The sequence below is a fragment of the Dipodomys merriami genome, unplaced genomic scaffold, assembly GCF_024711535.1.
Source record: "Dipodomys merriami isolate MVZ:Mamm:240054 unplaced genomic scaffold, mDipMer1.0.p SCAF_4, whole genome shotgun sequence".
NCBI classification, from domain to species: domain Eukaryota; kingdom Metazoa; phylum Chordata; class Mammalia; order Rodentia; family Heteromyidae; genus Dipodomys; species Dipodomys merriami.
In genome coordinates, this window is record NW_027205603.1 from 21,930,356 (window position 1) to 22,167,439 (window position 237,084).

Sequence of the window (237,084 nt, forward strand, 5' to 3'; positions counted from 1 at the left end):
TGGGCGCTGTCCCTGCACTCTTCAGCTCGAGGCAAGCACTCTACCGCTTGAGCCACAGTGCCACTTCTGGTTTTCTAGTGGTTTATTGGAGATAAGAGTCTCACAGACTTTCCTGCTCGGGCTGGCTTTGAACTGCAATCCTCAGATCTCAGCCTCCTGAGTAGCTAGGATTACAGGTGTGAGCCACCGGTGCCCGGCTTCTCAGAAATTCTTTATGATTGCTTACATATTGTTCAAAAACAAGGCTGAAAAATATCTATAAATTTTAAATATCAAAATGAAATCCCCTTGGACAACTAATGGTAACAAAAATGTTTAAAAATTAAAAATATTACATGGTTTTTTTCTCACAAAGATGTAAAACTAATAATCAGTAAAACAAGAAATTTTGATAAATTCAGAAATGTGGGGAAATTTGGTAATATGTCCTTCAATTCCCAATATTGCAAGAAAGAAGTGCAATGAAACAAAAAAATAATGACACCAAAATAATGAGAAAAAAATAAAAGATATGTGAAATACCAAATTTGGGGCATGTGGCAAAATTCTAAGAGGAAGTTTGTAACAGTAAACATGTACATCAAAATACTACAATTTAACAGTCAAGAGAATAGAAAATAAGTGGGCTAATGAATTAAGAGAAACTTTTCTGAAGAGGAAATAAGAATGGCTAATAGACACATGAAGAAATGCTCAACCTCCCTAGCCATAAAAGAAATGCAAATCAAAACAACATAGAGATTCCACCTCACCCCGTTTAGAATGGCTAGAATCAAGAACTCTAATAACAACAGATGCTGGAGGGGATGTGGACAGAAGGGAACCCTACTGCATTGTTGGCGGGACTGTAAACTTGTTCAACCACTTTGGAAAACAGTATGGCAGTTCCTCAAAAGACTCCACATAGAGTTCCCCTATGACCCAGCAATCCCACATTTGGCCATTTACCCAAATGATCACAAACAAGACCATACTAAAGCTACCAGCACAACTCTTTATTGCAGCATTATTTACCATAGCTAAGATATGGAACCAACCCAGATGCCCCTCAGTAGATGAATGGATCAAGAAAATGTGGTATATATACACAATGGAATTCTATGCCTCCATCAGAAAGAATGACATTTCTCCATTTGTTAGGAAATGGAAAGACTTGGAAAAAATTCTATTAAGTGAAGTAAGCCAGGCCCAAAGAAACATAGGTCCCATGATTTCCCTTATTTGCAGTAACTAGTATATGTCTGAAACAAGCAGAAAAGGTCAGTTAAGATGATGTTAGATGAAATGAACCCCAAGATAAGGACACAAGTGGTTTTTTCTTTCTTGCTATTGTTTCTAATGTATTTATAAGGTACCACATGATTCTTTTGTGGCTTTGTATGTTTCTCCCCCATGGTATAACCTCTGGTTTCACTGTTTTTGATGTTGGTATATTTTGGAGAACTTTTCAAGAGTGCAAATGTAGTCCAAAGATGCAATGAGTGATCAGATTCAAAGGTGTTTTTCCAGTAACAGTTTGTGAACTGCATTTAATGATGTAGGTATTACTGGATGACTCTTGTATTTCTAAGGATCTGAGAAGTTGATGCCCAGAACAATCTCTGTGCAGGCTGACAGTTAGAAATAGATGACAGAAATGAAGAAAGGTGGTGAGTCCCAAACGAAAAGGTACCTGTAGACCTTGATATTTATCAAAGTGGCAGAAGATGCATAAAGCTGCACTAAGGTTATTCTGCTCCAGGGATGTTTGCTTTTACCTCTTTCATTGAAATTTAATTGAACTAGCTAATGTATGCTGTATTAACCCAATAAAAGAGAAGAGAAAAGATGTGATTTGCAATTTAGAATTTATGTCAATCAATAAATCTAAATGTATATATTTGTAGATTAATTTATAATTAATAAACTTTGACCTACCTCTTGTGAGTTCACAAGTTATCATTTTGTCTTCCTTCTTCAGATCCTGAAATAAAATAAATCACATTTCATATTGAAAATCAGAAAGACACAGCATCCTTGAACCTATCACTTAAGAATTCTGCACTTAAATAAGGAAACAGAGAATAGGCAGAGCTTGAGGATAATTGTGACAGTGTCATCCAAGACTCAACTTTTTAAAAATGCTTTTTACTGTAAAAATAGTGTACAGAGGGGTTACAGTTACATGAGTAAGGTAATGAGTACATCTCCTATGGAGCATTGTTACCTCCTCCTTTGTTTTTTCCCCTAACTTCCCTTCTTTCCCTACCTTCCCAACTCCTCCCTCCCCACCACACGAAGTTGTAAAGTTCTTTTTCAACATAGTGTCTTGTACATCTCATGGTTACAGTAGGTCAACCTGTATCCTTGTTTCAGCATTTTGTTATTTCCTTGCTCCTCCCCCAATTAGAAAAATGTATATACAAGATGCAGGGCATCTCATTGTTAAAATGGGTCATCTTGAAAACTCAACTTTTTAAACTTCATGGTAAAGTATTTGCATATAATGCCATTTAACCCAGTTAATATTAAAATTAATATTTTTCTACTAAAGATGCAGAGAGATTAATAATAAAGTATACACATTCAACCTATATTATGTAATAATGCATTCATTTCATGATTTTTACCAAAATATTCTTTTCCTTTCCCCTCACTTTTATAACATCAATTAATTATAAAGAGTGCATCACTTTGACATACCCCATGTATGCATATTACTACCTTGATCAAATCACTTCACCACACTTCTGAGACCCCCCCAAGCCCTCTTTCTGAACTAAATTTAGTAAGTTTCATCATTAAGGTTTTACATAAGGACATTGCAGTATTTTGACCAAATTCACTCTCCACAATCCTCTCCATTCACATTTCCCCTCCTGGACAAGACCTGTTTCACAATGCAGTTATTCATTCCTTAAAGGTGTGTTTTAATTGCTTAGAAGGCTTTCACCATGATATTTCACACATGCAGATATTGTACTTCAATCAGATGTGCCCTCTGGTCCAAATCTACCTTTCCTAAAGGAAAGTTTTCAAGTTTTTTCAAGTTAATGAATCTTTTTCCTAAAGGGACTCTACATTCTCTATGGAAGATCAATAAATGATGACCATTGTAATTTCAGCGGATCCTACTGACATTAGCAGACATTCGTCTGATAAATATCTTTGTTAATATAGCACGATAGAAAAGCCACAAAACTCACTAGCAGTTCTATATTCCAGTAATAAACAGGTTGACAATAGCTTCCAAAAGAGGAAACACCTATATATAAACTTAACCAAGGAGGTGAAAGACCTCTGTAATGATATCTATAAAACCATGCTGTAGGGGCTGGGAAGGTGGCTCAGTGGTAGAGCGCTTGCCTTGCATGCCTGAGGCCCTGGGTTCAATACCTCAGCACTACATAAGCAAAAAGAAAAAAGCCAGAATTGGCGCTGTGGCTTAAGTGGTAGAGGTGATGTTAGGAAAATGAACCCTTCGATATGTATTTTAATGTTTTTTTCTTTCATGCATTTGTTTCTAACGCATTTATAAGATTATTTCTTTGTTGCTTTGTATGTCTCTCCCCCACAATATAACCCCTGCTTTCACTATATTTGATGTCAGTATAATTTGTGGAGGAGATGGGGAAAAACAAATCGGTTAAGGATACAGGTGGACCTGTTGCAACAATGAGAAGTACAAGTTGTCATGCCCAAAACGAGCTTTACAACGTTGGTGCAGGGGGGAAGATTAGGTGGAGGGGGGGGAGGCTGGGAAGGGATGTGAAAGGTAAACAAAGGAGGAGGCTGCAATGCTTGATAAGAAATGTACACATTATCTTGCCCATGTAATTGTAACCCCTCTGTACAGTATGTTCACAAAAAATAAAAATAGAAATTAAAAAAAGAGCTTTGTTTAGATCTTCACTTGCTTAAGATGAACAGAGAGCTCACCATAAGCAGGTGTATCATGAGCGAAGATGCATCTCATTGTGTATGCTTGTGCAGATGTTTTTATGTGCTCTTGACATAAAAAGGAAGTCGGAAGTCATATAATAGTGACAGACAAGCATTCAGAGATAGTAAAAATACTAAAAAAAAAAAAAAGAGCTGAGGGACAGCGCCCAGGCCCAGAGTTCAGGCCCCATGACCAGGTCCCCCCACCCAAAAAAACAAAAAAAATCATGCTGTAGACAATTGAAGAAGACACCAAAAGATGAAGAGAATCTCCCAACTTGTTGAATGGCAGAAACAAATCATGAAAAAGACTATACTGCCACAAACAACTTACTGATTTGAACAAATACTGACCAAAATCCCAATGTCACAAAAGTAAAAGGGTAAGTTTTAGAAGTTATTCCAAAAAATCATGTGACAGAATGTCTCTGACTAGCAGTTACAATTCTGAGTAAAAAAAGCAATCATCAACTATCATAATAACCAGACTACTTATACTTATAATACAGATGGGAAAATGAAGTATTTTATAGAGAAATAGAAGTTCACAATTTGCTTTAACAGAATTACTGAAAACACAGTTTATATCTCCAAAGTATAATATTCAGTGCTATTACCTAAGAGTATTTTAGATAAGTATGTTGTCCTGTGAAAAATCAGTTGACTTAAAAATTGTTCATTCCTTGTTGGCTCTTTCGTCAATCTCATTTGTATTGTTCCAACTCATCTTGTTCTTCCATATTTTTGGCCTTATGATTTTTGAAGCACTGTATTTCTTGTTCAAAAATTGGCTTTCCATTTCTGTTCAATTTTTTTTTCAATTTTCATCAACAGTGAATACTGAAGAAACTCATCATCTCATTGTTGACATTGGAAAATGCACATAAAATTTTACTGTGAGATCAGAATGCTGCATAAATAAGTGTATATAGTTTGGTAATGAAGGAAGCAGTCAGAGAATAGTCTAATGCAGAACCAAGAAAAATACCAGCAGAAATTAGCTGGGTGCTGGTGTCTTATGTCTGTAACCCTAGTGACCAGGAGGCGGAGATCTAAGAATCAATATTCAAAACCAGCTTGGGCAGAAAAGACCATGGGAATCTTATCTTCATTTAGCCACCGAAACACCTGCAGTGAAGTGCCTCCAGTGGTATAGCACCAGACTGGAGCTCAAAAACTCTGGGTTCAAGCTACAACTCTCACACCAAATATAAGAAGAAAAACTCATTTGCAATAAATTTAGTCTTAGAATGTAAGTCCCTCAATTACCAACAAAATTCAAATGCCAAAACATATTCTCTGCATTGATCACTGTGTGTGTGGTGTGTGTGTGTGTGTGTGTGTGTGTGTGTCCAGTTGTATGTATGAGTGAGTGCATGCAGGTGTGCACATGTGTACTGGTATTGTGAACATACTGTTGTGTGAATTTATAACCTATGTGCTGTCTGTTAGCTTTATTGCTCATGGAGGATACTTGAACACTTGAGGCACAGCTTCACTTCTGGCATTTTTGTGGGTTAATTGAAGATAAGAATCTAGTATTATTTTCTGCCCAAACTGGCTGGAAATGAACATTTTAGAAAAATAGATTTTATTGTGAAAGTCTCTTAGGAACTGTAAATATTCTATGCTAATCTGAATTACTCATCAAAAAATGCAGATTAGTAAGAAAAAGTGAAATGTCCTACCAAAAGTGTTTTATGACACAACCTCTACATTGCTTTGGACACATGTGACTTAATTCGATAACAGCATCTTCTAATCATCTGATTCTTTCCATAAAATTGGAGAGCATTCTAGGTCAACATACAACATTTAGTTGGATTACTAGGCTACTCTGTTGGGAAGAATGCCTTTGGCTTACATAGCATGATTGTTTACTGCTATGTTTATAAACCATGTTTGCAAGTACACAGACATTTCTCCTATGACATATCCTCCACCGAATATTAACTGGCCATAATGAATACTCAATAGTGATAGAATGATGTATCTCTTATTTTGTTTCTAGGGGTAGATTAGAAGTGGTGACAAAGCATCTAACTGCATCTCATTGAGAAGATTGCTAGTAGAATCCAGCCACTACAGTGAGGATGCCTGCATGTTGAATACTTCCTGTGAGTCAACACAGTCGCATACCGTGTACTGGATGGTTCTCCCAGGCTGAGGTAGATTAGCTTACAACGAAGGTCCAGGAGAGTGCTTTTGCTGTTCCAAGGATTTGGTGTTGGGGGAGTCAGGATTTCCTGCCAATTCTTTCCACTCATCTGTGTGGATCTGGGCACATGGCCCTTTCCTCTGTATGCTTCTTTGCATTTCCCTCATTGAGACGTGCATTGGGGATTTCCCTGGAGGTTTGTCTGGGCCGCCATTTTCCTGACACTCCTGTCTTGCCCTGGGCAGACTGGTTCTGGCATATTCCTTCTTTCCATCTCTCCCAGATTGAGCAGGCTGGTCATGTTGTTGGTTTGTCCACAGTATGCTGGAGGAGTGGCTCTTGTCAACAGGACAGGGACAGAGTGGACCTAAACAGAGAACAAAGCCCAAGGCAAAAATTCAAGCCAGCAAGACTGTTTGGGCTATTAGTAAGCTGATTTAGGCATGTCTGTCTTGTATCTGAAGCCTTAATTTCATTTTCAGGAGAATAGAAATGAAAATTTTCATTGTTTGGTGTTTCTATGTTATGTTTAATCTGGTTTTTATGGTATAGAGAGCGACTTTTGGTGGTGAACTGGTCAAAAAAGACAAAATGGAGCAACCTCAGGGCTGTTGTTATGGTGTATGACAACAGAAGGTGAAGACTGCGGTGATGTCACCACCCCTAGGGAAATGTTAAGTACTCGGAAGCTAAAAGCCCCATTTAAGAGTATTGCAAGTTAGCCCAGCACAAGTGGCTCCCTCCTGTAATCCTAGATTTTTAGGAGGCTGAGATCTGAGGATCTTGATTCAAAGCCAGCCTGGGCAGAAAAGCCTCTGAGACTTTTATATTCAATTAATTAACCAGAAATGTCAGAAGTGGAGCTGTGGTTCAAATGGTAGAGCTCAAGCTTTGAGCAAAAGATCTCAGGGAAAGCCCCCAGGCCCTTACGCGAAAGCTCAGTGTCAGTACCCAGGTCTTATTTTCAAGCCTCAGGACTACACATACATAAGTTGGCTAAATTAATATGCTTTGTTATAGATGTTGATTTTATTTGCTTGTATTTTGTAGACATAATAAGGTTTGCATTAATGACTTATAGTAACATTTACCACATTAAAGTATTGAAGGAACTACTTTAAAAATCAATTGGATCATTTACCTCTAGATGATTTTGGAACTACAATTTTTATTTCATGAAATGAGATGTATTTAGGACCTAAATGAGAAATAGAAAAAGTATATATAAATTTCACTGGCTTATACTAACTCATGCTTGATGCAATCCCAACAATAGATTAGGTAAGAGACCTAACAGGGATAGTTTTTTTTTTTTTCAAAATCACAGCTCAGCCTACCAATTCAATCAACAGAACACAGTTGGGCTAGGCTGCCTACTGTAATCCCAGCACTCATGAGGCTGAGGATAGAGAGATTTTCAATCATAGGAAATAGGGTTAGCTAGAAGGCATCCTGTCCAAAAAAGCAACAAGTGCTCTATAATATATTACATAAGTTAATTGTACATAGTAATAGTCCATTTTCATGAGTATCAAGTGGTTAGATTCTTATCCTCTCTTAGTGTTCAGGAAAACGTGAAAAGATCTTGATTACATTTGTTTGCAAAAACCCATGCTAGGAGCTCCATTGAAACTTTGACTGCAGTGTTGCCCCCAAACCTTAGATTTATCATTCAATGACTGTGCAGACACAAAGGTAAGTAAAACCTAAGTTTAGCTTTCTTTGAACAAAGGTCTATAGCACCATTCTTTGCATTCAAAAAAACACTAAGTTATATGCCAACATGTGCTGATCAAAATAGATATGTTATTAACAGTGAAGCAACTGACAACTCACTGTTATGTACTTCTGTCTTCCTTTTTTTGTTTAACAAATCTTTACTAGTGAACACTTTCCCCATCCTCTGTTACCTGCCATAATGGAGATGAACCTTGAGAGCATTATGCTTAAGTAACAGGATGCAGTCACAATTGAAGGCAGACTACAAATATCACTGTAAGGATTGTAAACGACAAGACAAATCTACAGAGGCAAAGTAGATGGTAGGTTAATGAAGGATGAACAGGGAAGAGTTGGATCATGAGTGAAAACTATGATGTTTCATGTTTGGACAACAAAATGTTCTCAAATCATGTAATGATTCTATACCTGTGTGAATTTACCAAGGGCCATATTTGTGTACATAAAACTTCATCAGGTATATGTCAATTATGATGCTAGCAAAGTAATGATTTGGACTTGTGACCTAAGTGGAGAAAAGATGTATTGCTTTGTGAGAAGCCACAGTCTTTCTGTCCAAGTGGGTAGCATGCTTTCCTATCAGTCTTGTGAGAATTGTGTTTCTGAAAAGTTCCTGCTTTGCCTAAGTGGAGTGGCTCTTGTTGATTACATTTTACTTACATCTTATTCTGGTTACACTTTAATTAATTAAGAACTACTGTTAGAAGCTCATTGATTAGGTACTTCCTTTGTTGCTGTTAATTAAGCCAGATTGTGAATCTGAGCTTGGCCTATCTGAGCAGAGGGGCAGAGCCCACTGCATTAGTGATAAAAAGGGGAGCAGACTGACTTCTCTGTGTGCTTGACTGCAGAAGTAGGATCACGACTCACATTTCTGGGGAAGTAAAGATTGCCTTGTCCACTTCCTTTGGTGTTGATGTAGAGTAGGTTATGTCCATAAGCCTAAGGCCTGATAGAAGCAATGCTATTGATCCCTCAAGGAGAAAGGTTCCAAACCCCAGTGAACCTTGACAACATAGTATTACACTTAGAGGGTTCTGGGAAAGAAATCAGAAATTGTTTTTTTCTAATGGGTGCTGTGTAAAACCCAAAATGTCCCATCCATCCAGGAAATAAGTCCAGTTCTAACAATGCTCATTTTTGCTTCTGTACATGCTATGCAAGAAAAAATTTCACTCATTGCTTTCACATATTGTTTTTGTCTTTAAAAGACTAGCTCTGAGCTGTCTCAAGGCTGCATGATTTAGAAAGTGTATGGCACTGTGCATTTGCTGGCTTTTGCAATAAAGACTCCTATAGTTCGGCCGATTACTTGTATCATTCTTTGTTTTCTGCTGATTGGGTTACAACTGGTATCCTTATTCTTGCACAAGACCACAATGTCCTGAGCCATATCTCACACTACTCAGCCAGGCTTCAAGATATAGCTGAATCAACACAGCACCTCTCTCTCTCTCTCTCTCTCTCTCTCTCTCTCTCTCTCTCTCTCTCTCTATATATATATATATATATATATATATACACACACAATATTTATACACAATTATATATATATAATTGTAGAAATACTGTACAGAGGGGTTAAGTTACATGAGTAAGGTAATGAGTACATTTCCTATAGAGCAATGTTACCGCCTCCTTTGTTTTTCCCCTATCATCCCTTCCCTCCTCACCTCTCCAACTCCTCCCTCCTCACCCCGCTAAGTTGTAAAGTTTGTTTACAACATAGTATCTTGTACATCTCATTGTTACAATGGGTTGACCTGTATCCTTATTTCAACATTTTGTTATTTCCCATTCCCTCCCCAAATTAGAAAAATGTATATACAAGATGCGGGCACTGACATCAAATATAGTGAAAACAGGGGTTATACTCTGCAGTAAGAACATACAAAAGATTTTTTCCAAGTCTTTCCATTTCCTAACAAAATAGGCAATGTCATTTTTTCTGATGGAGACATAGAATTCCAATATATATATATATATATATATATATATATATATATATATATATATATATATATATATATATATATATATAAACATGGTTGTGCTGGTAGCTTTGGTATGACCATGTTTGTGATCCTTTGGGTAGCTGCCCAAAAGTGGGATTGCTGGGTCATAGGGGAGCTCTATGTGGAGTCTTTTGCAGAACCTGCATACTACTTTCCAGAGTCGTTGAACAAGTTTACACTCCCACCAACACAGCAGTAGGGTTTCCTTCGGGCCACATCCCCTCCAGCATCTGTTGTAATTCAATTTCTTGATTAAAGCCATTCTAGCTCTGGTGAGGTGGAATATCAACATTGTCTTGATTTGCATTTCTGGTGAGGTGGAATATCAACATTGTCTGGATTTGCATTTCTTTTATGGCTAGAGAGGTTGAGCATTTCTTCATGTGTCTATTGGACATTCTTATTTCTTCTTCAGAGAAGTCTTTCTTTAAGTCTTTAGCCCATTTGTTACAAAAGAAACAAAACATCACTAACAAATGGGGTAATGTCATTCTTTCTGCTAGAGGCATAGACTTCCACTACACACACACACACACAGACACACACACAGACACACACACACACACACACACACACACATCCTACAGTTTCTTATCCATTCATCTACTGAGGGGCATCTGGGTTGGTTACATATCTTAGCTATGGTAAATAATGATGCAGTGAATATAGTTGTACTGGTAGCTTTAATATGGTCTTGTTTGTGATCATTCGGGTAAATGCCCAAAAGTGGTATTGCTGGGTCATAGAGAAGCTCTTATGTGGAGTCTTTTGAGGAACCTCCATACTACTTTCCACAGCAGTTGAACAAGTTTACACTCCCACCAACAATGCAGTAGGATTCCCTTCTGGCCACATCCCCTCCAGCATCTGTTGTTATTAGATTTCTTGATTCTAGCCATTCTAACTGGGGTGAGGTGGAAACTCAATGTTGTCTTGATTTGCATTTGTTTTATGGCTAGGGAAGCTGAGCATTTCTTCATGTGTCTATTGACCATTCTTATTTCCTCTCCAGAGAAATTTCTCTTTAAGTCTTTAGCCCACTTATTTATTGGGCAGCTGTCTCTGAGGATTTGTTGTTGGGGGATTTAATTTTTTGACTTTCAAGTATATTTTTGATACGAGACCCTTGTCCATTGTATGGCTAGTAAAGATCTCCCAGTCTGTGGGCTTTCTATTGATCTTGCTAGCTATGTCCTTTGCCATGCAGAAGCTCTGCAGCTTCATGCAATCCCATTTGTCCAACCTTTCTTTGTTTCTGAGTCTCTATGAAGAAATTTCAGCCTGTGCCAAGGAGTCCTAGAGTTTCTCCTATTCCTTCCTCTATAGTTTTAAGGGTGTCTGCTTTAACTTTGAGGTCTTTGATAAATTTGGAGTTGATTCTGGATCTGGGTGATATATAAGGATCTAGCTTTATTTTTCTACAGGTGTTTAACCAATTTTGTCAGCACCATTTACTGAAGAGGCTTTCTTCCATTCCATTGTTTTTAGCTCCCTTATCAAAGATTAGGTGGCTGTTGGTCTGTGGGTTCATTTCTGGGTCTTCAGTTCTATTCCATTGGTCCTCATGTCTATTCTCGTGTCAGTACCAAGCAGTTTTGATTACTATGGCTTTTTAGTAGAGTTTGAAATTTGGTATTGATATTCCTCCAGCACTGTTCTTTCTGTTAAGGATCATTTTTGCTATTTGGGGTCTTTTACTGTTCCATATGAATTTTTGGATCACTTCTTCTATTTCATTGAAGAATGAGGTTGCAATATTGATAAGTATCACATAGAATTTGTAAATAGCCTTTGAAATTATTGCATTTTCACGATGTTGACCCTCCCTATCCAGGAGCATAGGAAATTTTTCCACTTCCTAAGTTCTGCTTTTATTTTCTTTTTCAGGTTTTTAAAGTTTTCATCATAGAGGTCCTTCACTTTTTTTGGGGGGGGTGTCCAGTCGTGGGGCCTGAACTCTGGGCCTGGGCGCTGTCCCTCAGCTCTTCAGCTCAAGGTTAGTGCTCTACCACTTGAGCCACAGCACCACTTCCGGCTTTTTTCTTTTTGCTTATGTGGTGCTGAGGAATTGAACCCAGGGCCTCACGCATGCAAGGCAAGCACTCTACCACTGAGCCACCTTCCCAGCCCTGGTCCTTCACTTCTTTAGTTAACTCCTGGGTATTTTACTTTTTGAGGGGCTATTACAAAAGGAGTTGCTTTCCTGTGCTCTTCTCATTGTTGGCATACAGAAAAGCCATTGCTTTTTGAGGGTTAATTTTATACCCTGCTACTTTGCCAAAGTTTTGAATCAGCTCGAGTAATTTGGGAGTGGAGTCCATGGGATTCTTTAAATACAAGGTCATCTCATCTGAAAAGAGGGAGAGTTTTACTTCCTCTTTCCCTATTAGGATCCCCTTTATGTTTGCATCTTGTCTTATTGCCCTATCTAGGCATTCTAATATTAAATTGGAGAGAGTAGACATACTTGTCTGGTTCCTGAGTTTAGAGGAAATGGGTTTAGCTTTTTGCCATTAAGTATAATGTTGAATGTAGGTCTGTCATATACAGCCTTTATTTTATTGAGGAATGTTCCATGGATTCCTAGTTTTTCCAGAGTCTTCAACAGAAATTGGTGTTGGGTCTTGTCAAATGCTTTTTCAGCATCTATTGAGAAAATGTGGTTCTTATCTTTGCTCTTGTTGATGTGATGAATTATATTAATTGATTTGCATATATTGAACCAGCTTTGCACCCCTGAAATGAATCCTGTTTGATCATGGTGTATAATTTTTTTGATGAGTTGTTGAAGTCGATTGGCCAAAATTTTGTTGAGAAGTTTTTCATTGATATTCATAAAAAAATGGGTGTATATTCTCTTTCTTTGGTAAGTCCCTGCCTGGTTTCGGGATGAGGGTTATGCTGGCTTTATATAAAGAGTTTGGTAGTGAACTCTCACTTTCAATTTTATTAAAGAGTTGTTGTAGTATTGGTGTGAGTTCTGCTTTAAAGGCCTTGTAGAATTCCACTGTAAATCTTTGTGGTCCTGGGCTTTTCTTATTTGGGAGTTCTCTTATTGCCTTTTCTATTTCAATGTTTGATATGGGTTTGATAAGTTAGTTTAACTAATCTTGGTTTAGTTTCGGCATGCTGGTATTTGCTAGGAAATTGTCCATTTCATCCAGATTCTCAAACTTATTAGCATAAAGGTTTTAGAAGTATTCCCTCATAATGCTCTGAATCTTGGTTGCAGTGATATTTCCTTTCTCATCTCTGAGTTTGTTTATTTGGGTGTGTTCTCTTCTTTTTCTGGTAAGATTTGCTAAGGGTCTGTCAATTTTGTTAATTTTTTTGTGTGTGTGAAAATACCATACATAGGGGTTACAATTACATGGGCAAGGTAATGAGTGCATTTTTAAACTTTTTTTTTTGTCAGTGGTGGGGCCTGTACTCTGGGCTTGGGCTCTGTCCCCCAGCTCTTCAGCTGTAGACCAGCGCTCTATGAGTCCATTTCTTATCAAGCATTGTTGCCTCCTCCTTTGTTTCTCCTTACCATCCCTTCCCATCTCCCCTCCTCTCGCCAGCCCCTTCCATTATGTTGAAAATGAATTTTGTTAAATTTTTCGAAGAACCAACTCTTTGTTTTGTAGATACAGTTTTTGTGGATTCTAATTCATTTAATTCTGATTTAATTTTAATTGTTTCCATATACTGGATTGGGGTTTATCTTGTTGCTCTTTTTCAAGGAACTTCAGATGTCTCATTAAATTGTTGGTTTCAGATCTCTTCAATTTGTTGATGTAGGAACTCAGGGCTATGAACTTGCCTCTGAGTACTGCCTTTGCTGTGTCCCAGGGTAGCTGGTATTTTGTGTGTTCATTTTTGTCTAATATCATGAACATTTGAATTCCCTTGCTAATCTCTTCCATGATCCACTGGTGGTTCAATAGTGTGTTGTTCAGCCTCCATATGTTGCAGGAGTTTCTTTGGTGTCTTTTGGTGTTGAGTTCTAGTTTTATTTCCTTGTGGTCTGAGAGAACGCAGGGTGTAATTTCAATGTTTCTGAATCTGGAAAAATTTGCTCTGTGACCTAAAATGTGTTCTATTTTGGAGACTGTTCTGTGTGCTGCTGAGAAGAATGTGTATTCTGATGCTGCTGGGTGAAGTATTCAGATGATGTCTGTGCTGTCTAGTTGGTCTATGCAGTTGTTTAGATCTGAGGTTTCTCTGTTGAGCTTTTGCTGGGTTGATCCAGTGGGAATAGTGGTGTGCTAAAAGTCCCCAACAATTAATGTCTTTGGATCGATGTGAGATTTGAGGGAAAGAAGCATTTCTCAGATAAGTTTTGGTGCTCCATTATTTGGTGAATAGATATTTAGAATTGTAATATCCTCCTGAAGGAAAGATCCCTTAATTAGTATGTAGCAACCTTCTTTATCTCTTCTAATTTTGTCTATTTTACCTGATGTTAAGATTGCAACTCCTGATAGGATGGGAAGGGGAAACAAAGGAGGAGGCTACAATGCTTGATAAGAAATGTACTCATTATCTTGCCCATGTAATTGTAACCCCTCTGTACAGTATTTTCACACACACAAAAAAAAGATTGCAACTCCTGCCTGTTTATGGGGGCTGTTTGCATGGTAGATTTTATCCTAGCCTTTCACTTTCAGAATATGTTTTTATGGGCAAGGTGTGTCTCTTGAAGGCAGCAGACAGAAGGATCTTGCTTTTTAATCCAACTAGACAGTCTATGTTGCTTGATTGGAGAGTTACGTCCATAGATATTGAGAGTTAGGACTGAGAGGTGTTTGGTAGTTTCTGACATGTTAAACATCTTCTTTGGGGTCTTTAGCCCTTTTCTGGTGTTGTTTCCTCTAGACCAGGTGCACTAGTGGTGCACACCTGAAATCCTAGCTACTCAGAAGCCAACACATGTAGAAAAATCTATGCAACTATTTCTAATTCAACAGCAAAAAGCCAGATGTGAAGGTATGGCTCAAATAGCAAAGTTCCAGCCTTGAGAGAAAAAGCTAAGCTAAAATGTGAAGATCTGAGTTTAAGCCGCAATGCTCACACATCATACACACATTGCACACACACACACACACACACACACACACATACACAAAATCACACACACATTTCCTAGAGTGATCATGCGGCTAAACAAAAATAATGGCCTACCCTTCTAGGGATGTGCAAGGTAGCATCCTAACCCATCTAATTTCCACAATAGTTTCATGTTAGGAAACAGGGGAACAGAGACATTAAGAGATTTGTTCATGACCATAGTCTGGGATTCCAGACAAAAGAAGTTTTCCATGTAGTTCAGGTTTTCCATGTAGTTCTGCTTTAACCCAGTGAGGTGAGAGATCACATACTAGATCTTCAAGGAGTGAAAGGCACTCACTGTCCCCTCCCTGCCATCCCCCCATAAGATGGAAAGCTTAACTACAGACAGAAACCATAGATTGAGAAACACAGGACAACAGGAAAGAAACTGTGTGACAATGTAGCAGATAGCTTTAGGATGCATGAGAAAGAGACAAAGCTTTATGTGATTTTAGCCATTGTTATTTGTGGAGGAAGCAGTTTCTGTAACAAGAGATTTATATTGAAAGCTAATACAATTTAAAGATTCTTAACTTTAAACAGTTTTTCAATTATTTGCTGTAATAATCCTTCAGTTTCTTGGTTTGGTTGATTTCTAGGGACTTCATTTTTCTTTGAGACCAATGTAAACAAGGATGTTCTTCTTGATTTCCATTTCTAGCTTCTCATTGTTGGTAGTTAATTTTATAAATTGATTTTTTATACTGCTACTTTGCCAAAATTATTTATCAGCTTGGAGGTGGAGTCTCTAGGATCTTATAGATATAGGATCATGTCATCTACAATTAGGAAGTTTGACTAAACAACAAACAGTTATACTTAAAGTAGCTAATTCAAAATCAAAGTTTTATGTTATGGTCCATTTCTAAGCTACTCATTGCATCTACAACACTCATTTTGCTGATCAGATTGTAAATATTTTAAAAAGACATATTCCTGTTTGCTTGGCTATTGACCTTGAAGTCTGTTATTAGTGTATAGTGTAGTAAGTAGCATTCATCAATGGTCATGTCACATAACACAACTCTTCTTCAGAGATTGAACATGCACAGGTAAAAAACTAGAAATGTTTCTAATGGGCATAAAATAGGTTTTTAAAAAAATTTTTCTCACTGGCTCAGTTTAATTTAGATTGCAATATGAAGCTATGATTATGAATAAGGAGCATGCACTAAACAAACAAATGTTGAAAAATGATACATGGCTGCCTTGATTATGCAATTGTAGTTCAGGAAAGAGGATACTGAGGTAGGAAGATTCATGATTAAGTTCTGAGAATGAGTTCTGTGATATGGGTAACACAGTCTTTTTCACAAGTCTAAGTATGTGTCTTAAGTTCTTTACTCAATGCATGGAAGTATTAAAAATAAAACTGATGTTCATTGGGAGATCCACTTGCATGTTAAGTTATTGATGTCAAGAAAAAATTCTAAATCTGTTATTTTCATGGTATATAGAAAAACATGTCTATTATAAAGTTTATATTTTAAAGTTTATATAAAACAATTAAAATGTCATATATAATGAGTCAAACAAAAAGCGTTAGCTTTCATGAATATAATTTTTCTTCAAAGCATCTATGTATTCTTGTTATTCTTCCTAAGGAAGATTTTCATACAACTTGATAGTTGTTCCTGAAGGAAAAGTTTGAGAATCAACCTTAGAAGGAGCTGGAAAAGGAAAAGTAAAAATTATTTCAAAGATTTCATTAAAACATTTTCAGCAAAATACCAAGAATTTTATCCTTGTTAGTAAAGAAGAAGAAACTCAAATGGTGTAACTCTTTAGCAATATTAACTCACAGACCAACAAAATAAACACCAGAATATGGGTAGTCAGGGGAGTGGTATCAAGGGGAAGGAGGCCAGACAAATGAAGAGAGGAGGTGGGGGATGCAGACATAAAATTCAATGCATATCTTACAAAATTAAGAGAATTGGAGGGAGAGGTGTTGGGAAGGATTGGGGAGAATGGTAAAAGAAGTGACATTGATAAAAATTCATTGAGTTCATAAACTGCTTTGTTGAGGTTGAGAGCTGAGGATAGAAGTTTGAAGACAGGTGGGCAAGGAAGTTCATGATACTTTATTTTTGTCCATTGTAGGGCTTGAACTCTGGGCCTGGACGCTGTCCCTAATCTCTCCAGCTCAGTCTAGTGCTCTACCACTTGAGCCACAGCACCACTTCCAGCTTTTTCTGTTTATGTGGTGCTGAGGATTTGAACCCAGGGCCTCATGCATGCGAGGCAAGCACTCTACCACTGAGCTATCTTCCCAGCCCCATAAACTGCTTGAGTGGCAATTCCTTTGTACAACAACTTGAGGATAGTTTGACAAAATAAGAAAGAGGATTGTGTGTGCACTACTTCAGTACAATATGGAGTTAAATATAATTTTCCCATGCTTCAACACTATTATTCATTGTTATTATGGCCAAGTTCCAATACTTCAAAATTTCCCATAATTCATTCATTTAATTGACATCCATTTGCTAAAATGCTATGACAAGCCCTGGAAAGACAATATGATGATAATAAAATCCATTCCCAATGTGATTTAAGGCAACATCTAAACAGAGACAGATTCTGAGAGGTCGTATAAAGGGCACTATCTGAACAGGGGACAAACATGACAGTGTGGCATCAGTATTGTAGGTTCTGTAATAGAAGTGATGTGTAAGTTGACAGCTAAGAAATAAACTGAAAGTACATCACGAATTAGGGTAGCAGTACATGCAAACAGCTAGAAGTGAGGTAGAGCATAAATGAAGTGAAGGTTAGCTAAGCAGAGCAAATGGGCAGAGGCAAGAGATAAGGATGGATACCACAACAGTAATCAAATTTGTTTGGGTATTTTTAGTCCATATTAAAGAATTTGGAATTCTTTTGGGGAAAGGGTAAAACAAATGACATAGTAAAAGACATGAGAGTTAAATGGTACTTTTCAAAGGCAGCATATAAATTGTAGTTGTGCATTTGCTCACTTGGGTTTTTTTTATCATCTTCTAAACAGAGATGTTGATGCCCAAAATTTCTGTGAAGTGTTTCAGTGTATAGGTAGACAGCCATATAGGGATAGCAGATGTGAAGAAAGAAATTATAAACCAGAAAGAAGAGACAGATTCTCTTAAAGCTTGTTCAACCTAAAGAGTAACAACCAAGATAAGGATTCAAAATTTTTTTTTCTTGTGATTTTTAACGTCTTTATGATTTCTTTGTTGCTTTGTATGTCCCTCCCCCCATGGTATAACCCCTGTTTTCACTGTATTTGATGTTGGTATAATTTGGGGAGGGGAAGGGAAAAAACAAATTGCTTAAATAGGGATACAGGTTGACCCATTGCAACAATGAGATGTACAAGACGTTATGTCGAAAAACGAACTTTACAACTTTGGCCTGGGGGTAGGGGGGAGCGGGGAGCGCAGGGTTGGGGGGAGATGGGAAGGGATGGGAAGGAGAAACAAAGGAGGAGACAACAATGCTTGATAAGAAATGTACTCATTACCTTGCTCATGTAATTGTAACCCCTCTCTATGGTATTTTCACACACACACACACAAAAAGAATAACAACTATGTTGACCTTTAGGAATGTCCATGTTCTACATCTTTTATTTCATTTGCCCAATGTCAAAATACATCATGTAGAATGATTAATCAAAGGAATGGATTCAATGTGCTATTTATATTTTATTTCATAAAGCAATTCGTCTAACTGTAATCTATAAATTTGGCAACATGCTTTCTTCTAAAGATCTATTTATATCTTTTTCATCTTTTGCTTCTGTTTAACAAAATTCACTGTCAGGGTAATGTTAGAGCATTTAGAAAATGTAAATATTTTTTATTGTGAAAATATTGTACTGAGGGGTTACAATTACATGGGCAACAAAGAAACACAGGTCCCATGGTTTCCCTTATTTGCAATATCTAATATATGTATGAGTCAAGCGGAAAAGGTCAGATAATGTGATGTTAGGAAAATGAACCCTTAGGTATGTATTTTAATGTTTTTTTCTTTCATGCATGTGTTTCTAACGCATTTATAAGATTATTTCTTTGTTGCTTTGTATGTCCCTCCCCCACAGTATAACCCCTGCTTTCACTATATTTGATGTCAGTATAACTTGTGGAGGAAATGGGGAAAAACAAGTCGTTTAAGGATTCAGGTGGACCTGTTGCAACAATGAGAAGTACAAATTGTCATGTCAAAAAACGAGCTTTACAACGTCGGTGGGGGGGCGGGGAGGGGGAGGATTGGGTGGGGGAAGGGGGGAGGCTGGGAAGGGAGGTGAAGGGTAAACAAAGGAGAAGCCTGCAATGCTTGGTAAGAAATGTATGCATTATCCTGCCCATGTAATTGTAACCCCTCTGTACAGTATGTTCACAAATAAAATAAAATAAAATAAAATAAAAATTACATGGGCAAGATAATGAGTACATTTCTTATCAAGCATTGTAGCCTCCTTCTTTGTTTCCCCTCCTGTCCCTTCTCATCCCCTCCTCCCAAAGTTGTAAAGTTTGTTTTCGACATAATGACTTGCACATCTCATTGTTGCAATGGGTCCACCTGTATCCCTATTTAAATGATTGGTAAATAACTTTTTAAGAGGTTATATCTCACTTGAGGACTCTTTATTTTTTAATTATTTTATTTTATTGTCGGCTGTGGGGCTTGCACTCTGGGCCTGGGCCCTATCCCTCAGCTCTTCTGCTCAAAGCTAGCACTTTACCATTTGAACCACAGCGCCACTTCCAGTTTTCTGAGTGGTTTATTGGAGATAAGAGTCTCACGGAGTTTCCTGCCCAGGCTGGCTTTGAACTGTGATCCTCAGATCTCAGCCTCCTGAGTAGCTAGGATTACAGGTGTGAGTCACCAATACCTGGCACTGAGGACTCTTTAAAGAAAAAATATCACATAAATACAATTCCTACTTAAGTTTATATGAGAGAGAATATATGTTACTATGTTGTATACATTACTTGACAAAAAAGACAATAAATATTAATCTATTAAATAATATCATTTAAGAAGATAGTATGTTACTTTAAAAATGTTTAATGTGACCTATATATTAAAAAAATTACGATTCTTAGCAAGTATCTGCTCCATAAAAGAAGTTAAGCAAGTTGATCTTTTCTTAATTAATTTACTTTTGATTATCTAATTCTGGAAAGTTAAAATTGGGAACATGCATGGGTGCCAGTGGTTCCCCCCTGTAATGGCTCCCAGCTACCTGACAGGCTGAGAATCGGAAGATTATGGTATTATACCAGACTAGGCATACATAGAGGATCTCATCTAGGTGGCAGGTTGATATCAACTTAATCATGTTTTCAGGGCTGCCTGGTAAGAGAAGTCAATCAATGGACAAAGGCAGGATGTGGTAGTTATCCTAGTAATACTAGGCCCCAAATAGGTGGATTATTGTCCAGATTATTGCATCTGAAAAGGAAGTGATAACTTATCTGAAAACTTAACTAATGTTTTCAAATTGTTTGGAATATAGATCAGCCATAAAGTATCTGCCAGGCATGTGGCTCAAATGGTAGAGCAAACACAGGCTTATTGTTGAATCCCAAGGACACTAAATAATTCAAAATGGCCATATAATATTCCATTCTATTGATTTTAGAACTAAGTTTTCAAAATCCCTTTTATAATGCATGTGGGAAAAAACTAGAAAACTTTAAAATATTAAGCTATTGAAATGAGGATAATGCAAATCTTTATTATTATGCACAAACATTTTAGAAAATTTACTCAAAAAGAAGTTAAATATAGGCTATACCTAGTTTTCAAACTTGAGCATCTGTGATTCATAATGTGTATGGATTAGAAATAAGGAAATGAACATATAAATCATTAGTTACAATACTATCTTTAAAGAATTGAGTTCCAATTCTTTGAACATTTGACAAATTACAGTTATCTAATTACTAAATGTGAGGAAATATTTTATACTATTTCATTTATGCTTCTTTCTAGAGTATTGTCATGTAAATATCTTCTTAATTGCCTAACAATATATTGAACATATAAAATATTTTATGAAGGTAATTACTAATTCACATCTAATACAGTTATAACTTTTAGGTAGAAAATAAAATAAAAATTTAAGGTGATGATGTTTCCCAGTATTTGAGGGGTTTTTTTTGTTGTTGTTTTGTTTGTTTTTTTGGTCAGTCATAGGGCTTGAACTCTGGGTCTGGGCTCTTCAACGTAAGGCTAGTGCTCTACCATTTGAGCCACAGAACCACTTCTGTCTTTTTCTGCTTATGTGGTGCAGAGGAATCAAACCCAGGGCCTCATGCATGCAAGGCAAGCGCTCTACCACTGAGCCACCTTCCCAGTCCTTTATAACATTTTTGAAAGAACTTCTAAACTATTTAATTTAAAATGAAAATAGCCAGGTGCCTGTAATCCTAGTTACTCAGGAGGGTGAGATCTGAAGACCAACGTTCAAGCCAGCCTGGGCAGGAAAGTCTGTGAGACACTTATTTCCAGTTAGCCACCAGAAAACTGGAAATGGTGTTGTGGCACAAAGTGGTAGTGTACTGCCTTGAGTGAAAAAGCTCAGGGGCAGCACCCAGGCCCTGAGTTCAAGCCCCAAACAACAACAAAAATATGAAAGGAGTGGGACACCTGTGGCTCACACCTGTAATCCTAGCTACTCAGGAGGCTGAGATCTGAGGATCACAGGTCAAAGCCAGCCTGGGCAGGAAAGTCTGAGTCTCTTAACTACCAGAAAACAGGAAGTAGCACTGTGGCTCAAGTGGTAGAACACTGGCCTTGAGCTGAAAAGTTCAGGGACAGGGCCCAGGCCCAGAATTCAAGCCCCATGACCAACAACAACAACTTAATAAAAGGATAAAAGGAGGCTTTTATACATAGCAATTAAAGCTTTGTGAAAGAAAAGCTACATTTATACAAGATCTGAATAAATTATAGTGCATTGTTTTTCTTTCACTCCAAAACTCTTCTAACTACTTAATTGCCATGAGTAATAGATTTTTATTCTGTCTTTATATAATCTAGCTACCAATTTTCAAAATATACATAAATTTGTTATAAATTAAGTAAACTTTTCAAAAGATTATTGATTACTTTTGTACTGAAGGAACCTTTTCTTTTTCTTTTTATTTATTTATTTATTTTTTTTGTCCGGTCATGGGGCTTGAACTCTGGGCCTGGGTCCTGTCCCTCAGCTCTTCAGCTCAAGGCTAATGCTTTACCACTTGAGCCACAGCGCCACTTCTGGTTTTCTAGTGGTTTACTGGATATAAGGCTTTTTTGCTCAATATGTTGATCTAGTTCCATTTTGTATATATTCTCCATTTTGGATCCATTCATCTGTTGCTGTTAAACTAATCTGATTCCACAGATTAGCATTGTAAATGGTGCTTTGCTAAACATGGGTAATTCATCTGAATTTTGATTTCTACTTTTTTGGAAAAATGGTTTCAACAATTACAAATTCTATCTATTGTAGATTTGTTAAGGAAAATATGTTTAAGTATGTTTAACATAGTTCAATTAGTTGAGTAATAGTAAAATATTTTAGTGGGCAGAAAAATTATAAAATCATTATTTGGCTGTATGTGAACAATTAAATGGCAGCTTTAACTTAATCTTGTATCATTATTATTGTTAAACTTGTAAGTATTGACTTTATTACATGTCTCTTTCTAAAGTATCATGTCAACTTTTCCTCTCTTTAAAGTGGGAATTGCTTTAAAAAATTCGCAGCAAGTTTATAGATTCAAACAAGAATTATTTTTCAGAATGTTATTTATCTTTCCTTTGGGGGCCAAGATACAACAGGCAACACAGTGTCACTTCTCTTGGCCCACAGAGTTCAAAGCATAGGTGTCAGGCAAAGAAGAATCTATATGAGCTTTGGAACCAACACAGAGTGGCTAATGAGAATATGTGCCCTACATTGTATAGTCACATGGAATTCTGAGTTCTTCATGGTACTTTAGCCCTGACACACACAGGTATAAATGGAAGAAGGAAATATTTGACATCTTTGACAAAAGTAGCTTGATGATCGCAGAGATGAATGCAGATGCAAATTCTCATTCTTCTAGGCAGAACAAAATTAATGCATTCAATATACTTCATTCAATTTCACCCATGAAGTTAATCTGCTCTACTCTTGTGAGGAAGGTACATATGACCTCACATGGAAAATTTGAAATATGGAAGTGAGGTCATAAAAATTTGTGCATGAATTTAGTTTAGCATTGAAACAAAGAAAAAATATTAATATACCAGTTGATGATGAAAATTTGGATACATGTATGGTAGAGAAAAGTCTGTTTTTGTATGTGATACCCTTATTGTACAACTACTTAATGATAATTAAAAATAATTCTTTTAAAGAAAAGCTAACACACATCTCCAATGCCTAGCTACTCAGAAGGATGAGATCCTGAATTATTTAGTCCAAAGCCAATGCTGGCAGAAAAATACTCAAGACTTCACCTCCAGTTAACCAGCAAAGCCTGGTTGGAAGCATGGCTCAAGTGGTAAAGCATCAGCCAAGGCAAGTATAAGGTCTTGGAGTTCACACTCCTAAACTAGCAATAAAACAAAACAGAAACTCATCTTTCTGGTGTGTAAGTATATTTCCTTCATAAAACAGTGTCCATCTGAATTTTTTTTTTTTGGTCGGTCGTGGGGCTTGAACTCTGGGCCTGGGCGCTGTCCCTCAGCTCTTCAGCTCAAGGCGAGCGCTCTACCACTTGAGCTACAGTGCCACTTCCTCCATCTGAATTTTTATTTTCTTCTTCTTTTTTTTTTACTGTGAAAATACTGTATAGAGGGGTTACAAATACATGGTCAAGCTAATGAGTACATTTCTTATCAAGCATTGTTGCCTCCTCCTTTGTTTCCCCTTCCCATCCCTTCCCATTCCTTCACATCTCTCAACCCTGCTCCTCCCCCTCCCCCCAAATTTTTCTTTTTGGTCTGATTTTTTTTGGTTGGTTATGGGGCTTAACTCTGAGCCTGGCCACTGTCTCTGAACTCTTCAGCTCAAGGCTAGCTCTCTAACACTTGAACCACAGCACCACTTCCAGTTTCCTGGTGGTTAATTGGAGATAAGAGTCTCATGGACTTTCCTGCCAGGGCTGGCTTTGAACTAAGATCTTCAGATCTCAGCCTCCTGATAGTGAAAATTTTTATGTAAGCATCCATCAGTGGTTAATTGGATGTTACTGATGATGTTAAAGGAAAGTTTTAACAGTGTTATAAAATACAGCAAAGGTTAAAAATAATACTATCCCCAAGTGTTTCTGAAGGTATAGTCAGTCCTACTTGTTTTCTAAAGTCTAACTCATATTCAGCTTTAAAGAAAGAGATACAATATTTCAGTTATATTTATTGAGAACAATTAAGAATGTAGTGACTCTTGAAAATGAGTCCTAGTGACATTTTCAACTGTAAAATTTATTTCCTTTCTTTAAACAATAGAAAAAGTCTATTTCTATGTTATCTTCCTTAACACGCACAAATCAACCTGGTCAGTTTGGTATTTCTCTAAATTCAAAACAAAATTATATCAGAAATTAGGATGTCAAAAAAAGAAAAGATATTAGGATATCAAAGGAAAAGATATAATATAGCTAGCTTTTCAGGTACTTCTACATACCACCAAAACTGGTCATGGGTTAGAGGTGGAAATGACTAAGACTTCTCTGGAATAAAACAGCAAAAAATAAAAAAAATCAAGGTTTGAGTTTAAAAAATATTACAATTTAAAAAATGAGGGTTCTCGAAAACAGACCTTGTTTATTTAAACAATTTGTTTTTTCCCTTCCCCTCCACAAATTATATGACATCAAATACAGTACAAACGAACATCTTGTCTTCTGTTTCATTTTGTCCTGGCTACCTGTAGAATCTCTTTCATCCTGTGAAGATTGAAAACAGGTAAATATTTAAGATTTTATTTTCCAAAATGACTCTTAAATGAGTTGATCTATTTTGATTAACTGACAAAGATAATTTCAGCTAATGGGGCCTTAAAGATGAAATTATGAAAGAGCATAACCATGGTATAATTGTAGATTTAAAATGTTCTAGAGAAGTACATTTATTTCTAGAGAGTCCCTAACTAAAATGTAATCCAAAGTAGAAGAAGGTTGAGAAATGGCTATTAAAGGTACATGGCAATTTAGCAGGCCACACGCCTGCATTCTGAAGCTTTACATACATTATTCTTGAGGATCACAGTAGAAATAATTGTATTTAAAGGATAAAACTATGTGAATATGATAATTTGATGCAAGGTAAATTTACTTAATTAAATATGCTAAATCTCATGTGTAGTCCTCAAATATATTGTGAATGCAGGTTCATTTTCTAGTATTATTTTACAAAACTGGTTTCTTTAATAAGCTATTTCAGTTAAAATTATGCTTTACAGACAAATTAATTATTTTCAACGAGTTCATGTCTGCCCTTACTGGAGTAGAGTATTTGACAATGCTTTTCTTGTTGTGTAGACTTCCATATAGTCTTGCTTATATCTTTCTATTTCCATTTTATCAGAATCATTTTTAGATTTTATTTTAGAATGTTTCAATTTCATATCTTTGAATATGAGTCTCAACTGGCTTATCCTTTGACCAGTATTTTTGTCTCTTAACTCCTTTAAGTTTGCTTGATCTGCTGCTTGTTTCTAAAACAATTTAAGAAGACATATTTTTAAAAGGTGTTTACCTGAAATAATTACTAAGTATTAGTTTCTGTAAATGTCAGTCATTGATTCATTGAGCAATGTTAAATTTGTGAAATGAAATGTTACAGTTTAAATTTTTATCACTAAAGCTGAACCATAAAATTTTTGAATCCTTAACCCCTGCTTTCATTGTATTTGATGTTGGTATTATTTGTGGAGGGGAAGGGCAAAAACAAATCGTTTAAATAGGGATACAGGTGGACTCATTGCAACAATGAGATGTACAAGTCATTAAGTGGAAAAATGAACTTTACAACTTTGGCGGGGGGAGGGGGGAGAAAGAAAGGTGAAACAAAGGAGGAGGTTACAATGCTTGATAAGAAATGTACTCACCTCTGTACAGTATGTTCTCAAATAAAATAAAATTCAATTAAAAAAAAATAGCACAGAAGTCACAGGCAAGTTTGAAAGTACACCAGAAATAAAACGTAATTGGACTTTAAAGAAATGTACTCATTATCTTGCCCATGTAATTGTAACCCCTCTGTACAGTATTTTCACAATAAAAAATTTTTTTTTGTATCTTTTTTGGGTCTTTTTGGGCCTGGAAATTGAATCTATTTCCTCATATATATTGTGTAACAGCTTTCCAACAGACATGGTGATCATCTTTATGCTAATGCTCATGTAGTCAGGAATTAAAATTTAAAAAAATATAATGAATATAAAAGTTTAATATTTAAAATGTAACAGGAACAACTCAAGAATTTGGTAATAGCTATAACCAAAGGAAATGCAATATTTTCTTTCTTCCCAATAGTCTTGTTTTACATCCAACTAGTTTTAAAAATAATATGTTAAGCTAGTGCTGATGGTTAATGTCTGTATTCTAGCTATTCAGGAAGCTGAGATCAGAGGATTGCAGTTCAAATCAGGCAGAAATGTCTGTGATGCTCTAATATCTAATTAACAGCAAAAAGCATTTTTTGCCTTGAGCAAAAAAAAAAAAAAGCAAAGCAAGAATATAAAGCCCAAAGTTTAAGCTCAGTACTAACATGCAAGCTAGTAAAGGCAAGTTAGTATCCTGAAAGATAACTAAGTTGTTATAATGATGGAAACTGAAACCGATGTCATCTGTCTTCTAGAAATCTACCAGTGAAATTTCTTTTTTTTAAATATGTTTTTATTGTAAAAATAGTATACAGAGGGGTTATAGTTACATGAGTAAGGTAATGAGTACATTTCCTATTGAGCATTGTTACCTCCTCCTCTGTTTTTCCCCTTCCATTCCTTCCCTCCCCACCTCCCTAAATCCTCCCCCTCCTTCCTCCCTACAAGTTGTAAAGTTCGTTTTCAACATAGTGTCTTGTACATCTCATTGTTACAATGGGTCAACCTGTATCTCTATTGAAGCATTTTGTTTTTGCCCTTCCCCTCCCCAAATTAGAAAAGTGTATATACAAGATGCAGGGCACCAGAATCAAATATAGTGAAAACAAGGGGAGGAATATACCAAAGAAACAAAAAAAAAAAGATCACATAGTACATTATCAAATCCCCCAACAACAAATCCTCAAAGAAATAACTGCCCAATAAATAAGTGGGCTAAAGACTTAAAAGAGAAACTTCTCCGAAGAGGAAATAAGAATGGCCAATAGACACATGAAAAAATGCTCAACTTCTCTAGCCATAAAAGAAATGAAAATCAAAACAACATTGAGGGGCTGGGAAGGTGGCTCAGTGGTAGAGCACTTGCCTTGAATGCATGAGGCCCTGGGTTCGATTCCTCAGCGCCACATAAGCAAAAAGAAAAAAGCCAGAAGTGGCCCTGTGGCTCAAGTGGTAGAGCGCTAGCCTTGAGCTGAAGAGCTGAGGGATACCGCCCAGGCCCAGAGTTCAGGCCCCATGACCGGACCCAAAACAAAACAAAACAAAACAAAACATTGAGATTCCACCTCACCCCAGTTAGAATGGCTATAATCAAGAAATATAATAACAACAGATGCTGGAGGGTATGTGGCCAAAAGGGAACCCTACTGCATTGTTAGTGGGAGTGTAAACTTGTTCAAAAACTCTACATAGAGCTCCCCTATGACCCAGCAATCCCACTTTTGAGCATTTACCCAAATGATCACATACAAGGCCACACTAAAGCTACCAGCTCAACATAACTATGTTTATCACAGTATTATTCACCATAGCTAAGTTATGGAACCAACCCAGATGTCCCTCAGTAGATGAATGGATGAATACCAATGAAATTTCTATGATAAAGGTAGAAGAAATAGGCACTATATTCACCCAAAATATGAATCGAAAATAACCTATTGAAATGAGCTAAACCACATTACTCATAAAATAACCTGTAACAGAAATTATGTTAATGCTTCCTCTCATTCATGACTTGTTCCCCTCCAAACTTCTGTCTATTCCATCCTACTAGACAAAGACCTACCATTTTCTCTTGTATATGACTTGTGAGGATTAGTATTTCTCTTTCTATCTTTTTTTGCTTCATGTGCAGGTATTCATACTTTTTTTGAATATTTTTTATTGCTGATAATTCCTGAATCTTACATTGAATATTTTCACTCAGATGATGATCTTTGCAAGATATGGTTTCCATTTTTTCTTTAAAATCATTGACCTGTGGGAATATAATGATATAATATGTCAATAAGGGATATAGGCTAAGAATTGTCTAGCACAAAACTGTGTGCTTTTTTATATTAATACAGTTGTAATAAATCATAGTCAACATATATTCTTGACATGCAGTCCATTTAATTATTCTGAATTCAACAAAATTCAAACCACTGAAAATTATATAAAATCACATTTTCAACTCATCATTCTTGTTAAAAAAAATCTATCCTCCACCTTAGTCTTTCAGTGATCTAGAATTTTTTCATGTTATAAAAGAAAGTCTCTTACCAATTTCCCTATCTCTTCAATACTATAATGTGCAAATAAGCTTTGGAGTCATAATTTGAGTTACTTAGGCCTGCATCAATGAATGCCTCCCAAAATAAGACTTTTTAAATAAGAATCCAATTAATAAATTTTTAATAATATGGTAATTTTGAAGCAGGAAGAAGTACTTCTCAGATACTCATCTGTGTACAAGTGAACAAATCATAAAACTTCTTAGCCACAATGTCTTAGGAAATAAAAATGGGTGACAACATGTTCTAAATTCCACAGATATCCCACAATCCCACAGGCTTGAAAAGGCAGCTCTTAGCCCCACAGCTACCACTGCCCTTCAACCTATTTCATCCTGTGCACCTTCAACCACTTGTGAGCACTGCCCTGAAGATAATACAGAAAGATACTTCAGGAGATTCTGTAGGCTGTGTGTTAACTCACAAGGCATTTGTAACACAGAAACTCCAGGGAGTTAAACAGAACTTTAAATCTCAGCTTTCAGTTTCTGCATGGAAAACTGCAGAAGGAGTATGGGTAGCAGTGGGCTGGACTGTGACAACATGGAGAAAAACAGCTGATCAAAATATACTTAAGTTTGCAGGATACAGAAAACAAGAAAGCTACACTTTAAATATAGCATAGAGTTGCAGGAGATGATAGTTTATAATCAAGAAGTTCTGACTAGCCGGTAGAGGTGGCTCATACCTGTAATCCTAGCTCCTCAGGAGGCTGAGATCTGAGTACCACGATTCAAAGCCAGTTCCCGCAGGAAAGTCCATGAGACTCTTATCTCCAATTAACCACCAGAAAACTGGAAATGGTGCTGTGCATCAAGTGGTAGAGTGCTTGCCTTGAGCTGAAGTGCTCAGGGACAGCTCCAGGACCAGAGATCAAGCCCCATGACCACCACCAACAACAACAACAACAAAAAAAGAAAGAAAGAAAGAAAGAAAGAAAGAAAGAAAGAAAGAAAGAAGAAGCTCTGACTGAAGACTTTAACTAACCATTTATCTAAGCATCTACTTCCCCATCACAAAGAGTGAAATTTGTAACTATGCTAACAAAGGCTGAAGAGAAACATACAACAGATGAAAACTTGAAGTTTTTGCTTCTTGTTGTTTACTTTGGGGTGGTATTTTGCCTTTTTTATGTCTTCCTTTATCTTATAAAATTTCAAAATAATTTTTGCTGTTTCTGTGTAATTGATTTGATTTGATGTTCCTTCTTTTCCTTTTTTTTTCTCCCTTTAAAATACAGTCACTACAAAGGAGGAGGCAACAATGCTTGATAGGAAATGTGCTCATTAGCTTGCTCATGTAATTGTAACCCCTCTGTATGGTATTTTCACAATAAAAAATAAAAATAATAATTAAAATAAAATATAGGAACTATACTGGAGGCATGAAACCCATTTTCAATATTCACATTAAACTATATCTTCTTCAGTATCCAGTTAGTCTCCATTCCTTCTATCTACATACCCAATAGGTCTCTTGTATGTTTTCTTCTACTCTGCCATCTGCAATTCTTCTGTTATCAGAGCACTCAGTGGGCAACAAAACCACCAGATGATTTTTGTTTGTATCTTTGTTTTCTAGTGTATCATTGAGATATGGACATATACATATACATAGGCATATACACACACAAATACACAAGTACACAGCAATATTATTAATAACACCCCAAAGTGGAAAGGACCCTAAAGTTCTTCCACTGATGAATGAATAAATAAATATGTTGCATATCCACTCAGCAACAAGAAGAGTTCAGTGGTAATATTTGCTAAAACAAATGTAGACAAAAAAACCATTATGCTAAGTAAAAGAAAGCAGTTACTAAAGTACCTAGTTGAAGTGTCCAAAACAGGAAAAGTGTTAGAGACACAGTAGTTTGAAAGCTTCCTAAGGATCAGCAGAAAAAGGGTGAATGGTAGCTAACGGGTATGAGTCATCTGTCAATGATGAGAAACATGTCCTAAAATTGAAGTGTGATCACAGATCTGTGGATATACTATAAGCAAAGAACTATATAATTCAAGTAATTGACTTTTATGATATGTTAGTTGTATTTTAATAAATGTGTTACCATACAAAATAAAATCTATTCATCTTGGGAGTTATGTAATTGTGTACTGCCTGTCTTTAATTCCCTACGCAGGGTGCAAGACAAGGAAAATGTATTCATTTTTTTCACTAAGATTAAGTCTGTAAGTTCTTTTAAAGTTTTTCATTTCACTCTTCAAAACATTTAGAGATTTTTATTTCTTTAAGAGACTTTTCGTTCCTGCAGGTATTAAATGTACCTCATCTCTCAGCACTGTAACATCCATTGCCAATTCTCTTGTTTCTAAGTCTTCATAGACTGTAAACTCTCCATTTTCATTTTCATTTACCCTCTTCTTAGATACTTTTAAATGTTTCTTAAACCTGCAAAATATACAGAATTGATGTTTTATAAAGAGTGAATATTTAATGATTGTTGGAAATATGTTCTATCACATAAAATGACAGGTTTACAAATCTTTCATTTTATATTGCACTGATATGAAAGGTTCTGGGAACTACTACTACATATTTTAGTATATTAATGCAACACATTCCATTATTATTATTAAATATAAAGTTTAACACATAGTTGAGTAACATAGGTAAAGAAAATATGTCTTTATATTACTGTTGTAATTAGATTTTGAAGTATACTTTGGTACCTGATGACCATAATCTACAAAAAGCAAGTATATGTAACAACTACAAGGAAAACTGAGAATGTTCCTTAGTGGTAGAACACATGTAACCTTTCTAAGACCATGGATTCTACCAAAGCACAAAAACACAAATCAGAAAACTATTGAAGAGATTATTCAACATGTAAAAAGGGACATGAATAAAACTTTGGAGGCTATGAGGGTGGGCAGTAGAAGACAGGCGTTCAAAGAAAGGATGTCAAGATTTGAAGAGTAGCCTGAGTGCTGGTGACTCACACCTATAATTCTGGCTACTTAGGAGTCTGAGATCTATGGACTGAAGTTCAAAGTGAGCTCAGGCAAGAAAGTCCCTGAGACTCTTATCTCCAATTAACCACTAGGAAACCAGAAATGGAGCTGTGGCTCAAAATGGTAGAGCATTAGCGTTCCACAAAAGAACTTGAGGACAGCGCCAAGGCTCTGGGGTCCAGCCCTACAGGAGGCAACAATGCTTGATAAGAAATGTACTCATTACTTGCCCATGTAATTGTAACTCCTCTGTACAGTATTTTCACACACACACACACACACACACACACACACACACACACACACACACACACACACACACACACACACACACACACACACACACACACACACACACACACACACACACACACACACACACACACACACACACACCCTAAAAAAAAAGACTTGAAGAGTATAGTCAAAAAATGAAAACAAAAAGAACAAAAGATGCAAGTCCAAGTGGAGAAAGACAATTATGTGGGAGCAAACATGAACTGGAATCAGAGAGCAAACTCAATGACTGTGTAACTAAATTCAAGAGGTCTTTTGGGAGTCATCTAAGACTCGGGAAAAGTATTCCATGTTTTGATCTGGTGGGAGAAACAAAATCATTCATATCTTTCTTATCTGTTTGAATTATCAACATTATATTTGTATGTTAAAGACATATGCAGAGCTGGTCCCAGGTGTCACAGGTAGCTCACGTCTATAATCCTAGCTACTCAGCAGGCGGAGATCTGAGGATCACAGTTCAAAGCTAGCTCAGGCAGGAAAACCCATGAGACTCTTATCTCCAATTAGCCACCAGAAAACTGGAAGTGGCGCTCTGGCACAAGTGGTAGAGCACTAGCCTTAAGCTGAAGAGCTCAGGGACAAGGTCCAGGCCCAGAGTTGAAGCACCACGACTGACAAAAAAAAAAAAAAAAAAAAAAAAAAAGACATATGCAGAGTTAGTCCTCCTTATTTGCATCTTCCAAATTGAAGGGAAAACTTTACAGAGAAAATACTGGAATATCTTATATGTGTAATAATCTTGCACTGGCTTCAAACCACAATCCTCAGATCTCAGCCTCCCAAGTAACAATGATAACAGATGTGAGCCATCAGTGAATAGATGTCCCTTAATGTTTGAAATCCAAAGAGATAAATATGTACTTGTGTAATAACTAAGAATTTACCCTTGAAATGGAATATAAATTGCAAGTAATTTGTTCTCAAAATGGAACTGGAAGGCTTAGATTACAAAAGAGAAACATTCCTAACATCATTTTACATTTCACAGAATATTGTCAGGCTAAAATATGTGCAAGAACTCAAGCATATCACCACATACCAATGTCCAGAGCAACATTATTCACTAAGAAAGTAGGAATAACCCTCATGACCACCAATATGTGAGTGGAATAATAAAATGTTGCACTATAAAAAGTGGATTTTAGGGGCTGGGAAGGTGGCTCAGTGGTAGAGCGCTTGCCTTGCATGCCTGAGGCCCTGGGTTCGATTCCTCAGCACCACATAAGCAAAAAGAAAAAGCCAGAAGTGGCGCTGTGGCTCAAGTGGTAGAGTGCTAGCCTTGAGCTGAAGAGCTGAGGGACAGTGCCCAGGCCCAGAGTTCAGGCCCCACGACCGCCCCCCCCCAAAGTGAATTTTAGAATAACAAAACCTTTTGATACCAAAATTAATTGTTCTTTTATAAAGCCAAGTGGATTTGCAGTACTAACTCACGTACTGTCAATATCAATACAACAGTCTAATAAATAAGACTTCTCCTATTGCCTAAAATATTCCTATTCTACTATTACTAGAGGAAAAACGTTTCAGGATGAAAGAAATCAATTAGACACTGGTATACCAAATTTACATTTAAATATATTTTCTGGAGCTGGCCAATATTCTCTTCTAGCTTTTTTCCTATATCTATTAAACTTGAATAATACCTTCAATCCTGAAGCATATTTTTAAAAATAATTATGCTACAAAGAAATAATCTTATAAATGTCCCTCCCCCACAGTGTAACCCCCGCTTTCACTATATTTGATGTCAGTATAACATGTGGAGGAGATGGGGGCAAACAAGTCGTTTAAGGATTCAGGTGGACCTGTTGCAACAATGAGAAGTACAAAATGTCATGTCAAAACCAGCTTTACAATGTCGGGGGGGGAGGGGGGTATAATTGGGTGGGGGGAGGGGGGAGGCTGGGAAGGGAGGTGAAGGGTAAACAAAGGAGGAGGCTGCAATGATTGGTAAGAAATGTAGGAATTATCCTGCCCATGTAATTGTAGCCCCTCTGTACAGTATGTTCTCAAATAAAATAAAATAATATTAAAAAAATAATTATGCTTAGAGATGAGTTACTTAAAATATCACTTGATTTCTAAACAAATATCTGGAAAAATTATCCAATGAATTCTTAAATTTTTGAAAAGTAAATGATTTAAACTTTTATTTTCAAGTTCTGATATGTAGAAATATGTAAAATATAGAAGAATAGACAAATACCATGAACTTAACTTATTCTTAGTGTGTAGAATATTGAAATCCAGCCCTGGCACATAGAAAGCATTTCTTCTATCACCAAATGATTTTTCCAGTTCTAAATTATTCATTGTATATAACATAAACCTGAAATGTTCCCTTGGACCCATACAAGCATTTTTATCATCTTAACTGATATTATTTCATTTACATAAATTTTCAAGTTATTTTATGCTGTTTAAAGTATACTTTTGTCGGTGATCTTGCATCTTCTTTGAACTATGTACAACCTCTGTGTGTTGAGACTTTATTTCTTGCAGCTAAAAAAGAGAAGTAAAAAGAAACCTTTACTAATAATCCAATACAGATCTGACCATCAATTGGTTTTATAAGAAATTTTCATTAATAGCCATATTCCTTCATGTGCAGTATTTAGTTATTGCATTAAGAATTTAGCCCACTTCAAGCCTAAAATAATAAAAATAAAAAATAGCTAAAAATACTAATAAATACCTAACTCTTTAAGGCTTTATGATCAAAGCCTTATTCTTGTTTATAAAAAATATGTTAACAGCTGGGGACCAATGGCTCACACCTATAATCCTAGCAAATCAAGAGGCTGAGATCTAAGAATCAAAGTCAGCATGAGCAGGAAAGTCTGTGAGACTCTTAGACTCTTATATCCAATTAACCCGCAAAAAGCAAGGAGTGGAGGTGTGGATCAAGTGGAATAGAGCTATTCTTGAGCAACAAAGCTTAAGGACAGCACCCAAACCCTAGTTCAAGCCCCAAGATTGACATACACACACATACATACTCATATATATTTGTGTGCATCTGATATATATATGATTATATATAATCATAATCATATATATCCCTTACAGTAACAATCCCTTACAGTAATTAAGTTTTTATTCCAAGATGAACCACACAACCTTAACAAGTAGAATAACCATATGTCTGTGTGTGTGGGGGGCTAGGAAGATGGCTCAGTGGTGCCTTGCATGCATGAGGCCTTGGGTTCAAGTCCTCAGCACCACACAAGCAGAAAAAGTGAGAGCTATGGCTCAAGTGGTAGAGCATTAATCTTGAGCTGAAGAGCTCAGGGACAGTGCCCAGGCCCAGAGTTCAAGTCCCACGACCAACAAAAAAATTAAAATTAAAAAAGAATAATCATATATATAAATGATTACACTCATCTTTACTATTTATCCTGAGTGTTTCAGTGATGATAAAAAAATTAGCAAGGCACTGGGCACTGGTAGCTCACACTTGTAATCCTAAGTACTCAGAAAACTGGCATCCATGGATGGTGGGTTGAAGCCAATCTACAAAGAAGAGTCAACCCAAGAAGAACAGTCCATGAGACTTTTATCTCCGATTAAACTACAAAAAAAAGCAAAACAAAATGAAACAAAAACAGAAGCAGAGGTATGACTCAATGAGGAGAATGCCAGACTTGAGAAAAGAAAGCCATATGAGAATGCAAGGCCCTAAGTTTAAGACAGATTGCACCATAAAAAAATAAAATAAACTATAAAATAAAAATTAGCATGATAGTTTAGGCAAGCTAGTTTGAGAGCCAGCATCAACACAGATGCCAAAGGGCTAAGTTCTGAATATCACTACTTATGTCTGTGTTATCATCTGTGTCTCAATTTCTTCACATGAAAATGAAGGTAATCTAACACAATACCCACTGGGAAGACTGCATTGGGGAAAATACGAAAGTATTTAGCAAAGTATGTATCATATAAGGAATAGTGTATATTTTCTAATTGCATCAGTTCTTTGCAAACTTTTGTGTTCTAATAAAATGTGGTATTTTAAGCAGTGACTGTGCAGTGTACTTGGTGCAAGGAACCATTTTTCACACCATTGAAAGAGAATCCAGTAGGAACTAGGAGACCCAGGGCACTTCCCAATCATATGAATCTTACAATCCTACTTGTCACCACTACTTTTCTTCACTAAAAGTAATTTGCAGCTAAGTTTTTCTCAGTAGACAATAATTTAGTATATCTAAACAGCATCACATTTCCAATTAATTTAGTCATGATGTGAACAGCAGAAGTGGGCTAAATATTGGTCCCTATTGAGAAATCAAATTCACAAGGTTCTTTATTCCCACAACTGTGTAGGCTTGTCTGCTTCAGACAGCACACAAAACAGAATGCAGCTTGTGTGGAATGGCACTTCAGAGAATATTATTTTCTCCAATAGACTAACAATCACAGCTCCCAAAATATGTATTTTATTATGAGTTTATTATACATAGTACACTATGAATAATATTATATTTCACATATTATACATAAACATACCATGCAGTTTCAAAATTTCTGTATACTTTCCATGGTGCATACAGCATTAAAATAAAAAAGAAAGGGGAATACTTTGGGGGGATCAGTGGGAAAGAAAGAGTATATATGAAATATATAATGAAATCTACCAAATACTATTTGACTAGAGAAAGGCTGGGTTCTGGTTGTTCATGCTTTTCATGCTATTCAGAAGGCTGAGATCTGAGTATTGCAGTTTGAAGCCAGTCCAGGCAGGGAGGTCTTATCTACAATTAACCAGCAAAAAAGCGAATAGTGGAGCTGTGGTAGATTGATAGCCTTGAGCATAAAGCTCAGGGAAAGCACCCAGGCCCTTTAAGTGTCAGGACCAGTGAAAAAAAGAAGGAAGGAAGGGAGGAAGGAAGGAAGGAAGGAAGGAAGGAAGGAAGGAAGGAAGGAAGGAAGGAAAGGAAAGGAGGAAGGAAAGGAAAGGAAGAAAAGTAAAAGGGAAATAAGGAAAAGCCGGGCGCCAGTGGTTCATACCTGTAATCCTAGCTGCTCAAGAAGGTGAGATCTACTCCCCTATGATCCAGCAATCCCACTTTTGGGCATTTACCCAAATGTTTACAAACAAGACCACACTAAAGCTACCAGCACAACTATGTTTATTGCAGCATTATTTACCATAGCTAAGATATGGAACCAACCCAGATGCCCCTCAGTAGATGAATGGATCAAGAAAATGTGGTATATATACACAATGGAATTCTATGCCTCCATCAGAAAGAATGACATTTCCCCATTTGTTAGGAAATGGAAAGGTTTGGAAAAAATTATATTAAGTGAAGTAAGCCAGGCCCAAAGAAGCATAGGTCCCATGGTTTCCCTTATTTGCAATATCTAGTATAGGTATGAGTCAAGCGGAAAAGGCCAGATAATGTGATGTTAGGAAAATGAAACCTTAAATATGTATTTTAATGTTTTCGTTTCTTTCATGCATGTGTTTCTAATGCATTTATAAGATTATTTCTTTGTTGCTTTGTATGTCCCTCCCCCACAGTGTAACCCCCGCTTTCACTATATTTGATGTTAGTATAACATGTGGAGGAGATGGGGACAAACAAGTCGTTTAAGGATTCAGGTGGACCTGTTGCAACAATGAGAAGTACAAAATGTCATGTCAAAACCAGCTTTACAATTTCTTTGTGGGGGGGGAGGGGGGTATAATTGGGTGGGGGGAGGGGGGAGACGGGGAAGGGAAGTGAAGGGTAAACAAAGGAGGAGGCTGCAATGCTTGGTAAGAAATGTATGCATTATCCTGCCCATGTAATTGTTGCCCCTCTGTACAGTATGTTCTCAAATAAAATAAAATACAATTAAAAAAAAAAAAAAAAAAAAAAAAAAGAAGGTGAGATCTAGAGATTAACGATTGGAAGCCAGCCTCAGCACTAAAGTCTGTGAAACTCTTTTCCCCAATTAACCACCAGGAACTGAAAGTGGAGGTGTGGCTCATAGTGTTTGAGTACTAGGTTTGAGCAAAAGAGCTCAGGGACAGCACTAGGCCCTGAGTTCAAACCCCATGACTGACAAAAGAGAGAAAGGGAAGGAAGAAAGGAAGGAAGGAAGCTGGAAGGAAGGAAGGAAGGAAGGAAGGAAGGAAGGAAGGAAGGAAGGAAGGAAGGAAGGAAGGAAGGAAGGGAGAGAAAGTGGAGATATAATAAGTATGGGAGCTGGGAAGGTGGCTCAGTGCTAGAGTGCTTGCCTAGCATGCATGAGGCCCTGGGTTCAATTCCTCAGCACCACATAAACGGAAAAAGCTGGAAGTGGTGGTGTAGCTCAAGTGGTAGGACACTAGCCTTGAGCTGAAGAGCTGAGGGACAGTGCCCAGGATCAGAGTTCAGGCGCAGGACCGACCAAAAAAAAAAAAAGTAGGTATGAACTTTTTAAAAAACTACACTGTATATCACAACAAAAAGCCCTTGGTCTATTAATGTCTGCTAATAAGAACAGAAAAATACATCCATAAAAAATGTACACACATTCATTTTGTGCCAGTGCTCAGGCTGGAACTTGGGGCCTGAACACTTAGCATTTTTCCTCAAGGCAGGTGCTCCACAACTTGAGTCATGCCTTTATTTCTGGCTTTTTGCAGCTAATTGGAGATAAGAGTCTCACTAGTTATCCTACCTAGGCCTGTTTGAACTATGATCCTCAGATTTCACTCCCAAATAAGCTGTCATTAGAGGTATAAGCCATTGGTGCCCAGCTACATGCACATATTTTAAAATGACTTTCTCAGAAATCAGATTCTTTATGAAATTTCTATCTGATTTTCTTTTCAAAAGTAATTTTTAAGAAGTCAATCAAACATTGTGGCATTCTGGCATGAAGAAAGTTGCTAAGTGCAATTTTATTCCACAAAATGTAGGGCTACATTTCATGAAGATTCTTTTGGCATGTATAATTGGTCAAGCGAAAACCAAATGTTTAATTAAGATCAGGGCCTTCAAAAACTGTTCCAAGTGACCTACAGAAATGTAACTTTTTATATTCCACATGAATTACTCTAAAATTAATTCCATGGAAAGAGTAGCTAAATTTTTCAAAGAGCAAAAGTAGTTCGTTGATGCAGGCTGAATGTTATTATGAAGTAAAAGTTTCTTTACAAAATATTTAACAAGGTTCATCATAGTTGCAAAGCTATTAACTTCTACAATATACCTACATTGTTATTGATGTTAGTGATTAAATAGCATCCACCTTTCATTCCTTCATTCAGAACTCATAGATGTTAACATTTACAATGTATGATTATATTTATAACTGTCAGAATATGCTTATATATGTATATATATCTATATATAACTTTTTTTACAACTATATAATACAGTTGGGCTTTGCATCACCTTTTGGTCAACAACGCACATACAACAATGGCCCATATACTATATTGTCCAGTGAGGTGGTGAATATATCTTATTTGTGTATGCACACATCTATGATGCTTGTCCAATCATAGGATTGCTGAATCATACATTTCTGAGGTTATATACTCATTAGTATGGGATATCTGATTAAATATGCATATTAACATAAAGGGATATCTTAAAGCATGTTGACAAAAAGTTAGAAGTGTAACATTTTAACAACAATTATTTTACCTGTTTCAAAACATTTTTTATGTCATTCACCTCCATATACATTGTCCTAGGAGAGGTTTCAAGTTGTTTTACTCCAACTGCTTTATTTAATTGCTCTTTGTTTTCTCTTAACACTGACTGGAGGTTTTCAGAAATATGAACAGCATTTCCATTCTTTTTGATTTCTTGTTGTAAGCGATATCTGCAATTAAATATATTTTCTTAAAATTCATATTTAAAAACATAAAATGTTCATTTTGTGATCTAGCTTTTCACTATATTTATGAAGCAATATTTTTCTTTTTTACTTCTTATACTTCGGATTTCTTACATCAATATCTTTCAAAAAGCGTATGATAAAAATAAAAGATTATATTTTCATATTGGTAAATTTCTATGCAAGATAGGGACACGAGTGGTTTTTTCTTTCTTGCTATTGTTTTTAATGTATTTATAATGTACTATGTGATGTAGAGTCTTAGCATGACAATCACCATTTTGTGCATAAAAGCTCCAATTTGAGACAAGGCCTATTTCCAGCATATGAGCTTAGGTCCCTGGAATGACCACAGATGTCCCACTTGCACCCTACCTGATAAGTTCCCCTAGCAACAGCCAATGAGCTAAAAGGTGGATCTCAGAGCCCTGAGATCCCAAGTGTTGCATTGCCAGCATATTTGTTGTGGTTTAGCTTGCTGCCCTATCTACTGAGACTGTTACAAGGCTGTTATAAAACGCTGACTAAATGTCTGCTAACATTGGTAAAGAATAACCAATGGTGCTACCCAATAAGAATGTGACAAAGCTTACTAACCCAATTGTTAGCCAATCATGTAACTGCTAAGTTAGAAACCCCCTTCCCCCTGCCACTCCAGAAGGCGGGGCTCTCAACTCTGTGTAGGTGACCTGAGTCCACCTGACACGCTGTGTAGGTGACCTGAGTCCAGGCTCCAGCTTGCAATAAACGAATCCGCTCCTTGGTGGTCTTTGGGGCTCCCAAATCTGGGCTCTCAGTGATTTTTTTTGTTTCTTTTGTATGTTCTCCCCCCATGGTATTTGTTTTCACTGTATTTGATTCTGGTGCCCTGCATCTTGTATATACATTTTTCTAATTTGGAGAGGGGAAGGGAAATAACATAATGCTGAAATAAGGATACAGGTTGACCCATGGTAACAATGAGATGTACTAGACACTATGTTGAAAATGAACTTTGCAACTTCTGGATTGTGGAGGGGAGGGAAGAGTTAGGGAGGTGGGGAGGAAAGGGATGGTAGGGGAAAAACAAAGGAGGAGGTAACAATGCTCCATAGGAAATGTACTCATTACCTTACTCATGTAACTGTAACCCTTCTGTATTTTTACAATAACAAACAGATATAAATATATATAAGTAACTAGTAAATATTACATAAAAACATTTAATTATTTCAATATTGCAATTCAAAGATCATAAAAATACTTCTCAATGAACATGGATATTAACACATTTTTAAAGACTTCACAAAAATATTTCAAAATAAACTATAATGAAAAAATAAAAATAAATATAAATACAAGTATTTGTAAAATGATCTGTGATATCTTCAAATGTTTTTCAGGCCATAGGAGACTATGGAATGATAATCCAAGAATGGACTATAAAGCCCATTCCTAATATCCATTTTCTGTGTTTTATTTTCCTAGTGCATTCAACTGATCTTATCATTTTATATTATGCTAGCAATTTGATAATTTTTACAATAATATAGTATTTTATAACTAATTTTATAAGAAAAATAAATTAATGGAATTTTGAATTAAAGTCAAGATGTGAAGGAAAGCTATTAATTAAATTATTATTATTAATCAGTTGTCCATTTTACTTTGTATTTAATGGATTTTAAGTATATTAAATATTTAGACAAAGTGTACATTCCTTTATTTTTCTTGATTGTAAAATGAGAATTTCCTATATTACATAGTAATACAATTCAACATAATTACCTTTTTGGGAATAATTTATGTATGTTGAAAAAAGCTCCTCCTAAAATTTCTAACACTTAGAGCGAATAATTGTATAGCGGGGAATTGTTTCAAAATAAAATATTAGAAGGAGAAAAATGCTATAGAAATCCTTTTCCTTAGACTATGAGTTGAAACACAACTAACTAAACAGCAATCCCAAATACTCATTGCTAAGTAAACAAAGACCTCCTATGTTGTGTTCTTCTACATAGTCTTTGAAACATTTATCCTGGATGATTAGGCATTAAATTATTAGAAGGATTCAAAGTTAACAACTTATATTATTTCTAAGAATTTCTCACTCCATAAGACTAAGACAATTCACAGCCTCCCCACCCCCAAAAATGCCCAGGAGGCAAGTCAGGAATTGCAGAATTTTTCTTTTAAATGAATAGTAAAAAAATTATAGTGTTCTAACAGTTCTTTGAAAGAGAATGTCATACCTCAAATTACAAAGTTCTGTCAATTCTACTTTTACGTTCTCCAGGTGTGCTTTCATTTCTTTTGTTTCAGATTGATCTGTTCTTATTCCTCTAATCTTATTTGCCATTTTTTTTATTTTTCCTTCATATAGTTCATGTCCACTATTTTTACTTTGTATTTGGTTTTCATATGGACAAAGTAAATCCTTTTGATTTGATGGATCACCATTATCTGGATAAAGAAAATAATGCAGTAATAAAAAATAAGCCCTTTTTGTGCAGGAACTACTATATGCTTTCATATTCACTCACACATACACTGAAGAAAGGCAGAGTGAGTAAAATGTCAAGTTATGTAGAGCATGTTATCTGAAGCTCTGTAGCTAAAACAGATGAGACCCTGATCTTGGTTAGCATAAAGTATAGTGGAAAAAAAGAAAAGTAAAATGACCATTGTAAAATCAGATGGATGCTATAATTATCAGAGTTCTATGATCACCTAAATTACTTTGACTTACCATGGGCAGAGAAATTATCCTGAGAAAGAGACAGTTACACTGACAAATGAAGGTTGAACAGAAACAAGGGGAAGAGCATCATAGCTAATCTTCAGCATTTGCTGAGGCTATTGTTGCAAGATAGAGCAACAAGACTGGCTTGAATTCCTGTCTTAAATAACTAAAAACAAAACTGCCAAAAAAGGGTCAAACAATTACCACAAATTATAAACTTCAGGAAATGGAGGCCATAATTCAAGCCCTATAGAAAATAAATAAAATATAAGTATCTCATATTCTACTGTTCACTTGCTCACTTGCCATGATAGCTATCAGACTTTGACACAAAGATAAAGAACTGACACTAGACTACTTACTGAGATTATGAAAAAAAAGTCTAATAAAACTCAAGCAAGTAGAGATCACAGGAAACAGCAGTGAAGAGATGAAAACAGTACAAAGAAAGTACCCTGGATAATTATGTAGTGTTCCTTCCTGGTGGTTATTGATAGAGAAATAATTGATACATGTGCCTAGAAAACATCTAAAACTGAGAAAGAAAATTTAAATATATTAGAGGAAACTCTGCCTACTGCTCACAGAGTGCCAGCAAGACTGTCTATTCCCCTCATTCAAAGACAATGGTAAGCTGGGCACAGGTGGCTCACACCTGTCCTAGCTACTCAGGAGGCTGAGACCTGAGGGTTGCAGGTCAAAGCCAGCCCGGACAGGAGCATCCTTGAAACTCTTATCTCCAATAAACCACTCAGCAAACTGGAAGTGGTGCTGTGGCTCAACTGGTAGAGCACTAGCCTTGAGCTGAAGAGCTGAGGGACAGCACCCAGGCCCTGAGTTCAAGCCCATGACAGACAAAAAAAAAAAAAAAAAAAAAAAAAAAAAAGAGAGACAATGGTAGAATAATGAGAAAGTATTTGCATCAACAGTGCAGAAAGAACATTAATTTGAATATGCTTTGATATACCTGGAAAATTTTAGGAAAACCAAGAAGAATCAAGCTAACTTTTAAGTAACTCAACTCCATTTCAATGTAAAATTTGAAGGAGATTAGAAACCTGACAAATTTCTTCAAAAACAAATTGCAGCTGAGCACTGACGGCTCATGTTTATAATCCTAGCTATTCAAGAGGCTGAGATCTGAAGTCTGTAGTTCAGAGCAAGCCTGGCCAGAAAAGTCCTGGAGGGGAGACTCTTACCTCTAATTATCCACTCAAAAAAACCCAAACAAACAGGAAATGGTAGAGCCTTGAGTGAAAGAGCTCAGGGTTGGAGCCCAAACCCTGAGTTCAAGCCCCACAAATAAAGAACAAAGCTACAAAACAAAACAAACAAAAACCTCAAAAAACAAATTGCATTTGGAGAGATGAAAGCAGAAAACATAGATTATATAGATGAAAACAAAGATCATATAAATACCTTGACTATGACAAATATATGTTCAATATGCATATCAAAACACCATTATTCACTTTATGTATGTGCAGCTTATTGTAAATCAATAATATCTAAGTAATACTAATCAAAACAAAAATCTCTGTTTTGAGGACAAACATCTAACAAGTATCTGGGGCACAGAAGACTAATAGTTAAAGCTAGAAGAGTGAGATCTTTCAGCTCTAAAAATGGTAAGTGATAGATAAGTTTTAAAGCAACAAGCAAGTATGATCAAACTGAGAATTTAAAAACGTAGTTGGAGTTGCAGATTAGATCATCGTTCCAGGAGGAGGGTTAAGAAAGGACAAAGATTCTAAAGTTACCTCAGCACTCCAGGTAGAGAGGAAGGTAAATGACTTGATAATGTTAAAAGCACTGATAAGCAGCAGTCGACAAAAACTTGGGAGTGCCACTAGTAATGACTATCATGAACCTTTGTCTGATAAGGTACAACACTTTTCACTCGTGTGTGTGTGTGTGTGTGTGTGTGTGTGTCAGAGAGAGAGAGAGAGAGAGAGAGAGAGAGAGAGAGAGAGAGAGAGAGAGAGAGAGAGAGAGAGAGAGAGAGAGAACTGAGGCTTAAATTCATGGCTTCATGCTTGTCAACAGCTCATTTGCCCAACACTGGCTCTCTGACACAGCATCATTTCAGGATCTTGGTAGTTAATTGGAGCTAAGAGTCTCTTGGATTTGTCTGCGCAAGCTGACTTCAAATTTTGATCCTCACATTTCAGCCTCCTGAGTAGCTAGGATTATGGTATTACTAACTAGGGGTCAGCTTGATTTTATTTGGAAATAAAGCACATTTTGATGTGAATAATATAATGACACATCAGTGTTCTATGATGCAGAATGAAAGCAAAGTGTCAATATATTATTACAATGTACTTTAAAGATTTTATATTTCTAACTTTATATTCCATTCTCAGTTCTTTACCTAGCAGCAGAATAATCTCTTAATTATGGAAAGGCAACTCACCATAGTTAAAAGAGTGAGATAAGTCATCCTGGTCTTCCATAGCATACATTTGCTTTTGGATCTATAAAATACACAAAGCAATTTCAAAGTATTCCAAAATATTCATATAACTTGCTAATGTACAGAGGGGATGGTTATACATCTTATAAAAAACAGAAGCATAGTACCTCTGAAAAGAACAGATTTTCTCAGTGAGTTTTAAGAAGAATAAATCTTTACTTAACATTTACCTTATTTTTGATTTACATAATGTAAACAACCCTTTCCCTCTTACACTGTGTTTTCAATGAAAGAGTAGGTAGTTATCTTTTATGTAGGTGTACTGGTACTGGAGCTTGAACCTCAAGGGGTGGGTACTGTCCCTAAGTTTTTGTGCTCTAGGCTAGCCACTCTACCAGTTTCACTTCTGGCTTTGTCAGTGGATAACTAGAGATCAGAAGCTTATGGACTTTCCTGCCCAGGGGGCTTTGAACTGTGATCCTCAGGTCTCATCCTCCTGAGAAGTTAGAATTACAGGAGTGAGCCATAGGATCCCAACATTTTGATAGTTTTTTTTTAAATTATCTTATCCTATAATAATAGATGCTTGCAATTCATTACTATGTGAGAAAAGTGAAGTTGTAAAACTTATTACAGCTTACTTGTTTTAAATGTCAGCTTTGGAAGGAGTGATGTGGATCAAGATGCATTGAATAGTTATAATCAAGAAATCTAATAACAACTGATGCTGAAGGGAATGGCCAAAAGGGAATGCTACTGCACTGTTGGTGGGAGTGTAAACTTGTTCAACCAGTCTGGAAAGTAGTATGGAGGTTCCTCAAAAGACTCCACATAGAGCTCCCCTATGACCCAGTAATCCCACTTCTGGGCATTTACCCAAATGATCACATACTAAAGCTACCAGCACAACTATGTTTATTGCAGCATTATTGGCCATAGCTATGATAGGGAACCAACCCAGATGGCCCTCAGTAGATAAATGGATCAAGAAAATTTTCTTGAATGGATCAAGAAAAAAAATCTCTCTCTCTTTCTGTCTCTCTCTCTCTCTCTCTCTCTCTCTCTCTCTCTCTCTCACACACACACACACACACACACACACACACACCCCACACAATGGAATTCTGTACTTCCATCAGAAAGAATGACACTGCCCCATTTGTTAGGAAATGGAAAGACTTGGAAAAAATCATATTAAGTGAAGTAAGCCAGACCCAAAGAAATATAGGTCCCATGTTGTCCCTTATTTGCAATAATTAGTATACATCTAGGATAATCTTATGAGATCAGCAAAAAAGTTCAAAAGCTATGTACATATGACCATACAAGATGATAAGTGAAATGAACAACAAGATATGGACACAAGAGGTTTTTCTTTTTTCTTTTTTTTTTTTTTGTGGGGGTCCAGTCATGGGGCCTGAACTCTGGGCCTGAGCGTTGTCCCTCAGCTCTTCAGCTCAAGGCTAGCACTCTACCACTTGAGCCACAGCGCCACTTCTGGCTTTTTTTCTTTTTGCTTATGTGGTGCTGAGGAATTGAACCCAGGGCCTCAGGCATGCAAGGGAAGCGGTCTACCACTGAGCCACCTTCCCAGCCCACAAGAGGTTTTTCTTTGTTGTTGTTGTTTTAATGCATTATGTGATTTTTTTGTTTCTTTTTTATGTTCGTCCCCCTATGGTATATCCCCTGTTGCCACTGTATTTGATATTGGTAACCTGAATCCTGTATATACATTTATCTAATTTTGGGAGGGAAAGGGGAATACCAAAATGCTGAAATAAGGACACAGGATGACCCAATGCAACAATGGTGCTCACAAGACATTATTCTGGAAATGAACTTTACAACATCAATGGGGGAGAGTGGGGAAGGGGAGGAGGGAAGGGATAGTAGGAGAAAAACAAAGGAGGGGGTAACAATGCTCAACAAGTAATGTACTCACTGCCTTACTCATACAACTGTAACCCCTCTGTACAGCATCTTTATAATAAAATACATTTTTTTCTTTTCTGGACTTTCTTTTTTTTAATTTAATTTTATTTGTGAACATACTGTACAGAGGAGTTACAATTACATGGGCAGGATAATGCGTACATTTCTTACCAAGCATTGCAGCCTCCTCCTTTGTTTACCCTTCACATCCCTTCCCAGCCTCCCCCCTCCCCCCCAATCCCAATCCTTCTCCTTCCCCCCCTTCTCCCCCCCCCCGCAAAATACATTTTTTTTAAAAGAGATGCATTGTACTCATAAACATGTTGGGTGCTGTCCCTCAGCTCTTCAGCTCAATGCTAGTGCTCTACCATTTGAGCCAAAACACCACTACTGGCTTTTTCTGCTTATGTGGTGCTGAAGAATTGAACCCAGGGCCTTATGCATGCAAGGCAAGCACTCTACCACTGAGCCACCTTCCCAGCCCCTTATTTTTATTTTTTACAATACCTTGTATTTTTTGTTAGATGATTTATCTTGGGACCTGAAAAAATAATAAAATCCTTTCAGGAAATACTAAATCTGTAAAAATCCAAATATATATTATCTTTTTGTTTAAAGAAGATCTGCTGTTCTCACTTACTTCTTGTATGTATAAAGTTTACCAGCTATTTAAATAGAATGCAATCATTTACCACAGGAGAGCTTTAACTACAAATACAAAGTAATTTTAAGGGGCAAATAATAGCATTGTTAATATAAGCAGAAGAAAATAACTTTAGACTAAACTTCTTGACAGTCAAAAAAAGGGAAAAATCATGATACCACTTGCCTTATTTGATAGAAATATATGTACTCGGTATTTGTATCATTTGTCACTTAACAACAACAACAAAAACAACAACAACAACAAAAACAACCTTTCTTGGACTTTGAAATACCATCTTTAAATTGGGTGGGGGGGCGGGGGGAGGATGGGAAGGGATGGGAAGGGGAAACAAAGGAGGAGGCTACAATGCTTGATAAGAAACATGCTCATTATCTTGCCCACATAATTGTAACCCTTCTGTACAATATTTTCACAATAAAAAAAGAAATACCATCTTTACAAAAGCACAAAAGTCTCAAATAAGGGGAAAAGCCTTTTAAAATAATAACTTAGCATTATCTGGACCTTCCTTTGCAAGAATCATGCCACAGTTTAACAACACTATTCTGAGAATACATAACACATATAAGGATTAGATATAAGGAAGTGGGGGAGGCATAGAAAGGGAGAAGAGTGAACAAATGCAAGCATGTTATTCAGTATGACCTATGTAACTTGTGGGCAGAGACGGGAGAAGGAAACTGGGAGAACATAAAGGAAGAGGTGATGTTGTCCAAGAAAAAATGTAATGTACACCCTGTCTTATGAAACAATAAGCCCTCTGAATAATACCTTAATAGTAACAATAAAATCACATTTTGTAAAAAGAAGTTGATCCAAATGACCCAAATGATTTCTCCAAGCCCACACAGCTAGTCAGTGGCAAATTCACAATTGAAACCAACATTTTCTTCACAGCATGCTGTGATTGTAAAGGTTCATTTCAGAAGTTTTAAAATTATAGAACAACAGATGAATCCAGGTTATCATTCAATTCTGGTTATATTTATAAAATTTCCTGAATCTTGTAAAAGTTAAAGAAAATTCTTATACCTACTTTTGAAATGCTACTTTTTTCTAATGAAAATTATTGGCAACATACATGAAAATAGAACTAGGAAACTTGAGGGGCTGCGTGGAGTTGTGATAGATCAGAAGGAAGATGATAAAAGTGTAATCAAAATGCATGGCACACAGAAGTGGACAGGTTGAACTAAAATCCTTTGTACAACTATTTAAAGACAATAAAAAATTAAAAAAAGAAACTCATCCATCTCTGATCTATATAGAATAAAACAGTATGTGTGTATATGTATATATGTGTGTGTGTATGTGTGTGAAGATATAAGGACAATTAGTTTAGTATAATATTGTATCTAGCTTTCTACTACTTGAAAATGGATACTAAATTTCATGGAACAAACATGTTCTTCTCTCATGTATTCTTTCCTACACATTTCAATCATACTCCAAAGGCTTCATTTTAATAGGAAATTCCTGTCTTAACATCACATGCTTCTTTGGCTCCTACCAACTACAGTTGCTTTTACGATCTCTTCCCAGTCAAAATGATCTAAGTTGTTGTCTAGAGGTATCCTTTACAGTCTGGCTTCCATGATAACTATTTATTCAAACTACTGCTTGACAAGTCAATTGTCCTCATCTTAACAAATCTTTCAGCATCACTGACACACTTCAGCATTCTTTTGCTTTGTCTATAGATATTTTCTTTCTCTCCCAGAAAATAAATCACTGTTAACATTTCTTTACATGGAAAAGTGTTTATAGATTTTACCTTCCTCCATCCAGGTCTATTTTACTTGAACTACATTCATCCTTTACTTGATGACAACTTGTTGAGGTAAACTCCTCAGATGCTGATGTATTTTCAGATTCTAGATTATTGAAGTTTTCACCTTGCCTTTCCTTTGTTACCTTCAAATGGCATATAGGACCACGACCACACCTTAAAACAAAAAGGTTTTCTAGTCAGTCCACTATCTAAGATTCAAAACAATTTTAACTATTTCAAGGGTTATGTTTATATATTTATGTGTTTATTTATACCAAAGCATTAACTCAAAGCTTTATACTTGCTCATTTGGTTTTATAATACTTATCCCACATCCTTCGTCTTGTATTTTGCTGGTTATTTTGAGTTGGAGTCTTGCAGACTTATCTGCCCAGAATTGCTTTAAAGTGTGATCTTCCCCTGACAACCAAGGGAAATGGGCTCTACCCATGCTTGGATATAATTCATTTAATAATTTAAGTGAAGTCACACATTTCCTGATAAAGACATGAAATAGACATGCAAAATAGAAAATAAATACGTAAGTAAACACACAATTATGGAAAAATGTGGCATGTAAGAGTTGATCTATAAAAAGTAATATCTGAACACAAGAAAGGATTTATTAATGTAAATGTTTAATATTTAGTTTATTTAAACTTTATTGTAACGTTGATGTACAGAGGGGTTACATTTACATAAATCAGGTACATTTCTTTTTGAACAATGTCACTCCCTCCCTCATTTTCTCCAGTTTTTTCCCTACTAACCCTACCCAGTCCCCCAAGTTGTATAATTTATTAGGAGACTATCACAATGGCTCAATAGCTATGTGCATATTACCATATAAAATGATGCTTATCAAAAAGAACTCCAAGAAATGGAAACAAAAAGTTTTATATTGTACTGTTCACAGTTATTTTTTTTTCCTTTTTTCCCTTCAGTTTATTCCCTTTGTCACTGTTTTTTTTTTTTTTTATTTCTGCACCCTTTGTCTTGTATATAAGTTTATCTGATTGGGGGAGGGAGGTGAAACACAGAAATGTTGGGACAAAAAGGTGAACCAATTCAGCAGTGATACTCCCTAGACACTATGTTGGGTAGTTTTTAAAAAGAGTTCACTTGTATGGTAGGGAAAAAACAAAGGAGGGGGTAACAATGTTCAATAGGAAATGTACTCATTACCTTACTCATGTAACTGTAATCCCTCTGTATAGTATCTTTATAATAAAAATATTTTAAACAAAAGAGTTCACTGGGAAGAAATGAGTAAGAAAAATCTCACTAGAAACTTAAAGCACAATATCTAGGCATGCAACATCTGGTTTTGAAGCACTTAGAAGAAAGGTTTAAACTACACAGAAGTAAATTACCAAAGTATAACACTAATTTTGAATACCACATCAAAAGGGTAGAGCTCACGTTGCCTATAGGGAATGATTCAGAAAGGTTTTGGTTTGGCTTTAAAATAATATTTAAATGAAGATTAACAGCAGTGAAACATAAAACATGAAAAAGAAAATGGGAAACTGTCTTTCAGGCAAAAACTTACTTTGAAAACACTCCTGTCAATATGCATAATGAAAAACAACAAAACACTTTCTTTTAAATAAAATGAATTGATGTATTTTGTAACACTTTTAGCACATGATCCAACAGTTCTAAAACAGATGATTTATCAAAAGTCCATGTTAAATTCCTTTTGTATGATGTCTGTACATGGAATAAGTCATATACTGTGACTATCACATTCATATACCACTTTATACTTACACTGTTTCCCACTTAAAAATTCTCATTAATAAAAAATTATTACATATTATATAAACATATTATCTATTACATAATCATATTATGATTATATAGTCAAAAGCATCAAAATAAGGAACTCTCAGTTAAATGTAAAAATAACAGATAAAATTGAAGATATTCCCAACAATTATGAGATAATTCTTGTCCAAATTGAAATGTAGTTCTATAATTCTGGAAGGTAAAATGTTTTCCAAATTGGATAATGAATTAAAAGTTACTTTTAAATAGAAAACATGTTGAAAATGTCTTTCAAGATAGGAAGGACTGAACTGACAATAAAATAAATGTAACACTTGTTCAGTCAATGACCACTGGCTTCACTTACCAACCAGTCATTATTAGCCTTTGTATCTTGAAAGACAGCCAGTCCATCAGAGACAAACTGACATCAGATAATCAAGCCTTGACTGCTAACCAATCAATAATAGTATCACTTAGTTACCACGCTCCTATCTTAGAAAATGGCATTCTGAAAGTTGGCTTATTTTTAAGTTAAAGTTTTCTCAGGTGTCTACCACTTACCTTCTGGAAGACAGCCTCATTTCTCTGTGTAAAGTATTTATTTTACGATTTCAGTATTAGAAATAATATGCTTAAGCAGCCTAGCTCTCTCTTGCCAGGAAAATAATAAATACAAACTTTGTCTTTTACTTCCAGATACTAAAAGCTCTCAATCTTCTCATAATATTTTAGGCCTATTACATTTCTTACATATTACTTTCTTTAAAAATTTTTTTTATTGTTATTATAAAGGTGATGAACAAAAGGGCTGCAGTTACATAAGTCGTTTCTTTTTGGACAATGCCACTCCTTCCATCACATATTATTTTCTTAATAGAAAAAAATAAAAGAATTCTTCATTTGACCCATGTTATCATAATTAAATTTATCATAAACACACTAAAAGTAAATAAGTAACTGCCTAAATGGAAAAATAAAAATACATCAAATATATATTAGAAAAGATAAAATAATGCAAAAAGTCTTGCATTGGTAAGTTAAAGCTGTCAGAATGCACACACACCAAACTACTTTTATGTGAGAAGTAGTACACTAGGGTTAATTTCCCTCAGTGAATTTAATAAATACATTTAACTTACTATATGATATACCCTTTATAAGAACTGGGAATATGATAATCAAACAAAATCCTATACTAACATAGTAAATTGTACACATAAGAACAATCAACATGGGGCTGGGAAGGTGGCTCAGTGGTAGAGCGCTTGCCTTGCATACATGAGGCCCTGGGTTCGATTCCTTAGCACCACATAAGCAAAAAAAAAAGCCGGAAGTGGCGCTGTGGCTCAAGTGGTAGAACGCTAGCCTTGAGCTGAAGAGCTGAGGGACAGCGCCCAGGCCCAGAGTTCAGGCCCCACGACCAGACCCCCCCCCCAAAAAAAAAATCAACATGACAGAGCTGAAAAATATGTCATATGTTAGAGGAAGCACATATGACAATATATTTTTTGTGCCAGTCCTAGAGTTTGAACTCAGAACCTGGGTGCTGTCACTGAGTGTTTCTTTTTTTTTTTTTTTAATTTGATTCAAGGTTAGTGCTTTACCATTTTAGCCACAGCTCCACTTCTGGCTTTTTTGGTAGTTAAATTGAAGATGAGGGTCTCAGGGACTTTCCTGTTCAGGCTTCTAACTGTGATCCTAAGACTTCAGCCTCCTGAGTAGCTACAATTAAAGCTACGATCCACCAGTGCTCAGTAATTTTTATGTTTTTTAGGGGGTGGGCAATGGTGGGAATATTAGGCTTGGTACTCAAGAAAGGATTCACTAAGAAAGTGACTTTTAAGAAAAGAAATAAAGAATTAGAAGGCATAAGTCAGGAAGCTCTCAAACAGAAAATGCCTAAGTACATAATGATGTCCCTGGTGTTTAACACAAACAGATAGGTCCAGTGTGCCTGAAGCAAAGTGAAAATTATAGAAAAAAATACACATTCAAGTCTGAGATAAGGAGAAAGGGAGCAAGGAAAGGAGGTAGGGAAGGAGGCAGGCAGGCAGGCAGCTGGCTGGCAGGCAGGCAGGAATGAAGGAAGGAAGGAAGGAAGGGAGGAAGTTTTATATAACACACAATTGTCCTTAATACATGTGTGCCTATATATGTTTCCAAATCATATTTTTCTATCCCCAAATGGTCCAATTCTAGAAGTGAAGTTTTTTTGGTCAATGGAATGATGCTTACAAAACTTTTTACAATGGAATATCAAATATATCAAATACTATCTCCCTGTTTAATTTAACCAAAATACACAAGAATAATATTTTGCCTACATTTCCCAACCATGGTTATTTTTCAAATCAAATATTTGTTAATGAAATTAAAATAATCATATCTCATTGTACATTTGGGCCTTTCTATTACCCAAGAAAAGAAAGACTAGGCCTACTAGAAATATAAAATGATTAATAATGAAGGTTAGTCCAATTTGATTTATGGGACAATGAAACTATCTATTTTGAAATATTGCCATTATCTTACTCATCATGTTCTTCACCCCTCTTAACAGGAAACTTATGTTTATCAGCATTTTCCTTTTTTCTTTGCAGAATGGATTCATCATCACTGAGATCCTTATTCTCTTCCTCCTCTATACCATCTTCTTCCTCATTATCATCAGAAGCAGCAGCAGCAGCACTATCACCACCACCACCACCACCAAGCAGCTCCGTGTATGCTTGCACTTTATTCACTTTATAATCTTTCTTTGTTTTGTGCTTCTTCCTTTTTTCTTCAGCCTTCAATGAAAATTTGAAACTAAGAATAATTGTTATACATCAGGGAAGTTTTCATGTTTACATTGACTTTACCTCTTGATTTAGTTTAACCATTAGGACCTTAGTCCATAAATATGTACGTGTTTAGTAACATTTTATCGTTAGAGATCATAGGAATTTTTAAAGTTCTGCTTCATTTCTGTTTAAAGCCACAAAAAAACAAACAAGTCATCCTAAATTTAATACCTTTCTTTTCACCCCTCCTTACTATCTAATATTTTCACTTTCTGTATGACTGGAAGAATTTTAAAAAGAAAATGAATACTGTCTTTACTATGTAGATTTTATATTAAATTGCCAGTTGTAGAGCATTGCACAGTGTGGAACTTTAGGAAGCAAAGGAAGTGCTAATCTCATACCTCCCACCACAGATGACTTTTACAATGGTTTTTTTTTTTCATTTTTGAATGTTAGGATATTCAAAAGATGAAGGAACTTCATAAAGTGCATTGACCAAAATGAACCACATGACAAGGAGCAGAAAGATGCTGTTGAGCTGCTGACCTGGAATTCTGGAAAATAAGATTTTCATATTCACTGGCCCTATTGTTTTCTGACTAGAGAATGGATAATTAATTACCTACTGCCGACCCAATATTGACTCACTAAGACTGAAACCAGAAAATAGTGAATGCTTCATTTAAGTTCCTAAAGCATGCTGTGTAAGTACTTAACATATCCACTGAATTAATCAGATGTTTAATTATACTGACATTTGAAATAATAAGAAGTTCCATCTACTTTTATTTTAAAATATAACCCTAAGTTTTGTTCTAACGTTGTAGCTTATACAAACATAGCTTCCTTCTACTTTAGAGGCGGCAAATGCCAAATTTTGGGGCTAAGTTGTATGGTATTTATATGATAAAAGCACATGCAACTTACCAAACTATATTGAATTACTATATGTGAAGGGAAGAGTCAAAATCATTTAAAAGTATAGTAATAAAAATGAATGTCAAAAATGGCAACAAGAGGTTTTTTCATTGTTGCTATTTTTGTTTTCTTTTTGTCTTGTTTGTTCATTTATATGTCTTTGGGAGGATATAGTAGACACAGAAATGAAGGGACAAGAGGTAAAAAGTACAGCAATGGTACTCAGAAGATACTATGCTGAAAATGAGCTATACAATTTGTGGGTGGAGATGGGAGGGAAAAACTGGGAAACTGTAAGGAAAAGGGTGGCATTGTCCAAAAAGAAATGTACTCATGTACTTATGTAACTGTAACCTCTCTGTACATTACATTTACAATCACAATAAAAAATTGAAAAGATAGTAATAAACTGGCAGAAAATGATTAAAGAGATGACATTGATCAAAATGCATTGTATTCATAACTGATGTGTTGAATTGAAACATCTGTGTATAACTACTTAATGATACTAAGAAAGAATCAAACAATATAAAAGATATTAATACAATTATAATGAATATGTGTGGAAATGTATGTGTGTGTTTATTCAAAATCATTTAACATGATTATATTGCAATTAAAAGATCCAAAAATTTAAATGAGCAAGAACTCATATATATGAAAATACAATAAGCAAGTGATTGGGGATGGAATATTTGTGAGACAAAGAGTTTTTTTATATTCTTTATCTTTATTTCTTCCTTTTCATTAAGCTTGAGTCAATGAGGAAAAAATATAGTGTATTACATTTTCAGCCATTTCCTTTGCATTAACCTCATTAACCTTCAATCAGATGATTACAAGCTGTATTTAGGTAGCCTAAAGCTAATAAGGAAACAAAGATTCTGAAAATACTTTCCTGAACTATCATTTTCTTGGAAGAACTGATCTTTTCTTATTTACCTAAATAGCTCCATATTATATGTAATCTTTTGATTAACAGAAAAATAAAAAGATACGGGTGAAAAGAGTCGATATAGCAGAGAGGGAAAATCTCTTTGTTTATGAAGGTGAACTCTTTCTCCTCCAAAAGTCAAGAACCTGTAACACACAACTATCAAGTTTCACTTTTACTCAACTTAAAGTAATTCTTCATTTGGAAAAATAATTAGATATTCTTTCATCATATGATGATGAACTGACAATTTCTAATTTTACTTTCATGCTTTTATAGCTATTATCATATTGATTACTATGTAATGATTTATTGGACAAGTCATTTATTTTGTTTACTTACAAGTACCTTTAAATTGATTACTACTGGGGCTTGGAAAGTGGCTCAGTGGTAGAGTGCTTGCCTTGCATGCATGAGGCCCTGGGTTTGATTCCTCAGCGTCACATAAGCAAAATTGAAAAAAAGCTGGAAGTGGCGCTGTGGCTCAAGTGGTAGAGTGCTAGTCTTGAGTTGAAGAGCTGAGGGACAGCGCCCAGGCCCAGAGTTCAGGCCCCATGACTGGACCCCCCCCCAAAAAAAAAGAATAAATAAATTGATTACTACATCCTTTTATTTGCGTTTATTTGGTAAGCTAATTTCCAAACAGTGGTATATTACCTCTTATAAGTGATTACTACATCCTTTTATTTGCATTTATTTGGTAAGCTAATTTCCAAACAGTGGTATATTACCTCTTATTCTTTTTCATTTGCATATCAAACTCTGAGTTTATTTCAACTGTTACTATCTGGAGACTTTACTTTTTTGTATATTATTTAATTATTTTCCACATCAGTATTAAAACTATGCTCAGTTTTGGCATGCTGTTTTCATAATCTAATTGACTTTCATTTAAATCATAGATGATACTCAGAACCAAAAACATAAGGAGATGAAAAGACATATTTCAGGACTGGACACTTTTTGTGAGGGGAAATGTTAACAGTATTACAGTAACAGGCATTCTGTATTGGCCTCTTATTTTTTATATTTATTTATTTATTTATGTCAGTCATGGGGTTTGAACTCTGGGCCTGGGCACTGTCCCTCAGCTCTTCAGCTCAATGCTAGTGCTCTACCACTTGAGCCACAATGCTACTTCCAGTTTTCTGGTGGTTTCATGGACTTTCCTACTTGGGCTGGCTTTGAATTTCAATCCTCAGATCTCAGCCTCCTGAGTAGTTAGGATTACAGGCATGAGCCACCAGTGCCAGGCTATTTTATTTATTTTTATGTAAAAGTGTTGTACAGAGAGGTTACAGTTACATAATTCAGGTAGTAAATACCTTTCTTTTTGAACTGTCTCTTGTTTTCTCTAAGTTTTTTTCCCTACAAGTTTTCAGCATAGTGTCTAGTGAGTATCACTGCTGTATTTGTCTGCCCTTTGTCCCAACACTTCTGTGCACCCCTTACTCTCCCCCAAACAGATAAACTTATAAACAAGAAGGAAAAATCACAGAAATTAAAAAAATGACAAAAGGGAAGGGGAAAAATCAAACAAACACAAAAACCTCTTGTTTCCTTTACTTGGAGTTGATTTTGATAAATATGATTTTATATGATCATATGCATATAGCTATTGACCACTTGTGATCCTCTCCTAAGAATATCCTCCTTTGCTTTCACTGTGTGAATGTTTAGATTCCTGTTTAATTGATCATATTTAACTGTAATTTTTTTGGTCTTTTGCCCTCCATTGTGTTTACTTGTAGATTCATATGCACATTCTAATATACAGTGTGTGTTTCTTTGGGTCTGGCTTACTTAACATAATTTTTTTCACGTCTTTTCATTTCCTTATGAATGGTGCAATATCTTTTTTTTCTGAAGGAAGTCTTTGGCCATAAAAGAAATCCAAATCAAAACAACATTGAGATTCTACCTCACCCCAATTAGAATTGTCATTATCAAAAATACTAGCAATAACATATGCTGGCTAGATAGATGTGGTCAAAAAGGAATGCTACTACAATTCTTGGTAGGAAGGTAAACTTGTTGAACCACTCTGGAAAACAGTATGGATGGGTCTTCAAAAGACTAAACATAGAGCTTCCCTGTGATCCAGCAATTCCACTCTTGGGCATTTATCCAATTGACTATAAAAAAGTCCACACTAAAGCTATCAGCACAACCATGCTCATTGCAACATTGTTTACCATAGCTAAATGCCCCCTCAGTTGATAAATAGATGAATAGCAATGCTCTCTCTCTCTCTCTCTCTCTCTCTCTCTCTCTCTCTCTCTCTCTCTCTCTCTGTATATATATATATATATATATATGTATATATATGTATATATAAACACACACACACATACACATAACATATTGGTCTTTATTATCTCCTTCAATTATACTGTTTGTCTGACTTGGAGAAGTTGCCTTTAAATATGCTGTTTTATTTGACTTATGACTCTGAAAAATATCAATGTGGTACTTTTCAAAAACTCAATCAATTCTCTGCTTTAACTGAATTCTGAGTTGAGGAACATTATGCTGTAATTTTCCTCTTTTGATCAATGTTTTCTCATGTTTATTCACCAGAGAACACTGTAGAGATGTATTTTCTTTATCACAATCTTTACTCATGTCTGCTTTTTGAGGAATTTTTTGAAGATGTGAATGTGAAAAATTAACTTGCTTGATTTGATTCTTAAATTTTTTAAAATAACTTCATCTTTAAGTAATCACAAGTTTTATCTAAATAGAAATTAAGAAATACTTAAAATTTTTTGTTCAAATTTTAGCATATGCTCAGCAATTTAAAAATCACTGGTGTATAAGAAGTGAAAAATATCTTACTTAAAAGAGAGGAAATTTATAAATGGCCAGACAGAACTTTGGTATTATCATTTACATCAAACTTAATTTATCATTTGATAAACTTAAGTTTATCAAGAAGGAATTAGATTACAGAGGTATCATCACATAAAATGGCTTAACTCACTATATCTAGAATGTGAGTCTTAAAGGGGCTTCCTCTGTCTTGTCCTTGAAGATTGGAAAAACCATTTATTAAAAGCTAGACTACATAAACACTAAATGAAAAGAGAAACAAATTCTTACATTATAATTTAAATTACATAGTGTGGTACTTTGATACCTCTTTATCAATGGTGTATGTTAAGTCCAGTTCCAGTATATACTAATGACCACTAATAAACAGTAATAATCATTACTATTTTACCTATTTCCTGTATTAAATAAATACATTATTCGTCTCCTTCTGATATTTACAATTCTCTTCAGAGCATTTGGTTTGATTTTATGAACATATTCTCTACCTCAATACATACATGGAGACCATACAACAGAACTGTTTCTTCACTTGACATTAGTGACTAGCAAAAGAAAATGACCAATTTAAGCCGCTGTGTATAACCTCCTTTCACAGGAATTCAACCCACTGGCTATCACTGTCTTATTTTTCATTTCAACGATATAATAGTAGGCCCAATTGACCTCACCCTGTTTACTCATGTTATAAATTTGAAGGTACAAACAATGTACTCAGAAAAGAATGTGCTCACTTACAAGTATAAAGTTTAGCTATCAAGTACTACAAATTCTAAGAAAATTTTAGTTTCACATATGGATTTTTTAAATAGAAAGGTTAAATAAGAAAATATGACATATTCAAGGCCAGAGAAAGATGGCAGAGGAGGAGCTAGGGGTTAAACAAGCTTTTGCGTACAAACCAGTTTGAGTGTTCCAGTGGAAAACATAAGGTTAGAGAGTCACACCAAGTGTGTCATAATAGTCCAGAGAATTTGGCCATAGAGGAAAAAGTCAGGTAGCTTGGTTAGGGACACAGATTTGAGTGCTCCCAGTCTACAGCAGTGGCTGCTGCTGCTGCACAGGCCATATCAACAGAGAGAGCCTACCAAAAACACAACAGAGAAACCTCAGACTTAAACAACTGCATAGATCAACTAGACTACACAGACAATCTACTGAATATTTCTCTCAGCAACATCAGAATACATGTTCTTCTCAGCAGCTTATGGAACATTCTCCAAAAAAGACTGCGTTTAAGGTCACAAAGCAAATTTGTCCAAATTCAGAAAAATTGAAATCATTCCATGCATTCTCTCTAGACCACAAGGGAACAGAAATAGAGTTCAACACCAAAATCTACCAAAGAAAATCCTGTAACACATGGACGCTGAACCATACACTGTTGAACCTCCAGTGGGTCATGGCAGAGATTAGAAAGGAAATTCAAATGTTCATGATATTTAACAAAAATGAGCTCACAAATTACCAGCTCCTCTGGGATGCAGCAAAGGCAGTACTCAGAGGCAAGTTCCTACTTCTGAGCTCTGAGTTCCTATATCAACAAATTGGAGATATCTGAAATCAACAATTTAATGAGGCACCGGAAGCTCCTTGAAAAAGAACAAGAAGTTAATCCCAATCCAGTAGGTAGAAATAAATAAAATTAAATCAAAATTAAATGAACTAGAGTCCATAGAAAGAATCAACAAAATAAAGAGTTGGTTCTTTGAAAACATTAACAAAATTGACAGACCCTTAACAAACCTTACCAAAAAAAGAAAAGAACACAGCCAAATAAACAAACTCAGAGATGAAATGGTAACTCCAACACAGAAACAACAAAGATTCAGAATATTATAAGTGAATACTTCTCAAAACTTTATGCTAAGAAACTTGAGAATCTGGAAGAAATGGATGAATTTCTAGCAAAGATTGACATGACCAAACTAAACCAAGATTAGTTAAACCAACTTAACAAATTCATATCAAGTATCAAAATAGAAACAGCAATAAGAGACCTTCCATCACAAAAAACTCAGGACTGGATGGATTTACAGCTGAATTCTACAAGATCTTTAAAAGAGAACTCACACTAATACTCCACCAATGCTTCAATGAAATTGAACCAAATTCTTTCTATGAAGTCATATAACCCTCATCCCAAAACCAGGCAGGGACTCATCAAAGAAAGAGACCTGTAGACCCATTTCTTTGATAAACATCAAGGCAAAACTTCTTAACAAAACTTTGGCCAATTGACTTCAACAACTCATCGAAAAAATTATACATCGTGATCAAACAGGATTCATGTCAGGGATGCAAAGCTAGTTTAATGAATGCAAATCAGTTAATATAATTCATCACATCAGTAAGAACAAGGATAAGAACCACATGATTATCTCAATAGATGCAGAAAAAGCTTTTGACAAGATCCAACAACCCTCTATGATGAAAACTCTGGAATCACTAGGAATCCACAGAACATTTCTCAATATAATAAAGGCTGTGTATGACAAACCTAGAGCCAGCATTATACTCAATGGAAAAAGCTAAATCCATGTCCTCTAAATTCATGAACAAGACAGGAATGTCCACTCTCTCCACTTCAATTTAGTATTAGAATGCCAAGCAAGAGAAATGCGTTAAGATGCAAACATACAGGTGACCCAAATAGGGAAAGTTGAAGTAAAACTCTCCCTCTTTGCAGATGACATGATCTTGTATTTAAAGAAGTTATTCGAGCTGATTCAAAACTTTGGCAAAGTAGCAAGGTACAAAATTGATCCTTGCGCCTGATCTTGTCAATGGCTTTTCTGTATGCTGATAATGACAAGAGCAGGGCTGCAATCAGGAAAGCAACCCCTTTTGTGATAGCCCCACAAAAATAAAATACCTAAGAGTGAACTTAAATAAAGAAGTGAAGGACCTTTATGATGAAAACTTATTGTCAAAGGCTATCTTCAAATTCAATGTGATACCTATCAATATCCCAACTTCATTCTTCAATAAAATAGAAGTATCAATACAAAAATTCATATGGAACAATAAAAGAAGCCGAGTAGCAAAAACAGCCCTTAGCAGAAAAAACAGTGCTGGAAGAATATCAATATCAAACTTCAAACTCTAGTACAAAGCTATAGTAATCAAAACAGCTTGGTACTGGCACAAGAACAGACCTCAGGACCAATGGAATAGAACTGAAGACCCAGAAATGAACACACAGACCTATAGCCACCTAAAAAAATAGAATGGAAAAAAGACAGGCTCTTCAGTAAATGCTGCTGGCAAAATTGGTTTAACACCTGTAGAAAACTAAAGGTAGATCCTTATAGATCACTCTGCACCAAAATCAACTCCAAAATGGATCAAAGACTTCGAAGTTAAAGCAGACACCCTGAAAACATTACAGGAGGGAATAGGAGAAACTCTAGGACATCTTGGCACAGGCCAAAATTTTCTTAATAAAGACTCAGAAACACAACAAATCAAAGAAAGGTTGGACAAATGAGATTACATTAAATTTCAGAGCTTCTGCATGGCAAAGGACATAGCAAGCAAGATCAATAGAAAGCCCACAGATTGGGAGATCATCACGAGCCATACAACAGACAAGGGTCTCATATCTAAAGTATACTTAGAACTCAAAAATTAAATCCCCCACAAGAAATCCTCAAAGAAACAACTGCCCAATGAATAAGTGGGCTAAAGACTTAAAGAGAGATTTCTCTGAAGAGGAAATATAAATGGCCAATAGACACGTGAAAAAATGCTCAACTTCTCCAGCCATAAAAGAAATGCAAATCAAAACAACATTGAGATTCCACCTCACCTCAGTTAGAATGGCTATAATCAAGAACTCTAATAACAACAGATGCTGGAGGGTATGTGGCCAAAAGGGAACCCTACTGCATTGTTGGTGGGAATGTAAACTTGTTCAACCACTTTGGAAAGCAGTATGCAGGTTCCTCAAAAGGCTACACATAGAGATCCCCTATCACTTTGCAATCCCACTTTTAGGAATTACCCAAATGGTCACAAACAAGGCCATTCTAAACCTACCAGCACAACTATGTTTATTGTAGCATTCTTCACCATAGGTAAGATATGGAACCAACTCAGATGGCCCTCAGTAGATCAATGGGTCAACATATATATATGTATATATATATGTATATATATATATATATATACCATATTTTTAACACAGATACACATATATCTGTGTATATATATGTATATATACATATATACACACACAATGGAATTCTATGCCTCCATCAGGAAGAATGACACTGCCCCATTTGTTACGAAATTGAAAGACTGGGAAAAAAATATAGTAAGTGAAGTAAGAGATGCCCAAAGAAACATAGGTCCCCTGGTTTCCCTAGTTGTAATAACTAGTATATGTCTAAGACAAGCAGAAGAGGTAAAAACTATGTACATATGATCATATAAGCTGATGTTAAGCAAAATGAACCCCATGATAAGGATACAAGAGATTTTAATCTTTGTTGCTGTTCTTTTTAATGTACTTATAAGGTACTATGTGCTTTTTTTTGTTTCTTTGTATGTTCTTCCCCCATGGTGTAACCTCTGTTGATATTGTGTTTGATTCTGGTGTCCTGAATCTTGTATATACATTTTTCTAACTTGTGGAGGGGAAGGGAAAAAACAAATCGTTTAAATAGTGTTACAGGTTGACCCATTGCAACAATGAGATGTACAAGTCGTTATGTCAAAAAATGAACGCTACAACTTTGGTGAGGGGACGGGAAGGGGGGGAGGAGGATTCGGTGGGGGGGGAGGATAGAAAGGGATGGGAAGGGGAAACAAAGGAGGAGGCTACAATGCTTGATAAGAAATGTACTCATTATCTTGCCCATGTAATTGTAACCCCTCTGTACAGTATTTTCACAATAAATAAATAAATAAAAAAGAAAATGAACTTTACAACTTTGCAGGGGGGAGTAGTGGGAGGGAGGCATTGTGGAGGTTGGGAGGGAATCTATCATAGGGGAAAAACAAAGGAGGAGTTAATAATGTTCATTAGAAAATGGACTCATTACCTGCTCATGTAACTCTAACCCCTCTGTACAGTATCTTTACTATAAATATATATAAAATTAAAAAATTAAGTATGTCATATTGATTTTAACAAGTTATTTTAAAGATCATGTCACATGCAAAATGTTATTAATTATTCAAACAAATGAAACAGTAGTAATCAGAAAGATTAGATTTAAAAGTTTAGACACCTGAGGCTGATTGATTTCACTATCATCAAGATTCATTTGTTCCTCCTCTGATGACACTGGTATATGTGCATCCACTAACAAACATTTTCCATCCAATTTGACTTCTAAGTCTGGTTCTGCTGATAAATGTACACATTAAATGAAAATAAATACTGGAACTCTAGTGATTATTAAAAAATAGAAAGTATTTTAATATTTTAGCCTTTTCAGAGTTAAGAAACTAAATAAGTTGATTTTTCTGAATATTTATTTGTTTGGATAATACTTCTTGTTTCTAGACTAAAGCCTTTACGCATGCTAAACAGGCTAATCTTTGAACCATGATTCCAGCTCTTTTTTTCTACTGGTGTTTAAAGGTAAGGTGTTGCTTTGGGAACATATTTCATTCATTTTAAATTCCTATTTTAAATTCCTTTCATAGGTGGTTACACTAATATGCTCAGCTTTATCTATTGAGAGAGACTTTCTAACTTTTAGGTCAGGCTACAACCATGATCCTACTGACCTCAACTTGTCACAGAGCTGAGAATACAGGTTCATATCACAACATCCACAGATTGAGAAGTTGTCCTACATGTATGCCCAGGATAGCTCCAAACTATGGTCCTGTCACCATCAACCCCCCAAGGAGCTAAGATTACACATGTGAGACACTGATGCCAAGCTTAGAAATACTTCTAATTATCCCAAACTTCTACAACTCAGATAAGAGTGACACAGCAATACTAGATATTGCCAGGTCCAACATATACAAAAATACAAAAGATTCATGCATAATCATCCCCTTAATATATAAACAAACCTTAAAAACAAAAAGTTAGTAGAAAAATACATGTAGTTTACCACCAACTAACTCAAAAATACAAACTGTTTAACAACCTAACACCAAAGAACCTAACTCTGCAATAAATGTAAGGTTCGATTATTGTATCTCACTCTCTAACATTGAATTTACGGCCTGTATTACCAACACTAAGACCTGACTGATAATGTTATCTAAAATAAAAGGATAATTATATATGTAAGGGAGAGAAATATGCATGAGATGACATGACGTTTTCTTTCTACATACCTGACCACTTGAGTGATTAGGGGTACATCAAGATGAACATATGTATGATCAATTAATCAATAGCTTGGCTATTTTGGTATGAATAAAGTCAATTCATTTTTGTTTGTTTTTAAAAAAATGAGTTATGTCAATGTTGTATGGATTCAATTAACTTATTTCTCCATCTCCTAGGATCCAGTGAACCCCTTTCCTCAACCTACTGAGTAGCTGGAAACACACAAGTTCACCACTATACCCAGCTCTCAACTGTGCACTGTCAAGCTTTGGAAAAAGTGAGTATTATAAACTAATTTCTGTGACTTCCCTAACATTCAATGATTCCAAGCTGGGAAGTTTATGGAACTGCAACATAAAAGCCAGAAACTCTCAAGTTAAAATTTATATTTCAAAATGTTTTCCTTGTGCATAATTTTTTCTTCAAAGCTGGATACTGGCAATGACATTTGCATTATTTGAGTGAAATTGCTGCATTAAATTAAATAGGATCAGGGGGTTGATGGCAAGGTGGCAGAGGAAAATTTTTCTCGCTAACACTATTAACAGGAAGAACTAAGGTGTGTGTGTGTGTGTGTGTGTGTGTGTGTGTGTGTGAGAGAGAGAGAGAGAGAGAGAGAGAGAGAGAGAGAGAGAGAGAGAGAGAGAGAGAGAGAGAGAGAGAGAGAGAGAGAGAGAGTATTTGGAAGATTAAAAGAGATGAAGAGCACCATAAATGAAAATCATGAAAATGGGACAGAACCATTTAAAGCATGTACAATAAAAAGACAGCAATATAAACAGGAGAAATATAAATCAAGAAATGGTTTGCAGCTCCTGAAGAATAAAACTCACTAATCCTACAATCCTCAATGTGGGTTTTTTCAGGATGTTGACTTCCCACCACAACAGACCAACATGCAAAGACCATCTTCTATTCCACATATTTTAAAGTGCTATGGTAAGATGAATCTTATCTTAGGAGAGGGCCTTATGGTGGAGTTTGTGGTATGCAAAAGAGTCTATAAAACAAGGAGCAATCACAGATCAGTTTCTGGAGACACCTGCTCCCACCTGTCCACGGTAGCTGAGAGAAAGAAAACCGTAAGAGGCTCATGTAGAGAGAAAGGCTTTTTTTCTTTGACACAAGCTAGGTGAGAAGTTAGTAGCAGTCCAAGGTGTAGTAGTCAGCAAATGTATTCTTGGTGAGAGAAATTTCTTGGCCTGAGGCCATTTCAGAAACACAGCAAAGATATCTAATTATAAGAACTGCCTGGGAATCTGAGTACAAGTACTGCTATAGGTTGCAGGAGTCTATGTACACAAAAGGTTTGAATCTGAGCCATCAGGGACTATGGGACCCCAAGCCATAGACTCCGTCCATTCTGTGGTTGGGAAATAAGTGAAGATGAAGGTAAAGACAGAGAAGTTTTGAGTCAGGAAAGTCAAGAGCTCCCAGTGGGAGCTTGAGAATTAGCCAACATACAGTGGCTACTGGAATTATGCTATTTGGTGAGATCTCTTTCATTGCCTGAGGATTGTATCAGCAATTCAGCACTAAGCCCTTGGCTGGAAGAATTTGAGGATCTGCCGACTTGCTGCAAGGGATTCAGCTGCCAACAGGGCTTTGAAACTAAACTACATTAGGAAAAAGGAGATTTGCAGCTCAGGGAACACCATCCATTTATGGGCTCTAGGAAGAGAAGATCACAAGTGAGTGTAGTAGAGAAGTAAGGTTTTACATGTGAGTAAGCTGAATGGAAAAAAAAAACAGAATTCATAATCAATTGTTCACACTACAGAGTACTCTAAAAAGAATCTTACACATTTAAGAGGAAGACAAACATAACCAGAAAAATATGTGAATGAATAAATCTTACTAAGTATGTAAAAAGATGATAAGATTTGGAAATAATGCAAACTAGAAAACAACAAAATATCAAGAACTGTTAACATGCCATTAATAATAACTCTAAAGGTTAATGTTCTCATTTGTCCTATCAAAAAGGCACAGATTGGCAGTCTGGACATAACCTTTGGTTATTTAAAGGAATAGCACCTCACTGACAAATATAAACACTACCTCAATGTGAAAAGATGGCAAAAGAACTTTCAGACAAATAGAGACAAAATTACAGGTATCTATATACACATGTAACAGAACAGACTTCAAAGCAAAATTAGTCAAAGAAACAAAGATGCTCACTACCTAATGATAAAGGGAACACACCATCAAGAGAAGATAATAATTATAAATATTTATGTATAATGCATAAAATATGTGCACACCTAATTTAATGAAACAAAAACCACTAGACATAAACCATGAATAAGTTCAAATACAATTATAGTGGTCTACTTCAGTGTCCCATTCTTAGAAATAGGTGATCTAAACTGGGTGCTGGTGGCTTATACCTATAATCCTAGCTACTCAGGATGCTGAGATCTGAGGATGGAGATTCAAAGCCAGCCTTGTCGAGAAATTCTGTGAGACTCTTATCTAACCACCAGAAAACTGGAAATGACACTGTGTCTTAAGTAGTAGATGCTTGCTTTGAGCTGAAGAGCTCAGAGGCAGCTCCCAGACCCAGAGTTCAAGCCCCATGAAGGAGGAGGAGGAGAAGGAGGAGGGGGGGGGAAGAAATAAGGTGATCGCTCAAAAAATTTAAACAGAACTAAACTATACTGTAGATCAAATAGACTTCACAAAGCTTTATAAACCTCTGATCCATTCAACAACTACACAATGTACATTATTCTCAGCAGTATATGGTAATTTCTCCAAAATAGGTCTTATTTTAATACAAAAGCAAATCTAATCAAGAAACTATAATTTCCTCATAAAAGGGATCCAAATAGGAAAAGATGAAGTAAAACTCTCCCTTCTTGCAGATGACATGATCTTGTATTTAAAGAATCCCGAGGACTCCACTCCCAAATTACTCGAGGTGATTCAAAACTTTGGCAAAGTAGCAGGGTATAAAATTAACCCTCAAAAATCAATGGCTTTTCTATATGCCAACAATGAGAAAAGCATAGCTGAAATCAGGAAAGCAACTCCATTCATAATAGCCCCACAAAAAATAAAATACCTAGGAATTAACCAAAGAAGTGAAGGACCTCTATGATGAAAACTTTAAAAATCTGAAAAAGGAAATCAAAACAGAACTTAGAAAGTGGCAAAACCTCCAATGCTCCTGGATTGGAAGGATCAACATCGAGAAAATGGCAATACTTCCCAAGGCTATCTACAAATTCAATGTGATACCTATCAATATTCCAACCTCATTCTTCAAGGAAATAGAAGAGGCAATCAAAAAATTTATATGGAACAATAAAAGACCCCAAATAGCAAAAATGGTCCTCAAAAGAAAGAACAGTGCTGGAGGAATATAAATATCAAATTTCAAACTCTACTACAAAGACATAGTAACCGAAACAGCTTGGTATTGGCACAAGAACAGACCTCAGGACCAATGGAATGGAATTGAAAACCCAGAAGTGAACCCACAGACCTATAGCCACCTAATCTTCGATAAGGGAGCTAAAAAAATAGAATGGAAAGACAGCCTCTTCAGTAAATGCTGCTGGCAAAATTGGTTAATCACTTGTAGAAAACTAAAGTTAGATCCTTACATATCACCCTACACCAGAATCAACTCCAAATGGATCAAAGACCTTGGAGTCAAAGCAGACACTCTGAAAACATTACAGGATGGAATAGGAGAAACCCTAGGTCTCCTTGGCACAGGCCGAAATTTTCTTAATAGTGACCCAGAAACACAACAAATCAAAGAAAGGTTGGACAAATGGGATTGCATGAAATTGCAGAGCTTCTGCATGGCAAAGGACATAGCTAGCAAGATCAATAGAAAGCCCATGGACTGGGAAATCTTCACTAGCCATACAACAGACAAGGGTCTCATATCTAAAATATACCTGGAACTCAAAAAATTAAATCCCCCAACAACAAATCTTCAAAGAAACAACTGCCCAATGAATAAGTGGGCTAAAGACTTAAAGAGAAACTTCTCTGAAGTGGAAAGAAGGAAGGCCAATAGACACATGAAGAAATGCTCAACCTCTCTAGCTATAAAAGAAATGAAAATCAAAACAACATTGAGATACCACCTCACTCCAGTTAGAATGGCAAAAATCAAGAACTCTAACAACAACAGATGCTGGAGGGGATGTGGACAGAAGGGAACCTTACTGCATTGTTGGTGGGAGTGTAAACTTGTTCAACCACTTTGGAAAGCAGTATGGATGTTCCTCAAAAGACTCCACATAGAGCTCCCCTATGACCCAGCAATCCCACTTTGGGGCATTTACCTAGATGTTTACAAACAAGACCACACTAAAGCTACCAGCACGACTATGTTTATTGCAGCATTATTTACTATAGCTAAGATATGGAACCAATCCAGATGCCCCTCAGTAGATGAATGGATCAAGAAAATGTGGTATATATACACAATGGAATTCTATGCCTCTATCAGAAAGAATGACATTGCCCCCATTTGTTAGGAAATGGAAAGACTTGGAAAAAACTATATTAAGTGAAGTAAGCCAGGCCCAAAGAAATATAAGTCCCATGGTTTCCCTTATTTGTAATAACTAGTATATGTCTGAGACAAACAGAAACTGTCAGACAAATTGATGTTAGGTGAAATGGACCCTAAGATAAGGATTCAAATGTTTTTTTCTTTCATGTGATTGTTTCCAACATATTTATAAGATGATTTCTTTCTTGCTTTGTATGTCCCTCCCCCAAGGTATAAGCCCTGCTTTCACTGTATTTGATGTTGATATAATTTTTGGAGGGGAAGGAAAAAAACAAACTGTTTAAATAGGGTTACAGGTGGACCCATTAAAACAATGAGATGTACAAGATGTTATGGTGAAAAATGAACTTTACAACTTTGGCGGGGTGGGTGGAGGGGGTAGTCGGGAGTGGTAGGGGGGGTAGTGGTGGGAGGTGGGGCATGGGGGATGGAGAGAGAATGGGATGGTATGGGGAAACAGAGGAAGAGGCAACAATGCTTGATAAGAAATGTACTCACTATCTTGCCCATGTAATTGTAACACCTCTGTATGGTATTTTCACAATAATAAAATAAAAAAGAATATATAATTTCCTGAATTTCATCAGTTGACAATGGAGTACAACTACAAAGAAAACAAGAAATGTCACATAATATATGTAAACATATGACACCTGATGAATTCACTGCTAAATGATCATTTTAATATATATATATATATTTATATAATCAAATATCCCTCCAATAAAATGAAATTGAAGACAAGACTACCAGAAACTTGGTACAGCAATGGCAAAACAAAGAAAATAAATTATAGTGTCAGCTTAAGAAATCCTTCATGAAGGTTTAGAGAACATAGTGGAAGATTGACAGGGGACCACAGCATCTCAACGAATTATCCATATCTAGAGAGTCATACAGAGATTTATACCAAAGGAGAAAATGATAAGCAGCCTGCTTAAGAAGACAGATTTAAGTACCCAGTGGTGGAGGTGGTGGTGGCAGACCGAGGGGGGGGCGTGACAAAAGCAGCAGAGGCTTTTTTTCACTGTCCTCCAGCGCAAACACCAGGAAAGGGAATCCATATCCCTGCTAGGCACAGACTGACTCAGTTAAAACTCATGTCGTGGATGGTCCAAAACACCAAGAGACAGCGTGAGTAATCCACAAAACACATCGTCACTCTCTCCTAGCGAAAATGTCTGGAAGGAAACCTTCCACTCTACCCAATAAGAATGCCATCTTTGATACTGGCATAGAACCTGCTGGCTGGTAACACGGGCTGGAGAAGCAGCGACATTTTTCAAGAGGGCAAAGGAATCTGTTACCCTCTCTGGAAGAAAACAAAACAAAACAATTCCAGTCAGGAGGAAGCGGTGAGGGAGAGTTGTGTGTGAAGAGACAGGCTCAGGGAGAGGCAGCCCTGCCCAGTAGCAGGGAACAAAGACAAACTTGGCACTCCAGACATTACAGCTCAACCTGCAGTTAGCCGGGCACCCTGGAATTACAAAAGCAGAAGTCCATAAAGTTTCATTGGGGAAAAAAAAAACAACTGAAACTGGACAAGCTGCAAAAGATAAAGGCTGGGCGAAATCCAGGCTGGGCTAAAAGAAATGTCTCAAGAGCTAAACCTTCTGGGAAAAGCCACTGATTCCAGACACTCCACAGTATAGTCTACACTCAAGTTTGCTTGCATTCGAAGTGACAGAACACAGCCAACTTCTTCTTGCTCTACCACATAAAACAAATCCCCCTTCCCACTAAGTTAGACAGGGAAGCATACGAAGACTCCAAGGTGATACAACAGAACTTTTTTTCTGCCTTCTCTAACAAAATGATTTGAGAATGCATCTGTCTATTTGGGGTTATAACTTTACAACTTTGGTGGGGTGGGAAGGATTAGATGTGGAGTGGGGAGGGGAGAGGATGGGAAGGGATGGGAAGGGGAAACGAAAGAGGAGACTACAATGCTTGATAAGAAATGTACTCATTATCTTGCCCATGTAATTGTAACCCCTCTACAGTATTTTCACAGTAAAAATAAATAAAGAGATGATAAAAAAAGTGAAAATTTAGAGGACAAACTTTGCTTTATGCAAAAGTGAGAAGGGAAAGCACAAGTATTCATTTGTCTCACTAAATATTCCAGACTGGAGAAGAAGTATAAACTTCTATAGCTGGTGTTCTTAATGGTTGTGTGTGTGTGTGTGTGTATGTGTGTGTGTGTGTGTGTGTGTGTGTGTGTGTGTGTGTGTGTGTGTGTGTGTGTGTGTGTAATAATACTAGCTATATGTAGGGTTATGCAATTACTAGATCAGTACTGTACTATTTTATCAATATCTATAGCCCTTTGTGCTCTGGTTATTTTTTAGATAAGGTTCACTTTTACTGAAGCAGCCTATCACAGTCATTTTAGTTACACATCCTACATTAGCTAAGATAACAAGTATGTACCACCATGCCAAATTTTTTTTTTGAAATGGTTTACCACAGCCTTTACCTTGGTTATCTTCATATAAAGATCTTTCCAGTCTCAAACTCACATGTAGCAAGTATTACAAGCATATGAGCCTATGTGAAGGGATCATTTTTATGTTTTAACACTGCAAATACTTAAAAATATCATTATATAATAGCAGTAGGAAAATATCTCAAAATTGCATAGTGGGTCTTCATATGTCACTCCTATAAATTTAGGTTAAAAGAATTAACTACAATATTTATTCATGAGTATTTCAATCAAATTAAAGTAAGAACAACATGTAGTTTAAGTGATTTCAAGCAGTTTTGTGAAGAAATGGGTACTAGAAAAAGAAGAAAATAAAATATTTTTAAAATTTGATAAATTTTTTATGTTCTTCACTTGCCAGAATTGCATTTTAAGTATAGTTAGTACTCAATAATTAATGTTACAGTGTTTGTACAATACAAATGTAGTATAGTGTTCTCATCTAGCACTATCATTTTTGTTTTGTCCAGCTGCTTACTCTGTTTTTCCTTTCTACAAAAAAGACAGAAACAATCTCAGAAAACATGTTCCTTCGCTAGATTACTGTGCTCATTCACACAATTAGTAAAACAAATAATATTGCTGTTGTTGTAAATTAAATGCAGATTCTTGGGAAAAGTGGGAAATATAAGGCATATCTTGCTTCATAACTTAAAAAGTACATGTATACAAACAGCATTAAAATGAATGACTCATTGCCTCTACACATAAGTAAATTAAAATTAAGGTCACAGGATACAGAAGAGCAAATTCAAACTGAGAAGAAAAGAAAATGCTATAAACATAGGAGCATATTTTGAAAAGAAATGCAAAAAGAAGTCCTGTAGGACATTCTAGATATGGAGAAAATGGGAGACACAGGAATAACAAAACAAGTAAGTGGTTTAGTGAAGCAATTTGGTAATCTGGAATATACTTATTGAGAGTGGATAGGTAGCTTAAGGACAATAATCAGGATTAAATTACAAAAGACATGTACTATCCTAAAAAGCCAAGCTTCCCCTTCAGGTTATGGAGTCCACTACATGAATAGCAGCACCACAGTATACATACATACACACACACACACACATACATACATACATTCATACATACATATATATGTATACATGTGTGTGTATATATACTAAGAATGCCACTTTCAGAACAACAAAAACTAAAAATATTTGGAATGAAACTATAGTAGATGGAATATAAGTAAAATGATAATTTAAAAGAATGTAGAGGGGAGTGAATCCATCTACTATGAGAAATGGAATGAGAAACTAAGCAGGAACAAAATGAGAATATTGAGTGAGTGGAAGGGGCAAACCCTGACAGGCCCAGGATCTAGGATTCCCTCTGTTTCAGAGCTTCAGTGCAAATTATCAGGTCCTATGTAGTTATATGGAAAAGAAAACAACAGAGTAGATTAATAAAGAGTCAGGATGGGGTCAAGTTTAGTATTAACTGTGGGTACACATTTTAGTACCAAGAATGTGGAACACAGGTGTGAACAAATACATTAAGTATAGGAATTAAAGGCCATATTAAGAAAAAGCATAAGGGTTTAGGAAATCAAATAATTCCAATATGTAAATAAACTATGTAACTGAGTCCTGCAAACATACTCAGATATTTTAAATTTTAAAACTAAAAACAAGAGGGGCTGGGAAGTTGGCTCAGTGGTAGAGTGCTTACCTCTCATGCATGAGGCCCTGGGTTCAATTCTTCAGTACCACATAAGCAGAAAAATGCTGGAAGTGGCACTGTGGCTCAAGTGGTAGGGTGCTAATCTTGGGCTGAGGAACTGAGGGACAGTGCCCAGGCCCAGAGTTCAGCCCCCGTGACTGACAAAACAACCAACCAACCAAATTAAAAACTAAAAACAAGAGGAAAATAAGAAGCAGAAACTTCAGATTTTCATTTTATATAATACCATTGGTTTCAAGTATATAAACTGCTCTTAATATACAACTATTTAGGAAGTATTATGCTTATATGGATAATTAAATTTATTAAAAATGTCAGTCTAAAATAATATTTTAAGGTGTTTTAGAAAGTCTGCTTTATTAAGTTTTTTTATTGTTTTCAAATACTTGAATTTTAGGCTAGACTTTAAGTAGCATGCACTTATAGTCACATCTACTCAAGAAGCTGAAAATGGTGTTACTTGAATGCAGAATTTGAGACCAACAAAAGGAAAAGACCCAAGTACAAAAAAATACTTATATTGGAAAGGAGGGTTTTCGATGCTGTGGCCTGAACCCAGTGATTTAAGGCTTCTAGATAACTGTACTGTAAAACTTTGTTTTTCTTTGGAGACAAAGTCTCACTCTCTAGCTAAGTTTGGGCTGAAACTTGATATCTTTCTGTCTCTGACTCTGAATTTCAATGATAACTGATATTGGTCATTATTCCTAGCCAGAATAGAAGTTGAACATACTAATTATAAATAGAACATGAAATAAGAATATTGATATATACGTATTTCCCCTCACTTATGGCAAACAGAAATTTCAGTTTTAATACTAGACACTTGAGATTAAACAAGCAATTTCATAAGTATTGTACATTTCAAAATGTGCATAATTAACCAAGATAAAATTATAGATTTTATTAACTTCCTGTTCACATATTTTATAGGACATTCTAAAACACAGAAACAGAAGACAGAGATTACATTTAAATATGACCAAGCAAAACACAAATCTGTGTATAGAACACAGTTTGCATGCATAGTATTAAGAATGGTTAATTTGTGCTTTGGTTTTTGTGTAATTTGCAAAGATACATTGTTAAGAAAATTAAAATAGGAATATAGGTTCACAAAGTTTTCATTAATGCTATCAAACGAAATATTGTTTCCAATGTTCCCATCTAAAACAAGCAAGTGCACATATACTCATGCAAGCATGTTGATGAAGCAAAAAGAAATGGTTTCTACTCAGAGAAGCACATATTGTAATTGAAAGGATAAACATCAAATCCATAGTAGGATGTAATACCATATATCTTAAAATAACAGATCAAGATTATTTGTGCCATTATATTAAATGTAATTGTCATAGTCTTCTGTTTGTGCTTAATCTGAAAAGCACAAATGTATCATGATAAATCTCAATACAATGTATTATTTATTTCTTGCCAACAAAGGATTTCTTAATTGATTAGTTTGGATACATATTGCTGTATGGTAGGTTATGAAATAATTTCTTTATTTTACACACAGATAGGTTTCTGGAATGTCTATATTTCTTTTAGCTCTACATTATTATTCTCCTAGAATATATAGATTCACTTATGAAAGTAATCATCTACCATCATGAGGAAATGATGAATAAGAAGATTTCATAATTAAAATATACTACTTCAAGGAGACAAATATATTAAGTTGACACAACAAACTTAAGTATTATTAATCATTACATTTCAATATCAGTACAGTATTCCATAAACATTACATTTGGGTTTTAAAGTAATGCATACTATTATCTCTTATGTTTGATATCTCATGTTACTACTCAAAGAATTTCATGAAAAATTACCTTCTTTAAAGCACAGATAAATTTTTCCAAACACAGTATTTGTGCATTCAAATTAAAATCTGTATATTACGTGTCATGAAAGGTTTCAGATCTGAAGCCTAATGCTTAAGATATAAGAAATCAATGGCTGCATTTTACCTCAGTGTCTCATCCTTCTTTCTGTTCACAATATGTCTAAATAGCAATAACCTAATCTTTTGCTTGATCGCAAAGTTACTGAGGCCATTTCATCTGTGTTTCACGTTTCCTCACCACAACCTAGAAATTATTTACCAAAATTCATTATTTCTTTCATATTTCTCAAGTAATCACTTTCCTTCTCAACAGTGATATCTCATTTTAACTCAATTCACTATACTTTACATGTTTTCCATGCATTTAACAATGGTACCATAGAGCTATATTTCTAATATTTTCATTTTTATTTTCTTCCCTTGGTTTAGGTAGTTAAAAATATTTGCCAACTATATATCTGACCGGGGAGTGATTACAAAGATATACAGGGAGTTTAAACAATTAAACCTCAAAAAATGAATAAGCCAAATAATTAGGCAATAACCTGAGTAAGCAATTCTAAAAGCAGTGCAAATCATCAGTAAGTGGACAAACAAATGCTCAAGGAAATACAAATTAACATTGAGATTTCATTTCACACCAGTCAGAATTGCCATCCTGAAAGTCACAAACAATAGCAAAACCTGGCAAGGATGTGGGGGTAAAAGAATCTTAATATATTGTTAGTATGAATGGAAACTAATGCAAACACTATGGAAATCAGCATTGATGTTCCTCAAATAAACTAAATAGAGCAGTCAGTATTTTTTGACTGAGAGAAAATGGGAATGAGGAGAGTGTTTACAACTGAATTAGTTCCAACGATTTTAAGTCAGAACAAATATAAATATTAAAATAGAATTTTAAGTTAGAAGAAATATAATCCTTCCAACAACTCAGCCACACAATGCTGGTGTATTACAGGTTTTCTTTAGGATCAGTAGGAAACTGGATACATCAAAGATACCAAAATCTACAGATGCTCAAGAGCCTTCTATTAAATAGTACATTGTTTTCATAGAAACTCTGCACATCTTCCTGATTTTTTTTAAGCAGAATTGGGAATTGAAGCCCATGCTTCACATTTGCTAGGCAGCTACTCTACCACTTTAGTCACATCTCTAGCTCCTTTGTTGTATTGGCTAATTTTTTGTTGTTATTGGTTGTGGGGTTTGAACTCAGGGCCTGGACACTGTCCCTGAGCCTTTGTCCTCTAGGCTAACTTTCTATCACTTGAGCCACAGCACCACTTCCAGCTTTTGAGTGGTTAACTGGAGATAAGAGTCTCATGGGGACTTTTCTGCTTGGGCTGGCTTCCAATAGCAATCATCAGATCTTAGCCCCCTGAGTAACTAGGATTACAGGCGTGAGCTACTGACCAGCTGCATTGGCTATTTCTGAGGTACGGTCTCACCTTATGCCTAGATGTAAGTCTTCTACTTCTGTGTTCCTACTTTGCTGGGGATGATAGGCACAAGATATTGTGGAGTAACCTAAATTTTTAAGCCACTTGAGCCACAGCTCTACTTCTGACTTTCTAGCTGTCTGGGCTGTCTTAGATCTCAACTCCTGAGTAGGAATATAGGAATGAGTCACTGACACCCTACAAAGTCCTATGAATTTTTAGGTTTGATCTGGCCTCAAACCTCAAGTCACCTCAAAACCCTGCATCTTCACCTGCAATTTAGCTAGGATTTCAAGGTTAAGGTATCTCAACCATTTGAAGAAGGGAGAGTTGGGAATGAAGAGAGAAAATGATGATCAAGATGCATTATATTCATAAACTCAAAGACATATTGAATGGTTGGACAACTATTTAAAGATAATAAAAATTATTAGAAAGGAAAAAAAACTAAATAGAAAGTAATTTTCATCCAAGAATACTACTTTGGAGCATTTATCTGAAAGAAGGCAAGGGAGAGTATAATAAAGGCACTTGCACACTCATGTAAATAGCTAAGTTATAAAATGTCCCATAGCCAAGAATGGATGAAGAAAACGTAGTGTACATATGCAATAAAATTATTTTTAGTCTTCTAAAAAATGAAATATTTATCTTTCACTGGGCAATTAATTGAATTGTAAAACATAATATTGAGTGACGTAAGCTAGGCAGAGGCCCACACGTGGATCTTAAACATGTATAATATATATAAATGAATAAATGTATTTCTAAACATCCTTGTCTATGGTAAATAGGACTAAGGTATTACATATGCAGGAGTGAGTAACCTCTGTGAAAAACTAACAGTAAGTGTAAAAACAAGAACACGAGGAACATGAAACGTGTCTTGACTTGCAGTGAGTCCTTATAGAGAGGAATTGGATAAACAGAGGGAGAAGGAAGACAAATAGGCTCATAATATTCAATATACATATGTGAAAATGAAACAAAAAATCTGGATCAGAGTGGTGTGGGAAGGACAGGGGAAGGTGAGAATGATCACTACAAAGTTGATCATTAAAATGCATTTTATATAAAGGAGGACAAGTTAAATTGAAACCATTTTGGTCTACCAATGAAAGATAGTACATTATTTTTTAAATGTTCATAAATAAGCAAATAGCAAGTTAATTAGGGTTCCTGTTACATACTGAACTACACCCAATGGTTCATCTTATAAATGTCTTAAATAGACAGTCCACACCCTTGCTAATCAGTGTATTCTGAGCACAAGCAGCATGCACATCAAATGAAAACTTCGTTGTCCTGCAGAATCCTAGGTTTGAAGTAGTGTGAGTTCATGACTTGTTGTCTTCCCAACAAATGCAGGACAAGATCAGAAATTAGAATTCTACTTTAAATTCTTCCCTAATTTCTTCTAATACAGTATTCCATTTTTTATGGAATTAACTCACCTTTATTCTTAGCCTGAAACTTTCCTTACTTTTTCCTCTTTTTCTGATCTTTACCTTTTAATTTTCCTATGATGTTATAATATCTTGAGATGGCAGTAATTATTTATAAATATTTTTATTTTAAACTATTCCTGAAATTGCATAAAATACACAGTTTAATATCATCTAATTTTTGTATGCCTCCTATTAAGTAATTTTTCTTGAATATCAATGTCAATAAATAATTTTACTTTAAAGAAACCTACACCTTCCGGTAAGATGGTGGCATCATCAAAGGTAAACTTCTAAGTGTCTCTGACCAAATAGAGATTTGGGGCCCCAGAACACACTTCACCTCAAGAGGTCCACACCAACCATACCCATAGTAGTGCAGAAGAAATCATATCAAGGGAATACAAGAACAGAAGTCTGTTAATATTTCAGAAGCAACATACTTATCTCAAATTATAGTAGACCCTGGATATTGGGCGTTCCTGTTCTCTAAAACTGAAGGAAAGAAAGAGGAAAAAAGGAAGAAAAGTGGCTCTGTTCAGTGTGTCAGCAATTCTAAAACTCAGAGAAAAGATGCATAATAGCTCCAGAAGCAACTAGAGTCAAATTACAATTCTGAACTGAGGATCTTCTTATAAAGTGGTCTTAAGTGGGCTATTTCCATAGAAACTGCAGTACAGAACAGTGCTGATCTCTTAAAAGATTGATTACTTATAAAAGAAAACCAGTCTGAATCACTATAGACTTCTCAGCTGAGACCATGAAAGTAAAATGAGTCTACATGAAGTATTCCAAACCATAAAATCAAACAATTACCAACCCAGAATACTGTACCCAGCAAAGCTCTCCTTCATAACCAAAGGACTAATTAAAACATTTCATAAGAAAGAAAAATTGAAATGATTATATCCACCAAACCAGCTCATCAGAAAATATTTAAAAATGTTCTTCATGTAGAAAAATCAATAAGTAACATGATGTTGGCTGAGAAAATGCTCCTTACCAGAGAATCAGGTAAATATAACAAAAATAGAGGCGCCATATCCCCTAAGAAAGGAGATAGAAACTTCTCAGTCATAACCCTCAATATCAATGGACTTAACTCATCAATTAAAAAACATAGACTGCTGGGCACAAGTGGCTCATGCCTGTAATCCTAGCTATTCAGGAGGCTGAGCTCTGAGGATCACGGTTCAAACCCAGCCCAGGCAGGAAAGTCCATGAAACCCTTATCTCCAATAAACCACTCTGAAAACCAGAAGTGGCACTATGGCTTGAGTGGTAGAGCTCTCACCTTGAGCTGAAGAGCTGAGGGACAGTGCCCAGGCCCAGAGTTCAAGCCCCACGACTGACAAAAAGTAATAATAAAATAAAATACCTAGGAATTCACTTAACCAAATATGTGATGGGCCTCTATTGTGAAAACTTCAAAACTCTGAAAAGCAAAACTGAAGCTGACTTAAGGAAATGGAAAAATCTCCTATGCACCTGGTTGGGAAGAATTAACATAGTAAAAATTGCAATCCTGCCCAGAGAAAAATGCAAAATCCCAACAACTATATTCAAAGAAGTAGAGAAATCAATAAAAAAATCATATAGAATCATAAAAGATCCCAATAGAAAAAAACATTAGCAGGAAGAACACTGATGGAGGAATATCAATATCAACTTCAAACTTTATTACAAAGCCATGGTGATAAAAAGAAGCTTGGTACTGGCACAAGAATAGGCTTGAGGACCAATATTAGAATAGAAGACCCAGAATGAACCCACAGTCATATATCCACCTAATATTTGATAAAGGAGCAAAAAACACAGGTTGGAAGAGAGCCGTCCTTCAACAAATGGTGCTGGAAAAATTGGCTATCTACGTGTAGAAAACTGAAGCTAGATATACATATATCATCCTGCACCAGAATCACTTCTAAATGGATAAAGACCTCAATGTAGGGCCAGATACTATGAAAACATTACAAGGAAGGGGTAGGGGAAACCCTAGGCCTTCTAGGTATGGATTGAAACTTCACAAAGAAAGGTCCAAAATCACAAAAAAATCAAAGAAAGACTGGATAAATGGGATTCTATGAGACTGAAGAGCTTCAACATAGCAAAGGACATAGCTAGAAAGATAAAGTCTAAAATATACTTAGAACTCAAAAAATTAAATACCCCAAAACAAATCCTTAAATAAACAACTGCCCAATTAATAAATGGGCTAAAGACTTAAAGAGAGACTTCTTTGAAGCGGAAATAAGAATATCCATTAGACACATGAAGAAATGCTCAACTTCTCTAGCCAAAATAGAAATGCAAATCAAAACAACATTGAGATTTCACCTCACCCCAGTTAGAATGGCTATAATCAAGAAATCTAATAACAACAGATGCTGGAGGGGGATGTGGCCAAAAGGGAACCCGACTGCATTGTTGGCGACAGTGTAAACTTGTTCAACCACTTTGGAAGGCAGTTTGAAGGTTCCTCAAAAGACTCCACATAGAGCTCCCTTATGACCCAGCAGTCCCACTTCTGTGCATTTACCCAAACGATCACAAACAAGGCCATACTATATCTACCAGCACAACTATGTTTATTGCAGCATTATTTACCATGGCTATGGAACTAACCCAAATGCCTCTCAGTAGATGAATGGCTCAAGAAAATGTGATATATGGAATTCTATGCCTCCATCAGAAAGAATGACACTGTCCCATTTGTTAGGAAATGGAAAGGCTTGGAAAAAAATATATTAAGTGATGTAAGCCAGGCCCCAAGAAACATAGTATATGTTTAGGACAAGCAGAAAAGGTCAAAAGCTAAGTATATATGACCATTTAAGATGATTCTAAGCAAAATGAACCCCAAGATAGAGACACAAGTCTTATCATATCCTTGCTGTTTTTTTTAAATGTATATATAATGTACTGTGTCTTTTTTGGTTTCTTTGTATGTTCCTCCCCCCTGGTATAACCCCTTTTTTCCACTGTATTTGATGTTGGTGCCCTGCATCTTGTATATACATTTTTCTAATTTGGGGAGGGGAAAGGAAATAACAAAATGCTGAAATAAGGATACATGTTGACCCATTATAACAATGAGATGTTCAAGACACTACGTTGAAAATGAACTTTACAACTTCAGGTGGGAGAGAGGAGTTGTGGAGGTGGGGAGGGAAGGTATGGTAAGGGAATAACAAAGGAGGAGGTAACAATGCTCAATAGGAAATGTATTCATTACCTTAATCATGTAACTGTAATCCCTCTGTACAGTATCTTTACAATAAAATATATACAAAATGTCCATAGAATGGGAGAGAATTTTACTAGCTATGCATCAGACAAAGGCCTCATATCTAAAATATACTTAGAGCTCAATTAATTAACCCCACAAATCAACCCTCAAATATTCAAAATCCCTCAATTATTGGGCTAATGACTTAAAGAGGAACTTCTTAAAGAAAGAAAAAAGAATGGCCAAAAGACACAAGAACAAGTATTCAACATCTCTGGCCCTAAAGGAAATACAAATCAAAACAACATGGAGATTCTAGCTTACTCCAGTTAGAATGGTTATTAGTAGGCAAACTAACCATTACAAATGTTGGAGGGGATGTGGACAAAAGGGAACTCTATTCCACTGTTGGTGGTAATGTAAACCTATTTAAACACTTTTGAAAACAGTATGGAAGTTCATCAAAAGACTAAACATAGAGCTTTCTTATAATCCAGCAATCCCACTTCTGGGCATTTATGCAATGGACCACAAACAAGGCTACACCAAAGCCACCAGTGTAACCATGTTAATTGCAGCATTGTTAACCAGAGCCAAGATAGGAATCAACCAGATATCTCTCAATAGACAAATGGATCATAACAATCTTATATATATTTATATTTATATGTATAGTAGAAATATACTCATCCATCAGAAAGAATTATACTCATCCATTCATAAGGAAATGGAAAGACTTGGAAAAAATTATATTAAGCAATCTAAACCAGAAACACAGGATGCATTGTTTTCCTCATTTGTTGTGACTAGAATGTACACATAAATCTACAAGCAAACACACTGAATGATTTTATATATATATGTATATGTGTGTGCGCACATATATACACTGGGGCATGATAAATTATAAAACACTAGACATTCACACATTGAGTTCAAAGAGGGTTATGCATAGGAGTGGTTGGCAAAGGCTTAATAGTTATGTGTATATGATCATAAAAAATCATATTCTATGAAACGAATTTCAAGAAAAGGGAACAAAAGTCATATTTAGTTGCTATTGTTGCTTGTTGAAGTTTTGTGTTCTTTACCTTTTGTCTTGTTTGTTAGTTTGTAGTTGGGAGGGTAAGGGAAGAAACAGAAAAGGTGGAACAAGGGTGAACAAATATAATAGTGTTATTCACTAGACACTGTGTGGAAAGCGAATTGTACATCTTGTGGGTGGGAATGGGAGGGAAAAAAGGAGAGAGTAATGGGAGGGGAGAAATGGCTCAAAAATCATTGTACTCATTACTCATTACCTGATTCGTGTAATTGTAACCCCTCTGTATATGAACTCTATGATAACAATGAAGATATACAATATAAAAAGAAACCTAATGAAGTTTTATTAAACAAAATTCTTACCTTCTACATAACCATGTTCTGTAGTGTCACCTTCATATGTAGTCACTGGTTCAATGCCAGTATAAATACATGCATGATCCTTGCTCTGTAATATCAGTTTAGATCAAGAAAGTGGTCTATAAAGTAATTATTCTATAGCTATATAAATTTTCTGCCTCAGAAGACTGGAGAGTTTTTTCTAATAGGTAATTAAATATATTCAAGAAAATATTACAAGGTTAAATTTTAAAACAACAAGGGAATATTAAGTTTACACATGACTTTTATATTCATATTACATTATATATGTGTATGCACACATGTGTGCATATGTGTTAAAACAATTATGCTGTTTGCAATGTCACTTCTTGATTATGGGTAATTTTAAGATGTCTGAGTCTCATAATAAGCCTGTGTGATCAATTCTTCTCTTGTTCTAAATAATCTCCTAAATTGTCACATGCCTGGAGCCGCCATAGCTTTAACTTAGCAACTTAAATGAAAGAATCTCTGATGATAGATTGTACTTCCATCTGCATTCTCAGCCTAATATAAACTTCATCAAACTTCTCTGAACAAAGATCTCAATCTGTTTTTCTATATGTGGTTTCTTTATAAGTATTTAACTTGCTCTGTTTATGCTGGAGTTTTAAGCCAGATCATCACAAATGTTAAATAAGCATTCTAATTTATTCCAGTTAAATATTTTAAAAATATAACCAGGAAGGACCAAACAAAATAACTATATACCAGTAAAACATGTCTATTAGGAGTTTACTGAAAATAACCATGTATCAAATTAGAAATCTGTCACCTCTTTCAACTTATTCTCTATTTTCTTGAAACTGTTCCAAATACATATTGTCACCTTTAAACTAACGTGATGAATGCTCATTAAGGATATAACTACTCTATAATTGGTACACACATTTGCAGTTGACAAACTGTTGTATCTTTCTTACCTCTCTTGTTCATCACATCAACCTAAGAAGTCGATTTTTCCAGATTTATGGTAAAATATTCAGTTGTCAACATAATGTAAAATAAAAACTTCAAGATTTCAGAGCATTAGATGTTAGGTAGCAATAGACTTCAACTGTTGTGCAGATACCATTATGCAGGAGGTACTGAAACCTAAGAGATCAGTCCTGCCCCATCTCTTTCCACAGTAGTGACCTCATGAATTTACACATGATTTTACAAGCACAGGTATCATAAACATATTCAAGAAATTTATTTTTTAAAACATTTTTCTATTTATCAAGGAAACGCTAAAATCAACTTACTATTGCAGACCTGTAGGTTTCTAATTCCTCATACGTTTTCTGTAGTTGAAATGTGACTTTCTGTTTAGTACTTACAAATCTAAAATTCAATTACTATGCTTTATCTTATCAAGTTTGAAGATGCAAACACTTATTATAGTCCAAAGTACCTTTCTGAATCTCATAGATTTTAAACAAAATCATGCATGCCACAAAATCATGGAGACCAGAATTTGAACTAGTCTTTCAGAAACTGTGCTAATTCTTCATGAATTCCAAGTCTGAGTTTCTGCACTATATGTCACCAGTTTTATTAAATAAGTCCCACACTATTACATAATATTACTCCTGACTCCATGATGACATATTTACTGTAGGCTGAAATATAAGGACATTTGTCATAATTGTTTTTTCTGTATGTGAAAAAGCAAAGCACACATTTTTGTTATTATTTACTGACACTGTCTTAGTGTCAGTAAATATTCCAGGATGGAGGATGCATGTGAACATCCATATCTAGTGTTCTTTATATTTTATGTGATAAAGCTAGTTATTCTTAGGCCATCCACTTACTATGCAGGTGTTCTACCACTTCAGTAATACATGTAGCTCTTTGTGCTCTGGTTAGTTTTAGTTCAGGCTCATTTCTCCTGAACCAACCTAGTCCTCAGTCATTCCAGATACATATCTTATATTGTATCAGCTGAGATAACAGGCAGTTCAATCATGTCTAACTTTATCATTTCAAATGGTTTACAAGAGCCTTCACCCAGGTTGGCCTCATATAACAATCTTGTAAATCTCAGCTTTGCCTGTAGCTAGGATTACAAGGACATGAGGCAACATGTACAGAAATCACTTTCATGTTTATACACCACTTAATGATAGTGTAATAATGATAAGAAAATACCTCAAAATTGTAAGGTAGGTCTTCATAATTCTTAATTCTTAAATCTTGTTCACATGTCATACCTATAAAATGTAGGCACAAATAATTCATTAAACATTTATTATTATGAATATATGCTGTACCTGCAAATCTAGCTCCATTTATGGGTATTTCAGTGAAATTATAGCAATAACAGCAAATAATTTAAGTCAGCTTTATGAATAAATTGGTACTAAAAAAGGAGAAGAAAATGAAAATATTTTTTAAGTTTGGTATCTTTCTGATACTTCATTTGGCAAAATAGTATTTAAGTATTGACAATGTGGTCAATGTGACCTCTATTACCGTCTTCTACAAAACAAATGAAGTGTCAATATTGTTCTCATGATGTACTACCATTTTGGTTTTGTCCAATTGCTGGCTCTGTTGTTTCTTCCTACAAAAAAATAGAGAAAACATGTTCATTCACTAGATTACCATGCTCATTCAGAACAAAATCAGCAAAACAAAAAAAAAATACTGTGATTGTAAATTAGAGACACATTCCTGAGAAAAGTAGCAAATATAAGGCAGATATTGCTCTATATTTGACCAGCACTAGAAGTATATCAATTAGGAACACAAATGAACGATTCATTGCTTTTAATCAATGGAACAAGAAATACATCAAACCCAAACTTGGAAGAAAAGGAAATGCTACACAGAGGGATGTATTTTGAAAGAGAAAGTACACAAAGAAGGCATGTAAGAAATCCTAGACATGGGAAACATGAAAATGGCAACAACAAAGCAAACAAGGTAATTTGGTAACACTGGAATATAGACATTGAAAATTGGTAGGTACCTTGCTCGATAGGAAATGTACTCATTCCTTACTCGTGTAACTGTAACCCCTCTGTACAGAATCTTTTATATATAAGATCATATATATATATGATCATATATATACATATATATGTATATATATAATCAATTACAACAGGCCCAACTGCTCCTTCAGTTTAGGGAATCCCCTAACAGGGTGAAGAATAGCAGCAAAACAGATATGTATTAGGAAGGTCACTTTCACAGTGACAAAAATATTTTAAAAACATAATTATAATAGATGGAGTTGAACAAAAAGGATGATTTAAAAGGATACTACATTAAGAACATCCTGATTCTTTGTCTACTCTGCTCTGACATTTTTTTTCCATCTAAGTACATAGCTCTTGGTAAATTGCACCAACACTCTGAAAAAGGTGAAAATACTGGATCCAGGACTATCACCAGCCTTCTCATTTTATGCCTGCTTACCATTTCTCATACTATTATTTTTACTAGAGGACTTCACTTTCCTCTCATCCTTTTAAATCATCTGATATTAGGATTGCAACTCCTGCCTGTTTATGGAGCCATTTACTTGGTAGATTTTATTCTAGCCTTTCACTTTCTTCTGAAAGTGTTTATTTTGTGAGCAAGTTGTGCCTCTTGAAGAAAACAGACAAAAGGATCTTGCTTTTTGATGCAACTGGACAATCTATGCACTCAGTTGGAGAGTTAAGTCTAATATTGAGAGTTAGGACTGTGAAGTCTGTCCCTACTTTTTTATCCAATTTTTGAGGAGTGGGGGGAGCTGTGCCTTGGCTGTTCTTGTTGTGAATATGTAGTTCTCTGTGGACAGCTTCATTGCCTATATTCTTTTCTTGTTGGTTTTCTAGATGTAGAACGTTTTTGAGGATTTTTTTGAAGAGTTGGTTTTGTAGCAATGTATTGCTTTAGATTTTCCTTACTGTCCCTTTCCTTCCTTATCCTTTTGCTATGAATGAGAGTTTAACTGGATAGATTTTTTTGGTTGGTAGTTATCTGACTTTAGGATATGGCATCCTTGCTTTTATGGTGTCTGAGAAGTCTGAGATGTGATTGTTCTCTTCTCCCTGGCAGCTTTAAGAATTCTTTTCTTGGGCTCGGAAGGTGGCTCAGTGGTAGTGTGCTTGCCTTGCATGCATTAGGCCCTGGGTTCGATTCCTCAGCACCACATAAGCAAAAAAAATAAAGCTGGAAGTGGCGCTGTGGCTCAAGTGGTAGAGTGCTAGCCTTGAGCTGAAGAGCTGAGGGACAGCACCCAGGCCCAGAGTTCAGGCCCCACGACAGGACCAAAAAAACCCCAAAAAACAACAACAAAAAAACCCAGAAGAAATCACATAGTACATTATAAGTATTTTAAAAACAGCAATAAAGAAAAAGAACCTCTGTGTCCCTATCTTGGGGTTTATCTCACTTAGCACCATCTTATATGGTCATATGTGCATAGCTTTTGATCTTTTCTATTTGTCTGGTAAGATTATCCTAGATACATACTAGTTATTGCAAATAAGGGAAAGCATGGGACCTATGTTTCTTTGGGCCTGGCTTACTTTACTTAATATAATTTTTTGCAAGTCTTTCCATTTCCTAACAAATGGGGTGGTGTCATTCTTTCTGATGGAGGCATAGAATTCCAATGGAAGAAAGACAGCCTCTTCAGTAAATGGTGCTGGCAAAATTGGTTAAACACCTGTAGAAAACTAAATTAGATCCTTATATATCACCCTGCACAAGAATAAACTCCAAATGGATCAAAGGCCCCTAAGTAAAAGCAGACACCCTGAAAACATTACAGGAAAGAATCGGAGAAACCCTAGGGCTCTTTGGCACAGGCCAAAATTTTCTTAATAGAGATCCAGAAACACAACAAATAAAGAAAGGTTGGACAAATGGGATGGTATAAAACTGCAGAATTTCTGTATGGCAAAGGACATAGCTAGTAAGATCAATAGAAAGACCACAGATTGGGAGAAGATCTTCACTAGCCATATGATGGACAAGGGTATACATCTTATTACCTTCCAATTCACATGTTTCTCAGGACATTCTAAAACGCAAAAACAGAGGACAGAATTATATTTAATTATGACTAAGTAAAACAGACATTTGTGCATTGATAGCATGGAACACAATGTACACGCACAGCATTAAGAATGATAAATTTAGACTTGGGTTTTTGTAATTTGTAAAGTTATATATATATATATGTGTGATGTATATATATATATATATATATATATATATATACATATATTTATGTATATATATAGTAGGTTGTGGAGCTTGATCTCGGGGCCAGGTTGCTGTCCTTGAGCCTTTTTGTGCTCAAGGCTAGCGCTCTACCACTTGAGCCATAGCACCAATTCAGGATTTTGAGTAGTCAAATGGAGATAATAGTCTCACAGGGACTTTCTGCCTGGGCTGGCTTTGAATTGCAATCCTCAGATCTCAGTATTCTGAGTAGCTAGGATTACAGATGTGAGCATCTGATGCCCAGCTAAAATTATATTTTTAAGAAAATAAAAGCAGGAATATAGGCTTATAAAAGCCTTTGCTTATGTTTTCAAAAGCAATACATGTTTCCAGTAGTCCGTACTAAAACAATCAAGAGCACATATAGGAACATGATGAAGGAGTAGAAAGTGACTTCTATTCAGAGGAATACACAGTGAAAGTGAGAGGATAAACACCAAAGCTGGTAGAATGTAAAACCATTTATCTTTAATATGAAACATCAGAATCTCCAGGTGCCGATGGCTCATGTTGGAGGCTGAGATTTAAGGATACTGGTTCAAAGCTGCCCTAGGCAGGAAAGTCCATGAGACTCTTATCCCCAATAAACTAAAAAATAGAGAAAAAACAAAACCTGAAAATAGAGCTGTGGCTCAAGCAGTAGAGCAAGCAAAAGGTGAGGTCCACCCCCTAATCCTAAATTCTTGTCCATGACTGGTAAAAATTAAAATGAAAAAATCAGAATTATTTATGCCATTACACTATATCTATTTAGTAAAGTATTCTGTTTGTCCTTAAGTTAAGAAACAAAATATACTGTAATGACAGCTAAACAAAATAAAATATTTCTTTCATATCAGTGAAAAATTCCTGAATAGATCAATTTGGATATAAACTTCTGAATGATAGGTTATGAAAGGATTGTCCTATTCTACCCACAGAGGATTCCGGAATATCTACATTTCTTGTAACCTCTACAGTGTTTATATTAAAGAATCTTGATTCACATACAATTAATCATTCATCACAATAATGAAATAATAAATATGTTTTCATAGTTCAAATATACTTCTTGAACATATTTTGTATGCATATAATTATATATGTTGTTGTCACAATGAAATTAGGTTTACTAACCCTACCCTTTATTATTAACCTGTATATTAGTTATTACTATTCCTTTTTCCTTTCTTTCTTTTTGTGCTGTCCTGGGTTTGAACTCTGGGCCTAGGTGCTACCCCTGAAGCTTTTGTGATCAAGGCTAGCATGCTACCCACTAAAAACACAGCTCGACTTCTAGCCTTTTTATAGATAATTGGAGATAAGCATCTCATGGTTTTATTGCTCAAGCTGGGTTCATATCGGGATCCTCAGATCTCAGCTTCCTGAGAAGTTCACAGGTTTGAGTCACAATGCCCAGCTAGTATTATTCTTCATATTTCAACATCAGTGAGATATTCCACAAACTAAATTTGGGGAATTAAAGTAACAAACTCTTTAATTTTTTTTTTGGTTTGGAAACTCATTAGTATTTAAAGAATTTTATTGAAAGAATGCCTTCTTCAAACTTCAGCTAAAATGTTTTAGGAGCCAGTGTTTCTGCATTCAAATCTAACTCTGTAAACTGCATGTGACAATGTTCAGCTCTGAAGCTTAAAAACTGAGATATGAGAAAGCTGGGGACAGTAAACACTGTATTTCAGTCTTAAGTATCCCTTCTATTTCCGATTGCCCAAATAGCAATATTCTACTCTTTTGCTTCACTGGAAACATAGTGAAGCCATCATATGTAAATTGTGTTATGTTTCCAGATCACAGACCAGGAATAATGTAGCTAACTTAATTCTTTCTTTCATATTGCTCTTTAAACAATCATTATCCATTTAAGAGAAGAAATTTACAGTTATAGTCTTAATTCATTATACTATATGCATTCTTTTAAGGCCTTCAAGAAGCATTTTTTACAATAGCATCTTAGAATTATATTTGTATTTTTCACAATTTTTATTTTCTCTCTTGTCTTAAAGAATGCTCACAGTTACAAAATATTTTCCAGCTCTACATCTAGCAAGAGTGTAATTACAAGCATGTATGGGAAAATTAAAATTAATAAACTAAATAATGAATGGGCAAAGTAACTGAGGAAGCCATTCTCAGAAGTACAAATGGTCAATAAATACAAAAAGAAATGTTCAACAATCAAGGTTATAAAGGAAATGTAAATCCAAATAACACTGAGATTCCATTTCAAACCTGTCATAATTGCCATCCTGAAGATCAAAAATAGCAAAAACCTGCTAGGATGGAGGGCAAAAGGAATCTTAATATACTCTTAGTACAAATGTAAACTAGTGCAGCCACTGTGGAGTCAGTATGGTTGTTCTTCTAAAAACTAAATAAAGAGCTATGCTGTGATAAAGGGATACCATTCTTGGGCATTTATCTAAAGGTTTCAGCTTCCTAGTAGATTCATTTTGTTATTTTGCTATACAAAGTTATACAAAGGAAGTACATGACTGGACTCCTCCCCCAAATGCACATATATATTGAAGAGTTAATATATGCCATGGCAACCTTCAGTTTAAAGCCTAATATTTCAGCTATGAGAAAGCAGTACCTTCATTCTATCTTACTTGGCTTTCCTTGATATTTCCCCCAAAACAATCTCATTTGTTTGCTAAACCAATTTCTACATCTGTGATTTTAAATAATTCTTTCCATCTGCTTTTCAGGCTTGTTCTGAACATGCACTTCAACTTTGCCAGGAATGTCTTAGAATTGTGGTTTATTTATTCACACACCTTTGCTTCTTCTCACTTTCCTTGAAGAATGCTCAAAAATAAAACAAATACTAAGTCTTCTCAAGGTTCTATTAAATATTGAAAGATTAGCCAGTGGTTAGGCTTCCAGATTTCTCCAGCAGGAAATCTACAATCTTACTACTCAGAAAGTGGTCTGATCAAGAGTAGAATGAGCAACAAAACAGTGACTTCTCTGAAGTATGGGACCCAGAACTCCAATCAGTATTTAAATATGGAGCTTAAAGGAGAATTAAAATTAAAGTGCTATCCATTGAATCTAATAATTTCTCATTTTGAATCCATAATCAAATAATTCCACTTGATCATATCATCCAAATAAAAGCTGCAAAATTAAAAAAACAACTGTTTATTGGAATTTTTTCAAGATGAACCTTTCTGATTACTATAACTAGTCTTATTCTATTCTTTTTTTTAATTAATTCTGATTTTAGTCTATAGATCACTATTATGAGAAATAGCAACTTTTCATGTGACCCAAGTTATATCGATGAGAATGTGACTGTTTGGCCTTACATCTTTGTTGTTTAAAAAATGGAATTGTAAGATTTGCTAGTATACTTTTAATGACTTCCCAACAGTGAGAGAGATAAAAATAATTAGAAAATTTTATTCTAACTACAGGACAAGTAATGATTGAAATCTCACTTTAAATTCCTTCAAAATTTCTATTATTCTATTTTGTAAAGAATTATTTAAGTTTGCTTGCCCCACTATACATGCATGCTTATTTTTCTACATATTCACCCATATACTTAAATTTTCCTACTCTGTATTATCTCTTCTTTCATCTTATTTAGTTCCTAATGTTGTACTGATTTTAAAATATGGAGAAAATGTTGAAAAAATTCTACTAGAGGCACAGTTTGAGATAAAGTGCTACCCCTCACTAAACAATCCTAGAGATAGTAAGACCCTACCTGTAAAACTCAGTTTAAAACATTATGAAATGTCATAGTATAGTAGTAAATTATTTATAGATGAAGTACTAACTGATCTGCAGATCAAAGAACTGACTTAACAAAATGAAAATATTTTTTATTCTTTAACAAATACTAGGTCAAGATGTAAAATACATTTGTAAAAAAATTCTAAGTATGCTTATTACAACAAAGTATTAGTATTGTTATAACACAAAGATCTCATCAGGAAGAACCAATAAAGAGTTACTACATTTTGATAGAATATCTCCATAAATAGTTGTTCATTGTTTGCTACTGTCCTTTAGGAATACTCTCAGTTAAGACACATAATTTCTTATCATTTCACTTCTATTTTTTCTATTTATGTCCCCAATAGTTAATTTTCTTTGGCTATTAGTGATCATATTCTAACAAAACTTTCTGTCTGATTAATGTTACAAATAAATTTCTTACCTTCTACATGTCCATTTACTTTACCTTTTGTTGCTTCATATGTAGCCACTGGTTCATTACCAGCACAAATGAATGGAATACTCTCTGACACATTCTGTAATGTCAATTAATATCAACAATGAAGTACATAAAGATCTTTCTATATATTCCTAAATTTTCTCTCCTAGAAAATATGAACTTTAAAAGAAGAATATATTCATGTTTCAATAGAAAATAGCATTTGCCTGACTTTTCATATGACTACTGAAAGCATAAAAGATTCACAAAAGAGCCTTGCATCATCATATCTCATGCTTGGAATACTATCTAGTCAGGAACCTGAGACTTGAATGATTGTTTTTGAAACATGTTTGTATAAGAAGACTGATAGATTCCATCTCTAATCACAAGCAAATCATTCCATCTCCAGTCACAACCAAATACAGTGTGCCAATCATCATCAACTAAATATAGTGAGGGTGAGAATCCTGATTTCAAATCTAAATACTCATGAAAGGCTACAAAATAACTATTAACTAGAGAAAATATTAAGTGATTTTCATATTAATCAAAGAACTGATATGTAAAACATATTTTGCCCTCCTTAACATATGAGAACAAGTTATATAAATAAATATATTTGTCAAAAATTCTTCTAAGCCAGGTGCCAGTGGCTCATGCCTGTAATCCTAGCCACTCAGGAGGCTGAGAGCTGAGGATCATGGCTCAAAGCCAGCCAGGGCAGGAAACTCTTATCTCCAATAAACCACTAGAAAACCAGAAGTGGCACTATGGCTCAAGTGGTAGAGCAATCACCTTGAGCTGAAGAATACACTTCCAACTTTTTAGTGGTTAATTGGACAGAAGAGCCTCACAGCCTTTTTAACCTGGGCAGACTTCAAACCACAATCCTCAGATGTCAGCCTCTAGGTAGGTAGCTACGATTACAAGCCTGAGTGACTAGAACCCTGACAAGTTTGACCCATGTAAATGTTTTAGAACCATACAGGTTCCATAAGTCTTCTAAGCCTGAGGGTTTATGCATGTGGTTTTTGCTTTTGTTTCTGTTTTGTTTTGTTTGTGCTATTGGTACTGGGGTGTGAACTCTGGCATGTGTCTTGTATCTTACTTTTTTTTTTTTTTTTTGGTTGGGTGTGGGGCTTGAATTCAGGGCGTGTGTGCTGTCCCTGAGCTTTTATGTGCTCAAGGCTAGTGCTCTACCACTTGAGCCACATCGCCACTTCTGGATTTTGAGCGAAAAATGAAGATAAGAGTCTCACTGGAAATTTTCTGCCTGGGCTGGTTTCAAACTGCAACCCTCAGTTCTCAGCCTCCTGAGTAGCTAGGATTAAAAACCTGCATCCAGCTATCTTACCTTTTCTGCTCTGTCGTTTGATAATAGTCTTACTGACTCTTTCAGCTGTTCTGGCTTTGAACTGTGATCTTCACATCTAAAACAGCTATGTAGTTAGGATTATTGGGCATTGGAAGGTTGGGATTTTTTTTTTTTGGTTGGTCCTGGGGTTTGATCTCTGGGCTTGGGCGCTTTCCTTGCGCTCTTCAGCTCAAGGACAGCGCTCTACTGCTTGAGCCACAGCATCACTTCCAGTTTTCTAGTGGTTTATTGGAGATAAGAGTCTCACGGACTTTCCTGCCAGGGCTGGCTTTGAACCGTGATCCTCAGATCTCAGGCTTCTGAGTAGCTAGGATAACAGGTGTGAGCCACCCACACCTGGCTGGAAGTTGTTTTAAGTCTGCATTTGGGGGCTATACAACATTAGCTTCATTATACGAATCTGATTGTAACAAAATAGTGGCTTGAGCAGTTAAGTACTAAACCCATAATGACTTTATTAACGAGGCTGAAAGTGTGAGAAATACCACTTAGTAAATATGTAGAAGTATGAAAGTTGTTTTTTTTTGAGACATTGTCTCAGTATATGTTCCAAGAATAATGATAGCTGTGACCTACCATCCCTGGCTCCCTGTTATGTTTGAAAATCATAAAATCCTACTATGTTTGAAAAATAGGAATAAAAATGAGAGGTAAATACCTCATAATCCCAAGGTGATTCTTCAGCTTCCTCTTTTTCCTGTACTAATGTACCTGTCAGATAAATTACTAGGGACAGATATTAAATGAGAACATTTATTACTCTGTGTAACTCTATATATGATAAATATAAAGATCTAGCTACATTTATAGATATATTAATGAAATAAAAGTAATAGCAAAATATGATGTTAGAACATTGAAGAGCTTCAAGCAAAAATACCAGAAAAGAGATAAACAAAGAAGAATAAAATGAGTTACATAATTTTATCTACATCAGCTTGGTAAAGGAGCATTTTACTATAGATATTTTAGCAATATGGATGCTTTTACAGTGCTATACAATACAATGAAAGTATCAGTATTATTCTCATAATGCATTACCATTCTCTTCTTTTCCAAGTGCTGGCTCCCTTGAATTTTCCTATTAGGAAAGACAACAAACAAGTAAGTTCAAAAACATTTTCATTAGCTTACCACTCTCACTCACAGTAGTACAATTAGTAGTACAAGCATTGACTCTGATTGTAAAATTAGAGGCAAATTCCTAGGACAAATAGGAGATACAAGGCAGATAGTGTTCTATATTTGAGTAGTAGTAATAAATAAGAACAATAATAAATAATTCATTAGTTTTACAAATGAAATGGTTATTGATAAGGGGACAAAGAATAGAAGAGCAAAGTCTAACTTGGAGGCAGAGCAAATGATGTAACATATATTTTGAATGCTGGAGAAAGTACAAAGAGAAGTCATGGAGTGCCCTCTACACAGGGAAACACAATGAGGCAAACAAATGATATAGGAAAGTAAGTATTTACAATATGTTGCAAAACTGGTTAGATGTATATGTAATATACTAGGTATATACAATTTCTAGGATCTCATTATTATGTGAACAGACTATGAAGTATGGAAAAAGTCATGGGAAATTATTTTTTTAATCTATCTTTGAGTCAGGTAGTGAAATGGAAATAGGAGAGTAACTGGATACAAGGAAATTTTTGAAGAATATTTTTAGTCACCTCTTTATTTTCGCTCTCAGTATCAGTGTCATCAGACCATGGAAGGCCACTGTTTCCTTCTATGACAATACAAAGAATACGTGAAAATACCTCTAATTTTAAAGCAATAAATATAACAAGAATCAGGAATCTTTAAATAGCTTACGAATATTTCTGGATTTCTTGAAAGCTTTCCATTTCTTCCGTAAGTTTATTTTAGGGGCCTCCTAAGAAAGAAATAACTTTAAGAAAACAGTTATCAAACTTGATTAAAAAGCAGCCTGTTGTAGTCAGTATTTTTACATGATCTAAAAGAAAAAAACACAAGTTTTGAACTATTTGGAGATATATTCAAAGCCCGATTCTGAAATTTAATACTCTATATTTTCTAATAGAAACATGATTTCCAAAATGTCAGCCTTATCTTCAATTAATTATCATACAATAATTATGATATCTATAAGACTATTTTCTTAACCAAAATAACCTGATAGCAAAATTTATCTTTCTGTAATTTTGAATATTTTTAAAATTATTTTTTCAATTAATGTAAATGAAACACATTATTATTTCAATATCTTTTCATGGTTTATATTCTCATGAAAGTATTCTTGAGGGAAAAAGAAGAGAGTTTAATTGTGTATTAGTATCCTGCTTCGATGGGTTATAATCAGAAACAACTAGTCATTTCTGTTTTGTGTGTCAAATGGCTTCAAAGAAAATATAGAAAGAAAAAAAGAAAACCTTATAAGGCAGTGGTTGAAGAATAAAAGGCACCCACTGTTAATAAATATTGAAATTAAATATGCCAACAACAGAGATGAACTGAAGAAATAAACTTTGAATAAAGCTTTCTTCAAATAGTATCTAGAATAAGAGTAAATCATTTTTATAAGGTTAGGAAATCTGAGTGCTAGTAGTTCATGCTGTAAAGTTTAGCTATTTAATTGGCTGAGATGAGAGTACCATGGTTACAAAAAGATTCCAGGAGACAGACTCCATTTCCAATTAAATAGCAAAATCGAAGTTGAAGGCATGGCTCAAGTGATAGAACATCTGATGTGAACAAGTAGGTTGACAGTAAAATTGAGTCCTTGAGTTCATGCCCCATTATGACAAGAGGAAAAATAAGTAAGAGAGGAGGAAAAACAATATTAAATGAGAAAGAGATGGCAGAGAAAAAGAAAGAGAAAGAAAGGTGAGATCACATGAGTTTAATCCAAAGTGAAAAGGGGCACTATTTGTGTAAAATACAACACTAATAACAATGAGTGTATCATAATGGTGATTCTATTATGTATGTAATAGTACAATACAGAGTTAAACCGATTGCCATAAAATAAATAGTTGAATTACTTAAACATAGCCATTTACTACTATCTGAAATCTGAACATCACAAGAGAATAAAAGGGAATATTTTGTTTTACTCTTAGGCAAGAATCGAGAATTAGAATTCTAAAGAGTTATGTATAGCATGAAAAATACATATGATAGAACATAAGCTGGGATTTGAAAGAAGTTTATAAAATATAATTAAAATTCCTAATCTGTACTCATAGTTGGAAAATGATAGGTATATGCTAGTATCAACTTGTTAGTTTATAACATTGCTCTAACTTGTGTCCTTGTTGTCTAGGATATTTCCTCAAGATGATCCATCTGAAATTTTACAACCTAAATATTTACATAGGATATAAATTTAACTGTATTTTTAGAAATTCTCTGAAACTGATATTTAGAAATATATTATCTATTAATTTTTATATAATATTTTACTATTAGAAATCCATTTGTCTGTTCATTCTTTCATGTCCAGAAATATTTAATTGTTTTTTCATGCCAAACCTTATTCCAAGTGCTCCAGGAAACACACAAATAGTTTCTCAAACATTCTGTATAAATAAGTACAAAAACTTCTAAATTTGAAGTCAAAGACTTGAGTGGACACTGTGAATATAACAACAAAGCATAGAATATCTAAAATTAAAATTATATCATATGGCTACTAAGAGGTTGTACTTCTAGAACTGGTTATAATTTTTATTTTTATATATGTTTTTATTGTAAAAATACTGTACAGAGGGGTTACAGTACATGAGTAATGAGTCCATTTCCTATCTTCCTTTGTTTTTCCCCTACCATCCCTTCCCTCCCCACTACCCCAACTCCTCCCTGTCACCCCCAAATTTGTGAAGTTCTCAACCTGTATCCTTATTTTGTTTTTTCCCTTCCCCTCCCCAATTTAGAAAAATGTATATACAAGATGCAGGACACCACAATCAAATATAGTGAAAAGGGGTTATACTGTCGGGGAAGAATATACAAAAGAAACAAAAAAAATCATATAGTGCATTATAAATAGGTTAAAAAAACAATAGCAAGAAACTAAAAACCATTGTGTCCCTATCTGTGGGTTCATTTTGCTTAGCATCATCTTATATGTTCATATGTACATAACTTTTAACCTACTCTGCTTGTCCTGGACATATGCTAGTTATTAAAAACAAGGGAAACCATAGGATCTGTGTTTCTTTGGGCCTGGCTTACTTCACTTAATAGAATTTTTTCCAAGTCTTTCCATTTCCTAACAAATGGGGCAGTCATTCTTCCTGATGGAGGCATAGAATTCCATTGTGTGTGTGTGTGTGTGTGTGTGTGTGTGTGTGTGTGTGTGTGTGTGTGTGTGTGTGTGTGTGTGTGTGTGTGTGTGTGTGTGTGTGTGTGTGTGTGTGTATATATGCATATATATCATATTTTCTTGATCCATTCATCTACTGAGGGGCATCAGGGTTGGTTCCATATCTTAGCTATAGTAAATAATGCTGTGATAAACATAGTTGTAGCTTTACTATATCATTGTTTGTGATCGTTTGGGTAAAGGCCGTAAGTGGATTTACTGGGTCATAGGGGAGCTCTATGTAGAGTCTTTTGAGGAACCTCTATACTACTTTCCAAAGTGGTAGAACAAGTTTACACTCCCACCAACAATGCAGTAGGGTTTGTTGTTGGGGGATTTAATTTTTTGAATTCTAAGTGTATTTTAGATATGAGATGTTTGTCCATTGTATGGCTAGTGAAGATCTTCTCTCAGTCCGTGGGCTTTCTATTGATCTTGCTTGCTATGTCTTCTGCCATGCAAAAGCTCTGCAGTTTCATGCATCCCATTTGTCCAAACTTTCTTTTATTTGTTGTGTTTCTGGATCTTTATTAAGAAAATTTTGGCCTGTGCCAAGGATCCCCAGAGTTTCTCCTATTCCTTCCTGTATTGTTTTCAGGGTGTCTGCTTTTACTTTGAGGTCTTTGATCTATTTGGAATTGATTTTGGCGCAGGATGATATATAAGGATCTAACTTTAGTTTTTACAGGTGTTTAACAATTTTGCCAGCACCATTTACTGAAAAGGCTATCTTTCTTCTATTCTGTTCTTTTTTTAAGCTCCCTTATCAAAGATTACGTGGCTATAGGTCTCCTATATGAGTGGTATCTCCTAATGAGTTTCCTAAGATGGCTTTAAACAGTAATCCTCATACATTTCACCTCCAAGTAAATGGGTTGATATACATGAGCCACAGTCACCAGGATCTAATGCAGTTCAAGTTCTGAGAAATAGTTTAAATAAAAATTACTTTTTTCTAATATTATTTTAGGCCAAATGTGGAACAAAGGATGGGAATTGAAAAAATAAGTCATAAATCTATGAAATATAATATATTATTAAATATAACAATTTAATAGTGTATAATCAAAACTAATATGTGTTATTTCAGACAATGTTATGTAACTCTCACTTCTTCAAAATACTTATCATTCTTTTAGTAAAGAAGATTTTCTGTCGGTCATGGGTCTTGAACTCTGGGCCTGGATGCTGTCCTTGAACTCTTCAACTCAAGGCTAGCACTCTACCACTTGAGCCACAGCGCCACTTCTGTTTTTTTCTGCTTATGTGGTGCTGAGGAATCGAACCCAGGGCCTCATGCATGCAAGGTAAGCACCCTACCAGTGAGCCACCTTCCCAGGCTGAAAAGATTTTAAAACTTGTCATAATTTATGAAATAAGTTTTTCTTTAATAAATTTCCTTACAAAATGATGGTAGGAAAGAAATATAGGTTGCATGGTTCCCCTCATTTGTAATAACTAGGTTATGTCTATGATATTCTTATCAGGGGATCACAATAGCCCATTTGCTAAGTATATAGGACCATATATAATGAAGTGTATCAAAATGAGCTCCAAGAATTGGAAATAAGAGTTTCTTTTGATGTCTTGTATGCAGTTATTTGTATTTTTTTCTTTCTGTTTTAGTTTTCTGTATCCTTTGTTTTGTACATAAGTTTATCTGATCCATGGAAGGGAAAGGGAATCAAAGAAACAGCAGGTCAAAAGTGGAACCGATGCGACAATGATACTTACTAGACACTGTGTTGGAAATGAACTTTACAACTTGTGGTGGAGGGAGAGGGGAATAGTAAGCAGGAGAAAATGAGGCAAGGGGTAGCAATGTTTAAATAGAAATGCACGTATTACCTTACTTTTGTAACTGTAAAAGCCTCCCCCCTCATCACTTTTACAATAAATAAGAAATGCACTTATTACCTTACTTATGTAACTGTAACCTCTCTGAACATCACCTTGACAATAAAAAAAGACAAAAAGAAAAAAATAGTAGGAAGACTGATGCTGAAGATCATGAATAAGTACTACACAAAATTCAGAATAAGCAAATGAAATTAACTTTACCTTACTATGAAAAAAAGAGTCTTCTTCATCTGATGCCCAGGAAAGATGCTCAGACCCATTGGAAATCCTTTACAGCAAAAAATATAACAAAAATAAGTGAGCTTGATTCTTCAACAAGGAAAAATAAAACTGCTATATGCTGTTTGCAACTAGTATAATATTTATTAATAACTAATGGTTTCTATAATAGTTTTCACTGTATTCCAATAATTATAAGATAAATTTCTTCTTATCAAAGTAATATTTCAGACTTTAAAGCATGACTGTAGTCAGTCTAGAACATCATTAAACTTCTCTTTTAAATAACAAAAACTATCCCTCGCCAGAAAATAAACTGCATGTGTTCCTATTCCTTCTTTACTCACAATTGTTCTTCTCTCTCCTCTACTGAAACTAGAGATTGTATGGAGTCATTCTGAAAAAAATATATATAGATCATTAATCTTATCTTTCTCAGTTAAACTGAAAACATTGTAAAAGATTCTGTGAATATAAATATATAATATAGAAAGCAACTAAACAAGTCACCCTGCCTTCAACCCCACTTCCCATGTATACTAGCCACATGCACAATAGATCTCTACAGACTTCAATTCAAATACTTTCTTTAAAAAATTGTTCCCATAACAGCATTTATCATGGTTATGTTGGAGTTCTATTATTGTATCCATCTAAACCAAGGACTTTTTTTTTGTCAATCATGGGGCCTGAACTCTGGGCCTCGGCACTGTCCCTCAGCTCAAGGCTAGAACGCTACCATTTGAACTACAGCGCCACTTCTGACTTTTCTCTTTATGTGGTGCTGAGGAATCAAACCTAGGGCCTCATGCATGCATGGCAAGCACTCTACCACTGAGCCACCTTTCCAGTCCTATATAAAGGACTTATTAAGGAGAGATAATCTATATATTATACCTGCAGCCCCAAAATTTTACACACACATAGAAGGTAAAGATTTTGATTGTATTATTGAATTAATAAATGAGAGCAGGGTTTCTCTATCCATATTTAAGGAATATTACTTATTTGAATTAACATGTTTTACAAGATTTTTACGTGATCTTTTTTTGACAGAAAGTACAAAACTGTGCATAATAGATCAGTAGTAAAGATATCTCCTTAATTTTTCATGGCCCCCTTTCGATAAAAATTTTGATGCCAAACTTACAACTGAGAATTAAACTTTCATGGATCTGGTGTTGAGAATTTCCCAATTAGGTGGACATTTATTTCAGGTTATGGAAGAACTTTTCTTAAACATTTTCCATTTAAGTATACAAGTTCCAGAAGCCTGTAACAGGCATTACTGTTTTCAAGGAGTTACTAAAGAAATGGTCTCGGGATGGTAAGAGGAAACAAAGGAGGAGGCAACAATGCTTGATAAGAAATGTACTCATTACCTTGCTCATGTAATTGTAACCCCTCTGTACAGTATTTTCACAATAAAAAAAATGGCCTCTAAATTGAAGGTGGACTTCAGAGGGATTCTGATTGCTTATTACATAATAGTCTGTCCATTTTTCTCCAATAAATAAATCCTATGTAACTTTTCAGCACAGAGTGATTCCTTCTTACAGTGATAACCCTGAGAATCTGCCGTACATCTACATTTTTTGAACTGTAGGTGGATATCAGTTAAGCTGGCTTGCAACTTGACATCCTCCTATTTCAGTGGCCTAACTACTAGAATTGCAGTTCTGCACAACAATACCTGGCTAACATCTGTGGTTTTTATTCATTTTTTTCTGCTTTTATTTTAATTACAAGTTTTTTCTAAGCAAAATATAAATCGCATGTGGAAATATACTGGTTTTTCAATTAAAATTTTAATATTGGTTATGTAAATTTTAGCTTAATGAGAGCTACTACATCGTTGGAGCTTTAAGTGACAATAATGAGGATATATATATATATATATATATATATATATATATATCCAACAATATTATATATTGTCAATAAGCATAACCTGTCCAACTATAATCATGACACAATAATTCTAATATATCCTACAATGGGAATACAAACATTTAAAATATACGTAAAATGATAAAAGGTTTCTTTATCTTTTCTTCTTCTTTCTTCTTTCTTTCTCTTTCTTCCCTTTCTTTTTTCTTTCTTTCTTTCCTCCTTCTTTCCTTCCTTCTTTCCTTCCTTCCTTCCTTCCTTCCTTCCTTTCTTCTTTCTTTCTTTCTTTCTTTCTTTCTTTCTTTCTTTCTTTCTTTCTTTCTTTCTTTCTTTCTTTCTTTCTTTGGTATTGAAATTGAACTGTGAATTTCATGCTTGCTGTGTAAGCACTCTACTATTAAGAAACACCACACACCCAAGTCAAAGTTTTTAAACTGTCCATTTTTAGCTCTGAAAATTCTCCCCACTTCTAAGAGAGTAATGTAAAAGAAGCTCTATTCGGATACATTAATACAAACAGGAAGAAGGTTGAAGGCAGAGGAGGGGACAAGAAGGAATACCAAACACGTCATTCAATAATAGTTATTTATCTTCCTGGTTAAAATAAATTAAGAAGTAATTTTTTTGTACACAGCATGCATGATTCTTTGGTCCTATTGCTCTGTCTATAGACACCCTGAAATCTAACAGAGACCACATGGAACAGTTAATGCTTTAAATTTGACATTACTGATTGATAATATGAAAATTCAAATATTGAAGCTCTGGGAACAGTCACCCATTAATATGAATCCAGCTCAGTGGTCATCATTATTATATTATTCTTAAAATTGGCTGCTTAGTCACAATCTTCAAATTTGATCTTTTTGTCATGTAAAGAGATTATACAAATGGAAGCAAAGCCAATATTTACAAAAGTTTTCTTCAATTCCCAAGATATAATTTAGAAATATAATTTTATAAATTCAAAGGTACTTTTCACTTTTATGACTGGTTAATATTTTTAAGTTGGCCTGTCACTATTACATTCTTTCATAATGTTCTGAAAGATGATTCTTTTGTCCTTTATTAGATTGTTGACACAAAGAAAATATTATCAAACCCGAAATATAAAACAAATGTGGACACACCTCCAACTGGTGATTGTCACTTTCATCAAGACTGCTCTTGTCATTTTCTACATTTAGTCCTATCTCTGGTTCTGAGAAAAAATACAAATATTAGACTAAAACAAAACTACTTATACAAATTAAAAAAGAGTACTCATCTTTATGAAAATAGGTACCCAATAACATTAAGCAAAGATTAGTGTTATTTTCAAAATTAAGAATTTAAATAAACAAAATCTTCATTTAAATATTTTCTGTACAAAATATTTCTAATCTATGCAAAACTTCAACAAGTACGTGAAGAAATCTTAGTAAAAATTTAAATGTACACAAACACCTCAAAAGGTCATCAAATTTATCCACACAACTACATAAGACCTTGAAAATCCAAATTTTATGAAACCATAGTCTGCCCCCTCTCTGTTTTAAGGAAAGAATTCTATTTTGAAGGGAAGCTTCTGATATAGTCAAATGCCTGCTTTTCTGCTAATTTACTACATCCTACATCTTGAATTATTGTTATGCTACCATTTTCCTTCTCATAAATACTTCAATCTTCCTTTATTACCAAAATCCTGAACTTGCTAATATTAGTTCTAGTCCCTGATGGATGATATCTCATTCAGTTCACACATCTACCTCAATCTGTGCGGGCTGAGCTTGTTTGTCTTCTTAAAAAGATGCTTATATGTTCCAAGAATGTGCACTTTCAGACTTTACTCTTCTTCCTATGGATCACTCACTTTCTGTACCTACTGTGTATCAATCTTCTGGACAGGGTTGGGATTCTCTCTTTAGATGCCCAACTTCAGAAAAACTTAAGTATGATTTTATATCATTACTAAGTGATTTCTCTTGTTGGTTTACTACTCAGTCTTTTCAAGCACTTAGAGTTGTAATGCCTTGTATTCAATTAGATGAAATCTCTAATGCTGTAAGTGATACCCAGAAAGAGAAGACTAATTTGCAGAAAAATCAGGAGTCTCTTTGACTCAAAAATCTTGTCATTCACTGGTGCAGACTTAGCTATTTACATGGAAAAATACTCCTGCCAGCCCAGTTCATCCAGAAATGGGTGCAAAGTGTATGCTCACTTAGCCATGGTTTCCTCAGATGTCAGGTGACAGAAAATGACTAATGTTTTTCACTCATCGACACACTGAGCCTCATCTTGTCTTGTAGAAAAAAAATCTCTATGGTATGCCTTCTACCGAAGTTTCCTTTGACTCTCTCAGGCCATGAAAAACTGTGCTATTTTTCTGAAGGATTCCCAGGCTCTCCTTAATTGCGTTCTTTATAGCACTTAAAAACTCCCAGATAAAAAAAGTCTGGCCACAAGAAACTATCTTTTCTACCATTATTCCTCTAAATGATTTGAATTTATCAAACCAGAAATATAAAACCTATGTTCAAGTTTTCACGTCTCCTGGCAGGATGCAGATCTGCAGAAGGAATGTCAGATGTGACTGGTTTGTTCCTAGAATTGTAGATGATGTTCAGTTCTCTTCGTTCCACTCTATTGCTCTAGATATTCCTTTAATCTTTCTTCTTCTAGCAGCAGTTATGTAGTTTCTCCTACCCACCTTACAGAACTATCCTGTCTCATAAATAAAAAAGCAGTGCATGCTCTGTTTCTCTGGAGATGCTACAAAGGTCCATGGATTCCTTACTGTATGCTACTTAATGAAACTCCTCTCCCCTGCTGTATTGTTCCTGCTTTAACTCTGCAGACTTTGTTGTTCCATTGGCTGCCCTAAAGGAAAAGTTCTTTCTCATCTCACCCTGTTCTTCAAAAAAGCAAGTTGTCCTTGTGGGCAGAAATGAGAGGGGGAAATTGGGGGAAGGAAGCAATGGGGTGAAGGGGGGGGGAGAGAAGGAAAGGTTGACAAAAGAAATATATGCATTACCTGAATTGTGAGATAGTAACCCCTCTGTGAAACACCTTAATAATAACAATAGAATTACATTTTAAAAAAGCAAGTTGCCCCTAGTCTGATGCCACAATGAGGGCCCAACTCCCCTTCCTTAAAAAAAAAACAGAAAATTCCCAGTTTATTTCCTTGTATTCTATTTATTCCATATTTATATGGCTTATGTAATGTGGCTTATATAGTCAGGAGTCCTGGGGTGGGGACAAAACCTGTGGTTCATGGACTTGGTGAAAAAGGGACCTGATGATAAGGCCATCCATACTTCCGCTGATGTTTCCTCCAATGGCCGACTCCATAGGGACCATCTCTGCCATGATTGCACTAGGACAAAGAGACACAAGGTCTCTGCCATATTGTTAACCACTAGGAAAATTGCTATGGAAAAGAAAATACCCTAGCTGAGGATACTCTAAATTATCTAAACACTTTATTAAAGGTGTTATATCAGAATGATGGTAAACCTCCTACAAAAACCCTAAAGGGCAAAAGTGTATGAATGATATATTTCTAACCATGACACAAAATGACACAATACTTCTACAACTTCCAACGTTTCCTTTAAAATCGAAGGTGAAATCAAGCAGCCATGATGCACACTAACTAAAGCAATTTATGACCTTGAAGGTAGCACTGCTGAAGATACTTCAGGGAATGTTACATAAAGAAGAAAGATACACACAAGCAAGGGGAGCTCAAGAAAGAAAATCTCTCATTAGAAAGACTTCATAAAAAGACTCATGCACTATTAATTCAGTGTAACAGTCAAATTAAGAAGAGAAATTTATTAGGTACTTCTCAATAATATCATTAAAGGCAGATGGATTTCAGTGTCTAGTGAAAGGAGGTGAGATCTAAGGATCGCAGTTCAAAACCAGCCTGGGCAGGAAAGTCCATGAGACTCTTATCTCCAATAAACCACTAGAAAACCGGAAGTGGCGCTGTGGCTCAAGTGGTAGAGTGCTAGCCTTGAGCTGAAAGTACATGGACAGCGCCCAAGCCCAGAGTTCAAGCCCCATGACCACACACACACACACACACACACACACACACACACACAAGACACAGGTTGGTTAAATGATTAGAGCCAACTAAAAACATAGCAAACATTCAAAGTGAAAATATGTAAAATAATCTAAGTAAACAAAATAATAAAGCAAGGTGGAGTAGCTATATTTATATTTAAAAAAGAGACTTGAAGATTTGTTAGGCAGGATCAATAATACTGCTACACACTAATAGTGCATTGGAAAAATATATATCAATTGCTAATATTTAATTATATAGTACATATATTTACATATTCACATATACAAAATATTGCTGTACTCAATTTTGAGCAGGACAAAAGAGACCAGGTACGTCCACATATAATAATAGTAGTTAACTAAAAGATTCTATTTGCTTCAATAGGTAGACCATCTACACAATCAAAATCAATAAAGATGCAGGTGTCGGTGGATCATGTCTGGAATTCTAGTTACTTACATGTTAAGAATACGAAACTTACGGTTCAAAACAAGCTCAGGCATAAAACTTTGCAAGACACCATTTGGACTCATACCTGGGTATGAAGATAGGCATCTTAAGCTACAAGAAAGGCTAAGATTGGGAGGGTTTCCATGCCAGGCCAACTCTGGCAAACAAAAAATCCACCAAAACTCCTCTTTGGAAAGGACAGCTGGAAACAGTATTGAGTACCTTGATCCCAGTGAAAATTTGATCCCACTCTACAGTAGATGAATCAATGCAAGCAAATGCCAGAGCAGGAAAAGACTGGACCCTAAAAATAACTAGTGAAAAATACAGCTGAAAGTGCAGGTCTGTGGTCCCTGAATTCAACTACCAACATTGCCAAAAAGTGAAAATCAACAAAGAACCTTCAAAATTAAACTGCACCATAGACACAAACAGACATCTATAGAACACTGTCCTTTCAAACACTGTTGAATATATATTTTCCCAGCAGATAATGAGACTCTCCAAAATCGTCATAATAAGTTTCATTATCTAAATAGGTGATTGAATAAAATTAGAAATAAATAGGAAGCAACATAAAATTGAATTTATACAAATTCATGACAACTGAATAACATTTCATTGATGAGGGAGACACTGAAAATGTAAGAGAAAAAATTAAAATTTATAGAATCAAATAATTCCCACATAACATGAGGTCCATTCATATACAAAAAGTATATTGAAAGAAGAAAGTTGATAGCTATGATTGTCTATATTAAAACATCAATAGCATGTAGCACTAGTGGCTCATACCTGTAATCCTAACTACTCAGAGGGCTGAAATCTGACCATTGTGATTTGAAGCCAGACAGGGCAGGAAAGCCTGTGAGACTCTTATCCTATTAGTTACTTAAAAAGCTCAAAATGGAGCTTTGATTCAAGTGGTTGAGCATTAAACTTGAGCACAATAGCTCAAGTCAGCACCCAGGACCTGAGTTCAAGCTCCAGGACCGGCACTAAAAAGAAAAACACCACATATTTCAAATAAATAATGTGATAATGTATTTATTTCAACAAACAATAAGACAAAATGAAAATTAATAGGCATTAAGAAAGCATAATTAGGACACAAATTAGTGAAATAGAGACTAAAAATGATACAGAAACAATGAAACAAAGGGTTCTTTAAAATGGAAAAAAGGTTGACAAACCCTAAAAAAGGGGGGGGGAGAGAGTGAGAGAGTAAACAAAAGAAATAAAACTTGAGGTATAAAGGAGATATTATAATAGTTGTCACTGAAATCCAGAGAATAATAGCTGATATTTTGAAAACTTATATTCCACAAAATTAAATAATCTAGATAAAAAATAAAGTTCCAAACACATATGACCTAAAAATATTTGACAAAGAACATAAAGCCAATAATTAGACTAAACAATAACAAAGCATCTCCTAACAAAGAAAAGCTCAAGTGAGATAGTGTCACTGCCATATTTAAAGAAGTGGCACAACTGCTTCACAAACTTGTCCATAAGGTAGGAAGGAATAGTACATTTCTTAACTAATTTTATAAAGCAAGGATTACCCAGAAACTGAAAAGTAGATAAGGATACTTGAAAAATATAAAGTTATACCCTATTTCTCAGCTAAACATAGATGTAAAAAATCCTATTCGCACAATTTGTAAACTGAATTTAAAAATATATCATAAAGATCTTATAGCAAAATTAAGTTGGATTTACCCGAGGGATGAAAGTATGACCCAACATGTTCAAAACAATAAACATAACACTGTACAAAAATAGAATCAAAGACAAAAATCAAATATGTATCTCAATGCAGGAAAAAGACTTTAATACAATTCAACCTTCTTTCATGACAATAGAAGTTCTGAAGAAACTGGAACTCAAGGATCAGTCATAATATCAACATAATAATGGCTATCTACGGCAGAATTACTTAGCATTACACTGAACAGGGTAAAGAAGAAGAATTTATTCTACATGTAGGAATAAGGCAAGGGTCTACTCTCTCCCTCTCACTCAATACAGTGCTTAAATTCTTACCAGAGAATAATACAAGAAAAATAAAAGGATAGAAAGAGGAAAGGAAGATTTTAAATTATTTTATTTGTAGATTGTAAGACCTAATTTAAAAGACCAGAAGACCTCAGCAATACACTCTTTTATAACAGATAAACACAGTAAACTAGCAATATATTAAATCAACATAAAAATCAGTAGTTGGGAGAAAAAGGAGGGAGGAGGTAACAATGTTCAATAAGAAATGTACTCACTACCTTATGTATGTAACTGTAGCCCCTCTGTACATTATGTTACAATAAAATTAAATTTAAAACTTCAGGCCAGGCATTGGTGGCTCACACATGTAATCCTAGCTACTCAGGAGGCTGAGATCTGAGGATCACAGTTTAAAGCCAGACTAGGCAGGAACATCTATGAGACTCTTACCTCCAATTAACCACCAGAAAACCGGAAGTGGCACTGTGTCTGTGTCTCAAGTGGTAGAGTGCTAGCCTTGAGCTGAAGAGCTGAGAGATAGCACCCAGGCCTAGAGTTCAAGTCCCATACCGACCAAAAAAAAAAAAAGGCAGTAGTTTTTCTATGTGCAAATTACATACATACTGAGAAGGAAAAAAGGAAAACAGTATTATTCAAAAAACCCTAAAAGAAGATGCCAAAGAATAAACCTATTAGACTTTTATAATGAAAAATATAAAGTACTGAAGAGAGAAAATGAAGAAGGGATATGAAAAGCTCTCTCATCTTCATGGTTAATTGGAATATTATCAAAGTGAACTACAGATTCAATGCAGTGCCCAATGAAATTCCAACTATATTTTTCACTGAAATTGAAATAACATAAATTTATATAAAATAATATAAATTTATATAAAATAATAAAATGGTCCCAAAAGACAAAGCAATTTTGAGCAAAAGTAACAATGCTGAAGGTACCACAATTCAAGATTTCACACTATTCTACAGAGACATAGTACCAAACACAGCCTGATAGAAGCCAGGCACAGAGAACCATGGGGTCCAACAGATGGCCCAGAAATAAAGCCATGTAGCTGCATTGGTTTGTTTTCAGAAAATGTTGATTCTCAACAAAATTAGCAAAAACATGCTAGGAATAAAAATATTCACTTCAAGTGAGTGCTTGGAAAATTGAAGATTCACATGTACAAGCCTAGATCTTTAATTTGCACTTTGTACAAAATTCAATTCAAAATAGAAGAAAGACTTGAACATATGACCTGAAACTTTGAAAAGACTATAAAAAAACCCGATGGAACATACTTCAAGATATAGGCATAGATGTGCCATTCTAAATATATCTCCAAAGGTTACAAAAATAATAGCAAGAATTGACAGATGAGATTACATTCAATTTAAAACTCTCCATAGCAAAGGAAATCATTACCAAATGAAAGGTCATACTCCAGAACAGAAAACGGTCTTGAGACAAGGAACTAATCTTGGGAAAAGTAACAAATGTTTAGAATATATATATATATATATATATATATATATACATATATATATATATATTTATATAATGCAAAAAGTAAACACCAAAAGAAGGTGGATTAAAGTGATAGTTCTTAAAAAATTATTTTATTGTAAAGATCCTGTACAGAGGGGTTAGTTACATGAGTAAGGTGATGAGTACATTTCCTATCAAGCATTGTTACCTGCTCCTTTGTTTTTCTTCTACTATCTCTCTTCCTTCTTCCCCTCCCATCCCCTCTAAGTTGTAAAGGTCAGTTCCAACATAGTGACTTGTGAGTATCATAGGAGAAACTCTAGGGCTTCTTTGCACAGGCCAAAATTTTCTTAATAAAGACCCAGAAACACAACAAATCAAAGAAAGGTTGGATAAATGGGATTGCATGAAACTTCAGAGCTTCTGCATGGCAAGGGACATAGCAAGCAATGCCAATAGAAAGCCCACAAATCGGGAGATCTTCACTAGCCATACAACAGACAAGGGTCTCATATCTAAAATATACTTAGAACTCAAAAAAACTAAATTCCCACAAAACATATCCTCAAAGAAACAACCATGCCATTAATAAGTGGGCTAAAGATATAAACAGAGTGTTCGCTTCGGCAACACATATACTAAAATTGGAACGATACAGAGAAGATTAGCATGGCCCCTGCGCAAGGATGACACGCAAATTCGTGAAGCGTTCCATATTTTTCTTTACAATGTCTGTGGGGGGGGGGAGGGGGGTATAATTGGGTGGGGGGAGGGGGGTAAAATTGGGTGGGGGGAGGGGGGAGGCGGGGAAGGGAAGTGAAGGGTAAACAAAGGAGGAGGCTGCAATGCTTGGTAAGAAAAGTATGCATTATCCTGCCCATGTAATTGTAGCCCCTCTGTACAGTATGTTCCCAAATAAAATAAAATACAATTAAAAAAAAAAAAAGATATAAACAGAGACTTCTCTGAAGAGGAAATAAAAATGACCCATTGCAACAACAATACCCACAGGACAGTATATTGGAATCGAATTTTTCAACTTCGGGTGGAGTGGGGTGGGGAGGAGTATAGGAGGTGGGGGAGAGAAGGCATAGTGGGATAACAACAAATGAAGGGCTAACAATGTTCGACAAATAATGTACTTACTACCTTTTTTTTGTAATTGTAACCCACAGGCTGTTAATCACCTTTACAATAAATATATACACACACAAAAAAGAATGGCCAATAGACACATGAAGAAATGCTCAACTTCTCTGGCCATAAAAGAAATGCAAATCAAATTATAAATTTCTTATTAGTAAATTCTTAAGTAATACTGAAATTCTAGCCCATTAGGAGATAAATTTAAAATTATACTAATGCAATTTATATTTCATTTCTTTATTCACTTGGAATCAAACTTTTTATTCTTACTGTTTTTTTTTTTAAATCTAAGGGAGGACTAGCTAAAATTATCAGAAATCTTACCTTGACTCCTACATGAGGCAGTTTGAAGTGTCTTCTCCTCATATTCTTTTAGCCTTTCCTTATTGCTGTGAATATTTAAATTTAGAAATAAAATTACTATTTTAAATTGATATTAAAATTGTGTACCAAAGATACTCATTCTAAAGAATATTCAGACCTAATTCCAGATTTTTTTCCCATGTACTTCAAAATTGTGGACTCTAAAAACTTTTATTAAATTTGTAATTGAAGAAGAAATAATAGGGAAATGGTTATTAATAGAGGGATTCAGCTCAGTAAACTAACTAGATTAGGAGAAAATACTAGAAAGTCTCTTAAATTAGGACTCTAGAGAAGTTCTAGCTGTATAATACATAGCTTTTTGTTACTGGATAGTAATTTCTTTTAGGCTAAAAGTCCTCTAAAATTTAAGATTTTATATCTGATTTATTATTTTAGTTACTTTTTGTTCTATTCTTTATGTCTTGCAATCCAAAGCAAATAAGCTATTTAATGATTTGTAAATGTTTTAATTAATATGTTGTCCAATTAATTAATGAAAATGTCCTACGCTTTTGAATTAACCACACCAAGGTGTGAAAATCAGTTACATTTCAAGACCTCTCTGTAAGTACCAGATCATTGATTCAATGGTTCCTGGAAGACAAACCTTTGTTTGAGATATAGGGGTTTAACAGTTTCTCTCCTGAAATCTAAAATTTCTACTTTACTTTTCAAAAATTCTGTTAAATGGCTCCTTTTTGAGGCAGAATTTGAAAATATTTTGAGACAACGAAGCAGCCTTACTGAGAATAATTCATGACTCAGCTGAATAATTGAAAGCTGGCATCCACCTGAGGAAAGATAACATTCATACAATCTATAAAATTCTGCTACACAGGGTATAATGGGCCTGGTGCAAATCTAAATCCTTCCCTTCATCACACACCTATGATTAATCTCCATTAAAGAAAAGATTTATTGAACTGAGGCTGATTGTTTCCCAATGTATATGCTGACAGACAAAATGAACTCTAAAGCCAACTATTGGGGCCAAGTGCATATCTAAAGCCACAGTTACTCAGGAGACAGCAATCAGGAACATCAAGGTTTGAGGCTAGCCAAGGTAAAAAGTTTTTAAGATCCCACTGCAATAAAAATTCTGGGTATGGAGAATTGAAGTACAGACCAGCTAGGGAAAAAGGGCAAAATTCTACTTGAAAACTAACTAAAGAATAAAGGATGGAAATGTAGCTCAAGTGTTGGAGTGGCGATCTAGCAAGCATGAGGCCCTGAGTTAAAACCACTACTTCCAAAATATAAAGAAAATAATTTATAAAGAAGTAATTTTAAAGACAACAGAAGAAACAAAGGTGAAAATTTATATAATTATTAAACCTTTCATTGTCTATCAAAAAAACTAAACTAAAAATCCATGCTTCATTAAGAACATAATATTATTATGAAACTCCTTTAAGTAATACAAGACAATATGGCTAGCATAATGTGAATACAAATAATTAAGTCCAGTCATTATTAAAAGGAAGTAGAAATTCTAATGTATAATGTTGTTTGTGTTGATTAATCTGAATAATTGCTTTGCTACCTAACTGATCATTTAGGCTAATACTTCATTATATTCCTATAAGATTAGTTAATGATGATAGAAATGTCAATGTAGTAATTCCAACTTGGGTAATTGCCACCAATCCAGAATATCATTCAGGTGTCAAAAATAATATACTTTAAAAAACATAAATAACTATACCTATTGATGAAACCTGTTGCATACATATTTTCTTCCCCATTTCCAAGCAATTTTGCCATCGCCTCTTTATTTTCATTTACAGCAAGTGAAAGTGGTGTAAAGCCGGCCTGTGTGGGTGGGAAATATATGACTCACAAAAACATGTATTTTTTTTCCATTGACCTGAAAATCATATTAGAACCACATACATATAATTTAGACAACTCACGGGAATCTGTCTGGCTTCTCAAGTCATGCTTGCTCTGCATTTTCACAGGTGCTAACCCATCCATTTGAAATCCCACAACTCCTCCACCCCCACGCTCATTTGCCACACCAGTCCTCTCCAAAACCCATTTCAGTAGCACTTGTGTGTAAGTCTTTGTTTAACTTGTAGCAAAGACTTACAGACAAGTGAAAGAAATAAATCCTCTTTTGCACCCCAGAACTCATTGCTGAGTATGAGATTTGGTACATATAAGAAGGAATGTGATTCCTACAATAGTTGGCAATGTGGGGTTTGTTAACTCCCACAGATTGGATCTGAGAATAAAGTTGATGTAAAAGCTAAAAATCTCCACCCATTTCATTTAAATATTGTTTCCTTAAAAAATCTCTACTTTTATCACAGAATTTATAATGGTATTTGTGGAGTCTATTGATAACTCCCATGTCAACAGGTATTCTTTCCCAATGCAAGTGTGTATATATTATCACTATTGATCCAAGGTCTAACATATACAAATTTAACTAATATAATATTTCCTGGAAAGAAAGATTTCTGTCTATAGTGAGAAAAAAGTATTCTTTCCCTGAAGTATCATGAACTGTAGAAGGATTCTGTGGTGCTGTTTCAGAAATACTACAAAACTTTGCATTATACAGCCAGTAATAATGAAATCTCAGTAACTTTGTTAATTTCTAATTGAAAATAATTTAGGTGACAACCATTTACATTTGAGAAAAGAGGTTTCATCAACACAGTGTTGAGAGTTATCCAATGACATGAAGATTTCACCAGTCATGGAAGAAACCTATGTGGTTGTCATTTATTTATTTATTTATTTATTTATTTATTTATTTATTTATTTATCACATTCTAACATTCCAATTGTACTTGCTTCTGCTACCAATGGATCACTAAGTACGTGGGCTCATATTAAAAGATATGAAATTCAAATAATTTGATTTCTTATTACTGTAAAAGATTGTTATTATAGCTGTTATAAAACTCAGTAAATGTTTTCACTTATAATGATAATATTATCATTATTAGTACTTCATACTGAAAATTCTAAGTTTTATTCTAGTTCCAATTTAGTTACTACCTAACTTATTAAGCATGTAAAATATATATCAGAAAAGAAGACATGGTGCTTCATCAATAAAATTTCTAATAATGATTTATATGACCTTTCATTTAGACACTAACTCACTGGCATTGCTAAGGTATAACACAATTATAACCATGAATAATATTATAAGGCTTATAGATATTCTAATGAGAATATGTTTCTTCTAAACCTCTTAGGGAATAATAGATAATTTATATTATTATCTTATATGTATTAAAAGGTATTGTTTACTTTAAGGTATTGGAAGAAAATGGGTAACAGAAGAAATACAAAAGCATGGGCCTTGTAAACCTCTGGTGTCTCCATACCATAAGAACTCATAGAAAATGAATGCAATTGTCGAACAGCCGCTTAACATTCAAGTTTCTGCAAGAATCACCATAAATTTAAATGTGGATTTCATTTCTGGAAGCAAACTGTAAGTCTTATATATGGGCTATATTTAAACTTTTTGTTGTTATTTCCATGCTGTCTCCAAACAGTTCTATACAAAACAAGTATTTGTATGTGGAATCTTTTCTATCATTAATATCATATTTTACCAAAATATTAGGGCACAATGCATAATATAAGAGATATAAAATATCTTGTTCAATAATTTCCCAAAGATATATTAACTTATATAACATGTATTTAATTAACCAGACTGTTAAAATAATTAGATGCCATAGGAGGCTTGGAGGTAAATTACTGAAATGATTTCTATCACACTTCTTACTAACTGAATAGTTTTCAGGATTTAAAGTTGCCAGGCTGCCAGGATATAGTGAAACACTCAGAAAACTGACATTAGAAAATTAAAGATAATAGAAGTCGTGGCATAAAGTTTGGCATAAAGACTCCATCTTAATCTATAGCTATATACAGTGGCACATGTCATTTCTGCTGTGTTGCAAGCTGAAATCAGGAAGATCACTGTTCCAGGCTAGCCCAGAAAAAATTATACAAGATTTCTTTTTTTTTGGTCAGTGATGGGGCCGGAACTCTGGGCCTGGGCACTGTCCCCTGTTCCCCAGCTCAAGGCTAGCTCTCTACCACTTGAGACACAGGCCCACTTCTGGCTTTTTCTGCTTATGTGGTGCTGAAGAATCGAACCCAGGGCCTCATGAATGCAAGACAAGCACTCTACCACAGAGCTACCTTCCCAGCCCATCACAAGATTTCAATAGCTAAAAACTAAATATGGTGACATGCCTCTATAATCTTAACAATAATAGGAAGCATAAAGTAGGAGGATTACAGTCCTGGATATAAAGAGAGACTCTGTCTAAAAAATCAGAACAAAATGAGTAGAAGCATGGCTCAAGTAATACAGCATCTTCCAGCAAGCATAACGTCTTGAATTCAAACTCCTGTATCACCAAAAATAATGGTATCTGATGATGTCAGGGCTCTCTGAATGTTACAAAGACATTGAAGTTAGCTAAACAATTCCTTCATGAAAAAAGGCTCATGACTTGCTACCATTTTCTTAAAGAAAAACAAGCTTGTAACTTACATTTGTTCATCTGATGAGAGAGAATAGCAATAAAGAGACATGAGATCCTTCAGCTGTCAGATTCAATGTATTAAAAGATGACCAGGGGCTGGGAAGGTGGCTTAGTGGTAGAGTGCTTGCCTAGCATGCATGAAGTTCTGGGTTTGATTCCACAGTACCACATAAACAGAAAAAGCCGGAAGTGGTGCAGTGGCTCAAGTGGTAAAGTGCTAGCTTTGAGCAAAAAAAGCTCAGGAACCATGCTCAGGCTCTGAGTTCAAGCCCCAGGACTGGAAAATAAATAAATAAATAAATAAATAAATAAATAAATAAATAAATAAATAAATAAATAACCAGTCAGGTGCTCCTGGCTCACAGGTGCTGCTGTAATATTAGCTACCCAGGAGGCTGATATCTGAGCATTGCGTTTTGAAGCCAGCCTGAGAAGCTTGTCCCTGAGACAGTTATCTCCAATTAATCATCAAAAATGCTGGAAGTAGAGCTGTGCTTCAAATTGTAGAGCCACTAGACTTGAGGGGGAAAAACAAACTCAAGTAGAGTGCCCGGGACTGGAGTTCAAGCCCCAGGACCAGCACAAAAATAAAATAAAATAAAGACTTACCAACAGTGCAAGTTCTAAAGTCCTTCTTAATCATACTAAATGACAAATAGCTGGGAAAAAATAGTATACTTCTGTTAGCCAATAGATATAGCCTACAGATAGGTCCTTAGCACTGAGGTTGAGAAAGACAGGTAAAAGGTAGGTAACACTATTGAAAAGGAGATATTGGATGAAAGTAGTATCTAATCAAACTATGGCTTTTCTAGAGACGTATTAAAGTGTATGAGAACAAAGAATTTACACATTTGTTTTAACAATGATTCTTATATGAGTTGAATCAAACTCTCATGGAAACATTTTTATCTATTGATGTCCAGGTCTTACTATATTTGCGGAGTTAAACAACCAAAGGAAACTGAGACTTGAAAATTTTCAAAATACTTCTATGTACGATTCTGATGGGCAACCTAGTGGAGAAACTGAAAGGTAGACAAGCAACATGTAGATGTCATTTCTTATCCATAACAATTCTTTTGGTCATTTGGGAACTTTACCCAAAGAAGAAAAGAGAGTGACTTCGTGAAAGTACTATGGTAATTTTCTGGTAGGAGAAGAGCAGGCAGCAGACAGTTCAACAAGCAACTTCCAAATATTTCTCTTCTCTTAGGAAGAGATTAAATATTAGAGAGTAGAGTTCAGACTCATGAAAATAGCTCTTCTAACAGTACAGAATAATATACAGGTGAATTATGTCATCTCCTGCTTTTCATCATTTAGTTACTGGTCTCGTTTCCTGAGTCCATCTAAAAATGATCCTAAGCATGTTTGTAACTTAATAACTTATCCAAATCTAAAATTAGTATTCTAAAAAGATAAGACATTAAAAAATTAAAAGCTGTTGCCTTTTGAATTTGTTTTCAAATTTTTACAATTATCCCACATGTTTGTGATTATATTCCTTTTTCTGTTGTTCCTGGTCCATATTCAGTTCAGGGGTCTGAACTGAATGAAGTCTGTGAGACTTCATTATGACTTGCTGACAACATGATTGATCTGCAGAGCAACTGTTTTATTGGAATGTTAAATCCATTTCCAAAGCAGATTTTATTTTCTGTGCTTATTTTCCACTAATTAAAAATCATTTAGAAAATACATTTAGAAAAAAAGATTACTTTAAAAAAACTTAGTGCTTTTTGAAATGGTTTCTATCCATGAAATAGAAGAAAATTGTACTCTATGCAATTGCTTGAAACTCTCAATATTTAAAGCAAAGTCTTTGGTAATTAAGCTAATGCCAACCATTCAGAGAAGTTTGAGCTTTTCCATGTGGGAAATGGACTGACATATCACTATTAAAATATATATACTTCACGTATCTTGGAAATAAAGTTAGGCCATTTATACCTTGGTTCTTGCTGTAAGGCTGGCATTGTGTTTCATCAATTTGGCAGCAATTGCAGTGTTTTCAGTATGCACACTATAATGCAGAGCAGTATAGCCCTTCTCATCCATAGCATTAGGATTGGCACCGTGCTCTAGAAGAATCTCCACACACTGCTCACACTGATACTGTGAGGCCTGTGATAATACATCAAAAGATAGCTGGTAGATATAAGTGATTTCAGACAAACATTTCACACATTTCAGCAATCAAACATATTTAACTGAGTTAAATTCATTTCCTTCTCATTTAAACCAATCTGGCTGATGTTAGAATCATTCACTGCTATATACCTTAATGAGAGGTGTGCAATTGTCACTGTCGCATGCATCAATCTCACACTCCCACTCTATGAGGAGCTTTGCCACTTCTGGATGGCCATATGCACAGGCATAATGTAGAGCAGTCCTATGAAGATAAGAGTGTTTTTAGGACAATACCGAGTACTGTATGAAAATGAACAATTACTATAAAATAATAAACATTAAATAGCCTGTAATTAATTTCCTTCAGAAGAAAAAACAACCTATTCAAAACTGGAGGTTTTGGTGGTAGTTGTTTGTTTAGAAGTGCTAAAGATAAAGCATGTGTCTTCCCATAGGAAAGATAAATACTCCACCACATAAATATTTCATTACATCCTTTACCAAGAGTAGCCTGGTCTGAATAAAAAGTGCTTGAGCTGAGCACTGGTGACTCATGCCTATAATCTTAGCTACTCAGGAGGCTGAGATCTGAGAATCTCGGTTGAAAATAGCCTGATGAAGGAAAGTCTGTGATACACTTATCTCCAACTAATCACCAAAAAACCAGAAAGGGAGCTGTGGCTCAAAGTGGTAGAGCACTAACTTTGAGCAAAAGAGCTCAAGGATGGTGAATAAGCCCTGAGTTCAAGCCCCACACAAGCCAGGCACAGGTAGCTGACACCTATAATCCCTAGCTACTCAGAAAGCTGAGATTAGAAGAGAGTGGTTGGAAAGCAGCCTGGGAGGGAAACTCTGTGAGACTCTTATCTCCAATTAATTACTAAAAATGCTTCAAGTAGAGCTCAGCTCAAATGTGGTAGAGCACTAGTTTTGAGCAAAAGTGCTCAGGGACAAGGCCCAGGCCCTGAGTTCAAGCACCATGATCAAAAATTACTTGACTTTTATATTTAACTCAACGTGGATTCCAATACTTACCAGCTATTTCTTAATAATTCTGCTTCTTCATCTATAAAAAGTATATTAAAATAGTTATATCAAAAAGACTAAATGATACTTCTGGGAAAAATCTATGCAAATCTATGCAATGTATTTACAGTAGTTTCTACCATAAAGCAACTAAATACTTGTTAAATAGGTATGCTTGTATGTGTGTATGCAATTCAATACTTGCTAAATATGTGTGTTTTTGTGTATATATATATATATATATATATATATATATATGTTTATTTTTTTTGTCAGTTTTAGGGCTTGAACTCGAGGCCTGGACACTGTCTCTGAACTCTTTTGCTCAAGGCTAGCACTCTACCACTCTGAGCCACAGCTTCACTTCTATTTTTTGAGTGGTTACGTGAAGATAAAAGTTTCACAGGGATTTTGCTGCCTGGACTGGCTTTAAACTGTGATCCTGAGATCTCAGTCTCCTGAGTAACTAGGATTACAAGAGTGAGCCACCAGTTCCCACCAGCACTTGTTAAATATATTAATGATATCAAGTATAGAAAATGATACAATTATAAACATTTTGCACCATGAGTAAGGTAATAAGTACATTTAAGGACTATTTTTTAATGAGTCTAATATGTCTTTTTTTTTTATCAGTCATAGGACTTGAACTCAGGGCCTGGCATTATCCCAGAGCTTTTTGTCTCAAGGCTAGTACTCTACCACTTTGAGCCACAGTGCCACTACCAATTTTCTGGTGGCTAATTGGAGATAAGGGTCTCATAGACTTTCCTTTCTTGGGCTGGCTTTGAACCAGGATCCTCAGATCTTAGCCTCCAGAGTAGCTAGGATTACAGGCATGAGCCACCAATGCCTGACTGTTTTGCTTTATCTCTGTAGTTTCAGCTATTTAGTCCATGGTGTCAGTACCCTGGTCCTTTTACTGCAGCTGAGATTTACAGACATGCACAACTATTCCTGGCTTATAGGTGCTTTGTGTTCTCACAATTTAACAACTTTGAGGTTAATTACATGCATAATTCATGATGAATTTTAGCTATAATTAATAGCATTCATAAGGAATTCTTAATACAAGTAATGCAAGTTGTTCTTCCCATAATCCATGTAGCCTCACATCAAACAAAATGTTATTTTCAATAGGTTCATTGCACTTCTAGTCATGTCACTAGTATTTAAATAAAATTTCTTAAAAACACTAAAGCTAGGTGGCAATGGCTCATATCTATAATTCCTAACTAGTCAGAAGACTAACATCTGGGAATAAGAGTTTGAAGCTAGCCTGGGCAACAAAGTGTGTGTCTCTTATCTCCATAAACTCCCCAAACAGTTGGAAATGGAGCTGTGGCTCAAGTAGTAGAATGCTAGTCTTGAGCTTACGCTCACTGAGGCCCTCACTTCAAGCCTCAGTACCAACACACACACAAAAAAATACAAAGGCTTAAGAGGGTGACTAACACAAAAAATTGAAACAACTGTAATTTTTGCTTCAATTTTTAAGAACCATCAAACCAAAGGAAACTCAAACTTCAAGTGAGAAACTTTGGTTCTATCTATCTATCTATCTATCTATCTATCTATCTCTATCTATCTATCTATCTTTCTAGAATGTTCAGAAATGAGCAATTTAGAAGTTAATAGATTTTACAATTTTATACTTTCAGAAATGCATTTCTTTGACAGGAGAGAGAGAGAAGATTTAAGTGAATTTGAGTCTTATTCCTTCTATTTTAAATCTTTTACCTTGCTTAATTGGGTAGAGAAACATGAGACTTTTAAGAATGAAAAAGCCAAAAGAATGTAAATGGTGACCTGCTGTCAACTATGTTCCTTTGTCTAGGTCAAGTAAAGGCAGATACGAAGTTTAAGAAAAAGTTAAGTTCAAGTAGAAGCAAAAGGAGACAGAGTTAGCTCAAACGAAATCAAACTGAGTAAATCTCAAACCCACTAAAAGAAAGATGCAAACAACAAAACACATTCTTGTGGAGCCAGGAAAGTCCATTGCTGTTTACTGTATTTTTAAAAATGTTTTCTCTTTTGCTCTTGTAGAGCCTTTTACTTTTAGGTTTAGATGTTCTTTTTATTTTGTCCTTTTCTCTTCCCTACTCTTTCTGGTGAGATACACATAGCTGAATCACCACTGAAACAGCTCGATTTCAGCACATCATCTAGCTGGACCTTGGAAAAATACTGATTTTGGGGAAAATCTCGCATTTGAAACAGTGACCCAAGACAAAGAAAGGAGAGTTTTGGAGGAGTAGATCACATTCCAACTGCTATAGACAGAAGGAACTGGAATGGGGAAAGAAAAATTATAAGGCTACAACACCAAATTTCTTTTTTTTTTAATTTTTATTTATTTATTTTTAGTTTTTTTTTCAACACCAAATTTCTATATCAGCTGAATTGTCTTTCTCTATTCCTTATACACCTGTATGCCTAACAGGGAACACAGAAAGTGGCCCATTATATCACAAAAGAGAAAAGACATCTAGAGAGACTTACTAACATTATCAAGGCAGTCTCTTTACCTGAACTGAGAAATGAAACCAGGAGTTTACTGCCCATATTCTCCTGCTACATGGAATACATGAGTTGTCTTTCTGAAGATAAGAATCTTACAGATTTTCCTGCCCAGGCTGTCTTTGAATGATGATACTCAGATCTCAGCCTCCTTTGCAGCTAGGATTACAGGCTTGAGCCACAGGTGTCCAGCTGTTTAGCTTATCTTTAAAAGGGCTTGGTTCTACAAAAAAAATGTACTCACTACCTTATGTAACTGTAACCCCTCTCTACATCACCTTAGCAATAAAATTTTTAAAAAGCAAAGAAAAAAGCTTTGTTCTTTGAACACATTTATTTGATATTAAACTATGTAGCCTTGGGGGGGGGGCTGGGTGCAAGATCCTTAGAAGCGATGCTGGTGGCAGGTGCTGCTGGACCTCTGGTGCAAAGAACATAACTGAGACAAGACAGCCCATAGATTCTACTAAGCAGAAGACTAGTTTTCTTTTCTTTTGTTCACTCTTTTCTTACCAGTAGTCCATTCTACTCCACACATCTTCTCTTTGCTCTATGACTTCTATCTTCGCTGCCTGTTTGCACAGATTTCGTTTATACTATTTTGCTTGTCATTCCTTGTCTTTCCATACAAAAGCCTACCTTCCCTAATCAAAATATCTAAGTACTATTCCCTACTAAAATAACTTACCCTTAGCCTTCTCATCCTCTTCAGTACCATATAAACTCCCTAGTCTCCTGTGTATATAATATGCCTAAAATGTAGGTATTGTGAGCTATGGTCATCTACTTTTATAATTTTGTGTTGGGTTTGAATGGATGAACTGGTCTATTTATGACTTCCGGAAAGCAGGACAAAGGTGGACCAAAGAAGTTCATTTACACTATTTACACCAGAAAGGGGTCCTGAGACTACCTTGTCCTGGGCTAGATATCCAGAACCAAGAGCAGCCTCAACCACCAAACCTCCAAGCCTCCAACAGGCAGCCCCGAGCCCCCCCTTTTGTTAGTCGGTCTGCGAACCTCTAAACCTCTGACCCCCAAAGCTCCACACCTCCGTAGGGGAAGGCTTTTCCCTTTCTTCCCTTCCTCCTCCTCTGCAAGCCTCTCCACTCTCCACAGGCCTGCCTGCTCTGCTCCGGGAGGCGCCTCTGCACGGGCCTCTCTAGAGGGAGGTCCCAAATGGCTTCCTCGAGAAGTCCCAAATGACCTCTGCAGGAGGCCCCAGATGACCTCTGGAGGAAGTCCCAAATGACCTCTGCAGGAAGCCCCAGATGACCTCTGGAGGAAGTCCCAAATGGCCTCTCGAGGCCTGCCCTGCCCTCCACAGGCCTGCCCTGCTCTGCTCCAGCAGGCTTTCCCCCTCCTGCTCTCTCCCTCCACTCCTATCACTCTCCTTGTCACTCTCCCTTCATCTCTCAGGACTCATGGTTTTTCCCCTACTCTCTTCTCCTCCGGACTCCCGTTCTCCTCCCTCTGGACTAACTTTTCCCCTTAACTTCTCCCTAACCTCTCCCCCGGCCTCAGAGCACGCAGCCTATATATACTCAGACAGGCTGCACCCCTCCCCCACAATGGTTTCAAACCGCCATTCATGCTCCTCCCCTAAGCTGCCCCCTGTCCAATTCCGATAGGCAGCCTGCCATGTGGGCCTTAAAGGCCCACCCCCTCCAGCAGCACGACCCGCCCCTTTCGGCCACGTTGATTATTGGGCCCTGTTGATTATCCGGATCCCACTGGTTATTACAGTCTTAGCTGTGATGTAGCCCTATACCAAAGGCTTAAGATACAGTACCTTAAGCTAGCCAATATCTACACCTGTGAAAATACAGAAATGAACAGGGCAATGGCATACAAGTAAGCACAACCCAAGAGATGTCCTCAAAAGAGTGAATCTCAACATAACTGTTGTTCTTAATGTACTATGTGATTTTTTTTGTGTGTTTTCTCCCTATGGTTTATACCCTGCTGGCTTTTCACTACCTTGCATATGTAACTACAAGCCTTCTGTACATCACCTTGACAATAGAATTAAATTAAAAAAAAAAAAACCAAGAAACATAAGGAGACTAGGCAAACACTTCAGAAACTATTAAATATGTAACAAATGACCAGAAAGGGAGTAAAATGGAGAAAATACCGTTCAAGAGCTCAAAGGAATGATAAAACCCAGGACTGGCTCAAAAAAAGTTGACTCATTTGATGCCTAGGATTTCTGTGTTTATAAAAAAAGGTTTTAAATATCCACTTATTTTAACAATACGTTAAAAATTATTAACCATTTATTTGACAGATGTAAAGTGGTTTACATACACCCAACATTTGAGGAGATAATGAAATTTTTCCTGTGCAAGAAACCTTGCAAAGGCAGAGCGCCCCAAGTCCCAGTACACTGAGATCAGGGTTTTGGCAACTAGTTTTGTTTTGCTTGTGTGTGTGTGTGTGTGTGTGTGTGTGTGTGTGTGTGTGTGTGTGTGTGTGTGTGTGTGTGTGTGTGTGTGTGTGTGTGTGTGTGTGTCCTATCCTGGGACTTAAATCCAGGGCCTGTGCCCTATTCGAGCTTTTTTATTCAAGATTAGTGCTCTACTACTTGAACCATAGCTCCTCTTCTGGTTTTTTTCTTTGTGTGTGTGATGAATTGGAGTCTTACAAACTTTTCTGACCAGGCTGGCTTTGAACCACAATCCTCAGATCTCAGCCTCATGAGTAGCTAGAATTTCAGGCATGATCTACAGGTGCCTGGCTATTTTTCTATCTTTCAATGGGCCTGGATGTAAGATCCTTGGAAGTGGTGTAGGTGGCATGTAGTTCTGGTGGGAAGAAAATCCAACATTCTCTGTGAAATCAGAGCCCCATTCTACCTTCCAGCCCTTACTTCCTCCTTCACCCCGAGGAGAGCCAAGTAAAGTGTGTCTCTCCAACATTCTCCACATCCTCTTCCCTGGCTACCTCTTCCCCCTACTTCCCAAGTCCTATTACCTGTTTTTCTTGTCTGTCTCATTCACATCCTTTTGCTCAAATGATAGCATGCGCTCCACTCTTGCTGCGTTACCCGCACTTGCAGCTCTGTGAATCCTTCTGAAAGCTCTGTATTCAGTGAGGAAGCTAGATGACTGGTTGCTCCCAGCACTTTCATCCTCAGACATACAGTCCAGAAAGGTATTCTGCCTGCCAGTGGAACTTTTTGAGGGCGGCCTGGTCTTAAATGGTCCAAAAAACTTCTTCATGCTTGGGGCTCGTGGACTCACAGGCCTCTCTCCTTCCTCTCACATCTCTGCTTATTATAGCCGCATGTTGAAACCAAATTCAGCCCTTTGAAGGGGGGGCCGACGAAGTCTCCAGGGCCTCCCAACAGGACAGTTCCCGGTTAGGTATAGGCCAATGGTAATGATCCACCAGTTGGTACTTGTTGCCAAGCAACGCTAACAAACATAGGTGCATGCATGAGCACGTGCGGGAGGCCTCTGGCAATGGTGACAGCGAGAAACCCTGAGGGCTCTTCATGAAGATGCAGAAACTGCGCGTCAAATCACAGCTCTTTAGCAGACCTGCCTTCCCTTGAAAAAAGGTCTCTGTGGGCAGGGGAAGGACTCCAAGGGCACTTGGCACTTACTCCCTCAAAGATCTTCATGGCAGAGAGTCTCCTCTGTGGCTTCCCCTTTCCTGTTTGGCTTGTCACTGCCTGCCAAAGGCAATGCTGACAAGGCTTGCCACACAGAAGCCCACCCGCTAGGGCAGCTGGCTATTCAGTGTCTGTCCGAGGGAGAAAATCACTCTTTCCAAGCAAGATGGTAAACACAAGTGTGTATTTGTGGCTGTGCACGTGAGTCTAACAATAGTGACAACCTGCAGCCAAAGGGTAATCAGAGCACATAAATAAGTTCAGCCTGTCAAATCTCAGCTTCTCAAATGTACGTGGGAATTGGAAATGTACATGGGATTGTTAGGATTATTTGCTAAGGCAGACTGATGCCTATGGGAAAATGGTATTTATGGACAGAACTTGAGGATGCTGAAGGCCTTGCTGTCAGGAAAATTTTCCTAGAAAAATTATGTGTTGTTTTACATTATCTTTTCACAATCTGCAGGTTGTGGTGGTGTCCCTGAGAATTAGAGATGTAACAACAAAAGGCTGTTCTTGTGATTTTTAGTTATCATGCCACTTGGCTATCTTCAGATCCTGGAGTTGATCACTGTTGCTCCAAGTGGTCACATTTCTATGGAGCTAGTAACACTTCTTCGATAAATGGACATCTTCAGCATGGCTAGATGTTTCATCAAACCAGAAGGATTTGTCAATGTATAAGACTGTTCTGCCTGGCAAAGAACATTATTGCCTGCATGGTCTAACTGAATTCAATCATGAGGGAATATCAAACAAACCCCAGCTGATGAAAACTCTACTAAATACCAGACCGACATGATTTCAAAACATAAATGTCATGAAAAATCAGAGAAAGACTCAAGAACTGTTCTAGATTAAAGAAACTAGAGAAATGAGACCACAGGAGAGAATTGATGTATATTGAAAAGTTCCCCATGTTGGGTTTTCTTTGGTTGCACAATAGATCATTCAGGTAGTTGGCAGAATCTGAATATATTTCTAGATTAGATATTACTATTTATTCAATTTCATTTCCCTGATTTTGATATTTATAGTCAATTCATCATCATAGGAAATACAAGTATTTAGTAAAAAGCATAATGTTTTCAACTCACAAATGGTTCAGAGAAGAAAAACTTTATTATATAACTTGTATTTGTATTTATATTGAAAGTGACTGGAAAAAAAGACAAAGTTTGTGGAGTTAAATGTCAACATTTGGGAATGGTATCCAATTTGTTTTTTTATAAAACCCTGAAATTGTCAAACTAGGACATTTTGAAAAAATAATAAAAATGTTATTAGCAAATTGTAGCTCACTAGATAAAATGAAACATTAATTCTTCACATAAATGAATGAACAGAAGTGATGAAGAACTGATATTTTACATTGTCTCAAATTACTTCCTCCATGCACTATAATATCATAAGCTGAAAAAATTATTAGAAAAAAGAGCCCAATAGAAACTAATATTAACATAATCAAAAATAGGAAAATAAAAAGTATAGGTAGAATGACGAGGATTTAATGGGAAAAAGTTAGAGAATTCCTTCTGAAATGCTCCTGCCAAAAGCATATGATATCATACTGATTGTAAAAATCCAATTGGGAAATATTGTGTACAAAATTAGCTGGAAAAGATTCAAAATCATGGAGATCAATGGAAGACTAAAGAGCTAGGAGCATTAACAAACAACTCAGGCAGGAGCTGGTGGCTCATGCCTGTAATCTTAGCAACTCAGGAAACTGAGATCTGAGGATCGTGGTTTGAAGCCACCCCAGGAAAGAAAGTCCATGAGACTCTTATCTCCAATTAACCACCAGAAAATTGGAGGTGGTACTGTGGCTCAAAATGAAGGCACTAGCCTTGAGTAAAAAGGCCTAAGGACAGTGTCCCAGACCCTCAAGCCCCACGACTGATAAAACAAAAAAGAATCAACTCAGTGCATTTCATGGCTCAGAATGGAATCCTTTACACAAGTAGCAAGAAAATATATGAGGGAACTAAACATGAGAAATAAATATTTTCATGTGCTTTTGTTGACGTTCTGATTTTGAAGGCTGTATTAATTATATAGAATGTTCCAACTTATACCCAAGGCATACTAAATTAATAGGGATGACGGCACTAAGTAGTTCATGGGGGAAAATGTTCATCATCCTGACACCAGAAGTTTTCTCTAATGTTAAGCCTATGTCCACAAAATTAAAGATGAATTAGCAAATAACCAAACAGGAAAAAAATAAGCAAATGTTTCTCCATCATAAAAGATCTATAGCAAATCATTTGAAAAACAATGATTATAGTATTAGAATGCTACCATGATTACTTAATCAATCTATCCATCTATCTAGTTATAGAAATAGAAAATAGAAATATCATTAAAGGAATATTTATGATATTTATCTATACCAAAGTATTCATGACATAGTAGCTGTTTGAGTGATGTTATACAGATGAGGAAATCCTCAGTTTGAGAACACTCTGTGATATCGGATTTCACTTGCAGAATCTACTCAGACATCAGTAACAGATGCCAGAAAAGTTTAAATTTGAATCTTAATCACTTATACATAATACACAAGATTTTTCCTCAAGACTTCTTTCATATCACAAAATTTATGGGAAAAAGGTAAAAATGTTACATGAACAGTATGCTTTCTTCTTTAACAACTTTCTATATTCTTGCAATGCTTCTTACAAGAAAACTTATTCTTCATATATAGGAAAACTGTAATAGAGAAGTTCTAAATGACCCAGGTTCAAATTCAGAAGCAGGTGTTAGAAAAAATGATTATATTCTGCATGTCAAGTCTTTGCAATTTACTAAGCATAAGTTAATAAAAAGTAGGCAACATATCAGTGTTTTTAACAATGAAATATATATGTGTAGTTATGTATGACTATAACACACAATTCCAATTATATATAATTTGCCTACAATTTTACAGAATCATCATCATGGCTAAATACTAGGGATATGGTTTTCCCAATCTTCATTGACTTACTCTGCAGCTGTGTACTGTTACTTATGATAAACACAGAATAACAAGATGAAAAAGAAAGTCTGCTTCTCAAAAATCAATATGAAAAAAACAACAGGCAAACAGGCAATTTCTTGAGTACTAGACATTATAACAAGTATGAAACAGGGCATTACCAGAATACACAGAACAAACTTAAATGCTTTTTGTCAGTTTTTCTGCTTTTTGGTAGAGGTGATATGAGTTGTCAACTGGATGAGGAGGTTACACACTAGAAAGAGAGAATCAAGCCTACAATAATCTCGATCACAGAGAATATATGTGTGATGAATTGTTTAGATTAACCTGAAAAGTATAATTAATATTGATGTATTAAATACACCAAATTAAAAAGAGAAGAGAATGTAACAATGGTTACAAATATGTAGGAAATGTCAACATATTGAGTTTCACAAAAGAAACACTAGTAGACACAAAAATACAAATAGATACCCAATACAGTAACAGTGGGTAATTTCAGTATACCAACCCAATTAATAAGTGGTTATGCAGACTATATATTTGCTTTTGGCAGTATTTGGCAAAGAATTATACTTGTTTTATTCAATTATGTTTCCTGGAAAATCACACTATCACAAGCAGCAATCTTTATTTAAAAATCCAAATGTATGTTTTAACCAATAAAATACAGAGTAATCTTGTCCTAAAAATTACATGCCTTAATTTCAGTTATGAGTTGTCTCTATCTTTAAGAAGCACCCCAAGATTTACAAAGCATTTCTAATATAAAACCGAATGCATTTCCATGCCACCAGCATTCCTTCCCCAGGCCAGCCCTTAAGTTCTTATTTTTTATTGCAGATAGATTGATAGTCCTGTGTAACTGTAGGATAGAAAATTTCAATCATGCTGGGCACTGGTGGCTCACACCTGTAATACTAGCCGGTCAGGAGGCTGCTATCTTAGAATCAAAATTTGAAGCCACATAGGGGCAAGAAAGTCTGGGAGGATCTTTCCTATCTTCAATTAACTACCAAAAAGCTGAAATTAGGGCTATGGCTGAAATAGTAGCGCTACCCCTAAGCCAAAAAAAAAAAAATCTTATGGTCAGGGACAGTGCCGTGGCACTGAGCTCAAGCTCTAGACCTGGTATGCATGCACACATGCACACATACATGCAAACTAAGTTGTGGCTCACTCCTTTAAACCTAGCTACTTCAGGAGGCTGAAATCTAAGGATGGAGGTTCGAAGCCAACTGGGACAGGAAAGTCCATGAGAGACTCCTCTCTAATTCAAGACCAAAAAGCCAGAAATCAAACTATGGCTCAAGTGCTAAAAGCTCAGAGAGAGTACACAGACCCTAAGTTCAAGCCCTGGGGCCAGCACACGCGCGCACATGCACACACACACACACACACACTCACACTCACTCACACACACACACACACACACACACACACACCTAACAGAAAAAGGACAAGGAACCTGGCTAAGGTGATAGGAATAATTGCTAGTTCTGCAGAAAGTTTGCAATCATTCTTTCCCCCGTTCTTTCTTTCTCTCTTTTCTTTTTTCTTTCTTTTTCTTTTTCTTTCTCTTCCTTCCTTCCCTTTCTTTCATTCTGTCCTCCTACTTCCTTCCTTCTGCCTTTCCTTTCCTTTCTTTCTCTCATCTCTCTAGGGATAAATTGATAACGAAAATATGCATAGTCACACAATGTAACAGTCAGTCATGAAAGTCACAAAATCCTGTGACTGGTTGTCACAGCTATATAAATCTTAGTAAAAAACATTCATTATGTGAATTGAAAAAGCCAGAGCTACAAAAGCAAACAGCATATTAACTCCTCATTCTATCTTAGACAGGTTTTGAATTTTATAGTGGTCACTATAGATAGCAATTGAAAGGGAAAGAAAACAAAAAGTGTAGGGGAACTTAGGGAAGTAAAAAGATCATGAGAGACTCATAAATATGTAAGAAAATCCACAATGAATTGCATGATTTTCACAAATATTATTGCTAATAATTATGATCCTATGTAATAGCAATAAACACTATGCAAAATGGTTGATAAAATTTGAGATAAAAATGAAACAAATGAATTATCAGTGAGATATATAGATATAAATATATCTTCATAGTTAAGGAAATGACAATTAAAAAAATTTGCCTGTCCTGAAATTAGGGCTCAGGTTCTATGACCTTTTTAGCTCATTGCTCTCACTCTATCACAGAAGTGTCTCAGAAGTGAGCCATGTCTTCATCTCTGGCTTTTTTTGGAGATAAGATAACATAGACTTCCTTGCCTGGGTTGGTTCAAATCATGCTCCTCAGACCCAGTCTCCTGAGTAGGTAGAATTATACCAGCACCTGGTACATTTTTTAAATATTAAAAACAGAATTAAGTGTTTTAACTGTCAGAGATCTATCTGATTTATAAAAGGTATTCATCTAAGATTCTTTTAAACAATAATCATCTATAGGTCATCATGTGTTTGTATTTCAATCATTCATTTATGATTAATGGATTTAAGATAGGATTGTACAGGATAAGTTTAAAGTGCTATGAGCTACACACAAACTCAAATCACTTAGAAGCTAAGTCAAAGTATCTCAAACTTTACCTTAATTATACATAGTCAGAGTCATTGTCTAAAATATCATATTAATGCAACTTTTAAAGAATGTTAAAAATGTATCAGTTAAGTTACATTTGCTAAATCAAGTTAACAAATAAATAGTCCTAAAAATAAGACTTTTGAAGACTTTTTCAAAAATTATAACATTTCTGTGCTTTATTTAGCATATATAAACCAATTATACATTTCAGTATTTCTACTAGAATTATGACAGAAGGCTGAAAACCTAGGAAAACAAAAATGTTACTAACCTAGATCTCATAATTTGGCATGATCTCAGTTGAAGGCTGTGGATTTGAGGTTGGAACTATTAAGTTTTCTGTTGAAAAATGTATGGGAAAACTTCTTGGAATAAAAAAACTACTATTAGAGTTTTCAACAAAAGTAGACTTTAAGACAGATCCTGTATGCACAGTACTGTGTTGGGAAGATCTGCTCTGCTGTTTTGCTAGGCGTATTTTGATTTGGACCTCCACTAGCTTCTCCTTAGTTCTGTGAAGATAGCAAAATGTGAACAATGGAATTCTCATTGCTTCTAGATAACTCTTAAATTACTTCATTTTGTTAAAACTACAATAACAGTAAATAGGATTTCCCAAAAGCATTGTCTTAACACTCAAAATGTGTCAGAACATATCTACTATAATAGTCTTATAGATATCAATTAGAACACTTGTAAATGATAACTGTAAAATAATAGATATGATCATTTGCTTTACTATACTAGCCATTACCTATGAATCAATACAGTAAAATACATTAAATAGATCACATTGTACTTCTTAAGCAAATAGAATTTTAAAAGAAAGCTGAAAAAAAAGCTAGAAATATTTCAGTAAAACAGTCAAGAAGCTTGAAAAACAAAACAACAACCACAAAAACAAAACTGTGAAGTTCTTCCATTTACCTGGAAGAAATTAAACATTTGACACTAAGAAATAATTCACAGTAGCCACCTCTATTGAAAATGATAATCGGTGATTTGGTGCTCAAAATCAGCTAAAGCATTTAACAAAAGCAATTAGTTCACTGCATATTTGCATTGGCATCAGAAGTAAAATATATCATTTATGTTTTCCCCTTCACATTCACCAAGAAACACTTTTTACCACTTTACTAATTACACTTGTCTACATCCCTGTTTTCTATTTCCCAGTGTTGTAAACCTTCCATTATAGAGTGTGGAAAAACTCTGAAAAACCAACTGCTGGTGGCGCAGGCCTCTAAACCCAGCTACCCAGGAAGTTGAGATCTGATTAGTTCAAAGCTAGTCCAGTCAAAAAATGGTGAGGCTTTAGTCTCCAACTAGCCACAAAAAACTGCTAGAAGTGTAATTGTGACTCAAATGGTAGAATACTAGCCTTGGGCACAGAATCTCAGTAACAGAGCCAGGCCCTGAGTTCAAGTCCCAGGACCAGCAAGAAATAAAAGCAGAGAAAGGAAAAGAAAGTAAAAGAAAAGGAAAGAATGAAAAGGTAAAGGAAAGAATGAAGAACAGTTTGTCCTCAGGCACCTCTAAGGGTAGCACTAAATACCACATGAGGGAAAGTTAATTTATCAATTCCAGAATGCTCAGAGGAGGAAGTGCAGCAGCCCTTGACCTTTGTGTTTAGGTTGCAATCTTTCCAAGCACAGTGAAAATCATTAAAGTTTCTATTTCAGAGAATTCTGATTAGCAATGCTAACAATATAATAGTCTTAATTACAAAGCTTTAAGATATTTAGGGAAAAGTATAATGGATCAGGTTAAGTATATAAGAATTGTAAGAGGGCAATCTCAGCAACAACAAAAACCCTACATAAATTTGAACAAGGAGCAAAAAGATAAACTTCTTGGATGGAATTTTAAAGGTAAGTTCATTTACTAATATTATATTACAAGCTGGGTGATGGTGACTCATGCCTAAGATTTATAATACTAGCTTCTCATTAGACTGAAGTCTAAGGATCTCGGTTTGAAGTCAGCCTGGACAGACAAGTCCATGAGACTCTCATGTCCATTTAATCAGCAAAAAGCTGGAAGTAGAGCTGTGGCTCAAGTAGGAGAGTGTTAACCAGGAACAAAAAAGCGAGTTCGAGGGTTTAAGTTTAAACCTCAGTGCCCATGCAAATTTTTAAAAAATGCAAAATTATGGGCAGGGAAGGTGGCTCAATGGTAGAGTGCTTGCCTTGCATGCATGAGGCCCTGGGTTCGATTACTCAGCACCACTAAGGAGAAAAAACTGGAAGTGGAGCTGTGGCTCAAGTGGTAGAGTGCTAGTCTTGAGCTGAAGAGCTGAGGGATAGCACCCAGTCCCAGAGTTCAGGCCCCATGACTGACAAAAAAAAGTATAAATAATGCAAAATTATATTTTCTAGCTGGCTTTTAGATCTTTTACTCCTTTCCAAAAACTGTCTCTAAAAATTTGCTTTATATGCAATCAATGTGATTAACAAATTGTGTTTTTATTGTTTTGACTTACCTACTTAGTTTATTTGACAATACTTTCTTAAGTTTTTCTTCTTCTAGATAGAGTTGCTTATAGAGTTCAATCTCCATTTTACTACAATCAACTTGATTTCTCATATTAGAGAATTCAGTTTTCAGTTCGTTAATTTTGAGTTTTGTGGGACTTCTTGTTGAAGAACTTTGTTTCTCTCTTAATTGTTCTAATGTTTCTTGATATGTTGCTTGTGTCTAAAGAAAAGTAATATATATGTTTTTGAAATGAGTATAGCTCAATTGTGTTTCCTTATTTTTAAGTTAGTGACTCAGAGAACAAACCTAAATATATAAAAGATATGCTATTGTTAGGAATATTATAGAATAACAGAATATACATATTCTGCTTAGAATACTACATAGAGCAGTATCCTAGTACTATAGAATTAAATCTGCATTGTAAAGGGTGTTTGAGTTATTCTTTCTTTAGTTTTTACAGTGCTGGGGGGTCAAGCTCAGTGCTTCACAAATGTTAAGCACATTCTCTACCTCTGAGCTATGTCTCCAATCCTGAATTATCCTCATATTAGTTCTCAAGTCATATGACAACTAATAAAAGAATAAAATTAATTTCTGAAAATTGATTTGTTTCTTAAGAAAAATATTTAAAATGTTGTATCATTTCAACATAACCATTTTTCTTCCCCCCCCCTCAACAGTTTTCTGTTAGGCTAACTAGTATGAAAAATCAAGTGATCCTCTACTGAAAATTATTATTTTGAAAGATTCAATGTAATTGTAATTGTTCAAATAGGAATATTTAAGGGCAGAAATAGATGTTGCCTTTCTTTAGAAATTCACAAGACCAATTGCAATAAAGGAAGTAGAAAAGGCACATACAATATATACAGCTAAAATATAAGCTGAAGTGAAAATAATTAAAGCTCATTACAGGCAAATAAACTTGACCTGTAAAAACAGATTGACTTGTTTCAACTTTTCAACTAAGTTTTGTTTTGATTGGTCTTTGATCTCCTGGATATAGTATTCTATTTGCCTACAGTCCAGCATATTCTTTTCCATGTGATATTTGAGGCTTTCAACTTCTTGTTCCAACTTCTTTTTGTTCTTCTCTAATCTTGCACATTTCTTCTCAGCATTTGACATAGATTGTAACTCCTGCCAAAGAAATTGATTTTCTTTATCCAGAAGGAGACATTTTGAAGATGTAATTTCCACTTTTTCTGTAAGATCATGGTTCTGTATGAATAAACCAATTTGCTTTATTAATGGAGAAAGTTCGGCTTAGAATAGTTGAATAAAAGATCAATGACATCTGATGATATAAGTTCTGCTAAAATATAATCTATGTTATATTCCTACTCAAAACAAAAAGCAGTAGAAGTGGTTTTTCACCTGTTCTTGTGGCTTTCCCATATCCAGGCTCTCATATTCAACTGGAATTTACAATTCCTATTACATGGTCTCCTCTACAAATGGATCTTTTCAACATTTAGTTTGTTTACTATAAAACCTGAAGTTGAATCTTATAATTTGGCTTCACTTCTTGGCAGCAAGTGCTAAGAATGACCACCTTTTCCCTTCTGTTTTTACTTCATCTCTGAAAGAAGTCCCTAGGCTTTCATCCCATTCTCTGCAATTTCTCCCTATTCCTTATATCTTAACTAAGATTACCTTATTCACATTTTCAGCCCCGACCTATGTTCTCATTTCTTCCTGATAATTCAGGCCTCCTTCTCAAAAACCTTATCAACCATCATTTGGTGTATATTACTTCCCTAGAAAGTTGATCATATCATTTGATGCTGACTCACTCTGCTGTTACTTTGAGTGTGTTTAATTTTTTAATCTTGGGGATTGAATAAGTTCCTTTCACTTAGATTATTAACCCATTTTTAAATTATTTCCTTATGACTAATATCTTTATTACACATACATGACATCAGGAAGGTTTGTTTTTAAGGTCCTTCCAACTTTATTCAAATATGATATTTGCAGGCTTCAGTAATCTTGAGCTCTTGAGCTACTTCTTTTTTCTAACTCAGACTCACCATTCAAAACTGAGTATATGAAATATCAAGCCAGGTGCCAGTGGCTCATGCCTGTAAGAAGGCTGAGGTCTGAGCGTCACAGTTTGAAGCCAGCTTGAGCAGTGAGTCTCTTATCTCCAATTAACTACCAAAAACTGGCAGTGGTACTATGGCTCAAAGTGGTAGACCACTAACCTTGAGCAAAAGGGGCCAGGAACATCATAGACATTTCTAGTTATTACAAATGAGGGAAACAATGGAACCTATATTTCTTTGGGCCTGGAGTTCTTTGCTTAATATAACTTTTGCCAGGCCTTTCCATTTTCTTACTAATGGGGCAATGTGATTCTTTCTGACAAAGCAGAGTACTCCATTGTATGTGTATACCATATCTTTTTGAGCCATTCACCTACTGAGAGGCATCTGGGTTGGTACCATATCTTAGCTATGGTAAATAATACTGTAATGAACATGGTTGTGGTGGTAGCTTTAGTCTGGCCTTGTTTGTGGTTGTTTGGGTAAATACCCAGGAGTGGGGTTGCTGGATCATAGAAGAGCTGTATGTTTAGTCTTTTGAGGAATCTCCATGCCACTTTTCAGAGTAGTTAAACAAGTTTACACTCCCACCAACCCTGTAGTAACATTCCCTTTTGGCCATATCCCAGCTAGTATCTGCTCTCTCTAAGTGCATACAACCATATATAATGAAGTACATCAAAATGAACTCCAGGGATTAGAAACAAGAGGTTCTTATTATGTCCTGTATGTATTTATTTCTGTATTTGTTTCTGTTTTAGTTTTCTATACCCTTTCTCTTGTATGTAAGCTTATCTGATCCATGGAAGGTAAAGCAAATCACAGAAACAGCAGGCCAAAGGATGAACTGATATAACAATGATACTCACTAGACATTGTGTTGGAAATGAACTTTACAACTTGTGGGAGGGGGGGGGTAGAAGTGGTAAGCAGTAGAAAATGAGGGAGAGGCTAACAATTCTTGAAAAGAAATGTATTTATTACCTTATGTAACTGTAGCCCCCCATTCATCACCTTTATTTTATTTTATATATATATATATATATATATATATATACACACACACGTGTATACATACATGCACATACATACATATGTGTGTTTATATATGTGTGTAAATGTAAATGCATATATGTAATGTCTATACATATGTATATATGTAACCTAAAATAAAGAAAAAAAAGAGTTCAGGGATAGTGCCCACACCCTGAGTTCTAGCCCCATGACAGACAAAAAAAAAAGATTCTGATCCAGAATGAATGGGCTATGATGAGCTTAGTGGCTGGAGTAACTGAACATGAGGGGTCTGATAGACCCAGAGTAGGGGACAACCTAAAAACATCATTACTAAGCCAGATGTTGATGGTACATCTCTGGAATCCTAGCTACTGTTGATGTTGAGATCTGAGGATCAACGTTCAATGCTAGCCCAGAAAGGGAAGTCCATGACTCTTACCTCCACATAACAACCAGAAAATCAAAGTAGTGCTGTGGCTCAAAGTGGTTGAATGCTAGCCTTGAGCAAAAGAGCTCAGGGACAGCTCCCAGGCCATGAGTTTAAGCCCCATTACGAAAGAAAGAAAGAAAGAAAGAAAGAAAGAAAGAAAGAAAGAAAGAAAGAAAGAAAGAAAGAAAGAAAGAAAGAAAGAAAGAAAGAAAGAAAGAAAGAAAGAGAAAGAGAGAGAGAGAGAGAAAGAAAGAAAGAAAGAAAGAAAGAAAGAAAGAAAGAAAGAAAGGAAAGAGAGAGAGAGAAAGAAAGAAAGAAAGAAAGAAAGAAAGAAAGAAAGAAAGAAAGAAAGAAAGAAAGAAAGAAAGAGAGAGAGAAAGGAAGAAGGAGAGAAAGAGAGAAAGGAAGAAGGAGAGAAAGAAAGAGAGAGAGAAAGAAAGAAAGGAAGGAAGAGAGAGAAAGAAAGAAAGGAAGGAAGGAAAGAAAGAAAGAAAGGAAAGAAAGAGAGAAAGAGAGAGAGAAAGAGAGAAGGAAAAAGGGAAAGAAAAAGAAAGCGAGGGAAAGAAAGAGAAAGAAAGAAAAAGAAAGAAAGAAAGAAAGAAAGAAAGAAAGAAAGAAAGAAAGAAAGAAAGAAAGAAAAAAAGAAAGAAAGAAAGAGAAAGGAAGGGAGGGAGAGAAAGGGAGGGAAAGAGGGAAGGAGGGAAGGAAGGAGAGAAGGAAGGAAGGAAAGAAAAAGAGAAAGAAAGAAGAAGAACGAAGGAAGGAAGGAAAGAAGGAAGGAAAGAAAGAAAGAAAAGAGAAAGCAAATATCTAAACTCATATAATCTCTATAGAGAGATCTATGCTATGGGAATCTCCTGGAGAAGTTAGAAGCTACTTTATCAAGTTGGCACAAAACCGACTCATTAATTTTTTATTTCCAGTATAGGCTTCAAAGTAATTAATGATTTGATGTCACATTCTTAATTTATTTCTTTAGTAATCCACGGAAAAATCTCATTGTTTTGAATAAGCTAAATAGTGTAGGGTACAATTAAATATTTTCAACTTTTGATACCTTAAGACATTTCAATATTTCACTAATGTAAGAGTGTCTCCACACTCACAAATTCAATAACTTATTGCATTAGTTGCATGAAAAGAATGGTAATAAAATTGAACTATTTTATAAGAATGCCAGAAAAATAAATTTCTCAATACTTCTTCAATAACAAGGAATTACAGTCAACATAAGTGTTCCAATTTCCTTGACCTGTGTTTATCTGTACAATAGGACTTTGTGATTAAACAAAGTCATAGAAACAGCAGCAGCTTTAGTGTTTCAATTCATTGTGCATACCTTCTAAGCTAATCTAATCCAAAAACATATGAATGTTTGACTCTGTAAGTAATTATAGCTGTAAGTGATTACAGTGAAGTTATATAATGAATAGATAAAACTTTTAGGAATAAGGTAGAACCATATATGTATTAGGTTAGCAGCATTTTCTGAGATTGGAATTTTATGTCTTTATAAAGCTGATAAAAACAGGTGAATGAAAAGGATTTTTTTGTTTTTATTTTTGTCAGTTGTGGGGCTTGAAATAATGACTTGGGTGCTGTCCTTGAGAGATATTTTGCTCAAGGATAGCACTCTACCACTTTAAGCCACAGCTTCACTTTCAGTTTTTGAATGTTTGACTGGGGATCTCACCTAGGACTTTTCTGCCTGGGCTGGCTTCCGATGGTGATTCTCAGATCTCAACCTCCTGAATAGCTAGGATCACAGGCATGATCCACCAGTACCTGGTGATATTTTCTCAATCTAAATTGCTAGGAGTACTACTTTACACCATTTGATTCTGAGGAAGTGGCCATTTCTATTTTTTCACTAGTATCTTTTTTTTTTTTTTTTAGTGGAAGAGAAATTATGTCTCTCAGCGGGGAAAAACTTGTATAATGAATTACCTAGATCTTATTTCTAACAAGGAAGACAAATTGAAAGGAATTTATTCTACTAAACAAAACACCGCACTTAAATTACAGCAGAAATTCAGAATTCTAAAGCAAGCAATTAAATTTCTTAAAGGTTGAAAACTTGTTCCATTCCATTTACACTTATAAATATCAATTCTGGCTACATAGAGGAAGACTGAAAAATCTCAATAACTTCATAGTGTCAAAATATAAGCTTTGATCAAAATTCTTTCTCTGTTTAAAAGCCAATATCTTAAAGAAGAAATTATTGATAGAAACTGAAAGACAATTATAACCTAACAACTATTATAATAAATACTTCCAACTCAGAGCTCAAAATATTAAACCTCTCAAAAACAAATCCTCAACAAAACAACAACCCAATTAGAAAGTTGTGCACCAGGGTCCACAGCAATATTCTTCAAAATAGTCAAAAGGTGGAAAGAATACCACATATCGTTCCATAGATGAATAGATTTTTTTGAAGTATAGAAGTATATAGGTTTTAGACTATCAGAGCTGCTTATTATTAATTTTTACCTTTCTAACATTAACTTTATGAACTCATTAAGCTTGCTCTGTTGAGGGAATTTGCCCTATTTCTAGGAAGTAGTACCTGTATGAATACAACAAACATCAGTATGATTTTATGCTGAGTAAAATAGTTCTGTATTTCTAGAATAAGAGAATCTCCTTTTCAGTAGGACCAGAAATTAGTTAGTGCAGAACTTACCAAATTTACATTTGAGGCATTCTGTTTCATCTGCTGAATTTTCTTGGCTTGCTTTTTTGTTTTAACTTTTAACATGCAAATTTCATGTTCAAGCCTAAAATGTATATTTTTCAGTAATTACTCTCACATAGAAAATTTGACAATGCCATATAATTTCTGAAAAAATACATTTAAAAGTGAAATTCAGTAAATTAATAAATATTCAAAAAGTAGATGATTTGGCAAATGTATCTTTTGTCTAGCTATATAATAGATAATGGACAAATTATAGATACAGATATATGCATTTATAATTCTCTTTCTTGATCCATTTATCTGATCTTAAGTTTTGTAGTGCTGGGATTGAATCCATGACCTTAGAGATGCAAATCATGCACTTTCCCACTTAGGTACACTCCCCTAATTATGCATTCCCATTGACTTAACCATAAAATATTTCCCAGTCTCCACATAAATGTACTAATTATCATAATTAATATAATCCTCATTCTAGACTGTTTATTTGCTTTATAAATGCCCAAGCTATATATACTTTTCCTTGTGTTCTTGCATTTTCTCTATGTATTGTTGAGTCTCTGTAAATCGATCCTGCATTTCTTGCAACTGAAACAGAAAAAAATCACAAATATTGACTACAATATGTTTATCCTGGGTTTTTGTACTAAAATTATAATGGAACACAGTCAAAAGACTTTATCTGCTGATTAGTATGGAAAATTTGGGTTGTAATTGCAGGAGTAACTAAGTTGTTACAACAGCAAACTAATGGTCCACATAAACTAGCGTAAATTACCACATTACAAAAAAGCTTACTGATCTCTGCCTTCCAGTATATTCTTTCTAATTTGTTTTGACAAAATTGTAAAATAGGAAGAAGATACAGATACCCATAGCAAGAATTTATGTGTGTATTTTAATGGTGTATGTTTGTGTGTGTGTGTGTGTGTGTGTGTGTGTGTGTGTGTGTGTGTGTGTGTGTGTGTGTGTGTTTACTGGTACTGGGGCTTGAACTCAGAGCTTCAAACACTCACCTACTTTTTTGCTATGGCTGCCGTTTTACGACTTGATCCACAATTCTACTTAAGGCTTTTTGCTGGTAACTTGAAGATAAGGGTCATATAAACTTTTCTACCTGGCCTGGCTTTCAACCATGATTCTGAGATCTCAGCTTCCTGAGGAACTAGGATTATAGGAGTGGCCACTGGCTTCTGACCCAATTTTTTCTATTATTATTTTTTTTATTGTAAAAATGTTGTACAGAGGTGTTACAGTTACATGAGAAAGATAATGAATACATTTCATAGCGAGCATTGTTACCTCCTTTATTTTCCCCCTACCATCACTTCCTTCCCCAGCTCCCCAACTCCTCCCGCTCCCCACCCCGACATTATAAAGTTCATTTTTAATATAGTGTCTTGTACATTTCATCTTCACAATGGGTCAGCCTGCATCCTCATTTAAGCGTTCTGCAATATCCCTTCCCCTCCCCAAATTACAAATATATATATATGTAATATATATATATATATATATAATACACACACACACACACACACACACACACACACACACACACATTGAAAACAGGGGTTATACCATGGGGGAAGAGCATACAATAGAAACAAAAGAATCACATAGTATATTGTAAGTACATTAAAAACACTAGCAAGAAAGAGAAAAAAAACCCTCTTGTGTCCCTGTCTTGGGATACATTTTGCTTATCATTATCTCATATGGTCAAATGTACATAGCCTTTAACCTACTCTGCTTGTCCTAGACATGTACTAGGCACTGCAAACAAGGGAAACCATGGGACCTATGTTTCTTTGGGCCTGGCTTACTTCACTTAATATGATTTTTTCCAAGTCTTTCCATTTCCTAACAAAAGAGGCAATATCATTTTTTCTGATGGAGGCATAGAATTCCATTGTGCATATATACCACTTTTTTTTATTTTTTTATTATTTTATTTTATTTGTGAACATATTGTACAGAGGAGTTGCAATTACATGGGCAGGATAATGCATACATTTCTTACCAAGCATTGCAGCCTCCTCCTTTGTTTACCCCTCACATCCCTTCCCAGCCTCCCCCCTCCCAATCCTCCCCGGCCCCCCCCCCTCCCCGCACCGACGTTGTAAAGCTCGTTTTCGACATGACAACTTGTACTTCTCATTGTTGCAACAGGTCCACCTGTATCCTAAACGACTTGTTTTCCCCCATCTCCTCCACAAGTTATACTGACATCAAATATAGTGAAAGCAGTGGTTATATTGTGGGGGAGGGACATACAAAGCAACAAAGAAATAATCTTATAAATGCGTTAGAAACACATGCATGAAAGAAAAAAACGTTAAAATACATATCTAAGCGTTCATTTTCCTAACATCACATTATCTGACCTTTTCCGCTTGACTCATACATATACTAGATATTGCAAATAAGGGAAACCATGGGACCTATGTTTCTTTGGGCCTGGCTTACTTCACTTAATATAATTTTTTCCAAGTTTTTTCCATTTCCTAACAAATGGGGCAATGTCATTCTTTCTGATGGAAGCATAGAATTCCATTGTGTATATATACCACATTTTCTTGATCCATTCATCTACTGAGGGGCATCTGGGTTGGTTCCATGTCTTAGCTATGGTAAATAATGCAGCAATAAACATGGTTGTGCTGGTAGCTTTGGTATGACCTTGTTTGTGTTCCTTTGGGTAAATGCCCAAAAGTGGGATTACTGGGTCATAAGGGAGCTCTATGTGGAGTCTTTTGAGGAGCCTCCATACTGCTTTCCAGAGTGGTTGAACAAGTTTACACTCCCACCAACAATTCAGTAGGATTCCCTTTTGGCCACATCCTCTTCAGTATCTGTTGTTATTACATTTTTTGGTTATAGCCATTTTAGCTGTGGTGAGGTGGAATATTAGCATTTTCTTGATTTGCATTTCTTTTATGGCTAGAGAAGTTGAATATTTCTTCATGTGTCTATTGGCCATTCTTATTTCCTCTTCAGAGAAGTCTCTATTTAAGTCTTTTGCCCATTTGTTAATCAGGCAGTTGTTTCTTTGAGGATTTGTTGTTGGGGAATTTACTTTGTTGAATTCTAAATATATTTTAGACATTAGACCCTTGTCTGTTGTACGGCTAATGAAGATCTTCTCCCAGTCCCTGGGCTTTCTGTTGATCTTGCTAGCTATGTCCTTTGCCTTGCAGAAGCTCTGCAGTTTCCTGGAGTCCAATTTGTCTAACCTTGCTTGGATTTGTTGCTCTTCTGGGACTCTATGAAGAAAATTTTGGCCTGTGCCAAGGAGCCCTAGAGTATCTTCTATTCCTTCCTGTAATGTTTTCATGGAGTCTGCTTTTATTTTGAGGTCTTTGATCCATGGAGTTGATTCTGGTGCAGAGTGATATATACGGATCTAGCTTTAGTTTTCTACAAGTGTTTAACCAATTTTTCCATTTGCTGGAAAGGCTGTCTTTCTTCCATTCTATTTCTTTAGCTCCCTTGTCAAAGATTAGGTGGCTATAGGGTTCATTTCTGGGTCTTCAGTCCTATTCCATTGGTCCTCAGGTCTGTTCTTGTGCCAGTACCAAGCTGTTTTGATTACTATTACTAGTAGAGTTTGAAGTTTGGCATTGATATTCCTCTAGCGCTGTTCTTTCTTTTAAGGATTGTTTTTGCTATTCAGAGTCTTTTATAGTTCCATATGAATTTTTGGATTGCCTCTTCTATTTCATTGAAGGATGAGGTTGGAATTATTGATAGGTATCACATTGAATTTGTACATAGCCTTTGGCAGTATTGCCATTTTCACGATGTTGATCCTCCCAATCCAGGAGCCTAGGAGGTTTTTCCACTTACTTACTTCTTTCATTTCCTTTTTCAGGTTTTTAAAGTTTTAGTCATAGAGGTCATTCACCTCTTTTGTTAAGTTAACTCCTAAATATTTTATTTTTTGTGGGGCTATTACAAAGGGGTTGCTTTCTTAATTTCCACTGCACTCTTCTCATTATTGGCATACAGGAAAGCCATTGCTTTTTGAGGATTAATTTTGTACCCTGATACTTTGCCAAAGTTTCTGATCAGCTCAAGTAACTTGGGAGTGGAATCCATGGGGTTCTTTAAATACAAGATCATTTCATCTGCAAACAGGGAGAGTTTTACTTCATCATTCCCTATTTGGATCCCCTTTATGTCTGCATCTTGTCTTATTGCTATAGCAAGGCATTCTAATACTAGGTTGAAGAGGAGTGGGGAGAATGGACACCCTTGTCTCATTCCCGAATTTAGAGGAAATGGCTTTAAATTTTTGGCATTAAGTATAAAGCTGGCTGTAGGCTTGTTATACACTGCCTTTATTATGTTGAGGAATGTTCCTTGGATTCCTAGTTTTTCCAGAGCCTTCATCATAAAAGGGTGTAGGATCTTGTCAAATGCTTTTTCTGCATCTATTGAGATAACCATGTGGTTCTTATCCCTGCTCTTGTTGATGTGATGAATTATATTGTTTTGCTTATATTGAACCAGCTTTGCATCCCTGAAATTAATTCTGTTTGATCATTGTATGATCATTGTATGATTCTTTTGATGAGTTGTTGAAGTCAATTGGCCAAGATTTTGTTGAGAAGTTTTGCATGGATATTCATCAAAGAAATGGGTCTATAGTTCTATTTCTTTGGTGAGTCTCTGCCTGGTTTGGGGATGAGGATTATGCTGGCTTCATAAAAAGAGTGTGATAGTGGATTTTTGCTTTCAATTTCATTGAAGAGACGGAGTAGTATTGGTGTGAGTTCTGCTTTGAAGCCCTTGTAGAATTCAGCTTTAAATCCTTCCGGTCCTGGACTTTTCTTCGGTGGGAGGTCTTTCATTGCTGTTTCTATTTCAATGCTTGATATAGGTCTGTTAAGTTGGTTTAAATCATCTTGGTTTAGTTTGGGCATGTCAATATTTCGTAGAAATTTGTCCATATCTTTCAGATTCTCAAACTTATTAGCATAAAGGTTTGAGAAGTATCCCCTTATTATAATCTGAATATTGGCTATTTCTGTAGTGATGTTTCCATTCTTATCTCTGAGTTTGTTTATTTGGGTGTGTTCTCTTTTTTTTTTTAAATAAGATTTGCTAATGGTCTGTCAACTTTATTAATTTTTTTGAAGAACGTACTCTTTGTTTTGTTAATTCTTTCTATAGATTTTTGGACTCATTTAATACTGTTTTAATTTTAATTATTTGTTTCCATTTACTGGATTGGGTTTAACTTGTTCTTTTTCAAGGAGCTTTAGGTGCCTCATCAAATTGTTGGTTTCAGACCTTTCCAATTTGTTGATGTAGGAACACAGAGCTATAAACTTGCCTCTGAGAACTGCCTTTGCTGTGTCCCAGAGGAGCTGGTAATTTGTGTGTTCATTTTTGTTGAATATCATGAACATTTGAATTTCCTTTCTAATCCCTTCCATGACCCACTTGTGGTTCAACAATGTGTTGTTCAGCCTCCATGTGTTACAGGACTTTCTTTGGTGGCTTTTGGTGTTGATTTCTAATTTTATTCCCTTGTGGTCTGAGAGAATGCAGGGTATAATTTCAGTGTTTCCTAATTTGGACAGATTTGCTTTGTGGCCTAGAATGTGGTCTATTTTGGAGAATGTTCCAGGTACTACTGAGAAGAAGGTATAATATGATGCTGCTGGGTGAAATATTCAGTAGATATCCATTAAGTCTAATTGATCTATGCATATTTTAAGACCTGAGGTTTCTTTGTTGAATTTTTGCAGGGATGATCTATCTAGTGGGGATAGTGGTATATTAAAGTCTCCCACAATTAATGTCTTTGGATCTATATGAGATTTGAGGGAATGTAGTTTTTCTTGAACAAATTTCAGTGCTCTATTATTTGGTGAGTATATGTTTAGAATCGAAATATCCTCCTGAAGGAGAGATCCTTTAATTAGTATGTAGTGACCTTCTTTATCTGTTCTCATTGATTTTAATTTGAAGTCTATTTTATCTGATATTAGGATTGCAACTCCTGCCTGTTTATGGGGCCATTTGCTAGATATATTTTATCCAGCTCTTCACTTTCAGAATATGTTTATTTTTGTGGGCAAGGTGTGACTCCTGAAGGCAGAAGATAGAAGGATCTTGCTTTTTGATCCAACTGGACAATTTATGTCACTTAATTGGAGAGTTAAGACCATTAATGTTAAGGGTTAGGGCTGAGAGGCGTCTGTCTGCCCCTATGTTTTTATGCATATTTTGAGGGGAAACTGTGCCTTGGCTGTTCTTGTTGTGATTACATATTTCTCTGTTTGTGGACTGCTTCATTGCCTATATTCTGTTCTTGTTGGTTTTCTATCTGTAGAATGTCTTTGAGGAGTTTTTGGAGAGCTGGTTTGATAGCGATATATTGCTTCAGATTTTCCTTGATGTGGAAGGTTTTTATTTGTCCTTCTGCTATGAATGAGAGCTTGGCTGGGTAGATTATTCTTGGTTGGTAGTTATTTGACTTTAGGGCATAGAATACCTCTTTCCAGGCCATCTTCTCTTCTCCCTGACAGCTTTAAGAATTCTTTCTTTAGTGGCTATTGAGCCAGTACGGATTATAATGTGGCAGTGGGATGACCTGTTCTGGTCTGGTCTATTTGGGGTTTTAAAAGCTTCTTGTACCTGGATGGGCCTGTCCTTTTGTATATTTGGGAAGTTCTCTGCTAGGATTCTGCTGAATGTACTTCCTAATCCATTGCCTTCCCTCTCCAGGCCTTCTTGTATACCTATTATTCTCAAATTAGGCTTTCTGATATTTCCTGCAGTGATCTGTCATGCTTCTTAGTTTTGTTATGAATAATTGTGTGCTCTTTCTCTATGGAGTCTAAACTGTCTTCAGCCTCTGATATTCTTTCTTCAGCCTCCTCCATTCTACTTTGAAGGCTTTCTACTTTGGTGTCTATCACCTTTGCTTCTTGCTGATCTTTCTTAATGGTGGCCAGCTCCTTATTAAGGTTTTCTTTTAAGTCTTGAATAGATTGCATTATCTCCTGGAGTTGGTTCTCAGACTTTTCTTTCCACTCCTTAATCTGGGTTCCTATCTTTTGATTAGCTTCTTTCTCCCTCTGCTGGAGTTCCTTTATCTTTTTATTTGTGGAGGCCATGAAGTCATCTATAGCTTATGGTTGGCCTCATTGCGTTCTCTGATTACCCTCTGCAGGGTGTCCAATTTTTCATTCAGCAGGTTTACCAGCCATGCTTTTAATCTATCTTGAGCATTATGCTCTAGGTTATTCTGGGACTGCTCCATAGCTTATGTGGAGATGGTGTTGGGGTTTGTTGATTGGCCATGTTCCTTGTGTTTCTGTGGTTAGTTCTACCCATTTGGAGATAAGAAGCATACTGGTACAACAGTAGGAAGTCTTTTTTTTTTATTTATTGGACCAGAACCAACCTGGAGTTGTGGAGATGGATGTATAGATCTTAGGGTTTCAAAGTTATGTGTAGGTGTTTTCCTATTTAGGTCTTTGCTTGGAGAGGGATATTGCAGCTTTGGGGTTGAAATTATGTATAGTTGTAACTTTTGAGACAACCTGGGTTTGGCTGATAAGTAGTCTGCTCCTTAGAGTTAACAAGGTGGTCCCCTTGTACTCAAAATAATCAAATGGAACCAATTTTATGGTCAAATATAGAACCAACTGTAAATTGGGTCAGATATAAACCATTAGGGATCAATGGGCTGGTGCAGATGGAGAAGTGAAGGGTTAGGATCGGAGAGAGCTCAAGTTCAGAGAGGACTTGGGTATAATGATAGTAGAGGGGTAATAACAGCTTAGGGGAGGGGTATATGTAGTAGGAGGAGAATAAAGACCTTGTTACTGAGTTTAAGAGGTGGAAAGAATTCGAAGAAAGGTTATGTAGGGAGTAGCTTAGAGATCGAGATGAAGGTAAGAAAAAGAAGTTATATATAAGTGCATTTGGGAGACTTTCTGAGATTAGAGAGAGATTATTCAGATATTATTGGAGAGTTGTTTAATCTAAGTTAACTCCTGTAATTATTTATACACACATAGAAGGAGGCTTTATTTTATGTATAGAAGGAGGGAGGGTAGCTCAGATGTAGCAGTATAATGTGGAAAGAAGGGGAGGGTGAGAGGAAAAGAAAGAAGAAAAGGAAAAAGAAAAGAAAAAAACCTTACAAATTAGGAAACTGGAAAATGGGAGAAAAAAAACAAATAATGAAAAATAAAAGCCTTAAATGGAATAGCAAATCCTAAATCACAATACACGTAAGTAACACATAGAAATAAAACAAACAACAAATGATCAGAGATAAAACCTAACAAAATAAAAAAAAGAACAGAAAACTAAAGAATGGGTTTTTCTGATTCTTTGGGGGAGCTTTAGTTTCCCTGTAGTCCTCAGAGCAGATTCCTGATAGCACCTTGTATGCCTTGCTGTAGTCCACTTTCCTTGTGGCTTCGTTGGGAGCAAATGGCCTTTTGACAGGGGAGGCTGCCTGCTATCTAGAGTCCCACTCTCAGGCTTGGTGGTAGGGAGTTTTGGGGGTTTCAGGTTTGTAGAGCTTATGTCCGTGTTCTATTCTGGTATGATCCCTCCCTTTTGGAAGGGGGCTTGTGTCAGAGGGCTTTGGAATCCCACAAGGAATTGCCACCCAGGGAGTGGACGCAATTGGGTTACTCACGGGGTCTGTAGCTGGTGGGGTGCTGGATCTCAGAGCCTGTGCTGTGGCAGGTAGGATGGAGTTGGCAGGTTCTCAGTCAGAGGGTCTGGGTGTTGGCAGATGCAGGCGTGTTGATGCTGAAGGGTCTCCTCTGTGGCAGCATGGGGAGTCCTGGCACTGGAAGAGCCAGGTGGAGGTTCTTGCAGCTGGCTGGTGTGGGCTGCAGGATCCATGCTGGTCTGCAGCAGAGGAGGTGGGAGGTGGCCAGCCTGTGGCCTGCTGCGGGCAGCCTTGGAGGTGGCTGCTTGCGGCTGCTAGGTGCATCTGAGGAGATGTCTGTAGCAGCTTGGTGGTGCCTTGGCTGCCAGAGCCTGGGGTGGCATCAGGGAGGGAGCAGCAGAGTGCCCAGTCAGCAGGGCAGTTGGCCATGGAGCTTAGAGGGATGGATTGGCTGCAGCTGTGGTTTCCTGGGAGCTTTGTGTGTGGGGTTGGCGCGTCCCATGGGGGCCAGTGCTGCAGTCACGGGCTATCTTTGGGGGCTTACCAGGTGGTGCCAATTTCTGGCGATTGTAATGGCAATATTGCTGAGTTCGCTCCTTCTCTGTAGCTGCCCGGGGGTGGGGGGTGGGTTGGGGAGAGGGCCTTTCACCGGCTCGGAGGTCTTCACCAGATTCCCTCCTAATTTTCAATGGGTCTAGCGTTGCGCGATTTCGTCAGTTTTTGGGTGCTCCTCTGCTTTAAGTCTGCAGAGAGTCCCTGCACAGCACTGCACTGAGCCATGTGGTGCAGCTGCTTCCCCAGGGGTCCCGTTCACTGTTTCTCTTTTCTCTTTCCTTATTTGCTTGCTAGGATAGTCCTCTTGTAGTAGAAAAAGTGTTTAGGTATTTTTTTTAAATAAGTTTTTTTATTGTGAAAATTCCCGTACAGAGGGGTTCCAATTACATGAGCAAGGTAACGAGTAAGTACATTTCTTATCAAGCATTGTTGCCTCCTCCTTTGTTTTTCCCCTACTATCCCTGTCCTCCCATCTCCACACACTCCCCCCACACACACCAAAGTTGTAAAGTTTGTTTTCTGACATAGCATCTTGTACACCTCATTGTTGTAATAGGTCCACCTGTATCCCTATTTAAACAATTTGTTTTTTCCCTTCCCCTCCCCAAATTATACCAACATCAAATACAGTGAAAACAAGGGTTATACCAAGGGGGAGGGACATACAAAGCAACAAAAAAATAACCTTATAAATATGTTAGAAACAAGAAAAATTCCACTTGTGTCCTTATCTTGGGGTTCATTTCGCCTAACATCAACTTATCTGACCATTTCTGCTTCTCTCAGACATATACTAGTTATTACAAATAAGGGAAGCCAAGGGAGCTATGTTTCTTTAGGCCTGGCTTACTTCACTTAATATTTTTTCCAAGTCTTTCCATTTCCTAACAAGTGGGGCAATGTCATTCTTTCTGATGGAGGCATAGAATTCCATTGTGTATATATACCATATTTTCTTGATCCATTCATCTACTGAGGGGCATCTGGGTTGGTTCCATATCTTAGCTATGATAAATAATGCAGCAATAAACATAGTTGTGCTGGTAGCTTTAGTATGGTCTTGTGATCATTTCGGTAAGTGCCCCAAAGTGGGATTCTGGGTCATAGAGGAGCTCTATGTGGAGTCTTTTGAGGAACCTCTATACTACTTTCCAAAGTGGTTGAATAAGTTTACACTCCTACCAACAATGCAGTAGGGTTTCCTTCTGTCCACATCCCCTCCAGCATCTGTTGTTATTAGAATTCTTGATTCTAGTCATTCTAACTGGGGTGAGGTGGAATCTCAACGTTGTTTTGATTTGCATTTCTTTTATGGCTAGAGAGGTTGAGCGTTTCTTCATGTGCCTATTGCCCATTCTTCTTTCCTCTTCAGAGAATTTTCTCTGTAAGTCTTTAGCCTACTTATTTATTGGGCAGTTGTTTCTTTGAATCAATAGAAAGCCCACAGATTAGGAGAAGATCTTCACTAGCTATAACAACGGATAAGGGTCTCATATCTAAAATATACCTGGAACTCAAAAAATTAAAGTCTTTAGGTATTTAAAGTTTGATTGGAGTAGATCTCTTGAGGTAAAGTGTGGCTGTGCCCCTAGATCTTCTCTTGGTCACAGACACATAGTGGTGCTACCTGTGAGAACACCGCCATCTTCTCTCACATCCAAAAATTTTTTTTAAAGTTTTTTATTGTGAAAATATTGTACAAAAGGGTTACAGTTACATGAGCAAGGTAATGAGTACATTTCTTATCCAGCATTGTTGCCTCCTCCTTTGTTTTTCCCCTACCATCCCTTCCCTTCCCCCTCCTCAGTTACATCCCCCCACCCCCAGCCTAAATTGTAAAGTTTGTTTTTCCACATAGCGTCTTGTACATCTTATGGTTGCAATGCTGACCCCAACATTTTTATCTTTGTATTCTAAGGTTGAGTACCTCCTTGCAGATGTGGAAAACTTGTAAAGGTAAATGATAAATGCCCATTGCTAAATCACAGATTATTAAATATATATGTACATATATATATATATATGAGTGCTTTGTGTGACAACTGGATGTCTCGTGGGGCAGTGTAACATGCAATATCTACCAAGTCTGAATCCAAGCTTCCACTTAGCCTTATGCTAATATTTTAAAGAAGAAATTGATAGAAGCTGAAAGACAAGTATAACCTAACAACTGTTATAATAAATACTTCCAACTCAGAGCTCAAAATATTAAACTTCACAAAAACAAATCCTTATCAAAACAACAACCCAATTAATGAATGAGCTAAAGAGTTTGAAGAGAGACTTCTTTGAAGAAGAAATAAGAATGGCCAGTAGACAAGAAATGTAAATCAAAACAATGTTGAGATTCTACCCCACCCCAGTGAGACTATTACCAAGAAAACTGGTAGTAACAGATACTGGAGGGGACGTGGCCAAAAAGGAATGCTACTATATTGTTGGTAGGAATGTAAACCTGTTTAACTACTCTGGAAAGCAGTAGGGAGATTCCTTAAAAGACTAAACACAGAGCTTCTTTGTGACCCAGCAATCCCACTCCTGGCATCTATCCAATTGACCACAAACCAGGCTACCAGCATGGCCATGTTCTCTGCAGCACTGTTTACTGCAGCCAAGATTTGGAATCAACCCAGACACCCTTTAGTGGACAAATGGATCCAGAAAATGTGATATTTAAGAACAATAAAATTGTGTTCTTCCATCAGAAAGAATGACATTGCCCCATGAGTGAAGTAAGCCAGACCCAAAGTCACATAGGCTTTATGGCTATAAATCTACAGGCAAACCTGATGGATAGTAAAAAACAAATAATTACACTTGGATATAAGTTTATCTGATTTGGGGAAGGGAAGAGGAAGCACAGAAAGAGAGAGGGAGAGGGTGAACCAATTCAGCAGACACTCACTAGACTAGAAATGAACTCTACAACTTGGGGGAAAGGAAGTTGGGAGAGGAAACACTGGGAAAGAAAGGGTGGGGAGGTGATACTGTTCAAAAGGAAATATATTCATTACCTGACTTATGTAACTGTAACACTCCTGTACACCTTTACAATATTAAAAACTTGAAAAAATATTTCCAACATATGAGCAGGTGATATGAATATTATAAACCAAAATTTTCCTCTTCGATGAAGATACTTGAACAAGATTAACTCATGAAACAATGTAAAAGCAAGGGATAAATTGTTTTTCACAGATAAATCCTGACAAGAGCAAAGGAAAGGAGAGGTGGAAAAGGCAGTTCATGATTTATATAAAGGTAAATTATGAAGACAGATGTTAGCAGCTCATTCCTGTAACCCTAGCTACTCAGGAGGCTTAGCTATGCTAATTGCACTTCAAAGCCTGTCCTGGCAGAAAAGTTCCAAAGACACTTGCCTTCAATTAAGCAGCAAAAAGTTGTAATTAGAGGTGTGGCTCAAGTGGTAGCATCAGCTTTGAGCAAAATAGCTAATGAAAAATATCCTAGCCCTAAGTTCAAGTCCTAGTACTGGCAACAACAACAAAAAAAGCAAATTAAGACCTAGTTCTAAATAACTGGAGTCAAGTAAGCAAAAACTATAAACAGGACAACAGGAATGAATGCAGCGAGTTATGGAGATCCACCTCGTCAACTCAGAGGATGAATTCCAATAGGAGGGAAATAATACCCAAAACTTTTTTTAACTTGAAAATAAATGTTCAAAGCAACATTACTAATCGCCAAAAAGTACCATCAACGTAAAACCCATCCAGTAACGAATAGGTGCAACCATCCGCACACTAGAATGTTACTCTAGAAAGAAATAGATAATTAATGCTTACTGCAATATAGATGATACTAAAAAAAAATCTTAAGTGAAAAAAGCCAGTCAAAAGTAACTAAATACTATCTGAAGCATTTATGTAAAGCATACAGATTAGGGAAATTATAGAAACAAAGAATAGATTGGTGCTTTTGTAGGCCAAGGTATCATGATGGGCCTGGAAGCTGACAACCTTGGGGTTGCTCTTCAAGATGTGGAATATTTTCCACAGTTCACTATGGTTATATGACTCTCGCCACACTAAGACGCACTGAATTCTTCACATGAAATGGGTGACTCTATGCTCTGTCCATAACATATCATTAGTTAAAAAAAAACCAGTGGCAAGCCAGAGCACTATTCATGCCTCTAATCCTAGCTGCTCAAAAGAATGAGATCTGAGGATCACCTTTCAATGCCAGCCAAAGCATGAAAGTATGTCTTTGAGACTGTTTCCTCCAATATACTACAAAAAATCAAACCAAAAGTAGAGCTGTGGTTCAAAGGGTAGAATGTTAGCCTTGTGTAAAAGAAGGGTAACAAGGTCCTGAGTTCAAGCCTAGGATGAGCACAATTTTTTTTAAATGAGTAGTTAGTGTTCCTCTTTCTCTGGGATGTCAGTACTTTTTTTGTTCTATTTCTATGATAAGCCAAACAAAAAACTACCTAAATTATCAAATACTGGTTAAAATATCTCAAAACATATGCATTTTTTGAGAAATGAATGATGTCCATTCTTTAAGTGTTACCTTGAACTTCAATGAAGAAATGCACATAGACTATAGGCAAGGAACACTACTAAGTGATAGAGAAGCTGCATAGTATTCATGAGGATCTTTCTTCCATCCCCAGGACTAGAAAAATAAAACAGGAAACAAAACAATGGACAGGGACAAACCACAATGGTAGAATACTAACTAACAACTATAACAGTCAATCATTCCAGAAGCTCCTTGCACTGATATAGGGAATAACTGGCATCAGATAGTAAGTCTTCTCAAATGGGAGGAAATAACAATCAAATTTTTATCTCTGATTGTGACACTTTCTGTTCTTATCTATCAATGGAATAAGCAAAGCTCCACATTAACATTTGAAAAGGTGAAATCTCTGCCTGAAGCAAGAATGTGTATAGATTCCAGATCATGAACAATCAATTTTCATGGAAAATGTCAATGCTTTTTCATTGTCTGGAGATACTGTGAATGTCCTTACTTGGCTGCTGGAGACAAATGGACCTAATAACAGTACTTTATCCAATGGGGCAAAAATACCATTACCCCAAATATCGCATATATTGTACATATGTGCACATGGAGTTTTTTAGTTACATCATGCTATGATACGTTCAGTGAGTTTTTAAAATACGTACACAACAATGTATACACACATATTTGGAAATAACTAAAGAAAATACCTCTGAACTAACTTTCTCGTTTGACGCTTTGATCTCCTTTTGCTGGGAAAGATGATTTGCCAAAATCTTCTCTTGTAATAATCGGGTACTCTGTTCTTGGAAAAGCTTTCTCTGGGTGTCATTTCGTTCATCTATAGCCTAAAAAACATTTCAATTTTAGTCTAATTAGGATAAAGTTCAAAGGCTTAAATAAGAGAACATTTAAAATACTATTAAGCCAGTCACCAGCAGCTCACAGTTGTGATTTTAGTTTTTCAGGAGGCTGAGATCTTAGGATCACATTTTGAAGCCAGCCCGAGCACACAGCACAAGGCTGTGTGACTCTCATCTCGATTAACCAGCCAAAAGCCAGGAATGGAGCTGTGACTCAAGTGGTAGAGTATCAGCCTTGAACAAAAGTACTTAACGATAGTGTCCATGGCCTGAGTTCAAGACCCAGGACAGGCATTAAAAAAATAAATACTGTTAAAAGATAGCACCTTTTAGAAGCACAAGGCATTTCTGCTCACATGAATAAAATTTTAAATTGTTGACAATATGAGGTTTGAACTCAGGACCTTGCAGTTTCTAGGAAAACCAAATGAGCCACTGTGCTATACCTCCAGCACTTTTCTGCATTGGTAATTTTGAGATAGATTTTCACTTCCTGCCTGAATGTGTAACTAGACTAAAAGCCTCCTTTTATATACTTCCTCCCATAGGTGAGATGTCAGATACATGGTACCATACGCAACTTCTTCCCTTGAGATGATTTCTTACAAACTTTTATTTATCAGGGCTGGCCTAGAAACACAATCCTCCTAATCTCTTACCTTAACACATAGTTTGGATGCCAAGCATATATAACCACACAATCCATTGATTGAGAAAGGGCCTTGTGAACATTTTGCCTTGGTTTGCTTCAAACCACAATCCTCATGATCTCCACCTCCAAAGTGTCTAGTATTACACATATAAACCACCACATCTAGCTTGAGTTAATCAAATGTTAAATATGTAACTGGTAGCTAAATTTGTCTAAGTAAGAAACTATTCATGAATACAGGCAGAAGCATATAATCTATTCCATTCAAGTTTCAGCCTGCATTTCAATGTAAAAATTAATTCAATATAAAAGTTCTGATAGTGCCTGGGCTCTGTTATGTTATTCCAAAAATATTTTATACACAATCATGCTTAAACCTCCATTAAAATACAATTTAAAAGTAATTACATTTTTTAAGTTGTTACTTATAAATTTACAAATTCAATGAAATGTTGTTTTTATGACAAATAATTCCTCAAAATGATATACTTTCAAAGTGTTTTGTTGGAATTTTTTTTTAATTTTTGTCACTTGTGGGGCTTGAACTCAGGGTCTAGGAGCTGTCCCTGAGCTTTTGTGCTCAAGGATAGCTCTCAACCACTTTGAGCCACAGCACCACCTCATGAGCACTTATTAAATGCCAAGATTTATAATAAATAACTTTGACCGTAAATACCCCAATTGATTATTTAGAGTGATATTTTGTTTTAAGTCTAAAATAAGGCAGTTCTACACAACAAAACAATCAACAATGGTAGTACTGTAAGGCGATACTGCGGATGGTGTGATAACTGTCTTCAATTTGTTTAAGTATATACTTGTGATGTTGGGACAAACATAAAATCACCAAATACACAGCTCAGACTGTAGTAAAATCATGACAATGTATATTTTGAATCAAAGGGATACCTTTGAAACTGAGAAATATAAAAATTTTTAGCAGATATTAATTTACCTGACTCAGATTGTTTCCTATATTTTTCAGTTCCATACCCAGGGTCCTAACATGGATGTCAAGTTGCTCCATAATTTCAAATTCTTTATTATATTGTTCATACTTTTCTCTTAACTGTTCCTTAATTTTTTCATAAAGCCAATCGATATTTCTTCTTTTCTCTTCTTCTTGTTTCAAGGCAAATCTGCAGTTAAATGTGCTTATCTTAAAGTTTATTTTATTAAAAAATGTAGAAAGATCTATTTGTAATCTATCTCTTCATATGTTGATTTATCACCCTAATAAAATTTATATGCAATTTCTATTCCATTTTTAATTTCTTCAATCTCTTTCAAAGCATATATTTACTAAAAGAACATTTTGCTACTTGGTCTATGCTTTCTTAGCAACTCCTGTAACTATTGTATAAAAGGAACTTTCAAATTATTGAGTGAGCTGATAATTGTAAGACATATTTTATACACAATCATGCTTAAATCTCCATTAAAATACGATTAAAAAGTAATTTTAAGTTGTTACTTACAAAGCTATAAATTAACCAGAAATGAAATGTTATCTTTATGACAGATAATTCCTCAAAATACAAAAATTCAGCATAAGACTCCATGTATCTTCTACATGACTTCTATGTTCATTTTGCTATAATCCATGATAAAGCTCAAAAAACTAATGTTGGTTATCCTCCTTTTTGTGATTCCTTAGTGTAATACTTTCAACATGCTTTGTTAGTTATATTTTATAAACAGTTTAAAAATCGCCTTGGGAACAATTCAAGATCCAAAAATTAACAAAGAGTAACATGTTAAACAAAGGAGGAGGCTACAATGCTTGATAAGAAATGTACTCATTATCTTGTCCATGTAATTGTAACCCCTCTGTACAGTATTTTCACAATTAAAAAAAAAGAGTAACATGTTCTTTCAGATAGAAATTTGAATCCATTTTATGTATATGTGAGAGATATTGAATAAGCTACTCATGAGCCACTTTCCATTTTATGTTTTATTTATGGATATTAAGATTAAAACTATAGCCATAGTGGAAGAGTGCTTAGCCCTATCACCACTAGAGCAATGAAAAACTGTACACACTCCCTCATTGTTCTCTGGATTGAGAAAAATAGCGATTTTATACATTAATAAACTATTGAGAACAATTTTTAAAATTAAATATTAAAGATTCATTCTAATTAATTCTATATTTAAAGGTTTAAAACAGAAATTACTAGAAATATAGAAAATATTTTATGTAAATAATGTTCCATGCAGCATTTATTTTGATTTTTAAAAACTCAAGATTTTATTTGGTGAATAATAAGATTTCTAGATTAAAATGTTGACTTACATAAGTATACATTTAATTATTTTAGGAACTCACAATTTGTCTTATTATTTCCAAGAATTTCACTTCTTAAAGTTGTGTCTTCTGTAAATGCACTCAGAATGTAAGTCAGCAGTTACAGAAAACGATACATCTACAACATAAAGTAAATAGTTCAAACATTCTTGACCTTTCTTTCTTTCTTTTCTTTTTTTCTTTCCTTTCTTTCTTTTTTTCCTTTCTTTTTTCTTTCTTTCTTTCTTTCTTTCTTTCTTTCTTTCTTTCTTTCTTTCTTTCTTCCTTCCTTCTTTCCTTCCTTCCTTCCTTCCTTCCTAGGCTGGCCTCAAACTCATATACTCTTGACTTAGCCTTCTAATGTGCTGCAATTACCTGAAGGTAACCACAGTGACAGGAACAAAGTTCAATTTTGTTTTCCATTACTGGGGATGAAGGCAGTATCTTAAAAATCCTAAGCAGATGCTGAGCTGCACCCGAGCCCTCAATCATTTTCTTAAATTAGGACATCATACCTCATATTGCAGAGATTCTCTTCCTGTTCTACTTTTGCATGCTTTGTTTTTGCTATCTTCTTTTGCAGTTCACTAACTTCTTTTTCCATCTGTTCAACTCCTTCTTGAAATACTTTACAGGCACTGCTTTTGAGTTGTATTAATCTGTAAAATGACTGACCTGTTTTCTGGATTTTTGATAGGCTATCTACATCTGTAAGGAAGAAACCAAGATACAAATGAAAGACATAAGCAATTTTGTATATGAGAACTGTACATTACACATTCATGTTTTGATGCATTATGCAATGGAGAGTTGGACCTATAATGTAGAATACATTTTACTAAACTCTGCAGATAGGGTGAGAATAATGCTCAAGTCTCAAACCCAGTGAAGAAGAAAGTCAAATGCCCATAATAATTTCAGACAGGTTTTCTAAGACAGAAGCATGACCAGTAAGAGAATTTGATGTAAACTCAGTCCAAGAAGGAACCCCTGAGGAAGAATTGTCTAAAGTGTGAAATGAAGGGTGAGAAGGAAGCAGTTAGGCAGAGGGAAAGAGGAGCGTTGTAGTCAATTTAGAGCATATGCTGAGATTCTTTTGTATCCGATTCTGGGCATAATGAACTCACAGGTACTAATTTAGTTTCCTGAAAAATTACAAAGCATATTAGACAAAACACATTAAAATGTTTGGAATGGATATTGATTAATACAGTCTGTGATCTCTAGCAGACAGGAAACAATTCATGTAGCCCATGATAATGTCCCAGTCCTGTGGCAACATTCCAGGCCATGAAAAAAAGAAAAGGAACTGAAATAGAGTGAGCCAGACTGCCTAAGCTGGAATGATGAAACTGAGTCTGCTGGAACTAAGGCAGATTGGAATCACAGACATGACCCTGAAGAGGAAAGAACAGTATAGAAAAGCAGCCTTGGAGATCTTCAGGGATCTCACAGAATAGTTAGCAAAGTACTGAGAACATATGTGCGCTTGGAAAACTTGATAATTGAGAGAAAACACCCGAAAAAAAATAAAGAAATCTAACCTGATACACAGGTTACATCTGCTTCTTCAGGTAGCCTAGAAAAACTCATAATTCAAATGACAAGGAAAGTATAACCAGAAAGTTCTTGGGTCAGCAATGGGGAATAAATAAGCTAGTTTCTGATATTAGCTAATAAGTCATAAGAACAAGAGAACAAGACCACAGAAATAAAGATGATTGTAGGAGCTTTAACTAAATTCTAAGATAAAATTCAAAAAAGAGAAGACATTAACAAAAGAAAAAACAGAACTTGCAGAAATACAAACAGAGAAAGAAAGCAAAATGTACATTAAAAAACAACCCCAAAGACAGTTCAATTTGAACTGTGAGGGTCGACTTGCATATAGATTTCCATTTTTTCTTGACTATTTTTAAGTCTTGAGATGAGTTTAGAAAACTTTCAGATGAATCATGTAGCCTGGAGATAGCAAAAAGTAAAAGAAATCTTATCATGAAGGAGTAAGATATGGATAAACACGGTTTTTCATGTCATCATAAAATATATGCCTTTGTCATGAAAAGTTGGATTGCATCAGAATGTGACCCACAACACTTGGTTTATGCTGCCATTTTAAGTCAGGAGAATATAAACTATCATGAAGACGTGATATTTCACAACTGTACTATTGTAGTCATTTAATAACTACTTTCCTATTGCTATTGTGATGAACTTTAGTGTTAGAATCATACACTGTAGGACATTAATCACCTCTCTGCTATCACTGAAAAAACTGCACTTTTTGTGAAGCCTTTTGGTGAGCTTTTACCATATATAGTATATGTATATAATATGTATATAGTAAATAAATGTTGCAGTCAGAGATGATGATAACTAAATGGATAGTAGTAAAGTCATAGGTAAAAAACAGACAATAAAAAGGTTGAGGGCTAGTCACCAGTGGTTGAAGTCTATTATCCTGGCTATTTTGGAGGCTAAGATCAGAGTATCCTGGTTTGAAGCCAGTACAGGCAGGAAAGCCTGTTATTAATTATCTAATTATCCAATTATTAATTATCCAATTAATTATCCAATTAATTATTTAAAAATCCAGAAGTGGAATTAATGTGGTGGAGTATCTGAGTGGAAACAGCTAAGAGACAGCACCCTGGTTCTGAATTCAAGCCCCAGTAGGCATGAAAAATCATAAACAAAATGACGATTACAAGGAGCAGTCACGCAGAGAAAAGTTCAGTTAAAATTCCTTCTGTTTTTGCTTTCTTTAGTCCTGGGGATCAAATATATGTCTTTCATATATATGGCAATCAAGCACCTTACTAGTAAGCTACATCTAGCTCTCTCATTCAATTTTAATATAATCTACATCTTATGTGAACACATGAATATCCTATGGGCAATGCTTAGCACTGTACGTGTATTACTATAATATGCATAAGAGACTTAAATATGTTCAATGTCCTACCATTCCACTCTGTTCTAAGTTGAGCCAATAAAAACAAAATATTCTCATAGTTAGATTCAAACACCTCACAGTACTCTGCAGTTGTTTCGCATGACAGAGTTAAGTCATCAAGGTCTTCCATGGAATTTATTTCTTTTCTTCACCTGTGAAATAATTATAGTAATTCAGAATCTATACATTTATATAACCTACTAAATATATATATATATATATATATGTATTAGTGGTGATCATTTATCTTTTTCTATAAGCAGAAGCACTGATACTTCTGAATAAAACTGCATTTAATCAAAAAGATAGCTTTTCACGTGGCTGCATTACCTTATTTTTTTCCAAAGTAAATGTTTACATAACCAGATTGTTTAACTTAATATTTAAACATGTAATTTATATTTGAAAGTTATTTTCTATGAAATAATACTTTTATGTGTTAAACTACCTTGTTTTTAGATTTTGTGCTATGCATGAGTGTGTGTGTGTGTGTGTGTGTGTGTGTGTGTGTGTGTGTGTGTGTGTGTGTGTGTGTGTACTAGACATGAAGCTTGAATTCAGGCTGGATACTGCCTCTGAACTATTATACTCAAGGCTAGCACTCTGCCACTTTTGCCCCAACTCCATTTCAGACTTCCTGATGGTGATTTGAGATATGAGTCCCATGAACTTTCCTTCCCAGGTAGCTTAGAACCACAATCCAAAGATCTCAGCTTCCTGAGTACATAGGATTACAGGCACTGGCACTTGATTTCTTAGAATTTTTTTTAATTTGTGGATCAACTCTGCCCATATTTGTAAAATCCTTTCTGGTGAATATGTGAAATCCAAAAAATGTCTGTAACATTTTTAATATAAAATCTCTGTGGTCATAATTTCTTTATCCTATTTGTAAAATTTATAGGCTATTTAAAACACAATGATTTTCTACAAGGAAGATTATTTTTTCCCAGTTCTGGGGTTTGATCTCTGGGCCCGGGCACTGTCCTTGAGTTATGTGTTCAAGGCTAGCGCTCTACCACTTGAGCCATGGTTCTACTTCTGGCTTTTGTGGTTAATTGGAGAGAAAGAGTCTCCTGGACTTTTCTGTCCAGACTGGCTTTGAACTACAATCCTTAGATCTCAGCCTCCTTGAGTAGCTAATATTACAAGCATGGGGCACTGGTGCCCTGCTCCAAAGAACATTTTTATAAACAGAGAGAATAATTAATATTAAAGAACAAAGAATATTGCTACTAATGACATCCTAACAGAGAATTAAATTTGGATCAAACTTTCGATAAGTCAACACAAAAGAAAAAAACTCTAATATTCATTTTCCTATAGTATATGTGATATATATATATATATAGTGATTTATTGTTTTTCTCATTTTCAATAAAACCAAGTTTTAGAGGGAATTAAAATCTTGGAAAATATTACTTAGGTCCTCAACTGGGAGAAACCCTATTTTAGTGATGATTTGATATGAGATTTCACATACCTACTATACAAACACTATGAATTATCCAGAGCATTATAAAAATGTGTTTGACTCATTTCACTCTTCACCATCATTCTGTGAGGATAGAATCTTATTTGACATTTTATAAAGGAAACAACTACACAAAGGGTAGGTAACTTACACTAGTTTACAAAGTTGTGAAAGTTAGATTTATCTTTCAATGCTTTGGAAGTTTTAACAGTAGGTAAGACCTTGTGATCATGCCATGTCTGCTCACCATGACTAATAACAATTTTTCAATTTTGAAATAGTTTTAAAATAGAGTGACTTTATACAAAGCAGATTTTGGAAACTTATTTTCAATACACTATTGACTGACTTGTGTAAAAGAATTCCTCAATGTGCCTATTTATACATTCTTCTGTTTATTCATGCATCAACAAATAATTATTCAGCAAACAATGCATGTCACTGACAAGTTGGTACTGTAGGTTTTTATAAAGGAAAGTAATCATCTATACTAGGATGCCAATAGTTTACTTTTCTATTAAACACATGTGAAATTCTCCCTTTATACCCAGAATCTGAACAACTACTGAATTGCTACACCTGGTATTTGTTTTAACACACTGAAAAATCACAGGTAGATGTGGTTAATGATACAACGCTCTCCTTTGAGATCTTTTTCCCATTTTGTTTTGTGTCTCTGAAAGAACACATAAATTCCCTCTGTCTTACCTATTCCACGCTGGGAAATTGGCTATTTGTGGTCTGCTTGCCCTAAACCCAGAGCCCTGCTCTGTTGACAGTTTCAGCGGTTTCTACCGGATTCTTTGTTTCCGGTGGGTATCGGGTAATCGCAATTTTGAGGTCTGCAGCATGGGCACAGCTCACTTTGGAGTCCATGTGTATCCCCAGGGCCAAGGTGGTTAAATGTAGTAAAACAGACAAGCCCTTCACTCCTTTGTAGTTACTAACAAGATTACCATCTCAGACAGTATTCACGTCACAGGACGATTGTTTCTCCACTTATGTGAAATCATTGGGTTTATTTGGTCCGATTTTGAGTGTTACATGATTTTGGCTTCATGGAATAAACCAATCACTGCCATTCTGCCTTTTACTATAAATAAACTTTTCTTTACTCATGTGAAGCAAGTTAATGTTGTAATAACCCGTGGGTCCCCAAAATCAGCGGGGCCCAATAGTCAGCATGGACCCGTGGCCTGGCCTGCTGGAGGGGGCAGGACATCAAGAGGAGAGCCTCACACTCCACAGACCAGGCCACCAGACAGAGCAGGGCACTGAGAGGCTGACGTCACCGCCCCACGGGGTGTGCTGCCAGAGGGGCGTCCCATGCCACTGAAGGGGTAAGGGTATGCCACCTAAAGGGGCGGGGCGTGCAACTGGAGGGGTGGGGCGTGCTACTGGAGGGGTGGGGCTTCGAGCCCCACGTAGCAATGTTTGTTTCACAATACTCAAAAACCACCAAGCTACATCTACCTCTGCCCCATTGTGAATTTCCAGTTTTCAAACTGAGCTTCACATTTAGCCAATAAGTAGAACTTCTTGAATCTAAAGAACACTTGGATTCAAGAGAGATGAAACGCTTTGTCTTTCATGGATTTGGGGATCATTCTTTTTTTGTAATTTAATTTTTTTAAATTTTATTGTAAAGCTGATGTACAGAGGAGTTAAAATTACATATTTAAGATGCTGAGTACATTTCTTTGTGAACAGAGTTACCCCTCCCTAATTTCCCTCTGCTGCTTGCAGCTCTCCTCTCCCCTAATTGCAAAGTTCATTCCAACATAAAGTCTGGTGAGTATTGCTGTTGCATCAGTTCACCCTTTGTCCCATTGTTTCTGTTATTCTCCTTCCCTTCCCCAAATCAGATAAACTTATATACAACACAAAGTTTACAGAAATCGAAAACAGTGACAATATGGAATAAACCAAAGAAAAGAAAGAAAGAAAGAAAGAAAGAAAGAAAGAAAGAAAGAAAGAAAGAAAGAAAGAAAGAAAGAAAGAAAGAAAGGAAGAAAGGAAGAAAGAAAGGAAGGAAGGAAGGAAGGAAGGAAGGAAGGAAGGAAGGAAGGAAGGAAGGAAGGGAAGGAAGGAAGGAAGGAAGGGAAGGAAGGGAAGGAAGGAGAAAAAAGAAAAAAGAGAAAGAAAGAAAAGAAAGAAAGAAAGAAAGAAAGAAAGAAAGAAAGAAAGAAAGAAAGAAAGAAAGAAATGCAAATAGTACACCAAAAAATCATTTTGCTTCCATTTCTTGGAGTTCATTTTGATAAGCATCATTTTATATAGTTATATGCACATAGTTATTGAGCTATTGTGATCTTCTGTTAAGAATATCATAGACATAGTCTAGTTATTAAAAATGAGAGAAACCATGCAGCCTGAGTTTCTTTGGGTCTGGCTTGCCTCACTTAATTATTTTAAGCCCGGCACCGGTGGCTCATGTCTGTAATCTTAGCTACTGAGGAGGCTGAGATCTGAGGATCATGGTTCAAAGCCAGCCCAGGCAGAAAAGTCCCTGAGACTCTTATCTCCAATTAACCACTAGAAAGCGGGAAGTGGTGCTGTGGCTTAAGCGGTAGAGGGCTCACCTTGAGCTGAAGAGCACAGGATAGTACCCAAGCCCAGAGTTTAAGCCCCACACCAACAAAAAATAAAATATATATATAATTATTTTAATATCCTTCTGGATGTTAGAATTTAGTCTGTTCTCTCATGCTCCTGGATTGGGAGGATTATGATTGTGAAAATGGCAATGCTGCCAATGACTATCTACAAATTCAATGCAATCCCTATCAATATACCAAACTCATTCTTTAATGAAATAGAAGAAGCAGTCAAAAACTCATATGGAACAATAAAAGACCCCAGATAGCAAAAATAATCCTTAGCAGAAAGAACAGTGCAGAAGAATATCAAAACCAAACTTTGAACTCTATTACAATGCCATCATAATCAAAATAGCTTGGTACTGGCACAATAACAGACCTCAGGACCAATGGAATACAACTGAAGACCCAGAAATGAACCTGCAGACATATAGCCACCTAATCCTTGATAAGGGAGCCAAAAAAATAAGATGGGAGAAATACAGCCTCTTCAGTAAATGGTGCTGGCAAAATTGATTAAACACCTATAGAAAACTAAAGTTAGATATATCATCCTGCATCAGAATCAACTCCAATGGATCAAAGACTTTGAAGTACAAGCAGACACTCTGAAAACATTACAGGAAGGAATAGGACTCCTTGGCACAGGCCAAAATTTTCTTAATAAAACCCAGAAACACAACAAATCAAGGAAAGATTGGACAAATGGGATTGCATGAAACTGCAGAGCTTCCGCATGGCAAAGGACATAGTTAACAAGATGGACAGAAAGCTCATAGAGTAGGAGAAGATCTTGACTAGCCATACAACAGAAAAGGACCTCATATTTCAAATATACTTACAACTCAAAAAATAAAATCCCCCCCAAATAAATCCTCAAAGGAACAATTGCCGCATTAATAAATGGGCTAAAGACTTAAAGATTGAGACTTCTCTGAAGGGGATCATTCTTAACAGTTCCGCTGGTACCAATTTGAACTCTGCAGCCAAACAACAATAGTAGCCCAAGTTAGGCCTTGACACGTGCTACTTCACTGACCTTGGTGTGGCTGATTAATTCAGTTACAGGGAACAATCAGGTTACTTAATTTTTATGAGATTTTATTTTAGATACAAACATATTTCATCTTCCTGAGTAGCTAGTACTAGAGGCACATGCTACTGGTGCCAAGCCACAATACCATTTATGATATACTTAAAATTGTTCTTTATAACAGTGACACAAATATGGAAATAAAGAACATAGAAATTTTTTCAGGACATACCATTTAATAAATGAATTGCTCAGTTTTCTTTTGGTACAGCCATAGTTCAAGAACATAAATGTCAAGAGAGTTATTTCTCATCGGTAAGACATAATATGGAACTGAGATGTAGATATATAGAACCTGAAGTCTCTAAACTGAAATCTGAGACACAGGTGCTACCGTCATTCTGGAAACAGGAAATTGTACCAACCGAGTGGGGCTGACACCTCTGGCCTCCTGCCTGGGGATGGAGCCACTGAGAGCATGAGATCTGCAGGTCACCAAAGTCAGGCTTCACAGTGAGGTGGCACTGACTAGCCCCCACCACCCAGTGCACATGGTACTGACTGGCCCATGTCTAGAGATCCTCCGGATAAGCATGGCCAGACAGAAGGGTTGGGTTTGGGAGAAGGTATGCAGTGAGCCAAGGAGGGTACACGGCAGGTGCAGTGCCCATGGGCTGGGAAATTCTCAGTGAGGTTGGCCTAGGGTTGGCGGGGACAGTTTTCAGTAAGAGTGAACAACTCTTGGGAGTGTTCCAAACAAAAAACTCTAATCCCCCCTCAGCTCATACTGTGAAACAACACACAAAAACTCCATCCGTGTATATTAATACCCTGCAGAGCAGACAATCTGTTTATAGGTAAAACAGAGTTGATTTTGGCTTGGATCACTGGCAAATGCCCTCCACATGAGTGCTGACTGGGACTGGTGACAGGTCCACCCCACAGGCTTTCCATGAATGTGGCTCCAGGAATGGGGTGGGCTCTCCCCGACATATGTGGCCCCACTCCCATAGCCACACACACCCATGGGCCTACGGATGTTGCCTACTCATGTGGCCCAGGACTTGCAGGTTCGATGTGGGTGATGAACAGGACACAGTGGATCGTGGAACAGGAGAGCACACATCATGAATGCCTGTGTGACCACCACATGTGCTGGCATGTGCTACCCTTTTAGTATATCCATCCTTACAGTCCAATGCAGTACACAACCACAACCCCTACACCAACAAGGTGAATTGTTCCTCACTCTCCTGGCAAGTACAACAGGAGGGCTGCACCTTTGCAGTGTACCTCAATCACACTGCTACCGCACAGATGAGTGACAGGGTGGAGGGATCCCTGGGATCATCTGGCCATACAGAAAACAGCTCACATGTCCTTTCAAAGTCTTGTGTCTATTTCTGAGTGTAGAAAGAGGGACAAGAATAGGAAAAATTATTTCTTCTGCTCTAGTTGACAAAAATGTGCTACTATGGATAGCTGATGATTTAGAAACCATAGCCCACACAGTTATAAAGCTATAGGGACAATTCCCTACTAGAGAAGCTTTGGCTTGGAACTCTGCAGCTTTACAAAGCAGAAAAAAATTCGATATGCACAGAGCTGCTATGTAGTGGAGTGTTTGAGCTATGCTGGGGTAAGGCTGCTGTTTGGGGATAAATTGACCAGTACAAATCCAAAATAATATCCACAAATGAATATGCAGGACATCTCAACTTAGAGAACCAGCTAAGCAAGCCTAGTCTTGCTTATCTTAGCTGCTATTTTCCTAGGTCCCATATCTGATATAATAATGCAGCATGTATTTGTGCCCTGCATTATCAATCAGATTGTTAATAATGTTTCTTCCAGATTGGAGTCTATCAAGGTACAAATAGAACCTCTTAAGAACTGTCCTCTAGTTCAAAGCCAGCCTGGGAAGGAAAGACTGTGAGACTCTTACCTGCAATAAACCACTCAGAAAAACAGAAGTGGCACTTTGGCTCAAGTTTTAGAGCCCTTGCCTTGAGCTGAAGAGCTGAGGGACAGCGCTTAGGCCCAGAGTTCAAGCCCCATGACCACACACACAAAATATAACATCTGTCTTCTACAGTATTACCATAGTCCAATGGAATGGCTCACAGACCACTGTGATCCACTTAAAAGTCCTCAGATGGAAGATCTAAACCCCACCCATACCTCTCTTGGCAGGAAGCAGCTAGAATGGCCATTGGTCTCCTTTGCTAATGCCAGATGCACAAAGAGAAGTTGGAAGTTCCTGGCTATGTAGTTAGGGACAAAAATGATATCTGAGACCTACTCAATTCCAACTCCACTAGGGTGACACAGAAAATACCCATCTCATTCCCTATGGTCCTGTGGACCAAATGCACAGTCTCTTTCTGGCTGTGGTCCAGCGTGTGTTCCCACAACCTCTACTCAATCTTAAGTGCTATAAAAGCCGACAGGACTATGATCCCATCATAAGGCAACTTTCCTGCTTGTATTCCAGTTCCAGGACTCTCACCAATCAGAACAGAAGCATGCCAGAAGCAAGTTTCTGGCTTTTTGCTGGTTAGCTGGAGATAAAGAGTCTCATGGACTTTTTCTGCCTGGGCTGGTTTTGAACCATAACCCTCAGCGCCCAGCCTCCTGAGTAGCTAGGATTAGTGCCTGGCTTCATGTTGACTTTTGAGGACATAACTGTTTTTCTTGACAGGTGACACTGAGTGAATAAAAGGAAATTTCCTTAGGGCACACACAGCTGACACCTTCTAGGCCATGACTGGTGGCTTATCTTTGCTCTGAATTATTTGGAAGCTTTAGCTGAGCCATCCTGCTGTGGCTGCCCTGCCTTTGCCTTTTTATCTGGGGACCAGTAACCTAGCAGACAGTGTACCGGCACCCTTGGCATGACCCTTCAGATGCTGGTGCCTTAGAACACTACATAGAAGTCACAATCAAGCCACAATCAAGGCTGCAGCAGGAGCTGAGCCCTGGGTGTTGTATGGTCTCAGCTCCTTCCCTGTCCTTTCAAAACGGGGGCATATTTTGGGGGCTATATTGAGGCTATTGAGGGCAAATGCCATCTTTGAACTCCTTTCTTCATAAAAATATTAAGTTATATTGCTACCCACAATTCAAGGCAACGCAGCAGAATTCCAGGCAAAAGAAAAGTCGGAAGATAAGAGATAAAATATGAGCATCAGCAGGGCCCAGGGGTCCCAAGATTCTCTGGCACTTGAGCCCGAGGCCACACAAGCAATTATATTTATTTGAGTTCTCACAGGGAAGGTTACCATGGATACATGCAAAATATAAAGCATCTATATTAATGCTACCATCATAGTTAAAGAGTTTGAGAGAGACACTGGTTCCCTTCTTCTTTTGAAACAGAAGATTGCAACTCAGGGAAAGTCCAGACAAGGTTTCTATATGTTAACCCAAGGTTAAGGTGTCAAGGTCCCCAGCACACCTGCCAGCTCAAGGAAAGAAAGGTGGAGGGGGCAGCAATCCAGTCTCTAACCCTCTCCAGAGCTGTCTGTTTTAATCCTTCCAAGGGCCGCTCTCAGGTTCTGAGTGCTTTCCAGGTGGCTTTCCAACCTCTCAAACCTTTTCCAGGTTTCACAGCTCAGCCACAGACTTCCCTACATTTCTCCCTTTTTATTTATTTGAAAAAGCACTATTATTAATTACTGTTTAAGCTAGGGCAAATTGATGCTAGAAAGTAAACACTGAAAGAGACAAGGGGCCAACAAAATGATCCCCAAGATTGTAGTCACCAGTCCCCGAAAAGGCCATAACCAAGATAGCCATCCTGGGCATTTCCAGTTGTCACTAATTTTTATCTTGTTTAATTCCTTTTTGGGATGCTCCAATTGGCTCTGAATTTTCTGAAAATCATCAGTTATATTAAAACAGCATAATTCTGTAAACTGTTTACATCCTAAATGTTTTTTATCAGCAAATAAGCTATGACAGTTCGATTCTGTAAAATTTTTATTTTTCACTCTTTATTTTTCTGATTATTTTTAGTATTAAAAAAGTGGTATTTCTTGCAAATCAAAACAACACTGAGATACCACCTCACCCCAGGTAGAATGGCTAAAATCAAGAACTCTAATAACAACAGATGCTGGAGGGGATGTGGACAGAAGGGAACTTTACTGCATTGTTGGTGGGAGTGTAAACTTGTTCAACCACTTTGGAAAGCAGTATGGGGGTTCCTCAAAAGACTCCACATAGAGCTCCCCTATGACCCAGCAATCCCACTTTTGGGCATTTACCCAAATGATCACAAGACCATACTAAAGCTACCAGCACAGCTATGTTTATTGCAGCATTATTTACCATAGCTAAGATATGGAACCAACCCAGATGCCCCTCAGTAGATGAATGGATCAAGAAAATGTGGTATATATACACAATGGAATTCTATGTCTCCATCAGAAAGAATGACATTGCCCCATTTGTTAGGAAATGGAAAGACTTGGAAAAAATCATATTAAGTGAAGTAAGCCAGACCCAAAGAAACATAGCTCCCATGGTTTCCCTTATTTGCAACAACTGGTATATGTCTGAGACAAGCAGAAAAGGTCAGATAAAATGTTAAGTGAAATGAACCCCAAGATAAGGACACAAGTGGTTTTTTTCTTTCTTGCTATTGTTTCTAACGTATTTATAAGTTACCACATGATTTTTTTGTTTCTTTGTATGTCCCTCCCCGACAGTATAACCTCAATTTTCATTGTATTTGATGTTGGTATAATTTGGGGAGGGGAAGGGAAAAAATAAAATGTTTAAATAGGGATACAGATTGATACATTGCAACAATGAGATGTACAAGATGCTATGTCAAAAAACAAACTTTACAATTTAGGTGGAGGGGGGGAGTGTAGTTGTGGAGATGGGAAGGAAGGGATGGTAGTGGAAAAACAAAGGAGGAGGCAACAATGCTTGATAAGAAATGTACTCATTACCTTGCTCATGTAACTGTAACTCCTCTGTACAGTATTTTCACAATAAAAAACTTATTTTTTTAAAAAAGAAAATGAACTTTATAACTTTCACGTGGAAGAGGGGGGTATAGTTGTGGAGGTGGGAGTGAAGAGGTGGTTGGGAAAAAACAGAGGAGGAGGCAACAATGCTTGATAAGAAATGTACTCATTACCTTGCTCATGTAACTGTAACTCCTCTGCGCAGTAGTTTTACCATAAAAAACCATACAAAATAATCTCATTTCCATTTCTTGAAGCTCAAAAAATTAATCCCTCAATAATTAATCCTCAAAAGAACATATGCAAAACAAGCAACAAATCCTGAATATATTGTTATATGATGAATACAATATGAACTGTAGTAAAATACAACAAAATCAGATACTTTGTATATACTAGTTATTACTGATGAGAAAGCATATAGTCAGCTATTTAAAAAAATAAGATTGTAGGCAGGTATAGGAGAATATGCCTTTTGCTTCATGTGTTCAGGAGGTAGAGGTAGAAGGACCTCAACTTTGAGGCCAGCCTGGACAATGTCACTAAGACTCTCAATTTCAAACTGTAAAATAAAAGGGCAAATAGCATGACTCCAAGTATGTGCAAGACCAAAGATTTACCTGTGGGTTCTGGTACTGCACTGGAGTTTAGTGTAATGGATGCTGGTAAGGAGCAAGTTACAAAGTGATCTGTATCCTGAGTACTCAGATGTATAGCACAAAGCAGCAGCATCAGAATTGGTGAGAAGCTTTTTAGGAATGCAGAATCTCATGCCCCATCTGAAGCTTTCTGTATTAAAATTTACATTTTAGCAAAATTCCCACTTGATCACTATTCTCTTTCTTGGTAATTGCATTTTATTAGGACTGTGGTTTTTAACTAGGAAAGATTAAGATGAAGAATTGCTTTGGAATAGTATATATAAAGCCCCTACATGGTAGTGAAGGTGATGATGAAATGGAGGTCCAATAGTAGAAGACCTTGACTTCAGACCCCAGTAGCTCAAATGAACAACACAAATTCCCACACATACTTTGAAATATTCTTTTGGTAGAAATGCCAAAATAATCCAGAAGAAATTATCTTCAGAAAACTTCCAGATGAATGTTCTATTTGAAAGTGTATTAGAATTGTTCACTGTTTAATTATAATTTTCCAGTCTGTATTCTATCATTCTGGTCATACGTGAGGGTCTTTATCCATTGGGCCTAACTAGTAATTCATTACCAGTTTCTCTTTAATTCATTTGCCTCATTTGTCAAGTGGGGATAATGGTATCTACCTAATAAGGATTTAGAATAAATGTATTAATTTAAAAGTCTATAAAGATGGTGGAGTAGGGATGATCACAATAGTGGTGGTGGTGATGATGCTGGTGTTGATGGCCATAGTGATAATGGTGTTGAGGAGGATGATAGTGATGGTGCTGATCGAGTGAGTGATAGTGGTGATGGTGATGGTGGTGGTGATAACTCTTACATTGAACGTATCTACCTACATCTTTACTTTGAAATAAGTAATAGTTTACACGTCTTAGATTTCAATTAGAAAAATACAAATAAAGTTATCCTAATATCTATAAAATCTAAACACATTTAATTCAAATTAGTCTTTTAGGATCAACAGTTCTCACACCTCCCTTCTACCTTACAACCAAATTCAACTCCCAAATCCCAGGTCATTTTCCTTCGTGCTCTGTAAGGTTATCTTTCTCTCTGTCACTCTTTCTTTTTCTGTCTCAATCCCTGTCACTCTTTTTCTCTCCCCCTTTCTAGTGTTAGCCTCTCTTTCTACTCCCACCCTATTCTCTTCTTTTACTAATGTGGAAATTTAAAGTACAATTTCACATTAAAATGTTTTGTAAATATAAATTATGTGAATATCTTAACCGAAAAATGGCTCCTTAACAGACCTAAATCATCACCCATCCTGTGCTTCCCCCTAGTGTTCACAAGGAGCTAAGCAAGCCAGAGGACTAAAGAATGAGTCTCATTTTATAGGATATTTAGTTGTAAGTAAATACTTGCAATTGCATCTGTTTTATGGTAGATGCTACTTGAAGGCTCTTGACATGTGCCATCTTAGTATCAAACACTCAAGTCAAAGCAAGACACAAGCATAGCTGAACTTGCTTCCCAACCTCAAATATTTGATTAACTCTAAAACTTCCAATACCTAAAGTACTGTGCAATAAAACCATCTTTTACAAATGTTGGCAAGTGATATTAGGAGCAAAACACAAACATGAAAGGACATATTTTAAAGAAATGGCAAAATATCAACCGTAAAGCCCACCTGAATCATTACGATGAAAACTAGATTATTTAATTCATAAAAATTACCTTTAAATTATAAACCTAGGAAGGAGCACTGTTCAAGTGGAGAGCTAGTACAGATAAAGTGAAAGGCTCAATATCGGTAAAAATAATTTTAAAATTCTAAATGTCCATAAATCTATTTATATATATACATATATGAAGGGAATCTGGCATGGTATAGGAAACCTCTAAAACAGCAATTCAGGACAAAGTAAAAATTACTGAGAAACCAACCCAGATGTTTTAAACATACCTTTAGTTAAGCAGTAACAATCATTTTCTAATATGGCATTTTATTATGACTTTTAAGGAAAGCTGAAATGCATTGTTTTAATTACATCTATTGAATTGAGTTAGTAAATGAGCAAATCTTGAAATTAAAAGATCTGGGGATTTTTTTAAAAAAAGGTAATACTGCTGTTTCCTTTATGTCTTAACACAGATTATTGTGATCCTCAATTGTCTCAAAAATTGGTCACCAAATCAGAAACAAGGAATCGATTAGCAACCTGAAGCCAAAAGTTGAAAAAGGTAATATAACTAAATGGACCACAGGATGTCCTCCAGGCTCTCATCTGAAGATGTTGTATAGGAGCTTGGATCCACTACCATGTCCCTAGGAAGAAGACTTGCGTGGAGTCCTGAAGAACTGTGAAGATTCTGAACAGTAGGGCTGTCAAAGACAGTCCTCATACAAAAAGTATTGGATGAAGATCTTAACTGTTGATTCTCCAACCGAAGCTGATAATTTTCACCCTCTAGCTTCACAATAATCTTTTCAGATCTGCAAAAGGCAAACACCCAGGACTCTGTTACAGATTTTCTACTGCATACAATTGTAATTATGTAAGTTTAATTATATTTATGCACATATGTGTATGGGGATATACATATATAATTCAAACACTGTTGGGAGGAGAGAAGTGGTTGTCAGTGATATTTGACTTAACAGTTATCACCATTGACTTCTGGTAGAAGATTCCTGAGTGTCATTAGAAATGCTTGTATTGGAAATATTACAATGTCAGATGATATCTGTATTAATTTACATATAGCAGACAGGTTAGTATGCATAGGTATAATCAAACAATATATGACACTTCTTATGTATATTTAAGCTATGAATGAACCAGGAATGTTTGTGTTTAGTAAAGCAGTTCAGAGATTACATTGTTTTCACTGTGTATATCTTGCTTGAGAAATCAAGTTTTTGGCTTGAGAATAATACAGAGCTGTAGCTCCAGTGGAGAGGATAGCAGAGTTGGTGATAAAAAAAGAACTAATCCAGCTGGGTACCAGTGACTCATGCCTATAATCCTAGCTATTTAGGAGATTGAGATCTGAGAATTGGGGTTTGAAGCCAACCTGGGCAGGAAAGTCTGTGAGCTCTTATCTCCAAAAAAACACTCAAAAATGCCAGAAGTGACACTGACTGTGGCTCAAGTGGTAGAACACTAGCCTTGAGAAAAAAAAAAAAACAACTCAGTGACAGTGCCCAGGCCCTGAATTCAAGCCTCAGGACTGGCAAAACACACACACACACACACACACACACACACACACACACACACACACACACACACACACACACACACACAAAGCAAAAATTAAAGCAGCTCTTGGGCTATTGGCTCATAGAATCCTTAGCAAGGTATCTGTGTTGAGATCTGCAGATTCTGTCTTCTGAATACATTCCCTTTCACTGAGACAAAATATATATTTTTATTACTTTGGAAATTTCACAACCATATCCTTTCCAAATATCACCCTGGGTAGGACAGTTTGTCTCTAGGTACCCTTGAATGACAAAATCAAGTATCATAGGCAAAGACAGGCCAAGTGCCAGATTATGCCCAGAGTAGACATGCTAAGATAAAAGTAGTACTAGAACCTTTAAGCCAATGGTGTAATCTCCCAAAGAACACAGTTGAACTGTTAAATTTTGTGTTTAAGGAATACTGACAGGTCCTGGTACAAAAACATAATTGTTGTAACTAGAAAGATAAATATTTATTTATTTGATCAGATTAATTATTTAAGAACATTAAGGAATCAAAGCCATATAAAACAAAAACAGAAAAAAAAACACTAAAAAATAGGAAGAATGATAACCTTTCCTACACTGGTAATTTAAAGGGAAACTGATTTACCCATACTGTTTCACAAATTGTATTGACCAGTTAGGTTTCTGTTCCTAGTAAGTTCAATGATCCTGTCATGTAAAAACTTTGTTTTACTGCCTATTTATTAAGCCTCATCTATTTTCTGACTCCGGACTTACTCATGTAGTTTTTCTGACAAGGACTTTTGAAGTCCAATTTCTGTGTAACAGCGCTGTTGATATATCTGTGCCTTTTGTTTAAGAGTATCTGCTTCAAATTTCAGATGAGAGATTTCTGTTGCTTTATCTTGTCTTATTGATGCCAAATGACTCTCTCTTGACTGGTCTACACAATCTCGAGCTGCAAACTGTATCTAAAGAAAATTACAAAGATTCATTGTTCCATGAATATGTCCTGAGCAATTTTTCTGTATTCATTACACATAGAATTTTGTTAGTCAGAAAACTAGTGTTGACATTTAAACTATTCATCATCTCTTTAAATTATATTTAATCTAAAACTTAAATATTTGAATCTAATTTTGTCCCTTTGGTGGTTTTAGGTGTTATACATAGTAGGTACATACTCCTGTATCACTTACAATAGCACTGAAAAATACCTGATAAATATAACGAAACCAATCAAATATTTAGTTTGTAACTTGATGCAATTCCAAGAGCATGCTATAATTTCTACATAACAAAATTTTCTTTTCCTTCTAGGAGTTTTGGTTTTATTTCAAATAATCTTAAAAATGAAGTGACTTTCTAATGAAAATGAATATTCTGACTATAAATTTACTTATAATAGTGGTGAAAACTGAAATATATAATGGAGAAACAAATTTACAATTTGCTACAAAGAAACAAAATGTATAAGTCCAAAATATAGTTTCCAGTAAATTATAACTCATTAGAGATAAAAAATACTCACTTGCAAAAATAAGTTGACTTTTTTTAATTGTTCTGTTAATTCTTTTCTGGCTTGTTCTTTGATCTGCTTTTTATACTGTTCTACTTCAGCCAGTTTTTTCATATAGCTCTTGTTTTGATTTTTTAGGTCTTGTAATTCTTGTTTCAGTTTTGCTTTTTCTTCCACTTGTGATTCACATATTGTTTGCTGAGATTTAATGGACAGTAACAACTGGCCTTTAAGAAACTTATTTTCCTCTTCCAGCTGTTCATATTTTGAAGATTTGAATAGCAGTTTCTCTGAGACATCATCAAACTGTACGACAAGGGATTATAGGTTGTTAACAAAGGAAATACATAATAAGGGAAATAGCCTAATTAAAGCCAATAAATATAGGTTTAAAATGGCGTGTAATAATATGTCATCTCTACCACATTTGGTGGAGATTATTCATAAAATCAAAAAATTCAAAACCATCCAAAATCTCAAAAATACAATCCCTACACTGATTATACTTGTTAAAAACACTTGTGCTTTATTTTACACATTTGTTTCTATATTTGTTTCATAATTTTCTTTCTTAAGTGACTATAATTCCATTCTTAGAAGAAAGATAGCTATGTAAAGATACTTGATATTTGAGTTCATTAGCCTTTTTAAAAAATCTTCTAGTGTTTTATGTTAACCAAATGGAAGAAAAGAATTAGTCTCAGTAAGGAGAGCTAGGCATCTCAATATAACTATTCAATGATATGATCCACACATGCTTTTAAACATAATCAACCACATTTAATAACATTATTTTCTTATCATCTGATTCTTGCCACAAAAACAGGGAACATTCTAAGCAAAAACAACAAGAAAACTTTGGTGGGACTTCATTGGTTTTAAGTTGTGAAGAAGCACTTTCTTTTGCATACGCTTGTTTGATGACATGGCTCTCAGACACATTTATATACTTATAAATATGTGGGAAATTATGCGGGAAATTTATTCTCTGAAATTACCTGCTCTGAATAGGAATTAGCCTTAGTAACTACTTTGAAATAAAGAAATGTGATATATCTGCTGGGTTTTTCCCCCTAAATTAGAAAATTTAGCAAAATGAAAACTGCCTTTCATTAGAAAGTTTGCCATTAGAATCTAGCCACCATCATACTGTGAGGAAACCCACATGTTGAATCCTCCAATGGCTGGATTCAACAGACATATGAGTGAATAAGAATTTTGATAGCTATAGACTTCAGCTTAGGTCATTTCAGATAATGCAAGGGGTAGAGAAATTTGTTGACCTCACTGTTGTTGAGTAAATTCCAAATTCTGAACACAGAAACTCCACTATTGAAGGAAAACAACTGGCACAGTATTGACAATAATTATATCAGATACCTTTGTGCCTATAGGTAACTAAATATGCTCACAATTGTACTTTTAGCCTCTAACTACAAGCATCCTTTTAGTTACACAAGTTTTCCTTGCCCTTGGTTCTATCTTTCTTGTCTCAACTCCCCATGGGGAAGAATTGAAAGATTTTCTCACTGTTCCAGGAAAGGTCTTTACTCTCTGTTCATCGAGCTGATGATGAGTGTAAAGAAGCATTCTGGCCAACAGACTGTGGCAACAAGTTGTTCAAAAGCCATGGCTTCTGAAGTCCAGCCTTAGAAAGAAATTTATCTGGAAGCCCATGCTGATGGATTTTCATGTAAACCTTGTCCTATAACCCTGGAAAGAATACTTGGTATGATAGTCTTTTTTGCCTGTCAACATTATCAGGCCTTTACTTTTCTCTGAAAATCAGTCATAATTAATAGACTGACTTTAAGTTTAAGGGACACAATTTCTTGTATCAGTGTTGGCACCTATCATGTGTGTCCTCACCCAGAAGTGCTGGACAAGGGGGAAGAGAGGATCTCTGCAAGAAGCTTGCATGGGTCCATCCAACAGAGAAGGCAGCTTGTGAGGAGACAGAAAGACTAAGCACCAAACCCACATCTAATAGCCACATTTAATCTGGAAGATGCCTGTTTTCTTTTGTTTGGTTGTCAATTTTTTAATAATCTTTAAATCATTGTACTAAGGGACTTCAATTCAACCTACCATCTTATGAGTATTGATCAATGTCCTCCCTTCCATTGTCTGCCCCCAGCTCTCCCAACCCCACAATCCTCTCAGTGAACTCCTGTAATAAAACACAACAAGCTGCAGCTCTATGGCTCTTGGTGACTGAAAGACTGGAGAGAATAAAATATAATCTAAAGAAGCCACGGCACCTTGGACAAGCTTTTATAGTCCATGCTTTGTGCACAACAAGATACCAGAATTCTACCCACTTGGGAGGTTCTCTTGCAGAACTCTGGGCCCTGTACAGGATATTATTTTTCTGTAGTGCTTCTTGTGATATTAGTTGTGCAAGGCTAGAAATCTAAGAGTTTCAGTCCCATCTTCCAAATTTCCTTGCAATTTTAAAGAAAGGTACCATTTTTTTTTGGTGTTGGCTTTGAAAATTCACTCATATTTGATTGGTCCTTTATATTTGGTGTTATGTCTATTCTGCTGGAAAAAAAACCTTGTCATAACAGTATGTTTCATTTAACCTTATAAGCCTATGAGAAAAAAGAGAATATAGTATTTCATCACAACACAATGTAGCTTATATATTATATATATTATGAATAGCTTAGATAGCTTATATATTATATAAGCTGTATATAATCTTATATATCTTATACATATTTATATATTTATACATGAGATATATATATATATATATATAAGATATATATGTATTATATAATGGGGGAAGATAAACTTCAAGTAAAAGTTTAAATTATTGTTCTATTTTATTATATTGGGAATTACAATGTCACAAAGGAGCTCAAGAGGGTAAAGTTCTATATAGAGAGACTTTATGGAATTCATTATCATAAACTACTAATTGAAACAGCTGGAAACATACTTAATTTTGTAATGAATGTCAAGGCATTAGCTACACCCCAGTCCCAAAAGCTTAAGATCCTGCAAGACTGAACTAATTTGAATATAATAAATTCTTTTATCCTAGGCTATACTAAAAGTTTTGCTACCCTGTTCCCTCCTCTGATTTCCCAGAAGGATGTTGGAACCTCCTTTTAGAGAAATTAGAGAAACAAAGAAAGGCTTAATGTACCTTACCAGGGTCTATCCTGAATATGAATCACAGACAGAAAAATCTCTCCTTCTATGACCTGACATGGCACATTATATATTTGATCAAGGGAATCACTCCTCCTGGAGTAAAGTAATTCCTTCGTTGCCATTCCTAGTAGACGTGAACGTTCAGATATATCACATTGGGTTTCACTGGGTCTATAGTCCCTTTTCCAATTCAAACAACATTAAAATATTTCAAACACTATCATTTTTTTATGACCGCCTACCTGGGCCAGAAATACAAACTTTTAAAGGTATTTTATTCAGGGTTGATGAGCAGCTACTTATAATAAACAAGATAGAAGTTGAGGTACACTGATTCTATGATCAGGATCCTAACCAGATCCTCTACCTAATGATGTCATAACAATGGGGAAACCATTGTAGGACACCAACACAGGTACAGGAAATGCCAAAATAGACCATCATTGGAGGCATGTCCTTGCAGGACTCTGCAGGGTGTACCTCAATGGGAAAACCAAATTCATGTTATTGGCTATTAGAAAGGGAAAGGATCTAGAAAAGAAAGAACATCAAATGTTTTCAATACAACATGATTATCCCAAAAGCATATTGTCAGGGAGGCTTCAAGGCCAGTAAAGAAAACCATATTGAAGACTAGAAGGAAGGACACTCGCTACATACCACAGCTGGTAAAATTGTCATGTGATTAAAGTCACCCCTTCTACCTTCATTCCACTCATCTCAAGTTCATGATTTAGTTTTTACAACTGAATGTTCTGTCTATGATTATAGACAGAACCATTTTTCTTTTTATAAATTTTTCCTCACCCTGCTCTTTCCTTTTCATCCTCATCCTACTCTGTGAAGACAGATTTCAGCTTCCTGGCATTCGTTTTATTTTACTGCCTATTAACTTTTCAAAAGTACACAAAATTAGCCTGTTAAATTAAACCCTTTTGTACAAGTACTCAAATAAAACAATGAAAAAAATAACGTACCGGATAAGCTAAATATAATTAATGACAAAGGAAGTGAAACCTTCGTATTTAAATACCTCTTTCCTAGTTACATCTTCTTTACATGTCATGTTCCCAATAATTCTAACAAAAACTGATTCTGGAATAAGATCAAATCCAAGAACAGGTTGCAAACATATATCAGAGGAAGGTCCTCACTACTAAATGCATGGCTAAGACTTCAGAAAGTTTTAATATGGAGCCTCTAGCTTACAGCAAGAACTTACAGGTACCAAAGACTTTAAAAAATTCTAGTAAAACTTCACATCAAGGCAAAATTGAAAAGCATATATCCAAAGAATGTGAGAACCTGGCTTTTCCAGTGATACAAATCTCAATGAAATTTCCAGAGATGAAAAATATTCTTTTTTTTTACACTTTTTTCAATTTTTGAAATTTTATTGTTAAGATGCTGTACAGAGGGGTTACAGTTACATGAGGAAGGCAATGAGTACATTACTTGTCCATCGTTCTTACCTACGCCCTTCCTTGTTGTTTTCCCACTATCCTTCCCTCCTCCACCTCCCACACTCCTATCCTCCACTCCCCCACCCCTCGCTGCCTGAACTTGTAAAGTTCGTTTCCAATATACTATCCTGTAGGTATCTTTGTTGCAATGGGTCATTCTTTGTCCTTGTTTCATCATTTTGTTATTCTCCTTCCCCTCCCCAGATTAGGCATATGTATATACAAGTTGCAGGGTATCAAAATCGAGTACAGTGACAACAGGTGATATGCCATAGGGGAAAGAACATAAAAATGAAACAACAATAATAACAAATAATAAAATAACATGTTGCATTTAAAACAATAACAAGCCAGGCATTTGTAATCCTAGCTAATCAGGAGGCTGAGATCTGAGGTTCACAGTTCAAAGCCAGCCCAGGCAGGAAAGGCCATGAGACTCTTGTCTCCAATAAAACCACTAGAAAACCAGAAATGGTGTTGTGGCTCAAGTGGTAGAGCACTTGCCTTGAGTTGAAGAGCTGAGCGATAGCGCCCAAGCCCAGTGTTCAAGCCCCATGACTAACAAAAAATAATAATAATAAAGACAGACCTCTTATGGCCATACCTTGGGATTCATTTCCTTTAGCATCAACTTATATGGTCATTTGTACATGGTTTTTGAGCTTTTCAGCTCATCTGATAAGAGGAAAGAATGGCCGTAGACACATGAAGAAATGCTCAACTTCTCTGGCCATAAAAGAAATGCAAATCAAAACAACATTCAGATTCCACCTCACCCCAGTTAGAATGGCTAGAATCAAGAACTCTAATAACAACAGATGCTGGAGGGGATGTAACCAAAGGGAACCCTACTGCATAGTTGGTGGGAGTGTAAACTTGTTCAACCACTCTGGAAAGTAGTATGAAGGTTCCTCAAAAGACTCCACATAGAGCTTCCCTATGACCCAGCAATCCCACTTCTGGGCATTTACCCAAGTGATCACAAACAAGACCATACTAAAGCTACCAGCACAACGATGTTTATTGCAGCTTTATTCACCATAGCTAAGATATGAACCAACCCAGATACCCCTCAGTAGATGAATGGATCAAAAAAATGTGGTATATATACACAATGGAATTCTATGCCTCCATCAGAAAGAATGACACCTCACCTCCCCATTTGTTAGAAAATGGAAAGACTTGGAAAAAATCATATTAAGTGAAGTTACCCAGTCCCAAAGAAATTTAGGTCCCACGGTTTCCCTTATTTGCAAAAATATTCTTTACAAAAAATGTAATGAAAACACTTCTTAATTTGGATTAGAAGAAAAATAGGAAAGTAAAAAATAGGACAGCTGCGAGGTCACCATGCTCGGAAGAGATGGGGGGCTTCTGTGTTCCGTGCCCTCAGAAATTTTAACCTGGAGAACCGGGCGGAACGGGACATCAGCAAGAGAAAGCCTTCCTCGGCTCCCAAACACCCTTCCACCAAGAAGCTCCTTGTGGAGCAGACGAGCAATCATCCAGAAATTGAACGAGAAGTTACTAATAAGGATAACAAGCTGCTCTCATTTTTGAAAGATATATACGTTGATTCCAGAGATCCTGTGTCTTCCCTGAAGGTAAAAAATGTTCAACCAAAGCCACTGCCAAAAGAGTTCAGAATGCCGAAAGACCATCACTCAGAAATGAATGTCACCAGCATTCCTAAAGGTAAAATTTCCATTGTAGAAGCACTGACACTTCTCAATAATCATAAACTTTATCCAGAAACGTGGACTGCTGAGAAAATAGCACAAGAATACTACTTAGAACTTAATGAAAATTCCCTTCTCAAATATTTTGCTACTTTTTAAGTCTTTTCTCCTGAAAATAAGAAATCACTATAATCAAAGTAAGAACATCACAAAATGACTTTTTATGGCTCTATGCTGTTTATCCCTTCTGTTCAGCTTATTAAATGGTACCAGTCACAGTGTGTCTCATGCTCCCAAGTCTGAGAAGACACTATTGAGTTCAGTTTCTAGGATTTGTTCCTAGGATATATTTTGTTATAAAATATAAAATAATTTGATTTATGCACTGGTTCTATGTATATATTATCATGGCTTATCTCATCTACAAAATTACTGTAAATTATAGAGAATTTGTCATTGTAGGCATATTGTATCATATCAAGTAGCCAGAATTCCACATTTAAAATTCAAAGGGTTTCCTTCCACTTAAGGTGATTAATTACTTTGTTGTGGGGTTTTAAAATAAGAGCTTTCTTGACTCCTAAACAAATATGACAGTTAACATTAAACCATGGAAGGTCCACAGGGAAGCAAAAGGCTAGAAAGTATTCAGCTGTAAACAAAGGTAATTTCTTAGGGAAAGAAGATAGAATAAAGAGCCAATAGAGTACGTCAAAGATCCACAGAGATTGAGTCCTGTGCTGATGACAAGGTCAGTATCACCATGGATGCCTTCCATTTTCTCTGTGAATTGTCACTGTTTCTACAAGTTTAACACAATGTTGTGTGTGCCAATGATGGATTAACTTGTCTCTTGCTTTTTTATTCTTCATTTGGGGAGAAACTGTACTTGAGACTATATTTCATAGTGATGGTAGCATCTTGTGCTTACACCTGTACCTGCTGTCATAGTAACTGAGAAAGCTGATAGATACTGAGTAGTGACAAGGGTTGTTTCCAGTGGGATGTAAATAAAATCCTTGTGGGAAGACGTTAACACATGCTTGTTTTGAAACAAGTTCTACAATATTGCTTCTATTAACACATATAATATAAGCCAACCTTTAACATACATTATAATGACTGCTTTGTGATAAAAGTGATTTCCCATGACTTTCAACAAAAAAGAGAAAGAAAGAGAAAAGCTATCTGTAGCATAGTTCTTGCTCTTGAAACCCAGCCAACATGCTGTAAGAAATCTCAGAATACTAGGAGGGAGTAAGTGTTCCAATGTAGGGTTTTAAGATGCCTCGCCAACTTAACATCCCAGCATGGGCTAGCAGCACTGAAGATAAAGAGACATGTGTGAGAAAAACCTGCAGTGGATTCCAGCCGCTAATCTTTGAGCAGACTGAAGTGAACTGGAGGGAGGGACTCAGTTCCAAACTTTCCTCACCAAGTATTTCTCAATGCAAAGGTTCATGGAGAAGGCAAGGGCCTTGAAGATAGTAAAGTTTGGGTAAGTTTAAATAGCAACACTGATTTACTAAATACAAGTAATGCTTATGAGAAATAGCATATAGCAAGGGAGACAGAACTAATAAGAAAGATAATTTGCTAAAGTTGCTTTAATTGAAAAGTCTTACTAATACTTAAGTGTGCTGTTCTAAAATTTTTCTTCAGATAAGAGAATAGAGAAAAATGTGTGTAAGGAGTGACAGGATTTGTAGTATGATAACTGAAATGTAACCAAAAATGTTACATTTTGCTATAAAATGAGACATTTTACCTAATTTTTATTATCTGATTCCAAAAGAGAAAGACTAAATCGTTTCCTAATTAATCTGATATTAGATCTTTATTTTCTTTCTACAAAAAAATATAAAGAGAACATAATGAATTTGTTTAATTCTCTTTACTGGTAAAAACAAAATCAGTATCTGTTAAATGCTCCATTTCCTGGCTTCAGGTGTGTCTCAATGTTGTGCTATATCTCACTGATTCCCCAAGGCATATGAATTAGCTATGAAATTTGGAAGCTGAACCTTGGTTTTCAGTGGCTATCCTCCAGAAAATTTTTTCTTTGAACGAGTGAAAATGTTTATTCTAAGAATTCTGTAAAGAGCTATGAAGAAACAGACCTGAATCTCTATTCTATGTTTAAGTAGAAGCATATGAATATATACAAGAAACCAGTTTGTGAGAAGTTGCTATTTTCACTGGAATGATAACAAATAGCTCAATTTTAAATGAATAAATCTGACATTCCCAAATAATATTCTATTAACTTGTTGGTAAAAAAAAGTCTGTAGAGGATTCTAGAAATTATATTAACTTGATAAAACTTAAGGCAGTAAAGAGTAGAGTGAGTCAGCAGATCCTGTATCTAAGACTTGCAGGTAAAAGGAGTGAAGAACACAGAGGGTGAGGCTCTAAAGGCATACATGGACATAAGGAAAGGAATGTGTTATAAGCTAGACTTCCTATTTTGTCATTAGTCTACAAGGCCTAATCTTACCACAGCGTCTGTTAAAGAAGCAAAACGTTTCCCCAGGAGTGATTTCAAGAACAATCTATTCCACTGACTTTTTATTATTTATTTTTATCATTTAACTTTATTTATATTATTTATTTTAATAATAAAACAACTCAAAAAGTGCAACAGGACTGGGAAGAGCTCTCATCTGACAGCTCAATATGAATTAGTGCCAGCACTGAGATAAACATAAATATTACTTCATCTGAACTGAAAATCCAAACTCATGTAGCATGGTCCACTGATCAAGAAGTAAGAAGAATTTTTTTTTCCAGCAGATGTGAAAAGACAATTAATTTGAACAAAATGTTCTTTTCAGTAATTAAAATTGGTGCAGGGACAACCCGATGCCCATATATTACAGGACACATTGCACCAGCGTGGTAGATCATGCCTATAACTCCAGTTTCTTGAGAAGCACAGGTCAGGAGGATTGAGTCCAAGGATAAGTGAAACAAAATGTAAGATCCCCCTTTCTCAACCAGAACAGCAGGGAGTGCTGGCATACTGCTTTATTCTTATCTTTGTAAGAGTTCTAAATAGAAACCATCAAGTCTAGACTAAATAAGGAAAAGTCTTGTGATTACTTGTCACACAACACTAAAGCAAAAAATTCTTGAGTGCAGCTCTAGTTGTTGAACCTGACTTAACCAGCATTATTCTTGAGCTCAAATCTCAGCACCACCCTATAAACAAAGAACTATTGGTTCATTTTGCTTAACACAAGTGTTTTTCTTTCTTGCTATTGTTTTTAATGTACTTATAATGTACTATGTGAGTTTTTTTTGTTTCTTTGGTATGTTCCTCCCCCACAGTATAACCCGTTTTCACTGTATTTCATTCCGGTGCCCTGAATCTTGTATATACACTTTTCTAATTTAGTGTAGGGAAGGGAAAAAAAAATGCTTAAACAGGGATACAGGTTGACCCATTGTAACAATGAGATGTACAAGACACTATGTTGAAAACGAACTTTTCAACTTGTGGCAGAGAGGGAGGGAGGAGTTGGGAAGGTGGGGGGAAGGGTTGGTAGGGAAAAGCAAAGGAGCGGTAACAATGCTTGATAGGAAATGTACTCATTACCTTACTCATGTAACTGTAACTCCTATGTACAGTATTTTTACAATAAAAACATATTAAAAAAGAACTACTAGGTTCCATCTGAGTTCAACATCCACAGCTAAATTGAAGAAGTAAAATGAAAACTTTTAAGAAAAATCACAGCTATAAATTCTCATGATTGGATTTGCCAGTAGTCTCGTAGACATGGCAATAAAGAAAAAACTGATAATGAGGCAGCATTATGAGTAAATACTATTGTACTTTGAACATATCAGAGACATAGTCGGTTGTAGCTTCCCAGAGGACAGAGAAGCTACGGGTGATAAGCGAAGAGTATGGTGTTTCATTTTAGGATGACAAAATATTCTAAAATCACCGTGATTATTTCATACCTGTGTGAATTTTAAAAAGCGACTTAGACTGTGCACATAAGATGATTGTTTCATACTATATCAACTATATTTCAATGATGCTGTTACCAAAATAGTGACAAGATGTCAAGAAAAAGTGTACAACATGATCATGTTCAAGATAAACATGAATCAACACTATGCCAATTGTGATAGAATTGTAGCACCTATTTACTGACATCAAGTTTTTAAAACACTGAACACACTGCTTTAGGCACCGGGAGAGTTCCTTTGCCAAAAATTATGGATTTTTTTTGCTCAGATCACATTCAAAGATACTATAAGGCTTAGTATATTAACCTCATTTTCTGTTCCAAACTGACTGATTTTTAAATCTCCATTGATACAAAAGTCTCCATTTGCATGTTAACTTCCCTTGTATTTTTGTCATTTTAGGAAGTACTAGTGAAAATCAAAACACCATATCACAGTCAGAATCCTTCTCAAGAAAACAATAAAATGCGAAAGAGGATGTGGAAGAAATGGACCCCTTATAGGTTGATGATCGACATGTTAATTAGTCCTGATGCTACTGAGATCATTATGAAGCTTCATAAAATGTGAAGGAGAACCATGTGCTCCTGCTTTACCAGTATTGAACTTCTAAGTCAGCAAACAACAGGGATGTTTACAATGCATTTTATACTAGCACTATCCACAAGAGTCAAGTTACAAAATCAGTATAAGTCCCTTAACCAATGAGAAGATGAAGAAAAATATAGTATATTGCACACACACACACACACACACACACACACACACACACACACACACACACACACAAGATTATATTGTTTATAGGAAAATGTATCGCACTACAGACCATCAGTTTAGATAATCCCATTCAGAGGAAAAAAATACCACACACCCTTTCATATGCTGAAACTGTCTCACAAGGGGACATAGACATAGACGGGGGACTCTGGTGGGAGCAACGTGGGTTATAGTGGGAAAGGAGAATGAGGAAAATAAGTGTGAAGCACATTATGTACACACAAAAACAACCTAAAGAATCCACTTGAAAATTTGTGACAAGTTCCTAAGAGGGAATGATAGGAGAGGGGACTGAAGAGAACAAAAAAAAGTGATGGATATGATCAATTTGTGTTATCTGCATGTATGGAAATGCCACAATGAAAACCCTTTATATGACTTATATGCACTAATAACATGTTTTTTTTAATTCCACATATAGACAGGAACAAACTTACTAAAGGATGGTAAACTTGGGTGGAGGAAGAACAAAAATATAACTCCTTTGAACAACTGGTGAACAGTTGAACAAAATGATTACCAGGAAACAGAACCATGCTGTGGGGGAGGGCAGTGAGGGAGGAACACAGAAATGGAGCGAGGAAAGTTAAACAAAATGTAGTCATTATATTCAATGTGCATCATGTAAGAATTGGAACTACAAAACCTAATGGTAGGAATGGGAGGGGGAAACAAGGGAGGAGAATAGATGGGAAGACATTGCTCGAGATGCACTGTACTCATAATCTGATTTATGGAATTGTAACCTCTTGTACAACTATTTAATTGCAAAACTTTTTATAAGTTATCTTAGCCAGGAGCAGGGGCTTATCCCTATGATCCTAGCTATACAGGGATCTGAAATCTGAGCAACGTGGTTCCAAGTCAACCAGGGCAGAGAATTTCTTGCAACTCTTATTTCCAGTTAACTACCAAACAGCTGTGGCTCAAGTGGTAAAGTGCTAGCCCTGAATGCAACAGCTCAGGGGCAGAACCCAGGCCCTGAATTCAAACACATAAATAAATAAGGAAACAAAGAGATAAACAGATAAATAGATAAATAAATCAATAACCTTTTGTTTTAAAGTTCTTATTTCAATGTCTTTGACACATTCGGTATTTTTCACTTTTTGACTAGAATGCAATTGTACATTTTGATATCTATTTCCATCGCTTTCTGTCATTTTCTGTAAGTTCTTAGACCTAGAAAAATGTAAATATTTGGTAAGAAAAAACTTTGAAGTTTGAACACTTAGTAATTGTTTCAATAAGTATTATGTTTTATTATATAAAAGAAACAAATCTCTGGATTATGATTCTAGGTCATAAGCCTGGTGAACATGTGAAAGTATTGTTAATAGATATATTATTTAAAATACAATGAATACATCGAAATAGCATATTTAATTCTACTTCAAATATAATGAATACTGAAATGGCATATTTAATTCTTAAATTTATTAGCATTCATCTTTATTATGCTAATGTGAGACATTAACTTATATAAAGAGAATTGCCACAAAAGTGAAGAAGAAAGTTATGCTTAAAGATAAATATTTATAAACAATACAAACTATCTCTCCCCACCGTTTTGCTCAGGGCAAGTGCTCTATCATTTGAGTCATGACCCAACTTTTGTCATTTGTTGATTATTTACACATAAATGTCTCTTAGATTAGTCTGGCTGGGATGGTACTGAACTGAATTCTCAGATCTTAGCTTCAAATGTCACTATCATAATAAACATGAGGCAATAGGATATGTGAAATATTGTTGATGGCTGGATCATTTTCTACAGGAAGAAACCACAGCACTCAAACTATAAAATGCCAGGAGAACTGGGATGTAGTTATGTTCTAAGGTTTTTGCCTCAGTATGCATATACACAAGTACATGCATACAAAATCAAGGAGATCATTGAGAGATAGAGAAAAAAATCATTCATTTTTAAAAAAAATTATTATTATTGTAAAGGTGATGTATATAGAGAGGAGTTACAGTTACATAAGTCAGATAAAGAGTATAGTTCTTTTTGAACAATGTTATGCTTTCCCTCACTCTCATCCAGTTTTTCCCTCCCATCTCCATCCACAAGTCGTATAGTTCATTTTCAATATAGTGTGTAATGAGTATCACTGCTGCATTTGTTCACCAGTTATCCCTCCCTTTCTGTGTCCCCCTTTATCCTTCCAAAGCCAAATAGATACGTGAACAAACAGGACAAAAGAAAAAGAAAACAAAAACAGCCACAAAGAAAAAAAAGTCTCTTGTTTCCATTTCCTGGAGTTCATTTCGATAAATATTATTTTGTGTTAGCAGATTCACATAGCTATTGTGCCTCTGGGAAAAAGTCTCAAGACTGCCTTGAGAAGAAATCTATAGATTTTGCTAACACAGTGTTCCAAAAATTCAAGAGATATAAATCTTGTGGTCAGAGTATCTGTCATGAAGAAAGCAAATAACAACAAATGCTGGAGTGGATGGGTGGAGGGTGGGGGAGGGGAGGATCCTCATACACTGTTGGTGGGAACATAAACTAGTGCAGTCTCTGTGAAAGTCAGTTTGGAGAGTGCTCAAAAGCCTGAAAATAGATCTTCCTTATGACACTGCCATATCACTATTGGCCATATATCCAATGTAGAGTAAATCAGAACATCAGAAGCACCCCTGCATATCTATGTTATAAATTGCAGTGCTGCTCATATAGTCAAAGAATGGATGTTCTTCCCCATGGTATGACCTCTGTTTTCATGGTATTTGATTCTGATGCCCTACATCTTGTATATATATATATATTTCTAATTTGGGGAGGAGAAGGGAAATAACAAAATGTTGAAACAAGGATACAGATTGACCTGTTGTAACAATAAGATGTACAAGACACTACATTGAAAACAAACTTTACAACTTGTCGGGGGAAGGGGGAGTTGGGAAGGTGGGGAGGGAAGGAATGGTAAGGGAAAACAAAAAGGAAGGGGTAACAATTCTGGATAGGAAATGTACTCATTGCCGTAGGCATGTAACTATAGCCCCTCTGTACAGTATCTTTACAATAAATATTTTTAAAAGACTGGGATAAATGAGGTACTCAACAACAGATGAATAGATAAAGAAGGTAAAATAGGTATATATATATATATATCCCATATATTAACATATATAATATATATTATACATTATATTATATACTATTACAGAACCATATAGAAAAGTAAAATGTCATTTGCAGGAAAATAGTTGCAACTTGAAGACCTCCTACTGAACCAAGAACAGCCAACTCATAAAACAAATTATCACACATTTTAATTTTTTTTTGGTCGGTCGTGGGGCCTGAACTCTGGGCCTGGGCCTTGCCTCTCAGCTCTTCAGCTCAAGGCTAGCACTCTACCACTTGAGCTACAGCTCCTCTTCCAGCGTTTTCTGCTAATGTGGTACTGAGGAATCAAACCCAGGGTCTCATGTTTGCAAGGCAAGCACTCTACCACTGAGCTACCTTCCCAGCCCCACATTTTAGTTTATATGGGTTTACTTAAAAACCCATTTATACTCACAGACATATACATAAGAATAAATTTCCTTTTTTTTCAGACAGAAAAAGAACTTACTGAGGGAGAGCACACAGTGGGCCTGCATAAGATGGAGACACACAGATACAGGGGGAAAGAGAAGGAGAAAAAGAGAAGAGACGAATGAATATCTTTATACATAATTTCTCTAGTCATTAGACAAACATGAATCAAGCTAAGAGACTACTCAGGAGAAGGGGACAAGAGAATGGAAAAGAAAGAGGTCATGTAACCCCTCTGTACAGTATTATCACAATAAAAAAGTTATTTAAAAAAAAGGAAAAGTAAAAGAAAGAGGATGGATAACTATTAACACATCATAAGTAAATATGCAAGCCACAGAGAAATTCAACAAGGCTCATGATCAAGAGGGGCATGGGAGGGAAGAGAAATAGATTGGGACTAGCAGGAGAGAGGTGTGTCTCTGGGGAGGATCAAGAAGATTTTAGTGTTGTTAAAACAGACTATTTATGTCCATGAAAACAATGCAAAGAAACCTGTTGGGGACAGTATTTTTTTTTTAGAGAAAAGAGTGCAAGAAATGTGATGGAATGGCAAAATGGACTGGAATACAGCATTAACACATAGGGAGATGTGATAACTAATCCTACCAATAAGCAATTAAAAAATATGTATTAGATTTACTGTGAATTTCTCAAGTAAATTTGGAAATAAATTGATTTTTTAACTTCATAAAGCAGATACAAAAGGAATTCAATTTGTATTTCGGGTTTCATAAAAATCACAGTTTAATTAATAAATAAATGGTTGAATGATTAGAAATATAAAACTCTTACCTCAGTAGTTCTAGCAATTTAAATCCTTTCTCCATTTCTTCTTCTATTTCATGTTGTACAGACAAAATTGAATCAATCAGGTTGTTTGTTTGTCCTTTATCATATTCAGACTTTGAAAAGGATAAAGGTAAATTAGTTTTAAAAGTGTAGATAATCTTCTTTCTCATACAGATTTCTTCTCATGAATCCATCAATAGAATGCACTTAGGCTAATTCACAAATTATACCTATAAATCTGATACTAATAATCAAATTATGAAAAATAACTTTGTATTGCTTTTTTCTATAATTTATATTTCCTGATTTTATTGAAAGTATATATTTTTATACCTGTGTCATGGAAAATATTTAAATGTGGCTACATTTACAATTGATTTTCAAAATATGACCAAGAAACATGTCTATGAACAATTGACTGTATTCGGGTTTACTCAAATTATATTTAGTAAGAACAATTTTTGAAAACTTTCCTCTTTCCCATTATCTTTTGGATTTTCAAATCACAAGATATTATGATTTGAAAAGAAGAAAAACTCTCGCTTCTTGAAACTACCCTGCCATTCTATCTTTGCTAGTAACTATTTCATTTTAAAGCTGAACTCTTCTTTACATTACCCAAATTGCCAATTGCCTAGTTCTTGTGGCTTTCCTGTTGCCTCTTTCTCCCATTCCTTTTGGCCCTAGCATTTCATTTTAGTGCTTTACCTACAACAATCTATTTTTCATCACTTAGTGTAGCTTTTTACAGTAAAATCGAATCAAGGAGTTTTTTTTTCATTTTATGACCTTATTCTGTTTCTCAAAAGCACGTGTGATCAATGACCACAGCCTTCTTCTCTGTGATTTGGGCCTTATTATTATTTCAAAAAGCAGACACTGATGATTTCCCTGGGACATTAAGTGTGGGCCTACTGCCTTGGTTCTACACAGAGGACACTGTGGTCCTTGCAGTCCTCTGAGATTCACTGGGTGCCACTGTAGAGTCCATGAAGTGCAGCCATTGAAGGCTCTATTCTGATTACAGTCTCTGGGGGTGACAGTTTCTCTTCTTACTGAATAATGAATATAAGAAAACTTCTTGTAAACATATCAAAAGATGTGAAATTGCTAGAAAATCATTTTAATAGTAAAGATTTTGAGCATACAATAGCTAATCAATAATACCAAAAACTGCTCAAAAAGCCAGTTATTTGCCTGAGGTCATTATGAGCTCCTTTCTACAGTTACAGGCAGAGGACTTGAATTAGAACACTCTTCCCCAATGCATTTTTGTTTTGTGGTTTGGTTTTGTGAAGGAATGTTCTGTCCATGAACTTATCCTTTAGCTTCTGTCTCTAACTTTCTTGGATTATAGACATGAGTCCCAACCAGGTATATTCTTTGGTTTTAAACATATTTACATGGCTTTAAATAGATTCACATTTAAATAGAACACAGTGTGATAATCTGTGAACAGTTGACTGTATTTTGGAGAGACTGAGATCTAAGGATCATGGATCTAAGCCAGATTGGTCAGGAAAGACTGTAAGACTCTTATCTCCAATTGACAACCAAAAAGCCAGAAGTGGAGATGTGCCTCAAGTGGTAGAGCACTGGTCTTGAGCAAAAATAGTTTAGGGATGGTATCCAGGCTTAGAGTTCAAGTCCCAGGATTGAAAGATAAACACAAATCAGATATATGTGTAAGTACAGATATTAATCTCAGTTCATTACTCAAGTTGCTTGATTGTTGGTTGGTTTATTTTGTGCTGGTACTTACTGGAGCTTGAACTCAAAGCCTGGGCACTGTCTTTGAGCTATTTTGTTTAAAAGTAACACTTTACCACATAAGCAAAACACCATTTCTGGCTTTTTGGTGATTAATTGAAGATAAAAGTCTCATGGAATTTCCTGCCCAGGCTAGCTTCAAACTAGAATATTCCAATCTCAGCTTCTGAGTGGCTAGATAACAGGCATGAGCCCGGTGCAGTATTCAAATTTTAATGACCTAAATAGCAGCCAGTTTGATTCAAAAATAAAGTCATAACCTCAATTTAGCCCAAGAGAGTACTGTGACAAGACATTGCCTCCCTTGTAAAATATTTAACCAGTTTCTTTACACTTTAAAAAGCTAATTGTCCTGTAGTTTAACATAAAACCACTTTTATTATAGTGATTAAATTCAATTTTCTTTCCCATGCTTTATTCAGAAAACATATTGAGCAAACCAAAGATCTACAATACATGCCTCTAGCTTTGGATGTGATACATTATTTTAGAATTAGAGAACATTATTTTTATTGTAACCTAAACATATGCTGCTTAACAACATTTCAGGAAAAAATGGATGGCAAGTAGAGTGGTAAAACAAGAAGACCACATGACCTAGTGATCTTTTAAGTTTGTGTAAGTACAAAACAAAGAAGGGGAAACAAAGCAGGAGACTACAATGCTTAATAAGAAATGTACTCATTATCTTGCCCATGTAATTGTAACCCCTCTGTACAGTATTTTCACAATAGAAAAACATTTCCCCAAGATGACATTGCCTAAAAGCACATTCCATAGATCATAGCTAGTTTTTATGACACAGGACTGTAATTATTAAGTTGCAATGATATTATAAGCAGTGAGAATGAAACAAAGTTAGAAATGTGACATTTTTACAAAAAATTGAGTTACCTCACTCAAGTTTTCTCTTGGAATCTTTAATTTCATATTTGGTGTCTTGAGACCAACTTCAGGTTGTTTTTTCCATTTGAATTCATTTTTGCTCTGTTGTTCTTTGTGAATTAGCTCATCTTTAATTTTTGCCTGAGAAAGACCAGCTTCTCTTCTCTTACAGTTTTGTTGTTCTAGGGAATATCTGGGCATAAATGGGTTAATTTAAAAGTTTTTATTTAAAAGTAAATCCTTGTTTTATTTAAAGAAAAATCTTATTTTTATTTTTCTTTTCAGATATTGATGTACTTTTCCACCAAAGTCTCAAAGTCTTTATGTTCTCAAGTATTTATCCTTTCTACTATTTTTATTTATTTTTTTTTGTCAGTATGGGATCTGAAATCTGGGCCTGGGCACTGTCCCTGAGCTCTTCAGCTCAAGGCTAGTGCTCTACCGCTTCAGTCACAGCGCCACTTCTGTCTTTTTCTGCTTATGTGGTGCTGAGGAATTAAACCCAGGGCCTCATGCATGCAAGGCAAGCACTCTACCACTGAACCACCTTCCCAGCCCCTCTACTATTTTTGTCTTGAACTTTTTAATTTTTTAATTTCAATGAAATTAAATATTTTCATATGTAGACATGAAAATGTAATAATGAAAATCAGTTCTGTTATTCAGCAAGTATTGATTACAAGGAAATGCTTATGGGTAAATACTTTAGGAAAATAAAATTTGTAATTATGTAGTAAATTAATATGGTGAAAATTCTTCTTTTATATGGACTTTATTGATCATAATTACTTCCCAATTTAACCAGATAATAACTGATTTTAAAAAGTATTGGTTTCAAGTTAAGTTTATGGTTTCACTAGAAATAAACTTTCATCTTCACAAAACATAACAGCCATCTCCTAAAATGATTTACAATGTGAGATAACAGATTAATATAATTCAAGATTAGTCAAAAGATGTTACTAACTGCTATCCCACAGTTTATGTTCTTCTTTTGTAACATTTCAATTTATTGTGCTTATTTTTATGTGATTTAGAAACAACTTTAAATCTCTTCATGCACAGGACAGGTTGTAGTAAGTCTGCACATGAATGATATTGTCTTCTCATCACACAAATTTGAATTAATATTATTTACATATGGAAGACAAGTGTTGAAAATCTACAAAGTAAACCTTTTTCATTGTACTTTTCTGTAGCTCCTTAATATTAACTATAAAGTCATAGCTAATGGTTTAGCTCAGGCTAAACCTGAGCTAAATGGTTTGGCCTACAATTTGCAATAATGCACATTCAATGCTAACTAGCTTTAGACAAGTAAAACTGTAAATTCACATTAGTTTTCCAAGAACAGTTATAAGTATTGATCAAAATACTTTACAAATCTTAATCAAATAATTTCACAATGAAGAATTTATTTATTAAAATAATTATACATGTAGGAAATTATTTACATAAAAAGGTTCAATGAAGTAGTCACTCTTATTTTAAATCATATAATTATATCTACTGAGCAGGTAGGGAGATTTATACGGTGAACAGCTATAGGTCCATTCACAATTGTGGGCAAATGCACAATTAGATGTTAGAAGCATTCATGGTTAACTTTACAACATTCCATTTTTCTTAATATCATCTAAAATATGTGAGCACATGTGCACTACAATACAATACCTCAAATGGTGGCACTCTATTTCCAAGTTCTTCTTGTCACATTCCAACTGTGAATTGAGTTGCTTTGATTCTACCAGCTCCTCTTGGAATTTATTGTTCTGAAATTCAACCATTTTTTGTTTTTCTTTGAGGTCTTTCACTAATTTTTCATAAAAATTCAATGCCTCAATTATTTTAAGCATGGTAGGATGATCTATACCAAGAATATAATAAAAATATGTAAATGAGAAATTTCTTCAATAATTGAATCACAAGATGAGCATGGGAGCTTTTACCTATAATCCTAGCAAGTCAGAAGGATGAGATCAGGGGGATTATGATCAGTTCAAAGCCACTAGAAGCAAAAGTTTCATAAAATTCTTTCTGAGCAAAGAGTTGTGAGCATCCTCACAACTCTGTTACCCCAGCTATATTTGATTTTTTTTTTTTTGTCGGTCGTGGGGCTTGAACTCTGGGCTTGAACTCTGGGCCTGGGCGCTGTCCCTCAGCTCTTCAGCTCAAGGCTAGCGCTCTACCACTTGAGCTACAGCACCACTTCCGGTTTTCTGGTGGTTTATTGGAGATAGGAGTCTCAAGGTCTCTCCTGCCCGGGCTGGCTTTGAACCGTGATCCTCAGATCTCAGCCTCCTGAGTAGCTAGGATTACAGGCGTGAGCCACCAGCGCCCAGCAAGGGTTGGGTTTTTTTTTTGTTTGTTTGTTTGGGTTTTTTTTTTTAACTGTATTTTTTTTGTCTTTTCTTTTTTGGTACTGGGGATCGAACCCAGGATGTTGCACTTGCTAGGCAAGTGCTTTGCCACTGAGCTAATCCCAGCCCATCCCAGCTATATTTGAAAGTGCAAAATCTTGAGGATTATGACACAGACATGGGCTCAGGAAAATCAGAACTCTATGTCAAAACAGTACATAAAAATTATGGAGACACAAGTGAGTGGTTGGAGGGACTCGCTAGCAAGTGTAATGTACTGAGTTCAAACACCAGCACAGTAAAAATAAAAAGGAATGTGCATTTTCACATTTATATATTACATGATGTCAATGTCTATGATACTGAGTACATTATAATAAATCCTGTAGATAGAAAAGATGAAACCACTAATCTGTTTTATAATCTTCAAGTCTAGTGGAGAAGAAACAGACACAAACAAAACATTATAAAAAGATCACATGCAGATATAAACACCAAATCTGTTATAAAAAAGATAATTTATCTCGACACTATGTGCAAGTAAGCTTTGCAGAGGAAGAGATGTCTACAGTAAGGAAAGATGAAGAACAGGAAGCATTTAAGTCAAATGTTAAAAGGAACATTCTCACCAACTTATGTCATGTTCCAAGACTTTATTTTAGATCTACATTTCAACATAGTTAACAGGTACTGATTTATGATTCCACTGAAACAACCATATATATGTATATATGTATATACGTATATAGGTACATATATACATATATACGCTGTTGTAAAACTATATACATGTATAGGAATGCATATATGTGTATATTATTTTTTCAAAATTTTACCTTCTTGAAGTTACTAAAAATGTGAAAGTTCTACTGTATAAGTAGCTAATAGCAGAGGCTCCAAGAGATAAAACTAGACAAGTGAGATGTTTAACATGAAGGTAGTGGGAAATGATAGTAGGGCCTTAAGAAATGGATGAACATCATTAGATCTGAAAATTTATGACTACATAATGACAGGTACAGAGTAGGTCATGGTGTCAGGGTCTGGGTTGGGTAGCAGTGAGAACAGTAGTAGGTTCCTGCAGTATACCAGGTAATACTATTTGTGTTAAAAGAACAGCGAATCTAACCTCTTTGGCTGACATGTATTGCAATTCTCATTCTGCTTTCATAAACATTGCAGGGATACTTGGATTTGAACTCAAGTCTCATAACTGCTAAGCAGTAAATCAAATACTTTCTGTTTTCATACAAAGTACACTAATAACATGAATAGCCCTTTATCACATCAATATTCTATTGTTCAACCTTAAACAATGTGTCAACATGTTAATACCATGGACATGAAAAAGCCACACATTTACAATGTGGTCCTACCTTTAGACTCCTTCACAAGTTCTTCAGGTAGAGGGACAATCTCAGGCATGGGCAAGTCAGAATACATAGAAGTTGTGTCAGATGATTCAGTTAAGTCGTTAAGGTCGTCCAGACTATTGACCATGCTTAGGAGCTATGAAATTAATAATACTGTTTCAAAATGTCACCAAATATTTATGCACTATATTAAGTGTACATTATTTATTACTACCAAACTACCACTACAAAAGATCACTAAAGGAATCCTTCACATAGAGGGACGAAGTTAAACATAACCAAGAAAAAAATTCTAAAAATGAATGTCATTCAACAATGAAGTATAGGAAAATAATTCATCAAAACAACAAAGTAACTAGTTATCTTTCAATATTAGCAATGATGGATAATGTTCCCAACAATGTAGTCATACGAATTTGAAGTCAGGCGCTTGTGGGTCATGCTTGTAATTCTGGCTGCTCATGGGGCTGAGGTCTGGGAATTGTGTTTCTAAGCTGGCCACATGGAGAAGTTCATAAGATTCTTACCTCTAATGAATCCTCCAAACAAACAAATAAAAAAACACAAAACAGAAGTGGAAAAATGGCTCAAATGGTGGAGTGCTGGTCTGAGCAAAAGAAATCAAGTACTATATCTAGTCCCAGTATCAACACACATACACACAAACACAAAAGACAGAAAGAAGAAATGGAAAGGAAGAGAGAGAGAGAGAAAGGAAGGAAGGAAGGAAGGGGGAAGGGAAGAACAGAGGGATAGGAGAGGAGGGAGAGAGGAGAGGAGGGGAGAAAAAGGGAGAGAAGGAGAGGGAAGGGGATGGGCAGGGAGGGGAGGGGAAAGGAGTTGAGGGGAAAGTAGAGGAGGAAATTCAATGAGGATTTGAATGAATACACAAGACCTGTTTTTTGCCTACAAGGGATGTAACTCCCTGATAAAATATTTGTATTGGCTTAGGGATAAAGAATGGAAAGCACAGAGTGATTCCAATGTAATGATACTACAAGTCTTCAAAGCATGATTTCCATCAGACAAAAATTTAACAAAGGAATTGTAGAAATTGACTAAATTGAATGAGCAGATATTTGGATAATATTTAAGAAGCTACATAATATATACCTGTCAAAATGGACCATGAAACCTACTCCAAATATGCAATATTTGAAGAAATAAAGTCTTTCTATTGATCTTGCTACCTATGTCCTTTTCTATGCAGAAGCTCTGCAGTTTCATGCAATCCCATTTGTCCTATTCCATTGGTCGTCAGGTCTTTTTTTGTACCAGTACCAAGCTGCTTTGATTACTACGGCTCTAGTATATATCTATGACAAGCAGAAAAGGTCAAAAAGCTATGTACATATGACCATATAAGATGATGCTAAACAAAATGAACCCCAATATAGGGACAAAAGAAGTTTTTACCTTTGTTGCTGTTGTTTTTAATGTACTTATAATGTACCATGTGAAATTTTTTTGATTCTTTTGTATGTTCTTCCCCCATGGTACACCCGATGTTTTCACTATATTTGACTCTAGTGCCCTACATCTTGTATATACATTTTTCTAATTTGAGGGGAAGGGAAATAAGAAAATGTTGAAATAAGGATAGAGGTTGACCCATTGTAGCAATGAGATGTACAAGACACTATGTTGAAACCTAATTTTACAATTTTGGGGGGGAGGGGAGGAGTTGGAGAGGTAGGATGGGAAAGGATAGTAGGGGAAAAACAAAGGAGGGAGTAACAAGGTTCGATAAGAAATGTACTTATTACTCTATTCATGTAACTGTAACCCCTCTGTATAGTATCTTTACAATTTATATATATATATATATATGTATAAAATAAAAAAGAAAGTCTTCTTGAATATAAGAAAATTAAAACCAAATCCATTTTCTATCAGACCTTAATGGAATAAAATTAGTACTAAAAACAAAAGAAACTGTATTATTCAAAGTCTTGGAGACAAAACACCTAAAACCTGAATGAGCAAAGAGTCAACAATAAAGAAGGAAATTTTTAAGAATCCTGGAATCTAATAAACCAGAATGCACAATTTGCTAGAAACTCTGGATTATGTTAAAAGCAATGCCAGGAGGAAAATGTATAGCTATAAGAGCCCCTATCTAAAAGAAAATATGTCTCAAAGTCTAAGTATCCTAATGAAGCGTTTCAAACTCCTAGGAAATAAAACAAGCTAAACTCATAATGAGCAGCAAGAAAAAAATCTAAAATTTGACATATTCACTGCTGAATTCTATCAAAGCTTTAAAGAATTAATAACAATGTTCCTCAAATTTTTCCATGTAAAAGAAAGGGAATACAAAGTACAAAATGTATTCTATGGAACCACAACTCCTCCTCCCATGAATAGATAGGAACACAGCAACAATCACACAAAAGCTTTTATGAACATCATCACAATAGTCTTCAATAAAATACCTGTAAAGGAAATTCAACAGCACTTTTAAAAGATCATCTACCCTGACCAAATCTATTTCATTTCAGAGCTGCAAGGAGGATTTAAGATACATAAATCCAAAGATATAACACAACACACAAAAATCGAATAAAGTACAAAGTTGACATGATCATCTCAATTTATTCTGAAAAAGACTTTGAAGAAGTTTGATATCTTTTTAATGATAGAGCTACCAAGAAAAAAGAAGGAATGTTCCTTAACATAATAATGGTTATATGACAAACAGTTAACGTTACTGCAAAGGTGGAGAAGCTGAAATCATTTCATTTCAGTCAGTAAGGAAACAGATTCACTTTCCCCTTTCTTACTGAAGTTATCTAGTAATGGAATTTCTGGCCAGAGAGAGAAGGCAAGAGAGAATTGTATATAGAGAAAGACGAATTCCCATGGTATGATTCAAGACCTAAAAAATACTCAATATTCCCTCTAAAATCTCCTAAGTCTGATAAACCATGTAGTTACATATAAAATGAAGGCCAAAGCATCTTTTTTTTTATATCAATAATGAAAAGGCTGAGAAAGACATCAGAAACCAATGCCATTCACTACAGCCTCAAATAAAACCCCTAAATACAAACCTAACCAAGGGAGAGAAAAGTTCCCTTCAATTAAAAAGAAACTGTAATATCTAGGGAATGAAAATGAGTATGATTGAAATGGAGATGACCTCCAGTGGTGATGGATTGGAAGAATTAATGTAATGAAAATGGACAAACTATCAAACACCTTCTGCTAATCCAATGCAATACCCACCCATTCCAAGGTCATTTTTTCAGTATAGAACAATCCAACCAGAAAAATATGGAAGACCCACATAATAAAAGTAAGCCTGAGGAAAAAAAGAGCAAAGTTGATGTATCTGAATTTCAGACTTCAATTATATAACAGATCCAGAATAACAGAAAGAACATACAACTGACACAACAACAAACCCAATTAACAGTGGAACAGAAGTTCCAGAAATAAAACTACACAGCTTGAGACACAGAGGTTTTTCCACAAAGAATACACACACTAAGCCACAAAGTTGTGGCTCAGGCCTGTAATCCTAGCTACTCAGGAAGCTGAGAGTCAAGGATTGTTGTTCCAGAAGATCATCTGTGGCTCAAGAGGCAAAGCAGTGGACTTGATTTAAAAAAAAAAAACCTCAGGGAGAGTGCCTAGGACCTGAGGTTAAGCCCCAGATCTGACACACCAAGAAAATTAAATGACATTAAATTTTTTTAAAAAATTAACTCAGGTATTGGTGGCTCATACCTATACTCCTAGCTACTCAGGAGTTTGAGATCTGAAGATGATAGTTTAAAGCTCAGCCAGGGCAGGAAAGTCATAAGACTCTTAATTAACTACCAAAAAAGCCAAAACTGGCACTGCCCATAAAGTGGTTGCCTTGAGCACAAAAGCTCAGGGACAGTGCCCAGGCGTCAAGTTCAAGCCCCAGGACCATCACTAAATAAATAAATAAATAAATAAATAAATAAATAAATAAATAAATAAATAAATAAACTGCATATATACATAAATATATACCCCACAAACACATTTTAGGAAAAATAACTGCTTTAACAATTGATTTTTGCTTAATGGGTTATGTGCATGCAGAAAACTGAACTAGACCTCTGCTTCTCACCTTGCGCTCACATCAAGTAGAAATGATTCCAAGATTTAATGTGAGATCCGACACTTTTAATCTATTCCTGGACTATTTAGGGAAAACTCTCCAGTAGAGGAACAAGAAATTATTTTCTAAATCAGACTCCAACTGTCAAATAAGACCAAGAACTCACAGATGAAGTTAGTGTTCTGTCACAAGAACTGCAGGGGAGGGCACACTTGGGAGAGATTCTAATTGTTTATCATCAGTGCTTGGCAACAGGTTCCTGCCAGTTATTAGTTTCAACTGGTTGGCTCACTTATTATAGTATTTGGTGTCAGGAGGTGGAATAAAGCTAAGGGTAAGGGATGGTTCCTATGAGGCCAGAAATTCAAGCCATGAAGAAGAAGCTCTGTTTTGGGGCTCCAGCATACAGATCTCTCTTTCTCCACCATCTGCCGGTGCAAAAACTTCCTGTGTTATGGGGGTGAGACTGAAGTTGATAACTCTGATTCTTTTAAAATCCTCACCCAATAAAAAGCAGTCAAAAAGATTCACAAGGTGGCAAGTACAGGCAATGTAACCCAAGTGTGGAGAATGCTCTCTTGTGGGAAAATCAACATGAACAACAAAGACAAGAACAGCAGCTCAGAAAACCTGGAGGTAAGAAGCCAGGGCCTGAGAGATCTGGGGGCTGGGTGAGGCCAGCCCTTCCTGGACTGTGCTGAGCGAGGAAAGGGAGAGCAGGGTTTCTCCCAGGAAGCTTGGCTCTTCCCATCATGGGCTCCTCAGCACCTGGGAGGCAGAGAGGGACCAGGCTGTCTTCTTTATGAGTTATGAGTCCCCTTAAAATTCATGATATGAACAAAGTTAAGTGGACTCAGCATTTGATTTTAACATTAAGGGTTTAAGTAGCCTAATGCTATGGACATGGCAGAAAAGTGCCTAAGAGGAAAAATAACTCCTGCAATATGTATTTTTTACTGGGCTTGGAGTTCTTGGAATAAACTCAAGACCCATTTATACCCATGTAGACCCTTGAACTGGGAAGGTCACTGTCATTTGTTTTTAAGTCACTGGATCTGAAATCATTGAGGGATGCTATTTTTATCACTCAATAGAATGCATCTGTTTCTCCTATGCACTTTCACTGATGACTTACTGTAAAAGGGCTAGTCAGGACCATCCTGATCAGCCAGCTATCATTGGTCCTGGGGAGACCTGGCAGGGTGGGTGAGGCTATCCCCTCCTGGACTGTGGGAGACAGAGAGAGACCAAGCTGTCATTTTTTTTAAGTAACTGGATGCCAGATCACTTAGGGATGCTATATTCTTTTTTTTTCTGTTCTTTCTGTTTTCTTTTATTTTTTTTTAATTTTTTTATTGTGAAAATACTGTACAGAAGGGTTCCAATTACATGGGCAAGACAATGAGTACATTTCTTTCTTTCTTTTAATTTTAATTTTTTGTGAACATACTGTACAGAGGGGTTACAATTACATGGGCAAGATAATGAGTACATTTCTTATCAAGCATTGCAGACTCCTCCTTTGTTAACCCTTCACATCTCTTCCCAGCCTCCCCCCGGCCCCCCCACCCAATCCCCACCCCCCCACCCCCGCACCAAAGTTGTAAAGTTCATTTTCTTTTTTTTTTAAGTTAATTTTATTTTTTTGTGAACATGCTGTACAGAGGGGTTACAATTACATGGGCAGGATAATGCGTACATTTCTTATCAAGCATTGCAGCCTCCTCCTTTGTTTACCCTTCACATCCCTTCCCAGCCTCCCCCCCAACCCCCCCACCCAATCCTCCCTCCCTCCCCCCCCACTGCACCAACGTTGTAAAGCTCATTTTCGACATGACAACTTGTACTTCTCATTGTTGCAACAGGTCCACCTGTATCCTTAAACGACTTGTTTTTCCCCATCTCCTCCACAAGTTATACTGACATCAAATATAGTGAAAGCAGGGGTTATACTGTGGGGGAGGGACATACAAAGCAACAAAGAGATAATCTTATAAATGCGTTAGAAACAAATGCATGAAAGAAAAAAACATTAAAATACATATCTAAGGGTTCATTTTCCTAACATCACCTTATCTGACCTTTTCTGCTTGACTCATACATATACTAGATATTGCAAATAAGGGAAACCATGGGACCTATGTTTCTTTGGGCCTGGCTTACTTCACTTAATATGATTTTTTCCAAGTTTTTCCATTTCCTAACAAATGGGGCAATGTCATTCTTTCTGATGGAGGCATAGAATTCCATTGTGTATATATACAAAAAAAAAAGTTCGTTTTCGACATGACAACTTGTACTTCTCATAGTTGCAACGGGTCCACCTGTATCCTTAAACTATTTTCTTATGAGTACTGCTATTTTCTTATGAGTACTGCCTGCCACTGGAGCTCCTAGGGATGCTATTTTCACAACTCAATTGTGTTTCTCCTGGGCTCTCTTACTCAATAGTTGGTGTAATTCAAAGGGCTAATCAGGACCATCCTGACCAGCCAGCCATCTTTGGGTGGCCTGAGCAGGGCTGGGGCTGAGGTGGACATCCACCAAAGCAAGTCTCCCAGGCCTGCAGACTGGCCTCCATATCCTTCCACACCCTCTGCCATGTGCACAAGTCACCCTCCCAAGGACCTATTGTTCCTCCAACATTAGCTCTTTATGTCCTGGTCAGTTTCATAACAGCCATCAATGTTTGAGTTACCCCTGCTGTTGTTACTTTGACGATGAGCTATATCGGGAAATATTCACTTGCCTTTCTTTGTATCAAATATGCCATTATTTTTCACAAAATCATGGTTTACTATCCAAAAGATGAAGAATTGAAATAGAATAGAATATCTAGGAATGTAGGGGAAGATTTAGAGCTCAGCATAGTGAAATTTGAAGTTACTAGGAAGATAATCATTAATTGAAAAGATTCTTAGGAGAAAAGCATCTAGATTTCTTGCTAATATATTTTGGGCAGCTCTGGGGAGATAGTCCAGAGCCTGGTTCAGGACTGCTAAGGTGTTTGCCACTGGATTTGATTTTTAATACATTGATTTTCATTTAACAAATTACAAATTTAACAAATTACAAATTTAACAAATTTATGGAGTATAAATTAAAATTTTTAACTATTGGGAAATGAATAAAATACTAGAAGTATCTACAGTTGCATATGTATACATAATTATGGTGACAAAGAGAATCTTAAGAATGAACATTCTTCTTGTTATTGTCATAGTGTTTGATTTCAGGGCTTGAGGCATAGTGAGTAGTGACTTTATCATTGCGCTACAAGCACAGCCAACAAGCAAGCATTTACTACATTAATTGAAACAGAAATTAAATGCACTGCTGGGCATGCTGATACTTCCCTCTAATCCTAGCACCTGAAACTACAAAGGAAACAAAATCAATGTGTATAAAAAGGATTAGGAAAATGTGTATAAAGGATTAAGGAAAAGGACACCATATTGCATAGCCTTTACAAAATATGATTGTATATCAGATGACAAGTATATCTTCATTTAAAAAACTACCTTTTATTTTGTGTAATAAGAATATTTTTACATTTGCCAGCAAATTTAATTGCATTATTTCACTTAGTGGATATATGGGTTTGTAAGTAGTAGAAATAGCAGTAAGTTTAAAATCTTATAGGTATCCAGTGTCCTGAACTCAAAATCAATGTAACTACTTTGCATCAATTTTCATGTGAATGCCCATCATAGTGTCTTGGGATATAATTGATTTTTTTTACATGGCAGAGATTGAAAAAAGCAATGATTTTTCTCAGTCTAAAGCAGGATTAATATCCAAGTTACTTTTAATATCCATGCTACTTTCCAAGTTCAGGTTAACATGAATTAGAGTTTCTTCAGGAGAAAATACATGCTTTGGAGACAGGGAAATTACAAGCTACTGAATGTTTACACAAATATGTTATGGCTTCAGATCATGTTCTATAATGTTCTAAAATGTCCTCTTTCTTTCACAGGACTGCTGTACATTATACTTGTGCCTGTGGCCACCCAGAAGTGGTAACTCTCCCAGTGGAGAAGAATGGTAATATTGATGCTTGTGATAGTGACAAAACACATCTGTGTAGCCAAAAATTTCTACTTAAGATGAGTGAAATATTCTGTCCCTATCCGTGAGGTTCAGTTGGTCTTTGTAGTCAGTTAACTCTAGTCTGTTGTGTTTTCAAAAATCTTCCCTGAAATCTGAGTTCTTTTTATCCCAACAGATTTCTTGTTTCTCTTGGTTTGATGAAGTAAGTAGTTACATTCATCAACATGCCAACATCTACAAAACAGGAATTAATGAAATTACATTAAGTCTATAAAACTGTGGGAAAAATACATTATGGTTTGTTAAAGTAATGGCATTTTAATAGTTTTGTCATATTTACTTTTCAAGCTTAAAATATTGCATTACATTGTCCAGAAAGAAAATGTGCTCTTTGTTTTAATCTTGTTTTCTTATAAAGATGCAGTACAGAGAGATTCTAGTTACATCAGTAAGGTAATGAGCACATTTCTTGTTGAGCATTGTTACCCCTCATTACCCTACTTGTGGAACTGTGTACATCACTTGTGTAAATAACAATTAAATAAAGAAAACTTAAAAATGTTTCCTTAGCATACCTGTTTTTCTTTTAGTTCATTTTTATCTTTTTACAGATCTTATTATTCTGTAAATTTTATTTCCTCTGTTGATTACAGAAATTGAAATTTGTATAGTGATGCTATAATTTGTAGTGGGAACATTCACCAGAGGCTATGTCTCAGAGGATGCTCCTCAGGTTGGCACTATTAGAAGATGGTGAATACCTTAAAGGAGGTGTACGTGGTGAGAGGGTAAAGTCAATGGGGTTATGTTCTGAAAAATAAAGCATGGAACCTCAATTTCTTTTCCTGTTTCTCTGTTTTCCAGCCACCAGAAAAGCAGCAATCTGAGCCATAATTCCCTCTGCTGATGTAGCATCTCACCCCAAGCCAAAAACCAGTATTTGTGTTGTAGGTCTAGCTCTGCCACCACTGACACATTATTTTTTTAATTTTATTTTGGAGGTGTTTGACTTTGGCTTTTCAGCAGAACTCCTTTAGTGCTTCGCCCCAAGTATATTATTTTTGGTGAAGCCAAATCATTCACTTAGGCAAATGAACAAAAAGATATGAGAGGCTAGATATGATAGATACTTTTTCAAAAAAGAGGCTAAGTTTGATCCCTTGCTCCCTTTTCCTGTGCATACGAACTCTATCAATCAAAAGCTTAAAGATGTATATTATGCACAGATACAAACAAACATATATGCCTAGAGAGAAAATCAAACACAAATGTGAAATAAGATACAAGCCAAAGAATGAGAAAAAAATTGATGGTGGCTAAATAAGACCAAAGCATATTGACAGAGATGATATAAGGAAACCCACGCTTCCTGTCCCATCACTACAGAGCAGTAAATATCTCCAGTTTGGATCTTCTTGCTGAGCACAGGCCATACTGCCACTGGGTTTCCATAGTACATGGCACAAGACCTGTAGATAACTGTATGGGCACAAGCACCACAGAGAGAACAGTTTGAGTCCTGAGAGCAAGGTCAAGCTTTGCAATTCTTCTCTGGCCTCAGAGAAGAAAAGATGCTGGTGAAGAGTGATTCTAAAAGAGTCCTAACACCATGAAAGTCCAATGTAGCCAGTTTCCAACTCCCTATGGGTATGGTTCTTCATCTAATATGTCTGCTTTTGTCACAACAGTACTGAGGTTATGTAGAAAGATCACATAATTCTTAGGACATGCCACTATTTCTGAAGTTGGTCTTCCTGTGATTTGGAAAAATGGGGATAGGACAGTATAGGAGAGAGAATCCAGATGGTAGCATCTATCAATCCCTTGTATAGTTGTTTGCTTGTTAAAACTGACAATCACAACTATCACAGGGATAACATCAATGTCTAAAAACTAATAATAATATGGAAACTTAGAACTACAGACTACAGGGGAGTTTAGAGAAGATGGCAGAAACAGCTCTCTCCAAAGAACTAGTTGTAGGAACCCATCAGGCTTTCCATGTCTAAAAAGTCACACCAAGTAAACCATAATTATACAGAGATCTAAACCAAAGAAGAAAAGTATAAACTGCCTGCATAAGAAGATAGAATTAAGCACTTGCAGGCGGTGATACCAGCAGCAACAGTAAAAGTGGCAGCTGGGGTGGTAGTGGCCAAGCCCACAGGCATCCACATAACTTCAGTTTGAATTTAAAGAGCAGAACTGGGAACACCCTAGTTAGCCACATTTGGATGCAGAGACAGCTCATCACATTGTGGAGGGTCTGAAGCATCAACAGAAAGTATCCCACAAAAGACATCTCCCCTTCTTCCCAGAGAACAGCATCTGGATGGAAACAGCTCCTCCTACCTAAGAAGAATGCCAATTTTTGTGTGTGCAATTGTCTTTATTGTGAAAATACTGTACAGAGGGGTTACAATTACATGGGCAAGATAATGAGTACATTTTTATCAAGCATTGTAGCCTCCTGCTTTGTTTCCCCTTCACATCCCTTCTCATCCTCCCCCCCAATCATCTCCCCACCCCCGCCCCAAAGTTGTAAAGTTCGTTTTCGACATAACGACTTGTACATCTCATTGTTGCAATGGGTCCATCTGTATCCCTATTTAAACGATGTGTTTTTTCCCCTCCCTTCCACAAATTATACTGACATCAAATACAGTGAAAGCAGGGGTTATACTGTGGAGGAGGGACAAACAAAGCCACAAAGAAATAATCTTATAAATCTGTTAGAAACAATCGCATGAAAGAAAAAAAAAAACATTTGAATACATATCTTAGGGTTCATTTCCCTAACATCACCTTATCTGACCTTTTCTGCTTGACTCAGACATATACTAGATATTGCAAATAAGGGAAACCATGGGACCTATGTTTCTTTGGGCTTGGCTTACTTCACTTAATATAATTTTTTCCAAACCTTTCCATTTCCTAACAAATGGGGCAATGTCATGCTTTCTGATGGAGGCATAGAATTCCATTGTGTCTATATACCACATTTTCTTGATCCATTCATCTACTAAGGGGCATCTGGGTTGGTTCCATACCTTAGCTATAGTAAATAATGCTGCAATAAACATAGTCATGCTGGTAGCTTTAGTGTGGTCTTGTTTGTAAACATTTGGGTAAATGCCCAAAAGTGAGACTGCGGGGTCAGAGGGGAGCTCTATGTGGAGTCTTCTGAGGAACCTCCATACTGCTTTCCAAAGTGGTTGAACACATTTATACTCCCACCAACAATGCAGTAAGGTTCCCTTCTGTCCACATCCCCTCCAACATCAGTTGTTATTAGAGTTCTTGATTTTTGCCATTCTAACTGGAGTGAGGTGGTATCTCAATGTTGTTTTGATTTGCATTTCTTTTATGGCTAGGGAGGTTGAGCATTTCCTCATGGGTCTATTGGCCATCCTTCTTTCTTCTTCAGAGAAGTTTCTCTTTAAGTCTTTAGCCCACTTATTTATTGGGCAGTTGTTTCTTTGAAGATTTGTTGTTGGGGCATTTAACTTTTTGAGTTCCAAGTATATTTTAGATATGAGACCCTTGTCCATTGTATGGCTAGTGAAGATCTTCCAGTCCGCAGGCTTTCTATTGATCTTGCTAGCTATGTCCTTTGCCATGCAGAAGCTCTGCAGTTTCATGCAATCCCATTTGTACAACCTTTCTTTGATTTGTTGTGTTTCTGGGTCTCTATTAAGAAAATTTTGGCCTGTGCCAACAAGACCTAGGGTTTCTCCTATTCCATCCTGTGATGTAAGAATGCCATTTTTGAAAGTGGCAAGCAGCCTGACAGAACACCTGTTGGAAATACTTGCCAGAGGGGCAGATACCTTTGCACCACCACTCCGGGGGTGACAAACAAAAGACCTACCCAGGGAGAGGCAGCCCCATCCCTCAGCAATGAACCAGGACAAGCTCCACATTCCAGACAGAAGCCAGCATAGCTGGCTGCTAGCTGAGCACCTCGGAATTGCAAAACTGAAAGTGTCTAAAATTTCACTGATAAAATACAAAAAACTGAACAGGTCGTAAAATTCTAGGTGGCAGATAATAGCCACATTCTACCAGTTTTAGAACACAAAGCCAAACCTCTCCAACTGCTGCCTAATGTAGACTGTGAGAAGAGCTCCAAAGACTCCAAGTTTGTAAGGCAAAACTTCATTCTGGCCATCCAAACAAACTGATTAGAAGATTAATCTGTTACACTGAGTTATAAAAAGGTTCAGACAGGCCTGTGTGGAGGAATCTACGTACAGCCATACCACCATATCAAGATGGAGTCTGAATCCAACTACACCCCAACCCAATGCAAGTACAAACAACACAGATACCTCCTATCTGTGAAATAAATAACTCCACCCCTTAGTGGAGTATCTCCTTGGATATAAGGACAGCTGCAGAACATAGTAATGAAAGCAGACTCCACTAAGAGACTGCATACAGGACATCAGGAGACACAATGTCCCCCAAACAAATTGGAGAAACTATTTTTTTTAGTTCTTCTTAGTTTTGTTTAGATTGTTGTTCTGTTTACTCATATATATAGTCTAGGCCTCTTTCTTAGCAATTTACATACTTGATAAAGCTATATTTTTGACTGCCCACTTTTCTATTCATCTGTTTTTTATTTTTTTATATTTTTGAGTGTTTTCACTTTTAGATTTTAATTTCTTCCTTCTATTCCTTTCCTTTGTTCCTCTATGCTCATTTGCTCCTTATCATTTTATCTTTTTATATTTCTTTCCATTTCACATTAACTTATTTTCCATTAATTCTAGTCCTTTGCACCTTCTTCCTTTGATCTGTAATTGTTTATGAGTTAGACTATATTTGTTCCCATTTTGACTCAGTCTAATTGACTCATCCTGTTATCTTTCAGTCCAGATTCTTTTTTATCCCTAACAACAGAGTTGCTCACTGGCTACAACTATATATAATCTCCTTTCTTATTCCACAATATACCTTTCCAAACAAAAGTGAAGGAGTTTATACATAGAGGAATACCTATCTATTATTTTAAAACTCTGATTTAAACTCTATGCAATTATCAGCTCTTGCTCTGTGGTTGGCTTTAAATTGTATTCTGTTGTAGTTTTGGATTTGTTTCCAAATGTGCAGAAAAATACAAACACAAGAAAAATGGAAAGTCAAAGAACCTAAACTCCCCCACAAAATAACCAGATAATAGAGCTGTCAATGAAGGATCTAGAAGACAATTCTCAAAATGCTTTAAAAACACTGCTAATAGGTTTAATTAAAAGATAGAAAGCCTGCACAAGGCTATGTCTCAGTGCAATGAAACTAACCAAAGATTACTAGGGGAATTCATGGATCAACAAACAGTAAGGTAAATGAATTCCAAGAGAAGGAAAGGGAATCCCCTGAAAAATAGTAATTCTGCTAATGTATATTAGAGAAGACACAGATAATCAAATCAAGGAAGTAAGGAAGTCCATAAAAGCCTAAAACAAAGCCTCGATGAAGAGATTGAGGCCATCAAAAATGATAAATTAGAAGGCAGGCAAAAATCAAAGAAGTCTTGACAGGTTATATGGCGCATAAAATAGAATCTCTGGAATTGAAAGCAGACTATCTAGTATAGAGAGAGAATAGACAATTATTCAGAACAAATCAAAGAAACAAGTAAGTGCTTAAAGTACTTCAGGATGAAAGAAGAACTAATTTAAGACTAACAGGTATTGAGGAAGGTAGAGAGAAGAAAGATAAGAATTTTGGAAATAAATTTAACAGAATTCTAGCAAAGAACTTCCCAAGCATCGAAAACAATAAACAAATTCATATATAAGAAGTCTACAGAATCCCAAATAGACCAGAAAAGAAAAGAACATCCCATGGACAGATTACTATATTTATCTGGTCTTGTTCTCTGGTAAGGGACCATTTCTTTGACAGTATCATATTCTTGTTGGTTTTCTTTTTTCTTTTCTTTTTTTTTTTTTGGCGGGGGGGGGTGCGGGGGGTCCGGTCGTGGGGCCTGAACTCTGGGCCTGGGTGCCGTCCCTCAGCTCTTCAACTCAAGGCTAGCGTGCTACTACTTGAGCCATAACACCACTTCTGGCTTTTTTTTCTGCTTATGTGGTGCTGAGGAATCAAACCCAGGGCCTCATGCATGCAAGGCAAGCGCTCTACCACTGAGCCACCTTCTCAGCCCCTCTTGTTGGTTTTCTATATGTAGTACATCTTTATGTATCTTCTGTAACATTATTTTGATGGAGATAAATCGTTTCAAGTTTTCCTTGTTGCAGAAGGTTTTTGTTTGTCCATTGGTCATGAAGGAGAGCTTTGCTGGGTACACTATTCTTGGTTGGTAGTCGTTGGACTTTAAGGCATAGCATACCTCATTCCAGGTTCTCCTTGCTTTCATGGTTCTAGCTGAGTTATTCTGATAGGGTTTTCTTTATAGATGATTAATCTTTTCTTCCTGACAGCATTAGAGATCCTTACCTTGGTGTCTATTGATCCTGTGATATTACAATGTTTCATGTTTGAGAGAACTGGAATCAAATGCTATAAAGTTTATATATATATATATATATATATATATATATATATGTATATATATTTATATTTATGAAGGCACTTTATTCCAGACAATATTAGAATGAGTAAGCAAACATTAGACAATATTTCTAAAAGGCAACTTTTATATTTATTATATTAGGATCTGTGGAAATACATTAAGATGGTAAGGGTTAGGCATGGTGATGTATGCCTGTAAATCCAGTGTCCTGGAAGATAGTATCATTGTTCAAGGCCCATCTGGGGAAAAATTAGCCAAACTCTATTTCATAAACAAGCTAAGCCATCCAAGCTACTCTGGAGATACATGTCTGCAGAATCATGATTCAAAGCCAGGCTTGGAGAAAAGATTAGTATAAAACATTACTTTTATAAATAAGTTTGCTCTAATAGAATGAATTGTGGTCCTAGTTACACAATTAGTAGGCAAAATGACTCTAGTCTGAGGACAGGCTGGGCAAAAACAAAAAATGAAACTATCTGAAAAATAACTAAACTAACAACTACTGGGTGCACTCAGGTGTTTGTGGCTCATACCTGTAATCCTAGATACTCAGGAGGCTGAGATCTAAGGATCACAATTCAGAGTCAGCTCAGGCAAGAAAGTCTATGACATTCTTATCTCTAATTAATCACTAAAAATAAATCTGGAAGTGGAACTGTGGCTCAAGTGGTAAAGTGTTAGCCTTGAACAAAAATACTCAGAAACAGCACCTAGGCCCTGAGTCAAGCTGCAGGACCTGTATATAAAAAAAGGGTTCCAGTGTATGGCTCAGGTGGTAAAGTACTTGCCCCTAAGTCCAAGGCTATATGTTTAAAACCTACTCTCTCAAACAACAATAACCACAGCCAAAAAAAATAATAACACGAGGTGGGAGGCTTGTTAAGTCTGGGTTTGGGAATACAACTCTCAAGTCTAGAGGTGGTACTCACTCATTGGCCAAACAAAAAACACCTTTCAAAGATCAAGGGTTCCCTTTTGAAAGACAAACTCAGAGATTATAGGGGCACCATAAGCCCAGTTCCCAGAACTGCACAAGAATTTGGTACGGAGATATTACAAGTATGTTCATATGAGTGGAGGTGCCTCATGGAAGAATTTATCACAGGGACTGGAGTTGCAAGGCTGTTGAGAGATTACAAGTTCTGGGAGTACATGTATTAAACAGAACATTTCTGACATTGCTGTAGAAGCAAAAGAAGCAGTACATTAAGAAATGTATTAGCTTTCTGTCACTGTGACAAACTTGAGAGAACTTAAAAGAAAGTTCATTTTAGCAAATGATTTCAAAGGTGTTACTTGCGTTCAATGGTTAGGCATTCTACTATGGGCTAGTTTATAGCCCTGGAAAACACTTGGACCATTATTTTTGTATTTCTCACTTTCTGCTTTTGCTAAGATGACAGACCTACACCACCACATCTACCTTCTTCTACTCAGAGTCTAATGGAATATTCAGCCCAGACTAGCCTGGACCCTCTCATTCTCAGCCTCTTATACCACTAAGAAAATAGGCCACTGTGACAGCCCAGTTATTGGTTGAAAAGGGGTTTTGTGTATATGCTTGGTCTGGCTTCAAAACTCCACTATACAGATCTCATGTGGCTATCAGTATTTCTTCTTCAGTGAAGCTCAAGGAATTAGAAAATTGTACATAAGTGAAATAAAGTCAGTTAAAGATATCACTTACTGTAAAACCAATATAATGCTCCCCAGCTTTTGAGTTTTCAAACAAACAACTGTCTAATTTTGGTAACATTTATATTCAAGAAACTTGAATAAGGAAGAAACAGCCTTTGAGTTCCACCCTAAAATACTTCAAAGACAAAAATGAAGGCAATTGCTTTTGAGATTAAACAATCACACAGCTTGTAAGGATAAAGTTTATTACTTGTTTATTTAACAAAGATATAGTTAGTTATACTGGTTAGAGTGTCAGGAAAAAATATTTAAAAGGGAAGGTGAAATTGCCTGCTACATTTTAAAATGCTTATAAAGTTTTTAATTCTGATTGTGTATGTTTAGATCAGTGTGTGTGTGTGTATGTCTGTTAGGGCTTGAACTCAAGGACTGAGCACTGCCCTTGAGTTTTTTGCTAAATACTAGTGTTCAACTGTTTGAACCACAGTTCTACTAACAGTTTTTGGGTAGTTAATTGGAGATGAGAATCTCATGAGCTGTACTGCCCGGGCTGTATTTGAACCATGATCATTAGATAGTCTCCTTAGTAGCTAGGATTGCTTGTGTGAGCTACCAATGCCTGGCCTATTGGTCATTCTTATATCCCTTAAAATATATTTTGCTTTTATCTGGAGTTTCCTTTTCTTTCTGGACTTTATTTTTGTTTTTGTTTTTCAGTGCTGAGTATCAAACCCTGAGCCTCCTTCATCCTTCTTTATCACCTCTATTACTGAGCTCCATCCTCAGTCCCTCTCAGTACTGCTTTATTAGTAAACCTTCAAAAGATTAAGTATAGTTGCAGTATTGAGTTCCATATAATAAAATGATTCCCTATGCCATCTGCCAGAGAAGTACTGTTTCCCTGAGTTAGAACAAGCTGTCAGAACCTGCAACTGTTCATAATACAAAGACTGATGATCTACCTTTTCCTAACCAGGAAACAACATCTAAGTATGAGACTCCTGCCCTGTGCAGTGCAGAGCCTAAGAGTCCACGGTCTGGATCTGGATCTCACTTTTCCCACTACCTAGTTATGTGAACTTGGTCAAGTGATCTAATCCCTCTGTGCCTGTTTTCCATGTGAGGCAGGAATAAAAGACACATACTATTTTCAGTAAGCTATTATTACTGTGAAACATACTACCAATACCATCATTTTCTACAAGGAAAGCTGAATCTTCCATAACTCTATCAAAATGAACTGGCTGGGGGCAAAAGGAGAGTCTGTCACTAGTTTGGAAAATTAATGTTCTTATTAGAGTTTTACAAAGCATTTCATAAATGATTTGCTATGAGCAATTTGAAACTTTGTAAGGAAGAATTTTTTCCCTTCCTATAGAAATGAAATATAACATCAACCACCTAAGCTTGAAGAACAAGATGAGTGCAGATTTAACGTAACTGTATTTTTGTTCTTGAGATAACAACTCAGTAGGCAGCCTACAAGATCATAGCTCAAGGGCAGACCAAGCAGAAAAGTTTGTTAAACTCTATATTCAAAAATAACCAGCAAAATGTAGAGCTGCAATTATTGCTCAAGTGACTAAAAGTGACAGCTTACCAAGCACAAGTCAAGTTGAAATTCCTGTTTTTCTCTTTTCAGAAATATTCCAATCTTAGATTTTAAAAACTAGAATTATTCAATAATTGAAAATAAATATGCATAAAAACATACCACCATCTTCTTATTTTTTTCTCCCAAGTGTGTGTGGGGATACCACACACACTATGATCTATGATCTATGATCTATGTTCTTAGTCCTTTCACTTTTTAGTTTATTTTGGGGATAGGATCGCATGTTAATTTTTCCCAGGCTGGTCTGGAAATAGGATCCCCTTGTCTCTATTACTGAGTAGTTGAATGTCAAGTTATGATTGAGAACTAAAGAATTTCAACATCTATTACCAGTAAGACTGACATTATAGTTGTAAACTATATAGATGTTATAGTACACTTGATTTTTCTATTTTCAAAGTCAATTTCATATCTAATTCTTAGTAATCAACCCTAAAATGTAACAAATTACTTGTTAACTAAGGATTAAGATAATTAGTATGGTTGGAATGGTATAACTACCTAATATAGATATGGGAACTGAACCTCAGGGAGACCAACTCAGAGTTACCCTAATTACTAAGCAGAATATACTCTGAGTTTGTCTGCTTGCCTGACTGCAAAGCATATCTCTTCATTAAAACACAGCTGCTGTGTTTTCTCATTCATTTGAAGTCTTTCTAAGCATCAAGTTAACAAGCATAAGAAAAGACACGCTATAATACATACAAATGTAGCAACAGTGATAAGACACAGACAGTGCAGTGAGGAAAAGATAAACATTAATATGCAAAGACAAAGTAAAAGGAAATACAAATGGCAACTTAAGATGCTGGCTGTACCTCCATTTGGATTCTTCAAATTATTTATAGGACTCCAGTAAACTAGTTTTCATGCTAAAGTAAAATAAATAGTTTTTAATGATTACATCAGAAGAAAAATAAGTATAATTTTTAAACATAAAAAGAGAACTTTACAGCCGGGCGCCGGTGGCTCAGGCCTGTAATCCTAGCTACTCAGGAGGTTGAGATCTGAAGATCAGGTTCAAAGCCAGCCCAGGCAGGAACATCCATGAGACTCTTATCTCCAATAAACCACTGAAAAAAATGGAAGTGGTGCTGTGGCTCAAGTGGTAGAGCGTTCGCCTTGAGCTGAAGAGTGCAGGGACAGCGTCCAGGCCCAGAGTTCAAGCCCCACAACCAACCAAAATAAAAAGAAAAGAAAGAAAAGAATTGTTTAATACTTAAAAACTGAGTTTCTGTGGCTTAAGACTATCTTAACTTTACAAAACAGAGAACTTTACAAATAAGGGAAACCATGGGACCTATGTTTCTTCGGGCCTGGCTTACTTCACTTAATATAATTTTTTCCAAGTCTTTTCATTTCCTACAAATGGGGTAATGTCATTCTTTCTGATGGAGGCATAGAATTCCATATCTGCACTAACTAGTATATGTCTGAGACAAACAGAAAGTTTGTCAGATAAGTTGATGTTAGGCAAATGAACCCCAAGATAAGGACTCAAATTGTTTTTCTTTCTTGCTATTGTTTCTAAAATATTTATAAGATGATTTCTTTGTTGTTTTGTATGCCCCTCCCCCACAGTATAACCTCTGTTTTCACTGTATTTGATGTTGGTATAATTTGTGCAGGGGAAGGGATAAAAACAAATTGTTTAAATAGGGATACAGGTGGACCCATTGCAACAATGAGATGTACAAGACGTTATGTCAAAAAACAAACTTTATTGTGGAGGGAAAGGGAAAAAAACAAATCGTTTTAAATAGGGATACAGGTGGACCCATTGCAACAATGAGACATACAAGTCATTATGTCGAAAACAAACTTTACAACTTTGGGGGGGGGGAGGCGTATTGGGTGGGGGGGCAGGGGGTGGAGGATGGGAAGGGATGGGAAGGGGAAACAAAGGAGGAGGCTACAATGCTTGATAAGAAATGTACTCATTATCTTGCCCATGTAATTGTAACCCCTCTGTACAGTATTTTCACAATTTAAAAAAAAAAGAAAAACAAACTTTACAACTTTGGTGCAGGGGAGGAACAGGGGAGATGAGAAGGGATGTGAAGATGAAAAAATGGAGGAGGCAAGAATACTTGATAAGAAATGTACTAATTACCTTGCTCATGTAACTGTAACCCTCTGTATGGTATTTTCACAATAAAAAAAGAGAGAGAACTTTAAGCCAGGTGCTCATGGCTCATGCCTATAATCCCAGCTATGCAAGAGTCTGAGATCTGAGGATCATGGTTCAATAGTCTATGAGATTCTTATTTTCAATAAACTACTCAGAAAAAGCTGGAAGTGGTGCTGTGTTGTGGCTCAAGTGGTAGAGTGCTAGCCTTGAGCACTTGAGATACAGTGCACCAGAATCAAATACAATGAAAACAGAGTTATACCAAGGGGGAGGAACATATCAAAGAAACAAAAAAAAAATCACATAGTACATTATAAGTACATTAAAAACAATAGCAAGAAAGAAAACCACTAGTGTCCCTCTCTTGGGGTTCATTTCACTTATCATCATCTTATCTGGTCATATGTACATAGCTTTTGACCTTTTCTGGTTGTCCTAGACATCTACTAGTTATTGCAAATAAGGGAAATCATGGGACCTCTGTTTTTTGGGCCTGGCTTACTTCACTTAATATAGTATTTCTCAAATCTTTCCATTTCTTAACAAATTGGCGATGCCGTTCTTTCTGGTGGAGGCATAGAATTCCATTGTATGCCCTGCATCTTGTATATACACTTTTCTAATTTGGGGAGGAGAAGGGAAAAAACAAAATGCTTAAATAGGGATACAGTTTGACTCATTGTAACAATGAGATGTACAAGACTCTATGTTGAAAATGAACTTTACAACTTCGGGGGTGGGGGGAAGGGGGGATGGGATTAGTTGGGGAGGTGGGAAGGAAGGGATGGTAAGGGAAGAACAGAGGAGGAGGCAACAATGCTTGATAGGAAATGTACTCATTAGCTTACTCATGTAACTGTAACCCCTCTGTACAGTATTTTTACAATAAAAATGTATTGAAAAAATAAAAAAGAGACTCGGGATGGTGCCCAGGCCTTGAGTTCAAAGCCCCATGACAGAGCCAGAGCCGGAGCGAGGTAGCGAGAGAGAGAGAGAGAGAGAGAGAGAGAGAGAGAGAGAGAGAGAGAGAGAGAGAGAGAGAGAGAGAGAGAGAGAGAGAGAGAGAGTGACATATCTCTGTAATTTAGACCTATAGTTGTTACAATAATTAAGCTATTCAGAGTTACTGACAGCCTATACCTAATGAAGTGGTCTGCCACAATAATCACTCTCTAGACAAAAAAAGGAAGAAGAAAATTAATATAATTTAAAATAACATATTTAAAATAACGTATTCCATGAAATTGGAATGCTTTAATTTTATACTTACCACTAATTCCAAGCAAATTGAGGTGATGCAAATAAACTATAACTAAAAATACTGAGGACTCTCAATGCTTTCTTCTTTCAGAGATGAATATATAAGAAACAAATATGTTCAACCCTTAATCTATACTGAAAGCACAATGCTAGCACAAACTTCCAGTCAAATCTTGTGAATTGTTTTCATATGGGAAGCTTTATTGAGATACATTTTGCACAGAATAAATTATACCTTAAGTTCAGAGTTCTATGAGTTTTCAAGTGGATACAAAAAACTATGAAAGATCATCTCAAGGAAATTACTGTATCCTCTATTCTGTTCAATCTTTTGCCCCTCCCTGCCCAAGGACCCCTTGTTATGACTTGTTATTAATGGTTATAGTGGAGATGGAGCCTAATAGATTTCTGTGCCTGGGATGGTTTCTCATCACGATCCTCTAAATTTCAGCCTCCTGTGTAGCCAGGATTGCAGGTGAGAGTCACCGACACCCAGTTGAATGGAATTTTTAGATTAAAAAAAATTGCTTTCTCCTTAAGGTTTCAGGAAGTGGGGAAAAATTTCAATTGTTTGCTACATTGGTAATGAGATTTGAGATTCCATTCTCCATTAAAAGAGTAGAGACAACAGATTTAGTTTCAAATCTGTGAAAAAGTTTTCAATGCACATTCATTGGGGAATGAAATATGTAAAGAAGGCTTTAACAAATAGTCTTACCAATAATAAATAAGAGATACATTTATATTAGAAGCTATCAGTTAGATGTTGTGCAACTTATGGTGTCCCACTTACCATTCATTTTCTCCTTTTCAAATTCAGCAATTTCTTTTTTGTTGCAGCCACATTTATTGATAGATTTTCTGGCTATAATTCTTTTTATTACCTTTATACTTAGAAAGCCCTTCCTTAGTATTTTTTACAAGTAATTAGTACATTTCTTTTTGGACAATGTCACTCCAGTCCTTGACACAAGTTACATAGTGCATTTTCAACATAGTGTCTACCAGGTACCATGGCTGCATTTGTTCATCATTTGTCCTTCCATTTCTGTGCCCCTCATTGCCCCAGTCAAAACACAAATTTAAAACAAACAAACAAAATGAAAAAAGGAAAAACAACACCATCGCCATCAACATCAGGATAAAAAAAATGCATGTTTCCAATCCTGGAATTTGTTTTGATACAATTAAATATTCAGAGGCATTGCACCTGTGGGATCCTTCCTTATTTTTAAATCACATAATTATTCACATTCTTCTTATTTCCCTGCTTTGGATAAGATTTCATTATTTTCTTGATCAAATTTAGCAAATTCTTATCTGTCATGGATTATCATTAAAAGCTTCTAAATCAGCAGTAAGTCAAGGCCAATCAGCACAATCCCAGCAACCACAGGAGCTACAGCTGGAATGATATCTGGACCAATAGGACAATCTAGGAGAGATGCAGGTTGATAAGCATGAAAGGTCTTATGTTAAGTGCCAAGTCCACCCACAAGCACAAAGAGCTGGGCTGGGCACTGAAAATGTCAAACCATTAAGAAGCTAACAAATGAGTTTATAAGATTGGAACATAATAAAATAAGAATTATGGGATGGTGCTTGCTTTTTTTTTTTTTTTAGTATTGTGGCTTAAATTCAAAACTTTGTATTTTCTAGGCAAGTCTTAGACTACTTGAGACACACCTCCAGCCTTTTTTTGTTTAGTGGTTTGTTTGTTTTTTTTTTTTTTAATACAAATCTTGCTTTTTGCCCAGGCAGACCACAATAACCTTGGTGTTTAATTTCCTTCCCCAAGTGGAATAACAGGCACATGCCAACAGTATCTGCTCCAGAAAAACAAACAAACTGGTATTTCCTAATACACATAAACCTTTCTTTCTAGAATGCAAAAGTAAAATTTTAAAAATCCCTTAAAATTATATCAAAATCATCAAAGCTTTTTGTGTAACTCTTACAAAACATGTCAAGAATTTCCATTGAATCGTGAAAATGGCAATACTTTCCAAGGTTATCTACAAATTCAGTGCCATACCTATCAATATTCCAACCTCATTACTCAAGGAAATAGAAGAAGCAATCCAAAAATTCATATGGAACAATAAAAGACCCTGAATAGCAAAAACAATCCTTAATAGAAAGAACAGTGCTGGAGAAAAATCAATACCAAATTTCAAACTCTACTACAAAACCATAGTAATCAAAACAACTTGGTACTGGCACAAGAACATACCTCAGGACCAATGGAATAGAATTGAAAGCCCAGAAATGAACCCACAGACCTATAGCCACCTAATCTTTGATAAAGGAGCTAAAAAAAATAGGATGGAAGAAAGACTGCCTCTTCAGTAAATGGTGCTGGCAAAATCACCCTGCACCAGAATCAATTCCAAATGGATCAAAGACCTCGGAGTCAAAGCAGACACTCTGAAAACATTACAGGATGGAATAGGAAAAATTGTAGGTCTCCTTGGCACAGGCCAAAATTTTCTTAATAGAGACCCAGAAACACAACAAATCAAAGAAAGGTTGTACAAAAGGGACTGCATGAAGCTGCAGAGCTTCTGCATGGCAAAGGACGTAGCTTGCAAGATCAATAAAAAGCCCACAGAGTGGGAGAAGATCTTCACTAACCATACAACAGACAAGGATCTCAGGAACTCAAAAAATTAAATCCCTCAAAAACAAATCCTCAAAGAAACAACTGCCCAATAAATAAGTGGATTATTAAAGTCTTAAAGAGAAACTTCTCTGAAGAGGAAAGAAGGATGGCCAATAGATACATGAGGAAATGCTCAACCTCTCTACCCATAAAAGAAATGCAAATAAAAACAACATTGAGATACCACCTCACTCCAGTTAGAATGGCTACAATCAAGAACTCTAATAACAACAGATGCTGGAGGGGATGTGTACAGAATGGAACCTTATTTCATTGCTGGTGGGAGTGTAAACTTGTTCAACCATTTTGGAAAGTAGTATAGAGGCTCCTCAAAAGACTCCACAAAGAGCTCCCCTATGACCCAACAATCCCACTTTGAGGCATTTACCTGAATGATCACCAATAAGACCATACTAAAGCTACCAGCACAACTATGTTTATTGCAGCATTATTTACCATAGCTAAGATATGGAACCAGCCCAGATGTCCCTCAGTAGATGAATGGATGAAGAAAATGTGAGATACATACATACATACATATATATATATATATATATATATATATATATATATATATATATATATTGATTCTATGCCTCCATCAGAAAGAATGACATTGTCCCATATGTTAGGAAATGGAAAGACTTGGAAAAATTATATTAAGTGAAGTAAGCCAGACTCAAAGAAACATAGGTCCCATGGTTTCCTGTATTTGCAATAACTAGTATATGTCTGAGACAAGCAGAAACGGTCAGATAAGTTGGTGTTAGGCAAAATGAACCCCAAGATAAAGACTCAAGTGGTTTTTCTTTCTTGCTATTGTTTCTAACGTATTTATGAGGTGATTTTTTTTGTGTTGCTTTGTATGTCCCTCCCCCATGGCATAACCCCTGTTTTCACTGTATTTGATGTTGATATAATTTGTGGAGGAGAAGGGAAAAAACAGATTGTTTAAATAAGGATACAGGTGGACCCATTGCAACAATGAAATATACAAGATGCTATGTCACAAAACAAACTTTACAACTTTGGTGGGGGGGAAGTGTAGTTGTGGAGATGGGAGGGCAGGGATGGTAGGGGAAAAGCAAAGGAGGAGGCAACAATGCTTGATACGAAATGTACTCATTACCTTGCTCATGTAACTACTCTGTGCAGTATTTTCACAATAAAAAAACCTGTTTAAAAATAAAAAACTTCTTTAACCAATTACCCTAAAGAAAAAAAAAGAAGAAGAAGCCAGTTGGCCGTCTCCCAGGTGTCTCAGGAGCTGCTTAAGGGCTGAGGAATGCACAATGGAAGGAGCTCCTGGAAAAGCAGAGCCCTGCTTTCCCTTCCCTCCCTCATAGCACAGCCCCAGAGCGGGCAGCTTCACCCACCCTGACAGGTCTCCCTAGAGCCCCTAGCCCCTTACTCCCAGGCTTCTGACCTCTTTGCATTCACATGGATGTTTCCCATCAAAGAGCACTCTCCCCATTTTGGCTACATCACTTGCAGTCTCGTACATCTTTTTGGTAGCTGTGTACTGAGTGAGATTCTGGAAAAGTGAAAGCAATCAACATTTCAGTCTCATCCCCTGTGACTATGGGTGCTGGAGAGAGATAACAGGTCCTGGGATCCCAAACCAAAGTTCTTCTTGGCTTTGATTTCTGGCCTCACAGCCGCCATCATTCACCCGCAGCTTTTCACCACCTCCTGACACCAAATACTACTGCTCATAAGTGAGTCAGCTAAATCTGTCTGCAGCTCTTTAAGAGGGTAGCTTAGCAATCATCACCAATTACTGGCAAGCATTGCTGAACAACAATTGTAATCTTGCTTAAGTGTACACTCCTTTTGTGACAGACCACTAGCCACATCTGTGAGTTCTTGGTCTTTTTTGACAAGTGGTATCTGATTCAGAAAATAATTTCTTGTGCCTCTATTGTAGAGTTTTCACTGTGTAGTCCAGGGATAGATTAAAAGTTTCAGATCTCACATTAAAATTTTTGAATAGTTTGTACTTGATATTAGTATAAGGTAAAAGCAGAGGTCTAGTTCAATCTTCTACCTGTACATAGCAATTAAGCAAAACTCAGTTGCTGAAAAGGCTGTTTTTGGGGGGGGACAGGGAGGCACAGGGTGTGAGGGAGAGATGGGAGGGCAGGGATGGTAAGGGGAAACAAAGGAGGAGGCAACAATGCTTGATAAGAAATGTACTCATTACATTGCTCATGTAATTGTAAACCCTCTGTACGATATTTTCACAGTAAAAAAAAAACTTAATTAAAAAAAAGAAAAGGCTGTTTTATTTCATCCACTCTGTAACTTTTGTTCTGTACTCTTGTAACTTCTGTTCTGTGTGGTGGTTGATGTGTCATTTATATGTTCTATTATGGATCTGTTGTATAACTGAAGCCCAAATTTTTGATACACCTAACATTGTTCTTTTTGTTCAGGATTTCTTTTGTTATATGGAACTTCCATATTTTTCTGGTTAGCTTATTCTAGTATTGAAAAAATGCCATTGGAACTTTGGTGGGTATTATATTGAATTGGCAGAATACCTTTGCAACAGTTTTGCCATTTTCTTCACATTCGTTCTGCCAATTCATCAATATTGACAGGCTTCCTATCTTTTTAATCCTGTTCATTTTCATTCTCCAGATGTGGTTTTTATTGTAGGGAACTTTTGTCTCCTTAGGCATTTACTTGGGTATCTCTTGAGGCTATAGTGAATGACATCTTTCCTAATTTCTTAGACTTTTTTTTATTGATATATAAAAAAAGATGTCTTAGCCTTCATTTCATATACAACTACATTGTTGAAAAAATGTTTATCAGATCTAGGAAATTTTGGAGTGAATCTTGAGCATCTTTTAAATCATATGGGAATTCTTCCTTCCCTACAAACAACCCACTGTCTCTTGCCTTGTTTCTTTGGCTAGGAATTCCAGTACTAGCTTACTTCAGTAAGAATGGGAAAAGTGAACCTCTTTGTCTTCTTACTGAAATGAAATGATTTCATCCTGTCCACTTTTGCAATAATGTTAGCTGTTTGTCATGTAACCTTGTGATGTTAAGAAACATCCCTTTTCTTCCTGTTTTCTTGGTAGCTGTATCATAAAAAGATGTCAAACTTCTTCAAAGCATTTTTCACAATAAATTGAGATGATCATGAAGTTTCTGTACACTGTTTTACATCTTTTAATTTATGTATATTGCACCTTCCTTGTGGTCCTGAAATTAAATAGGTTTGGTCAAGATGCATGACCTTTTAAATGTACTGTTGAATTTCCTTTTCAAGCATTTTATTAAAGATTTTTGTATAGATGTCCATAAAAGCTTTTGTTGTGGTACTTGTTGTGTCCCTGTCTATTCATTAGAGGAGGATAATTGTAGTTTCATAGAATATGTTTTATACTTTTCATTCCTTTTCTTCTACATGACAAATTTTGAAGAGTATTGTTAATTCTTTAAGCTTGGAGAATTCAGCAATGAATCGGTCAACTTCTAGAATTTTCTCTGTAGGAGACACTTTATTTCTCCTTTAATCTCATTGCTTGCTACAAAATTACTTAAAATGTTTATCTGAACTTGGTCCAATTATGGTGTGTCAAATAAATTTAAAATCCTATCCATTTTTCTAGACTTTCAGATTCATTTGAATGTATTTTTTTTCAGTGTATTGCCTTCTGATTTTCTATATTTTATTCTATAGCTATTCTAGAGTTTATTCGATAGTTTATTTCTATAGTTCATATAGTTTATTCTATAGTTTATTATAATTTGTTCTATAGTTTATTGGTATTGATGTGATATACCCATTTTTATCTCTGGTTTCATTAATTTGGCCTTTCTATTTGGTCACTTTGACTAAGGACTTACTTATTTTTTATATTATTTACCTTATTTATCTTTTTTAAGTCTTATTTGTCCTTTCAAGTAACAAAGGGACAGTTTTTGTTTCATTGATACTTTTGATATTTTATTCTTTATTTCAATTATCTCTGCCCTGGTAAAGTTTTTCTTCTTGCTGCTGCTGATGGATTTATCTTGTTTTACTTCCTAAGAGCTTGAAACATTTCATTAGTCTATTTTTGAGACCTATTTGCTTTTGGGTAGGGGCACTGATAGCTGTATGCTTTCCTCATGGCATTACTTTTAATATAATCCAGAATATCGGATAAATTGTGTGTTCAGGTTCATTAGATTCTATGAGTTTTTAAAATTTTATCCCTTTTTCATTGTTGAAATTTTGCTCATTGAAATTTGAATTGTTTTGACTTGTTTTGAATATTCTCTGCAGTTTCTTTTGCTGTTTATCACTAATGTTATTCATTAAGGTTTGGTAGAAAATGGGTGATAGAAAAATGGAAGACTTGTTTTATTTCTTAAAATTACTTATTTGAAGGTTCAGTGGGTAATTTTGACAGATGCACGTTATGTGGCTGCTTGAGGAAATATTATGCACATTTTAATTCAATTGGGTCTAGGCTGTCATTTACTTTGTTAAAATTTTGTCTGTTGAGGTCTTGTTAGTAACATTGTATTTGAATTTGTAGTTTTGAGTCTAGATGTTTGTATAATGAAGTTGGCTGCACTAGTATTTTAGCACATACATGTTAACAATCATTGTTTGTTATATTAAGGAAAAATGACCTTATTTGTCTCTTGAATTCATTTTTGTATGAAGGCTGCCTGATCAGAAATGAGTACTACTACTTCTTTCTTTTCAGGTTCTTTTGATTGGAAAATTTTTGTTTCCTTCTCCCTAAGCCAATATATATATATATATATATTTCCCAGGGACAAACATCACTTTTAGTCAAATATCAGGTCTTTGGGTGCTCTTTTTCCTATGCTTCTGTTTCTGTTTCTTTCTTTTTCTCTTTCTTGTTTGGCTTGCTTTCACTTTCTCTTTCATTTTTTTCTTAAATTTAATTGTATAGGTGATGTACAGATGGGTTACAGTTACATAAGTAACTTGACACACAGTGTTATCCCCTCTGTCATTTTCCTCACTTTCCCTCTCCTCCAACTGCTTGCTTTCCCCCACCCCCAAGCTATAAAGTTCATTTTCAACAAAGTGTCTTGTGAGTATCACTTTTGTATTGGCTCTTTCTCTTTTCCTCCTCCTCTCTCTCTCTCTCTCTCTCTCTCTCTCTCTCTCTCTCTCTCTCTCTCTCTCTCTCTCTCTCTCTCTCTCTCTGTGTGTGTGTGTGTGTGTGTGTGTGTGTGTGTGTGTGTGTGTGTGTGTGAATCCTGAGGCTTGAACTCAGGACCTGGGTACTCTCTCTGAGCTTGGTGCTCAAGGCTAGTGCTCTACCACTTGAGCCACAGCTCTTCTGGCATTTTTGGTAATCAGGAATAGAGTCTCACAGGCTCTCCTGCCTAGGCTGGCTTCAACCTCTAACCCTTAGATCTCAAATTTCTTAGTTGCTAGGATTACAGGCATAAGCCACTAGCATCCATTTCCCCTTGTATGTTCAGGTATTTTCACTGGATAGTTTCAGTTTGGTAGCTACCATTTATTGTATGGAGGATGCCATTCCACAGCCTAATGGCTCCCGTGACTGTATTGTGAAATTAGTCTTCTGAGTAAATGATCCTTCTTCAAATGTAATCTAGTCTCTATTTCCCCTCTCTTCTGTGATCTTATCTTGGTAAAGGTTCATGTGATTTCTTAAATCTTTGGTTTATTGGCTCAGGTTAAATATAACTAAATTTTATTGATCTAGCTTTCATCTTTCTTCTTCCCTTCCTTCTTTCCCTCTTTCCTTCCTTCCTTCCTCCCTCTCTTTTTCCTATTTCTTTCTTCCTTTCCTTCCCCCCCTCTTTCTCTTATAGTTCATTTGTTCTATAAAGAGTTGTAGACTTCATTGTGTCCTTATTCCTATCCCTACACTTCCAAACCTCTCATCTTAACCATGAATAGTTGGGATGATTTTTTTCATACACATTATTTCTAGTATTTTTATTTATTAATTTTTTTGTTGGGATTAAACTTCTGTGTGATATATTCAAGATTTTTAAAATGTAATTGTATTTTTAAGATCAACTTTTGCTGTTACTAATAATAAAAAGCTACTGGCTGAAAACAGTTTCTATGGTGAGAAAGAAGAGCTAGGAAATAAAAAACAGTACAATATCATATACTGCTTTGATGTGTGTCATCTTAAATTTTCATGTCTCATTGAATCAAATTGTTCTCTAATTTAGGCAAACATCACCTCAAACTATATGTCATATGAGAGGCTCATATAATCAGAGTAGTATTGTTTCTATATCTTGTTCATACCAAATTTTATGAATATTGTATATTATGTATTTGTCTTTAAGATGTTTCCAATGGATAGTTCCAATTTTGTGATAGAAATGGGCATAGGAAAGTTGTTAAGTAGTCATTACTTCAAGCATGATTCATAGATACAAAAGCTACACATAATTTAAACTTTAAAATCAGATCTCTCAATCAAAATATATTTTCAATTTCAAATATTCTGATAAGCTTAGCATGTTGACCCCTAAGTCTCCAGCTGTTAGTATTAGTGGTAGGTACCAAGAATTTTAAAAAGTAGGACAATCGGAAGAAGTTAGTCCTTGGAAATGTGCATTTGAGGCAACATTGTGATCATAGGCCTTCTTTACCCCGCTTCCCTGGCTGATATGAACTGAGCAACTTTGCTCCACCACAAACTCTCTGTCATGATGTTCTATCTCCAGGCATAAAAGCAATGGATCCTGGACTGAAACAGTACTAAGCCGTTTAAATGAGACTGAATGGGATTTGATGAAACTGGAGTAGTTCCTGGTAAACAAATGAATAAGATTTCCCACCTTTCATGTTGGCCACAGCACTCTTCTCTGGGAGTGGATCCCAGCACAGTCAAGTGTTACTGAAAAGGTTCGAGGTGGAATGGGGAGGTGGGGGGACCGAGAGCACATTACCATGATTCCAGCAATAGGGGCTCTGAGCAATAACCTTGAACTATCTCCTACAGCTCCTCCCTGTGATGTGATAAAGAGAGAATTCCAGAGTTGTACTAAGCATCATGAAATGTAGGTGTGGCCTAGGTCTTCCATTCCTTGGTGTATGAGAAAAATGAAAGAAAAGGGGACGTGGTCATCTTTCCTGGAGTCAGGAGGATCTGCTGGAGTCACAGTGGGGCTATAGGAGTATGGGAATCCTCTCTTTGGCTTTATATTCAGTCTGTAATTCTCCATTACAAAATATAGTTACCTGGCAGACCTGAGGCTGCTCTCTAGAGGGTGACTTTGACCCTCCTGTGCTACTCACCTCTCTACCCCTTTGTCCTAGAGAGCTTTGTGGCCAGGCTTAAGATGTAGGGGAGGAGTAGGCAGTAAAGAAGAGTCTATCATTTTCAGTCCCCTTCCTGGAGCCTCACAGATCTCCCTCATATTTTCAACTTTCAGGTATCAACTGCAGGGTGTTTCCTGTTTAATCTCTAGGTATTCTTTTCTTTTTAAGCAACTTCCTGTTTCCACTTCCTCCAGGGTTGCTAATCCTGATGGCTCATTTTATGTTTTTCCAGCTCGATTTGGTTCTACCTTCTGGGCTCCTAGTCTTCAGTTGCTGAAACCCATGTAGTTATTCCTGCATCCTCAGGGTACCCTGTTCATCTCAGACATACTCTTAAGTTCAAGTAACCTTTATCCTCACACTGCTCTACAGAGCTTAACCAAAGTTGCCTCTAGACCTTCTGGGCCTGATGTCCTTCATCTCTTCATCTCACCAGTTCAGCTCCCGTGAAAGCAGAAAAGTTCTGAGCAATTACAGAAAAGTTCTGAGCAATTCCACATCATCATTTTTCATCTTTCAACTGTCCTTAGTCTTTCTTCTTGCCCTCTATCCTTCAAAGAAGTTTTGTTCGGTTCTCAAAGTCCTGACTCCTCATGTGTCTTCCCCTTTACAGCTATATTTCCCTCTGGTTCAGGTCATTTCGTTTGAGTCCCCTACCCCTTTCTTCGGTTTGCTAAATTAAAAGCTTCTTGAACTTTTTTGGTTTCAAAGAACCATGTTTTAGTTCATTGATTTGTTTTGTTGTTTCTTTTTTGGTCTTTCTTTCATTTCTTTGCTGTGTTTTGTTATATCTTTCTACCTGCTAACTTACTATTTTGAATGGTGGTATTTATCTAAATTGGTCAGTTTTATAAATTACATCTTTTCTCTATTTTGTAAAGCCAAATGAGACCATGAACTAACTTTTTTCTTTATTTCATGTGTGTGTGCCTTGAACTCAGGGACTTAAAATCACTATAATTTTTTCCTCATGTCTGACTAGTTGAGACATGTCTCCAGTCAGCATTTGGATCTTCATTTGGAGATAAAAATGTAGTAAAACTTTCTGCCTGGACTATGTTTAAACTGCCATCCTCCATGTCTCAGTGAAATTACATGGTTTGGAGTACCATTGTATGTGTTCAATTTTGTGTCTCTTGTATTGCTCAAGTTCAAATGAGCATATGTATTTCCTGCAATACTTAGCATTTCTTTTTACATATCCATTTATATAACATCTTTTAAGAGGTTCCCAATGGAGGGAGGAAGGGTGAACAAAATCACTCATTGTATTCCATGTACATTATGTAAAATTTGAACTATGTAGCTTGATTGTAGAGATGGAAGGTGAAAATGAGGGAGAGAGATGGAAGGGATGACATTGACCAAAAGGTATTTTACCCATAACCTGACTTATGGAATTGTGACCTCTATGGACAACTACTTTATAATAAATTTTAAATTACCATAAAATCCCCCAGAAGAATAAAAGGCTACCTATAACATATTTCTATAGAGAATATTCTCCACTGAAAATACTGTATATGCTAAAGTATTTTCAAAACTAACAAAATAGAAAAACAAGCAAAGAATACCAACAATTCATAGAAGTAGAGATATGAATAGTTACTAACATGCACAGATGATCACTTTTGCCTCCAAACAATGCCATCCTGAAAGGGGCCACAAAGGATACTGAAGTCTGAATACTGATCCTGAATACTGTGCTGTGGACAGCACATTGAGATAGTTGACCGGGACAGTTCCTGTATTAGCCACACTGTTAAGATGGACTCCCACACTGTCTGGGTCCTAGCTAATAAGACAGACGTGTAGTAATGTCCACTGCTACGTTATTTCAAGGTGACTAGTAACTTTTTGCTCTCTGTATACACATGTGCATAGTGCACTATGGATATGGTTTGAGGGCTCTCATGGACTACACATCCATTGACCCAAGGAAAATGCACATGCCTATATCAACAAAACTACATTGGGCCCAAGATGGACCAACAGCAACAAAATTTAAAAAATAATGTTGTGTCAGAACCAGGACAACATTGCCCACCTATAGGTTATGGGTGGGGATGGGTATTTATAAATATGTTAAGTGGTAAATACAGGCACTTAACAACAATTTGATGACATTCATTAGTTAACTAGGTGGTTACCCATAAAATTCTGTAACAGTACCATACATTTCTCTCTGGATCATTGATGGAAATATTGGCAGAATCAAACCATCCAATTGTATTCTGCCAAATATATATGGGCATTATAGTTGGCCCCATTTCCTTGATTAATTGGTAATATTAGAATATGTCAATATGGCTGTATTATTGTTTGTTACATGTAGTTCCTTGAATTGTTGTTATGTTTTGTAAGTTCAAAAGGCCTCCTTGTGGAAAATACAACTATAAAGATGCATCTGTGTGAGGGGGGTAGAATGTAGGAAAAACTAAACAAAAATTCACAACCACAGATTACAACCAAAAGTTAGATAATGCCAGCCCACTGTGCCCCAGGACTTAGAACTAAGCTTTTTTTCTCCTATTATAAAAGATAGGCAATGGTCCTTTGGAAAGGAGGAAGACCCACATGTCAACAGAAGGATGCAAAGATTCATGCAAAGGAGGTGTGCACATGGAAAAATAGACACCCAGACACAAAGATTTGTGCACCCATGCTATATTTAAGTAATTATATAATCAAGATCTCTTTCTTTTTAGATGCCTATGCATTAATTTCTCTCTTGTATGGGAGAAATACTGGATTGAAAATATTTAACCATTATTTTGTAAAAAGCTTAGCTACAAGATGCTGAATGTATAATCTTATACTTCCATTTTAAATAAGTCTCTTTTTAAGGCCATCTATGATAACTTTTTTTGGGAAGGAAACAGACTTTTTGTTTCTCTAATATGAAAAGAGTCTTATTTTAAAGTGTTATGTTCTGCTAGCAGCTTGGCAGCATTATACTAACTATATAACATTTCCCACTACTCAAAAATTTAAGTTTAAAGCATAATGAAAAGAAGATTTATGGGATTGTTATTAGTAGCCACTATACTATTTCATCTCATGTTGTACAAAAGGCTTGATATTACATATTTAACTGTTGAAAAGTTAGTTTAGCAACAAGATGCCAAATGAGTAAACTTTTATACATTTATACAAAAATTTTAATGTATAAACATTTCCATAACTTGAAATATAGCTATGTTGGGGAAAGTATGAAAGCAAGACTCATATTTATGTTTGGGGGAAAGATCTGTCTTTTTCATTTCAGGATGTGTAGCCATTTTAATGGAATTAGCTTAATAGCTGCAAGATGTTGAATGCATGTATTTGCTCAATTACTTCAAATAAACAAAAAGCACATGTTTAAGACCTTGTAGTTTTGTTTAGAAAGAGGTATTTCAATTGCTTTCATTGTTAGAGATATGCTTGATTTGCAAGTACCATGAAACTGTTCTTGTAAATAAGTTATGTTTAAGACCTTGTGAAAGCAAGATACATTGTTTATATTTGAAGCAAATGAATATTGAGAGGAATGTATTATTAAAGCATTATGTATTCGATGTAGCATCTTGTACATTTCACTGTTGCAATGGGTCCACCTGTATCCCTATTTAAATAATTTGTTTTTTCCCTTCCACTCCCCAAATTAAACCAACATCAAATACAGTGAAAGCGGGGGTTATACCGTGGGGGAGGGACATACAAAGCAACAAAAAAAATCACCTTATAAATATGTTAGAAACAATAGCAAGAAAGAAAAACCACTTGAGTCTTTATCTTGGGGTTCATTTCGCCTAACATCATCTTATCTGAACTTTGCTGCTTGTCTCAGACATATACTAGTTATTGCAAATAAGGGAAACCATGGAACCTATGTTTCTTTGGGCCTGGCTTACTTCACTTAATATAATTTTTTCCAAGTCTTTCCATTTCCTAACAAATGGGACAATGTCATTCTTTCTGATGGAGGCATAGAATTAATATATATCTATATCTATCTATCTATATATATATATCTATATATATCTCACATTTTCTTGATCCATTCATCTATTGCAGCATCTGGGTAATGCTGCAATAAACATAGTTGTGCTGGTAGCTTTAATATGGTCTTGTTTGTGATCATTCAGGTAAATGCCCAAAAGTGGGATTGCTGGGTCATAGGGGAGCTCTATGTGGAGTCTTTTGAAGAACCTCCATACTGGTTTCCAAAGTGGTTGAACAAGTTTACACTCCCACCAACAATGCAGTAAGGTTCCCTTCTGTCCACATCCCCTCCAGCATCTGTTGTTATTAGATTTCTTGATTATAGCCATTCTAACTGGGGTGAGGTGGCATCTCAGTGTTATTTTGATTTGCATTTCTTTTATGGCTAGAGAGGTTGTACAAGATGTTAAGTTAAAAAACAAACCTTACAACTTTGGTGGGGGGGTTTGAGGGGCAAGGCGAGTAGTTGTGGAGCTGGGAGGGCAGGGATGGATGATAAGGGAACAACAAAGGAGGAGGCAACAATACTTGATAAGAAATGCACTCTTTACCTAGCTCATGTAATTTTAACCCCTCTGTACCGTATTTTCACAATAAAAAACAACAAAAATAAAGTCAACAATGAATGAAACAAAACCCCAAATATAAATATAATTACTAACAGAATTGAAAAGAGAACTGTTCTCTGATAATAGTTTTGGAACTTAACACTCCATTATTGATCATTGAGAAGGATCACACACATTCAATGTAAGATCAATGTATAACTGGAAGGGTTATACAACCACACATAAACAAACTCATACACAGTAGCAGTAGAATGGTAGAAGTACAGTACACCTTTTTTTGGTTTTCTTTCCATTGGTACTGAAGACTGAGCACACGGCCATACACGTGCTAATAATTCCTCCACTACTTGAGATATTGCCTCTGCCCTTTTTGTTTTAGTTTATTTCTCAGATAATGTCTTGCTTTTCTTCTGAGGGGCAACTTGAGGTCACAATACTTCTGCCTCCAGCATACATGAGATTTCAGGTGTGTACCAAACACTTGGATTGTTTTTATGATGGTGCTCAATATATATATATTTCACTTGGACATTTATCTTAGCTCCATATATCAGGTATTAGAGGCATATGTACTACTACACCTGACAAATATTGTTTACATGTGTACATGCACTGCTATCCAACATTTACTTTATGTTAAATAACAAAATGTCAGTAACTCAAACACATTTATAAGGAAAAGCATCATTAAAACCATTACAAGAGATAAGAAAGGACACCACATGTTTGGAAATTATAGCATAAATGCATTAAATATTATACCAATCTAAAATAAATCTAAAGAAAGACAACAAAAGAAAAAACCACAGAGTCATAATTACATAAAAAATGAACTGCAAATATTCAACAGCCAAAGATGTAATGAAGGAATTAATAATTAGATACCAATGAAAATGAACAAACAACATTATAAAACTTGTGGAATACAGCAAAGCCCATGTGCACAGGGAAATTTACACCTCTCTGCACTTATGTCCAGCAAACCTCAAGTCAATAACCTATATTTACACCTTGAACAACAAGAGAAATAAAAGAAAACTAATTTAACACTTAACAGAAGTGAAGAAATAATAAAATTTTAGACCAGAAATAATTAAGCCTTATAAAATTGTTCATTTTCTTTAGATTTAACATTTATATGTGTTTGATATTCTTACAAAGATAAATTTTAGTTCACTGCTCATGTCATTCTGTTCTCATTTTATGGATTTTCTTAATTTCTGGTCACCATAGGGATTTTATTTAACGTCTTAAAGTTATAACATTCCAAATTAAGTTTATATTAGCTTAAATTCAATGATGTTCCTCAAACTCTTTCTTTACATACTTTTATTTATTAATATTAAAAATCATTAATATCAAACTTGCATCTTTACGTGTTTTATTTAATGTACTATTTACTCATTAATCTTTGGTCACACAGAAACTAAATTTTAAAAACTATAACATTGTCATAATAATTTAACTTTAATTATTGTAATAATTATAACTTCTTACAAAATTATATTCACTGATCTATTTTCTCATATATCTCTGTATTATACTTTAGTTCCCCTTTTCAACTTGCAGAACTAACTTCAACATTTCTTGGAGGACCGAACTAATGGTAAAGCACTAATATTGATCTGAAACATCTGTTGAGACATTCAGTATTAAAGGACAGGATTTTGGGCAAATGTCCTTTATATTCTCCCATCTGAAAATATCAATCTCCTTTCATCTCAAACAAGGTTCTAATAAGAAATCTGAAAATCTTATTGGAAATAACCAATTTATTTCTCCTTGGTCTTTTAAGATTTTCTGGGGTTTTTGACAGTTTTGTTGTATTTTAATATAGATTTAAATTTATCATAGTTGTAATTCACTTAATTTATATTTTACTTTCCTGTCTTTCATCAAATTTGAGATATTTTTGCTACTTGTGAGGGCTGATGAAGGAATGCTGGCTCCAGGTCAACCTGAGAATAAAAGTTTGTGAGATTAATCTTATTCAGTGACTTAGCATGGTACACTTATTATTCCAGCTACATGGGAAACACAATGGCTTAGTGCAGGAGCATGCACCTGTTATTCCCTGGGACCTAGGGAAGCATAAGTAGGGAATATGACTCAGCCTAACCTGGGCATAAAGCAGGATTTTGTTCATATATAACTAAAACATAAAGAAATCGGAGTTGTAGGTAAAGTGGTATACTACTTACCTTATAAGCATGAGACCTTGAGTTTAATCGCTAATAAGAGTTGGGCACAGAGAAGAAGAAGGAAAAAGAAAAGGAGGAGGAAGTGGTGGAGGAGGAAGGAAGAAGAGGAAGAAAGAAGTGAAAGGGTTGAGAGGCACGTCTCAAGAGGTAAAATAGCTTGTCTTGTAAGAATTTGAGTTAAAAAAACAGTGGGATATTTGCAGTCATTATATTTTCAAATGAACTTTTTAAATATATATATATATTTAGTGTAACGCTACTGTACAGAGGGGTTACAGTTACATGAGCAAGGTAATGAGTCCATTTCCTATTGAGCATTGTTTTCCCCTGCCATCCCTTTCCTCCCCACCTCCCCAACTCTGCCTTCCCCCCCAAAGTTCATTTTCATTTTCAACATACTGTCTTGCACATTTTGTTGTTACAATGGGTCATCCTGTATCCTTCTTTCAGCATTCTGTTATTCCCTTCCCCTCCCCAAATTAGAAAAATGTATACACAAGATGCAGGACATCGGAATCAAATACAGTAACAATGGGTTATACCATGGAGAAGTAACATACAAAGAAAGAAAGAAAAAAAAACCCAATCACACAGTGCTTTATAAGTACATTAACAAGAACAGCAAGAAAGATAAAAATCTCTTGTGTCCCTATCTAGGGGTTCATTTTACTTAGCATCAGCTTATATGGTCATATGTGCATAGCTTTTGACCTCTTCTGCCTATCCTAAACATATATTAGTTATTGCAGATAAGGGAAACCATAGGACCTATGTTTCTTTGGGTATGGCTTACTTCACTTAATATAATTTTTTCTAAGTCTTTCCATTTCCTAACAAATGGGGTGGTGTCATTCTTTCTGATGGAGGCATAGAATTCCTATATATACATATGTAGAAATATATATATATATATATATATATATATATATATATATATATATATACACACACACACACACACACATACACACACGCACATATATATATCACATTTTCTTGATCCATTTGTCTACTGGGTTGGTTCAATATCTTAGCTATGGTGAATAATGCTGTGATAAGCAGAGTTGTACTGGTAACTTTAGTTTGGCCTTATTTGTGATCGTCAAACTAACTTTTGACCATTTTTTTTGGCTCATACAAAGCATATTTCATCTCCTTAATAGTGTCTGACTGATTCCTTAAATTTTGCTGCCTGTCCTCAATCTGTTTCTCAAATTTACTAACTTCAACTATTAGTCATATTTTAATTTTTTGTTGATGCTCTAGCTTGCATTCAGAGTTTGTCATTTGCTTGTCTTAGCTTTTTTACTCACAAGAGGCGCTTTACCAGTGAAAACTCCAGGTCTTCAGCCTGACTTTTATGGTTGGGTATGTAGTCACACTGATGTTTCTTCCAGGGCTAGTACTAACCAAGTCCTTCAGATCTCTGGCCCCTGAATAGTTAGGATAGTCTTAAGCCACAGAAACTCAGTTTCTAAGCATTAACCAATTCTTTTCTTTCTTTTCTTATTTTTGTGGGTTGCGGGGCTTGAACTCTGGGCCTGGGTGCTGGCCCTGAACTATTCAGCTCCAAGTGAGTGCTGTACCACTTGAACCACAGAGCCACTTCCAGTTTCCTGGTGGTTAATTAGAGATAAGAATCTCATGGACTTTCCTGCCTGGGCCGGCTTTAAACCAGAGTCCTCAGATCTCAGCCTCCTGAGTAGCTAGGATTACAGGCATGAACTACTGGCACCTGGCTAATCAATCCTTTCTTATATATACATTTTTTATTGTAAAAAATATTGTACAGAGAGGTTACAGTTACATGAGCAAGG

The 237,084-nt window shown here is 35.9% G+C and overlaps 3 protein-coding genes, 2 non-coding genes and 1 pseudogene across 9 annotated transcripts; 3 read left to right on the forward strand and 3 right to left on the reverse strand.

Annotated features, from left to right (window-relative positions):
* Positions 1–24,748: 24,748 nt before the first annotated feature.
* LOC138806215 (ankyrin repeat domain-containing protein 26-like) lies at positions 24,749–124,994 on the reverse strand. Of its 3 annotated transcripts, none has more exons than XM_069991746.1 (27): positions 124,613–124,994; positions 118,238–118,352; positions 117,908–118,081; positions 113,131–113,237; positions 111,384–111,448; positions 103,035–103,105; positions 100,362–100,411; positions 99,997–100,063; positions 95,424–95,484; positions 95,279–95,334; positions 94,638–94,677; positions 94,255–94,322; positions 92,222–92,315; positions 87,813–87,841; positions 85,345–85,384; positions 84,970–85,031; positions 53,476–53,732; positions 49,174–49,344; positions 47,240–47,273; positions 44,801–44,861; positions 41,894–42,104; positions 39,467–39,647; positions 34,270–34,340; positions 30,849–30,972; positions 28,071–28,262; positions 25,401–25,615; positions 24,749–24,845 (listed from the first exon to the last, which is right to left on the reverse strand). In XM_069991746.1, the coding sequence occupies exons 1-27, from the start codon at positions 124,858–124,860 to the stop codon at positions 24,809–24,811; spliced, it is 2,901 nt and encodes a 966-aa protein (XP_069847847.1). In that variant the 5' UTR covers positions 124,861–124,994; the 3' UTR covers positions 24,749–24,808. The 3 variants fall into 3 exon arrangements, with proteins under 3 accessions (XP_069847847.1, XP_069847848.1, XP_069847846.1); XM_069991747.1 differs by having other exon boundaries at positions 92,246–92,315; positions 95,279–95,337; XM_069991745.1 differs by having other exon boundaries at positions 95,279–95,337.
* Positions 110,528–110,634, forward strand: LOC138806389 (U6 spliceosomal RNA). Its single transcript, XR_011365836.1, has one exon. It is a non-coding gene; the product is annotated as a U6 spliceosomal RNA (small nuclear RNA).
* LOC138806393 (small nucleolar RNA SNORA40) lies at positions 113,473–113,601 on the forward strand. The gene has a single exon (XR_011365840.1). It is a non-coding gene; the product is annotated as a small nucleolar RNA SNORA40 (small nucleolar RNA).
* A 6,058-nt stretch (positions 124,995–131,052) lies between the features above and the next one.
* LOC138806217 (ankyrin repeat domain-containing protein 26-like) lies at positions 131,053–162,277 on the reverse strand. Of its 2 annotated transcripts, XM_069991748.1 has the most exons (10): positions 162,169–162,277; positions 159,996–160,138; positions 157,546–157,738; positions 155,696–155,879; positions 153,936–154,073; positions 140,041–140,111; positions 139,509–139,602; positions 134,255–134,545; positions 133,326–133,540; positions 131,053–131,355 (listed from the first exon to the last, which is right to left on the reverse strand). In XM_069991748.1, exons 2-10 carry the CDS (start codon positions 160,114–160,116, stop codon positions 131,115–131,117), a joined length of 1,548 nt encoding a protein of 515 aa, XP_069847849.1. In that variant the 5' UTR covers positions 160,117–160,138; positions 162,169–162,277; the 3' UTR covers positions 131,053–131,114. The 2 variants fall into 2 exon arrangements, with proteins under 2 accessions (XP_069847849.1, XP_069847850.1); XM_069991749.1 differs by lacking the exon at positions 131,053–131,355 and having other exon boundaries at positions 133,373–133,540; positions 134,347–134,545.
* Positions 162,278–172,751: 10,474 nt separating this feature from the next.
* LOC138806218 (ankyrin repeat domain-containing protein 26) lies at positions 172,752–228,081 on the reverse strand. 2 transcript variants are annotated; one of them, XM_069991752.1, is made up of 9 exons: positions 228,027–228,081; positions 197,212–197,344; positions 195,150–195,342; positions 193,485–193,668; positions 190,824–190,933; positions 187,534–187,663; positions 175,426–175,719; positions 174,672–174,865; positions 172,752–173,174 (listed from the first exon to the last, which is right to left on the reverse strand). In XM_069991752.1, the coding sequence occupies exons 2-9, from the start codon at positions 197,333–197,335 to the stop codon at positions 172,931–172,933; spliced, it is 1,473 nt and encodes a 490-aa protein (XP_069847853.1). In that variant the 5' UTR covers positions 197,336–197,344; positions 228,027–228,081; the 3' UTR covers positions 172,752–172,930. The 2 variants fall into 2 exon arrangements, with proteins under 2 accessions (XP_069847853.1, XP_069847852.1); XM_069991751.1 differs by lacking the exon at positions 228,027–228,081 and adding an exon at positions 201,314–201,476.
* LOC138805519 (NADH dehydrogenase [ubiquinone] 1 alpha subcomplex assembly factor 4-like) lies at positions 179,743–181,921 on the forward strand (annotated as a pseudogene).
* Positions 228,082–237,084: the final 9,003 nt, after the last annotated feature.

Excerpts from the sequence above, each read along its gene's own strand:
- LOC138806215 (XM_069991745.1), bottom strand. The coding sequence starts at position 124,860 with ATGAAGAAGTTTTTTGGACCATTTAAGACCAGGCCGCCCTCAAAAAGT. Across the intron at positions 100,412-103,034 it reads GTGACAATCACCAGTTGGAG|AATGACTCCATACAATCTCT; the intron begins GTGTGTCCACAT and ends TATTTTTTTCAG. Across the intron at positions 28,263-30,848 it reads TTACAGTGCTGAGAGATGAG|GTCAATGATTTTAAAGAAAA; the intron begins GTACATTTAATA and ends ATATTCCCACAG.
- LOC138806217 (XM_069991748.1), bottom strand. The coding sequence starts at position 160,116 with ATGGAAGACCTTGATGACTTAACTCTGTCATGCGAAACAACTGCAGAG. Across the intron at positions 157,739-159,995 it reads ACTTAGAACAGAGTGGAATG|ATGTAGATAGCCTATCAAAA; the intron begins GTAGGACATTGA and ends TCTTCCTTACAG. Across the intron at positions 131,356-133,325 it reads TTGTCAAATAAACTAAGTAG|AACTAAGGAGAAGCTAGTGG; the intron begins GTAAGTCAAAAC and ends CTATCTTCACAG.
- LOC138806218 (XM_069991752.1), bottom strand. The coding sequence starts at position 197,335 with ATGGTCAATAGTCTGGACGACCTTAACGACTTAACTGAATCATCTGAC. Across the intron at positions 195,343-197,211 it reads ACTTGTGAAGGAGTCTAAAG|ATCATCCTACCATGCTTAAA; the intron begins GTAGGACCACAT and ends TTCTTGGTATAG. Across the intron at positions 174,866-175,425 it reads AAGTCAACTTATTTTTGCAA|ATACAGTTTGCAGCTCGAGA; the intron begins GTGAGTATTTTT and ends AATTTTCTTTAG.